This window comes from Sebastes umbrosus, chromosome 5 (assembly GCF_015220745.1).
Source record: "Sebastes umbrosus isolate fSebUmb1 chromosome 5, fSebUmb1.pri, whole genome shotgun sequence".
Lineage (NCBI taxonomy): Eukaryota > Metazoa > Chordata > Actinopteri > Perciformes > Sebastidae > Sebastes > Sebastes umbrosus.
Window position 1 is genome coordinate 21,848,522 of NC_051273.1, and position 240,078 is coordinate 22,088,599.

The following is a 240,078-nucleotide window of genomic DNA, read 5'->3' on the forward strand; positions in this document are numbered from 1 at the left end:
GGTCTTTAGATCGGTCTCAAGACCAAGACCGATCTTGAGTACTACAACACAGGCTTTAAGCCCAACCATGATGTTCTTTTCTAAACCTAACTAAGTGGACCTGGTTGCCTTAACCTAAAGTGACACCACGGGGGTGTGACAAAGCGGTGGTATGTGACGAGTTATAATGAGAATGTGTTGGAACTACCTTTGCAAAGGTGCACCATATTTTTTCTCGCCGGCCAATCAGAGCAGACTGGGCTTTTTCAGTAGGGGGTCTTAAAGAGACAGCTGCTAAAACGGAGCATTTCAGACAGAGGGTGAATACGGGTATATTCAAAGTCAGTCAGTATGACAAGATAATGTGTTTCTTGAACATTAAAGCAGGTAAACATTTTCTAGTAGAAACCCAAAATACAAGTATGAACCTGAAAATGAGCATGATATGTCTCCTTTAACAGGCTGTGTACTTCCAAATAATATAGTTTGTCAAGGTTGAGCAAGTATTCAACTGGACGCCATCCCAGATATGGCAACAAACTGCACCTGGCCCGTATCTGAGCTGCTGCTTGTTACGGGGTTTTAGTGTGCGTTTTCCAGTTATGAATGTATCAAACATCTTTTATATAATCGTAAGATACTTGATGGTAACTGAGGGCGACCTGCCCTTTTTTTCTGCAGATCAGTGCACAGTCTCCATGAACTTGAAAATCAATCGTCATGGCCAAATCAAGGTTATAATCAGCCCTTTCTATTCACATTCTTCTCACAGCGTAATGCAGTTTTAATAGTCCAGCGATGCTCTAAGTTTGAGCTATCCACATTTGGCGCCAACTTGAAATCAGCGCTGTTTTGTTCATTGGCAAAAGATGAGCACATTTCACAAGACAACTTAGTGCACAAGGATGAGCAACATCCATGAAAATCCATGTATTCAGGCAAGGAAGGAAGGTAATGCAATAAACAAGAGGATCAGATGACTTATGAGCATGCCACAGTGATGACGGAAGCGCAAAGACAGTGTTAACATTTTTAAGACGACAAGCGTTGAATCTTCTTGCGGTTCTACAAATCGCCTGCCAATCAGACGTTGTTTCTGAATGATTGACAGCTGCAAGTCTTTGCAAACTTCATGTCGGGGGTTTGAGCGCACCTCAACCAATATGTGACAAAAACTGTAGTTTTGCAGGGGGAGACTGGAATGTCTCCCAGAGAGGTGTGGTCTGTCTGTCTGTCTGTCTGTCTGTCTGTCTGTCTGTCTGTCGGTCGGTCTGTGTGTCGGTCTTTTGGGCTTCCATTTTACGGCGTGTTGGTGAGGCCTGCGCAGATACGGTTTCACTCCCCTTGGCAGAGCCGGGCCCCGCTGCTGACAGCAGGTTTTATTTGATGTGGACGTCCCGTGTTGGGTTTCAGAGCTGGCTTCAACATATGATCTCCATTATGACCAGAGGAGGAACGCATGCTGGTGGATGACTGGTGACTCTGGGCAGACAGGAGGGGAGGAGGGGAGGTGGAGGGGGGTGGAAGAAGAGATGGAGGAAGGCCAACAGATGGAGAGTGGCGTGGAGGGAGGGAGGGAGAAATGTAGAGGTAGAGAGACAAATGGATCAGGTGGACGACATGATGAAATGGAAGAATGAAATTAAAAACAGAAAGATGTGAAGGAATAAGTGAGAAAAGTGAATGGGGTTTTAGTGTAAATTCAATCCGGTTAAATAGCAGCCAGGCCCTAACGCCTTCATATTTAGCTACATACAATTAAGCCGGTGTTACACAATACTTTATTTCATGCATTTTGTCCCTTATAACATAGACTTTATGCAGAAAAATGTTCAGGTTTTTCAACAGATAACTATTTTACAGTCTACGGTCAGTGGTTTGATTTGATTTCAGGGTCTTACCACACACAACAGATGTTGATGACACTAAGGAAATTATATAATATATAATAGTAATTATAGCTGTAAAAGTTAACGCGATAATAACGCGTTAACGCAAATTCATTTTAACGGCAATAATTTCTTTAACGCATTAATGCAACTTGCAATTTTTAGGTTGTTGCGGGCTCAGTTTTATCCATCGGTACCGACCATGTCATTCTAGCTTGTCACGAAGGAGGTTAAATAACGCTCCAAACTTACGCTAAATTAAAGGAAAAACTGTCATGGCCATTTTCAAAGGGGTCCTTTGACCTCTGACCTCAAGATATGTGAATGAAAATGGGTTCTATGTGTACCCACGAATCTCCCCTTTACAGATATGCCCACTTTATGATAATCACATGCAGTTTAGGGCAAGTCATAGTCAAGTCAGCTCACTGACACACTGACAGCTGTTGTCGTCTGTTGGGCTTCAGTTTGCCATTTTTTTATGCTAAATGCAGTACCTGTGAGCGTTTCTGGACAATATTTGTCATTGTTTTGTGTTGTGAATTTATTTCCAATAATAAATATATACATACATTTGCATAAAGTAACATATTTGTCCACTCCCATGTTGATAACATTATTAAATACTTGACAAATCTCCCTTTAAGGTACATTTTGAACAGATAAAAAAATGTACGATTAATTTGCGATTAAGTATTTTAATCGATTGAATAGTAATATATATTATATTTTGTTTTAGATATACAGATTAATTAGCGATTTTAATATAAATGGGGCTTTTATTATTTTTGTAAAACAAGTTTACCAAGACAATTTCAGTTTTCTCCCCGTGGACATCATGTAACATCTGTTCATTCACTACATAAAAGTCATTGCTATTAATGGCGTTGGTGTTATTGTGATTTTATGTCTTTGAAGAATATAAGCTTATGTAATATCATTCTAATTCAACTGGTTTGATTTTTCCCTATTTAATAAAGTAATTTAGTCCATAAATGTCAAGATGCAAACATAAAGTCCATTACAGTAATATTTACATATGAGAGCAGTTTAGCTTAATGAAAATAAATCTGTGTTTTCACTGAAGAGATTACAAATGACTCATCTTTTTCATTTTCAATACTCCGCCACACAGAACACAGTCAGTCTGCACAGTCTTCACGTTTGATCATTTTTATCAATTTTATCTGCTGTATGTCATAGATTAAGAGATACTTAATGATATCACAAGTCAACTTTATGAACCACTTTCAGCATTAGTTCCACTGTACTGAAAACGAGGAGGATGTAATGCCCTTATATTACATACAATGAAATGAAAACAATAGTAGCTCAGGATACAAACTGCTGATCTCGTACACTATGCTTCATGAAACTTAATTATATGTTGCCACAATATTTAATTGTTACTTAAATAACTTATCTAATGAAGCCCTTTTAAAATCTGGAATATGTTTGAACTAATAGATTCAAAGGTGTTAGGTGGCGTTTTGTTTAAAGCCAGATGAATTAATTACAGAGAAAGTCTCACATAGCACCTGCTGTGAAAGGTCAAAAAGATAAGTGACTTAACTATGGCAAACAGAGCTTTTGTTCAACAAATTTATTAATTCTGTGTAAGGACGTCTAATGAGTCAGAGTGCAGAATAAATGACTTTAGGAATATACTAGGGCTGTCAAACTTAACGCGTTAATGCAAATTCCTTTTTAACCCCACTAATTTCTTTAACCATGTCATACTAGCTTGTCATGAAGGAGGCTAAATTACGCTCCAAAATTTTTAAATTTTGGCGAGGAAAAACTGTCATGGCCATTCCAAAACGGGTCCCTTTGCATTAACACAACATGTGATTTTTAGGTTGTAGTGGGCTCAGTTTTAAAGCTACAGTGAAGACACTGGTATCATTTAAGACTAGAACACCTAAAGGAATCCATAGGTACCAACCAGTTACAGTGACTCAAACTCCAATGAAATAAAGAAAAACATCAAAGCAGGAAAACGGTGATGGAAAGTTCAAAAACACCACAATTACCACTTCTATTTCAATAATACTGCATTAAATTAAATGATGTTGGCAAAGGTTTCCCCCTTAAAATAGGTATTTTGTACATTTTTAGTACATCATACAGATTTTTACTCTTGTTGCCTTGAAGGGGGTTTCACCCATAAATACAACGGCTGTCAAATTTAATGCGATAATAACGTTTAACGCCACTAATTTCTTTAACGCATTAACGCAGAAAATACAAGTATGAACCTGGAAATGAGCATGATATGTCCCCTATGAAAGAAAAAAGCACACACAGATACTCCCATATTTATTTTCTATGGTAAACACTTCTGTTATACAGCTGCCACGTAAACTAGTTTACTCTGGTTTGGTACCAACCATGTCATACTAGCTTGTTGCCAAAGAGGCTAAATAACGCTACGAAGTCACGCTAAATTTTGGCGATGAAAAACTGTCATGGCCATTTTCAAAGGGGTCCTTTGACCTCTGACCTCAAGATATGTGAATGAAAATGGGTTCTATGGGTACCCACGAGTCTCCCCTTTACAGACATGCCCACTTTATGATAATCACATGCAGTTTTGGGCAAGTCATAGTCAAGTCAGCACACTGACACACTGACAGCTGTTGTTGCCTGTTAGGCTTGAGTTTGCCATTTTTTTATGTTAAATGCAGTACCTGTTTCTGGACAATATTTGTCATTGTTTTGTGTTGTTAATTGATTTCCAGTTATAAATATATACATACATTTGCATAAAGCAAGCATATTTGCCCACTCCCATGTTGATAAGAGTATTAAATGCTTGACAAATCTCCCTTTAAGGTACATTTTGAACAGATAAAAAATGTGCGATTAACAATGGACAATCATGCGATTCAATATTTAAATCGATTGACAGCCCTTAAATATACAAAAGATCATCGTCGTGCACTCCCTCCATACATCAAATTACTGTCAAACTCCCAACTAGAGTGATAACTGACATGAAATGGTGACAGTTATATAAGCAAAACCGTCTCCTCATCATCAACAACAATCGGTTCTGACAATTAGAAATCAAACCTCACACAGATGATGCTCTGGCGTGACCTTCAGGGGGCCGAAAATTTTCATTCAAGCACCAGAAATTAATTTCACGTCATTACGTGTGCATTTCCAGGCTGTTTATAGGGGGACAGCCTTGCAAATGTAATTCTCTCAATAATGGGTTGCATTATGGTATATAGCATCGCATCTTCCCTTGCGTTGATAATAACTTGGCCTAACTCTATAGCACCAATGTGTTTAATAATTTGATGGAGGAGGAAGAGGAGGATGGGTTGGGGGGGTGAAAAAAAAAATCATATTTATTGGATTTAACTGTTTTGGGGGCTCTCTCTCCGTCAAATTGAGCCTGCACACCATTCTATAATTCCTTCTTATCGGCCAGAGGCTTTAGTTATTTACTTTAAAATGGACTAATTTCTTATTCCAGCAGAGGGAGGACAGGCTGCTGACTTGAACAGCTGCTTCATGACCCAAAAAACTGTCAGTCTTTCCCTGGAATAAATTGTGGAATGTTCCATTTGGCACTAAGGGGGTGGCTGAATCTGGGCGATACCACAAACTCCTCAAGAAACGAGCTGTTTTTCTGCTCTAGCGAAATAAACACAATTATAAGACTATATTAAAGATATTTATGTTGCATTGTGTGATAATGAGTGATGTTTTGAGGCATATTGGAGGAGCTGTTTTGCAGAGCTCACCCCCGCCTTGCAGAGCAGAGATTCGTGTAGGCTCATAGTAGAATCAATTCACAGAGAGGGCAGCTTGAAACCGGCCGCTCATGCCTGTGCGCCTAGTTTGGAGAGAGTGGCGTGTCGGGCAGCTTGGAGTTTAATAGTCCGGGTAGCATCCGTGCTGTATGTACATGTCTGTCTCTCCCCAATGTGTACGTGCATGGCTGTTTGAAAAAAAAAAAAAAAAAAAAAAAAGGGGAGAAAAAAAAATGTGCTCTGAATTTTTGATTTGACATGTTGTTAAAAGATCTGATTGAATCCTTGTTTTTTAGGTTTATGACAGATGTGGTGAAATAAAGTTCCAACCATGCAGGTCCGCTCTGGTGGATGTGTCCCTCCATCTCTCTCTTATTCTGAGTGTATGTGTGTGTGTGTGTGTGAATCAAAGCGACAGAGATGGGGAGTGTGTGTGTGAGCATTTCCCTCCCCAAAAAAAACACACCAAACTTTTTCACCGTGGCAAAGCAGATCTGACACAGAAGCACATTCATTTTGACACTTGTCACACACAGTTGGCATGACTCAGATGGCTGCAAAGTTGACAGGTTTCATGCACAGCTACCTCTGTTATTTGTTATCCATGTGCACAAAGAAACAAAAAAAATCTACATTCAAGATTTCAATTTCAGGATTTGTCAGAATATAGGAAAACAGTTCAACCATAACACCAAAATAGCTAAATATATTTTCAGTTTAAAGCTGCAGGAGGTAGAAATGAAGCAAATATGATTTAAAAATAAGTTATTTTTTATAAAACAGTCACTATATCCTGACAGTAGTGCATGAGACAGGTAATCTGAAAACAGGTAATCCGGTGTCCTCCGGTGCTCCTAACGGCATCCGCAAGATTTCACAGACCGGAGGAAAACAACCACTCAGAGCCGAGCTGGAGCCTTCCCGTCCCTGAGCAGCTGTCAATCACTCGCAAACTCCGATCAAACGATCAAACTAGGCAGCGCTGATCAAATATGAATCAATATTCTGTTACTGTAATGCCTATTTCTCTCCTCAAATGTTTTCAGCAGTACTTACATTTGGGTACTCGCTGACACCGAGTACCGATATGAGTACTTCTCTGTACCAAAAGACCCTCGTTAGCAGCCAGCTGGAGGGTGTGAGCGACACACGGCAGGCTGGGGAGTCCTGCATACGAGGCGGTGCGCCGCAACCGGCTCTTGGTCGGCTTGGAAAGGCTTGGGACGAAGGCGGCTCCCCACCCAGACCTTGCCGCACCATGGACAAAGGGTTCGCTGCGCCCTCTCTCCCTGCCGGGTAGGAACGGAGCCCCCTGCTCCCGGTGCGACTGTCGACCGGGGCGGACTGTCCTCAGTGCGTCCCAAAACGCGTCATGCTGCGGCCCACGTAAAAGGCGCCAGGGGTCTGCGGCGATGTCAGCAACCCACCCGACCCATCAGAGGGCGCAAGCAAAATTCCGTGGCTCAATGAAAGTGAGGACCGACGTGTGCCGGCTGAGGTGGGATCCCAACCCAGCGGGGTCGGGCGCACCACCGGCCCGTTTCACCCGCACCGTTGGGGAGGTGGAGCGTGAGGACCCAAAAGATGGTGACAAGAGGTTAATGTCACGCTGCGGTAAAAAGTGGTAACGGTGCAGAGCCGTTTTGCGAGTACGAGTATATGAGCACAGTATCGGACCCGATACCCGATACTGGTATCGGTGCATCCCATAGTTTTCAGAAACATCTTGTAGTGTACTGTTTCGCTGTAAAATGAGAATGTTTATGACCCGGCAGCCATGTTGAGATCAGTTGAGGAAATACCAAGCACCTCCCACCAGTCGGCGCACAACCAATAGGAACGCTCTCTCTCTCTCTGAAATGACCTGTGATTGGCCAAAGTCTCCCGTCACGGGCTAGATTTTTTTTAAAGTCTGAAAACAGAGCCATGAGGAGGTGCAGTAGTCTCTCTCAGAACACTTGAATTACAACATGCTGAAAGGTTATTATGTAATTTTTTGCTCAATGATGCCAAAAATATACTGCCTACTGCCACTTTAAATCTATTTTAACTCTGTGGCATCTTTAATATTCATATTTTTTAAAAGCCAATTTACACAATCCCATTAAGACCACTCATCTCCAGGTCACTTTCTTGCTCAGGGTACACAGAGAGAGAACACATTACATGTTCATCATTTTCTCTGAGTGTAATCTCTGAGATGAATTATTCACAAATATACACTACAGTAGACTGTCCAATCAATCCCCCTGATGAACTCTCCTTCTCCTGCCTTTAACTGTCTCTGACTGTCGCTCCTCTCTCATTATTCTGTTCATTTCCACAGCCAGTCACACACACACACACACACATGCTGCTGTGTGTGTATTTGCCTGTTTATATATATATATGTGTGTGTGTGTGTGTGTGTGTGTGTGTGTGTGTTTGTGTGTGTGTGTGTGTGTGTCAGTGGTGGTGGCTTGTTTAATGCACTGCAGGTTGGCTCCTGCAGCAGGTCTGGCCAGATAAGAGCAGCACACAGCTTTCTGCTGGGAGGGAGAGAGAGAGAGAGAGAGAGAGAGAGAGAGAGAGAGAGAGAGAGAGAGGAACATTGCCTCTTCACTCACATAAACCATTAAATTGTAATAATGGGGCCACCAGCGCTCAAACCTGGATCCATAGCGCCCCCTGTGGGTGATTAGCGGAGCGACAGCCCAAGTGACAGGGGTCCTTGTTGCTGGTTAGTGCTGTGTTTGTGCCACCCCGCTGCTGAATGAGGCACTCGTGACTATTATTTGGGGTTGATTAGACTAAATATGCAACAATTATTTTTTTTCCTTTGCAATGTGAAGAAGAAGATGAGCAGAAAGAGTGAGGGAACGGAGAGATCAGGAGGAGAGAGGAAGGAAAAAAAGAGGTGAAGTCAAAGAAAATGATCATCTTGAGATGGAATCACACCGGCCGCGACGTCATTGGCCCCTTCCCAAATTCCTACCACTCTACTTGCAGCGCTCTTGCTCGGACCACACCCATCTTCGAATCAGCCTTCATTTTGATCTCAACTACACACATGTAAAGTTTCATGACTGCATCTTGCACGGTTGGGATGCTATCTATCGCGGTGACAAAATCGGTCCACAGACAAACAGAACACCTGGCAAAGTACTCCAAACCAGGCGGCAACCTCCGGGTCTGAAAAGTGAAGCCAATGTTGAAGTGCCTTAAACCTGCATTCTTTCTAACAGCCAGCAGGGGGCGACTCCTCTGGTTGCAAAAAGAAGTCTGATTGTATAGAAGTCTGATGAGAAAATGAGCCTACTTCTCACTTGATTTATTACCTCAGTAAACATTGTAAACATGAGTTTATGGTCTCAATCGCTAGTTTCAAGTCTTCTTCAATACAGCATGATGTTCATTTAGTAAATTATGGTCCCATTTAGAGTTAAATAGACCATAAAGCAGGGGATGCTTTAGGGCGTGGCTATCTTGTGATTGACAGGTCGCTACCACGGCGTTGTCCGTGTATTCGTCTTAGAACTTTAACCCTTTCACAGTGTGTTTTCAATTCAAAACATATTTTTGGTCACCTAAAAATGTCTTATAGTTTAGCTCCACCCTCTCATGTCATTTCTGGTTGCAAAAAACAATTTGACGACGGACAAAAACCAAGATGGTGATGGTTAAAACCAAGATGGCGACAGGCCAAAACCAAGATGGCGATGGTTAAAACCAAGATGGCGATGGTTAAATACCAAGATGGCGACAGGCCAAAACCAAGATGGCGACGGCCCGAAACCAAGATGGCGGATGCCAAAGTGCCGAACTCGAGGCTTAAAAACCATAGTCCACAAACCAATGGATGACGTCACAGTGACAACGTCCACTTCTTATATAAAGTCCATGCTCAAAACCTCTACTGTGGTAGTTCCCGCTACAGTTGGTGTCTCCAGGACCACATTTCGCAATGGTGACTCACATACAGACTCACAAAGCGAAAACAATACCTGCGTCGCCATGGTTATACCTTGGAGCCGGGTACTATGGCTACACCATTGTGGACATGTCCTCAGTGATGTTTCTGTTTTGCCTCGGCATATTTAAAAAAAAAAAAAAGCCTTTTCTCTTCCAGAATTGTATTCCTGAAAATGTTGAAACATTGAAATATAAGTCCCTTGGTGGCTAGTCAAATATTTCTAAGTGGGAGTGGCGTTGTGGTGGGAGAATTTGGACTCATGACGTCAGTATTATTGATATATTAAATTATGCGTAAGGCCCTGTCTGAAGCCACTGTCTTGTGTCAGGAAGAACAAAACATCAGTATGCCAGTGGCTGAAATGGATTAAACAGATTTGCTTGATGATGGTCGACACACTGCGTTTACTGACGTGTGTGTTGTCCTTAGCCCGAGGCTGCAGGGACCATAAAATTTCAGTTTATCTTCCCCTGCGTCAACAGAGAAGTACTGATTGTGGGAGACAGAGAAAGAGTGAGACAACAGAGCCCATTTGCATTAAATGAGTCAACGCGTCAGTGTGAAGAGTACAATCCGTTCCTAATCTCCTTCATTTTTTAGTTTTTCCTCCTCCACCACGTCCACACACAAATCTATTTTTAGCCAGATCTGTTAGACACACACACACACACACACACACACACACACGAGACCCCCTTACCTTTCTCTCTCCAGTCCGTCATCAATGGGAGCCCAGCTGCTGCCAAACTCATTCACTGCACACAGAGCGAAGGCCGGGCCCGGTCAAGTTCCTGAAGTGGCACTACAGTAGGCAATTTTTCTCTCTTTACCTAAAGTGTCTGAATGTATGGCAGACAAACCAGAGCTGTGATCCAGACTGCACCTCCTGTGTGGTAGGTGAAAAGGAAGTCAAAGACACAAATTTGCACCCTCTGCCCACACAACAAGACCTGGTATATAAGAAAACAACAAAAACTCTGAGGATATTCTTGCTCTAAAAAGTTACTTGTTCTCAATCCTGGTTGTTCAGAGAGCACAACTTCCTTTGATTCCTTTAATTGTCGTCACCTGGGTGGCATCAGTGCTGCCTTCACAGACCTACAGTACGTATGGTGACCAGCAGCACCACCACACTTTCCACACTGCACACTTTATTCCTGCCAAAACATCAGAGGCTAATGTAACGTAACACCCCTCTTCTTGTAGAGAAGCTTCCTCTCCTTTGATTATGTGTCACAGCTGACAACAAGGAGGCATGTTTTGATATTTCCTTCTGTCTGTCTGTCTCTCACACAGCCAACCAGCATGGTATGCTAATTGGACACATGCACTGGAAGCTGTGTTGTGTTGCCCCTGGTTTGTGTTTGATTATGTATTCATTGTATTTGGTGTTTGTGATGCAATGACAGAGGCGCCAAAGCAAATATCTATCTGTTTTTTTATTTTATTTTCTCTTTCCTTGAGTGAATCTTATTTTAGAGGAAGCGTATTAAAATGAAGCTAAAGGGCTTAATTCAGGTGAGTGCAGAAAGATGGATTTATACAGACTTTCTAGCCATGGTGCCAGATTGTAATGCAGATAAATCTACCGTTCTGTGCGGTCTCAGTACAAGTTGAGGACCGTTCAGACCATCAAACTGTGAGCAACCTTTCATTCATAAATGATACATTCACTGTCAGGAGAAAATACGAACACATACAAGATCATACGTAAATTGAGTTTGTAGTTCAGATCAAATGTCGACACTTTCACGACAACTTCAGAGTATTATTTTAACCAAAATGAAAGTGCCAAATCTCAGATTTCACTAAGTTTCAAAACTTCATCACATGTTTTTGTCTCCTGCAGGTAAAAGCAGGCAGGTGCTTCATTTATTCTCTCAGCAGTTGTTCCAGCAGCAAAAATGATGCTGCAGCTCTCATCTGTTATGTTTCCTGTGACCGTTTTTCATCCCTTCAGAAACAAGCTTAATGTATTTTTATAGAGTAGTAAATGTCACCCATTATTTTTCTTGACTATTATGCCCACCTCAGCTCTCTCGTGTAAGCTGCTCTGTAAGTGAGGAGAAGATGCCAACAAGATGAACAACAAACATCTGTCATATATGGTCATAGAAGCTTCTTTCTCTCTCTGATGTTAAATTATGTTATAAATAGAATAAAAACACTCCTCATGCATAATTATTCAATTTGTCACTTGAGATCAGGTGAACTCAAAACAAGGCACAGCCAGAAATACTGAAACTCTGCTGCCACCAAGTGGACAGCAACACTTCTTACACATTCATTGATTTCATTGTCAGAGTGAGGAGATTTCAAAACGAAACATTTATTTTTAGATCACCAGTGAAATTGATTGATTGGTAGTGTGGATGTCCACATACTTTGACGTGAACGAACTTGACTGGCCAAACACCTTTGGGCTGACTGTGAGCGAGGCCTCATCGCCCCACTTCAGTGGCCGACTTCACTAATCCCTGCAGCCGGTGTACAGTCTTGTAGAAAGCCTTCCCAGAAGAGTGGATGCTGGTGTAGTAGGTGGTGAATCAGGTGTTCACCAATCACAATAAAAGTCTAATGTTCTGGTGTCCACATACTTTTGGAAATATTCATTTAGCTATCCATCCTGCTATTATACTGGCTACAACTCTTTACTTTGTTTTCTTTATTTTTCTGTTTCACACACAAGTTTCTCTTTAATTTAATCTTCTTTTTAGTGTAAATGAAAACTAGAATTACCGCCTCGTGGTTGTATGCCTCCAACATCCAGTCAAGTTGCAGTTTACATCCACGTCTCTGTCCAAAATGTCATCACTTCATCATTCTATCCTGTTGGACATTTGTGTGAAATAGTCATATGAATTCTTGAGCTATGGCCAAAAACGTGTTTTGTGAGGTCATAGTGACCTTGACCTTTGACTAGGGCTGTCCAGAATACCATTTTTTGGGCTTCGAAGCTTAGCGGTACAGCATAGCAGGCTGACATGTTCTCCTGTCTGTCTGTCTGTCTCCGTCTCCCCCGCTTCAGTACCGCTGCCGCACTACTGTACACACACACGCAACTCTACACACAACAAACAGCGATATCCGTCTGAGAATAACTAATAATGATTAATGTTGAATAATGAATAATGTTATGGGATTACTCATTTCATGGCCTATTTTGGGATTTATACATTATTATTACATACTCATATTTATATATATATATAAATATATTTATATATATATATATATAAATAAAAAACAAAAAAAACAAAGCATTTGAATACTGATTTGGAGGTCGATTACCATGGTAGCTGAAGCTTCGAAGTTTTGAAACATTCGGGTCAGCTCTACCTTTGACCACAAAAATCTAATCAGTTCATCCTTGAGACCAAGTGGCCTTTTTACCAAATTTCAAGTAATTCCCTCCAGATGTCCCTGAGATATTGCGTTCACGAGAATGGACCAGACGTACGTACAGACAACCCAAAAACATAATGCCCCTGGCCACAGCCGTTGCCGTGGCAGAGGCATAAAAAAAACACTGAACTCTCTAATTTATTTACAATGAAAACACTTTATTTCATCATGTTGTAAGTTATCATTTCATTGAAAATGACAATTGAAACAGACCAGTAAAAAGGAAACAATACAGTTTGAAATTCATATCATACTCCTTGTGATATTTCCTTCAGTTTGAACCAGCTCACATATCGATTGAATGGCTTTTTAATTAAGAGTCCTTCCTGTAAAATCACGAGGATTATCATCATCATCCGTTATTACACATTCTATTCAATGTTTACAGTAAATAGTAACACAAAAAAAAAAAATCACAAGTCTACAGTAGAGTCTTGCCATAGCGGCATGGCGGGCGGCTAAAGCTAAACTATCGAAGCGTCACTTGCATGCACGGTTTATTGTCTACACAGCCGGGATGAAAAGAGAGAGAGAGCGTTACAGGACGGCAAAAGCACTGAGAGGAAAACAGAAAATCTTCTCTAAAGACTGTGCAACTCTGTTCAATAACAATAATGTTAAAAGCTTTGCATTACACATTGTTACAGAGGTTATCCTTCAGTGTGTGCTCCTAGGACATACAAAATAGTCAGCTATTAGAAAGCACGTGGCACATATAACAGCTAAGAACTCTTGAAGTGATATAAGAGCAATAATATGATAATAATAATACAGTAATAGGTGCAATCTCCCCTCCATGTGTCTCTTTCCAATCGGTGGTATTTTACATTTACAGTTTGTATGATGAATTAACTGTACATGGCACTTCAATAACACTATTTAACAGATGTTAATGATTCTGAATAAATAGAGTAAAAAATAAATAGTGTTTATTTTGCTCGTTCTCAGACAGAGCGTCCAGTTTTTAATCCGGTTCCAGTTTTGAATCTTTAGTATTTATGTGCTGTTGAAGATGCACACGCACACACACACACACACACACAGACATATCCAAACATACACAAACACACGGAGGAATAAGTTGACAAAAGACACTATTTTAGTTTGTAGTAGTTTTCTCTGAACTTGGTGAGAATGTGGAGCTCACCTGAGAGAAAAATCATGATTTTCAATTTCTAATAATTCCCGCAGCGCTCACGAGAGTGCTCTCAACGCATTTAGCCCACCTTCCATCCATCTTCCTTTCCTCTCTCTCATCAATTAATCCAAACTCTCTGTGAGAACGAGGCAAAATTAAATCTAGAATGAAGCTCAGCGTTTGTCTTCTCGTGTCCACGTTAGACATGAAAAATGATATGAAAGCTCTCTGAGCTGCAATCCATCCTCTCTGCTTGTCTCCATCTCTGAGACAAGAGACGTATCAATAAGCAATGAGCAAGGCTGATCATTAAGGATAATCTGAGGATGGACTTGGGAGACAATCTGGGCTGTACAAGGAAATGAACCAACAAGACCGAGCTAGATGTTTTCAGTATCATAATTTGAAATGTCGGGAAGGTGCCATGCTCTTAAAAATATGTTTTTATAAATTCTGGTGTCTGGTTGGAGTCCCGTGATGTGTTTGTTTCGCCCCCCTTGCACCGACGGGCCACAGATTTCATGGTTACCCTGGGAAACAAGACAGCAGCTCTCCCATTGGTCCTTTTCTAAACGCAGGTTTTGTTGAGGTCAACTTTCACCGGCAGCGGCCCCGCCTCCTGGCTCTCCTCCGACTCTTTCATGGCGACGGCGATCATAGGACTCAGGTGGTACGGGTTGACTTTGTGGGCGTTATCCAGGAACTCTTTATCTCCGTTGATGCTCAGCTGAAAAGACACAAAGAAGAAACAGGTCAGAAAACAGGAAGCAAGTTCAACACTTCGCCCAACCTCGTCTTGACTTTCGCGCTCGAGTGCACTGCGACAAGCTGCTGAAGACAGAGAACCCTTGAATCTGTCAGTGAGTTTATGAAGTCATTAAACTCGCTGGAGATGAACTGCACCTCGCCTGGAAAGTGGACGAGATCAGGCGATAGCAGCAGGGTGCGGTGACAAAAAGCTGTGGTCAAGTCGGACAGTTTCTAGTAGCCTTCAAATAATTTACAGGAAGTCACAGAAATAGTGGCATCCTGTTAGAGCCGATCTGCATGCTGCTTGTAGTTTGCAGAAGACGTTTGCATAGTTTGTAATTGTATATATGTGGAAATGTGTCTGTATCTGGCATTGTATTCTATCCTTTATTCTTTTTATGTCTGCCTTGTAAAGCACATTGTATTTGCTCGTTTTGATAAGTGTTTATAACCTTCATTATTATTATTATTATTATTATTATTATTATCAACCACACAAGATGTTAGTTAACAGATTAAACCTGCATTGCACAACATGAGACTACATTATCCTACAATCTAGTGTTACATATTACAATTATACAGAAAGTTAGGATTTTCTATAAAACATGGTTGTTGTCAAAAGCCAATCAGCTCTTTGATCAGGCAACAACCAGCTGTTTCCCATCATGCCCTGCGTTTTGCAGCCGCCGCATCGATCTTGTGAGGTTGTCGTTGCCCACGTGTGTATGATGTCAGAGCAAGTCGGAGTTGGGAACAAGTCGGACACAAATCTAACCGGCATGCATTGTGTGATAGATTTTGCGCAGGGCTTGGCTCATCTTGAACAAGCCTAACGCTTCCCTCACATGTGCACATGTGCATACATTGGTTGTTGGTGCTTTTCTGTGTGTGTGTACCTGCGTCTTGATGTGATGCTCCGGTGCGGTGACGAGGCTGGCACAGCTGAGCCACAACATGACCATGATGGACAGGAAGAGACAGGCCGCTAAGATCCACCGCGGCAGGCCTGAACGTCTGCAGAATGAAAGAGTCGGACACGAAAAGAAGGAGACAAGAGTTATCGGATGAGACTGAAGATGGCTAGAAATAAAGAGAAAATAAACATTAAAGGTCTTATTGAGGACATTTTTATATATACGATTTAAAAAAAAAAAAACATCCACAGAAAGGTGCTGAATAAAAGTATGGCTTTTCCTCAAAAAAAAATAATAATTGTAAATTAATAAGTTTAAAAAATGTTGACGGATCCAAAATTAATATCTGTTTGGTTCCCAATTCTAACAAGGCTTGTGAGCCAATAGTAAAACAAAGTTGGTATCACGCGGTATCTCTGGGTCGTCAGTGATCAAGTTGCCAGTTAGTGTGGAAAAAAAACTGGCTGAGTTTGACGGTAAGTGCCTGGCAACCACTTGTTGTGAAGTGAATGCACTGAAGGGAGGGAGAATGCCACAAAAAGCAATCTAGTGGCTGAAATATTATCAATGTTATCAACAGCACCTTCAAGGCGCCAACTACAAAAAAATCCTTTTTGCATGTTGTACCCCATTTAGTGAAAATCCAAACTACTTTAAATTCCTTTTCCGAGCACAAAAAAGTGTTTTAGATCTTTTATTGTGTTTTTCCTACCACACATGCAGCTCTAATGTCAGTATGGGAAACACTGAACTAGATAATCCATCTCAGTGACTGCATCTCAATCCATCATGTCAACCTCGACAAGTGTGAGAATAATAAAATCAGATATGTGTGATGGATTAGCTATCTCTTGTAAGTGTCAAGTCTCTCCATGTTGATTTTCATGCTGACAATAAGCTGGAAATCAGACCAAGACACATATGGTTTGCTTTAGGAAATGATTGTCAGTAATATAAAGTATGTTTTATGGGAAAAAACATTAATTCTCTCATTGAAGTCTTTAATTCTCAGCAGGGTAACCGAAGCTCCGGCTCACCTCGACATGCAGCCGAGGAAGTCGTGCTCAGCTGTGGGGTCGTCTGCGTGCTGGACCGGGTGCTTCCCTTTGCCTCCTGCTTTGGATGCTCCCCTCTCGCCATGTCCCCTCACACCTGCCACATAAAAAAAAAAAGATTTCAGTTGAATGCTAATGAGGAAATATTGCAGCAACATGCATGTCCTAGCCCGATAAATGTGTGCATGTACAGTATGTGTTGTGTGTATGTTCTCACCATGAGGTCTCTGGGTGTGGGAGTGGACCTGAGGCCAGGGTTTGTCCGCCACGTTGGATCGAGGAGCCTGCAGCTCGGGCAGAGAGTACTCCATATCTGGTTGGCTCTGAGGAGAAAAAGAAAAGGAAAAAAAAAAATGGAAAATTGAAAAGACATTTATGTTGAAAGCTATAAACATCAGCTAAAAGGGTTCTGGTATAAAAGGTAGAGTGCTGCAGTTTGATGTATGTTTTGTCACGCTCTGAATCTGAATGTACTTTTTTTCTGTTCAGTGAAAAGAAATGTCTCTCAAGTCCATCTGAACACCAGCAAAATGATTAATAATAATGTTGAACATTCAATATGTTGCATAACTTAATCCGACAGCCTTGAAACTAATAATTTCCATACTTTGTTCTTGCCTGCTCAATATGTCAGAGTGTCTCTCACAGTATCTTTCTCAGTCGCCCAAAACCAGTTCAGTAAAACCTCCTGAACTGGGACAGCACCTCTGAAAAATGTTTTTTAAAAGAACTGCTACACTCAGCCGGCTGTCAGTGTTTGCACTGTTGTGTGTTTCATTATGTGCGCAGTGTTTCTGGTTCCCCCTGGAGAACTCATTAAAAGAGGATTTTGGTTCCCCACTGTTGACCCTCCCTCTGCTTATAACAATACTACTGCTGGCCTCAGCAACAACACACACACGTATTTAAAGGAGTACAGTATATCCCACTGCAGCAGCGTCAACCTCCCAGTTTTCATCGATTCTGACACTAAGTGGATCAATGAACTTTGAGACCTCTTGCTGTGTCTTACACTATAATGTGAAACCAGCAAATTTCACCCACAGTTTCATTCATTCTCATTACTTTACGTAGGAAATGACTGATCTGCTTTCTGCTCAATGATTTCAATCACTTGTCCAGAATAACAAAACAACATAGTGGAGTCGGCCGTGGAGACGTGGCTGGTTAGTCTGCTTCCCAAAACACTTACAATCCCTTCAAACCCTCTTCTGTTGAAAAAGTTATTTCACAACCGGGTTTATTACCCCTTAGCGAGCGATGTTTTCTGACAGCGTGCATTGAAACCAGATGCAGCGGCAGCGTGGAGGTTTGGGGAGACGAGAGGAGGCTGATTCTGATTGGCTGCGGGTTGGAGAGATCTAACCATCAGAACGAGCCAAGCCTGATCTGCATCTGCCATGCATTATGAGAGAGGGAATGCTAAAGGTGCTCTGGCTTACAGAAAGAAAGAAAGAAAGAAAGAAAGAAAGAAAGACAGAAAGCAAGAAAGAAAGAAAGAAAGGAAGAAAGAAGGAAAGAAAGAAAAAGGGGTTTGAGAGTTCAGAAGTGTAAAGAGACAGGGTTTCAGGCTGAGGAATGGTCGATGCAATTAGACTGAATCTCACTTCTCTTATTTAGTTGATTTTGGGACTGAATACAATCTGTTCTTGAGGGTCGACAAATGAATATAAATGAACTTTGACAGACTCTTAATCACAATTACAAACACTGCCTCTAACATATTTGTGCCTCCATATGGACTGAGAGAGGAAAATGGTTACAAAAGGTGTCTGAGGCCCGTCTGGCTGTGCATTAAGTAATTAAATTAATCATCAAACATAGAAACCTTGGGGACATTTTTAGAGTAAATTGGACTATAAATTGGACTAATGGTCTCAAAATGATGGCCTTTAATCTGAACTTTGATTACAGAACCGCCATGTGGTCAATTCCTCTTTTTATATTTCCATTAGGTGTGTAATGTCATAGGAAACAGAATATCTAACTATAAAGCATTGAGGAATCTCCGTCTGTCTATATGTACGTATGTCTGTCTTTCGCATATCTCAAGAAACGTTTATCCGACATTCATTAATGTTTTATTCTACGACATTAGCTTTTACGAGTCTTAAAAAAAGGTGGTTGCTAACCAGTGGCTAAATGAGACTACTAAATGTCATCACACAACACACTAGTCCGCCTTTAGCTTAGTGGTGGGGATGTGAAGTCATGCGACCGTGGTGTAGTTCATTTCTAGCCTAACATTATCTTTTTACTTCTGGCTGATTGCATTCATGCTTCAGAAATCATAAAAGTGTTGTTTGTTTGGTGTGTGTTTGCAACAGAGCTTATTTTCTGCAATAATCCAAAACCAAATGGAAAAAATCCCATTAGCTTTTAGTCGAGGGAACCCAGGGCGATGCTAACTTCCTGGTTTGCCTACAAAAATGCGTCATCCCTGGAGCACTCTATTAAAAGTGTATATCTTGAGTAGGAACTAACAGGCTTGGAGCAACAGACAGGTCAAACAGACTATGATAAATAGATCATAATGCCATAAATCATGAATGTGCTTCACACACTGTATATAATGTTCAGTCACTTTCAGTGTCTTTGTGCCTGGATGAGTAAACTAAGCCGAGAAAGTACACCGACTTCTCTTTCAGCGCAGCATCATAAGTCAAAGTCACACTTCCTTCAAACACGGTTATTTTACTGGATCTCTCCGTTCCGTTCAGGTTTTTTTTTGTTTCTTTAAAATCCATTCGGGCAGAATGACTAATGCAATTGTCAAGAAGAAACCGGGGTAGGGACTTCTCTCTTTGTATTCAGCCTTACGCAGAGTTCAATTTGTTCTGCAGGCTGGCTCGCTAGCAGAACTGCCGCTCAGTTGGAGGAAGTCTTTAATCGGCTCACTTTTGTCCCAAACACTCTCACTCTGTCAACCTACCGTGGGTTGAGTTGTCAAAATAACAAGGAGGGTGGTGAGAAGGGAACGACTGAGGTACAGGGCTGTGTTTTACCAATAGTTCCTCTAAATTACAAGTTCTCTTTATTTTGTTCCTTCAGTGGGGGACAAACCCCAACTGTGACCTAAAAGTGACTTTCTCCACCCTTATGATCTCAACTAACTGCTGCCATGGATGTTTGTTTACGATGCGCACACAACTAGTTATTCTCCCAACTTGAGGTCACACAAACGAGCACACAGATGGATGGATGTCTAAACACAGTCGGCGCTTTATGGACATCCACATTATTTATATGGCAGGCAGCGTTGGCTTATTTCACCCCCCCCCCTCTGCTGTCCCTCAATTTAGCCGGACTTTTTCTGTTGTTTCAACACTCGGAGAGTCAATCTGTCAACTTGGTGGCGGTTTGCCAGCTGCCCACTAAACACAGGCCTGCTAGTCTTCTCACAGCCCCGTGGAGCCTGGCTTCCCTTCGCCGCTTCAGCCTGCGTGTCACTTCCATAAAGAGCAAACATCCATCACTACGTCCGAGAGAAATGTTGGTAATTTCACGTTCTGTGGCTGCTGCATCCCCATACGGGGTGGTGTCTCAGAGAGCGCAGACAGCACACAGCTTCTTAATAGTGAATTTCAGCATATAAAAGACTCCTCTGTTATACAGTAGCCCTTCTGTATGGGTTACGGTGTATAAACACTGTCATTTCCCATTGAGCCCTTTAATTATGGAGCTAAAAATGCCATCAAAGTCACAAACGGGAAAACCCCCGGCAGGGTTGCAGGTTTCCGACCAGATTTTGGAGGACATGGTTGGATAGTCTGGTGGTTAGACGGACCGACTCTTATTATAGCTTTAATGTATAGGTGGTTTACTGTGTTGACCTTAGCAATATGTTCAAGTTCAACAAGAGAGCGCGTATTTCTCCTAAGGTTGCAAAAACCTCTCCATTTAAAGGGTAACATGCCAGATGATCACAAGCAAATGTGTTATTTCATTGTCATGAAAACTGAACTGTAAGTCATTGAAAAATAAAGAAAATTATGTTCGAAAACTGTCCTCTTGTCTTTTTACACAAATTGTTTTATTATCCCATTAAATTGGATTAAAGGGTAACTTCTGTATTTTTCAACCTGGACCCTATTTCCCCATGTTTTTGTGTCTAAGTGACTAATAGGGACAACGAATACTGATATTATTCCAGCATTGAGGGAGAACGCTGTAGACGGCAGCTGCTCACAGGCTGCAATATGGTGCAATTGGGGCAAGCATGCACCGTCATTTACATCCACTAAAAGTGCTTGTTTTTGCAATGACAGCCTCTGGTTGTTATTATAAGTGTCTGACATTATGGAAAGAGTCTCGCTCAAGGAGATGTCTGAAATCTGGCGAGCTGACGTGTTCCCGGAAGACAATGGTGGAATAAATCCATGGTGGAAACGCGAGTATTTGTTGTGTTGGAGTACAGAAAGCGCAGCTTAGTGTTATCTAAAAGATTTTCAATGTCATGGCCGAATATTTAGATGATTTCCACAATGTGGATTAGGTCTTTGAATTCGATAGCCGCCCGTATTTATTTGAGCCAGAGTATACAGTTATTCAGATTTGTACGAAATAACAAACAGACCGGATCAAGCGAAAGGTAAGAAAAACGTTATTACTCTGTAAGGTCCTTTCCATAATGTTGTCAGACACTTACAATAGCAATCTGAACCTGTCAGTGGCAAAAGCAAGCACTTTTAGTAGACGTAACGTCACATTGACTATGCACAATTGCCCTCGCAGCTCGTTCTGCGGCTGCCGTCTGCAGCACTCTCCCTCAATACTAGACCAGTTTCAGAAATGATTGTCCCCACTAGTCACTTAGACTCAAAAACATGGGAAAATAGGGTCCAGGTTGAAAAATACATGTTACCCTTTAAATAATGTGAAGAAATGTTTAATCTGGATCCTGATCATGAATATACACAAGAAGTGACAGATAATCACTGGATATGTGTGCTGAAGTAAGCAGCAAAAATGTTCAAAAGCCGTTGACTCAAATCCTTTAAAAGGTCCTTGATGCAGACCAAAGAATAATTACTGGCCAAACTTTCAACCACTTTAACAGTCTTTGAGTTATTCAACAAACAGACAAACCAACGAAGCCAAAATATAACCTCCTTGGTGGGGGTGATCATGACCAGTGAGTCTGTCAGCTCCGTTCACTTCACAGAATTTAACTTCTGAAAAGTTTTTTGTCCCCAACCAGAACTTTATTCCTTAGTCCACTCTCTTCTAAATCAGTGAGTTTCTGTCCTGAGGCGAGTTCACCACAGCTAGCCCTGCCGCTTATCAAATATGCATGGTGCTGAGGGAAAGTGACATAATTTGAAAGGACATTTATAAACAATTAAAGTGGTGAAGAAAAAAAAAAAACGTTTGCAGCTCCCTGGATTCAGCCACCTTGTCCCCACCCCGCTGCGTGCCCTTGCTCACTCAACCTTCACAGATGCACCGACTCTAAAATGGGCTGTGAGTTGTTTTGGCAGCGACCCAAGCTCTACGGCACCGCATAGCTCAGAGGATATATTTCACTATCTTAACAGGAAGCAGAGGTTAGCTCAACTAATAATCTATAAAGGTCCACTTGCTTGCTTTTAACCTCCGGCTAAAAAACACACGACATGAAAAAGCTTTGATATTAATCTTATTTTTAATCAAATTTTCCACCAGCATGACTCAGTGGGCCATAATATAGTCAGCGTATGAGGATAGTTACTTTATGGAGCTTTTATTTGTCTGTGTATTTTCCAGCAAAGCACTTAAAGATCCAACTCTGTTGACGGTGCAGATATTCAGAATGATGAGGTGACATTTTGCAGATTTACAGCTAAAAAAAAGAAAATTTGCTACAACATATGATTCTTAAATTAATTCTGATTCATGCAACATAGACAAAAACTGTAAAAAAATACACATATTGGTGTATTCTGTGCTTTTCTTTGCATTTGTTCACTGATCACTGGTATGAAATGTGTTGCATGGACTTCAACCAAAACAGGCTCACTTTTAAAAATGGACTTTGCTGCTGTGTTTTTGCAAGTGCAGAGATCACGTGTCAGCATATTTTCTTGATTTTTTGGCAAATTAAGTTTAGAGTAACGTAGGTGGAGGTTATTTTTCTTTTTCAGTTCAGCCACAGGAACCATTGCTGCTCATCCAGTCCGTTCTCATTCCAAGAGCATCAAATACTGACGCTTTGTCACAGCCGTCGGCGTTCGATACCGACACATAAGGCACCCCTTCGCATCGGTAAGAGACACACTGAGCTTTCCATTAACTACAATGTAAACCCATCCGTGTCAATATTAAACGCTTAGGGAAAGTGCGGCGGGAGTGTGGTGACGTAGCTTTAAGAGCGAAAAAGACACACTCAAGGTACGTGTCCACATCCTCCATCCTTCCACGCTTCCTATTCATTGTCTATGTAAGCAGCCGTGCAATGCATTCTGGTAGCGTGGCGACGCGATTCGAGAGACGGACCGTCACGTCGCCTGCTCCTCATTTGCATAAAGATGAGGTCTAGGCTACTTTATTCAAATCACGGGCGTCAGACACGACTCTCCGCCTCTGCAAACTCCCTAGAAATTTTTAAACTAAGCCTTGTTGATACAAAATAAAGACATATTCATCAACTGCATGGTTCATTTCTCGCATAAAATGTTTTCAGAAACACATTTCTGTGAACTATTTTCGTGAAATAAGAGAAGAAAGTTTCCAAACGAGCCGCCATGTTGGTTCCGGTTTGAAAGCTGGTAGCAGCAGCCCACGAGGGAAAGCGTTGGTCTAACCAGGTGACTAGTGCCTTGTGTCTAGTGGCAGCCCATCAAGCGTCCAAAGCTGGGAAGTGAGGCGATCCCTCGCGATAAAAATCGTCCCTGTGGACATGTACCATAAGGGCGCATGGGAGGGGTGGTGGATGGGTCCAACAAACACGAGGCTTTCATCCAGGAGACCGCTGTTTGTCTGTCGTGCGTCACGTTACAATCAGCTGTTTGATCATGTCTCGTGTTCACAACGTTCAGTGTCATTTTCACTGTACAAATGTTGTAGTTTTAAGCCCAACCATTTAATTATTTCCTAAACCTAACTAAGGGGTTTTAGTGCCTGAAGCTATGCACATGTTTTTGTTAACTTCACAACATGAAGCATGTGTTTACTGAGACCGAAAAGAGTGACGTCGAGGCTGACAAAAGAGTCACTATGGGACTTTAACATCTTTAAACCTAGAACAGACAGATCAGAAATAAAAAAAAGTTATGATCACTGCTAGAGCTAACCTGTCCTGGACAAACACTTTGTCGGGTCTTACCTGAAAAACCACAACTTTGCCATCATCAGCCTGCAGGTAGAAGGTCCAGGTGGAGGAGATGAAGCTCTGGGCCGAGCTGACGATGTCGTTGCACCAGCCGGACACGGCCTCCATCACAGAGGGGGGTTTAGGGCGGAGGGTCATGGCCCTGAGCTGCAGAAGAGAGAACAACATACTCGATTACTAGGAGAAGTATTGACTGTGTGTGTGTATGTGCTTCAATATACTGTATGCAGTGCTAAGTACTGTACTTAAGTACAAATTTACAGTACTTGTACTTTATTTGAGTATTTCCTTTACTTGCTACTTTATACTACTACTTCACTACATCTCAGAGGGAAATATTCTACTCTTTACTGCACTACATTTATGTGACAGCTTTAGGTACTTTAAAAATGAAGGTTTTTACACACAAAACATGTGAAGAACTTCTAAAATAGTACCTTAAAAGTACCTTACAGTTTATACAAGTAGAGTTGAAATGATTAGTCAATTGACATAAAAATTAATTGGCAGGTATTTTCATAATCATTCAAGTCAACATTTCATGGTTCCGTCTTCTCAAACATTAAGATTTGCTGCTTTTCTTTTGAATTATTTTAATGTATTTTTTAATCATTTATGAGTTTTTTCTGCATTGTTTACTTTTACTTGTAATACTATAACCACATTTTCCTGATAATACTTATATACTTTTACATAAGTAACATTTTCAATGCAGGACTTTTACTTGTAGTGGAGTATTTTCCACAGTGTGGCATTAGTACTTTTAGCTGCAAGAGAGAGCAAGGTACTCCATTAAAAGGAGAAGTATTGACTGTGTTTGGATGTGCTTCAGTATACTGTATGCAGTGCTGGAATGTAGCTAAGTACATTTACTTGAGTACTGTATTTAATTACAGATTTAAGGTACTTGTACTTTTACCTAAGTCACATTTTTCAATGCAGGACTTTTACTTGTAGTGGAGTATTTCCGCAGTGTGGTATTAGTACTTCTACTCAAGTAAAGGATCTGACTACTTCCTCCACCGCTAACTGTATGTGCACACTTGTATTCTTAGTAGTGATATTAATAATCTGACATCCTAAGTCACTTTGTCTCTTTTGGCTGCATTTGCATTTTTCTCACCTTCCTCCTCTTGATCTCAGGTTCAGAGGGTTGGCTGGCACAGCCGGTGCAGCAGGCCTCCTGCTCCAGCAGCTTAATATATGCCTCCTGGCAGGCTAGAGAGAGAGAGAGAGAGAGAGAGAGAGAGAGAGAGAGAGAGAGAGAGAGAGAGAGAGAGAGAGAGAGAGAGAAAGAGAGAGAGAGAGAGAGAGAGAGAGAAAGATAGTTGTGAAGCATGAAAGAATGAAAGAAGAGGCATGAAGAAGAAGAGGGGGTTGAGAGTGCAAAAAGAGAATGAAAAAAGCACAAAAGAGAGTGGGCACACGGAGCACTGCAGTCAGTTGGGTGGAAGATAAGAGGAAATAAAACAGGTACAGGCTGTTTATGTGGGAAGAAAGATAAAGATGTGAGGGAGATGTATCTGTCGGGCCCCCACGGAGACGATTCGCTCCACGTTGCCGTGATTAAAACAGGGGTGCAACGGGGCATCCGCTGTCTGGACGGCAAATCACATCATTGATTTCCAATACAGCAGTTCAAACAGGGCGATGAGCATCAAACACCAAGGAAAATACCCACCGAGGCTCTGCCAGCTTTTAGGAAACAGTTCAATATTTAGCAGAGATGCTATGTTCAACATTTTGATGTTTGGGTAAAATAAAAGAGTCCTGTTTTGTAAAAAGGGCCAAAAGGACTCACTCCTTCAAGGTTTTAAGACACAATTCAAGTAGAAATAGCTGGAATAAGATGTTGAATTTACACATTATGTTGCACTAAGTAGACTCAAATAGGGCTGCAACTAACGATTGTTTTCATTGTCGATTAATCTGTCGATTATTTTCCCGATTGATCAATTAGTTGTTTGGTCTATAAAACGTCAGATATTAGTGAAAAATGTCAATCAGTGTTTCCCAAAGCCCAAAATGACGTCCTCAAATGTCTTGTTTTATCTACAACTCAAAGATATTCAGTTTACTGTCATAGAGGAGTAAAGAAACCAGAAAAATATTCACATTTAAGAAGCTGGAATCAGAGGATTTTGACTTCTTTTATCTATTTTGTGTAAAAAATAAATGTTGTACTAGTCTGCATGTCTTGCTTCCTGTTACATGTAAAGCTTGTTGTGCTTGTTTGACTTTAACTACTTGCTACTCTTGTTCTGTTGTTGTATTTCTTTTATTGCATTTTCTTTTATGCAATGCTTGTTGTCATATCTAATGCTTGTCATGTGTGCCAGTGCTGTCTTTCTAACTTTTGATATTTCTTTTTACCCCCTTCCCTCAAGATGCTTTGCCTTTTGCCAGGCCGCCATTGTAAATAAGAGTTTGTTCTTAATTGACTTGCCTGGTTAAATAAAGGTGAATAAATTAATAATAATAATAAAAAAATGACTCGAATCGATTATTCAAATATCAAAATAGTTGGCAATTAAGTTAATAGCTGACAACTAATTGATGAATCATTGCAGCTCTATACTCAAATGAATCATACTGGCTATAATACACAATATTTCTGCAAGGGTTCGGTCCACTGCCGTTCATTTTGACCCAACATACGACTGAGGCCTCAGCAGCTTACACTTTGACCTCGGCCTGCTCAGCAAGTCACTCAAACAGACAGACTGACTCACTGACTCACCTCCCTGACACTCCTCCCTGCTGGCATTGAAGCCGGCGTTGCCGTTGACGAACTGGCAGATGGAGTAGAGGCGACAGCCGCGGTGACATGCGTTCATTATGGAGTCCTACAAGAGAAGATAAGGAGATGCAAATAATTAGAGATGTCTCCTGCACTCTTGTATAAACTCGCCCCTTGTTAGGAGATATGACAGGGTTGATGGGTTATGGCATCTCTAAATGTCACGGTGCAGCTGTTGTATTATCGCCTGTCATAAACAGTTGATAAAAAGGACAATGAGCCAGTTGTAAAAAAAAAAAAAGCATGAAAATGAGTTGGTGAGAGAGGAAGATGCACATTACTGGACTTCCTCTTGTCATAATGCATTAATTCTCAGGTTTGAAATAAGGAAAAACAGCGCCCTCTGGTGACCTCTGTGGGAACAGGAGAGACAAAGAGATTTCCCTGACCATGAAGGGTTTATTACAGCCTGTCATCATCCTTCACTGCGTGACCCTGTTTATTCACAGAGGGGTGCTCATCTCAAACCATCAAACTGCAGCTTAAAGGTTGGAGTTGGCTGCTTATTCGACATCTCTGTAGTTACTGCACCTAAACTCGACATATATGCCCAAAATCGCTCGTTTCCAATCACAATCTTCAAAGCAGGTGACTGTGATCCGCTTTGCTGCTCCTGCAGGATGCATGAACCACACCTGAAGGAGGCAGCAGGAGAAGGAGGAGGAGGAGGAGGAAGGAAAAACATCTAATACTGGAAATATATGCAAGGCTTAAACTCCTGGTGAGATTCACAGTCTACCATCCTGCTCGTGTCCAGTCTGGCCTCGTCTATAAGCAGCAAGATGCTGCGTAAAAATGTCAATAAAGGAGAATTTGTTTCATGGTTCACACCTGATCCTGCGCTATATTCGCATGCTGCCTCTGCATTGCTTCATCTTAATTGCAGGATTAAGGAATGATCAATTATTGGCGCAGCTTTAAAGCATCTGGAGATGAGCTGACTGAATGCAGCTCACTTCTTGGACGAGTCTGGAAGCTGCAGGAAGAAAATGAGCTGCATCCATCTTTCGGCCTAATTGCGCGCTGCAAGCATCCAAAGAGGAGGCTGCAGCGGAAAATCGGTCATTACGCACAGACATAAACACATTTATTTTACATTTATCTTGTAAATATATAGTTTTTTTTTCGATGCATAATATATATTGTTAGTGTGTGTGTCGGTGCAGGCGGTGCAAACGTCGGATCTCGTGTGCTGATAATGCGCTTTTCTGCAGCCTCCTCCTCCGTTAACAGCATGAACAGGAATAACTTACTTTAGCAGGGCTTTTGTTCTTGATGGTGAGCTGGCATTGCTTCTTGCAGTAGTTGATGTCGCCCAGTTGGTTGTCGAACAGATCCGAAGACGCCGAGGCGAGCCCGGCGAGGAGCACCGAGAGCAGGGCCGACAAGCCGAACATCTTTACACCGAGCCGGAGCATCTAAACCCGGGAGAGAAGAGGAGGAGGAGGAGGAGGAGGAAGAGGAGGAGAGGAGAGCTGCTTCAACCAGCACTGAGCTCCTTTGTGGCTGCTGCTGCTGCTGCTGCTGCTGGTCGGTGCAGATGATGATGCTGCTGCCTCGATCAGCCTGGTCCTGTCTGTCTGTCTGTCTGTCTGTCTGCTGCTCCTCTGATCTGCTCCTGCTCGTGGCGTCACGCGCATCATCATCATCATCTTCATCTTCATCATCATCATCATCATCATCATCATCACGCACAAGCTGCCCCCACCAAACACACACATACACACATACACACACACACACACACAGACACACACACAGACACACACATACACATAAACACACACACACACACACACACATACACACATACACACACACACACACACAGACACACACACACACGCACACATACACACATACACACACACACAAACACAGACACACACATACACATAAACACACACACATACACAGAGACACACAAACAGACACACACACACACACACACACACACACACACACACACACACACGTTTTTAAATGTGCCTTACAAATAAATTATGGATTCCGTTTACGTTAAAAAAGTAATATTGGCTGATGTATAGCTATACGATTTTTTTTCTACGGTCTTATATTAATAATGATATTGGTCTCATAATCCACTAGGTCAGACTGTAATCTTTTAATATATGTTTTTTTTGCATTAATTTGATTAAGTTTCTTGGTATGATAGGTATTTAACTTATACATTTAATAATTTAATTGATTTAAAACTGGTTCTGTTGGTTTGGAGCCTCCATACAGCAGCAGCTCCCTCTGAGAAACACTGACTTCATCTTTAACTTTAGCTCTGTTGCTTTAAGTTGACACACACACACACACACACACACACACAAACCAAAAACACACACACACACTCTCACGCACGCACACACACAGACACACACAAACACACACACACACACTTACACACACACACACAACCTGCAGAGCTGCCTTCACTGCAGTGCACAATGTGTCAGTGGTGACATTCATAAAAATGTGTCAGAGATAGTAAAGGAGGAGCAGATGTCCTGCACGGAGCAGACAGATGGAGCGTTTTGTTCAAGTATTGACAGTTCAAACATAATCAATGATCAGCTGAATGTAAAGATCCTGCTGGAACACACAACACACATCAGCTGAGGAGAGATTAAAGAAGACCTATTATGCCTTTTCCCCTTTCCTTTAGTGTGTAATATAGTATTTAGTGCATGTAATAGGTCTGCAAAGTTACAAAGCTCAAAGTCCACATCACTGGGAGTTACTCTCCCCCACTCACAGAAACACTGCTCCTGAAACGCCTTGCTTCAAGTCCTGCCTTTTCTTCCGTATAATGTGGTGATGTCACCAAGTAACATATTTGCATAACAGCTTATTTGGCCCGCCCTCAAACAAAGCTAGTTTGAGCGGAGCTGGAGCGTAGTCCGAAGAGTTTGGTTCGGTTGACCGATCGTTTCAGACGAAGACAGTTTCTTGAACATTAAAGCTGGAGTAGGCAGGTTGGAGCAAATATGATTTAAAAAAAAAAAGTTATTTTTATAAAACGGTCGCTATATCCTGACAGTAGTACATGAAACAGATAATCTGAGCCAAGCTGGATCCTAGCCGTCTCTGAGCAGCTGTCAATCACTGGCAAACTCCGACCAAACGGTCAAACTAGGCAGCGCTGATCAAATATGAATCAATATTCTGTTACTGTAATGCCTATTTCTCTCCACAAATGTTTTCATAAACATCTTTTAGTGTACTGTTTAGCTGTAAAATGAGAAAGTTTGTGACCCGGCAGCCATGTTGAGATCAGTTTAGGAAATACCAAGCAGCACCCACCAGCCGGAGCACACTTTCTCAAGTCGGTAATAACGCTGTTTATGCAAATTTGTTTTAACGCCACTAATTTCTTTATCGCATTAATGCAATTTGCGATTTTAGGTTTTAAAGCTACAGTGAAGATACTGGTATCATATGAAACTATAGAAAACCTAAAGATCCATTGGTACCAAACATGTCATACTAGCTTTTTGCCAAAGAGGTTAAATAACGCTCCAAACATACGCTAAATGTTGGCGAGGAAAAACTGGCTTGTCCATTTTCAAAGGGGTCCCTTGATCTCTGACCTCAAGATATGTGAATGAAAATGGGTTCTCTGGGTACCCACGAGTCTCCCTTTACAGACATGCCCACTTTATGATAATCACATGCAGTTTGGGGCAAGTCTTAGTCAAGTCAGCACACTGACACACTGACGGCTGTTGTTGCCTGTTGGGCTTGAGTTTGCTATGTTATGATTTGAGCATATTTGTTTATGCTAAATGCAGTACCTGTGAGGGTTTCTGGACAATATTTGTCATTAGTTTGTGTTGTTAATTGATTTCCAACAATAAATATATACACACATAAAGCAAGTATATTTGCCCATGTTGATAAGAGTATTAAATACTTGACAAATCTCCCTTTAAGGTACATTTTGAACAGATGTGCAATTAATTTGCAATTAATCAGCCCTTAAGACAGCCCTAAGTGTTCATGGGTGTTTCTTGTACACAGTATAGTGGAGTGGACACACTGAGCAGCACTAATGATTGTAACAGTGGAAACATTAAGGGAGGAGCAAACTAACAGAACCAGAACAGAGTAGAACAGCAGCAGCAGCAGAGTCAGTCAGTCAGTGAGGAGTTCAGAGGAACACACCTCGTGTTTCCTCTCCTCCAGCAGCAGCAGTCAGTCAGTTTAGTCTCCAGACTTCCAGTGAGGAGCAACATTTGGTCTGAGAGGATCCGCCGGAGAGTGAAGCTGCTCCGGTTCCTCTGGTCTGCTCCTCACGTCCTGGACACTCGGTAAAAGGACCGAGAGGGAGAAGAAGGCAGCAGAAAGAACCATGTTCTCCTTCATGTTCCTCCTCCTGGTTCCTCATGTGCTGCTGTCCTCCACACGTAAGTAGCAAACTTTTAGTCAACTGACAGACCGACACAACCTGCTGGACGGTACCGCGGTGCTGTCGCTGCGGACCGTGTGTGTGTGTGTGTGCGTGTGTGTGTGTGTGTTAAAGTTAAAGGTGAAACCAGTGTTTCCCAGAGGGAGCTGCTGCTGTATGGAGGCTCCAAACCAACAGAACCAGTTTTAAATTAATTCAATTAAAATTAGCGCAAAGGGTGACATTTTTTTTGCAAGTTTGACCTGCCCAGGTGTTATTATCAGCCCACCTATAATAATAATAATAATCATAGTCATAATAATCATAATGGATCATAATTGGAAATTCTGGAAAATCCACACAAGGTGGATTTTCCAGAATTCCCTGTGCTTATTTTTTAGGAGGAGGCAATGTGGATAAAATATAAAATATGTATTTTTATATTGCGATATTGATATATTGCTATACTACATTTTATGGAAAATCGATAGAGAACGTGTATATATTGGGAATATTAGCTTTTGAAAAAAAAAAGAATTAAATAGCTGTCAAATCAAGAAATTTCATTAAAATTAATTAAAATATTATATTAAAAATGACAGTCGGACCTAGTGGATTTTGGACACGATTATCACTATTAATGTAAGACAGTTTAAAAAAAAAAAAATCAGACAACTATACATCAGCTAATATTATTTTTTTAATGTAAACATAATACAATCTAAATTTATTTGTAAAGCGCATTTTAAAACAACAACAGTTGACTAAAGTGCTGTAAAATCAATATACTGTATAGTAAAAACCATAAAAACAACAAAAATATTCCTTAATTTCTTACTTTTTGTGTGACCAGGACATTTTACAGTTAAAAAAAAAAATTGTCAGTGCTTTCAAGTGGACAAATTATATTATGGAGATACTTTCTAAATGTGTCCGCAAACATAAAATATCTAATCTTTGATATTTCTGTAATGCAAATTCTTATTTATCAGCTGACACATATGCATATACCAAAGTATTTGCAAGAATCTAAAGTCTCATATGTATATTATACTCATATTACTCTATTTTGCTCATGATTCTACACTTTTTATTGCTGATATTTATTACCAATCTTTTATCTCATTCATGCCTTATATATTCCTTGTATATATGTGTGTAGTCTTTGCAAATGCAATTTTGTTGTGTTTGTATAATGACAATAAAGTTCTTGAATCTTGAAAAGTCAGCTGATAATTTAGGGGTCTACCTCAGATGAAAATTCAATATTGTCTACAAGGATCGCTAATACATCCAGAAATATTAATAGCTACCACGGTATCAACAGTACGGAAAAATCTCTAACAATTGACAAATATATATATTGTCTCATGGTCATCAAATCACCATAATGCTTATTTATTTGGGATTGCACTGTAACCAACTGATAGTCTCAACAAAACAAAAATATTGCGTAATTTTAACATTCGCCACTGAAATACATCCAGATAAAGTGACACCACATGAATATGAGAGTAATGATTAGAAGTTATTGTGTACGTAACGGTGGATTAGACTGAGAGCAAGACCTATTAGACATGGTGCTGGTGTTGTAGCTGATGAAACAAATTGAAATAAACGGTGTTCATCAGCGCTGTTGCGTGAAGGAAAGATAACAATATTCCAAGTTATTACCATGCAGAGATTCATAATCATGAGACTGAGAGAATAATCTGCAAGAAGCTTCTGTATGTGTGATGAAATATGTAAAACACATGTATGTTTATTATGTTTTATATTGACTCCCACTCACTGAGGCCCAAAGGTCAATCCTCACTCTTCTTTGTAGACACAGTTTTCATGTCTGTACATGAGTCTTCATATTAGATGCTACTGAATCCAGTGAGGCTGGAAACAGCACATATGTTGGAAAGCTTGTCCACCGCCCACCTGGAGCACGGTTAATAAAACTCTACACATTAACCCTCGTATCTCTGAGACGAAGGAGCCCAGTGGTAACATTTCTCATGTGCATCAATCATAAAGGCAAACTTTACGTATAAGAGGGGTCGCTGTATGGAAAAGCATTCAAGGATTTTACCGACACAACTGGGATGACCTCTCTGACTGATCCTACTGAGGCTCCATAAATCCACTTCATTACTGGGTCATAAATATGTGCTGAGCTCCTGCTCTGTTGTGGTGCAGTGCTGCCGCACTCCTCCTCCTCCTCCTCCTCCTCCTCCTCCTCCTCCTCACACAAACATAAAGTTTCCTTACGGTTGGCAAGAGATTTGGACACTGTGTGTTCAACGCTGAAACAAATCAAACCACACAGACTAACAGCCTCCCAGGACCTAATGCATGTTATTAAGGAGAGTCAAATCAATGAAAATTAAAGGGGACATATCATGCTCATTTTCAGGTTCATACTTGCATTTTGTGATTTTACTAGAACATGTTTACCTGCTTTAATGTTCAAAAAACACATTATTTTCCTCATACTGTCTGTCTGAATATACCTGTATTCACCCTCTGTCTGAAACGCTCCGTTTTAGCGCCTGTCTCTTTAAGAAGCCCGGTCTGCTCTGATTGGCTAGTGAGAAAAATATGGTGCACCTCTGCAGAAGTATAGGGTGCGTTCCAAATCGCATACTTTTTCTGTTTTACTTTTAGTACATACTGCAGATACCCTTACAAAGTACGTACTGTTGGGACACACTATTTTGTCATACAGTAACATTGCGTCTTGAACTTTGACCCTCTTGCTCGAATCAAATCTGCTGCACAGAGGATTGTGGTTCAGAATAACCAGAAAAGCATGCTGGCTTGCATACTGCAAAATGTGACCGGATGTAGTAGGACATCCTGGTATTTTTGGCATACTGCTTTTGACATACTGTGTATTGGGACATACTAAATCTTTTACTGGCACACTTAATAGTCTGGTAGTAGTATGGGTATTGGAACACACAGGTAGTTCTCTAGATTTTGGACATTTGGTCAGACAAAACAAGTAATTTGAGGTCACCACCTTTGGCTCTGGGACATTTTTTCACTAATAGAATTCAATGAAAGCATGACATGAAGAAAAGTAAAGTTTTTAATACTATGTACATGTGTTTCCACCCTCCCCAGACGTAGCAGTGATCTCCCCTCAGGATCCCGTCCTGCCCATCGGCTCCAGTCTGACAGCCACGTGCACCCTGAGCCCCAAGCTCGGCCTCCGCTCCAGCTCGTTGTACTGGACCCTGAACGGGTTGAGTCTGTCCAGCAGCACCTACAGCGTGGTGAGCCCCGACACCCTGAGCGTCACCCTTCACAACCTCAACGGCTCCCGGCAGCAGTCCGGAGACAACCTGGTGTGTCACGGAGCAGACGGACACGTCCTGGCTGGTTCCTGTCTCTATGTGGGCAGTAAGTGGAGCCTTTTCTGTCTGTGCACAGTCATATGGAAATGTCTCATTGAGCTGCACTTGGTCCCAGGAGGCTTATAGGAGGCGATAGTGTGTATATGATATAATGAAATTGAAAAACGTATGTTGCGAGTTCAGTTCTATAAAGATGTGGTTTGTTAAACAGTCTAAACAAGCATGCTGGTTTTCTTAATTGTCTCTTTTTGAGCACAACCACATTTTCTATGGTGTTAATATACACACAAAAACCCTGAATATGTTGCTAAGCAATGTGGATAAGAATAGGGCCAAATAGTTATGAATATTATATTCAATTTCTGCCAATAAATCCTCCTCAATCCTACACACTGTACCTTTATCACTAAGTAGTTGTATTTTATTTGCCTTCACCACTTTTTAACTTGATTTCAACATCTGAAACAAACGTTTGTTTGCTTCTTGTATCTTTAAAAATTGTTTTTTCATTGTTCTTGTTTCCCCCCTCCAGGGCCTCCAGAAAAGCCAGTCAATTTAACGTGTTGGTCCCACAACACGAAGGACTTGAGCTGCAAGTGGCGCCCGGGGGGGCGGGGCGAGACCCACGTCCGAACCAAATACACCCTCAAGTACAAATTGAGGTGAGCGCCCCCGACCTGCAGCAGCTCACAAGGTGCTCACCTCGTCCGACACCGCTCAGGTAGTGAGTAGTAGTTTATCATCTGCAACACACACACTGGGCTCAGAGGCTGCAGTGTGTTGTGTCGCTCGTGTGTTAAACTGTTAAAAAAATAGTCATTCAGAAACAAAACGTCAGAGTTTATTTTGGTCATTGTGTTTGTTTTTTTGTCCAGGTGGTACGGGAGAGAGAAGGAGTGTGAGATTTACAGCACGGGGAGGCAGCGGTACTCCTGCTACATCCCCCGCAACCTCGCCCTCTTCACCCCCTATGAGATCTGGGTGGAGGCAGCCAATCAGCTGGGCTCTGCCACCTCTGACATCACCACCCTGGACATCCTCGATGTAGGTGGGTGAGCAAAGCTTTTGAGGATGTGTTTTCCTGTCCTTTCTTCCATTTGTTTGTCGGCAGATCTGCTGCATATGGCGAACACACTTCTCTAGAGGAGAGGGGGATTTATTTTTACGGTTGGCTCCCTCCAACAGCATTATAGGTTCAGGCTGCTACTCTCAAAGATAAATCGTTTTGTTGTAAAAGTTAACCGCACATCCGATGCCTCGCTGGTAAAAAGCTTCGCAGGTTTCCCAGCGATAAGTTGAGGTTATGATGTACGAGCGATGGCAGGTGTTGTGGCCTCCAGCGAGTCGAGCGCCACATTTCGAAAGCAGTGTTTATTGTGTCTGTGACTGGGCATCCTCTCCCTCAATTCATCCTCTCTGCACACTGAAGGATAACTTGGAGCTGTGAGTGTGTTGGAGGAGAAGGAGGAGCGTTGCCACATGTATGATGCATTGCACTGCCTCAATAACAGAAACAATAAGCTGGGAGTATATTTGTTCTGGCTTGGTTCCCCTCTCTCTCTCTCTCTCTTTCTCTCTCTTGAGCTGAATGCGACAGAACAAATAAAGCTGAAAAAGAGCTTCATGCACGCGACAGCAGCAGTGAAGGATGTCTTGCAAACAGGAAACACTTTTACAAGTTCTTTAATAAGATCCCTTCAAAGCACTTGATTTGTTTTCAGCCTTTTATTGCAGAAGGTAAAATGTTTGACTGAGGGAACAACGCACTCTCTACAGGAAGTACAGACTGAACTAGAACCACCCAGCCAGTCTGTACAGGAGGGGAAGTCAAGTGACATTTTTATATATTCAAATGAAAATACTTATATCTTCTACTTATTTGTTGTTCTAAGGAACCTCTGGTACGAGAATGTCCAAAGGTGACGGACTTCTGGAAAATTATTTTTTAAATTAGACCCTTTCTATAATCGTTGGAAAATTAGTTCCCTTTAACTTCCAATGTGGAGCTGTCCTGTTTAAGGTGCTAAATTTGATATTCAGAACAGAGGGATTGCCTCCCCATGGCTCTCAACATGGCGACGGCTGAGCCGGCCATGGATGTATAAAGAGAACTGGATGCAGCGTTGGAGGCTCCCGTTCATTCCTATGAGTGTTGCTCAGTGACGCATGAAGCCAAAATGGCTCAACTGCCGAGTGATAAAGTACCCGAATCATCCGGCGATCTTCCGCATGCATCGGGCTCATAGAGAAGTCGTAGTAGCCTTAACTCTAACTCTTTTGGGCCCAACGGCATCACGTGACGGACATGGAAATTGTCGTACCACCGTTTGACCACTACAAAGATTTGGTTCAAAGCCCGGCGCTCTTCCTGGTGGGGATTGGACTCAGAGCTAATGGTGCAAACAACGGCAACAGTGCTGACAGAGCTGACAGTGGGGGGTAACCTGAGGGTTGGTGCTACACTTCGGCAACGATGTTGTGGGTCGGGACGGCGTTATCAGCGCTAACCGCCGTATGAGAGCAGTGCAGAGCGCCGTCCATTAGCTAGCCAGTGGGGCACGCTCACATGCACTAACCTGCACAAAAAGGCACATGAGGCCGGCCCGGCTACGTAAAAGCAACACAGAGAAGATTATAACACATATTTATGGAGAGTGACTTCATTCTCTGCTCAGGTAGACATTACTCCTCTATATCTTTACATAGCAAATAGTTGTTTTCTGCTATATTAATGCTCGTAATTTCATATAGAGAACCTTTAAGGTAATTTGTACAAAAACAGTAAAGTAAATAAAAAAAGATTTTGTACAGTATATGAGACAGATGGCAGATTGCGGACTCAGCACTGATCATTCTCACCATGAAGAATGATGATGTGGTCTGGTGTTTGTCTGCCCTCAGTGTTATAATACAGTATCCACTGTAGGGTTTATCTCTCTCTAGAGGTCATTCAGACCTCTCCTATCCTGTATCACCGCCCTGATTACTGTACATCTGCTGTACACTAACGTTTCAACACCTGTCCTTGTTGGTGCAGTGACCACTGACCCTCCTGCCAACGTGCAGCTGAGTCGCGTCGGCGACCTCGAGGACCAGCTGACGGTCCGCTGGGCCAGCCCCCCCGAGCTCAAGGACATCCTGTTTCAGGCCAAATACCAGATCCGCTACAGACTGGAGGACAGCTCTGAATGGAAGGTGGTCCGCACACACAAACTCTCTCCGTAGCTACGACACCTCTGAGTCAGCTGTGGAAATATTTGGAGGTGCAGCATTGACTGATCTTTAGCCTCCTGCGTGTGCTTTCATTACAAAGCAAATAAAACCTTGACTGCTGCTCGCCTCTTTGCTGGTTCATTTTGAACGCTGGCTGTCATCCAAACGTGCAGTAGTGAAGCTCTTAGAAACTTTAAAACTGCTTCTTTGGTGTTTTGTCTCTGCTGTAGGTACATACAGTCATATCTTTGAGTTATGGATTCCTTATCAAATGAGAGGATAAAGCAAATAATGTTTAAATATCCACACTACATTTAAAATGCAGAAGTCAGAAACAGTGATCATGAAATATCCTTTTCACCTGTGCTATAGGCAGATGGAAAAAAAATAAAAACATTGAGAAAAGATACGGCAAATAGAAGGATTTTGACTCTGCTACTACCGTTTTTATGACATCCTCTCTGTCATTTTGTTCCCTCTCACAGGTGGTGGACGATGTCGGTAACCAGACGTCATGTCGGCTCGCAGGCCTTCGGCCCGGGACTGTCTATTTTGTCCAGGTGAGGTGCAACCCAGTGGGCATCTACGGCTCCAGGAAGCCCGGCATCTGGAGCGACTGGAGCCACCCGGCCGCCGCCTCCACACCCAGCAGTGGTGAGTACATCACAGAGGAAATTTTCATACAAGACTGACTAAATAAAACTGTGTTTTATAGACATTCAATACAAAATCCACCAAATGTTTATAAGTTTAAATGGTAAATGGACTTGCATTTATATAGCCCCTTTCTAGTCTTGCAACCACTCAAAAGCGCTTTAGTAGTGTAGTTTGGTAGTCTGTATTCATCATTCAAAAAGGGAAACCGAAAGACCGAGGACGGTGGATATACAAGCCGCTGTTATGATACATACATGAAACAAAGCGGCGTTTGACGACCATTTTCACACCACTCTCATTCACCACTTAGCTTCATTCCAGATGGCCATGTCGTTGGCCATTCCTCACTTCCGTTTCTCTTCTCATGCACTGATTCGTTTAAGCTGAACAGCCAATCAGAGTGATTTCTCTCACCGACGAGCTCCGCCGATGATTCAACATGCTAAATCGGCCGAAAAACCTCTGACACGGGCAGACTAGAGCTCTAGTGTGTCAGGGCCTTTACGCTACATGTCAACATTCACATACACATTCATATACTGATGCCCATCAGGATCTAATCTAAATATTCATTCATTCACACACCGATGGCACAGCCTTCGGGAGCAATTCGAGGTTAAGTATCTTGCCCAAGGACACTTCGACATGCGGACTGGAGAAGCCGATCTTCTGATTAGTGGACAACCCGCTCCAAACCCACAGCCACATCCATCTTTCCTTTCATAGTCTGACTCATGTCTTTAAATGGCTTTTAAAAGCTTCCCAGACGTCTGTGATGCCCACAAATCTTGACCATTCTAATAATCAACCTTTCATTGCCAATTAAAGCCAGAAAAAAACAAAGTCCTTATCGTTTCAACATCCTGAACAAGCAGATCCAAACCGCATGTGACCCAGGAGAAAGCAAACATCAATAGGCTTGATAGAGATCTCCCAGCAGAGGATTAGAAGGAACTGCAGAGAGCCAGGGGGACATTTTGATAGATTTTTGTCGTCGGCTTCAAAGATTGATCAAGTTAAAAAAGCGGGTTGTCTGTCCGCGGCACACGCAGGGCCTATAAAGCCTGAGTGGAAGCAGGTTTGGGAGCAGGAGGAGCAGATAATGACTTACATAGGTCATGCGGTATTTGCTCCCCAGGGGGAGGAAGTCGTTATCGGGTTCTGTTGTTTGCCACAAAGAATTGATTGTAGCAGACTTACAACTTTCAGTAGCTTTTCCTCTGCAGAAATAGAAGTACGGTACATCACCTCCACAGTTCAGGACGTTACACTGACAAACACTTATCTTTATATAAACTGTTCACATCTCGCTTTGTGAAATTAAACAACATTTAACATTTTTCCCAGAAGCCTCTGAGAGGTTTTGATGTGCTACTGTAAATGTTTCTATATTAAATATATTTTGATAGTACACCAGAGCATTATCTTAAGGTTTGAGACTGATATTAGAAAAGTGTAATTTCTATCCTACAAAAAAACGTTGGACTCGGAGAAGTTGTGATCGACATTAGTTATTGTTTTATAGGCTAAACAATTATTGTATCGATAATAAAAAACAAGAGTCTACAACCATGCTAAGATCTCTGTAAGTTCCTAGGCACAGTGGTGCTTTGAGCTAAATGCTAACATCAGCATGTGAGCAAGAGCTGTCAGCATAGACTGTATATAAGAAGTGGACGTATGTCACCCATTGGTTTGTGGACTGCTGTTTTGAAGCATTGAGTTCGGCATTTTGGCTGTAGCCATCTTAGTTTTTTGCAACCAGAAGTGACACGAGAGGATGGAGTTAAGTACAACCGAACACTGAATAAGACATTTTTAGGCGACCAAAAAGGTTATAATTAACTTCCATGGAAAACGTAAAAAACACACTGTGAAAGGGTTAAAGTTCTAAGACGAAAACACGGACAACACCGTGGTAATGACCTGTCAATCACAAGACAGCCATGCCCTCTAAAGCATCCCCTGCAGGAGTTGCCCCCCTGCTGGCTGTTAGAGAGAATGCAAGTTTAAGGCACTTCAGCTCTGGCTTCACTTTTCAGACCCGGAGATAGCCCACTGGCTGTCATTAGCTTTGAAGGTATTTGGTCATAAACTAAAGTATCAAACAAACAAATGGAAATTTAGCGCTAGATGAGAAGTCAGGAGATCACCAAAGTTATTACAATTTATCCTGTGAGGAACGTGAACGTGTGTCCAGAATTTCATGGCAACCCATCCAGTAGTTGTAAAGATATTTCAGTCTGGACCAAAGTGGTGGACCGACCGTCAGACAGACTGATATCACCTCCCCCAGAGCCTAAAAACACTTCAATTTACTTTATACTTCACCAGGTTCATCTACTCAGTATCAGTACTGCTTCAGTACTACTATCAGTACTACAATTAAAACAGTTCAAACCATAATACTAACAGTCAAGTAGATTAATCAAAAGGGGAAACGATCATTACTTGCAGCTCCACCACATATTTATTTATTAGAAGAGTGAAGGTGTCTGTTCTATTGTATTTTTATCTTGTGTTTTATGTGTTGATTTTTTATTTTACTTTTGGTGTTTACACCAATCCATAATTATTGAAAAAGTGCAAAAAACGAGGAACCATGTCGATCACATTCATGCTGACACATGACATAGTAAGCCGCCGGTGCATAATCTCCAGGCCTACACCACCTTGCACTAACACTTAACGTCCTAACTATAACCTTGACGCTGTTTTCTCATCCTCCCCCCTCTCTTTCACCTCTTCCTTTACTCCCTCACACTCTCCTCCTCCTCCTCCTCCCCCTCCTCCTCCTCCTCATCCTCCTCCTCACTCAGAGCGCCTGCAGAGCGGCTCCTGTGATCCGAAGCCTGGTGAGCAGAACTCCACCCTGCGGCGGGAACTCAAGCAGTTCTTTGGCTGGGTCCGCAAGCACGCGTCCGGCTGCAGTGGCATGTCAATCAAACTGTACGATCAGTGGAGGGTGTGGTTGCAGAAATCACACAGAACGCGCAACCAGGTAGGTAAGCACAAGCACTCTTTTACTCTTTCTCTCTTTTCATTATCTCTGCTGAGCTGCACTCACACACACACACTGTCAGCCACTGCTGCATTGAAGTCCTGAACTGAATTTCTGACCCTGCCTTTGTTATGCCATGTGGTCAGCATTTCTACAAACACAAAGAAGACTGGTTGGCTCTGTGAAGTTTCAGTCCGTACTTTATGATAAGGTAAAATGTGCGGTTTCGACTTTACTGGCCCAGAAGTGGGAGCATAAAAAGTTGATGCACTCTGATTTTTATTACATATTTTAACGATGTAGACTTGATCTGAAGCTGATGACCACAACAAAGAGAAATGAGCATGTAAATGCAATTAACGGCCCACTGTAATGTGGTCCTTTTGTTTTCTCCTGGCGTGAGGAGCCCCTCTTCACTAAAATAACTCGGGCCAAATGGCACGCAGAGGCCCCGCCATCTTCTGTGTGTTTATGTGACTTTTGTGAGGAGTTCAGATCCTTCAGCCACATCCTCTCCGCCGCTCAGTCCTTGAACTCACAGAAACCTTCACTCTACCTGACTCAATTAGCTCAGCAGTCTCCAGGTTTTTTTTGTGCTTTACGGGGCACACGCTGTCTCCTGAATAATGTCTTTGTTCACAAACCGTGACAGGTTCACATTGATTACCTTGAGAGAAAGGTAGCAGAGGGGGGCAGGGGGCGATACGCAGAGAATAAGAAAGAGATGATGATTCAAATAAAGAAGAAGAAGAGCAAAAGAGAGGTTGAGAGAGAAGTGGTGGCAGCCAGACGGAGCAATTACCGTGATGATTGTAGATTACATGGTTTGTCCCGTTGAACAGTCCCAGTATGAACCATCTGCTTTTTGTCTTTTCAGATTCTACAAGACGATAACTCATAGCAGCGCCGCTCAGCACCACTGTGGTGTTTAATTCAAGACCAGCATCAAGAAACACTGACGGATAACTGGCCCTGCGGGCCCCAGCTGTGTGAGAGGTCCAACGGACCGCCTGAGGGATGCTGCAGTGTTTGGTCAGAACAGCCATAACTTGAGTTTTAAAAGGGCCCGAGTGGAAGATAACTGAAGTGAGACAATGCAGCCTTTTTTCTGCCATTTCCGCTCTCCAAATCTATCTGTTAGATCTGTTCTCACAAACAAACGTTAAGGCCCTCAGTAACTGCACTTTTATTCTGAACAAATAAAGTTATTGTCACAGTTTTTATTAAGTTAATGTAAGAAAAGCAAGTCTTTAATGGTACTTTGATGTGAAATGATACTAAAGCTTGACTGAAGTATCTAAAAAACTAAATTGCAACGGCAGTAACAAGAGGGAATAAAATGTACAAAACAACCATAACTTTTCCAGCTCAAAAAACATTTTGTACTTAAAGGTGCTATTGATAACATTGATGTCGCATCCTCCCTCCCCCGTTCCACTGCATTCACTCAATAACAAGTCATTGTCAGGCACTTACCGTCAATCTCAGACATTTATCCGTTTTTTCCACACTAACTGACGACCAAGAGTACCAACGTCGTTTTACTATTGGCTCACAAGCCTTGTTAGGAGTGGGAACCAAACGTCAGATATCTTCCACAGAGATAAACAAAACATTCATTTCAGACCCGCCAAAATCTTTAATAATTTTATTTTTGAGGAAAAGCCATACTTTTATTCAGCACCTTTCTGAAAGCTGTGTATGTATTATTATTATTATTTTTTTAATATTCATCTACACAGAAATGTTATCAAGAAGACCTTTAAGTATTGTAAGTATTTTTGTAAAGCTGTGGTTGTCTCCAGCCAAATCTGAATATGTGAGATATACATTGTTATGATTGTGATGGCCTAGGATGGTTTATCTCTACATGAATTACTGCTGGTAATAATTAATTCAGGGTAGGGCTGCCATTAACCATTATCGTCATTATCAATTAATGTACTGATTAGTTTCTCAATTAATCATTTCATCTAGAAAATAGTGAAAAACTTTATTTATAATTTTCTTATAATTTATCAAATCCAAAGATATTCAATTTAACTGGAACCAATGAAGTAATTTTCTGTTGAGTCTAATCGATTGTTTCAGAGAAAAGTAAATTTGTGTAATCACCGATGAGCTGTTTAAACACCTTCATGGCTTTCAGTCATGTAGTTGAGCTCAATGGACACACTTGTGGACGGACTTGATTTCATAATATCCACAATTTATAAAGTGTGCATCACTTACTTGCGGAGTTGATAGAAGGTTGAGGTTTGGGTTGCAGCAGGCGAATGTGCAGTGTGTTACGCTTGTAACAAAATAAAGAAACTGTAGTTTGATGCATCCATCAAAGTATGCAAAGAAAAACTTTATTCAACATCAAAAACTAAAGTGAAATAAACTTAATCCTCTGGCATACAGCTTGCTTGAGAGCAGTTGAAATAGAAAAACAATTCCTTCTCGGTGGCCTCATGTCACACACCTGTGTCTGCTTCTAAATGATGAACACCTGGGAGAAGGTTGCCTTCAGGGCTTTCTGTCAGAAAGGGTTTATTTAAACACAACCATCATTTTTTTACTTAAACTTAACCAAGTAGGTTTGTTCCCTTAACAAAAGGAGATGAAAAACTTCTCCCATGTGCAAATGTGAGGTGATTGCATCATTTAAAACTCAAACTGCGACGCCTTGTAGTTCTTTAACAAAACAAACAAAAATGGCTCCTACAAACACAATAATCAGACATCATCTAAAATGTTGTATTGAACCATTCATATGGTTAAATTCCTTATATTCCTAAACTGCAGCAAGTGTTGGTTGTCAGTAATTGAAGCCAGAGCTGCAACGATTAATCGATTAGTTGTCAGCTATTAAATTAATCTCCAACTACGTTGATAATCTTTAATTGGTTTGAGAAATTTCTTTAGAAAAAAGTCAAAATTCTGATTCCAGCTTCTTAAATGTGAATATTTTGTGGTTTCTTTACTCCTCTATGACAGTAAACTGAATAACTTTGAGTTGTGGACAAAACAAGACATTTGAGGACGTCAGCTTGGGCTTTGGGAAACAATGATGGACATTTTATAGACCAAACAATTTATCGATTAATCCAGAAAAATAATCAACAGATTAATCGACAATGAAAATAATGGTTAGTCGCAGCCCTATATTGAATCCCCATGAAATAAGGCCTCACTATCTGTAACATGTATATACTGTCCTGTGTCTGAGTAGACCATTTTCATACTGTTTATATTTTTATAACTGCATATTTAAAGAATGTTTTTGTCTAAGTTATATTCATTTAATGCACCAATAGTGCCTCTGAAATACTCTGTGTGATGTATAAAACAGTCAAAAGTTCTCTTTTTTTTATTTAAAAATACAATTCATCAAGTAAACAAAGATGGTGGGATGGAACCTCCAGGAATTATTTAACCTTTAGACTATTTACATGTTGTTGTTTTGCTGATGCATGCATTAACACGAACACATGACCACAGATAGAAACACACAGAGCCAGAATGATGTGAAAAGTCCCCTGGGTGGAGTGAGACTGCAGCAGCAGCGAGCAGGGTGGAGCCAGAGGGGCGATCGATAAATGCGGGCTGAGGAGTCCAAAGATGGAAGTTGCAGCAGAGCCGATCAGTCAGCTCCGCCATCTGGTGATGCGGGAGGGCGGCTGGACGCCTCCTGGGAGCCGCCTGTCAATCACACTCCTCAGAGTCGTACTTAAAGTCCTGCATGATCTCACTCAGAGCCTCTTTGTTCTTGATGATCCTGGAAAACACAGTAGTTGTTGTGTAAAAGAAAAAAACATTTATGAATGACAGTTTCTTTTACAACCAAAGGATAGTCTGTAGTGAGTGAGTGGCTGGGTCAGAACGCAGTAAGCAGAGGGGTGGTGATAGCTGCTCTTACTCGTGCTTGATCTCCTGAATCTGCTCTGGACAGCCTTCGTCCTCCGGGTGATCCTGGGCCCGCTGCCTGGCCAGCTGCAGCTTGGCTGTCTGTTGAGAAGGCACATCAGATAAGATTTATGCGAACCATTCATCAGAGGAGGACGGAGGGGGAGACAGAGGATGAACTCTGAGATAATAGGAGCTTTATGACAGTACTGGCAGAAAGGCAGTTGAGTTGATATTATTAAAAAAAAAAAGTGATACAAAAGTGCTACACATCACTTTCTGAACGCCAGATGTACGAGATGTGGACTGTTCAAGAATGTGGGAAGCACCGAGGCGGAACATTTTAACACCAAACTGTCCAATCACGATGAGCATCACAGACACACTGCAGCTCTCGTGTCACTGACTTGAAACAGAACCCCCAAATAATCCAATCAGAAGCATCATGGAGTTCTCCTCCATTTATAATTAAAACATCTATGACTTGAGCTGCCAGCATAATAAGAATCGTTGCGTCCTTAGCATGATGGAGGTGAAACTGGTACTTTAACCGAAAGAGAGATTATGAAATGTTTTGCTTAAGAAGTCTGCCTCCTTGTGGTGAAACAGTGGAATTGTATCAAACATGAAACAAAAAGAGAGCTTGAAATAGAGGTCTAACATTTAGGGCTGTCAATCGATTCAAATATTTAATCAAGATTAATCCCAAATTAATGACACATTTTTAACTATTCAAAATGTACCTTAAAGGGAGATTTGTCAAGAATTTACTCTTATCAACATGGGAGTGGGAAAATATGCTTTCTTTATGCAAATGTATGTATATATTTATTATTGGAAATCAGTTAACACAAAACAATGACAAGTATTGTCCAGAAACCCTCACAGGTACTGTATATGCTCAAATCATAACATGGCAAACTGCAGCCCAACAGGTAACAACAGCTGTCAGTGTGTCAGTGTGCTGACTTGACTATGACTTGCCCCAAACTGCATGTGATTATCATAAAGTGGGCATGTCTGTAAAAGGGAGACTCGTGGGTACCCATAGAACCCATTTTCATTCACATATCTTGAGGTCAGAGGTCAAGGGACCCCTTTGAAAATGGCCATGCCAGTGTTTCCTTGCCAAATTTTAGCATAAGTTTGGAGCGTTATTTAACCTCTTTTGCAACAGGCTAGTACGACGTGGTTGTTTACTGTCAGAGGAGTAAAGAAACCAGGAAATATTCACATTTAAGAAGCTGGAATCAGAGAATTTTGACTTTTTGTTTCTTAAAAAAATGACTCAAACCGATTATCAAAAAAGTTGGCGATTAATTCAATAGTTGACGAGTAATCGTTGCAGCTTATTTATGAACTCCTTTTTAATGAATTATTTGGTCTTTATTATTACTTCTGTCCAGTATCTTATTTTAATATCTGTTAATTGCCTCACAAGCATTTGCATGTCTCTTTTCTGTACTAAGATGTTTGTGTGTATTTATCATTGGTGTGGATCTAAAAATCTGCTGATTATATCACCTTCTATATGTAGGACAACAAGTGCACGTTGTTGAAAAATAAAGATGTCGGAGTACCACATTTAGTCCACTATCCCACAACATAGTATACACATATCATTATATAAATTTCCCCTTGTCTTGTACGCTGCTGTTTTTCTGGATTTAATATAACATAAGGAAACATACAGCGTGTGTTTACGTACTAGTTCAAGTTTCTGCTTCTCTTTGCTCTGCAGCTTTTCAATGTGCTCAGAAAGTGCCGGCCTGTCAAACTCGTTGTGCAGCCTCTCCTTGATCTCCAGCACTTCCTTGGAGATGCCGCAGAAGGCCTGTGTTATCTCATGGACCAGCTGCTTGTAGTGGTCGAAGTCATAATGGGGTCCTGTCCTCAAGTAGGCCTCATGTCCTCTGGAAGGCAGTAAAACAATACTGAGATGAATGAGGCGTACAATTTAGATTTCTGAAATAAAGGACAATGATCCCCGGAGACTGGAGGAAATGCGATTGCGTATAGTTATATGCAGTAACTTAAATACTAGATACAAACGTACTCGTCAAAGAGCTGATACGTCTCTACCCGCTCAGACTGAAGGTGATAAAACCTCTGGATCAGGGCTTTAAAGTCTGTAAGGATCTACAGGGAGGAAATCACAGAAAGTTAACACATATCATTCAGAAATAACAGAATAATAATTCATCCAAGCTGGATAACTATTCATATATTATTATTATTTAAGAGCTAATTTTGATTGCTTTGTTTTTTTGTTGTTGTTGTTGTTGTTTTTATATAAGTATGTATTAATAATGTATAAATCCCAAAATAGCCCATGAAATAAGGAATAACCCAACAACATTATTCATTATTCATATTCAACATGAATTACTATTAGTTATTCTCAGACGGATATCGTTGTTTGCTGTGTGTAGAGGTGCCTGTGTGTGAAGTAGTGTGGCAGCAGCGCTGTCCCGAAGCTTCCAATACCTTCACATATTTCTCACCAAAGCTTCGAAGCCCAAAAAATGGTATTCGGGACAGCCCTAATTATTATTATTATTATTATTATTATTATTATTATTATTACTGTCGTCATCACTTAAATCAATTAGAAATACCGTGCATTTGAAAAATATAGTTTAATTAATTTATTTTTTCTTATTTAACCTTTATTTTACGAAGATATTCCTATTGAGATTTAATATCTATTTTTCGGGGTAGTCATAGGTAAAAAAAAAAAAGAAAAAGACATTTCACATAACAGAAACAAGTAACAAACTAAATTACATCAAACAATCAATTAGCAGTGTCTTCAGTAACAGGACATGTAAATAGGCCTTTATCTATTTACATGTATTATTGTAGCCATAATATTTACATATTATGGCTAAATTCTTAATGAAAATACCAGATTATTGATATAATATTGAATGTTACATTGTACTAGACTTGACAGGCTGTAATTAGTGTTCATCAAGAGGAAATAACATATAACGAATAAAGGCTTGTTACATGGCCCATCTGCTTTAGCTACAATAACAATCAGCTCATTAACCCTGATACTAATGGCACTAACTACAGCTACACTAGCTGCAACAGAAACAAGTAACAGACTTAAAACAAACAGCAAATTACATCAAACAATGATTTAGCAGTGTTGTTCAGGAACAGGACGTGTACATTCAGTGGTAACATAGTCCTTAATGCTGTTTTTAAAATCTTCCATGCTAATAAAATAATGTAGTTTAAAGTGACTCTGTAGCTCACACCAAGATGAGGGTGCAACAACCAAAGCTTTGCAAATATTTGCATTTATATTATTCTGAATTTATTTATTCATTATGTTTTGGCCTTTGAACAGACTAAGTAGACACCTTTTCCAGTCAGAGCTCTAATAACCTGAGATTTTTGACATATAATGGGCTGAATACTTAATGAAAATACTAAATTATTGATATAATATTGAATGTTACATTGTAATAGAGTTGATTGGCTGTGATTAGTGATCATCAAGAGGAAATTACATATGACAAATAAAGGCTTATTACATGGCCCAATCTGCTTTAGCTACAGTAAAGTTAAGTGTAACAATCAGTTCATTAAATCTAGTAATACTAATAGGAATTAGCAGTGTTGTTCAGTAACAGGACATGTAAATAGTCTTCCATGCTTATAAAATAATCAAGTTTAAAGTGACACCAAGATGAGGGTGCAAAAACCAAAAGACCAAAGACAGTGTGGGTTTGAGGAATTAGTTAAACTATATGTAGTTACACCTTTGCAAATATTATTATGAATTAATTATGGCTGAAACTGAGTAGGCACTCAGTCTCAGCACTGAGTAGGCAATCAGGATGAGTAGGCACTTTTTCCAGTCACAGCTCTCATAACCTGTGATTTTTTACATATTGTGGGCTAAATTCTTTTCTTCTTTTTTTTTAAACAATATTTTTATTGAATTTTACATATAGACATATATACACATACAGACACACTAACAATATTAATAATTAAATTATACAATGAAATGTTTAGTCAGAATTTCAAAGAAAGAGAGACATGACATTTCATGTATTTCACTTATCTAACAAATAAAATAAAAGATAAGACAAAATAAACAAATACCTCAAAGAAGAAGAGCAATGGGCTTAATACTTAATGAACATACTATATTATTGATATAATATTGAATGTTACATTGTACTAGACTTGACTGGCTATAATTAGTGTTCATCAAGAGAAAATAACATGACAAATAAAGACTTATTGAATTACATGGCTCATCTGCTTCAGCTACAATAACAATCAACTCATTAAACCTGATCCTAACAGCACTAAAGCTACAACTTCAGCTCCACTAGCAGCTGAGTTACCTTTAGCTTTCATTAGCTTTCATTAGCTTAGCACATGTGGAAGTATTAGTTTAAAGGCTCTCAGACATTTAACTGTAGTATAAGATATCAGATACTCACCATGATGACCTGCCAGAAAGTACTGTCGCTGAGTTTCCACAGTTTATCACAGTGACATGTTTATATTTAATAAATAAAGGAGGTTATTGTTTCACTTCTGTGTGAATCAGCAGCATGTCTGTGAGTGCCCTGCCTCCCGGAAATGACGTTACTGCGCAGTGTATAGCGCTTGCTTTCAAAATAAAAGTCATCATACAACAACAGACTTGCACAGTTCCTGCTGTCGCCTCTATCGACAAGAAACAATACTGTATTGTTTTATAAATATAGTTTAAACATTATTTATATTTGTTTAAACTTGATGTTCACTTGCTACATTTGTAAAAACATCTTATTGTGAAATGATGCTGAACTTTAAGCTCTTCCTGCAGCTGGGACAGTTTTTAACCCAGAGCAGCTTGAGAGTATAAAAGCATAATACAGGCCATTACAGAACCTGTATGCCTATTTACAATGTACATAAAGAGTGTAGGGGCATAATAAAACAAATCTAAACAAGAAGTCTGTATGTTTATAGATCCAACTTTTATAAATGCTTGTAGCTCCTGCAAATGTTATTTTTGCATCTTGTGGAGGATCAGAGTTTGTTGTAGAAACCTGCAAATTATAAGGAGGAGAGTAAAGGTCTAAACAAGATGGTATATTTCTTCCAATAAGTCAAATAGCAGTGAATATATTGTATGTTTAATAGTAAAGTGAAATTACTTATCTGATGCTTCAATAAATATATGCAATTGAACATTTTAAAAAAGTACAAAAGATTTATTTATCATTCCAACCATTAAAAAAAAGCTGAAATGAAATGTTGTTTATTTAGGAACAGGGTATACAAACTGACAATTAGTCTGACAAAATATAAAAGCATCAAGACAAAATCATAAAGCAATTATATTCTGTTAATCCTGCATCAAAAACCTGAGCTTTCAGCAGCATGTTGTTCATTCTGGTTCATTCTGGTAGTTGACAGTCAAAGTACAGTCCAAAAAAAGTAGATTGTTAACACTTAACAATTTATTTTTATTTTCCTAACATGTCACTAAGGGCAAGTTAGGTGCAATAATTAGGCCAGTTATAGGTCATCAGTCTAACTAAAACCTGCAAATAGAATAGAATAGAAAATACTTAATTGTGCTTTTTGCATACAAAAGGCAGACATTTGTCTTTGGTTCGCATGTGCAAAAACTGCTATTAAAAGAGTACATTAAAATAACATATCACATCAGGACAGGACACATTAAACCACATTAAGGAACACATTCACATAAAAACACAATACACCAATAGAAGCTATCTTGTATTTACAGACGAGAATGAACAAAACAATCTCACCACCAGATCCTTTTGGAGCTTTCAGTTTCTGAAGCTTTTGTTTTTCAATATGAACTTTTAAAATGCCCAGAATTGTTTTTTTATTTCAACAGCTACAATGACATCATGCACTGGGACAACAGCTGCTAATGAACCTATGTGGTGAGCTTGTTTTGGCAAGACTATGAAGGTTTTATTTTGAAAGGGGTCAAACTGCCTCTTGCAGCTGTCTGCTACCAACCAATCAAATGCTTCTCTACACAATCAGAAACACTCCACCTCTTTCTATTCAATTACATTATTAAAATGCATTCACAATAATATACGTGGTGGTGCTTTAAAAAGCACAACATTTGTGCTAAAAATAATCATAAAAATCTTTCCTCTGGGATACAGCAAAGACTAAACCTGTTGCTTCTCATCCTGCAGCCCCATTAAACAGAATCCCAGTCCAGTCCACTTGGGGGCTTTTATTTTATCTGGGCCTCGTCTGTCTGCTGTTGTGTGTTTATGCGATTATAGAAAGCATTATTCCAATATGGAGGAAAAGAGGTCGCAAAAGCTACACTGTTAAGAATTTCCCAGTAAAATACCAGTAAAGAACTGGCAGCAGGGTTGCCTTTATGTTACTGTAAAATTAACATTATTATACTGTTGCTGAAATTTACAGCTTTGTACTGTTAATGAAAAATACAGTTTGAACTGTTTTTTTTATTTATTAATTTCACAGTATTTTACAGTTAATTTACTGTTTAAAGATACATTATATAGCTGTTTTTCACCTTTCTTTTACATCATCTTACTGATTTGTTTTAATGCACTATTTAGGTTGTATTTTTTACATACATTTTAATAAACATTATTTTTTGCCTATATGAATAGACTTAGCAGGTTATAGACATAGGAATAGTCACACTAAATACAATTAAAGGCACTTGTTAGGAAAAAGGCTATAATAGACTTGTTGACACTTTTCCCAAAAATGTCTGTCTATAGCTACAAGCACAGAATGCAAACCAGAACAACATGTGAGTGAAGAACAGAGCTAATTCACTGATTTTACAATCATGTACAATGTACAAGCCTAACATGTGCAGATCAGGTCCAAGAATTCAAGAAATACAGCATGAAACTGTTACTGATGATACTTTAGACAGTTGATCAGCAGTAAAGTGCTGTTTTTTAAGAATGCATTATAGAACAGTTAAAAAACGGCCAATGAGCGTAATTTAAAGGGGACATATCATGCTCATCTTCAGGTTCATACTTGTATTTTGGGTTTCTACTATAACATGTTTACATGCTTCAACGTTCAAACAACATATTATTTTCCTCATTCTGCCTGAATATACCTGTATTCACGCTCTGTCTGAAACGCTCCGTTTTAGCGCATTTCAACGGAACTGTGTTGCTAGGAAACAGCTTGGGTCCATGTTTACTTCCTGTCAGTTGATGTTATTTACATACACTGCAACAGGAAATAAACTGGGAAGCATTTAGAATGTTTACGTTTAAAACTGTGAAATAATCCAAATATTGTACATTTGTGACATCACAAATGTACAGAAATCCCAACGGCGGGTTTCAAACGCACAGTTTCTGAATACGGGCTGTGTGTGTTCAACTGTGGATTAAGCGTTTTGATACTTTCACAGTATTTATATATCACTTAAACCTGCTTTATTATATGAAAGACATGAAAATCGCACGTTTTACAATATGGGACCTTTAACAGGTTTTCTTTTGTGTTAACAGTAAAGCACTGTTTTTAAGCAATAACAGGTTAATCCTGTTGAAATCCTGCTGTAAATTAACAGCAATTGTTTACAGTGTACTATACTGTGCAGACAGTACAGGCACTCCTCCGCCTCCAGCCTCCCTCCGCATCTCATTGGTCCATTCAGCAGCTTCAGCACCACGCAGGCTGGACAGCGACACTCAGCCGAGCAGCTCCATCTCCATCTCCATCACATGAGGATGCTGAGCAGCAGCGGCTCTCCATGCACGGTTACTATGACTATCTGATGGTTTTTTTTAAGCCATAATGTTATTGTTTGCATCTCGTCTGTAGAATATGTTGACAGTCGGTTTATTTGCGGTGCATTTACTCCCTCGGTTTGATCAGGATCGACCCGCCTAGTGTCGTCTAAACTCTGCAAGAGGAAGCTGTTTTTTTTGTGTTTTTCTCCGGTCACAGATGCTACCGGGTTCGGTTGGTTGCACCGGGTTTCCCTCCCGTCGAGTGGACAGGCATGACGGCCAGCACCGGCACAGTTAAAGGCATCAGCAGCAGCAGCAGCAGAAGCAGCAGCAGCATCTCATGCCCAGTGCCGCATCAACAAGCCGGGGTCCCTCTACCGGTCCCCCGACGCCTGTTGTGACATGACAGCTCGGGGAAAGAAGAGGAGGATCAAAGGTTACTTGCAGGGGTTCGAGCAGGACCGGGTCGGATCCTTGAGGAGAGGAAGGTGCACGGATCCAGACTGTTTGAGTGGAGAGAGGATATATATCCAAAAATTCATGTGATACTTTATTAAATCCCCAGCAGGGTGTTTTTTCTGCAGCCTCCAGAGAGGTTATAGGGTTATAGCTGCAGCCCCTGGATGTGCACCATACATCAGCAGCAAGGAGGGTGTTGCATTGAACCCCAGCCTTATTGTGATTCTGATTCTGGGCCTACAGTGTGGTAGCATCCACCTTTGCAAGAGAGGTTATAGGGTTATAGCCCCTGGATGTGCACCATACATCTACAAGGAGGGTGGTGCATTGAATTGAAGCTGGATCCTGCATGGACCTCACTTGAAGCCTTATTGTGATTCTGATTTTGGGCCTACAGTGTGGTATAGCACCCACCTTTTGCCTCCACAGTCTCATATGCACGGCCTCATAGTGGTGATCCTGGTCGAGTCCCAGTCAGCAGTGCTGCTCCTCCCCAGACCCAGCAGGCTCACCTGGCTGCTGCTCACCATCACCGTCACCTGCAGCGCCATGGGCTGCATCCAGAGCATCGCCTGCAACAAGTCGCGCATCAAGCGGGAGAACGTGGTGGTGTACGACCTGTCGGCCACCATCGACCACTGTCCGACCGTCATCGAGGAGAACTCGCCCATAGTGCTCCGCTACAAGACGCCCTACTTCAAAGCCTCGGCGCGCATCGTGATGCCTCCCATCCCGCGCAACGACACCTGGGTGGTGGGCTGGATCCAGGCGTGCACGCAGATGGAGTTCTACAACACCTATGGAGACGTCGGCATGTGAGTTTCACACACCTCCACCTGTGTGTGTCCCCATTTACAACTCCTTGTGTGACGTGTTTTCAGTTCAGATGCAAAAAAAAAAAAGGAGTGTGCATGCAGCGTGCGTGCGTCTGTGCGTGCTTGTACTGTACACTGTGTATCACACTGGGCAGCTGTGGCTCAGAGGGTAGAGCAGGTTGTCCACCAATCAGAAGGTCGGTGGTTCGATCCCCGGCTGCTCCAGGTCACATGTCGATGTGTCCTTGAGTAAGACCCTTAACCCCAAATTGCAACACCTTCTCACTCCCAACTCGTCAAATACCGCCACTCTGTCAGTACCCCTCGGCATCGGAGACCAACTCACAGGGTACCCCTCTTGTGTTACTTTTGGACAGAGCAGGGACGGTGTGTCAATATACGCTCGTTACATGCATAGCGTCCTTTCAAAATAAACTTCCATTTCACAGGAAGTAAGGTTCAGGCAACACAACCGCTTAGTTAGGTTTAGGAAACGGTCATGGTTGACGTTAACTTCAAGACTGACGATACTGACAAGTCACGTGACTAAAATGACGCAACAAAATAAGTCAACATTACTTTTAGTTTCACACGGGACACGAGTGTTGTGTTTTGACAAATCCCGAAGGCATAGCCATCGTTGTGTGAATGAGTATTTAGATTAGATCCTGATTGGCAAAGTTGGCACCTTAGCAGCCTCTGCCATCAGTGTATGAATGGGTGTATGAATGGGTGTATGAATGGGTGAATGTTGACATGTAGTGTAAAAGCATTTTGAGTGGTCGGAAGACTAGAAAAGCGCTATATAAGTCCAAATCCATCACACTGAGTTTGCATTTAGAGGAGCATTTGTGCACGCAGCAGGTTAACTGTGCTCGTCAGCCTCCTTCATTCAAACGCCCACCGACAGATTCTGTTCCTGTGACTCTGGCACCTAAATAGAAAAGCTGCTATTAGAGGAGCTAAACAACAGTTGATGCTCTCACACTCAAATTGTGCCCACGGAGACATGTCCTCCCCCACACCCCCATCACACACACACATACACACATATATATACAGTATAATCTGGAGGGCATATGTGAGGGGGTGTTTAATCCTGCTGGGTTTAGGGAGTGGGTGGGTTTAGGGGTGAGAGATTGGGGTTTAGGGAGTGGGTGGGTTTAGGAAGTGAGAGATTGGGGGTTTAGAGTGGCCAAGCACAGCAAATAGATGGAAGAAGGGGGGACACCAGATGACAAAAAACTGTTTGGCACAACAAAGAGATGACGATAATCCACTGACATACTGAACCACTTGCAGGCGGCTGTTGTGTAGTCTCATTGCAAGCTCGTGTCTGGATACAAATTTCAAAGCCTTTCTGAAATTATACTTCTGTTGTTTTCCTTGTAAACAAAAAAAATCACAACTTTTCAAACCTCAGACACACGCCAGCGATCAGGGCTGGTTTAAGGCATAGGCCATATACAGTATAAGCGGTCGCCTATAGGGTGCCACTTTCTGGAGGGCGCTGGTCGCTCTCTATAAAATAATTGTTTTAAAAAATGCCAGTGGGCACCCTTCCTCATTTTCTGCATTGAGGTAACGAATGAACAAATAAAGAAAGAAATACACTTTTCACCCTGTAACTCTCCTTCTCGCTCTTTTTCATCTGCCCGGTCGCACTTGAACGTCACACTTTGGCTGTCGGGGTGGGGGTTGGAGGTTGGGGGGGTACACCATGCCATGCACATCACAACAGCCTGAGTACTGATGTGAGGTTGTTAGACGTACAGATGTCAACAGGCACAGATATCTAGTATTTTCACATTTTATTTTTTCGTAATGAAAAGGTCCGAGCCTTCAGGTGCGCTAGGACAAAAACAGACTTTTGCCTAGGGCACCTAAGCACCTAGAGCCGGCCCTTCCAGCAATCCCTTATCCAAATGTGAATCAAAGAGTCACCTCATCACCAAAATTTAAAATAGTGGGACTTCTATCACTTCCAAATTGACTGGCAGCTCATTTATTAATGTTTCTTTGGCTGACACTAATGATCAATTTCTTTAGCAGTTAATTTAACATTTCAATCAATCATAATTGGTAGAAATAACTGTCCCAGAGCCTAAGATAACATCTTCTTGATTTGGCAAAAATACAGTCCTAAACCCCCAAAAGTATTACATTTACAGTGAGATACAGAGAGTAACAGCAAATCCACCCATTTGAGAAGCTGGAACCTTACATAGACTGTTTGGTAGTTTTGCCTGATAAATAACCTAAATTATTAATAATATAATTGATAATGACTTAACAAAATAGTTGTAGGCTATATAGTTTTCTGACTAATCAGTTAATCAACAGTTTCATCACTATGTGAGAGAGATCAGTTGAGAAACTCACAAAATGCTTATTGATCATCAGTGAGTCCAACTTTTGAATAATGTATTCCAGGGCGTAAAATACCGATGCTTTGTCATGCCCGTGATACCGATGCACAAGGCACCCTTTAGCGTCTGTATGAGACGAACAAGGCTTTCAAGTAACTACAACTACGCTCAGAGAAAGTGGTTGGGCAGTGTGATGACGTAGTTTAAAGAGCCAATCCTAAACCTAACTGGTTTGGTTGCCTAAACCAACACGTTCTCACTCCCAACTCATCAAATACCTAGGTTGCCTAATGCCTAATCACATGTTTACTGTAACTGTAGTGGAGTTTCATCGTGCTGCAGCTTATATGGGTGAAAAAAATACAGATTGGGCCTTTAAAAAGCAACTTAAAAGCAGTTAAAGATCTTGTTTCTACTATTCTCACGTTGCTGCAGTGATGTAAAAGTGCTGTAAGCTATCATGCTTTGGCTACACAGACAATAATTGTTATGATCAATTCATTGTTGGTTTTGGTCTTTTCATGGGATTTATTGATGGTAATGAAAATATAGAATATCACCAGGCGTATCCTTCATATGAAAGGCACACAGTTACCCAGAAATCTCTCTGTTTCCAGCCTCATAGTGTCTGTCTCCTTCCAGGTCGAGCTGGGAGCTGCCTCAGCTACGAGAAGGTCTGGTGAGGGCCATCAGCGACTCCGACGGCGTGAGCTACCCCTGGTATGGAAACACGACGGAGACCGTCACCATAGTGGGCCCCACCTCCAAGCCATCCCGCTTCATCGTTAGCATGAATGACAATTTTTACCCCAGCGTCACCTGGGCCGTGCCGGTCAGCGAATCCAACACGCCCTTGCTGACGAACATCAAAAGAGACCAGAGCTTCACCACCTGGCTGGTGGCGCTCAACACCACGTCCAGGGAAAAGATCCTGCTCCACACCATCAAGTGGAGGATGAGGGTCGACATCGCGGTGGATCCCTCCCTGCCTCTGGGCTCCCGGGCCAGGCTGGTGGGCCGGGTGCACCAGGACCAGCCGCGGGTGCTGACCCGCATGGAGCCCATCCCTCCTAACGCCATGGGGAGGCCCAACGCCAACGACGCCCAGGTTCTGATGTGGAGGCCGAGGAGAGGGCCTCCGCTTGTTGTCATACCATCCAAGTAGAGCGTTGAGAGCATCTGATTGGCCGTCTGTTATAGTGGGTCACTTATGCAGTGAAACGGCGAACAGGATAATCAGATAAAAAGACAAAAAGATCTATAAGCAGGCTGAGACTTGTGTCAACGGCACAAGTCAGTCTTTTGCGTGTAAAATCTCGAGGGGACAACTGCCTTAATTCCCCACCGCTGCCTTTGACGATCCAGAAAGTATGTTGGTCTCTCCACTTCTGGCGCTGTTGAGCCGTTGGGTGGCCTGGCCTTCACTCCAGCCCGGCACAACTGAGCAAAAGCTAACTCTGACAAATCCGCCATTAGTGCTGGAATGTAACGCAAACCTGTACTGTAGCTACTCAGGCCCAGAAAGAAAACGGTCAAGCCTAAAACACAGACCCCGTTTAAAAAGGTTCTTCAGCCTTAATGATGACATAATGCCGGCCTGCTCTGTACTGTACAGTAAAGTGCTGTGTAACAGTGAAACCGAGGGAAGGCGATAGTGTTTATTCATTACGGACAGAGATAACTATGATATCAACTGAACTGTTACTGGATGCTTTTAAAGATGACGTGAGTGTGGGTGTGCAGGCATGTGTGTTTGTGGTTGTGTGTTTTCTATAATGGAGACCCAGGGTTGGGTCTAGGCTTGCTGCTTTGTCACACCAGACTGCCTCACCAACACACACACATACACACACATTAAGGAGCCTCATTAGTGATTATGTTACAGGGAGGGACGTTTTACAAGAGGATTTAAAGGGGACATATCGTGCTCATTTTCAGGCTCATACTTCTGTATTTTGAGTTTCTACTAGAACATGTTTACATGCTTTAATGTTCAAAGAACACATTATTCTTCTCATACGGTCTGACTGGATATACCTGTATTCACCCTCTGTCGGAAACGCTCCATTTTAGCGCCTGTCTCTTTAAGACCTCCTCCTGAAAAAGCCCAGTCTGCTCTGATTGGCTTTGTAAAGGTATAGTTCTCAAGCTGTGGGCGATGTATTCGGGCCCTTTCGCACGAAAAAGGCGTATAAATGCCTCAATAATGCACAAGGCGTTTAGCGTGCAGTAAGTACGCCTTTCTTGATTTCTGCGTATCTTTTGTACACTGTGTGTCCTGAACTGACTGCAATGTAAACGCATCCGCGTACAAATGCTACGGTAAGAGTTAGTGACGTAGTATAAAAATGCGACAACGACCGCTTATGGTGGGCGGGAGGGGAGGTGTATGGACCCAACATACACCGGACCTTTAACCAGGAGACCCATGTTCGGGACCGTTGCTTTGTTTTGTAAGTTAGTGACATTTGTCACATGGTTTTTTGTTGATGTTTGTCATGTTTTTTTTTCGTAGTTGTTTCTGTATGTGTTTTGCTTAGTTTACTTACTGATTTTAAGCCCAAACATGACGTTTTCCCTTACCCTAACTAATTGGTTTTCTTGCCTGAACCTGTGGATGTTTGCGTGGCGTACGAATGACACACAAAAAGGCTAAAATGCGTAGTCATGACACGCGGAATGTCCGTGTAATGTCTTGGTATTTATACGCCTTCCTGTGAGACCAGGTCGATATACTGTATCTCATGTGACATAGGAAGGGGAGCTAAATCTGAATGGCTTGTTAAATCACGTTTTCTGATCAAGGCAGTCCTCAAAAACTGACTGGGTTGTCTGATTTCACAGTTTGTGGATTAGTAGGAACTCCAGATACCCGAATGTATGAGCACAAGCCCTGAAAAAAAGTGAGTTTTTCAAAATATGTCCTCTTTAAAAACAGAAATATTGTCAACATGCATCCTCAGAGCTACTTTGCTTTTTTACATATCACAAAAAATGTAGAAATCACAGCTTTTGGATTTGATGATATGCACACATGATTTGTGCGTTGAGAAGAATCTACAATGAAGCCCTGCAGCGGGATTTTTGTTTTTCCAATCACAAATGGCCAGTTCATCCAAGCTGCAGAGCTTCTCTCTCCCTGCCTTCTGAAAGCCAGCGATGCCTGTGTTGACGACAGCCTTCTACAGTAAAAACATTGTCTTTCCTGTGTCCCATCTAATCAGATTTGTGAGGTGAAGAAGCAAGGTTACTTTATTTTACAAGTAATAAAACGAGTCCAGTGGCTGCAAGAGGACAAACAGAGCTATAACACGTCTTTATCCAGTCAGTGTTTGTTGTTTAAGAGCAAAGATTGTCGTGAAAGAGAGCTGTATTTACACTTGAAGACTTAAAGAATCGCTTCACCTAAATTACAAAGGAAAGTATCCAGCCATGTAGACTTCTGGGATTTTATTTGTCCAAGTTTTGAAATATCGGCCAGTGAGATTTGTGCCTCCCAACCAACACAATGGTTTACAGCCATGCTACCAGCTCTGTGAGTCTGTAGTTAAATGCTGATGTGCTGACGTTTAGCAAGTGTGTTCATCATCTTAAATTAGCGTGTCAGCTACTAACAATAGCCAATTAGCACGAAGTACTCATAATTCGGGACCGTTTCGAATTTTTCAGGACGTCTGGTCACCCTACTGTAGGTGTAGCTAGAGGTAAAGTTACCACGTAAAGGATAATGTACAGCGAGCCGGTCATTGTTGTGAAAGAAAGCCCAACAGGGCGATGCCGCACCCCGACGCGGAGGGGTACACCCCGACCCCGACCTTCGCCCTGAAGGGGTTTCTTTCACAACAATGACCCGCTAGCTGTACATTATCCCGCTTATTACACGGCTACTTACTAAAGAAATCAATAATTTGACACAAAAAACGGTCCACCAGAGACCGACATCAGAGCTGTGCCCATAGCAACGGTCTGTTATACAGAAATAAAAACAGACCACAGAACGCTGTGATTAACCAATCAGTATCGAGTATTCAACAAAGCCATGTAATAAGTAATTTTATCATCTAGGAACCATGAATATCTGTACAGAATTTTGTGGGAATCCATCCGTAGTTGTTGAGATATTTCGATTGGTATCGAAGTGGTGGACCGAAACCCCCCATCCCTAGAGCCACGGCTAAAGATTCAACAGCAATATGTCTTTCCAAAAACTACGTCCTCGTTACTCTGGATAATCTACAGACTTTGCTATCAACAGTTATAGGAACAGTTTTCAGTAGAAAGTATTTACAATGAAAACTGTTTCTGAGGACATGTTGATATTGATTTTTTAATGGAATTTGTCAAAGCTTTGGACACCAGAAATGGCAATCATTTCACCTCCGTTGTACTGGATGTGAGGCAGAAACCTCAGTGATAGATATGTGATATCTTTCTACATGGCTAGATACTATACAGAAGTGAGTAAGATTTTTTTTTTGTAATTTGCGTGAAGTGACCCTTTAAAGATTGGTGCAGTATTTGGTTTACATACAGTTTCTTGTGCCATTATGATCTTTTATAAAAATGTGTTTTTTATGAGGATTCATGACTACGGAGTATGAACATTTCACAATGATATTGAATCTGAAAATGTTGCTTATTGTTTTCCATGCGGGTCTATTCGTTGTATTTCTGTTCGTTCATACGCACTCAGCATTCAGCGGGCCAGTGAAACAGGTCACGCTGAAGTGCTGAGCTGGTCCAGATGAGACAGAGATGAAGAGAGAGACGGAGGATGTAACCACGTTATCTTACCCATGCTGCTGCTGCTGCTGCTCATTACTCCTGGTGCAAACCGAGCGAGCCTTCACACACATATACACACAAACACACCTCATCTGGAACGACCATAGGAGCGTCTCTGCCTCATCATATAGAGGCATGGACGCTGGATATATAAACAACATGTAGCCGCGGACACGGGAGCAGTTTGTGAGGCATCCGAGAGCCCACATTGACAATCAAGGGAAACATCTAGACGAGCACTTTTAACTGGTGGAATATCAAAGTAGGTGATCTTTACTGGAGGACTGAGGCGTTTGTAGAGGGGGGAAAGAAAGCGGAAACTTTTTTCACATGTTGCCCCGATTAAAATAAAGTGTTAGCGAATACATTTATACTTGACCACGAGGTCACACGGTCTGCTGTCTGTGTGTATCAGGGCCTCAAGTGTCTTTTACAGTAACAGATGTGCCTGAGGACTGGAGGGGAGAGCGCTACTTAGAGGTTCTGCTGATCGACTGGAGTCTAATGCAGTTACTGGTTCAAACTGGCCGGGGTTAATGGGTGTTTTACAGTGTTATAATATGGAAGGACATGAAACTCTGCCGTGTTACAGTCCTTTCTCTCAGACTGTCTGGCTTTTGCATGCAGTGTTTTTAAAACTCATTAAAACAAATGCCAAAAATATCAAAGTGTGAATTTATTCATGTCGTGTAGTTTGCAGTTCTAAAGGCGACGTACCAAGTATTAAATTAAACAAGGTAGACTTGTTATTGTGCAAAAAATTCATCTAGATTCAGTCAGCAGGAGGGGGGGATTGTGTTTAAAAGAATGACATGCTGCTGAGATGGCTCCATGATAAATTGTAAAGAACATTGTGTGCAGAATCTATAGCAAGATATACACCGATCAGCCGTAACATTAGGACAGCACGGGCACCCTGACCGGTCTGCGGCTACGCAGCCCCATACGCAACAAACTGCGATGCACTGTGTGTTTTGACACCTTTCTATCGGAACCAGCATTAACTTTTTCAGCAATTTGAGCAACACCAGCTCTTCTATTGGATCGGACAACCTTCGCTCCCCACGTGCATCAACGAGCCTCGGGTCTGACCCTGTCGCCGGTTCACCGGTTCACCTTCCTTGGACCACTTTCAGTAGGTTCTGACCACTGCAGACCGGGAACATCCCACAAGAGCTGCAGTTCTGGAGATGCTCTGACCCAGTCGTCTAGCCATCACACTTTGGCCCTCGTCAAAGTCGCTCACATCCTCATGCTTGCCCAATTTTTTCTGCTTCCAACACAAAGTTCAAACAGTTCACTTGCTGTCTAATATATCCCCCCCACTGCCAGATGCCATTGTAACGAGATAATCAATGTTATTCACTTCACCTGTCAGTGGTCTTAATGTTATGGCTGATCGGTGCATATAACATCTATTAGGGCGGCCACCTCTCGATTAATCAGTCGTTTTAGTCTACATAGATTTCTTTAGTAGATTAATCATTTTTTATGCTGAATAACTTATTTCCAAGAAACTTATGAGCTTCAAACAAACTTCCAAGTTGACCACGTTAAACCACGGAAACAATTCAAAGGTTTAATTTAGGGCTGTTAACGCAAGTTTGTTTTAACGTCACTCATTTCTTTAACGCATCAACGAAACTTGCGATTATTAGGTTGTAGTGGGAAAAACTGGCATGGCCATTTTTCGAAGGGGTCCCTTGACCTCTGACCTCAAGATATGTGAATGTAAATGGGTTCTATGGGTACCCACGAGTCTCCCCTTTACAGACATGCCCACTTTATGATAATCACATGCAGTTTGGGGCAAGTCATAGTGAAGTCAGCACACTGACACACTGACAGCTGTTGTTGCCTGTTGGGCTGCAGTTTGCCATGTTATGATTTGAGCATATTGTTAATGCTAAATGCAGTACCTGTGAGGGTTTCTGGACAATATCTGTCATTGTTTTGTGTTGTTAATTGATTTCCAGTAATAAATATATAAATACATTTGCATAAAGCAGCATATTTGCCCACTCCCATGTTGATAAGAGTATTAAATACTTGACAAATCTCCCTTTAAGGTACATTTTGAACAGATAAAAAATGTGATTAATTTGTGATTAATCGCGATTCAATATTTTAATCGATTGACAGCCCTAGTTTAATTGCTAATCTTACTGATCATAACCGTCAATGATTTCAATTTTATTTTGTATTTTCATCTTTTCTGTTGTTGCTTTAATTGATATAGCCATGTATTCTTCTTTTATTACTCTTTTTTTACTGTTTTCCGAGGTTTTAAATAAAATAAAATGAAAATGAGCACACAAGATTTAAAGTGGTGCTATTGTGTGCTTCTTTGTGGAGAAACAAATCAGTCGATTAAATCAATTAATCGATCAGTCGACAAAATCATGTAAGTGTTAGTCGACTAAGAATTTCTTTGGTCGATGACAGCCTTAATGTCTATAATATATGTGATGTTCAAGATATAAATGTGTGCATTTTAGTGTAGAAAAGATCTGGAGGGAGATACACAATGAATTCAACGCAATAACACATTCAGAAAAGATGAAGGAAACATTTTTCTTTTATAAAAGATTCACATATTGGTAATTAAAATAATAAAGTTATTAATTATACCCGCTTTATCCCAAAGAAACAAAAAAGTCCCAGAACAAAACACCAGTCAAATTGTACATTCCAAGATGTAAATAACTCTTCACAGATGTCTGATGTGATCAGTATAATTCAGTCAGAGCGAACTGCGCCACATTCTGTCATTTATGATTAATTTTCCCACAAAATCAGTCAATGGCGTATATTGTTACACGAGCACAGGACATAAGGAGCTGCATGTTTATAATCAGTGGCTTTGAAAAGTCATGTGAAATCCTAATTAAAGGAACAGTGTGTAACATTTTGGGGGATCTATTGGCAGAAATGGAATATGATATAACGGTTTTCTTTAGTGTATAATCACCTGAAACTAAGAATCGTTGTGTTTTCGTTAGCTTAGAATAAACCGTTTGTATCTACATAGGGAGCGGGTCCTCTCCAGGGAGTCCGCCATGTTGCTCTGCCATGTTTCTACAGTAGCCCTGAACGGACAAACCAAACACCGACTCTAGAGAGAGACTCACCGCCAACCGCCGTCTGACTTCTGTTGCTCCTAATAGTGTTATTATGGTAAGGATGACCTCTGAGCGAGGCGAACAGCATTGTCACGCTTTTGTGCTCGGCGGCTAATGTTACCGCAGTCTTAGAAAGGCAGGAGTGAGCGGAGGGGTATTTAGTTGGTTGCAATCTGCAACCACACCACCAAATGCCGCCTCCACCTTCTACACACTGTACCTTTAATTAATGAATAAATTAAACTGACAATTCATTTAGATTTAGAGATTATAATTTAAAATGGTGGTGATTATTTATGCCCAAGGTTAATACAATTTCAAGTTGCACAAAATAATCTTCACCACGTAATCAAACTGTCCTTTTTCACTTCAAAAATCAATATCTTCAAATAATAACCCCCGTAACAGCCTAGAACTGTGTTTTTGATTAGTTTATTCCTGTAGCGTTTTATTTATTATTATTATTATTTACACCCAGATTACTGTGAAACATTAAACTCCACCAGACACAGACAGATCAGCCATACAGTAACGCTGTCACTGTATATGCTATCAATGATGTCTCAATGACTATATGTTGCCTGGCAACAAAAACTGTTTCCAAAAATAGCTGAACAAAATATACTGTAACACGGGAGCTGTAATTGAGGAAACAATATGGTGAATGCGATTACGATAGTCTAAAGGCGAGTTATTCCTGCCAGGCATCCTAAACCATTTGACTGTTAGAGCTTGCGGTATTGTACACAGCTTCAGGGCGCGGTCACAAATGCATGAATGCAGGCGATATTCGTGCTGAATGTGGGCGGTGCCAAGTGGGGTCAACCGCACACACACTTCTTTGCTATCGGTTGAGGCTGCGACTTCATCGGTTAAAAGGACCAGTGTGTAATAATTAGGAGGATCTATTGGCAAAAATTTAATTAGAATTTTAATAAGTATGTTTTCTTTAGTGTATAATCACCTGAAAATAAGAATCGTTGTGTTTTCGTTACCGTAGAATGAGCCGTTTATATCTACATAGGGTGCAGGTCCTCTTCCACATGGACTGGAAGTAGCCAAGAAAGGACAAACCAAATTCTGTTAACTTTTCCTGCCTGGGCCGGAGTCAATAACGTTACTCGCTCCCGTCGCCGCCGCTCTCTCTCTTGCTTCATCACTCACTTCCCATGTACACACACACACTTTATGCTCTGCTCCAAATGGCTCTAGAGAGGGACATTTGCGTTTTTGCGTCGTCCATCGTAGCTCTCCAACACGCTTGGCACATGGGAAAGGCTTCAGTTTGTGCTATCTCCTCACCTCACCGCTAGATACCGCCAGATCCTACACACTGGACCTTTAAAGTTCACCAAATATGAATTCCACACGATGCGAAGATGCAAATTTCACGCATGTGTGACCGCACCCTTAGAGTAAACAGTGCCTGGGAAGGGTTATTTCAGGGAAAATGTGCTTTCAGAGCTCAAAGTGGGACAAGACTTAGAGTCTTAAACACTGCAACTCTGAGGTCAACTTCTGTTCTGTTGTTGTGTAGGTGTGACCGATGTGGCAGTAACAGTGACTGGCAGTCAAACAGGCTCTTAATGAAAACAATCAGTCGGTCCTGCCGAGAATACCTCTCTAGATCTGGCGGTGTGACAGCCAGGATTATCTCTACAGTGGTAATTATACGAACAAAACAAAAACATACAATCCTGTTTCGCCACAGTTTTCTTTTCTCATTGGTTACCCTTCTCAGCTGAGGCACTTTTGGTGTGTGAGACCCATCACAGCGTTGTGCTTGCTTTTTGTTCTTTACCTTTCTTTTTCACTCTTCCCGTCCTCTGTTCCCCAACCTGCTTACCTCCTCTTCCTTTTTGTGATCACAACATATGATAAAGACCTTTCCCCTTCTTTTTCTCCAGCTCTCTGTCCTCTTTTCAACTCCACGTCTTGACGCTTCAACAGGACCTCCTACTGCTGCTGTAGTGTCAGCCGTGAGTGTCCTACGCCCTGCTGGGGTTGGGGGACGGCTTGCCTTCGTAGCCGTAGAGGAAAGTGGCTGCGATGACCAAAAGGGCCCCCAGGAAGAACACGCTGTGGACGACAGCAGACAACGCCGTCAGCTCGAGAAATCGTGATTATGAGAAAGAAAAGCAAACACAAAAAAATACAGAAGAGAGACAAGAGGGAGAGGTAGTGAGTGTTTCCTGTACCCAGTGGGGTCGAAGTCCTGTAGCCAAAAGTAGGATATAAGAGTTGACAGGATGATGGAGAGCGATGTAGCAAAGCCCTTGAGGATGTTGTCTGCATACTTGATGACCGCTGCTATGACCAGACCACCCAGCGCCTGGAGAAACAACAAACACACGGACGCAGATGGACAAAGGCATGACCTGAGCGGGCCGAGAGGGAGTCTGTTACCCCAGAGGCTCGATATTATATTTGACATTTAGGTGGGAAAAAAAACATATTGAATCACTGGCAGTGGGGTGAGCGTTACCTGCAGCGCTACGACAGTCCAGGTGACTGAGTTGTATCCCTGGAACATGCCTGACTCCTTCACCCTCTCTCCGTCATAGGCCAGCATCCCAAAGAGGCCAAACACCAGGCCGAACATCCCTGGAAACACACACACACACACAAGATCAGTTCAAAGAGTTCATCCTGAAGTCATAACACACTAAAGGAAAGGGGAAGAGCACAAAAGCATTATAGGGCCCCTTTAACGAATAGATTATTAAATTTAATCACCTAATCGTTTAGGCACCAATTCCCTTCATTTTACATTTTCTTGCATCACTTTTACAACTACTAACAATAACAACAACAAAAAAAACTACACAGCATTTTTCTTCCCTGCTCTCGTTGCAGATCTAGGCTCCAACATTTAATGCAGTTGAAAAAGCTCCAAGTTCACACCAGGAATCGCAGGAGACTTAACACATGCCTCACACGCTCCAGGGTAAAAATAAACTAGACAGGAACATTCATCTTAACAGAAACATATCGGAGGTAAAAAACCCAGCTGGCTCTCTACGCAGGGAAGAAAGGAAACTGTGCACAAACACAAGAGCTCGCTTCAGAAACATGGAGGAAGTGTCTTTCTCAATCAACAACATTGTTCCTCTGCTGATGGATATGCATTGATTAAATGTCATAAACTTATATTTATATGTAAGAATAGCTGGTACTCTGGATGAATACTGACCTAGCTGAATGTTGCGGACCCAGACGCTCTGTTTGCTCTCCTTTAGGATCTTCTCAAAGTAGACCCCAGCAAACCCACTGGAGCAGCACGCCACCAGTACTGCCGTCACACCGACAAACTGGGAGCCTGTAGAGAGGGCCTCCGTCTCCGGGGCCGGTGCAGACTCAGAGGGCCACTGCAAACACAAGAGAAACACTTGGATTGGAATAAACCGTAACCTTGAAGGTTCAATCTTGACCTTGGAAACAGTAGTTTGACAAAAAAAAAAAAAAACATTTAATAACTTTTTCCAGATGTTTCAACCGCATCCCAGCTTTCCTCAGCAGATTGAGATAGTTCAGTTGATCACATGACATAATGACGACATTTTGCATCTGACGCCAAAAATCATCAAAGAAGCTATCGGCTTACAACAAACTCCATCCACTGAGGAAGACCGCAAGATGTGGTTGAAAGCTAGTAAGTGGACCCTAATTTAAAGGTGCTATTGATAACATTGATAACATTCAGCCACTAGATGTCGCACCCTCCCTCCTGCGTTTCATTGCATTCACTTCACATCATGTGGTTGCCGGTTTGTTGTACAACCGGCATATTTTATGGTCAAGTGGAAGGAGACTCAGACATACAGTCGTGTCAAGTGATGAATTTTTCGTGGTTGAGTAATGAAGTAATTTTGCAACATGTAGCTATGCTATAGAGAGGGACGGATTAAGTCATAAGCCATTTAGGCGGTCGCCTAGGGAACCACCTTCTGAAGGGCGATGGTCTATATTAGTATATAGTTTATATCCCCCTGCTGCCATCTGGCAAGCGTCAGAGAAGTATCTGCTGCCGTACCACCAGACTACAGAGCAGCTTCTTCTCTCAGGCTGTGAGACTCAGCAACTCATCCTCCACACTCCACACCATGAAAAGTTTTTATTTATTTTTTTATTTTCTTATGTTGCATAAAGGTCGGGACTACAACTGCATTTAGTTGCGCAAGCTAGTGTTCTACAATGGCATAAATTAACCTTGAACTTTGAATATAAGAGGAAGCAAAAAAGAAAAAAACAGGAGCTGCTTCCATAAAACATCATCCAATGAATAAATATCCATATGACAATGAAAGTTATACAAGTATGGTAAATAAACTGCATTTATATAGGGCCTTTCTACCTTACCGGACAAAGCGCTTTACAATTTGCATCTCATTCACACAGACATTCATAAACTGAACCTGCCCATCGGGAGCAACTTGGTGTTCGGTGTGTTGCTCAAGGACACTTCGACATGCAGACCAGCAACCTTGTGATTAAAGGACGACCCGCTCTGACTCCTGAGCCACAGCCGCCCCAAGTATGTACTTAGCAAGGCCTGAACTCCCTGTGATGGTTAACAATCACACTCTCTCTGAAGCCGGGATGCTGGGTACCTAAAATTCACACAAAAGCATCTTCACAGCTTTGCCAAGTTGTAAAAATGCTGCAGAGTGTGAGTTCCTGCGTTATGTGCTGCAGTAAGCAGGAAAATGGGTGTTAATGCAAAATAAAAAAAAAAAAAAAAAAAGTTGATCTCTGGTTGTGCAAAGTCAGAATAGTATTGTAGCTACTTGCACTTTTAATAAGTTAACAATTCTTGGAACGAGATGTTGTTTGCCTGCCACCTTTATACTTTCCTCCAGTCGCCAAAACAATCCCTGCTGAGTGAGAACTAACTGACAACGAACAGTGAAAATGAGAAGTTGCATTAATTCAAAACAGGCCAATTTGTTTCTAAGCATGCCGTCTTTTAACTTTGTGTATTTGTAGGTGATACTGGGCCTCATGCAGGGAAGCAATACACAAACAAATTACCTTTTATTTTGGTTCCTATCCATAATTTATTCGTCTAATCTTGTTTTCACAGTCTACAAACTGTTTGTCCAACGTAAGGAAACATTCAAAACAAAACGTTTTAAATTTGAGAAAAATATAATTATAATGATTGGATTATTAAAGAACTACTATTGATCCATTAATTCAATTTTTTGGTGGCATATCTCCGATTATTGGGCATGTGCCGGAGTATTTGCACACGGCACAACACCTGCACTTATTGTTAAGGGGGCATTACCTATGCTAATAATAAACAATCAGCCACATGCCTCCAATTTATGATTTATGATCCATCATTCAGCACACCTAGGAAAGATCAGATGTGAATGGTTAAGAACGTTTGCTGCGTGAGGCCCACTGTTTGCCCACTGTTTGCACACAGGCTCCGGGTTGATATCATATGTGATGTGATGATTTGTTATTTGAGCCTTCGGGAGGTGCCGTGGAGAAACTGTCATATCCTGCACCGTTTGGGAGTAAATGTTTCTACCGGTCTGATCCTGTAGATTTATGAAGGTGCATCTTCATGTCCTCCTCCCTCCATTGTGCTTCTGTCTGAGTGCTAAGCCAGCATTAAGATCACATCCGACGTAATACTAACTGACTGGCATTTTCTTTTGTTGTGCCAAGAAGGAGGAGGAGGTGATATCACAACAGTCTCTCCTTTTTCTGACACTTCATCATTCATCAGCACATCCCTCGTAACCACCGGTGGCCAATATTTATTCAAAAGGTTCCAGTTCAGACCTCATTGTTTTGTTTTATTTATCTAACCTTTCTATAACTCCCACTGAAATTCTTTTTCTTTGTCTTGCACACTAGAAGAAATTAGAGATCGCAGTTAATTAAAAAAATAAATAAAAATAGGCACACTTCCAACACGCAGCTAAGAGTAAATGCTTCATTAGACAAAGTGACACCAACAGAACTGGCCACATTCGCTTTCTTCTTAGATTTAAAGGCACTGACGAGATGGATTTTCTTAAATCTTTCACTATGAACAGATATAAAAAGAAAACTTGAGCGCAAAGAGGTAGAGGAAGCATGCTGAGAATTCACTTACAAACTCTACATGTGGTGAGATTGGGCCACATACTAAACCTAAAGGAACAATGTGTAACATTGAGGGGGATCTACTGGCAGAAATGGAATATAATATTAATAAGTATGTTTTCTTTCGTGCTTTAAAGCTAGAGTGAAGATCCTGGCATTGTATGAAACTAAAAAAACAAAGGATTTCATTGGTACCAACCATGTCATAGTAGTTTGTCACAAAGGAGGTTAAATAACGCTCCAAACTTACACTAAATTTTGGCGAGGAAAAACTGTCATGGCCATTTTCAAAGGGGTCCCTTGACCTCTGACCTCAAGATATATGAATGAAAATGGGTTCTATGGGTACCCACGAGTCTCCCCTTTACAGACATGCCCACCTTATGATAATCACATGCAGTTTTGGGGCAAGTCATAGTCAAGTCAGCACACTGACACGCTGACAGCTGCTGTTGCCTGTTGGGCTGCAGTTTGCCATGTTATGATGTGAGCATATTTTCTATGCTAAATGCAGAACCTGTGAGGGTTTCTGGTGTTGTTAATTGATTTCCAATAATAAATATATACATACATTTGCATTAAGCAGCATATTTGTCCACTCCCATGTTGATAAGAGTATTAAATACTTGACAAATCTCCCTTTAAGGTACATTTTGAACGGATAAAAAATGTGTGATTCATTTGTGATTAATCATGATTAATTGTTTTAATTGATTGACAGCCCTAATTGAAGGCATAGCCGTAGCTCTTTTAGAGGATGCATAGCTTACTAAATCTTATTTTCAGCCCCAGCAGAGATTTGTTGTTAGCTTGCTATCAACTTATCCCGTATCAACAATAAAGACCATTAACCATCCCCAGGCTGCATACAGTCACTACTCTGGGGCGAAAAAGCTTTCGTTCATACCAATACATTTACTCTGATTCTATTTAAATAGGACCTATTTTTTTCCTTATTTTCAGGTGCATACTTGTATTTTTGGTTTGTACCAGAACATGTTTACATGCTTTAATGTTCAAAAAACGCTTTATATTTCTCATACTGGCTGTGCTGCAGCATCTCTTTTCACCCTCTGTCTGAAACGCTCTGTTTGAGCTTCTGCCCCGCCCCTTCCCGAAATGCCCAGTCTGCTCTGATTGGTCAACCGAACCAAACTCTTTGGACTCCATTCGAATTAGCTTTGTTTGAGGGCGTGCCAAATTAGCCGCTAGACAGGTATTTGTGGTGAAACAGGTGTTTCGGGCAGTTCAGGAGCAGTGTTTCTGTGGGGGAGAGTAGCTCCCTTTGGCACGGGCTTTGTAACTATGCATACATTTTACATTGCACAAAAAAAATATATAACACACTAAAGGAAAGGGAAAAAGCACAAAAGCATAATAGGTCCCCTTTAAAAGCAGCTGCTCATAATAACACCTGAGTGTCTCTATGTGCTTACAATTATTTTCAAGAGGAACCACAGAGAGGGTGTTCTGTGGCTTTTCTACATGATGGTGAAGTAGTGTAATTTCCATTTCTACAAGTAGTAAACAGACAAGAAGCTGTACTGGACCTGCACAAAAGCCACTCCAGCCATAAGAATCAGCAACGAGAGCCACTGGTAGACGCCCAGCCGGCGGCCCAGCATTGACACGGAGAACAGAGCCGTGGTCAGGATCTTCAGCTGGTACGTCACCTGATGGAGACAAAGCGGAACTTAACTGTGAGTCATTCATATTCTCACAGTCTCCTTAAACAAACATAAGCCGCCCTCCTCTGTACCTGGTAGGTGGCGGCGTCCAGGTTGGACAAGGCGACGTACAGCAGGTTGTTCTGCAGCGTGTAGATCCCCGAGGGAATCGCCAGCTTCAGCGTTTCTATGGGTTTGTGGGCGATTTCCTGACGCAGAATGCTGTTCAGAGCTCGCATGCTGTAACCTGAGGAATGAAAAGTTAGTTAGTTAGTTAGATCACTAGACAATTCAGTCAACTTTGACAGGATGTAATCTGAAATTTTAAAATTAGCGGTGGGATTTATTTGCAGTGTCTTTTTTAACTGGGTACTGAGGTCATTGTATCAGATCTGTACATGTTCATACTGAAGCAAAGATGACAGAGCAGTGTTAGTAAAGTTTTCACTTTGATATGCTGGTAGTAAAAGTGGTAGTAAAGCTCAGGTAGTAAATAGTTTGATAGCTTCAGTATGGCACCGTTTCAAGTAGGGATGCACCAACTTTTTCAGTCCCGATACGGATACCTGGGCTTTGGGTGTCGGCCGATACTGAGTACCGATCTGATACAATCACTAAGCTGTATGCCTCCCTGTGTGGAAGTGACTGGGATCATTCAGGTCAGTCAGGTTTGACTTAAACATTGCTTGAATCATTGTTGTTTAAAGTGGTTTTATGGATATTATCAGATATCACAATCATTTTTTCTTAGTTAGGGAAATGCAAAGTCAATTGATTGATTACGTCGAATGACAGAATCAAAAATAATTTTGATATTTGAATGATAATTTCTTTCATTTACAGAGGAAAAATGATTTTTTTAGTATCAATACCAAAAAACTTGGCTAATGTATCAACACTATTATAAACAAAGAATCAAATGATATCCAGCTTTAGTTTTTTGTGTTTCATCACCCTCAAATTTGTTATATTTTCTGATTGATATTAACTATGTTTTTTATGTTTTTTTATTGGTGTGGCAGTTTTCATGTTTATATATTTGATATATTTATTTATTAAATATTTATATATATTGTTTTTCTTTTTATATTTTCTTTCTGAAACGTTACAAAATAAAATGATAAATCTTTGTTGTTTAACATGGTTTTATGGATATTATCAGACATCACAATCATTTTTTCTTAGTTAGGGAAATGCAAAGTCAATTGATTGATTTGATCAAATGACAGAATCAAAAATAATTGTGATATTTGAATGATAATTTCCATCATTTACAGAGCAAAAAGGAGAAACATAAGCTGGTTGAGTTGGTGGTAACCCTTGGTGATTATGGTGGTTATGGTGATATGCATTAATGTGTCCCAGGTGCACTACTACTCACTGTGCTCCTTGAAGACGAGCAGCACACAGGTGAGGATCTTCATGACCTCGGCCACCACCACAGCTGAGGAGGCCAGGTACCGCGGGCCCTCGGCCTGCAGGGTGCGGGAGTACCGCATGGTGAGCACCAGGGAGGTGGTCTGGAACACCAGCACGCCCAGAGACAGGTACTTCAGCCGCGAGGAGGCCATCCTGGTCACCGTTGTTGTCACCACTGGTGTGAACACTGGTTTGAACACTGGTGTGAGGCTGAAGACACAGAAGGCAAGGCAAGGCAGCTTTATTTGTATAGCACATTTCAGCAAGAATATAAACACACGAGTAAAAGCTCTAGAGCAGTATATAAGATCATTATCTGGTTTAATGAAAGGCAGCAGCTAACAGGAAAGTAGAAGAGGTCATATAGATCTTTATATTCACTCAGACATATGCAACATCCCTTTTTCTTTGCCAAGAATTTTCAAAGAAGTTGGACGCAGGTCATTCCAACACAAAGCTGTACAACCTGTTCATGTTTTTAATTTGTGTGTACTTATGATCCTCAGTTTATTTGTGCTACATATAAACTGAAGACAAACTGTTGCAATTGTTCTTCATGCTGATGTAATTGATTTAAATATGGTCATTGTATTAAGTCTTTCTTGTATAACAGCAGAGGGCTGATGATGGGGGTCTGGGTGGGAGATGGTGAGCAAGCTGTCTGTATGTGTGTATTTGCAGTGTATGTTTGTTACGTAATGACGTTTTGTCTGTATGTGTTTTTGTATTTCTGTCTATAGGACCCCCTCGAAAATGAGATGCTACATCTCAAGGGGCTATCCTATCCTTTCAATAAATTCAAGTACATATAAAGATACAGTCCAAGCAGTTAGGATTTGTTATGTAAATACAGAAGCACAGAGAGGAGTAGAGGAAGACTTTAAAGGTCCCATATTATAAAAAAGTGAGATTTTCATGTTTTTTATTATAAAGCAGGCTTAAGTACTATATAAATACTGTGAAAGTATCGAAACAATCAATCCACAGGAAAATACACTAAGCCCGAATTCAGAAACTGAGCATTTGAAACAAGCTGTCAGGATTTCTGCCCATTCGTGATGTCACAAATATACAATATTTAGACCCTTTACACAGCTTTAAACGTAAACATTTTAAATGTGTCCCAGTTTATTTCCTGGTTGCAGTGTATGTGAATGTCATCAGCTGACAGGAAGTACACATGGACCTAAGCTGTTAACTAGCAAAGCAATTCTGTTGCAATTCAGTCAAAATGCACTAAAACGGAGCGTTTCAGACAGAGGGTGAATACAGGCATATTCAGGCTGACAGTATGAGGAAAATAAAGTTGTTTTTTTAACATTACAGCATGTAAACATGTTGTAGTAGAAACACAGAATACAAGTATGAACCTGAAAATGAGCACAACATGGGACCTTTAAGAGACAGAAAGAGGTGTTTTACTCACACACCTGCTGAGGAGAGACTCACCTTTCTACCTGTCCTTCAATGGTGCGTCTTTTAGGGTTTCTTAAACCTCGGTGTTCTCAGCAGCTCTCTGCCAGACACACAGACCAGGTAGTGGAGGTACAGCTGTCACAACAACAGCAGCACTTCAGCGTCCATTGAACCCGAGCTGATGATCGACCGTCCTGCTGCTCTGAGCTGCTCTAGCTATCTGCTCTGAGCTGCTCTAGCTATCTGCTCTGAGCTGCTCTAGCTATCTGCTCTGAGCTGCTCTAGCTATCTGCTCTGAGCTGCTCTAGCTATCTGCTCTGAGCTGCTCTAGCTATCTGCTCTGAGGCTCCTCAAAGGCGGAACCGACGTTCACCGCCATCACGGCTGAGCTGACTAAACCGCGGAGCAGTGAGGAGTTAATTATAACCGAGTAGAAGTCTGGAGAAGAGGGAGAAGAAATGTCATGCATGTAATGTGGTAAGTTAGATCCGGGTTTACTTCCGTGTACAGGTTTCTTCTTCTTCGTCTTATTTGTCAAAGCTTTCCTGTGAGAGAGAGAGAGAGAGAGACACCTGCTGGACCGGAAACACACTGCAGCACCCATATTTATTATAAGTAAATAAATAAATATATAATATATATAATAAATAAATAAATAAATAAATAAATAAATATAATATATATAATAAATAAATAAATAAGTAAATAAATAAATATAATATATATAATAAATAAATAAATAAGTAAATAAATAAGTAAATAAATAAATGAATGAATGAATGAATGAATAAACAAATAAATAAATGAATAAATAAATAAATACGTAAATAAATAAATATTATAAATATATAATATACATAATAAATAAATAAGTAAATAAATAGGTAAATAAATGAATGAATGAATGAATAAATAAATAAATAGATGAATGAATGAATGAATTAATGTATAAATAAATAAATGAATGAATAAATGTATAAATAAATAACTGAATGAATCAATAAATAAATAGATTAATGAATGAATGTATAAATAAGTAAATAAATAAATAAATATTATAAATATATAATATACATAATAAATAAATAAGTAAATAAATAGTTAAATAAATGAATGAATGAATGAATAAATAAATAAGTAAATAAATAAATGAATTAATAAATAAATAAGTAAATAAATGAATAAATAAATAGATGAATGAATGAATTAATTAATGTATAAATAAATAAATGAATGAATGAATGAATAAATAAATAAATGAATGAATCAATAAATAGATTAATGAATGAATGTATAAATAAATAAATAAATTAATGAATGAATAAATAAATAAGTAAATAAATGAATGCATAAATAAGTAAATAAATGAATGAATTAATGCATAAATAAATAAATAAGTAAATAAATTAATAAATAAATAGATGAATGAATGAATGAATTAATGTATAAATAAATAAATGAATGAATGAATGAATAAATAAATAAATAAATGAATGAATCAATAAATAAATAGATTAATGAATGAATGTATAAATAAATAAGTAAATAAATAAATTAATGAATGAATAAATAAATAAGTAAATAAATGAATGCATAAATAAGTAAATAAATGAATGAATTAATGCATAAATAAATAAATAAATAAATAAATAAGTAAATAAATGAATGAATAAATAAATAAATGTATTTATTTAAAGCTGTAAAATGAACTATGTGTAATAATATAATAGTAATAAAATAATAAAGTCTCTAGAATAACAAAGCACTGTGAATAATAATTATACATTTATGGCCAAAGTCACACCAAATAACTATTTTTTACTGTAATGGAAATGCTCATTAAACAATGAAAATGCTGAAATTTAAATATGTTTAGTGGTGGAAAAAAACGAGAGATGTGTTTATGTGTGATTCATTGTTTTTAAGTCAATAAAATAAAACATTTAAGTAAATAAAATAATAAATAAATAATAAGTAAAATTCATTGATGGGAACTCTATTTAAAGAAAAAAAGACATAAGTGCAAAAGTCTATGAAGATCTCGGCTTTTATTTCAGAAAGCACATTTGGTTGATCATTTGGTTTTTTGACAAAAGACAATTATTTTTTCATCAGTTTTAGTTCTTCTACCTTATACAAACATGGTGACAACTACTTCATATGACATGTATATTATAGACTATTTGGTTAACAGAGGAAAGTACAATAATAAAAAAACAAAAACATTTATATACAGAAAATAGACAAGTGGCTTTGCATATGAACGGGAACTGACATGCTCAATCTTTAATAAAAAATGCTGACTGACACCTCAATGTACAGTACGTGTGTTTTGTGAAACTGCAGGGACTTCATAGTTACAGAGAAAAAGGCCTTGAAGTGACAGGTACTGGGAATATTGGTGAATTATTTGGTTCGTTCACACAAACACTTGCAGTAGTAATTCAAATCATTTGTTGGTATCAGATGTGTGTGTCTAACTTTAGTCTTTTCAGATCACAACAATAACTGAAAAAGGGCAACGTGGTACAAAATTTGGACTTATATTTTTGGCAGAAAAATAATAATTTGGTCTTAGAGACACTGATGTTCTAATTTTGAAGTTTCAAAAATAAAACAGTGAATGATTGTCTGTGTCTATTACAGAGCAGTCACACAAAGCTATGATCAACTTTAAGATGGAAGACAAAAAGAATACTTTTATCAAACCTCACTCTCCCTCCAGACTTGGTTTATGAATCATTACAATTAAAAAGGTGCAGAGATACACTGATTGTAGTTAAGCAAAAAAGGCAAAACTGGTTAAATGATTTTGGAAGAGAAAAGCAAGGAGGCAGTTTAAAAGTTAAAAACATGCACCTCTGTAACATTCAGAATCAAGAAGTGCGAACAGATTTCATATAAAAAAAACAGAAACGTTTTAAAGTCAACATGTCCTTGCCAAAAACGAGCTCAGTAATAACAAGCAGAATGTGCTGTAAGTCTATGTACATTTCAACATACTAAAACTAATGTATGTTTTTTGCATAAAGTTTGTCAAGCTTAATTAATCCCTCAACAACACATGAAATATAGTGGCAAGACACGGAACAACTGCATCCACATGAACTTTCTTTTGTTTGTCTGTAACAGCCTTCAAAACATACACTGTCCTCACTGAACCCACAGCATGCAAGTAAAAACCTGCATTTACTGAACCCTCCGTGTGTTCAGACACTTGACGGGAAACATCTATCAACTGTAATCAATGCAGTAAATACATTTAAGTTGTTATAGCCATTTAGTAACATGTGTGTGCATTTCTATATAATCTGTAATTTACTTGTCTTTCTAGTCATGCAACAGCATTTTGTTAAATTCCCCCTTTAGCACATTAAAAAAGACAATGCATGAATAAAAAAAACATTTAAGGCAACAACTAGGTAGTTTTGCTAAATTAAAGCATCAACTGAATTTGACCCATCGTGTTAAAAAAAAGTAGAGTGAATGGTTGCGACGACGAGTTAGTATTGGCAGGCTTATCACATGAAACAACACATAGCATGTAGCAGAAAGAAAATGACCTCCGAAGCAGACAATATCAATGCAGAGCGTCCTCAGTGTCCATCTCAACAGTCTGTTTTTCTGAGCCGGCCGCCATTGGGTCAACACTTCCTCGTTGATCCCTCAATATACAGTTTGTGTTCGGGCGTCAAAGGCCGAAAAGAAAAAGTCTCGACTTCTCCAACAGAGAGCAGACGATGCTCGGTTGGGATCACAGGAACTACGTGGAAACTGATTTGAGCTGGTGATGGACAGCTAACTGCACGCTTTTTGGTATTGAGAACATTTGATATCTAGCTGATAATACTCAATGACGTTTTAGAAACTATACAAACCGTTTTCTTAAGTGCAAAGAGAAAACATAAAAGGGGAAGTGACTGATTATTATGATGAAGAACAAAAAGAGACTTAACGTGAGAAAAGCATTGTATGGGTTACCGTGTTGTTATTCAACTACACAGAACCCCAAAGTCAGTCTGTTTATGCTTTCCTCGGGCCGGCCTACGCGAAAACCTGCATGTTACCGAGCTGAGGCTGCTGAGAGGTCTGCTGCATCTGCTGCGACTGCGGCTGCAGCTGCACCTGCTCTGGAATGTGTGTGCGGTGTGACGACGGCAGTGCGTGGTGGGGGTTCCCCAGAGGGGTGGGGCTGGTGGTGACGTCAGACCAGTCCGAGTTGGAGTGTGGCGAAGAGGACGACCAAGGGTCTGGGGACTCGGGCGAAGGGGTGAGATACGGGTGCTCGCTGGGCGGGTGGGCAGAGTGGCCGGGGGTGGTGCCCTCCGAGCCGGTGGTGGTGTAACTGTGCTGGGAGGGGGGAGTGGGGTACTTATCCACGGGGCTCTGCATGGGCGGGTAGGAGGGCAGCGGCCGAGACTGGCTCTCGATCCCCCCGTGGCCTCCGTGGCTGACGGTGTGGGGGTGCTGCAGGGCGTGGGAGAGCCCGTGCGCCATGCTCATCTGCTCAGGCATCTGGTACATCATACCGGAGCATCGGAGGTGGCCTGGCCCCTGCTGGGAGTGACCCTGGTTCTGGTTCTGCCCCTGGGACTGCGTGACCTGTACCTGCCCCGGCTGAGGCTGCTTCAGCATGGCCTGGCCTCCTCCGGGGGCCATCATCTGGAACGTGACGATGGGCGGCAGCTGCTCTCTGCTCATGGTGACATTCATGGGAGTCAGCATCGGGCCCTGGCCGTGGTGTTGGCCCATGCCAGGGTGAGATCCCCCCATCTGGTGCGGCACCAGGCCGAACATGTGGCCGCTGTAGCCGTGCTTGGCCATGCCCACCCAGCCCTGCTGCTGTCCCAGCATGTGGCTGACGGGGGGCAGCATCGGTCTGGAGGTCGGGCTGCTCATGAGGGGAGGGGAGTTTGCTGTGGTGGAGACGGTGCCGGACACGTCGGCGGTGTACGAGTGTGGTGATTCCAGGGAGTCAACAGGTGACATGGTGACAGAGCTCTCTGGAAGTCCCGCTGCCTTGACGCCATTCGCGTTTCCTCCTCCCGTACCTCCTCCATTATTTCCTCCTCCCGTTCCAGCGCCCACACCCGGCCCCTCTCCTCCAGCGGGCTTCTTCCTTCTCTTCGCCTTCATGTCTTTTAGCTCCTTAGCTCCCCCGCCAACACCTCCCACCTTCGCTCCACCTCCGCCCCTCCTGCTCTTCTTCCCCTGTGGCCCGGGACGCATGCCGATGAAGCCCGCTCCGTTGGCCCCGCACATAACGGAGTTTCCTCCTCCCATGTGGTTGGGGCCGTTGTGTGGACTGTGAACCAAATTGTACTGGTCCAGCAGCCGCACTATGTCGTGATGCATGCGTTCTTGAGCGGTGTCGCGCGGCAGCCGATCCAGGTGATCGGTGATGTCGCGGTTGGAGTAGTGGTCAAGGAGAACCTGAGCCGCCTCAAAGCTGCCTTCTCTGGCTGCAAGAAACAGTGGAGTCTCCTCCTGAAGGAAACACAGCAAGCAGACAGTTTTAATACAGACTTAACAACTTTGTACATTTGTTTCAGTACACTTTCCTCCAGATACTTCATGACTTATTCTTTTGTAGTTTTGTAATGAGGAACTTTAACTTTTACTTGAGTGATTTTATAAGCACACAAACAACAACAATAGTTTGAAATAACACAAATGAAAACACGAGAACCAACCTTATTGTCTTGCATGTCACGGTTGGCTCCATTCTTCAAAAGCACAAGAGTGGCCTCCACATTATTAACTGCAGCTGCCCAGTGCAGAGCGGATTTGCCTAAAATGTTGGGACGGTGAGAAAAGAAAAAGAAGCACATCCATGTTAACCAGAATGAAATTATTCTTATTTAGTTTTTCTGTTACATTCAATTCATAACATTTTTCTGTGATTAATGCTAGGCCGGTACAACCGGTATGGCAGGACTACACGCACACACACACACTAGAGGCTGGCCGACTCTGTTGTGTTACACGTCACGCCGGCACGATGCTGTCAATCACAACTGGGGCAGCATTATGTTGGCTTTGTTTGGTCCAGAGTAAAAATGCAAAGCCAGTGTAATTAAGGGTCTTCTACTGCGGGATCTTTGTATAAAAGGGGCTTATGAGAGAGAGTGGAAAATGTTGCCTGCCAATAAATTAACAGTTGTCAATTCATGATACTTTCTCATCTCCTCATTTTAGTTAAACAAATAAATAATGCTGCACGATACAAAGAAGGTTTCAAATAGACCCCGTGATCGGCAATTGGTACTGGCCCCAAAAATCATGATCGGAGCACCCCTATCTTTAATGTTACTATCTAACCAGATTTTAATGGACTGAAACAAGCATTACAGTGTCTTAAGGTTTGCTACCATGAACACTTCCAATTTGCACGGGTGGATCTAATAAGCTTGATCTGCTTACCTACAGTACTAGCATGATTCCTCGTGCTAACATTGTAGTTTCAATAGGAGCAATACTGTAATCCAAATAACTGCGTGCATGAAATGCTGTAATTCCTACACCAAAAATAAGACATTCCACAGGAAGAGAAAATATATGAAAAGTTTTCTGACCGTGGTCGTCTACAGCGTTGATGTCAGCGTGGCAGTGGATCAGCTCTTCCACCATGCCCTCCACAGCTAGCCTGGCTGCCAGGACCAGCGGAGTCGTGCCGTCATTCATCCGGGAATCCAGTTCTGTTGCACGATTACGGATCAGAATCTGAGAGGAGACAAAGATACAGACACATGAGATATGAAGAACTAGAATTACCATCTCGCGGTCGTATGCCCCCTGAACCAGTGAAGTTGCAGTTTACATCCATGTCTGTCCAAAATGCCATCACTTTCATAATTTTATCCTGTTAGACATTTGTGTTAAATTGTCATAATTAGCACATGAATTCTTGAGTTATGGCGAAAACTGTGTTTTGTTACAGTGACATTTGACCACCAAATTCAAATCAGTTCATCCTTACGTCCAAGTGGACGTTTGTGCCAAATTTGAAGAAATTCCCTCAAGGTGTTTCTGAGATTTCGCGCTCACAAGACGAACAGACGGACAACTCGAAAACATTATGCCTCCAGCCACAGCGGTCGCCGCCGCGGAGGCATAAAAATACATGACAGACGATAGAAGTGATGCAGATTTCACCAGTAAATAGTTTCTAACCCATTCTGATCAAACGGTTGTCTCACCTGGAAGACTCCCTGAGCGTCAGCCGCCACGGCAGCATGCAGCGGAGTTCTGCCCATGTTGTCGTGGGCGTTGGGATCAGCTCCGGCGTCCAGCAGTCTCTTAGCAGCATCAGCCCTGGCGTAGCGGGCAGCCAGGTGGAGCGCCGTTTCTCCCGTACGGTCAGTCTGAGCCATCAGAGAAGCACCCTGAGCGATGAGGTCCGAGATGACGCTCGGTCCTGGTTCATCTCCTCCACTCTCTTCCTCCTCTTCTCCGTGCAGGCTGCAATCCGGGCCTCCGCCGTTACGCAGCGATGCCAACATCAGTGGGGTGAAACCATCTGAGAGAAAAAGGAAATTCATTGTTAGAGAAGTTCTTGAAAATTAATCAGATCTAGAAGTTTAGAAGTTTTTAGTTTTTTTTCTCACCAGGTCCCTTGACGTTAACATCCAGACAGTCGGCGTCCAGGTCGGCCTGTGGGGGGGTGAGGGAGATGTCAGCAGCCTTGCGATGCTGCAGGGTCCACTCCCTTCGGTCAACACCTCCATCCATAGCGATGGGCAGCAGGGGTTTGTCTTCAGTCTATAAAAAGCAACAGAACTTGAAACAACATTCAACCCCAAAACCTTTCCTCATGTTCCAAACATTCTTCACTCGATTTAATTTAAACTACTCCGATCCATCATTCTGTTTTCTTTCTCAATTCACTTACTCTTGCTTTCTTGGATGGGGCCTCGTCTTCCAGCCATCGCTGACTCTGACCTCCATCAATCATGGCTCCATCCTGGCTCTTGAAATTCCTGATAGGAGAAAAAAAGTTTAAGCGACAGTAACATTTTGTTCTGCTTATATTTATTCCAGGACACAGCTTCCGGCCATATTATCTGCCCAATACCGAGTGTTTCTGCTGCTGCTCTTTACATTCCTCCTGATGCAAATATAAAAAATGCACCATAGAAATGCACTACTGTTTTTGTTTTGTCATGTTTTTCCTGAGTAGCATAAATGGACTAAGCTACAACTACACTTTGTTGTGCAACCCTGTGTTGCACAATGACAATAAATGATCCTTGAACCTCGAGCATGCATATCCAGCTACGCTGTTTCACACTCAATCAAACGGCAGCATTGATCTCTGGGAGCTGGGCAGTGCAACCACAGTCTTCTAACTGATGCAATTGAGCTCTTTCAGTTATTTAACGTAAAGTATCTTACACAAAGGTTTCTTAACAGTAGAAGGGTTCACTTTGTATGCCCACATTCCCCCAAGATCCCCTGAGAAACCCTAAAACTTACTCTGGTATGAATTCCCACCCAGTAGTTACTATATATCTTGTTTTAGGTGCTCTTTAAAGTCCCCATGAAATGAAATATACATTTTCCCAATTCCAATCCTGTGTCTCTGTGTTCATTGTTCATTTACCTCTTGTTATATGCCAAATATATGTCAAAAAAATGAATTTTTACATCAAAATTGGATCAAAATCCCTGATCTTTTCTCTTCCTGTAAACGGTTTCAAATGTTTGATGACTAATCCTGCACTTGGGGGCGTATACAAAAATTCATCCAATCCAATGAGACTTTGGGCGACGAGCTAGCCAATCGTTTGTGGATCAAATCAATATACGTTCTTTGATCGAAGTGGCTAACAGAGCAATATGGAGAGAGACAGGAATAGATGTTTTTTTTGATATCAGTGGGCAAAACAATGTGGCTGAGGTCTAATTAATTCAAGGAAACCTTTACCGATTTTCAACCGACTCTGTGTCACTGCAGCGCAGCAGTACATGCAGTGAACGTCCACCGAATGACGACACGAAGCGACTGGCAGAGTTCTGCCGGTGGATAGATGAGCGAGGAGCTCCAGGTACGGTTCATCTGCATGTACTGCCCGCACTGCAGTAACGTTACCACATAGCCGGTTGATAATCGGCAAAGTTTCCCTCTCATTTCTCCCTTGTTCTCTGGCTGATCTAACAACAGGTGAGGGAGGTGTGTGTGTGGAGCCAACAGTCCTCTGCTCTGTAGCTCCTACCTCCGTATCAAGCTAAAGTCTAAGCCCGCCCACTTTTTAGGGGCCCAATCAAATGCAAATTATTTGATTTGAATCCCTCTTGTAACTGTACACCACTCAAATATTCTGTTTCACTGTGAGATACGTCACAGTACAACAGTTAGAGACGCTCTAACTTCCGTTTCATGGGGACTTTAACACAAGCTGTTGGTGTGTATATATCCACTCACTTCATGTCAAAGTCATCCTGTCCGACAGGTTCTCTCCTTTTGTCATTCTTATTGGCCATGAATCCATCAGGCAGCCACAGGCCGCCATGTTTGTGCTTCCTCTTGGCTGCTAGCATCCCCAGCACCAGGATAAGCAGAATAATGACCACCGCCACTCCAACCAGGTACATCAGAGGCGTCGAAACTGGCGGTTCACTTGGCTCACCTGGATGAGACGAAGGAAAGTCTAATATCAGTTGTTTTTGTCACAATTTGATTTAGGTTTTTACCTACAAACAAACCATTAACTGTTGAAGGACAGGCCTACTTACTGTTAACAGACACCAGAGGGTAAGGCAGCTCAGCCTTGATGTGTGCTGCTGCAAGGAATGACGCAGCCTCATTGGTGTTGGAGAAACAGTCGACAGAGCTCTGGGAACATTCACGGTTATCGAGTTCCAGGTGCACCACAGATCTGCGCAGACATGTGAAAATACAAAGACTGTTAATGACACGCAGTTCATTCATTTCAAGTAGTATTATAAAAGAAATGACCCCATCATTAACTATCCTTACCCAATAACCTCTCTCCCCAGCTCCCGCTTGCTTCTCCTCCTCTGTGTTTGCCGTCCGTGCTCCTCCCCATAGTACGGGTACACCATTGGCTTCTTATTTTTATCCAGCTTCACCTGCATGTTGGTGTGCAGCAGGGCTCCCAGGGAGCGCAAGAAACCCCTCAAGTCTCCAAGCAGCTCCTTCGGCTGCAGCCGGACCACGATGACCAGCGTGCCATCTATCACTTTGGGTGGAGTGTCGCCGGAGCAGTCCAGACCGTCCCAGCCACAAGCCTCCGTGTAGCAGCTCAAGTCACAGTTGCCGTTCCCAAAGTGGTCTGCGCAGTACTTGTCATACCTGAAAATACACAAGAGGGTGTTGATTTGGCTTCAAACTGTTGTGGACTTTATACGTAGCTACAACAGCAATGACAAAATAAAGAAAAAGGTCACATACTTGCAGGACGGCGGGGTCTCCTGGCACTCAAAGCTGTCAAAAAGGCACCCAGGGTTGTCACACTCCTTATCACATTGTCCATTCTTAAAGCGGTCCCAGCAGGGAACACTGGCGGTGCAGTTAACCCAAGGCTGCTGCCAGTTGAGCGAGCAGTCGCCTCCATCCCACTGACATTCGTGGTTGTTACACTGACCGTCACACACTTTATCCCCCGCATGCTCCTCACACTGCAGATAGGGGCAAGGTGGAGTGCGTTCTGTGGCCAGTTTGTTCTCACAGTATAATCCGGAGAAGTACCTGGGACAGCGGCAGCTGTACGGGTATGGGTTTGACGGGTCTTTGACGCAGGTTCCTCCATTTTTGCAGTTCAATGGACATCTCTGTTCATTCTCACAGTGTGCTCCACTGAAGCCTGACTGGCACCGACAGGACAGGTGACCGACTGGTGACTCCACACAGCGACCTCCATTCTGGCAGCGCAGCTTTGCACAACTGTAGCCTTCTATTTCGCCACAGTTGAACCCAGTAAAGCCCTAAAAAACATGACATGTTGTTAATTGTAATAAAGTCATTTTAAAAAGTTAGGCTTGGCTACACATTTGTTGAACAATAAAACTTTGCAGCTGACGTTTAATTAAACAAACTACTAGAACTAATACACATCTAGATTCTCCTACAAATCTACTATACCTGAGCCATGGTGTGGCCCTCTGAAGCAAGCATGACAATAAGAGAGGGAGCAAGAAGTTAGTGGAGAGAAAAAACAAGAATTTAGTGTGAAGAGATTGTTGTTCTAGTATGAGAGCAAAAGAAAGGGAAACACTGAGGTAGTAATGTCAGCCTCATGTCCACCGTTATAATCTTCTGAAGTCACTCAGTATATCTAGAGCATATACAATTAATAACTTCTGAAAAGAATGAAATAGATCCAATATTTCTCTAAGACTAAAGTGATAATGAAGCATTAGACATTGTGTTCTGTTAAAGATTTTATGGAATTTGTGGGATTGTTAAACTTTTTTATATAAAAAATCTTAATCATACATTTAGCATAGTTCACAGTCAGCTGTGTTACTTATTCACCAAAGTTGATATTCACTATTTGATAGTGGAGTCTGGAGGGATGTGCAGGAGCCAACATGCTAATGAGAATACTGTTTAACAAGAAAATGGAGGAGCGTCACAATTCGCATCCGGTTCATTGTGAACTTTGTGCGCAAAAATGAAAACACAACAAAAAGCAAAATTATGCATATATTAGTTATTTGTCTCTTTCAATAGTTTTTGGAAAGATTGATGAACACAGTACTGTCAATTAAGACTTTAAAGGTAGGGTTGGTTAAGATTTTAGAAACATTCTTTGTTAGGTTAGTTGAAATGTTCTGACCAAAAAAAAAAAGAAATCTGGTATCTGAGGCTGTCGCAGGACTGTAATAAACCCGTCCAATCATAGCTACTAGCTACTTTCATTGGAAAAGAGTTGGCAACACTGGGCTGGGTTTTTCGGTTGGATCATTTAAAAAAATGTAGTGTACTTTTGCTAGTTTCTGAAGGTCACCCACCCTGCCTTTAATGCAAAAACATAAAAGTATAGCGTTACACTAATTATGGTCAAATTAGAGTGCACAGAAAATCAACAACTGTAAAGTCTGTTTGCACTGAGAAATGAATAGAAAAGGTTTTATTCAGGAAGTAAGCATAAAAGAGGAGAATAATTGAAACCATGATATCTTCTGCTACCAGAAAAGGAGTGGCATTAAAGACACTTACTGGAACACAGGAGCAGGTGTAGCCATGTACTGAGCTCATGTTCATAGAGCAGATGCCACCGTTGTGGCACGGCTTAGACAGACACAGATCCACCATGGACTCACAATGACGACCTGGAAGAGAAATAATAATTAACAACTAAAGACATTTACATTATTGAAACACTTAACACAAAAACACTGATGCCTTGCTGGTTTTCTAACATACAAAATGACAAAAAAAGACAAATGACATACCCGTGTATCCAAGGCGACAGCGACACTGGTAGTCGTTGACCAGCTGCACGCAGTCGAGGCTACCGGCGGCGTGGCAGGGCCCAGACAGGCATTCATTGAGATCTCCCTCACAGTGTTCCCCAACGAATCCCGGAGGGCAGGAGCATGCGTAACGGCCCACACCGTCCACACACTGTCCTCCATTCAGACAGCGAGGTTCAAAGGAGCCGGGCTTGGGGGCACAGTCATCCTCGTTCACTTCACACTGGAGCCCTACAGAGCAGCGAACAGACGGATGTCACTGTGTGTATCAAGTGAAGCGCTGAAGCTGCTTTTATGAATGTTTAAAGGACAGTTTTAATCATCCTGAGTGTGTACATGTATGTAATATGCAGACTTACCATGTGCTCCATGTGGGCAGGCGCAGGTGAAGTGGTTGATGAGGTTGATACAGGTTCCTCCATGGAGGCAGGGCCTAGAGTGGCATTCATCTACATCATACTCACAGTTCACCCCCTGGTAGCCTAGTTTACACTGGAGCAATGAAACAAGAGACAGAGGTCAGCTCATTGTGTGCTTTGGGAAAATAGAGTCCAGGTTGAAAAATACCAAATTACCCATTAAAACCTACAAACCAAGCACATCTACACCACCAACAAACACACACAAACACACACAGCTGAGAATTGACTTACTATACACTCGTAGGTGCCCTGATAGTCCTTGCATGTAGCTCCGTTGCGACAAGGGTTTGACTGACACTCATCGACCATCTCTGCACAGTAGCTGCCGGTGTATCCTGGCTGGCATTGACACTGGTGGGAATTGCCCACATTCACGCACCGCCCGGCGTACTTACACACATCTTCAACTTCCAGACCTACAGTAGTTTGATAAAGGAGGAGCATATAGTGAATAGAGAATGTGAAGATATGCAATTATTGCTTATTTTAAGATTTTGTCTGATGAAACTGTGGGCAGGAAACCAAATTATCTTTGTTCGGCTACAGTGAACAACATATAAATGCTAAGTTTGTTTAGCTACAATGTAAATTCATCATTACTGCATTGGGGATGATATCTGCCATTATCCTAATTATAAATAATGTGTCAGTTGGTCGTTGAGATAACAACCAAACTGAAGTAGCTCCTCACCATTCCTGGCGGCAAAGTCCTGGCAGGACATGTTCGGGACATCACAATATAGTCCCGTCCATCCCATTGTGCAGTGGCAGGTCCAGGAGGTTGACGTCTGAGAGCAGGAGCCGCCGTTGTGACAGCGTACCTGGCTGCAGAGGTTCACAAAGTTCTGCGTACGAAAAACAAAAGGAGAGAGAGTTACAGCTGGCTGTAAATGTTACACAGACAGAAGGAGCTACACCACATCCATCCACCTTCTTGAGTTAGATACTTTCAGTTGGGTGCATCTGCCCTAACCATCTTTCTCATCAAGGTCATCAAGCCTTCTTCAGTGTGTGAGCACTCCACCAAAAATCACAATTCTATACTTAGACCCTGGGTATTTTAGTTGTTATAAATGTTAGCAAATATTAAATTGCTAAGAACACATACGGCCCAGCTCACGCACGTCACCTGCAGACCCACTCTGTACATTTGCAGTGACATGCAGACACTTTACCTGGCAGTTTTGTCCATTGTGTCTCACGGGGCAGGTGCAGCGGTAGGTGCCCAGGCCGTCAGTGCAGGTGCCTCCATTTTTACAAGGTTGGGAGTCGCACTCATTCTGCTCGAACTCACAGAAATCCCCGTAAAAACCAGGACGGCAACGGCAAGAGAAGCTGTTAATGCCATCAATGCAAGTCCCATTATTCAGGCAGGAGCTGGAGGGAGGGAGGAAAAGAAAGTAGTGACTAATGACTGTCTAGAGTGCTGAGACATACTTTAAAAAAAAAGGTATGAATGAAGAGGCAGGACAAACAAACTTTAAAAACAACCAGAAAACAAAACATCTACTAATGTCATCTTTGGAAACAGTATTGATATTTTGTTTTTCCTCTAGTCAGTCATGAATTGCACCTAAAAAAGTCTTAAACTTCAACTTCAGGTTTTCTTGTACCCAATTCGGACATTTGTTTTGGACATAGTAATCATTAATTCCATCAGGTCACTGCAGGAGATACAGTAGAAATCATCCAGGAAGAACTCATTGTCGAAGAACTGAACAATTAAGCTTTTATAGTTTTATGAATGGCTCACCTCTCAGTACATTCGGGGATGTTGCGTTCACACAAGATCCCATCAAAGCCCTGTCTGCACTCGCACACAAAGCTGTTGACGTAGTCCCGGCAGATGGCACCGTTCCTGCAGGGCTGGCTGGCACACTCGTCTACCTCAGTCTCACAGCGATCCCCCTCAAAACCCGCCTGGCAGTCACAGGAGAAACTCCCAACCTTGTCCACACAAGAGCCTCCATTCAGGCATGGGTCTACAGAGGGGAGAAGAGAGAGGGAAAAGAGGCTTTCCATGACCAAAAATTTAATTCAAATAACCCGTCACTGAATGAACAATTCATCCAAGTTATCAATGAACAATCCAACAGCAGTCTGGCTGAAACATCTGTAAAACAAATGCAGATTGTGTGGAAGCACGCTTCTCTTGTATTAACACGTTTGTTTGTCTGAGATATTTTTACATTGTATCGTCTATGTGTAACTCAATATCTCAGGGAACTCTCTATGCTTCTTTCCACTAGGGTCTGAATATCTCTAGTCTCCAACGATATGTCAAAGAATATCACATAGGCTGTCATAAATGCAGAGGTGCAGCTTCCATTGGGTGCATACAGACACTAACAAGGTGACTGAATTAGTTGAAAGTGAAACTCACTAGGAGAGCAGTCGTCAATGTCTATCTGACAATTGTGTCCGCTGTATCCAGATTGACATCTACACGTGTAGCTGCCCGGGCTGTTCATGCAACGACCACCATTTTTGCAGGGGTTCTTTTTGCATTCATCCACATCGTCCCTGCAGCGTGTACCTACACAATTGTGAACAAACAAACAAAATATTATTACAGCATCAATCTAGCACTAATACATATTATATATGACTTTGCACTCATTCACACAGCCTCATAGTTTCCCTCTATCTCACATCAATAAAAACCAGGGCTGTCAAAGTTAACTCGATAATAACGCAATAATGCAAATTCCTTTTATTGCCACTAATTTCTTTAACGCATTAATGCAACTTTTAGGATGTTGCCGGATCACTTTTAAAGCTAGAGTGAAGACTGGTATCATATGAAACGAGAAAAACCGAAGGAATCCATTGGTATCAACCATGTCACACTAGCTTGTCGCAAAGGAGGTTAAATAACGCTCCAAACTTACGGTCAATTTTGGTGAAGAAAAACTGGCATGGCCATTTTCAAAGCGGTCCCTTGACCTCTGACCTCAAGATATGTGAATGAAAATGGGTTCTATGGGTACCCACGAGTCTCCCCTTTACAGACATGCCCACTTTATGATAATCACATGCAGTTTGTGGCAAGTCGTAGTCAAGTCAGAACACTGACACACTGACAGCTGTTGTTGCCTGTTGGGCTGCAGTTTGCCATGTTATGATTTGAGCATATTTTTAATGCTAAATGCAGTACCTGTGAGGGTTTCTGGACAATATCTGTCATTGTTTCGTGTTGTTAACTGATTTCCAATAATAAATATATACATACATTTGCATAAAGCAGCATATTTGCCCACTCCCATGTTGATAAGAGTATTAACTACTTGACAAATCTCCCCTTTAAGGTACATTTTGAACAGATAAAAAAATGTATCTATCTCACAGATACAAACATACCTTGCCAACCAGCAGGACATTGACAGGTGTAAGAGGTGTAGTCTGCAGATGGGCGACACACTCCTCCCCTCTCACATGGATGAGAGGCACAGGGAACCTGTTCCACCTCACAGTGTTTACCTATTTTGACATAGCACACATTTTAAAGAATGCCACAAATACTGCTATTGCATGCTAATAAGTGGAAGTTGATATGGTGGAAATGTGATATCACTAACCTGCGAATGGCTGACTACATCGGCAGTGATAACTGTTGACTCCATCTATACAAATGCCTTGGTGCAGACACGGCTCGGATGCACATTCATCGACGTTCCTCTCACAGCTCACACCTAACGCGAGAGGAGGTGTGAGTCAAATATTTCTCGTTAAAATTCAGTGCTGTTTCCTCAATTGATTGCTACGTTAAAAAAAAAAAAATGCAATGCTGAAATATAATAATTAGTGCTATTACCTATGAATCCAGGTTGGCACTGACAGGTGTAGCCATTATGTCGGTCCACACAGGTGCCACCATTTTGGCACGGATTGGGCTGGCACTCATCCTTTTCCTGCTCACACTGTTGTCCCACCCAGCCAGCTTCACACTCACAGCGATACCTTAACACAAAATAAACACCAGTACGGGTTTAATAAAATGAGAAATTAGCCACATTGTAATAATAACTCGTCTTTGGGATATCTCCAGAATCAGTTCAAGAATGGCTATTACTTAGATTATTATATTATTGTATACACATAGTTGTGATGATACTGCAGTCTTAATGTTCCGCAGAGGGAAGCACCAATAAAATAAAACAACATGAGAAAAATGATTTGGTTGTTGGCCCAACTGTTGCTTTGCCTAATGCAGTGGTTCCCAACCTGGGGTCCAGATTGCCCATAGGGGGGCGCCAAAGATCACAGGGGGTCCGCCAGGATTTGTCTGCTCTGAGGTTGTCAAAATTTGCTCATGTGTGAATAAATCATAATAGCACACTTACTGGATAATTTACACAAAAGTTTGCATATAAAACTATTTAAAAAGATGTATTTTTTTTGCTACTTAGTAGCAAAATCTAACAAAATATTCTGCTTCAATCCATATTTGTTGGCGTTTAGCTTTGCAAAAACAACATTTTCACTGCGGTCAAAATACCTATTCGGTCTCCTGCTTGACGCAGACAAAGGGAGGCCCGCAACTGTATTAACTGGGCAGTCTAACAGTAATCTAACAGCACCATAAATTACATTATTTAACCATAATAAAAAAAATCGATTTGGGCTCTAACACTATTATAGTAAATTAAAAAAATTAAAGTTGTTACATAAAAAAGATAATTTATGTATCTGCATTCACTTGGTGAATCCGTCAAGACGTCATATCTTTATTTATGCTGATGAAACTGACTGAATGACTTAAAGAAAGTTGATTTAATGAAAAAAAAAGACTAACTCATTTAATACTTTAAATCACTTTATTCAAACTGAGGGTAATGTTTGAGATCATGTAATTTTTTTAGGGTGATGATGGCGGAGGGCTCAGCTTCTCTTAGATACAAGTAGCGGAGGCTTCAAGGAAAATAGGTTGGGAACCACTGGCCTAATGGATCTTTTAAATCCATTATATAACTGGTGTGTGTTAGCCTATCTTTAAGCATGAGATTAGGACAGATGGATCTCAGAGTAGCAGTACAAGGTTAACGTACCCGTGTTGCTGTTCAATACATTCTCCGTGCACACAAGGCTGAGGAGCACAGTGGTCGGTCCCAGAGAGGCACAGAGGGCCGTGGGTGCTGGGTGGACAGAGGCAGTGGAACCCGTTGACCTTGTCAGCACAGGTTCCCCCACTCATACATGGGTTGGAGTTACACTCGTTGATCTCCACGTCACATTTAACTCCTATTAGAGAGCAATTCAGAGTTCTTCATTATCCTGTTGCTTTCAGTAACAGCATCCAGATATTGAGCTTGCAGTGCTTTTATCCCAGCAAAAACGTACCTGTATATCCAGGGGCGCACACACATTTGTACTCGTTAATTCCATCGTGGCACTCTCCGTACTCACAGGGGTTGCTGGCACAGTCGTCTTCATTGATCTCACAGTTCACCCCTGAGTAGAAAAAATACAAATTCAAATAAGGTAACAATAGTCAGGTTATATGCTTTATCCTTTTATATGACTCTATGTTTGCCTAGATTTAAAAGTAGCACACTAAAAACACCCCGTCACATCCCTTTTGGTTGAAGTGTATTGCATAAGAGGTGAAGCAGATCAAGTGGTTGTTCACTCATTTACCACCAGGGGGAGCAAGACTCCATACAAATGTAGTTCAGCAAGGAAGTGAGAAATGTTAACAAAAACTTTTAATAAAGCAGAGGCCCGCTACGACTCAAGTATGACATAAACCTATGAAACTAACACAGATTACATTAGAGGAACAACTGTTGAAGTGGGTGGGAGAGAGAGAGCGGAACAGGATGAGAAACAGACAGAGGGAGAGAGATACAAACAGAAAACTAGACAGAGAAGAGAAAAAAGCACATCAGAGGATGGGGAAGTGAGGGCATGAAACCAGAAAGTGAGACCTGACAGGGTGACCTGACGGCGGTTTTGTGTGAAGTGAGAACAGCACAGACTCCAGTACCAGGCCTCGGGGTGGTACTGAACTGAGCCTGTTAATCCACAGAGCAACGTAGAGGTAGCACCACTCGACCCAGACTTGTGACTGCTACACACACATGCACACGTAGAGTGCTCTACACTTTATACATCGAAGGCTATACAGGAAGCTCGAGACGTGGGGGATGGGAGGGGGGGGGGGGGGGGCTTTACCTACAATTCAAGCTCCACTCTTAAAACTTTTTAAGGGCCACAAGAATCAATCAGAAGAAAACTCTCAGGAGCTCTTTCAAATAAGATTATGTAGAGCTAATCTATTTATTCTTCAGTGAAAAAGTGTCAAAGGAACAAGAACTTAGGGTCGGGCAATATATCAATATTATATCAATATTGTGATATGAGACTGGATATTGTTTGATTTTAGAAATCAGAATATCGTAATATGGCATCTGGATTATTTATCAAAAATCTCATTGTGTAAATATTTTGTGAAAGCTCAACCTTACAATATTGATATTGAGGTATTTGGTAAAAAATGGTTGTCATATTTGATTTTCTCCGAAACGCCCAGCCCTACAAGAACTCATACAATGTTTTGTGCCTATAGTTCAGTCTGTATGGTTACTATAACAACCAGATGTCACGAAGAGCAGAGCTTTGCTAAAGAAGTGGCAGCACACGCTATTTTTTGAGTAGGAAGTGTCTGAGACGGAAGATACAAAGAGTGAGCTGGCTTGTCAGGCAGATGAGAGACTGATGAGTAAGCCAATCTGGTGACGTGCTATCACACTCTGTATTCTCATGTAGTGGAAAGGTTATCGCAATGAATAATGCTGCCCCCAAACATCTAATGATTCATTTACCACATCAAATAAAATCTCACTGTACAGGCAATGATTTTTGTAGCACACCTACCTGTGGTTCCTTGAAGGCAGTTACACTGGTAGGCATTGACTAGGTCAACGCAGCGTCCTCGGTTCTGACACGGGTTGCTGTGGCACTCCTGGACCTGGATATTACAGATGGAGCCTGTGTATCCAGGTTGGCACTCACAGGAGAAGGTGGCGATGCCGTCTCTGCACACACCGTGGTGGCATGGCTCTGGTACGCAGTCGTTGATGTTGTCCTTACAAAGTGGACCAGTGAAGCCTGCGGAACGACATTTTCCTCTTAGAAAAATAACAATTGCATCACGGATCAAGTGACAATTTATTTTCCGGGTTAAAAAGGAAAACCATTCTACCATTCCCCATTGTTATAGCACAATAGCAGAGCAGGCCGTACAAATTCAAATGAGGAGGATGTTGCTTTTACTACAACATATGTTCCCCTTTACCTTCAGCACATTCACAGTCATATCCGTTGGGTCGGTCGATGCACTTGGCCCCATTTAAACAGGGTGTGCTGGAACACTCATCTATGTCTATCTGGCACATTTCACCGCTGAAGCCTGAAAAACAGAACAGCATGGTGATCATAGCAACAAACGTATACATTAAAACACAGTATTAAAACAGCAAGGGCTTTATACGCCAATTCATTTTTTCACTTTGACTTGATGGAAATCTGACAAATACATGAACATAGCTACATGTGTACCAACCTGCTGGACATTCGCAGACAAAGCGGCTGACCTGGTCCAGGCATTTACCCTGGTTCAAACAGGGCGAGCTGATGCACTCGTTCACCTCTATCTCACAGTGAGTCCCCTCAAATCCTGCAGGCATGACGAGAAACAAGTTTTTATAAGTTACACACGTTAAGGACTTTATGTTTTTAATCCCATTCCTTTGCAGTTTCTAAGCAGCTTCACTTTGACCTAGTGGTGACAGCCGCCTCAGCAGGCAACTTATTATCAACTTTACCAAGGATAGTCATGTTTTTGGTCCTTCTTGTCTATTTGTTAGCAGGATATCCCGAAAAAAAAGAAAAAGATTTGAAAAAAGATTTGAAAAGGTAGGCCATGGACCAAGGAATAAGAGACATTTTTCGTGTAGATCCGGATCCAGGAATTTTAAAAAGGAGATTGAATATTTTTCAACATTTTATATATCTTCTCATGGACTACTGAACTTGTTTGAATTATAAACTGTGGTACATGTATCACATTAGTGTTTATCACTCTGGATCTTCAGATTTAGTTGCCAATTTTTTTTTCAATCATTGAAAAAACAACTTCTACAAGTTATGTTCTCTATGAGTGCTTTCTAGCTATCAATAACAAATTGTAATCCACACTATTGCTATCTTCTCTTGACCGACAATTTCAAATGCTGCACTTCTTCAAAGATTATCTGGAAATCTAAGGGGTCCATGTCATACTAGCTTGCCGCGAAGGAAGCTAAATGATGCTCCAAACTTACACTCAATTTTGGCGAGGAAAACTGGCGTGGCTATTTTCAAAAGGGTCCCTTGACCTCTGACCTCAAGATATGTGCTAGATATCAACTATTTTAATCGATTGACAGCTCTAGTTAAAAAGTAATGTATCTTATGATTTCTCAAGAAATGTACCGTGCATGCAGATGCAGGTGTAGTCGCCAATGCGATCCAGACATGTGCCATCGTTCTGGCAGGGGCTCGAAGCACACTCGTTGACATCCTGTTCACAGCGCGGCCCAGCGTAACCCCGAACACAGTTGCATGTGAAGGAGCCATCGGTGTTCACACACTGACCGCCATGCTCGCAAGGGTTGGTACCTGATGATGAAGAGGAGAGAGGCAAGCTTGAGAGCAGAACAGACTGGCAGAGACACACGTTATGTGCTGTTAGAACTTTCTCTTTCTCACCAATGCTGCATTCGTCTCTGTCTCTGTTGCAGGTGCTGCCTACGTATCCAGGTGCGCAGTTACAGTTGAACATGCCATTGATGGGGTTGGTGTCGCACTGAGAGCCCTCTCTACAGGGGTTACTGATACAGGCGTCATCTCTATGGCAGAGCAAACCTGAAAAGAGCACCATGTTGATGAGGAATGAGTAAAAAAGATTAGCTAGAGAGCTCCAGAGTTAATCCCTGACATGTCAACTAATGCAGTCTCGCTGAAATTACCAGAGTTTTGGGAGCAAAATGGGGCCACGTTGTTCATAAGAGCTAAAGAACAGTTAATTTAGCGTGAAACCACCAGTGTCTTATTTGCACTTTCTCCTCATAACATTTCTTGGCGTCTACTGGCAATTTGAGGAATGTTCGAGCCGATTCAATTTGAAAGAGCAACAGCCAATGGGAAGAATCCAACACTCAAGCGACCAATGGTGTAACTTCATCACTCGCTCAGTATAGGACAGGCTTTCGCATATATAGAACTGGAAACGCTAAAAATAATGTGTTCAGCTATTTGAATAACAGATCAAAATGCAAATAATATGTCTGTGCTAAGACAAAAATGTCCCCAGAGAATTTCCAATACGCAGTAGTAGTTCCGGGTAAAACAAACTTAATGCAAATTTGCAACTGGGGAGAGGTTTATTTTTGTGGCAAGACTTAATCCAGATATAAGAGTGTGTCACTAACCCGCAGGCTGGAAATGCAAATCTATTCTGTGGTGTAATTTATGTATTTCACTGTTGGACATGGATCACATTAAGTGCAAAGAAAAAGCTTTGATGAATATCGTGAAATGATCTGCTTAGGAAAACATCAGTTCTGGTTAGACGTGTTCCACAGAATACAGTCGCCTGCAATTCAACACTCTGTCAACAGTAACTAATCAAAACCAAAGAAAATACAGAGTTTCAGTGTAAAGACCAATACTGATTTATTATTTATGTATTTAACAACTTTTTTTCAGTTGTAAACACAACACATCTAAAAGGAATTATGGAACTATGACTCAGCATTTCTGTTTGGTCTTTTGTTACATAATATCTTGATTTGCAGTTATCAACCCAACGCATCTCAGGGTTTGGTATGGATGATTTACACATACACATGTCAGCATTTAACTCTCCTTTTGCTGCTGCTATATATGTTCTGCTTGTTTGCAATGTCGTTCTATATGTATATACGTCACTACTGCTTCTACTGCTTTTAACAACTGTGTGTCATTTTCTAATCTTTAAACTACATGCCCTGTTTTTGTTTTTGCTTTGATGTATTTTAGGAAGCCTTTTGTAACACCTTGACCAGGGGCTACAGATGAAATATATATATTAAGTATATTTATTATTTCATTTCTCTCAAAATAAACTTAACTAAAAGAATAACAATGTCTCACTACTGGCCTACCTGTCTTTCCGTAGGGACAGAGACAGACGAAAGAAGCAACACGGTCGATGCACGTGGAGCCTTGGCTGCACGCAGCCGTAGCACAGTCATCGATGTTTTCAGAGCAATCGGGTCCACTCCAGCCGTTAACGCACACACAGACGTAGCTGCCAAACAGGTTGCTGCAGGTGCCTCCATTCTGGCAGGTGTTTGGCTGCAGACGACACTCGTCCACATCTTCTGTGCAGTGCTGACCTGTGGAGAGGCAGGGAGGTAGACATGAAGAGGAGGAAATGTAAACACATTAAGCTTATACTCTATGTCAACACTTCATGTTACAACATAACTCAAGGAGTAACCTCATGGGGTTTTCTGGTAGAGAAATCAAAATATTTACCCTTTTTTTAGATGCTTATCATCTTATTTAGAAAGTTTTATTTTTTGAAGACTTGGAAAATGTACAGTATGAGAATACTATGTATCTACAGTGCCCATTTCTGAATAGTCTGCTCACGTTGGTGTTGTTTCCACCGGTTGGATTAGAGCAACATAAACTCAGACAGGCCCAAGGAAGCTGATGTATGCATGTTTGCTTTGTAAACGGAAAGCTTGCGTGTGCCAGACAAGTGTGTTAGCAGAGACACGCCTTGTGTGAAGTACCGGTCCTCCGTAGGATGAAGAAAGAGCACAGAAGAATGGTAGGAAGTATAATATCAAAGCAAACTACATGAAGGGATGCACGTTATTATGACTGATCGCAGCACAAACATTTATTCCACCTCACTGCTCAGCCGGCAAACACAGAAAAATGAAGACTTAAAAGTAGAAAAGATATTTCATATAATGTCTTGAAAATGAAAAGGTAAAGACACAAACAGTGTGTTGTGGATTTCATTTTAAAAATGTGAAAAATGAGAGAATATTCTGCAAAACATATTCAACACACAGCTTTTTTTTAATTGAAGGTAAATAGCAGAATTTCTGGTGCAGGACCACGCCTCAACCGTGCCACTTCCCGTAATTCCTATAAATACCTGCCTAACCAACTCCTCCTGTTCCGCTCTCGTTTTCTGCACCTCTCCCTCCCACCCCGTTCTTCTCTCCTAATCTCCTCGTCTCCTCTTCGTAGGGTCCCAAGGGGGTCCGTCGTGCCCGGACGCTACGGCGGATCCTTGAACGAAGCCCTCCAAACCGTATACGACTAAGTGGACAAACCACAAGCATCATCTGTGTTTTCCTTCAATATATTTGTTAAATCGTACCTCGTTGATGGCGTGGTGGTGCTTGCTAGTGAAACGCAGCAGGCATTCAAAATACTTTTTAAGACGAATATTAGTATGATACATATAAAATATTCCTAAAACTGTGTTCAATGCAATAAGCTTAAAAAAAAACACAGTCATCCAGGAAAAAAGGCTCAACGTCTCCCGGACGGACTGCGGTGGTCTATCAAATCCCTGATAGATTACTTAGAAATGTGAACAGCTTATTTCTACTGTTTACAAAAAAATTAAAAATGATCGCAGTCAAACTTTCAGAGTTGTAAAATCCTGTGTCAGAGCATTATAAATTGCCGTGCAGAGTTTTGGCAACTTATTAGCCTTCAAACTCATGGATCTGTTACTCCAACTGGACTTCCTGGATCGCATCACACCGATCCCTTAACCAACACAGCCCCAGGCGTTGATTTTAACTTACCGGTCCACTCCGGTGGGCACTGGCAGTTGTAGGTGTTGACTCCGTCCATACAGGTTCCTCCATTGGCACACTGATGACCGGGGCAGTCGTCAATGTTGTGCTCACAGTTAGTCCCGTTGAAACCTGGCACAAATGATTGAGGAAATCATGCACTCAAATACATAAATTGTAGTATGACATTCTCTGGTCTAAGTATTAAGACATGTCCTGGTAGTGTATAAATAGCAGCTGTGTGTGTGTTTGTCGTCTGTGACAGTACAGTGTGTCTACACAACACATCCAACAGGATCAGACTGTTTGTACCTCAAACAACATAATGTAACAATACTGACACTCAAAGCTACATTTATTTATAGATAAATACAGTGTCACTCTTTCACTCTTCCTAAACTCAATTTTCTTCTCGTAAAACTGACACTGCCATTTTCAAAGGGGTCCCTTGACCTCTGACCTCAAGATATGTGAATGAAAATGGGTTCTACGGGTACCCACGAGTCTCCCCTTTACAGACATGCCCACTTTATGATAATCACATGCAGTTTGGGGGCAAGTCATAGTCAAGTCAGCACAATGACACACTGACAGCTGTTGTTACCTGTTGGCCTTGAGTTTGCCATGTTATGATTTGAGCATATTCCTGTGAGGGATTCTGGACAATATTTGTCATTGTTTTGTGTTGTTAATTGATTTCTAATAGTAAATATATACATACATTTCCATAAAGCAGCATATTTGTCCACTTTCATGTTGATAAGAGTATTAAATACTAATCTCCGGTTAAGGTACATTTTGAACAGATAAAAAATGTGTGATTAATCGCGATTAACTATTTTAATCGCGATAAATCACAAATTGACAGCCCTAGTTTTTTGCAGTTCATATTCAGCTTTAAAAAGAGTCTAGGCATTTTTGAATTTGAATCCTCCTACCTGGAAGGCAGTGGCACGAGTAGCTGATTTCAGAGTTCTGGTGGCAGGTGCCTCCATTTAGGCACGGTGAGGGTGAGCAAGGGATGTATGAGCTTTCACAGTGTCTGCCAGTAAACCCTGGGGCACAGGTACACCTGGAGCAAAGACAAAAAGATTATTATTCATCTATTTTGAAGTAGTCTTCCAGATAGTGACAAATATTTCACATTTGGTTATTATAAACTAGATTCTCACTTGTAGGAGCCAGGGGTGTTGACGCACAATCCTTCGTTCTGGCATATAGAGGGTGTGGCAGCACATTCATTTGTGTCATTAAGGCAGCGAGGACCTGCGTAGCCAGGAGGGCAGGAACATGTGTAGCTACCACCAGACGGAGAGCTGCACGTTCCACCGTTAGCACAGGGGCTAGAGAGACAGCTGTCCTCATGCTCACACTGCGGTCCTGGTAATGAAGAGGAAGGAGAAGAGCTGAGCATTAGTGCTTTAGCTATGTGCCATTAATCAATGTGTCCACCTCTGCCGAAGTATGGCTTAGATACTACTGTAGAAGAAAAGCAATATGCAATGATGGGTATGTATTTGTATCTAAAACTCTTCTTATCACTTATTAAACTGCACTCAGTGTACTAGGTTGCTTAAACCTCTAAATGTGTTATTTTAATAATAGAAAATACTATTTAATCATCTTCTGAGTCCATTAACATCCATTAGGTCCACATAGCAGTCTTTACAGTTAGCAACTCTATTTGCATTCAGGATAAAAAAAAAAAAAAAAGGAGTATTCTGGTGATAAACAAAAGTCAGATACGACTGCCCTCACGGCAAACTCCTGAGAGGTGTTTATACGGTATCTCACCTGTCCATCCTCTGGCACACTCGCACTTGTATTTGTCGAGGGACAGCAGGGTGCAGACACCCTTGTTGGTACAGGGGTTGTTGGGGTAACACGTGGAGTTCTGGGGAGTTTGGCAGTGCTGTCCGGCGTAGCCAAGAGGGCAGGTGCAGGTGGCGCTGCCTAGCACAGGTACGCCAGCTAACATGGACACGGAGCAGTTCCCTCCATTCAGGCAGAAGCCGGGGAGACAAGGGTCCTTGTGGTGGCAGTACTCGCCCAGGAAGCCTGGTGCACACCTGGACACACACACACACACACAAAAACACAGAAATTAATGATGGAGCATGTAAAGGCACACACAAGGATTTAAACATATTTAGAGATACAGATACCGGATCGGATATCAGGACTCAAATAGCTAGATCAGGTATGGGGCAGATCTATTAATTTCTATGTTTATACTACACTGTATACATTACATACTAGAATTTTAATTCCTATTTAAGTTTCGACCAATTTGTTGCTGCACTAAAACCGTTTACTTTTGAATTGTCATTCCTGTTAATTTTGAAGATTTTTTAGCAAGTTGCTGGTGCACGATTTTTTACTTTAACAAAATTCTGTAAATTTATATCTAGGCTATGTATTTATTTGTTACATTTTGTTTTACAAAGTTAGGAAAGCAATGTTTAAGTCAAGCCTGATGTTGCCTTACACATGAAAGAATGATCCCAGTCACTTCCACACAAGGAGGCATATACTGAAGGTCATTAATAAAACACTGGTATCGGATCGATACTCGGTATCGGCACAGATATCGCTATCGGGACTGAAAAAGCTGGATCGGTGCATCTCTAAACCTAATCACCCTTCAATACAGACAATAAAGTTAAAAGATGAGTGTGTGTGTGTTTGACAGAGAGGCAAACAAACAAAACAAAAGAGTGAGTTTCAGTCTGGTGCACGCAATACACCACATCAGACAACAGCATTGATGGCGGAGCGTAACATGTGCACAAGAGTCCTGTAGTACACACAGATCAAAGAAACTAAAGAACCAGCACAGATAGACGCTAGTGTCTGATACACAGTCTCGTCACTGCTGTACGGCGATCTGAACAACAGTACGTGGGGAACCACAACCCTAAGTAGGAGTAGAAGCAAAATGTGTGGTTGTGCATTGTTCAATTACTATTGAATGGTTATTACACTGTATTTATTTAATGCCTTTAAGACAGATATGAAGCTATTTACAGTACAAGTTACACACATATTCATATGGCCATGAGCTGCTTGATAGAGGAAGTTTGAGCATTGTGTCTTGCTTAAGGGCATTTTGACATGCTGCTAAGATGTGAACCACTAACCCGACAAGATTACTGATATGAGAAAAAGATACTTTGAATGCAGAGCTGTTGCCCCATCAACCCTGTAAAAAAAAAGGGAAGCTGAGCTTGGTGAAGGGGTTAAACCCGGGTCAATGATGGAAAAGAAGAAGTTCAAAAGTAGAAGGATGTGAGGTGGCGTTATCTGGAAGTTGTTGATTGAAGCCTGGCAGAAACTAAAAACAATAAGTGGAAAACACCTGCAATTATTTGTGTCATGTAACAGATGAACAATAATCATGCCACACAGTAAATGTCTGGAACTTTTCTTGTCAACTGAAGTTGTTCACGAGCTATAGGACTAAAAGAAACACTAATCTAACGCATTATTGACCACAGCTGGTCTGCAAATGGGGTCTGTTTTTCCCTCTGCTTATCATCATCACCCCTTTCTTTCGATTTCTCTTCTTTCAGTGAAGTGATTCAGCCACATGCCGAGCAGTGGGTAGGAAATTACAATATTACACAATGTCCAAAAGGAGATCTCCTCAGAGGCAATGATGCCTTCGTCACTTTCTATTCCTCTGTTGTTCTCGGTCCCTCCCACTTTCACTCACCACTTCTCTATGTGTGACTCTACTTGGTCTTATTTCGTTACTGAGGAAAAATGTCATTAGACAGGTAATTTCCTGTGTATGCTATTTAGATCAGCCCTCTGTCGCATTATGTGTCGGTGTCTGTGTCGGTGTCTGTCTCTGTGTGTGTGTGTGTGTGTGTGTGTGTGTGTGTGGCACATGGCAGACGTGCTGTCTGGGGATTGTGGGCGACAGAGCGACATGCTGCCTCTTACACAGGCCTCTAAACCTGCCTCCCTAGAGGGGCTCAGGTAACATAATAGGAGAGATACACCACACAGTTACTAACACACACACATACACAGGCACAAAGAAATGAATACCTTCTTTCATAACCATTCCACATGAAAATAAAAGTATGCTTATTTCATTAATAAGTAACCACACCTCTGGCATGTAAAAACATAAAGGGAAGAATCAGAGTGTTATGAGCCATATAAAACAGAGACGAAACATTGGAGATGGGAATTATTTGAAATTCAGTCTCACGCTGATTAACTTTTATTTATTAATGGCCACTCCACCCCAGAGCAGCTTGAAGATATTAAGATATGAGCGCATGGGAAAGTAGAACGGTCGTGAATCATGCCAGGCAGAAGACTCACAGATCAATCACATCTGTTGAGACTTCTGCTCGGTACGATGTGTGAGTCACCCGATGTCTCATCAGATACGACAAACAACATCTGATGACAAATTCCCACTCCTTTGGTTCACAAATATACAGTATATCAAATGTATTGACGTTAACACAAACCAATAAAAAGTTGAATCAACACCATATTACTGAGCAATATGTTCATGATTTTTATAGTTTTCTATTTGTTTAGACTACATGTGACAGAAACCTCTTTACTATATTCAAGTTTAAGTGTAGGTCTGGCAGTATTCTAGGCTATATTTTTAGTTGAGTTGATCCTACTAATAATCATTGTCTGTGTAGCCATAGCCTGATATATCTTATCAAATATACCTACATTATTGTCCAAAAATGATTAAAAACTAGGGCTGTCAAAGTTAACGTGATAATAACGTGTTAATGCAAATTCGTTTTGACGTCACTAATTTCTTAGTTCAGTTTTAAGTTTTTTAGTTCAGGCTCAGTTTTAAAGCTAGAGTGAAGATACTGGCATCATATGAAACTAGAAAACCATGTCATACTAGCTTGTCGCGAAGGAGGCTAAATAACGCTTGAAACGTATGCTAAATTTTGGCAAGAAAAAACTGGCATGGCGATTTTCAAAGGGATCCTTTGACCTCTGACCTCAAGATATGTGAATGAAAATGGGTTCTATGGGTACCCACGAGTCTCCCCTTTACAGACATACCCATTTTATGATAATCACATGCAGTTTGGGGAAAGTCATATTTAAATCAGCACACTGACACACTGACAGCTGTTGTTGCCTGTTGGGCTGCAGTTTGCCATGTTATGATTTGAGCACATTTGTTATACTAAATGCAGTATCTGTGAGGGTTTCTGGACAATATTTGTCATTGTTTTGTGTTGCTAATTGATTTCTAATAGTAAACACATACGGTGGCATGAACCAAGCATATTTGCCCACTCCCATGTTGGTAAGAGTGTTAAATACTCCCCCTTTAAGGTACATTTTGAACAGATCAAAAATGTGTGACTAATTTGCAATTAATCACGATTAACTATGGCCAATCAGGCGATTAACTGCGATTAAATATTCGAATCGATTGATCGCTCTAGAAAGTATACATTCGTTGACTCTTTTTTAAAGATTTACGGCTTTATAAGAAAGGCGGATAGGACAGTACTGGAAAGTACTGAGAGACGGACTAACGCGTTGGTTTTGTTTTTTTCATGGGATTTTTTGACAGTAACAAAACATAGAGTATCGCCAGCCTTATATTTTAAATGTATAGTTTACCTCCCTGACATATTCTCTAAAAATCTGCTATTTATATACTATAATCTGCTAGCTATATACTCATGGTGCTGGTAAACAGATAAACAAGTTGGTAGATTAGTGACATATGATCTTCAAAGAAAAGACAGACTTTGTGCCTCTTCACCTCAACTCTGTCAGATTAGACATGGCCACCCTCCCTCTTTCCTGTCTCCGTCCCTGTATCAGCATGTCTGCAGTGCAACCCCCCTACACACCCCAAAACACATACACACACACACACACGCACATAAATACACAAACACAAAGATGTCCCTCCCCACTCTGAACACAAACACAGCTTGGTCATGATATCACAACAAGACGGCCGTCGTGGGAATTAGGACTGCTTTCTTCTCCTGGACAACCTCCTCCGCCCCCTCTCAAGGAGTAATGACACGGCCCTCTGCCCTGTGACATACATCACATTAGCAGGCTGTCACACAAAGAACACCGTGTCCAGGTTAATACCAGGTTTACGTTTCACTGGGAACATTTCACACATTTTCACTGTTAAAAATATGCGGAATATGAGAGGCATTTTCAAAGTCAAGTATGTCCACTTCAGAGAGGAAATTTGAAACGTGTGCTTTGCTTTAATGTTTGGCTTTATTACAAGACTTGACACTTGAGCTTGGAATGAATCATTTTAAATACTTTTACATGAAATAAAACTGTTTTTTAAGTTAACCTAGTTAGGAAATCACTCTATGTGCAAAAGAAAGATTAAAAAAAGGTATTATAATTCCTATTAGGGCTGGGACGATACACCTATCTCCTGATTTGATATTATCACGATACTTGGGTGCCAACTCAATATGTATTGCGATTTTTAAGTATATAGATTCTACAAGTATTGCTATTCGATGTTACTATTTATTGTAATTTTTGTTAACTTTTTAAACTCTAGACCATGGGAAAAAGTTGAACCGAAGACTTCTAGGGACTTTTACTTTGAGAAATATCTAAATTAATACAGAAAAAATGTTTGATTTTCAGCATGTAGGTAGTCAGAGATGTCCTGAAGTCAAATATATCAGTCATTGTCAGGCATTAATTATTACATTTTTTCCAGCAACCCAAAAATCAAATAATAAAGACAATTCCCTCACAAATTAGTGGTATTTTCTTTTTAATTTATAAGGGACATGTAATGTTTTATACTTCTGGTGAATATAATCCAATCAATCTTATTTCCATATATGTATTTCACCAAGTCCGTCTCTAGCTCTCCCCGTCAGCTACGTTCTCTTTATACATCCATGGTCAGCTCCATCGGGGCCGTTTGAATGCATTTAACATAAATGTCAGTATATGGGTGCTCTACAGTTGTAGCCTTGATGTCCAGTTCTGTTTTTCTTGGCAATGTGTGAAACCAAAAGTGTTTCCATACTTCACTGTACAGTTTGTGTATTGTTTACCATGTTGGATTTAAGATGTGAGGGTGCAGGTCATATCCACACGGACCCTCTGACGTTTTCTTCTTTCGGGTTTTGGCTGCGGTTTGTTTTGGTTGACGGATACGGATATGACGTCACGTTACTCGAACTTGAAGAATAAAAGCGGTAACTTCCTTCTACCTCCACATAGACTCAAATGAAGCAAATATATCGATTCTGCCATTCAAAAATCTATTTCATAAAAAAAATCATTAAAAAATTGCGATACATAGGTGAATAGATTTTTTTCCCACGTCTAATTCCTATAGAGTTGTCTTGCAACTCTACACCACCCAGATTTTTTTGAGAAAATCCCACAGTGCTGACAGGAAAGATGCATAGTAACCTCTACTAAATTCAGTCGCCGCTATCTAACCAGTGTTGACAGAACCAAATGCCACGGCGTCAGGAAACGATACCACCCTGTCCTTCAGGTTTCACTGCCAGATAGAGAACTCAATATTACCCTCGGGCTGTATCACTAAAGCCCAGGGCAAACAGACAAGGCTGTGCATGATTCACATTATTGTCAGGGAGTGGTGTCTCACTGAGGAGGAGATAACCCAAAACACTGACACACTAGTCTATCACTGAATGCAACACAGCAAGCAGCGTGATTCGTCTGACACATTTTCATACACACCACAGATAAATGCACAAAGACACCTTAACGCACACACAGCTCAGCTCTACTTTCGTAAAAACTCAGCAGAGAGGGTTCCTGCAGCCAAAGTAATCTATGGGATTCTTTGTTTTCCTCCTCTTTTCCCCCCATCCTTCTCTTACTCTGTGCAATTTCCTGCAGCCCTTCTTTCCCTCTCTTTCTCACTCCTCCACCTCTGATTTCTAACCCACTCTCGAGGTGTCAGGTTTCTACAGCTGGTTCACATTAGCGCCCCCATCTCACGCACACCCCTCCCTTGCTCTGCACCCCTTCTCTCCTTCGTTCACTCCCTCCTCCTCCTCCTCCTCCTCCTCCTCTACCTCATGCTGACCTCTGCCTGTCCTGGCTGGCCGTGGGGGTTTCAATGAGCAAAGAAGGGTGGTTTGATTCTCAGTCACTCATGTAATGTCTCCCACCTCCTTCATTCCTAACTCCTACGTCCCAAACTCCCGTACTCTCCCCTTCTCCTCCCTTTCCCGATCACTAATTCCCCTTTTCTTTTGTGCTAATTCTCTCCTCCTACCTTTCCACCTTCCTCTCCTCGACTACAACCCCACCACCACCTTCTCCTCCTCCTCCTCCTCCTCAAGCCACTATTCTAGTCTTGCTTAATAACTTCATCATGCTCTCCCCCTGCGGCCATCACAGAGAAACAGTGTGAGAGTTGTGGGAGAGCATAAACCAGCTCACATTTCAATCCCTGGATCATTCCCTGGCTTTGCTAGAACATAGGTGGCCTATTCACTGTACCGTAGTCCTGTGTGTGCATGCATGGACATCACAAGTCAAGTGCAGAACACGTTACTGCTGGCTTTTCTGTTGCTTCAATGCATGGCTATGCTGTAAGCTTAGTAGTGGAGTTAAATCAGGAACTAAGAAATCCTTGTCTTACCATAGAAATTTTAGCTGGAAGATGCCTGGTAGATTATTTTAAGAAAAGACAAGAGCTCATGTGTTAGATGGAATAGTTCATTTCAAAAGATCTGCCGCCAGTCAGACTGAGCCTGTCACTCTATCAGACCCGGAAGTCTGGAGAAATTGTAATCCAGATCACATGACTTGAGTTTTGAAACGGCAGTCTAGGGGCTGAGTAATATGGTTGAAATCATTATCATTCTTTCTGATATTTATCTAAATAATCAAACTGATGTTTAAAGCAATGTACTCTTCATATGTGTAACATTCACAGTCATATCAGACCCAGAAGTGACACAAACAGGGAAGCACTTTGTTGACCTCAAAGGTGAACGGGGAAGCCTGATTGGGGAGCTCCCAAGACTGGTTTGAGTGTGGTAATATATATCTCAATGGGGAGCTACACCGCATGTGACCTTATCTGTTCTACCTCGACTCAGCAAAGAACGTTTTGACTGACACCATTCAGTCCAGTCAATTGCTGCTTCTGCATACTCTGTTGACTTACAGAGGCGCTGATGTTATATAAGTATTGAAATTACAGACAAGAATTGAAATACATGTATGCATGTGTAAGCAGCTGGTTAGCCCTTTCTACTTCTTTCCAATCTCATTTGAAGTCTCCATTGCCATTTAAAAAAAATAATAAACAGTAATAGGTGGCTAATCTAAAGGAGTATATGCTGAATACTGACAGAAATGCAAAAAGGGAACTCAGGAAGTGTTATAAGTTACTTTTTAATTCTTACTCCTTAAGTAATAATATTACTTTACTTATTACTTGGTATCAAAAGTACTCGTTATATTACTATATCACTTGCGCCTAACAGACCTACCACCTTGTGCTTGGCGTTTATTACTCAAATTTCAACTGAGGGTGCAAAATGTTAAACTGAGCATTAAATGCATGCTTTTGCGCCCTCGTAGAGCCGGTTCTGTCTCTTCCTTTTCCACAGGGCACGGTCACACATGCACCTGAGGAAATATTTGCCTGAATGTTCACCAAAGTTCAACTTGACGCGATGCGAAGATGCATACTGACCTGCCTCACGTTCATGTCATCGTAACATAAGCCTACCTGGCACAAAAAAACAAATCCTGTTCTGGTAACGCAACGTTACTTGGATTAATAACTGTAATACAATTACTGTTAAAATTGTAATCCCTTATACTACTTGTTACAGTGGGAAAGTAATAATATTACAGTAATGCATCACTGAGTAATGGGTTACTGTCCAACACTGACAACCACCTAAACCCCAGCACTACATTAAGGAAGACCACCAGACATTCAGAGACAGAGAGGCTATTTGTCCTATGGATAGGTCCGGCAATGGGTGACTGGCAGTAGTGTACCATTTAGGCCCATACATCAGCCACAGCCACAGAGGAGAAGAGGCCTGTTCTACATTGGAAAATTGAAATGCACCTAAACGTATAAGTAAAGGTTCAATTATGGGTTCTTTTATGGGGGATGGAAACTATGAATCAATCTTTTATTTAAATATCGTTAGTAGCAATGTAGCTTTAGTGGGTTGGAGGTGTATTTTTGGTATACTCCCTTACCTCAGCATATTTTTTTTTCTCATTTTCATACAGAAGAGCAGAGGCTTAGGCGCCTGGGTTAGCTCAGTTGGTAGAGCGGGCGTCCATGTATTAAGGCTTGGTCCTGACCGCGGCGGCCGGGGTTCGAATCCGGCCTGTGGCCCTTTCCGCATCCACTCTCTCTCTCCCCCCTTTCAAGACTCTATCCACTGTCCTGTCATAAAAATGGAAAAATGCCCCCAAAAAATAACTTTAAAAAAAAAAAAAAGAAGAGCAGAGGCAGCAGGAATAACATCACAGAGGAGGCGAGCAGAGGGAGGTGTGAGAGTGATGTCAAAGTTGTATAGAAAGATTTAAAAGATGGCAAAAGAAGGAAGGTGGATAAAGTGAAGAGAGTACACTGAGGTGCAAGTCAAAGCCAGAAAAGTAATGAGAGAGTGAGACACACAGAGAGGAAAAAGGAAGCAAGGCAGTCAGTCTGAAAAGCATCAGTGTACACAGAATAAAGGAGTGCAGAGCAGGGTGGAGTCCAAACGAGGGACATGTGGTAAAATCTCAGACTGTGTTTAGAAACATGTTCAAAAAGACTCATCTGAGCGGCTGTGGTAGACAGCACGGGACCCATTTTCTCTCCGAGCGCTCCATCTGCCTGCCTCTCTATGTTGTTCTGTCATTATCCTCTTTCTGCGGTCGTTTAATGTGGAATCTCCAACAATAGGTCTTTCAGCATATAAAATATTTTTTTATTTAGAAATGTATAACAAAAAGGAATATCGTGTGCACTCCCTACTTCAGATCACTTTTAATAACTGAATTGCTTGTTTTTACCAAATGTATTGCTGCAGCCCACCCAATGCGATTTTTCCCACAAGCACACAACTGAGTAAAGAACAAGGTTTTTTTGTTTCTTTTATGTAGTTAATTGATGTTTGTCTGTTGATGATTTAATAACAACTAAACGTTCAGTCAAATGTAATCATATTTAAGTGATAATAGTTGATTCACTTTATTGACTGACTTTATTTTTACAGTGGAAACTGCTTATAGTGATCACGGTTACAGTGATCAACCGCTTATATGGATCAAAAAGCTTGGGACTGAGTCATTTCTATACAAACGCTGTTTAAATAATTCACTTAGTAATCAAGTAGTCCGCTTACAGTGTTCATTTTGGGTCTTTTCATACATGTAAAAAAACGAATGTGCACAGGGAAAACACCTGTGGTTGAAGCCATCCTCGTCAAGTGGATTGATGACGCCTGGCCTCAACCGGCTTTGCGGCATACATGCAGACCGGCGGTCCGTCTCCCTCCATGCCGCTCACCGGGTGAGCGAGCGAGGAGCCCCGGCAAAGGGGCGCCGTTCTGCATGCACGCTCGCGCTGCAGAGCCGGCCAAAAACGGCAATGCCTCACCCTCGGTGAGGGAAAAGGCAGAAAAATTGGCAGCGAGCCAGTAAATAGCGAAGCGGTCCGTTTCATAACTTCCTGTAATAAATATACAATTGTCAATCATATGGTAATCTGCATGAGAAATGATGCACAACAACAAAAATGTGGTTATAATTATCATCCGTTTATAGTGATCAATATGACCCGGACAGACTATATAATATACTGAGTGAAGACGCATTGAATCTCACACTGGTCAGAGCCTTTACATCACGGTGCATGTGTAATGTAGACCTTATGACAAAACTGAGGTGCTTTTGACCCCACAATGCCATCGTCAATGTGTGACAGAGAGCCACTTGTCACCTCACTGTATGCGGGTTTATGGTCTGGTTGCTACATTCCCCACTGCTACGGAAGACTTCCTCTTTCTGAGAGCTGGTTTGAATCTCCAAATCTCCAAGCAGCCTGGTGTGCATCTGCATGTTTGTGTGTTTTACCCTTTGTTTGTTTTTGAGACCGTGTCTATTATTGTTGTGATCCACAAAGAGAGGGTCAACTGCCAGTGACCTTTGACTGCAGACCATGTTAGCACTAGTGCTGAAAAGGATCAGTCAATTAATGAATTGACAACTATTTTAGTGTTTGATTAATCTTTTAAGTTTTTTATCAAGCAAAAATACAAGACATTGGCTGGTTACAGCTTGTCACATGTGAAGATTCAATGCTTTTATTTTTTTTTAATTGGTTATAAACTGAATATCTTTGGGTTTTGGGATGTTGGCCGAACACAACAAGCAACCATCACCTCTGAGAATTTGTGAATTGACCATTTTTCACAAATTAAATAACTGATTAATCGAAACATTTAGTTGATTAATCAATAAAAAAAATAATCCTTAGTTGTAGCCACGGTTGGCGCTAATGAATAGTCTACTTGTCTCCTAATTTGGGCCCAAAACACACACTCAAGAGACACATAGAACTACGACACATCCACCATCCAAATACTGAACCTGACATGACTTAAAGGGATAGTTCGGATCAGTTTAAGTCTGCGCTATGTTTAGAATATTTCTACCACTTTACCTCGCTGTCAGACAGCCCTTTCCTACGGGGAACTGAAGCTGTTATATCCATCCATGCTCTCTTCAAAGCCGCCAGACTCCATTGACAAACTAACTAATCGATCGAGGCAGCTATAGACCAGCAACTCCCGTGTTCTGTGAAGTAAAATTTACGCTTTTGTCAATGGAGTCTAGTGGCCTTGGAGAGAGCTGTCTGTTTCTCCAAACCGGGGACGTGCCGACCGCCATCTACTGTAAGTAATACACTGACTATGAATACCTCATACAATCCCACTTCAAAACAATCCAAACTATCCCTTTAACTGAACTTCAGACCTCTCCGTGCCAACATGTGAACTTGCCTTAGGCTCAAGGTGCCCCTGAGACACACATACAGGCAGAGCACATACACAAAGAAACTCTTATCATTGTGGTTCCAGTCTAAACCACATCTACAGTGTGAGCGAGGCTGTGGGAATGAGATAAGTCTTTGGAGAGTAAGAGCGGTAAATCACTGCCGTGGGTTCCAGTCTCCTACTCTAGTGTTTGTTGACTTTAGTGTGGATCATATGCCTAACCCACATAAATCTGTCTGACTGTGTGTGTGTGTGTGTGTGTGTGTGTGTGTCTGCTGTGGAGGTGTGGAGCAGATGGGAGAAGTGTCTGGTCTAAACTATTTTCTCCCATCTTTCTTCTTTGTCTGTGTCCTCATTCCACTGTCTACTACAAAGTCTGTCGCTAGCTCTCCCGTCAGCTCTGTTCTCTTTATACATCCATGGTCAGCTCCATCGGGGCCGTTTGAATGCTTTTAACATAAATGTCAGTATATGGGTGCTCTACAGTTGTAGCGTCGGCCCATTTGACCACAGAGATGAGAGTGACGGCCGGCTCAACCGCACGTTACCGCAATACGATAACGTTTCCTGTCCATGACAGGGTTAGCATACAGCTTAAGCTCTGCTTTTCCTGGCAATGTGTGAAACCCAAAGTGTTTCCATACTTTACTGTATGTGTAGTGTTTACCACGTTGGATTTAAAATGTGAGAGTGCAGGTCGTATCCACGCGGACCCTCAGCTGTTTTGTTTTTTTTCCGTTTCAGCTCGCGGCGGCCAGCTGCTGTTTGTTTTGGTTGACGGATACGGAACGGATATGACTGGAGTTACTCAGACTACAACAATGAATGCGGTAACTTCCTTTTACCGATTCAAATAAAGCAAATATATTGATTCTGGCATTAAAAATTCTAAATCGTACAAAAGAAAATCGTGATACATAGGTGAATACATTTTTTCCATCCCCTAATGGCTATAATAAAGGCAAAAGGGTGAAGGGTTGTGGGAGAAGGATTAAGAGGCCTGGTGAGTTGTGTCCAGAGGCATCTAAATCCCTGAAGCCAAGGGAGGGACAGAAGCATGGATGGATGAGTGACAGTTTGATGAAGGAGGCGTAGCAAGAGGGAAATTACACTCCTCTCTCCGGGCCGCTTCTCCCTTCCCCCCCTTCGCTGCTCTCTCATCATTAGTAAGGAGTTTTGCTCCGAGGTATTCCTCCTCAAATTACCTGAAAATAGACATCCTCTTTTCTTTTGGCCCTTTCTCTTCCTCTGTCTGCCCCGCAGGCAAATTCTACCTGTCAGATCAAACAGGCAGCAGGTCTACACAACACAGTAACTCTCTCCCATAATTCTTTAAAAAAAAAGCTTCTTTTTTTAATAAACATAAAAGGCATGACAGTGACTGCAAGAGAAAAAGAGAGTGAGGAAAAAAAAATAGGCATTGAGAGGGAGGGAGAGTTAATCAGTTTGCACCATGGCCCAACGGCAGACAAAGAGATCTTGTTCTGGAGGGAAATAGGGATTGGACGACATATTGTGTGTAGCCTCACTCTTGTTTGGACTGCTCAGGTATTAAGTGAGTCAGACTCCATGTTAAAGTCCATGGCCCACAAACAAGACATGTTTCTGTGCTCTACGTCAATACCTCATCAGAAAACATTTATGTATCCCTTCAGCAATGATGTCAGTTGCAAAAGCTTACCAAGCAAACTTGTGACATGCACAAATCCATTCAGAGACACAACACACACCTTCTTCTCACACCCACGGCCGATGGCTTGCAGTGTCACCGGTTAGACAACTTCCTTGCATCCTGCCCTGCTAGGCAGCTAGTCAACCTCTCCCATGCACTTTAACTCTCTTTCACAACATTCATGCCTGTCTGTCTTGAGCTGGGCACACACTGTACGATTTTAGAAATGTTGTTGTGTACTTCGTACCCCTAGTGTACAAGCCAAAGCTCACGATTTCTGTGCGAACTGTACGTCAGCCACAAAATAGGGATGCATCGATCCAACTTTTTCAGCCCCGATACCTGGACTTTGGGTATCGGCCGATACCGAGTACCAATATAATACCAGTGTTTAATTAATAAGCTGTATGCATCACTGTGTGGAAATGACTGGGATCATTATTTTATATGTAAGGCAACATCAGGCTTGACTTGCTTTCCTAAGTATGTAAAACTAAATGTAAGAGAATACATCAATATAAATTCACCGTTAATTATTAATTATTAAAATAATAAATCGTACATCAGAAACTTGGTAAAAAAAATCTTCAAAATTAACAGGAATTATTTAAATTAATTACAATTCAAGTGCAAATATTTGAATGCAGCAACAAATTGGTCAAAACTTAAATAGGAATTAAAATTTCAGTATATAATGTAAATAGCATATAAACATAGAATTTAATTGAATAGATGGGCCCCATTGTCACCAATACCCGATCGAGCTATTTAAGTCAGTATCGGTCCAATGTCTGATCCGGTATCGGTGCATCCCTAGCTGAAACGTCAAAAAAAGAGGCTTCCGCATATATTGACTCGCAGGTGGTTAGGAAGACATGGACAGTATGGCTTGTCCATTTCGTAGAGAGAATTGGAGGTAAACTAGCTACGTTTTACTCTATCTATTGTACATTGTTATCTTGATAGCTACGCTCTGATTACTGTAAAAAGACGTAGAAAAAAGGCGCTGACGTTGGGGAATGGCTCGTGGCTCTGCTTCAACTGTACACAGACCTCTGTACAAAATTGTACAGTGTATGCCCAGCTTTAAATGAAAGAAGTTTCAAAGCCTAAGTAAAAAATAGTTTCTAAAAAGGAATTAAAAGATGTAAAACAGACACATACTTATGACTAGAGTAGTTCTATGTTTTCCCGGACTTATGAGAACTCTGCAGAAGAAGACAGTTGCACAGAAGGTCATTCTGTTGCCAATCATAACAGGGTCTTGTCTCTGCTCTGCAGCGGTAGCATTAAGAATATCAAAAAACAACTATTGTAATAATGTGTGTACATTCTTTTCCTGTTACTACATAGAAAGACAACAGTTAATAGCATGAGAATGCTCTTAGCTTCCGACTCTCAGCATTAAAAACCGGCTGGGCCAGCTAGCTGTACACTAGGAATGCCTTAAAATGTCTTGGAGAATTGACGTAAGTGTCAATCAGTTGTTCACAGTGGTATCATATGAACTGTTTAATTATACAGTCACTCCAGGTGTGAACCATGTGACATAATTAGGCGGCTCGGAGTCAAAAGGCCAAAGCGACTGTTGACTTACAACCGGCTGTCTTTAATACACTGAGCAGACTAATAAACACATAATTTGATTTTTACACAATGAGCCTTTTGACCGGCAGCACAGTGCAGACGGGACCAGACAGGCTAGACAGAGGCCAGCGCGTGCATTTGTGTGCACATGTATGTGTGTGTGTGTGTGTGTGTGTGTGTGTAGTTGTTTCATGCTTGTGAACAAGTAAAAATGAATTGAGTGACTGGTTAATCAGTCTAACAGTAGGCATGCGCTCTGTCAGCTGACTACTCTAAACTGAGAGACTCCTCTCTGTGTGTCTTCAGGGCAAGAGGCCTCTCTGCTGTTTTTATCATCAATATCATCATTTAATTCATTGAAAAAATACGGACTGGAATGGAATGGAGACAGCTTGGCTGAGCAAGAGCACGTGTAAATACAGCAGATATCTGATAGTGCCAGACTTCTCAAAAATTAAAAGTTCCCTAGTTTGGAAAAATGTTGGTTGCCCCTCTCTTAGCCACTGGTTGAAAAACTTCACATCAAAGGAAGAAAGCTTCGGAGTTTTATGACATGTAGGAAATCTTTTTGGAATTTATTAAAAATGGTGACATTGAAGAGTCTATACAAAAAAAATATATTATACTGTTATGTCATATTATTATTTACAATTGCAATTAAATAGAAGTACTGGTAATAGAAACAACATAAAAAATAAAACCTGAGAGGATGTGGTCAAACCGTAACCAGCTGCAAATGATTTAAATGTTGTTTCAGAGACATATGCCAGAAAGTATTGGCATAAAGCTCTGTTCTACTGGTCTCCCCATATTAAGAACACAGCTCTGAATTTGGATGTGATCTTTGATCTGGACCTGTTGTTTGAACGTGATCTAACCAAGACAATCCAACCATGTTTTTTCCACCTAAGAAACATTTCCAAAATTGTAAGCTTCCAATCGTGAGCTGTCCTTGCAGAGGTCATCCTAGCCTTTGTTTCATCACGTCTTCTTTGCCCTCTCTCCCTGCGGGGATGGACGGGGCTCCCGTCGCGACTGTCAACTGGGGCAATGACGGCAACCCACCCTAACACAAAGCCCATCTTGTTAACCATGCTTTGTGGGTGTGACTTATTTGTCACACAATGTCATCACCATTCATACCTATACAACCAATGTGTTTATGATTAAATTTACTAGAGCACAAAATGGTTCATCTAGCATTTTAAGTTTGCTCTCAAAGTGAACCAAATTGATGCATTTAACTTTAAAATGCAGCCTACAAAATATAAGGTGAATATTCACCCTATATATATCGCAACATGTATATCACAGAAAAAAAATTCAATTGTCAGTTTTTTTTACTACACACAGACAATGAGCCCCTTTGCACCTGCAATACAACATCTATCTGACCTTCAATTACACAGGGGGAATGTCAAACACTGATTTAAGGAATGTCGCTTTCTGCTTCCCTTTTTACTCTGCTTTAAGTAGCAGAGTGTTGAAATTCCAAAAGCGCTGGGAACAGACACACAGTGCGATTCACATCACATTTGATGAAATATGAGCAGGTTCATGAACCAGCTATGGTGTGTTTTTCGTTGGGAATTTGGCTCGGGAGTGGCAACGCAATTATAAAGATAGCTCGGTCTTAATTACAAACTAGGCTAAGCTGTCAGAAAGTGGAAGGCATAGATCAAACAGGCCACTGCTCTACTTTACACTAAAGCACTTTCCCCTTAATGATCTCATTGCACCACCGGTAGCAGAAGAGACTTCCTCGCAGGTTATTTCAAGTTTCCACAACAACATGGAACGCGCCAGGAAAAGAAAGGCTACACCAGCATGTGTGGTAACAATGATTAGCCTACTTGTCATTTTGAATCAAGCAACCAAGTTTCAGATAGTTTTTTCTCATGAATAGGTTACTTTCTCATGTAATAAAAATGTCCGGTCACCGTCTCGACATCCCCCAGCAGCAACAAATCAGTGGGCAGTAGAATGTGTTGGCAACGCCTAGAGCTATCAATTCTACAGCAACAAGAGAGTAAGTAACAAAACCCCTGAAATGTCCTAAATAACATTTTGGAGGTGGAAATGTGTGTATTGGTATTGTTCCCAGTACTGGTGTACTTTGTCAGACAGAGCAGTCTTTTATTCTCTCTTCCGTGCTTGAGCAAAACCTCATGGTCCTGTGGACACGCTTGGATTGATCTAAAAACCCTATTTTTGGACTGGCTTTCACATCCAACAATCCCCTTATGAGGTGTGTTTCTATTAAGGGTGGAACAGTTTGTGTATTTGACCTAAACCGTTCGGTACAGGATATTCGGTTCGGTCCGCGACATCCTTTCGTTTACACCTTTGACCCAAACAGCTGTTTATGTCTACTACTTGCACGCGTGGAACAGAAATTCTAGAGCATGGGTTTTACCCGGAAAGTTTTGGCAGCGCACCAGGAATGGTAGCAGCGCTGTAGCTCATGATAGTCGGGCTCAACTGACAACGATTTGTGTCAAACTGTATGTTGACACTGTTCAACTGAAGTCGGGTTTATATGTCGACACTTGAAACATTTAATTACGACGGCATCGCCCGAATGTGTCGATTAGTGGAACGAAACAAAAGCAGACTGGATGGCGTGTCCGTTCCCCCACAGCTTTCAGGCAGCCTCCCACTGCAGATTCAGACCGTTGACAAAGCTATAACCACTGCTATAAGAGTGTGAGTTTCATGCACTTCATGTGCCTTCACGTGTGCATTTTAGTCATTCTGTTGTGCCTGCCCTGTATAAACGAGCACAAGCTACAATTCAGGATTTACCAACAGCCTTAAGATAGAACATTACATTTACATTACAGACATTTGTGACATTTAATTTTGTCATTGATTTTTTCTTATTAACAATATGTCTGTATTTGAGTGCCTTAACTGTTACAGTAAGAATTATGGCCAATGAGCCGCTGTTGAATGTTTCATTTTAAAAAAAAACTAAATATAATAATAAAATTAATTTATTCATTATTAGACAATTGTTTTCTTTGTTTTCCCTGTACCAAAAACATACCGAACCGTGACCCCAAAACCGAGGTACATACTGAACCGTGACCCCAAAACTAAGGTGCATACCGAACCGTGACCCCAAAAATCGAGGTGTATACCGAACCGTGAATTTTGTGTACCGTTCCACCCCTAGCTTCTATCGCTGTGTTCATATTTTTGTTAGTGTTGGGATGACAGCATGAGTTAACCTGAAAAGTCTGTGTGTTTGGTCACAGACCCAGCTAGTCAATCTTACCTGCAGTATTCAGTGCCATTGCTGAAGGTCAGACATGTAGCGTTGTTAACACACGGCGCCTTTTCATCCATACATTGCAGAGCTGCAAGAGACAAGAGGAGAGTTAGAGAGTGGACACTTCATCTGCTAAACACTTAAAATATTGGGAATATTTACATATGTATATACATACATCAATTTGTAATGAAACCATTCATTAACACAGGTTCAAAAATGTTTATCTTACTGTACCACATGGGGGTATGTAAATGCAATCTTCACACCTTAAAACAGTCAGAAGTTGAAATAGTTTCAGGAACGTCAGTTTCCTCATTAAAATACACAGATTTATATATTGTGAAAATGACTATTGAGATGTTCCGATACCATTTTTTCCTTCCCGATACCGATTCCGATATCTGAACTTGTGATATCGGCTGATACCAAGTACCGATCCGATACCAGCGTGATAAAAAAATATATATATATTTATTATGATCATTATTATTATTATTTAACAGCTGTTTACTACTGACCATGTACAGTATATGATTACTATCTTTGTTGTATGGCCTGACTCAGGTTAAACCCTTTGTTTTCCACAGTGAAATATTGCTAAATGGCTGACATTTTCCTCGCTCTGACTACCATTACACTCTCCACTAGCACAGGACTGTTGTTTGCTATCGTCATGTGACAAACTACCTGTAATCTGCTAGCAGTGCTTCATTCCTGCTGGCACTGCTCAACACTGATTCAGGGTTTCCCCCCAGAAAATTGGTCAACCGAGGTGGTAAGATTCCCCCCACACACATAGTCAACACGTTTTTCCTCCTTCCTCTCATTCTTACAGAGCTAATGCAGAAGACCCGCCACCTATCAAACCAACTATGCAAACCCCGCCTGAAACCAGGCTGTGGTCACAGATGGGCAGGCAGAAAGAAATTAGCCTCTACGAAGACAACAAAGCCCAACTATCTCCCCGGCAATGAAACACTCATAGCCAAGACACATCAGCTATTGTCTGGCCCGCCAGAAGCACATGGCTCAAGCAGTCTTCACGCACACCACGCCGGCCCTACATGAAGTGTGCTGTTCTCAGTCCCAAATGAAGGAAGCCACTGTTAAGCGTGTGTGTGTGTGTGTGTGTGATTAAGCAAAATCAGAATAAATCATTAGCACTGACTGTACAAATGCTAATATGTTAACGTTTTTGTTTCATTTATAGTCTCACATGTTGATGAATCCCCACTCAGCAGAACAGAGCTCTTTGTACAAAACTGAAGCTAGATCAGCTGATTTCAAAGAAACGCCAACAATGTATTCACGAAACAGTCATTGCATTACAGGAAGTGCGCTCAGCAATGGTGTTACTTCCTGTGCCTAGATTAATCACAGTGTCACTCAAGTTATGGAGTCTTCGTGAAAAGACTTTCAACTATTATTAACCCTTCTTGATGTGTTTTTGTGGTGTTTAAATTACACATAGTTTCTTTTCAGGGTGCAGTTTCTGAACTGGTCCAGTCAGAGAGCGAGGGCAGAATATTGCCTTACAGTCAGGCCGACAGACATAGTCCATTAGACATGGGGATACCATACATAAACCACTGTGAAATTCATAATCCCAACAGGCACGCACATACGCATGCCTCCATGAGCACAACTGCACAGACTGTAATAAAGTATGAGTTGATATCGGACTACTGCTGCAGTACAAGATACCACAGAAAATACTGTGCTATTTTGGGACTATTTCTGTACTGAGCAGACACGAGTCAACACACAAAAATCATGCACACATAATAACAAAACACAGACTGCAGACAATCCACACATATGTGGTTAGACTTGTGACACAGTGGAACTTTCACTTTTGGTTTTCATCACGTTTACGGCATGTGAAATCATGTTTAGGTTGCTGTTGAATAAATCATAAAAAGGACATAATATACGATATACAACACACCGTAGGGTATGGCAGGATACCAGTCCTCTAGCAGCGAGCAGACAATTGCGAAATCAGCAAAAAGAAAAGAGGGGGAGGAGGTAGGGCTGAGAAGACCAATGCATTATGCAGAGGGAGTGAAAGAGTGAAAGCAAGACAGCTCTGACCGGAAAAAGCTACTCTCATCCCCCCGACTGGTTTGACGAGCTTCCCATGCACGCTGTTGTCATGCCAGCAGCCAGACGCAATGATCTTACCAGACTTGGGACAGCCCGTCTGCTATTACGCCATTTTAACACACACACACACACACACAAACCAATTACCACATGATGTACAGGTCACAAATTCCCCCGACTGAAACTTTGGGAAAGGTTTCAGCAATCCGTCTGTCTAAAGTAAAACAAACAAAATGTTCACACACATTGAAAAGACTGAGCAGTGTATTGTGATCCAGGCTCATATCACCAGCATTGTATCCTCTCTACCTGGCAGTTCTCACACTTCACTATCAATGAACCACGGACAGGAACATTTCCCAGGAATGAGAGCCTTGATAAGACCCAATCGACAAAGTCAACAGTGAAACTACAGGCAGATGGTGTGAGCTGAGGAAAAACATAAACTATTATTTGGACAATTCCTAACCAAAAGTCCACATTCCTTTCCTCACTTACTACCACCACCTTTTCCAGCTTTGTGTGTCTGTTGTGTTTGTGTGTGTGTGTGTGTGTGTGTGTGTGGTTGTAAAGGTGATGGGGGACGGGGGGGGTTTAAGTGGAGAACAAAAGCAGGAGATTTACAATGTCTGCAGTCTGGTGGGACTGGGAGGAGAGCTGTGTGTGATCCCTGCTGATGTGAGCTGTATCTGTAAAGATGCCATTATGCAGAGCAGGAAAACAGAGTGTGTTTATACACAGATGTTAAAGTGCTTTTCTTTCCTCAATGACCTCAATGGGCCAGATGCAGGATGCAATATACGAACACATTTTCTAATATTTTTGTTTGTTTCCAGGATTTGTACTTGTTAGTAACCATTGATTTCTGGGATTCACCAAGATTTTCTTATTTTCTCTCTTCTCTTAGGTAAGAGAACTGTCCAATGCAAGGAAACATAAGTTTTAAATTTGAGGAAGATAAAAAAAACACATGAATATCATATAATCAAACTTAGATTGTAACATGTTTTGGAGTAATTCTAATAATTGGATTATTAAATTTGCGGGCTACATAAATACTATTGGTCCATTGATCCCAATAAAGAAAATAAAAACCCTTGGATGATATTGCGTGGTTTACAAGTCGTTCGATGATTTTTGAATTTCCTGTAAACGCCAGTACTGACGCTCTGGAAAATCATGTTTACCTTATTTAAGTTTATTAAACAGTACCAGTAATAGTAGTAATATTGGCCTATATCTGTTTCAATGCATATGCCGCCCACCCCCTCCTTGTGCCTTGAAATTATGGCCTCCTCCCTTGTTCAGATGTGTCCTGTGGTCTATCTTATCTTATCTAAGCATCAGCATTTTTTTTTCTCCAATCTTCGGCATGTACCAGAGTATTTGCAAGTAAGTAGAAAGCCCCAAAATAAGGATAAAAATATTAGAAGGTGTACGTAACCACAAAGTTCCCAGTTTGATTCCAGACAGGGGCTTTTGTTGTATGTCAGCCCACTCTCTATCATCACACTGGCTGACAGTAGCATCACAGGATACACAAGGATCACCGGAGAGTTCTTCAAAAATGAGAGATGCCCGCTTATGCCTAGTTCACACACTACACGACTTTACCCCTGATTTTCCACTTGCCAACAGTTTTTGGAGCTCCCCGACAAATGCCCGGATCAGAGGCAAATATGCGTTGGCTCTGCGCTCACAAATCAACGATCTAGCATGCTAAATATCTGGATCTGTTGGCGAGCTACAGCCAGCGAGAGCGCAAGACACGGGTAGAGGGGAAACCTGTCGGAGGGATCGCCTGTAGCAGTAAGAACTTTACTGTTTGTGTTGCACTTGCGACATGGACCAAAGTTGTTGTTGCACCTCAGGCGTTGGATGTTTTCCATGAATAAACATGACACATGTTAACACAGTGACTGATCTACACAGGGGAAATAGTAATGATTTGTGGAAACAGGCTATTATTTGAACATGTGAGCCAACGACAACATCAACAAGCACCACTTCTCGACTGTTTTTTTGTGACAAAAAGTAGTTTAGAGACCTCATCTGACATCTTGTAGTGTGTGACCTCCTGTCGCCGGTCAGTCATGTTGTGTGAAAACCACGACGACGTCAAGACTCAAGATTACAAGACAGGAAGTTGTGTAGTGTGATCAGTACAGTGATCTGACAATCTGAAAGTGCTTTAGTGTGAACTTGGCTTTAGGTAGGAAGCAGAAATGAAATGCCATGATAAGCCTCGTAATGTGAAGCTGAAAAAGTATTGCTAATTAGCAAATGTTAGTATTCTAACAAGCTAAACTAAGATAGTAAACATTATACCTGCCAAACATGCTACCATATTTATTGTGACCATGTTCGCATGCTGTTAGGTCAATGCACCGCTGTTTGTAAGTAGAGCCTCACAGAGCCGCTAGCAAGGCTGTAGACTCTTAGTGTGGTTTTACTACTATTTAAAACAACTCTTGTACATACAGTAATCATCAGCTCCCTTATTTTTCTCTTCATTCGACGTTCTATAACTAGAAGCATTTACTGAGCTGTCCCCATTGCAAGAAGACCGTGGTTTTTGTTAACTGCAGTGAACGGCAAGCAACCACAACTACTTTTGGACACTTAGTGACATAAATTCCAAGTAAAAATAAGTTTAAACCGTTCTCCTCTTTTTAAAACTGGGTATTTTTCTGTGAGAATCTGTAAAAACTGAGCCGTTAGTGTGAATAAAGTCTAAATAAAGAGAAGGCAAAAATCACAGCCCTTAATGGTCTAGATAAAAAAAAAAGGGAGAGAGAGAGAGAGAGAGTCGGGTTGTTGTGCTCAGCTGGCATTACGCTGGCTCCTCCTTCAGCACTCGCCGCTGCTTTGTCACCGACACCACAGCGGGTCCCTCGAGGGATCCAGCCATGTCATGAGAAGAAAAAGAGACTGTCAAAGACGTAGATAGAGGAGGGGGTGAGGGAGGGAGAGAAATAGATGGGCTTTGGAGCTAATAGCTGAGGATTGAGATGGGGAAGTAATTACCAACCTACAGACAAAGACTACACACGAATGGGTGTCCCCGAGCCCTGGCACGCATCCATACAGCGGAGGGCAGGAAGTTGTTCGCGCTGAGTGAGGAAGTAACCCCATTTCCTGGAATTGCTGTACAAGCCTCTGTATCCAGCAGGCCAAACAGTCGTCATGGTAACTTGCAATAAAATACCCTTAGCTCAGCATGGAAGGAGGGAGATGAGGCTCAAACTAAACACTATTACCCTGAGGGAAGCTTTACTGGCCCACACAAACAGCAGAGGAACCGAGCAGACGAACCAAGCCGGGGGTTTTAAGGCTTTTAGTCTCCAAGGTCAGCTTCAGTTTACAGGGTGGTGGCATACTGGAGGAAACAGATCAGTGCCAACAGAAACAGCAAACGTGTGTGATTACTAGAACGGTCTCGATTTCATCTCCGGGATCTTTATCAGGGCAGATTAAGACATTTTTAAATGCAATAGTATCTGCATTATTAAACCTGATCCATTTCCAATCCTTTGTTTAATGTAATTCATTGCACTCCGGGTACACCAGCTGTCAAAAGCAAGGTTTCCGCCAGTGTATTCCAAGCCTGCCAGCCCTAACTTGACTCCCCGCAGGGCCTAAGCTTTGGGGAATTTTTTTAATGTATTTTTAAGATGTTTTTAAAACTACAATGTGTTATATAAGTAGCAAACTCCTTTAAGGATTAACTGCATAGGTTGTGTGCGTAACGTTACGTAACGTGAATAAATGCTACAACTCATCAAGACCCAGGCCAAGTTCCTGTGTCTTGCTTGCCACCTGCTGATTAAAGTGAAGGTGCAGGGCGCCCCAGTAGCTCACCTGGTAGAGCATGTGCCAAGGCTGAATCCTTACCGCAGTGGCCCAGGTTCAATTCCGACCCCTTAGCTGCATGTCGTCCCCTCTCCCTCCCCCTTTCATGGCTATCACTTTCAAATAAAGGTAACACAATGCCATAAAGTGAAGGGGGCCTGCCCCAAAGTTATCGACAACTTCAGCCCAGGCTCACTTAAGGTTAAAGCACTGAAACCTATTCCTGAATCTATTTAACAGATCTTCACAAGTGAACCACAGACTACCAGGGGTGGCGGCAGCTCAGTGGGTAGAGCGGGTAACCACAAGGGCGGCGGTTTGATCCCTAACTCCTACCGTCCGCATGTTAGGTGTCCTTGAGCGAGACACTGAACTCCAAGTTAGTCCCCGGGCACTTTACAGCAGCCCACTGCTCCTAAGATGCTTAGGATGGGTTAAATGCAGATGTAAAATTTCGGTATATGACAATTCTAATAAAGTATAAGTTTAAGTTTGAATAGATCTAAAGCTGCCAGTAGTCTCAGTTGACGAAAGTGAAATTAAGATGGAAGGCTGGGACAGCCCCAGTAATTACCCTCCCAACCTCCTGACTGAGACAGTCGCCTCGCTGTTGTAATCACTTGGAAAAGTTGGGAGAGTCTCATCTAAACGCCTGCTGGCTCAGTGTGAGTGTGTGTTGGAGGGAGACAGACAGAAACAGGGAGAGCAGACCAGACAAGGCAAATGTCGGGAATTTCCCTAGCTCATTCATATCCTCTCTTTTTTTTCTTAGTCAAAACTTTTTTTTCTTATGGTAAAAAAAAATCAGGACTATAATGTGCAGACATGTTCAGTTATATCACATTGTTTTTACAATGTTGAAACTGAAACTTACCTTTACTGGAACTTGGTTGTGTCCATAAATATATTCACACAAAACGTGACTAACACTCATTTCCGGTGATGGTACCATGTCTGCAGAATATTCTAATCGCTCACCACTGGCTCCTGAGACACAAGCTGACACAGGGCTTGAACTTACTTTACTTAATAATAGGGGGGCATGGACAAAATATTAAAGTATCACAACATTATCTCAATATTAATATGTTATGTTGTGATATTATGAATTCAGAAGTACGAGTTACAAAGTCAAACTCTCTTTCATCCTATTGAGTTAAACATTGTGACAGATTCCAGTAAAATTGTATTTGTTCGCATTTATTTAGTTATCAGAATTGAACCACCAGTATCTATGACCATATAAGGACGGATGACAACATGTATAACCATATCTCAATATGAGATGTATTTTCTCATATTGAGATACACGCTTGGTTAACCAATCGTTAATCAAACAGAAAAGACTTCTCTACTCTATTTCTTTCACCAGACTGGGGAAAAATGTACAACCATTTTCATAGTTAATAAGAGCAGAGATATAAAGACAACAGGTTCATCACTGAGGGACAAACACTAAGGAACATTAACTATTGCCTGACCAGAGCCACACAAACCTCTAAACACAATAAACAGCGATATCCATTTGAGAATAACTACTACTAATTAATGTTGATTATGAATTGTGGGATTATTCCATATTTCAGGCGCTATTTGGGGATTTATACATTATAATAACATACTTATATGTTACAAACATATACAAACAAACAGAGCATTTGAATACTGATTTTGAGGTTGAATACCATGGCAACAGTTGAAGCTTCGAAGCATTCGGGTCAGCCCTAGTTTTAACCAGATGACCCCGTGTCACACCTGAATTCATTCAGCACAGGTAACCAAGCACTACTAGGTTATCATCTTCACTGCCAGGAAAAGTTTCAATTCAATTTCATAATATCTTCCAAATGTTTAAAACACGTTCAAAACTGTCTAGATGATTCATATCCACATCCAAGTACCGAAATGAGACTGCTTATATACAACAAATTACAACTGGTTGTTACATAGGACTGAACTAATACTGCAACCCATTACAAAGTAGTTTCCCTCCTCCTCCTCCTACCTGATGTGCCCTGCCTAGTTCATTACTCCATGCGCCCTGCCTGCCTGTCTCCAGGATTACGGAGCTGTGTTGGCCAAGGAATGCAGGCCGCAGTAATTCCCTGTTAATTTGCTAACCTGTTCAACAGTGCAGACACAACGCTCTGTAATCCCCTCGACCTTCACAGCCACAAACACCACCTCCTATAGTAACAGTGCATGTGGTTCACGCAGGGCATGCACCTAGCTTCATTCACATTTTGACTGGTATTTATTTAATGCGTGAGGATCAAAGTCACGAAGAGATAAACTGGTCAAGCAGGCGCAGGCGCTGTATTAGCACTGTGAAGCAAAATGGTAACACGGGCCCATGACTATGACTTCCACTTTGTCTGCTATGCATTTCAACTTCAAGACCTTAATCACAGTAGGTCTATAAGTTAAGTCTATTCTAAGCCACCATGGCTGCAGAGGCGCACACACAGATGCATCTATGTGTGCATAGACACACAGGCATCTGGAGTGCAGTACCACAGACATTCATCCACTGACTCATACAGTTTGACAGATTATTTACTACTCTCTCCCACTACAACCAACTAATATGGGACTGAAACACATGTGGAGGCCTGGCTTTTTAGCTACACTACTAATCAAAAGGGTGGAGAAGCCTGAACTGACACATGAGCCCTCAGAAGCAATGGTAAAATTATCATATTGAGACGAAAAGGAGCTGATGAGAAGAGATAGGAAAGAAACCAATGAGAGAGTTTAGAGGAGACGTCTTAAGCCATATTAATAAAACAGCCACAAGACAGTGGGAAGAGCTGGCGGTCAGTAAATAATGCACTGTCGTGGGCAGCTCAATAAATATCTTTGTCTTCAGAGCACAGGGCGAAGCACGGCGCAGATAAATCACATTTCACACCAGGCTCCAGCATGGGTCAGATGCAAGTAAACCATGGGCGGCACAATTGCTGGCCTTTGTCAGTTTGTATCCACAATGCAGCGCATACACACACACGCAAATAGATACACACACGCATGTCAGCTGTCTGCCGCTTGCACTAGGCAAATATATGCAACCATCCACATGCCCACACCATCAGGGGTAACACTATGTCGTGTGCCATGAAGACGGCACCTACGCTTCCTCAAGAATCAGATTAACAATGAACTACAACACTGTGTAGCACAGTATTGTTAACCATGTTCACCACAGAGAAGCTTCGTTGGCCTTTACAAGCCTTAAAATTATGATTGAACAACGAATTTACTCTTTTTGGAAGACTTCAGCAACGTTTTTCCAGCTGAATTAGCAAAGCAAAACCACAGGAACTTATCTCTCATACTGTAGGAATGAATGGACACCCGCCTCCAACGCTGTATCCAATTCTCTTTATACACCCATGGGCTTGACGTGGCAGGCGAGGAGACACAAAGCGTATTTTAAAAAAAAATTGTATTCACCAGTTTGCAGCTCTTTTCTGATCCACTCTCATGCACCATATTGGAGCTGTACAAGTTAAGATAATGCAAAACCTGCTGCTTCACATTAAAAGCTTTCAGTCGGCAAACATCTGGCAGGCTTTTATTGTGAAAAAGCTAGAGGACGTGCAGCTGTATTTGTCACAGCGGTTAGCAACAGACACCTCACCATATTTGATAAAAATTGTTTAACATAGCAAGATGCAGACATTTTTACACGCTTTTGTTGGCGAATCATTTTCAAATATTTCAAAAAAGAAAATCAAAACAGTAAACAGTGAACTGGTTAAATAAAAATCTGCAGGCTACAGGCGCTTATTACAGCATGGGAAAAACCTCAAACCTCCTTCATGTCATTAAGGTAAACAACACCTTATTCCATGTCATAATATGGAGAACCGCGCATGCCTTGCACGCATCAACAGCTGTAATCACAGTTGCATACAGCGCAGTGTCACAACTATTTGGATGTTCAGCTTTAGCAGGAAAAAGTGAAGATGGAGAGAGGAAGGGAAAGAAAATCATGGTGCACAAAGTGTGTGTGGTGTGGTGTGTGTGTGTGTTTGTGTGTGTGTGTGAGTGTGAGTGTGAGTGTGAGTGTGTGTGTATGTGTGTGTGTGTGTGTGTGTGTGTGTGTGTGAACAGAGAGGGAGGGAGGAATGTCAAACACCAACAACATTCCACTGCCTCTCCTTGCACTGCCTGCAGCACTTTTACATTGTCTTTTCGTCTTTTGTGTAACGTCCTCTGTTCACAAGTCACCTATAGTCCATGAAAAAACATGAGAAAGAATAGCAAGGCTGCATGTATCAACTCTGAGCTACAAGGAAAAAGAAAAACGTGAGATGAAATCAGTTTCACCGCCTTGACACCCTTACATTAAGCCTAAAAGGCTAGAGGCTATGTCTTAATGCACATTTTCAGAGCAAACACAGTAACACACGTACGTAGGTAGTAAAAAGCATTGCTGTATATCATTGGGAATGATGGTGCTGAGATTCATGAAAAAGGTCAAATAAGTAAGGCACGCTCCAAATGGTTTCAACATTATTCACAAATGTACTGCTTCCCAGGAAATTAAGCATGTAAGTGTTATCTTATCTTAATCAGAGTAATCTAACAGTGTTTGTGCACTTTTATATTTGCAGAACAGCTTTACTATAATTTCAGACTAAAATGCATATAATATCATTATGAGTTATGGAGACACAAACATGCACACTGTCAGTCAAACATTGTGCTTTTTTCTATATTTTAGCATATTTGGTTTTTGCAATTTCAATGGAAGAGAACCTTTCATTCATGTGAGAAATTCCTAATCCACTGTGAGCTGAGTTGACCCAAAACCGGAGTATTTTAGGACCTGCTATTTAGTGGACACTAATTAGTGCTTAATTAAAGACTGCACTAGAAAGTAAACCTGTTATCCCTGCCTGTATGTGATATGTTAAATACTAAGGACATCACAGTTAACGCAATAATAACACGTTAACGCAAAATCGTTTTAAAGCCACTAATTTCTTTAACGCATTAACGTAATCGATCCTTCGGAGGTTGTATCAGGCTCAGTTTTGAAAGCTAGAAACAAAAAAACCTAAGGAATCCATTGGCAGCAACCATGCCATACTAGCTTGTCGCGAAGGAGGCTAAATAACGCTCCAAATTTACACTATATTTTGGCGAGGACAAACTGGCATGGCCATTTTCAAAGGGGTCCCTTGAACTCTGACCTCAAGATATGTGAATGAAAATGGGTTCTATGGGTACCCACGAGTCTCCCCTTTACAGACATGCCCACTTTATGATAATCACATGCAGTTTGGGGCAAGTCATAGTCAAGTCAGCACACTGACACACTGACAGCTGTTGTTGCCTGTTGGGCTTGAGTTTGCCATGTTATGATTTGAGTATATTTTTTATGCTAAATGCAGTACCTGTGAGGGTTTCTGGACAATATCTGTCATTGTTTTGTGTTGTTAATTGATTTCCAGTAATAAATATATACATACTTTTTCATAAAGCAGAATATTTGCCAACTCCCATGTTGATAAGAGTATTAAATACTTGACAAATCTCCCTTTAAGGTACATTTGGAACAGATAACAAATGTGCAATCATTTCTAAGAATATCACAATTATTTCTCAGTTTCTACACACTTTCCTTCCTTATTATAGAGAATGCACTTGTTTGACAATTGACCCAAAGTTCTGGTGAAAGGTCGTTGTGAAAGTTGGGTTTCCTTGTGAAACTTAACCATAATGATATTATTAACCCTTTAAAATAGAAACAGGTCCACTTATGGAGATGTGCAGTCATTTTAAACTATGTGAAAATGGTCCAGGAAAATTATCAATAAATAAATAGTAGTGATAACATAGAAAAATACTGTGGGATGATGTCACTAAAGGAGTGTTAAAGTGACAGACTCAACCTATAAAGAAGGATGTTAGGTTATAGTAATATCAAAGTAACATTAGCTAGCTTGTGTTTTGGGACATAAGTTTCTAAGAATATCACAATTATTTCTCAGTTTCTACACACTTTCCTTCCTTATTATAGAGAATGCACTTATTTGACATCGACCCAAAGTTCTGGGGAAGGGATGTTGTGAAAGTTGGGTTTCCATGTGAATCTTAACCGTAATGATATTGGTGGATGGATATTTGTACCTAAAATCCAGATGTTGTCCTCTCCTTCATCACTGTCAACTCTCCTAATTCAACAGAGCAGTCTAAACATGGTTTAAGTGTCCATTTTGAATTCTTTCTCATGCTCTCACTGTTCAACATCTGGGCAGAGGTGCGACTCAGCTCAGACTGAACAGTCAGTAGTAGGTCATAGTATATCCATATTATTAACCCTTTAAATTAGACACAGGGAGATGTGCAGTCAATTATAGTCATTTTAAACTATCTGAAAATGGTCCAGGAAAATTATCAATAAATTAATAGTAGTGATTCAAGCCCTTTATTGTCATTGTGTAATACAACGAAATTAAAATTGTGACAATCCCCTTAGGTGCGAATGAAAATATAATACAATAAAAAAAGAGATAGTGCAATATAAATATAAAAAATATAAAAGATAATACAATATAAAATATGTATATTGATGAGATGACAGTTTTGCCAGATTATTGCACAAAGCGTCTGTCAGATAATTATATAATTATTGCACAGCATCATACAATTTACAGTATTATATAATATTATATAAATATTATTATTATTATAAATATTATATTATTATTATAAATATTATATTATTATAAATATTATATAATTATTGCACAGCATCATATACTATCATAGTAGTGATAACAGAAAAATACTGCGTGATGACGTCACTAAAAGAGTATTTACAGTTGCACTCAGAGTAATATCAGAAGTAACGTTAGCTAGGTTGTGTTTTGGGACCTAAATTAACGTTAAATTACCTCTCAAAACAAATCAAAAACTAAACAAAAACCACAACATACTTTCTATAAGTTATCCTCACATCTTTAGTTACTTTCAAGAACATGTTTTTGCTGTTTTAATCGTATTTTTGTCAAAGTAACTGAAGAGTACAATACACTACACTGAGTAGTGTTAGAGATGCTAAACGTCTGCTGCCTCCGTGTCCAGCAGCAGATGCAACACACACAGCGTGATTATAACAAGTTATAACTGATTAAAAAACAACAATAAAATGTTATTTAACTTACCCAAAGTGAGTTGAATGAAGCAGAAGACAAAGACTAGTGATTTTCCGGAGGAGAAACCGGGAATCTGCTCCATAGTTTCTGTAAAATCCACATAAGGTCCAACCAGCCCCAAAAAGTTGAGCTGTCTTCTCTCTTAGTTAGTTCTCCAAAAAACGTAAAAAAATCGCTCATACACTATTAAGAGAGGAAAAACAACGTGTAGAGCAGAACTACAACATTTCTATATATTTTTTACATGTGTTAAACGAGTCGTTACGTTAAAAAAACACGTTTAAAAGACACAACTTGTAGTAGAAGTCACCGAGAAAAAGTCTTCCAGCTCTCGCTCCGCTCACCCGTCACTGAAGTCACTGAAGAAACACAAACACATATCCCTCCGCCGAAGTCAAGCGGAGGATCTATTTATCTATCGACGGATGGCTGAAAAAGATGGTAACGTAAAAAGCTTATATCTAAATCAGAGTGTTTGTCAGAGTTTAAGAGAATTACTCAATTTATTTGTTTATTGTATCATGTACACAACATAAAAACACACTTAAAGTTTTCTTTACTCCGTGTCGCCGCGGCGGAGGAATTTTTTTTTTACTCATTTTTTCTACTTCTCAGAGCCTGGTATGACTCAAAATTAACCCTTCAATGAATTTTTTTTTTTTTTTTTTTTTGGTTTTCTCCTCCCATGAACTACAGTACACGTTTTTTCCCCGATATGTCTTTGAACGCCCACTCTTTACTTGCTTTTTTTGGGTTTACCATAAGTGTGCCATTTAGTGCCAAGCTGTGTGTGTGTGTGCCAGGGTTCAGGTAATTAGTGGCCATGAGAAGAGAGGGTAAACAATGACTTCTAGTGAGTTACAAATCATTATAACTTTGCATATTTGTTGTGGTTGTGATACATACATACAGCATCTCAAATGTGAAAAAATTGCATTTTTAAATATCATTAAATTGATTTGAAGATGTCACATTGCACTCTTTTTTTTACATTTTTTTCATATTTTGTTGATTATCAGGAAAAATTATCATCCGATTAATCAATACAGTTGCAGCCCCAGTTATCATACAGGTTAGGTTTAACATTGAGGTCATCAGTAGCTTACATAACTTCTCCACCTCTCAGCATTTTGTATTTACTTATTTGTGTGGTAATATATTATATATTGCACATCTTAATGCAAATATTTGTACATATTTCATATTTCTTATATTCTCTTTTCTTGTATTTCTTTACATATATTGTGTGTATATTGTAGCTCCTTTGTTTCTATATTCATACATTTCTTATGTGTATACAAGAGCAACTGTAACGCCCCTGGGATCAACAAAGTATTTCTGATTCTGATTTATAATGAAACCTTTTCCTTGTTGCATACCAGAAGCAATTAACCACTCATCATTGTTTTATTTATTTTTTGTGGAGAGCAAGGTCAGCTTTAGTACTAACATGTAAAACACAAGTGAACTCCGACACTGCCCTTTAAACTCCCTCACTCATGCACAGACAGACACTGGCTTTACAAACTGTTAGTGACCACAGTAATCCCAAACTAATTATCCCTTATCAGCCTGAATGATCCAGGTGTAAATCACTGGCTCATCACAATAACAAGAGCACATCTCATCCCAGTGATTTGTTTGTCTTTACACCCCGTTAGAGAAACATTGCAGAGCCTCCTGCTGCTGCGACCGGCCCTCTGTCCTCCATTCAACCCTGCTGAAAGGCCTGGAACCGGAGGGGGAGCAAATTGATCTCCTCAGGGGTCCGCACTGACAATGCTTTTGTTGCTGTGGCCAATGTCAAGCTCTTGCTCTCCATGCGTGGTTGGGTGTCAGGTGCTGGCACCACAACAAACGCTGTGCAGGCATTTGGTCAGATGCTGTTTTTGTTGATAAACCACATCTTGTGTTTGCTTATTCTTCGTATCTTTCACCAAAACATGTAAATGCACTGCCACAGATGCGTTTTAAGGTTGTAAATTAAATTCAGAATTCCTCTACTACACCTTCATACTTCTCTTATTTCACGGTAAAGCCATTGAGCCTATGCTGCACTGTTTTCTTAATGATGTCACGCCAGATGTGGGCCTCTATATAGTTTTGGGGAAGATGGGGCGAGGAAGGGTGTGGATCTGCCTCGTGAGCAGAAAACACAGATTAGTTCCTCCTTGCCATTGCGCCGATGAAAGGCGTCCACCACAGAAGCCTGACAAAGTTTCAAAGAGGAAAAATAAACAAAGTTTGTGGAAAGCTTCGTCTCGCTCATGCATTAAATCCCTTTGAACCACCTTTGTATTAAATACATCAACAACCCCGACTTCAAATAGATATAAAACACCTCAAGGTTATCGGTAATAAAAGAAGATTATATAATTACAGTTTTGTTTGTATTGAATACATTAGCAAACCACATTTAAAATCCATTTCATTTGCAGTAAATACTGGCAGGAATGAAAGGAAATCAGAACTTCCGCTTTAATGCATCACATTTTGCATGCAGTGCATTAGCATTATTCGTATTTCAGATTACTCTTCACAGAGAGGTAATAAAACTTGGCCTGGATCCGAGCCATCAGCTTCTGCCACGCTGGTGACAGAGCTGCTTTCATCAACGCTGGGGCTCTTCACACTGATTTGGAGCTCATCAGTCAGGGTGTCTCCAGTTGTCAGCCACTAGATTTATACTGCAGAACATGGTGTTCAAAGCATGGGCAGATAGTAATGACTGATTGCACTTCAGAGCGTATGTGTGTGTGCTTGTGCACACCCCTTAACCATAAACACGCCATCTTCCCCCAATGTGATAGCCATGGGAAACCAAATCAGTGCCTGTAATTCAAGAAGTCACCCGGCCTTTACGTTCTGAGATGGCAGGCAGTATGAAGTGTATATATGATGCCTTTCTATAATTAGTAGTGGCACGGGCTGATTCACTTTTCCCAGCTGTGGCAACTGATTTGCTAGCATGCAACAGTTGTAACTGAGGCAGGTCTTGTTCTTGGTTCTGGATGCTTCTATCACGCTTTTTACTCCATTTTGCAAACTGTTGCAAACCTTTAAAGCAGCTATGTATGTAAACCACACCTAGATCAGGTTGAGTTAACACAAGTGTCGACCAGCAGGCAGTTTGTGCTGGCTTTGCTGAGATGAGCATTCGTAAAGCTTCGAGCATTGGGTGTGAAGTCTTGAAGCCCCGCTGTGCTCTCGTCGAGACGGAAGCATCGTCTATCTAATCTTTACTGTGTAAGCAGATCTGGGGGACAGGAAGCTATAGGGGGTATATTTAGGGTTGATTATCACCTCCTTTCTCACTGCCTGCTTTAAAAAAAAAAGCAGACAGCTTTACATTTGTGTTACATGTACATGTGCCCCCTTCTGTAATAGGCTAAATCAGTGGTTCCCAACCTGAGGTCCGGGACCCCCCTTAAGGCCCAGACACACCAACTCGACATCAACAACTAGCGGCCAACTGTTGCGTCGCCTCACGTCACCTTTGTCTTGGCTAAAATGTGGTTCAAATTCAACATGAATCACGGGCAGACTAGAGCCAATTGTGCGAGACACACCAAAAAAACTAGGCCGACAGACGCTCACCCAACGGCCCCAAACTATCCGATGGCCAACTGTCAGCTTGGTGTGTCAGGGCCTTAAGATTACAGGGGGTGCGCAAGGACTTGTCTGCCCAATTGTCAAAATTAGATTTGCTCTTGTGTAACTAAAATCATATTAACACACTTACTGGATAATTTATACAAAAGCGTATATTTAAAACTACTTAGTAGCAAAATCTAATGAAATGTTCTATCAATCCATCTTTGTTGTCGTTTAGCCTTTCACAAACAACATTTTCACTGCGGTCAAAAACTTATTTGCTCTCATAAATTACATTTATTTATCAATAACAAAAAAATCTATTTTGGCTCTAACATTATTATAGTAAATTAAGTTGTTACAAAAAAAAAATATCATATTATCCTAAAAGACACGTGGATAGATTGAGTAAAGATTGAATTAAATCAGCTGGGGTGGACGGCTGCTCTGCGGCCGTGACCATGACAACATGTATTTAAAAGCATATCAGTTGAGTTTCAGATCTCCTTGACACAAGCATCAACAGAAAAAGTTTGGCCGGGGTCATCAAGACAAGAAACCACATGGTGTCTAATTTACAGAGAGATGCAGAGCTGATTCAAGGGCTTCCAAGTATTTAATCACAGTAAATCATTTCCTGTGTGAACTTGAGGTTATACGAGTCAAATGTCAACAGAGGTGGAGATAAGGCGCATATAATTTTGAAAAGCACACAAATTGGCACTAAATCAGTGTAATCATTTACTTGGTGGGAAGTAAACAAACCTGCGCAAGTTGTTTTTACTGTTTTCAGTTTTATTAAGATAAAAGTCTTGCTGTGGAATCGCAACATTTCTGTGATCATTGCATGTAATCGTTCAAAACTTATTTACCGTACAGTCCATTAAAGGAACAGTGTGTAGCATTAAGGGGGATCTATTGGCAGACATGGAATATGATAGTGATAAGTACTGTATGTTTTCTTTAGTGTGTAATCAACTGAAAATAATAATCTTTGTGTTTTTGTTAGCTTAGAATGAGCCATTTATAGCTACATAGGGAGCGGGTACTCTCCAGGAGGCGGCGGCCATATTTCTACAGTAGCCCAGAATGGACAAGCACTGGCTCTAGATAGGGACATTCACGTCAGCCACCGTACTTCTTCGACAAGCTTGGCACACGGGAGAAGTTTGAGTCGGTTGCAATCTGCAACCTCACCACTAGATGCCGCCAGATCCTACACACCGCACCTTTAAGATTAAGCTGAGGTTGTGTAATTATCTGATTCATTGTCAAGCTGATGAATCACTTTGTAAACCCCCATCACTTAGCCAACAGCGGTGCGTTGCAAAATGCAAAACAAGGAAATTGTAACGCCATCTCCAGCAGCACATACCAATAGTTGTTGATATCCTGTAACTTTGGACATAATAGTGTTGTTGTTGTTTGTCTTTCGGCTACTCCTGTTGGGGATCGCCACAGCAGATCATTGATCCGCACATTGATTTGGCATAGGTTTTACACCAGATGCCCTTTCTGACGCCCCTAGGGGGGATACATATTTTGGTGGCAGGAGGAAACCGGAGAACCCGGAGCAAACCCATGCGAACATGGGAGAGAACATGCAAACTCCACACAAAAAAGGCCCCAGCCAGACCGGGGATCGAACCTGAGACCTTCTTGCAGTGAGGCGAAAGCACTAACCACTGCACTTTGGACATAATATTATATGTTACACTAAATGAGCATTTTGTCAGTTGTCAACTTCCTTGAGGAAAGCAGGAATTTTGTGAGTATGTTTGTGTGAGAAACGAAGATAGTGTGTGCGAGTGAACTGGTGCGTCATGGCGTTCCTCAGTGGTCAAAGGTGGAGAGTCAGCGAGCGCGAGGGCCCGATGTGACCAGGCGTGATGTGGGCAGAGACCTCAGCCAAGGGGTCCCTGGTGAGGAGAAAAAGGGGAGTTGGTAGAGGGGTGAGGGAACAGGTGATGAAGGAAAGGTGCAGTGTGTGTGTGAGTGTGTGTGAACACATCCTGTAAGTGACCTAGGGGTCTGGCAGGGCCAGGTGGACGGGAATGTGTGCTTGTGTGTGGACGGGATCCTCCCTCGAGCGCCCCTGCCTGCCCACCGTCACCCCACACTAGCAGGCTATTTATACTGCGCTGTGGGAAAATAACGGCCCCGGCAGTGTCATCTGGGTTCTGCAAGGTTTATACTCCACACACACACACACACACACACACACACACACACACACACATACACACACACAGACACACATACACAACACTGTCACGCTTCCCAACTCCCTCAGTCACAAACAACTTCAGGACAAACTGGAGCATAATTATCATATTAGCCTTGCACACTGTTCTTTATCACTGCTGGTGCTCTCAATCATGCTTGAGCAGCCTTAAAACAGGATTCACATGTTTAACGACAGTTTAGATTTGACTTAAATTTGGGCGGAGTAGCAAGTCGCTAAGCTAGAAACACAATAGTTTGCAATGCCTTTAGGTAATACAGATGCAATGAATAGGAACCTGATTTTAAATACGTTGACAGGATTTTGAATATGCAGGCACAATGCACTCATGCGGAGAGCAAACATATCCTCTAAAGCTGTGCTTCAGAAGTGAATATAGTTTTACTGTCTGCTGCAGGAAGCAAATATAAAAATAGGATAAAGGTGTACATTTTAAACCATCTAAGCGTGCAAACACGCAGCAACTGGATTAAGCTAACACTTCTCTTGACTCATAAAAACAACATGTTTCCACAAAAGACAGATTGGAATCACATTTTGACATTATCTCTACAGTTTGCTGCCTCATGTAGTCTGATTCAATGAGGAAGTCACAAATGGTATGATGAATGTAATTTAATGAGGAAATTATGGTCAGATTACCCCCAAAATGACCAACCTTATGTAACCTTAACCCTGAAATATGTTGCAACGGACGTGACAAGGCACAAAACAAAGTTAAAGATGAAACAATGACTTTTTTAGAGAAATAAAACAACTTGGATTGGACACTTGCGGTTGTCGTTAACAGCTTTAAGGGTGGAGGCATGCTTAGATGGTGGGACTGATTTAGTAAAGGGAGTTATAGTGGAGGAGCTGAAGTTAACACCATGACCTCTGCGTGTAATCCACCGCTGGTGATATTTGGATTTGAGTAAAGGTCTCAGAGGGCAAATTCAGTCCTGTCAGCTCCCACCCGAGGTCGTCTCTCAACATACATACATCAAGGAGTCGCACATTTAAGCGCAGATGTATGCACACTTGTGCATGCACCAAAACATAAACACACAAAAATACTGACACGCACGTTGGGACCCATGCCCTGGTCCCTGAGGCCCCAGGGGTGCAGGAGGTCAAACTAATCTGCCACAGTCCATGATGTTTACCACGCAGATGGGATGAGAATGGCAGGGACGGGATAGAGAGAGAGGAGAAACCACACTAAAAGATAAACACGATTAATCAGAGTCAGAATCAGAAGTATTGTATTGATCTCTGGGGGGAAATTGAGATGTAATAGTTGCTTTTATATGCAAAAAGAAATGTAAGAAAATAAAAAATAAGTATTTAACATGTAAATGATGTACATAATTCTACAATATATAACACAATACTGTTTACAGCGCAGTCACACATTTTTTCATGATGGTCAGCACAAAATTGATTTGTATGTAATCCATGTAAGTGTGAGCTGAGAAGTATAGAGAGCCGCGAACGCTGCATAAGGATGAGGTCGGTGTGGATGGGTGGGTCAAAAACACATGACTTTCGCCTCGTGAAACCACAAGTCAAAGTTGATTTATTTGTCACGTAGTTACTTCTGGAGTTATTTTAACCCAAACCGATATCTTTTCCTAAACCTAACTAAGTAGTTTAGTTGCTTAAGCCTAACCAAGTCAATCTATTCCTAAACCTAAGTAGTTTTATTTTTAAATGACTGGAGCGGAAATTGACACAGGCGTCATGTGCTGCTGGACATTCATCGGAAAACGCACGACAATTACGTTGTTGAAAGTCGTGCTAAGTGTCTATGTCTATGTGCACGAATCAAGTAGATTACATTTTGTGACTGTTTCACAAACTGCCATGAGACTGTATCGCAGCATCATATGTAGAGAAATATAAATAAATAAGAAAAATAAGAAATTAGAAATATAAGAAATATGTGCAAATATGTGCATCAAACACATACAAGTGCATGAATGATTTGTTTGGTTTTATTTTGCCATAAAGGAACAAATATATAACATACTTGCCCATATATAGACAAAACACAGATGACCTTAAAGGTGCTAAATGTGAGATTGGGAGCATTTCTGTTGCATGGTTCTCAACATGGCGACGGTTGAGCTGGCGGCTCGCAGCTAACAGTGAAAACAACTGCTACACTGCAGACAGAGCTAACAGTGTTGACCTGGGGGGGTAACCGGAGTGTGGGCGCTATGCTTCTGCAACGGCGCCGTCGGTTGGGACGGCGTTATCAGCTGTAACCACCGTATGAGCTAGCCAGTGGGGCACGCTCACATGCATGAACATGCGGTGGAAATCTTTTGAAACAAGGACATGCAAGGGAAAAAAACCCAATATGTTAAGCATAAATCTGAAGCGTGACACAGGATAAACATCTCTACCTGGTTGAGCCCTCCATGCTCTATTCATAACATGTGTGCAGACAGACGAGTTTCTCTGCATGTTTGTGTGTTTAACTCACACACTGAGAGTTACAGAGAGTGTAAAGTGAGTGTGCTCGGCATATCTTCCAGGGTTAATTGTATCATAAATTCACAAGCTGCTAAAAGACAGGCATGGCTGGAATTCACACTTGAGCCCTCACTTTCTCACAGACACAACTCTGCATTGTGTGCGTGTGTGTCAGATATGACACTATTAATAAACAAACAGTGTTATCTGGTTGAATAAATGGAGAGATAAAAGGAGAACGCTGGGAAATGAGAGAAAGTTGAAGCCTATTACGTTAACAGTACTTCAGTGATTAACAATTCAATATTGCAGAGGTGTGTTTTCGACGAGGCGTTACGTCACGGCTCCGAACAAAACATCTCTCCCAGACATACATTCATGCGTGTGAATGTCTTTAGATCCTCCTCTTTCTCACTTTCTCTCACTTTCTCTCATCCCACTCTATATCCTGTTTTTGTTTTTGGCATATTCTCATATAGTGCTGGGAAAAAAGGGTAATTTATTACATCCGTTTTATTACAGAGTTAAACTTTTTCAAATAGACTCATGCAGCATTATGACGGCAAGGTGTGAGGGGTCATCACTGGTCTGTGATGAGGTGATAAAGAGCACACACAGAGTGCCGAGCAGGTCCAGGCCTATGGAAAACACTCCACGCTGACCCCCCCTGTGAGAAGTTCCCGGTTCCCAGGACCCGGTGTGTACGTTTGGGGGGCAATAACTCACCAGGTCCCTCGACTTCCTCTTTCGGCCTTCTGCGTTTTATGACCCTCTCCTCTGCCTTACAGCTGCTGTCTCTCCGCAGCTTCCCTTTGCTCTGATTGGATTAGAGGGAAGAGGATGAAGGGGAAGAGACGGGGAAGCAGCTGGGATGAGGTGAGAAGCTGGTTGGGATGGAACACGTTTTATTTTTTTAATCTTAGCTATTAAGATTATTAAGATGACACAACTTCCCTTGTTGTGGTCCACATCTTGCTGTACCTTACCACCACACTCGCCTAATAATCAGACTGAATTCCCATCTTGTTTTCACTTCATTGCACATTATTTCTATTTGAATGGCTGAAAAAATGTTGAGGTGGAATTAAGAGGTCAAGGAAAACAGTTTAATACGTGCAACTAACATTTTTAAAGTAAAATTTGTACCTTGTTGTTGTTGTGTTGAACACATGCTAATTAAATTGTCTGAGGGTGTCTTTTTTTTCTTTTTTGTCACATCCTGTCAGAGATCGAGGTGTACTCACTCTCGGGGGAGTAGATGGAGTTGTCAGAGAGCAGCGAAACCCGAGACCCCTTACGTCTCACTTTGTGGCCTCCTGTGAATGAGAGGCCAGACATGGGCAACTCTGTGGAACAATCAATGAATTTGCCACTGAACACCTCTGCATGTTTGTTTCCGAAAAAGTTAAAAGCTCACGTGATGGAAGTAACTTTGCCGGAAACTGAAACTTTCATACTGTGTCTGAATTTGCACGCTCGACTGTTCCAGTGACTTTGAGAGGAAGTGAAGTGAAGGTCAAGGTCACGTTGTTTTAATGTCCTGTTTCTTTAAGATTACACACGAGACTCAGGGAGAAGTCGAGTGTGGGTGGACGGCGTTGCGGTTGCGTCGGTGTCTCTGACAGGAAATTTAATCAAGATAGGGTAATATGAGTTCACGGGAGGAGTCTACACAGCACTCGCTCTGCTCTTTAAAACTGATAAATGTTGTGGAAGTCACTGCAACCTTTCTACCTGCCTCGGTTTGTGACTTAGTGTGTGTTTAAATCAGGCTATGTGTGTTTAGTACATGCGCCGTATTCCTGACCCTTGATCACACAAAGTATTTTAATCCAATCAGCTCCGTTTTCACATGACTGTCACACACTCGCTGCTGCTATGGTAACCTGCAGAGGAAAGGAGAGAAAGTGCTGGAGTGAGAGAGAGGTATGCTGTCCTCTCTTTAATCACTGTGACATTTACACACACTCAACACATAGATCTTACTCTTTATGTGGTACTCAAGTTTCTTTCTCTCCCTTGTTTCTGACTTCACAAAAATACAAACCCTGACATTTGAAGGATTTCTAACGCCCTGAACGACTAGAGAACGTGTGGTTATCAATTTCAGACATGTGGGAGAATACCAATAACGTTATAATAATGATATTATTTAAAAAGATACATACATATGTGTAATAAACTGGAAAAACCCACAACCTCCCAGTTGCATTTTACGATTGAGAGAGACTCAGGTTTATACATCGTGGAAGACAAATTTGAGAAAATGTCACGTTGACTTTGCCATGTTATGATTTGAGCATATTTTTTTATGCTAAATGCAGTACCTGTGAGGGTTTCTGGACAATATTTGTCATTGTTTTGTGTTGTTAATTGATTTTCAATAATAAATACATACATACATTTGCATAAAGCAGCATATTTGTCCACTCCCATGTTGATAAAAGTATCAAATACTTGACAAATCTTCCTTTTAGGTACATTTTGAACAGATACAAAATTTGTGATTAATCGCGATTAACTATGGACAATCATGCAATTAATCGCGATAAGATATTCTAATCAATTGACAGCTCTAATATATACAGTATATATATATATATACTGTATATATACATATATATGTATGCAACAGGGAATTCAAGTATTCTTACTTTTCTGTGTCTGGAAAGTCAGGTTTAAAGGCTAACAGGTTTAAACATGGAGATAATGGCTGGATAAATGGTGACAAATATAGGTTATGACTGAAACTGACAAGATAAAGAAGGCTGAAAATCACTCATGACAGCACAAGTGAAGAGAGACACAATCACAAAGAAGTAGTCATCTACAACAGAGACAGTTAATATAAAGGAAGGCTTGCAAAAAGCACCTTCCAGGTAATGAAAGCTGTTTTGTTAGAACAGGATTACAAAGAAAGATAACAACTGAGGACAAACTCACTGATACTCACTTCCCTTGAGAGGTGAAAAGGTTAGTCTGTGCCCTTTGGTTAGTTTCTGGCACGCTACCCTCTGCTGCTTCTCATTTTTTTTTTCTCTGACATTTCCTGTTCTACCTCAAGTTGAAGAGCTTACAATGCTGGTAGTTGTTGCATTTACTGTCATGTGCTGGAAACCTGCATCTGCAACAGTCAGCTTTTTTCTTTCACTCTTTCTCTTTAGCCCCAGAAGCTGCAGCCTGTATTTTTTTCCATTCTTTAAATGTAACCTATGATTTGGAGCTCAGCTAGCAGAAGGCCACTGTCAGCAGCAGCAGCAGAAGCAGCAGCAGAAGCAGCAGCAGAAGTTGCAAGTCAGGGAGATTTTGAGCCTCATTTTTTTTTCAACTGCATCAGTGAGCAAAGCCTTCCACCTGCTGGTCAGGTGGGGGTCTCACCAGACTGTGTTTCTGGTGGCAAACACCATGAGACAGCACGAGGGTAAAGTCAAAGTATCTCTGGGTAATACCTGGAAGTGCCCTCTGAGTCACGGAGTTTCCGATTCAGAAGTTGAGGTTGAATCTGTGTTTTTTAATTGATGTTTTCCCCCATTTTATATAAAGAGAGATGTTTTCCTGGAAGCCTTTTGCATAACGTACATTACTCAGACGCCTCTTAAAGGTTAAATCTCACGCTGTTTAAATGACAATTCTATCTGATTTCTTGAAACAGCGAGTTCCTTTCTTAGATAACCCCACTCAAATAACTGACTTTTGCGTTTCAAAAGTCTACAAACAGGATTATAATATAAATTAGGGCTGTCAATAGTTTAAAATATAATATTTTTTTATCTGTTCAAAATGTACCTTAAAGGGAGATTTGTAAAGTATTTAATACTCTTATCAACGTGGGAGAGGGCAAATATGCTTGTATTATGCAAATATATGTATATATTTATTATTGGAAATCAATTAATAACACATAACATGACAAATATTGTCCAGAAACCCTCACAGGTACTGCATTTAGCATAAAAAATATGCTCAAATCACAACATGACAAACTGCAGCCCAACAGGCAACAACAGCTGTCAGTGTGTCAGTGTGCTGACTTGACTATGACTTCCCCCAAACTGCATGTGATTATCATAAAGTGGGCATGTCTGTAAAGGGGAGACTCGTGGGTACCCAGAGAACCCATTTTCATTCACATATCTTGAGGTCAGAGGTCAAGGGACCCCTTTGAAAACGGCCGTGCCGTTTTTTCCTCACCAAAATTTAGCCTAACTTTGGAGCGTTATTTGGGCTCCTTCGCTGCAAGCCAGTATGACATGGTTGGTACCGATGGATTCCTTAGGTTTTGTAGTTTCATATGATGTCAGTATCTTTCTTGTAGCTTGAGCCCACTACAATTAAAAAGTTGTGTAAGTTGCGTTAATGGGTTAAAGAATTTAGTAGCGTTAAAACAGATTTGCGTTAACGCGTTATTAACGAGTTAACTTTGACAGCCCTGATATAAACTGGTGGCAGTTCCTGTATGTGTATTCAGCATCGATGGCTTCTGCAGAATATTTATAACGCAAGCATCTCTATTTGCATTCCCAGTTGAAGAGCATCTGATAATCATCAGTTCATCTCAAGGTTCTCTGCCAGAAAAAAGAAGCACGTTTTGTGCAAATGATTTTATTCATAGATAGCAGACAGAACAGAACAAGATACGGTGTCCTTTCCAGCCGGGAGCACCCGGGACTCTCAGCCTGAATCCACTTTTAAATTGAAGTCTACACGTGGAAACATTATAGAAAATAAAAAGGACCCAACCAGACATCTTTTTGTTTTTTTGTGTATGCCTGCTTACATAAAGGTGCTGCTCCACACAGTCACGGTGCAAGAGAGCATAAAGGGAGTATGGATACACTCTGTTGAGGTCAGGTTAGGGACTGTACGCAAATTATTTGGAGGGAAAAAAAACAAAACAAGGTCCTCCCATATATTTTCTTTGGGCCCTCCCCTATGAATATTCCAGCCACTCTCTGTTTTAGAATAAAGAGATACTAACTAATAGGCTAAACTTGAATGATAATATAGGCTAACTTTATATGACACATTAAACTTTTTGTTGTGATGAAGGCTAAAGTGAAGGGGGGGGAACTACCGCTGGTAGAGATCATTTAATCTGTATTATCTGTAAACATGAATATCTATTTTCTGTTTCTCCAGCCCGTTGTCATTCCCAGGACATCAAATACCGAAGCTTTATCACGTCCGTTGGCGTGTCATACCGCCGCACAAAGCGCCAGTGTGAGACGCATCGGGCTTTCCATTAACTACAATGTAAACCATTCCGCAGCTACAGTAAACGCTCAAAGAAAGACTGTGGTGACGTAGTTTAAAAAGCACAAAAGACACACTAAGGATGGGCAGGAGTTGAGGTGTATGGGTCCAACAAACACAAGGCTTTCAACAAGGAGACCGCTGTTCGCATCATGTGCGTAAAGTTTCACTTTCACGTTACAATCAGCTGTTTCGTTCGTGTCCCGTGTTCACAACGTTCAGTTTCAGTTTAACTTTACAAAGATAGTAGTAGACAAGTTGGGAAGAAAACGTGTTGCTCTATTTTAGAATAAAGAGACACTAATAGTCTAAACTTGAACTATAACATAGGTCAACTTCATATGACACATTACAGTTAGCTAGCTCACTGTGAGGGGAAAAATGTAAAATAAAACTGTGTCAGGATCGTTGTCCTCTGCATGTGTTAAAGGGCACCTTTATGACCCACTGTGCACACTAAACAATGTTTTATGACTATTTGATCCATAAACTGTATATAAAGACGGACGACATGACAGCTCCTATAACGTGAAGCCAAAACATCTAGATTGCCCAAAGATGATTTCTGTTATTTTAGGTAGTTCTTATCACGCTGATGTATGTTTAAGTTTGGCTTTAATGAGTTATTTGATGCTATAAAAAGGGAGTGCAACGTCATGATTGACAGCCGTGAGCTCCGGCCGTGCTCGGCTCGCGAATGGTTCGGACGAGTGAACCGACCCTCCTTTCAGCAAAAAGAAAAGAAAAAAAACATTACCCTTCCTGCTTTTCTGACACCATAATAATTTTTGTACAGTCCCTTATAGGGACACTGACATCCCATAATGGTGAAAAACATCTGCTAAATTAGACAAAGGTGAATTAGCGTTTTGCAAGGCTTCCATATAATATATATATATAAAAAAAACTCAGTCTACTTAAATTACTCTCCTACTTTGTTGCTGAGCCGATTCAACTAAAACAATGAATGCAATGTTTTCTGTTTTCTTACTGTGGTACATACTGTACGTTGTTGAGGCCATTCAAGCCATCACTACTGCGATTATAATGTTAATGCATATGATGTGCTGAGGATAAATAAAGTTATGTTTTTTTGTTGTTGTTTTTCTCTGTATTATGAGACAGTATGCAAGATTAAATCAGTCCTGTTACAGTACAGTAGAGTACAGCTTTGGAAACTCACAAAAACAGGACATTTCTTTTTCCTCTTCATTTTCTCTCCACACTTCAAAACCAATCACCTACAAAAACAGAGCAATCAATCCACACACACACACATTCACTCATTTCCTCTTAACCTATCTCTCCAGGGCAACTACTAGCGCTATTACTGTATAATTGTTAATAATATTATGACATCATTTATATTCAGATCACACATCCATGGACAGGCGAGAACAAAATGGGCGGTGGTGGTATGGTCTGCAAAGTCTTATTAAGAGCAGGGATCCTGTTTTTTTTTTTTAGTCAAAGGTGACGGCTTTTCTTAATGTCTGCAGACTCGGTGTGTGTGCAGCTCATTTTCCACTTCAATACCTCCTTCCTCCATCTTCGTCTCCTTTCTCTCTCTCAGAGCCACCAGAAGCGTACGTAGACAATGAGCATGATGAAAAAGACGCCGCCGGCTGCCAGCTTGGCATAGGTGGAGCGGGTATTCAGATACTTGGCGTCGCTGCGGTACTTCTTCGACAGGCTGGACAAGTTGCTGGCCTTGGAGTCCAGCGCTGCAGGGAGGAGAAACGGGAGGAAAACAAAAAGAGGAAAGAGGAGAGATAGACACACAGATAAGGACAGAATCAAATGAGGATCACAGTGTGAATATGAGGAGCATCCGCCTTCACTTAGAGAAGGACTGAGATGACATGGACTCACCAGAGAGAGCCTCTCCTCTCTGCAGCACCTCCTCTATGTTAGCCACCATGATCCTCTGGACGTCCTGGAGCTCTGTGTTGATGCTGCCCAGATTCCTTCTTGCTCGGCTGTCAATGTACGACTTCTTGGTTTTTTGGATGTAGGTGTCTGGCGAGGGAGCGGCACAAATAATAAAAGCAGTTAATGGCAGCCGGTGGAGTGTTTACTCAAAATGTTTAACTGCCAAATAAGCTCTTTGTGTTGTTATATCTGTGTTTAACAAATTCCTCTCTTTGATAGATTTAATAAGCCACATAACACACTAGAGGAATGGTATTTGAGTTCGCTCCCATTGATTTTCTATGGGATATCTGAGTGTTATTCGAGGCACTGTGGTGTTGCAGAACTGACCGGCGATGCAAGAAAAGTGGGTCGAAAGTTTAAACTTTATGCAATCGAGAGCAAAATGGGCCCGGAGGCTCTGTTGTGATCTGCCAAAAGCCTGCCAAAGAAGAAGTGAAGAAGTGATGCAGCGGTGGACAAGTGAGTCGTTGCCAACAGTGACAAGCCAACAGTGGCGGAGGCAGCGTTGCATGATTTCTCCACTTACAATGCGTTTTTCTCTGTAAGGAACGTGCTTAGAGTTTGAAAGAATTTTGAGCCTGAGGACTTACAATATCTTATTTGCTGTTTTTTTTTTTAGTGATGTACTGATCTACCAAATCAATATCATGACCAAAGTGACCTCATTAAGCAAATCGGATTTATAAAAATATATGTTTCCACAATCAGTTTCTTTTTTTAAAGTTACTACGAGGAACTTTAATTTCGTGTATTGAATTTGGCGGTCCCTGTGGACAAAAGTGGTAGTTTTTCTGAGCACCAGAGTCCCTTTAAAAGCTCCCCTAAAAGTGAAACCTAAACATCTTGATTGCCCCCTGGTGGATGGCTGCAGTATAGGTCATAAATCAATGTTAGTGGATGGGACATGAGCCAAACTAAAAAGTCAAAGTACACGTCAAATACATTTTTCCCAAAGATGGTTTCTGTCTTTTTAGCTAGATCTTGTCATGCTGATAAGTTTGGCTTTAATTAGTTATTTGATGCTATAAAAAGGTGGTGAGACGTCATGATTGACAGCTGTGATTGACAGCTGTGATTGACAGCTGTGATTGACAGCTGCTCTGAGTTAAGTAGTCGTGGAGCTGTTGAGATAAATCGGACGAGGAGAGGTAACTTTAGCTTTCCATGACCGTCACGAGTCTGTATAATACAACGTGTGCCAATTTGATCATAACTGTAGTTATAGAGATATTATGGTTAGTTGTTGTGTCTTTCTAGCCAAACAGCTACCGCGGTGCTAACGTTGCAGCTAGGTGGCTCACGCCAGCAAGCTGCGGCCGTGCTCGGCTCGTGATTGGCTCAGGTGGGTGTGTGGGCGGGACCTCGATACCACAGCTCCAGTCCCCCGATCACTACAGCACCGACTCATGGCAGCTCCCGTATCCGGGATATTTTGGCTTCACTTTTGCACTTTTGTGGGAGGAAGTGGAGACACATCGTCCATCTATATATGCAGTCTGTGGTATTACAGAACATATTAATGGACACTAATGCATTTGAAACAATCAAAAAGCTTTAACAGCCCACAGAGCAGGAACTCAGTTGCTCCTGGCTCTCTTTTCGTCTTACCAAACTCAATGAAGGAATATGGCCGGGAAACTGTGGGGACCTTCTTTCCATGCTGCTCATGGAACTCTGCCTGCAGGTCTTCAAGGTAAGCAAAGGCCAGCTTCTTAGCAAAGCTGGCTTCACACAGCACGAGGTAGCACACGCCTTTCTCTATAAAATAGCTGCAAGGAGAACATAAAGATGTCAAGAAATCGTTACAGAAATACTTGTATTCTAGATGTATTTCAGTGCTCTATGCCACTTTGTTAAAATGTTTTTAACTGTACTCGTGTTCTTCTTCATACTCACTGAAATGCCATGGAGCCGGCCTCTAAAGTGCAGCGTGTGGGACTCTGCTCATTGAGTTTCCTGAAGAGCTGCTTAGCTTGACTCTGATACTGCTGAAGGTCACGACCCAACTGAACCAGACGAAAAAAAACAGACCAGTTACCACACGACTCACTCACTTCTCACACAGACAGTAATATGGTGTTTCATCAGGGCAAGAAATTGACTTTTGTATGCCATATTTGCATGTGGAAATATCACTATTATAGCACCAGAAGAGACATAAATGACAAAAATATGAGTGTGATTACTTGTTGAAGTGTTTGAGAAGACAGACAAAAACAGCATCCACCTCCAGTCCAGATTAAAACACTATTTTTCTTGATGGTGTTAATTTCTTGCCCTGTAAAGTGTGCTGGAAATAAATGTTGGCACAAAACACCACAGACGGTGTGATGCTACAACTGAGACTGAAGAGGCTGACTGAAAATGTTTAAAAAAAATAACAAATAGTCAACTCAGATTCTCTACAGCAACACTGCAGCATCACAGATGCACATATGATGTTGAAGCACAGAGCGGAGACACAACAAACCTTTTCGCTTCCCTTTATGAAAGCAAGCAAGAGAGTGAAGGAAAGATGTTAGACTTCTGGTAAGTCATATTCAAACATTATAAAACAACATCAACATTACTATACCATCCAACATTTTTTCACATGTTAGGTTTATGTTTGTGTCTACTGGAGTTTTGAGACTAATATCAATATAGATTTTTATTGCAGTTGAACCAGGGACGTTGCACCTGAACCAAAGAGTATAAAAGCAAAGAGGCGAAACTCTGGTGCTTTTTTGACAACAGCCACTAGATGGTGCTGTGGTGGCGCAGCCGCCATTTTGGACTGAAACTGCCTGTGGCAATGGATGTATACAGAGACTTCTGTAAATCAAGAGGATAATGATTTTTGAGGTAAATCAACCTCCCAGTATGAACACTTCAATATCCCTCATTTAAGTCATTATGTCATAAAAGTGTTAAAATTCACTAATAGCTGAATCCAGAGTTATTTTCCTCGCCATAATGAGAGTGCATCAGCCCCACAGGACTGCACCGCCCTGCACGCTTATATGACATATCCGGTTCTGCCAGCTTCCTACTAGCTGTATCCTGCGGCTGTAATAATGGATATATTGGCTGTAATTCAACACTTTTATTATCTTATATTACACCCATGGGCTGTATGCTGTAAGCCTGTACTGTGGTGGATGTATTAACGTCTCTGTTCCCAAACAACTGGCTGTCGGCCAGTAGCTGGTAGCATGACATAAACAGAATTTAATGTAGTTGTAGGCTATTTACTAACACGCAGGTTTCCTAAAGCACAGGACACAACCTCTTACACATCCGTTATCTGTGGTCTATTGGACGTCCATTCTGGATCCTTGATATGAAAAAGTGATTTTTCTAACTTCCGTTTATGTCCATCACTCACTTTATGCTCCTCTGGGAGGCGGCAGGGCAAAAAGCTTTAATAACTAAATAAGCAAATAGTTATAATAGTATGCATATTTATAATATTTTTTATTGTTCAACACAGGCCATTTCAGTAGAAACATTCAATATGACAATAGAATAGAAATCATTTTGTTTTACGTTTGTATGGCGGATGTTTTACTGGCGTCCGGTAGTCGCTTTCAGTCCAAAATGGCGGATGGCAATGGAAATATACATTCTTTGGAAATATTTGAGAGTTTAAGAAATCCATTAACAAACACTTGTGATAAGAATCCCTTAAATTTGGTTATTAAAAAATAACAAGCAATATACCTACAGAGCAGATCCTTTTACAGTTGAAAAATAATAATAATAATTATAATAATAATTCTTCTTCTTCTAACCATTGGTGCGCTTTAAACTTTAAACTTACTTTACACCACATCCCATATACCATTTTATAGACTGTACATATTACATCTATTTATTGCTAACTACATTTTTTATTGACGGACGGTACACGCTATGTTCATTCACAATGTATATTCTGTATCTCTATTTATTGTTTTTATAATTTTTTGTACACCTGTACCTCTGCTTTGCTGCTTTGACACCTGAATTTCCCCCGGGGATTAATAAAGGTTCATCTTATCTTATCTTATCTTAAACACGTCAGCGCTCTCTGGTGGACAAATTATGTAATGGAGACACAGTTTTTTCATGTCAAACATATTTTAACAATTTCATGTTACATTCATTTGGTCATTGGTCAACATTATATATATATATATATTTTTCTCGTAATATTACGACTTCATTCTCGTAATATTACGACTTTTTTCTCATAATATTATGACTTTATTCTCGTAATATTACGACTTTTTTTATTGTAAAGTTCTCAATTTATTCTCGTAACATTATGACTTTTTTCTCGTAATATTATGACTTTATTCTCGTAATATTACGACTTTTTTCTCATAATATTATGACTTTATTCTCGTAATATTACGACTTTATTCTCGTAATATTATGACTTTATTCTCGTAATATTACGACTTTTTTCTCATAATATTATGACTTTATTCTCGTAATATTACGACTTTATTCTCGTAATATTATGACTTTATTCTCGTAACATTATGACTTTTTTCTCGTAATATTATGACTTTATTCTCGTAACATTATGACTTTTTTCTCGTAATATTATGACTTTATTCTCGTTATATTACGACTTTATTCTCGTAATATTATGACTTTATTCTCGTAATATTATGACTTTTTTCTCATAATATTATGACTTTATTCTCGTAATATTACGACTTTTTTCTCATATTATGACTTTATTCTCGTAATATTACGACTTTTTTTATTGTAAAGTTCTCAATTTATTCTCGTAACATTATGACTTTTTTCTCGTAATATTATGACTTTATTCTCGTAATATTACGACTTTTTTCTCATAATATTATGACTTTATTCTCGTAATATTACGACTTTATTCTCGTAATATTATGACTTTATTCTCGTAATATTACGACTTTTTTCTCATAATATTATGACTTTATTCTCGTAATATTACGACTTTATTCTCGTAATATTATGACTTTATTCTCGTAACATTATGACTTTTTTCTCGTAATATTATGACTTTATTCTCGTAACATTATGACTTTTTTCTCGTAATATTATGACTTTATTCTCGTTATATTACGACTTTATTCTCGTAATATTATGACTTTATTCTCGTAATATTATGACTTTTTTCTCATAATATTATGACTTTATTCTCGTAATATTACGACTTTTTTCTCATATTATGACTTTATTCTCGTAATATTACGACTTTTTTTATTGTAAAGTTCTCAATTTATTCTCGTAACATTATGACTTTTTTCTCGTAATATTATGACTTTATTCTCGTAATATTACGACTTTATTCTCGTAATATTATGACTTTATTCTCGTAATATTACGACTTTTTTCTCATATTATGACTTTATTCTCGTAATATTACGACTTTTTTTATTGTAAAGTTCTCAATTTATTCTCGTAACATTATGACTTTTTTCTCGTAATATTATGACTTTATTCTCGTAATATTACGACTTTTTTCTCATAATATTATGACTTTATTCTCGTAATATTACGACTTTATTCTCGTAATATTATGACTTTATTCTCGTAATATTACGACTTTTTTCTCGTAATATTATGACTTTATTCTCGTAATATTATGACTTTATTCTCGTAACATTATGACTTTTTTCTTGTAATATTATGACTTTATTCTCGTAACATTATGACTTTTTTCTCGTAATATTATGACTTTATTCTCGTAATATTACGACTTTATTCTCGTAATATTATGACTTTATTCTCGTAATATTATGACTTTTTTCTCATAATATTATGACTTTATTCTCGTAATATTACGACTTTTTTCTCATATTATGACTTTATTCTCGTAATATTACGACTTTTTTTATTGTAAAGTTCTCAATTTATTCTCGTAACATTATGACTTTTTTCTTGTAATATTATGACTTTATTCTCGTAATATTACGACTTTATTCTCGTAATATTATGACTTTATTCTCGTAATATTACGACTTTTTTCTCATATTATGACTTTATTCTCGTAATATTACGACTTTTTTTATTGTAAAGTTCTCAATTTATTCTCGTAACATTATGACTTTTTTCTCGTAATATTATGACTTTATTCTCAAAATCTCCAATTTTTTTCCCGTCAATGTGACCCTAATAATCTGTCGTACATTTGCATTTTGACCCTCACTGCATTACACTTACAGTAAACTATAAGCTGTATATTGTTTTGCGGTTCCAGACAGATTATTATTATTATTATTATTATTTTGACTAAAATGTCTCTTGTGATAGTAAAAGTTGCTGACCCCTGCTTTAGGTAAATAAAAAAAAATATCAAACCTGATGAAAAAGCATGTTTTGCAGCCATGTATGCATTTGGTGCAACATATAGACATTCAAAGACCTACATTTGTGTTTAGCCTTATAAAACTTACAGTAGAAGTTGTGCAATGATGAAATGACTATCTGAGTAAGGTCAGAGTTGAAACACAGAGATCCTGCTGTGAGTCACAGACTTTATGTAAATAAAAGGCTGTGCATATAGAGAGGCCTAGAGTAGCTATGTTAGATAACGTGTCACTGCAGCATTTGTACAGCACAGAGGTGGTTTCCAGCGTCCTGCAGTGGTCAACATCTAACAGACTAGCCTGCATTAGAACAGCATGATGTTACCTGCTCGTCCTCCTGCATCGAGGCGGCTAGCGGCAGTCCGTCCGCCAGCCGCGCGATCATCGTCAGCAGCACCATCTCTTCTCTTCTGTGTCCTCTGAGGTCCGGACGGGTTTCTCTCCGCTGCCCAGTAAAGCGTTTCACAGGTCAACTGGTACCAGTCGAGTCTGACAGGCTGTAAACTGACAACACACCACTCAGAGGGCTGCTGACGGGGCTGACGGGCTGAGCTGGCCGGAAACGCAAGAGCTTTGTGTGTCGCAGCCAAATACTTCCGTCCACCTCAGTATGCGGAAGCAACTGACCACAAGTAGAGTTCCGCATCACTTCTAACATCTTCTACCAATACTGACTATTGCTACTTCATGTTTCTGGAGTATTATTATCACTCCATGTGGAATTATTGTGTAAAAGGTACATATTTTGTCGTCCTAGACATTAAATAAATAAATAAACATTTTCCTTTTTCGGTAGTCATGTTTTTTTTTTATGATTTAATGATATATTCTGCTTACTTTTTATTTATTTACGTTTTTTATTATCTGTGTAAATGTTTTATGTCTAATGTGACATCTGCTCAGTTTTGAGGGTGATAACTAATTATTGTAATTGTAATGATTGCTCTATTATTATTCGTAAATTAATCTTGTGAATATAATAATAATAATAATAATAATAATAATAATAATAATAATAGTAATATGTGCCCCGTCAGTATATGAAAATGTGGCTTTTTTCGTTTTTCTTTACTTCAAGAAAGCCAGGAAGAAGCCTCGATATGAAAGTGATATGAAAATAAAAGATAAAAACACAATCAGCTCTTTAATGCAGTTAGCCCAGGAAATGATGCCATGTCCACAAAACAGGACACTCTGCATGACTTGAGTCATTATGCCACATTTCTATTTCCATTCTGCTTATTGCACGGAATGATATCACTCTTTCTCCAGTAAACCACCTTTACATCATGGAGCAACCAAAGATCAGCATGAGTCAGTTAATCTAGTAGTTGTAGGTGCAAAATATATCCAGCTGAGGGCAGCGTTGGGCCCTTTTAGGAAAAGCATCAGTGAGACAAGCATCCTCTGCATTGTGGAGGATGCTTGTTTCACTGATGTTTCACTGAAAGGGGTTAAGTCCCTTTCTTTGTGTTGTAGAGTCTACAACACAAAGAAAGGGACTTAACCCCTTTCTTCATGGTATTATTGAACCTATTTTATTCAAACACCATCATGTCATCTGTTGAAAAGGAAATTTCAAGGCGTTGCTAAGGATTTATTATTTAGTTTTCCTATGAAACACTGATAAAACTATATTTAAAACATCTGATTTTGAAATGTCAGAAGGAGCGAGGAGCTCTACACAGAATCCTGCAGCAAACTATTTGACCTCCAGGCATGAAGGCCAGAGAGAATGCACCCTTTGCATGAGAAGTGGAGTTATAGCGTGGCAACCCTACTCCTCCTCCAAGCTATGGGCAGACTGGTGAGAGATGAAGAGAGAGAGAGAGAAAGACTTCACAAGACCTTTCACAACCTCTCAGTCTTCTCACTTGTGAGCGAGTCAGGTGGCGTGTCCACGGGGAGTTGCTGTCACCGGCTGCAGCCCTGACACGGCAGACCCCCACCAAGTGACCCCCGGCGTCTGCCACACAGCATGTCTGCTGCCTGTCTGACATTTTATGGAGGCGAGACATGATGGCATGAGCTCAGAGGAGCGAGATAAAAGACCAGAAGTGTGTATCCCTTCATAGGATATTTAATACAAAAAAACAGCATTTTTTTAGTTTGTAAATCCTCAATATAATACTTCTGTGATTAAACCCTTCCTCTATAAGAATAACAGGACCTTCAGGATAGGAGATGTGGAGGAAGTGTGTCTAAAGGGAGCTGAGGAGGAGAATGACAGATTGGAAAATGACAGATGGAAGGAACAATCTACAAAAGAAAAGATACAAGAACAATGTGAAACCGAGGAGGCATAGAGTGGAACAAGAAGGCTCCGTGGCTAATGAATATATTTAAAGTGCTTTATGACAAGTTTGCTAGGGGGAAGTCCCATCTCACTATACCCTCTACTGTGGGGGTGGATATGGCTAACTAAGAGTTAATTTGTCTGGTTAACACTGTTCTTTATAAGGTGGATTAGCACTTTCAGTTACAAGAAACACCCTCAACGGTGAGATGATGCAGCTGTGCTGAACCTTCACCTGTTACTCACATCCTCTTAACACTGTAATCCTTCATAGTTTTGACCATATAGTTCTTTCAGTGTAACACAAGAATTATCAGTTGCACATCAGTTCAGCATCTTTTTCATCATCTAATCACATTTGCTCTGTAATGGGAGACACTACGGGTAAATTGTTTTTTTTTTGTATTACAAGTTTTCTGAAAATTCATGTTTAAATATGCAAATGAGGCATTATCTTATTAAATAAGTGCTAATCAATAATAAAAATGCATACATTTCCAGAACATATATGTGAACATTCGATAAAACCAGGTTCAAAATGTGTGTTTCATTTTGTTGACACATTAGAATCAAAGCTTTTTACAGAGAGAAATTTGGATATCTCTTGGTATCGCTCCATAAATCAGAAAATACTGTCAACAGCCATAAAAAAAAAATCAATTCTCGTCGTAAAAACCTTCAGAACATAGATAGGAATGAAAGTGGAAAGTTTGATGCTGCTGAAGTGGAGATTTTTGGCTCATGAGAGTATGAGAAAAACAACAGCCTTTAAAAATATGGAGTGTAAAATTACATACATTTTGAAGACACTACAGGTGCATAGGGTAAAACATTTGAACTAATATCACCATGAAACTTCCCCAGTTGATTACTTACTAAACATTAAGACAATTATTTTTCGTATTACAAGTTTTCTGAAATATTATGTTTAAATGAGGCATTATCTAATGCTAACATTTGACAAATTTAGGAGAAATCTAGTAGTAAGTAGTAAAATAAACATGTTTTCTTTCCACTAGTCTGAAAGGAGACGTGTTATAGAAGCAAAATAGCCCAAAATCTCAAAATTGATCAGTGCATGAAAAAAACAATGTTTTTACCTGTAGTGTCTCCCCTGAATGTTTTATTATTATTATTATCATTATTATTATTATTAGTGCTTCAATAGCCCAGTGTCATGGAGATCATCGTGTCGTCCTCTCTCCTCTCTGTTTGCTCCCGAGGCTCCATCTGTTAATGGCACCACCAGTCCGTGCTGGGAGTCAGCTTCAGTCACAACAGAAAGTCAACTGAGGACTGTGAGGTGATCAACTTGTTGCTACTAGTAACACCAAAGTGTAAATGTACTATTGTGCCCATTTGAGACGGCCTCGGGGTATACTATTTTTATGGGCATGAATGGATTGCTTTACATGTCTGATCAGTGCTCCCTGTGTTAGTGACTAATAGTGCTCATTTTAATGCACCTCCAATAACACAGACAAACTACTCACATAGCACTGACAAAGTCCCCTGAACTCAAAACTCAATAAAATGTAAACAGCACAACAATAGAAAACTATCATATTTTTAGGAAATGTTAGTGAAAACAGAGCTAGAAATAGATTCAAAAAAGAGAGAAAATGCAGAATTTCCAGCTGATTAGGAATGTAGTATGTACACAATGAGAAGTACTTATTACTTCTCATTATGTACATACTACATTCCTCTTTACACCTCTCTGTACATATAGATTTATTACTTCTCATTATGCATATACATCCTGTTTACATTCAGTTTATCCATTTGAAATAGTGTCTTCTACAAATTCTTTTACCTGTGTGAATTTCCTTTTTTATTTAAACATATCTAACGAGAGTTGTTGAAGGGAACCCGAGATTTTAATTGCCAACGATTGCTTTGCTGTATTTGATAAGTAAAGAAACTTGAAACTTGATTGGACACCACGACCACCAGACACACTCACTGCTGGCATGGACATAGCTGCTCGGTCTCATACACACAGACCACTGCATGTCTGTGCAAGTCTTAAAGATAATCTGACCTTGTGATTTTGAAACTTTTCAGGAACAGAACATAAGAAAGAGACATGAAACAGTGTGTTTGTATCAACGCATTTATTAGTAAGAAATTAGTGATCATTTGTTATAGCGATACAAAGCAAAAATACTTCATTACACAGTATATTTCCCTTTAATAAGTCATTAAGAACATTTAATAAAAACTTTTAATTCAAAAATTCCACCTCAAAGGCTGAATCTCATTTGCGAGTGTTTTATGCTCCCTTTTAACAACTTGGAGGTTTTATTCCCTTTTCTGGAGTGTTCATTTTTTCATGAAACAGTGTTCATATCAATGCCCTTTACGTCTCTTTTGTCGTCCCTCTGATGGAGTCAGCTTAAGGTCGGGGTTTTTCCCCAACTGTGATTTTTCAAAAGTAGGAAAACAATCATAAAATGTTCAACTTTCATTTCACTGGTGGCGATTATAGATGGAGGCAAAACATTCTACAAACCTGTAGAACAAAAACAATGCAGTAGCGAAGCTTTGACATTTTTGAAATAGTTCACTGTGATCATTTTTAATCTCTATGAATGCAACGTGACGTACAAAACAAGGCGTAGCGTGCTCAAACTCCTCAAAAAGAGATTCAGTTTACACAGTACAGGATAAGAAGCTAATAAACTGCTGATTTGTAACAGGCAGTCTCTGGTTGCAGTACAGTACCACATTCCCCTGAGTAATTGGAGTTTTTACACTTTATGAAACACTGAGATTAAAGAAACTATCAAGAATATGCAGGATTTTAAAAACTATCCAGCTGAAAATGTAACAATTTTTTTTTTTTCCCTGTTGAAGGAAAAGATTGACCCGTGAAAAAGATGATATTTTTAGAGTAAGGTTTGATTCAAAGTATAAATGTGTTGTGTTTAGGTATTTCAACAACCCAGTGTGAACATACAGAATCAGCATTCAGGAAAAATGTGGCGATATTTCTGTGCGATGGACACAGCGATATCATGAGGACACGGCATCACAGGGAGTCGAGGGGGACCGAGACTCAAGCCGGACAGCACGATCATCAGCTGCTTGTTCACTCCTATATCAAAACCTGTGAATGACAATAAGGCAGTTAGAAAGACTTTTATAGTACATTCATTTATCTCATATATAATATGATTGAAAAGCATCATGACACATCGCTCACCAAGCTTGATGGCAAAACGGAGAATCTCTTGCATCCTGAACTAAAATTAGACAAAGATGTCAGTAACCAAAATAGATGTAAAATATCAGAGAAGTTGGGAGCAACAGCGCGGAGGTGGACGGTACCTGTATTGTCCGGGCTTGGACAAGGTCGCCTTTCTCAAATGCTGCTATGAGCTTGTTTATATGACATCCTGCGTAGTTATACGTGCTGCGGGCAGAGAAATATAATCCAATTTACATGTAAATAACTGTTAAGCAGAGAGAGTGAAAGGAGACAAACGCATTATGCAGGATCACACACACTGACCTGCCAATTGCTCCGTCGGCTCCCATAGCCAGACCTGCAAGCAGTTGCTGTGGCAAAATGAAAGAACATGTGTTTTAGGCTATGTGGTAGAGGTCAGAGTCACAAAACGTCATCTTGCAATTAGGGCTGTCAATCGATTAAAATATTTAATCGCTTGATTGTCCATAGTAATTAATTGCACATTTGTATCTGTTCCAAATGTACCTTAAAGGGAGATTTGTCAAGTATTTAATACTCTTATCAACATGGGAGTGGGCAAATATGCTGCTTTATGCAAATGTATGTATATATTTATTATTGGAAATCACTTAACAACATAAAACAATGAAAAATATTGTCCAGAAACCCTCACAGGTACTGCATTTAGCATTAAAAAAAAATGCTGAAATCATAACATGGCATGGCAAACAGCTGTCAGTGTGTCAGGGTGCTGACTTGACAATGACTTGCCCCAAAACTGCATGTGATTATCATAAAGTGGGCATGTCTGTAAAGGGGAGACTCGTGGGTACCCATAGAACCCATTTTCATTCACATATCTTGAGGTCGGAGGTCAAGGGACCACTTTGAAAATGGCCATGACAGTTTTTCCTCGCCAAAATTTAGAGATTGGAGTGTTATTTAGCCTCCTTCCCGACAAGCTAGCCCGCTATAACCTCTGAAAGATTGATTGCGTTAAAGAAATTAGTGGCGTTAAAACAAATTTGCGTTAATGTGTTCTTATCGCGTTGACTTTGACAGTCCTACTTGCAATATAAGCAGCTACAGAGCAAAGAAGGCGGAGCTGACCTCGTCCACGCCGTAGAGGAGCGACCAGTTAGGCTGAATGTAGCTGACACACTGGCCAAAGTCCATCAGGTCAGTTGCACTGAACTTCACGCCTCTGAACGTGGGAATGAGCTCATCAATACCCTCCAACAAATCTCTCACCAGCACTGAAGAAAAGAATATAAAAAAAAGACATCAGTCAAAGATGGTCTGACATTCAACATGCTTTTACCACCATTAGGGATGCAGAGTCTCTCTATATCTAAATGGTATGCAACCGCAAAAATCAATAATCAGAGATACCAACCATTAATACCAGTGATAGCTGGAATATGATAATAATAGAAGGGCCGAGTTGGGGCAGCTGAAGCCACTTCCTGGAGGTACGACCTCAACACATCTGTAGAAGGATGAGAGGGAAAGAAATGTGGACAACAAGTGTGAGTGTGTGAAACAAGTACAGCATTGACATGTGGATGACATGTGAAAGTGGGTGTTAAGCAGCATTTTCAGTGTTTGTGAACTTGCATTTGAATGTGTGGAAATAAATGCTTTTCCCACTAAAATCACCGCTTACCTGCATTTTTAGGCTTGAGGAAGAAGGGGGCCATGACTGCTATCGCATCAGCCCCGATCTGCTCTGCATGTTGAGCCTGGAGGGAAACATGAACATTGTGAGGAAGAGCAGTGAAAACTAAGGCAATCTGTAGCTACTGCTGTAGTGGACACATGTTAAACATTGTAGTTTATAAACTATATTATCACTGTAGTGTTTTCATCTATGGTTTAGTTCCCATTGTTGAAAATCCAAAAACACTTTAATTAGCTCTGATCATGTACTCAACCAATATTTTATAGGAATAGTTCAGCATACAATTATTCACTTTCTAGCAGAATTAGATGAGAAGATTGACAACGATCTCCTATCTGTACATTAAATATGAAGCTATAGCCAGCAGTCTGTTAGCTTAGCATAAACAAAAGGAAACACATAGCCTGGCTCTGTTGAATGGTAACAAAATCTAACGACCAGCATCTCTAAAGCTCACTAATTAACATGTTACATCTCGTTTGTTTAATCCGTACAAAAGTGTAAAAACGATGGACAATTTCTTGGCTGGAACCTTAGATTGTATATAAACATGGACGACATGAGTGAAGTCAAAACATCTGGATCGCCCCCTGGTGGCTGGCTGCAGTACAGGTCATAAATCCTGCCCCCTCCATGTTAGTGGATGGGACATGGACCAAACTTAAAAATTCAAAGTACACATCAAATATATGTTTTTCCAAAGATGGTTTCTGTCATTTGAGGTCGTTCTCATCACGCTGATGTATGTTCAATTGTTCATTTTTTTGATAACTTTGGTTTTAATAAGTTGAAAGGGTGTGAGACGTCATGATTGACAGCTGTGATTGACAGCTGCTCTCAGTGAAGTAGTCGAGGAGCCGGAGCCTCGGGGAATTGTACGAGAAAGGAGATGTAACTTTAACTTTCCATAACTGTCAGCAGTCTGCGTAATAGAACGTTTCAGTTTGATCATAACTGGTTAGTTGTTGTGTCTTTCTAGCCAAACAGCTACTGTGGTGCAAAGCTATGTGGCTCACAGCAAGCTGCGGCCGTGCTCGGCTCGTCATTGGCTCGGTCGGGTGTGTAACTTCCTAGAGTCTCCACCGGTTGCCCCGGCAACTGCTCGGGGCCAAGAAATAGTCTGACACATAAACCCCTGTAAAATGGCGCATTTCCCAAAATGTCGAACTATTCCTTTAATGTAGATGTAGCATACAATCATATACTATCATCCAGATACTTCCTATACACCTGAGTGCCAGAACCTTTGAATCAAAAACCAAAAGCTTCTTCTAGACCCCAAAGTGTGCCGTCATTCAACAATCATACAGGGAAAAAGACATTTTAGAGGCAGAGATAACTTGCCGTCTGGTCGTTACTATTCTATCACTCTCACTGTCTCCACTTGCAAAAACTCAATGAAATTAGATGTCGAAAGTCTTGAAAAATGTGGGTCATCACAGACTGAACTAAGCAGACGAGGCAGGCGGAGTGAAATTGCATTCACCATAAAAATATATTAAAACACTTCATCATCAGTGCCTCCAGGAATGAACTCTACTTCCAAAAAAAAATCAAAGAACCTAAAAGTTAGAATTGTCAATGTGGCATTTAAAGTGGAAACTAACATGTTTTTCTAATAAAATTGTGATTAATGTGACGACAAAAAACTATTATTAACCTAACTTTGACTTTTTTTTACCAGCCTGACTGGGAGGCTAGTTTGGAGGGATACGTTTCCATGGTAACTTAGGATAAACCTGCTTTATGAAACATTTCCTGAAAATAAGCCAGATTGGCTGCATTAAGCCTGGTTTTTAACGGGTAATCTCGCCTTATGAAACACACCTGCTGGGTGTGTCATGTGCTCTGTTTGATACTCACACCACTGTGCGACATAAAGGCAGCAACTCACCAGTTCTTGGGAATCTTTGAGACTCATGCAGCCGACATGCACAATCACCTGAACCTTTCTGTAGAGACATGCACACACACAAAATACATTTTACAAGCTGTTGACTTTTTTTTTTCCTGCTGCATTAGACTCTACATACGGACAGATCTGCAGACAAAGCTGCTGTGTGATGACTTACTTGTCCTTGGCTTTCACACACCAGTCCTCTGCCAGCGTCTTCCTCTCTTCAACAGTGAGAGACAGGCCCTCTCCGGTGGAGCCATTCACTGTAAGCAAGTAAAGTCTTGTCTTGTTCTTGTCTTGCCAGTAAAGTAAAGACAACAAGCTGACCTGAACCTAGCTCTAATGACTCATACAGCAACACATACAAAATCCACTTTCCGCTAATACAGACAATGACAGCGAGATGAGAAAGAACATTAAAAGGGGACATGTCATGCTCATTTTCAGGTTCATACTTGTATTTTGGGTGTCTACAAGAACATGTTTACCTGCTTTAATGCTCAAAAAACACATTACTTTTCTCATACAGTCAGTCTGAATATACCTGTATTCACCCTCTGTCTGAAACGCTCCGTGCCTGTCTCTTTAAGACCCCCTACCCGAAAAAGCCCAGTCAGCTCTGATTGGCTAAACAAGCACTGAAAAAGTGAGTTTTTCATGATATGACATGATGAGGCACAAAGATCAGAACAAACATCCTCTGCTGGATATGAGGTCACACAGAGAAACTAGTACAGAAATGGAGAGTTAACACAGGGAGATAAGCTTAGCGTGAACTACGATGATTCATTGGGTTTGAGAAATGTGTGAAATGACACAGTAATCAGTCATGTTTGACAAACAGGAAACGCTGACTAGCTTTGATCAATGTAGAGAAAACGTTATCTCTTATCTAACCTCTCGCTGAGTCTCTGATCCAGGAACAGTGGTTAAAGTGGGACAGATTGATCACAACCAAAGCTTGAGACAAAACAATATCTTTCCAGAAAGGTCAGATAAAACGGTGTTAACTGAAGAGCAACACAAAATCAAAAGTGTAAAAGGTCAAGGTGTCATACAAGTTTATTTCCTTTTCCAGGAAAATCCTATGAAGCATAACTGATGCAGTATGTTTACAATGCAAGATCTAAACATTTTATTAAAAGAACAGTAATGCATTCAGCTTATTAGTCTGGCCGCAAGGATGCATTGCATTTTAAAATGATATAATTCTATTAAATATAGAATTAAAGGTAGACTTGTCTTTTAATGAAGGAACAATTGCACTGAAAATGAAAAAAAAGTGTGCAAGTTCTTTGGAAGAAATGACACTGAAGCTGATGTCGAAATGGTTACGTCACACACTATGACACAACATTAACTGACAGTTCCACAGAATTGGGCGTTAACACATTACATTTAATATGAACAGTGTAGCTAAAAAAGGTAGTTAAAAGTATTATTGAAATAATTGTGAGTTCTATTACAGCTACAGGTGGTAGAATCGCCTTTTAATGAAGAAACAAGTGCAGTAAAAATGTAAAATATCATTGTCTTCTGAGAAGATGACGCCCGCAGACGAGTTCTTTTCTTAGTTTTTGACTGTTTTGTGAAATTACCTGACAGATCATTTCAATTTTTCTCAAAATGTAGAGTTTCTGTAAGAGTATATTATGCACCGATACGACTTTTTCAGCCCCGATACCGACAGTGATACCTGGGCTTCGGGTGTCGGCCGATACCGAGTACCGATCTGATATCAGTGGCGTAAGCCGTGTGCCTCACTGTGTGGAAGTGACTGGGATCAGGCTTCACTTAAAGATTGTTTTCCTAATGTTGTAAAAGAAAATGTAATAAATAAGAACATAGATATAAATTTACTGAATTGTTATTTATTATTAAAATAATAAATCGTGCACCAACAACAAATACCCGATCCAGATATTTGAGCCAGTACCAGCCTCATATCCAATCCGGTATCGGTATAGGTGCATCCCTACACTATATGGAATCCAAAACTAACAACTATCTGACTAAGGTTTGGTATTCAAGTGTGTTATCAACCCTAACTGACTACATTCCAGTGTAATCTGACCCAACACTGCGCCTTTTTGACCAGAATGGAGAGCATGGTTAACAGAGGACAAACATGTCTACAAACATGCAATATTAGGGTTGAACACAGAAAATGACAAATATTAAAACGAAGAATCCACTTGTAAACTTACCAAATATGTTATTTACACCTTGTTTCTCTGTCAAGTAATCAATATAAGGTCCAATCACTGATAGGTTGATTTCACTGTTTTGGGAAAATGTGAAAGGTCAATGAAAGCCTGCACCTCCAGACTCGCAAACAGTTTCTTTCCCTGGGTCATACGGACACTGAACAAACAATGAATCTGTGCAATATTAATACACCGAATGTGAAATACATTTGACTGTGCAATATATCCTTGATGCAATATACACCTCAAGTGCAACTACCTTTGTTACATTTTATTTATTACATCTACCCTACCTATTTTACAAGTGCAACTACCTTTGTTTACATTACATCTATTTTATATTTTATTCCTCTAGTGTTACACTTCTGTTTATATTTATTTATTACATTTACTTTACATGTTCTATATTGCTTTATAACTGTGTGTGTTTTACCTGTTATATGTTTTATCTGCCTCGTTTAGTCTTGTCAAGGATTTGTTTTTAAAGCACTGACCAGAAGTGGCAACTGTGAATCTTGTTGTATTTAATACGATGACAATAAAGCTTTTTACTCTATTCTATTCTATATGGGCCTGCACATTTTGCAAAAATGAAGACCAAACATCCTCCATACCTACAGGAGTGTTCCACAGTTACACCCATTCCTCCTCACTGTTTACTTGACACACTTTTCACACACTTAACACATCACTAAATAAACAAGCAGACAAAGGGGCGTGGTTTATAAAGACTACTTACCCTTCTGTGGTCAATGGAGTGAACGTGGCAGCAACTAGACCGGTCAGTTGTTTATCAGCAGAAGGGGCCATGACTGAGAAAAACAGACATGACAGACAAGTTAGGTGGGTAGAAGTTCAAAAGAAAGAAATAATAAGGTAGGCTTCAAAAGAAATAAAGAATAACTGAGAAGAACTGTACTTTACTGTACACCAACTGTCTATCAGTACTACTCAGGTGTAATTCTCACTGTGCAATATCATTTTCCACTTGTGCAATTTTGTTAATAGTCTGTTTATTGTCAATACCAAGTCACCCAACAGCAATGTGACAGACTGGTGGAGAGCATGCCAAGACGCATGAAAGCTGTGATTGTAAATCAAGGTTATTCCGCCAAACATTGATTTCTGAACTCTTCCTAAGTTAAAACATTAGTATTGTGTTGTTTAAAAATTAATATGAACTTGTTTTCTTTGCATTATTCCAGATCTGAAAACACTGCATCTTTTTTGTTATTTTGACCAGTTGTCATTTTTTTTGCAAATAAATGCTCTAAATGACAATATTTCTATATGAAATTTGGGAGAAATGTTGTCAGTAGTTTATAGAATATAACAAAAATTGAATTTTACTCAAACACATACCAATAAATAGTAAAACCAGAGAAACTGCTAATTTTGAAGTGGTCTTTTAATTTTTTCCAGAGCTGTATATATATAAATACATTCTGATATTATATCAGAATGTAGTATAAATAATAATAATAGAAATAATAGAAAAATAAAGTAAAAACTGACAAAAACAGACATGACAGACAAGTTAGGTGGGTGGAGGTTCAAAAGAAATAAATAATCAGGTAGGCTTCAAAAGAAATAAAGAATAAAGAGCTGCTCAGTAGTCCCTTCTAACGTCATAATGTCTTGTTGTTAAACGAGAGATTTACATAAATGCTGCATCATGCAACTACAATATCCACGCTGTATAACCCGTTAAGCCATATATCTTATCATTATTATCTTATTATTACAGTGATTTGTATGTGATAAGGAAATCAACACTGTCGAAAACTATCAAATTCATGTCAAATATGAGCTCCAGCTGCCTACCTGTGCGTGCTGTTCCCCCGGTGAGTTGTAGGTAACTATTATGTTATTAGCAAAGTATACTATAGGTGACCGGTTATGACTTGTTTCTGCAGAAGCTGGGATGTCTGGATATACCTATCATGTGGGACCAGCTGAGCGTCAAGTGATGCCGCAAAGCTTCATGGGAAATGTAGTCAATGACTGGAAAAACACGAAAACACGGCGAGATAAACTTTTACCCGGCACCAATTATGAGTTAGGACACAAAGTATACTTTCAGTTACCAGTTATAACTTGTTTCTCTAGAACAAGTGAGGGATTTCGTGATATACCTGTCATGTGGGACCAGCTGAGCGTCAAGTGATGCCGCAAAGCTTCCTGGGAAATGTAGTCAATGACTGGAAAAACACGAAAATACGGCGAAATAAACTTTTATTTTACCAATAATTAGTTAGGACACATATACAGCTCACCTTTAAACACGGACACGGTGTTTATAATAGCTTTTTAACGTATTTAGAGGTTTTAATGTAGTTATTCTGTCACTTACCGTTAACCCTTAACGCTGCCTACACTTGTTGTTAGGATATCTTACGATTGTAGGGCTGCAAGCTAATATACACAAACTAGGAAAATCGTGTACGCTATCTCAAAGAAGCTAAAGCGTTGCATTTAAGGATTATGGGAATCCACGTAAGAGAAATACCAATGGTTTTTGAGGTGTTTTATTGTTTGAAAGACAATACACAGCTGTTTTGATTCACTTTCGTTATCACTTACATATGTAAGCACTTGAGACATCATTTTTTCTGAGCAGCACTTAAAGGCATCACAAGTGTCTGGACAGTTTGCTAGGACTATTTTTCCCCTAACTTGGACTTGCAGGTAACTCTGCTGACTTATGTAACCCATTCAAAATCCATTAAAACAGCTTGTTATCCTTAGGTTAAGGTTATATGTGCTTAATATGGGGGAATACAGCCATATATATAGAGTTATGTTTGCAAATCTCAGTGAAGGAGAGGCCATTTGTTTCTGAGCCTGAAATGTGAAATACATTTGTTGAATGTGAAATACATTTGACTGTGCAATATCCTTTGATGCAATATACACCTCAATGCAACTACCTTTGTTTACATTTCATTTATTACATCAACCCTACCTATTTTACAAGTGCAATTACTTTTGTTTACATTACATCTATTTTATATTTTATACCTCTAGTGCAGAGGTCAGCAACCTTTACTATCAAAAGAGCCATTTTAGGCAGAAAAAAATAAAATAAAAATCTGTCTGTCTGATTGTGATGAAGATAACACAGTTTATAGTCTAAGTATATAGTATATAAGTCTAATGCTGTGAGGGCCAAAGAGACAGTGTACGACGGAGTATTAGGGCCATATTGAGGGAAAAAACATCTGAGATTTACAGAATAAAGTCATAATATTACGAGAAAAAAGTTGTAATTTAACGAGAAAAAAAGTCACAATTTACGAGAATAAAGTCATTACTTAATGAGGAAAAAAGCCGTAATATTACGAGAATAAAGTCAGAATTTAACAAGAAAAAAAGTTGTAATTTACGAGAATAAAGTCGTATATTATGACAATAAAGTCATAACTTTACGAGAAAAAAGTCGTAATTTATGAGAATAAAGTCGTAATTTTTGAGAATAAAGTTGTAATTTATGAGAATAAAGTCGTAATTTTTGAGAATAAAGTCGTAATTTTTGAGAATAAAGTTGTAATTTATGAGAATAAAGTCGTAATTTTTGAGAATAAAGTCGAAATTTATGAGAATAAAGTCGAAATTTATGAGAATAAAGTCATAACTTTACGAGAAAAAAGTTGTAATTTATGAGAATAAAGTCATAACTTTACGAAAAAAAAGAAAATTACTACTTTATAATGTTATGACTTTATTCTCATAATATTATGACTTTATTCTGGAAATCTCAGATTGATTTTTTTTCCTCAATGTGGCCCTAATACTCCATTATACATTAGACCTACAACAATGATAAATAAAATGAAAATGTAAACAAAAAACAGTTATTCATTTCCATTTTTAAAAATCCACAGGGAGCCACAGGAGAGGAGCTGAAGAGACGCAGGTTGCTAACCCCTGACCTAGTGTAACACTTCTGTTTATATTTATTTATTACATCTACTTTACCTCTTTTATTTGCTTTATAACTGTGTGTGTTTTACCTGTTATATGTTTTATCTGCCTCGTTTAGTCTTGTCAAGTATTTATTTTAAAGCACTGAACAGAAAAGGGGCAACTGTGAATCTCGTATATTAAATATGATGACAATAAAGCTTTCTATTCCATTCTATTCTGAGCCTGCGAGAGAATGCTGCCTGAGAAGCTAAACTCAGGGTCACAATAACAATAACACCTCTCCTCGCAGGAAGCGGATGTTGTTGACGTCTTCATCGCAATCGCATCCGGTTTGTTGAATACAGGCTAGCTCGCCGAAACAACAGTTTACGGCCAAATTATCCACTTTATAACAAAAAAGACAGAAAAGATAGCTCGGTCGGGTCCGGTACTCAACAATGGACGCGAATTTTGTCGATTATTCTGGTATAATTGATACCATTATTGTCTGTTGTTGTTAACAGCTCGGCTAGTTAGCATAGCAAGCTAACTGGCTAATCAGCTAAACCCTGAGCGTTGGGCTGCTGGTCTGACGAAGAGAAGGAGAGCTGTCAAATAATTAACTTAGTCATATCTAAAAGGTGTTTACAGTTGACACTGCAGAGTGATAACAGGAGCTGGTATGAACAGGAGTTTCTCATGGCTGTTGGTATGACTTCTGGTTTCATTTGCTGTAGATTGAGTGGAGTAAAGTAAGAGATTATAAACACAAATAACAGGATTGTTCATTCATTGTTGTTTTGCTTCACAGTTAGTCTCAGATGTAACAATGTGTCGTGACAACAGATACTAGGCTAGAGTGTCCTTGATCGCTGTTGGGTACATCTAGAACATAATATAATTGTAATTTGTATCATTAGATAGCAGGGTTAATTTGATTTATCCAGTTTGCTTCAGGGCAGATTTAGTTACATGTGACTTTAGTCTTTTTGTGTCAACGTGTCACACCTGTGCAATATATCCGGCTGATAGTTTTGAATAATAAGCAGCTGCTTGTGTCTGACTGTCTGACGAAGGAGAGCTGTCAAGAGGAGGAAATAATTAACTTATATCTAAAAGGTGTTTACAGCTGAGTGATACCACCAGAGTGATAACAGGAGCTGGTATGAGCAGGAGCTTCACATGGCTGTCGGTATGACTTCTGGTTTAATTTGCTGTAGATTGTGTGGAGTTGGTAAACGGTTTGTGGATTGTAAACACAAATAAGACAAGGATTGTTAATTCATCATTGTTTTGCTTCTGTTTTACAATTAATCTTACATATAACAATGTGTTGTGACAACCAAAAAGGCTATACGTGTCCTTGATCGCTGTTGGGTACATCTAGAAAATATTATAATTGTAATTTTCATCATTTGATTGCAGGATTAATTTGATTTAGCCGGTTTTCTTCAGGGCAGATTTAGTTATAACTTGTCTATGTCAACGTGTCACACATGTGCAATATATCCGGCTGATAGTTTGGAAAAATAAACAGCTGTGACTCACAGGACTTGGAGGAGCACTTTTGCACTACAACTAATACCTGGTACATCTTTATTAGTTACCTCAATATTTACTTGAAATAACAACATTCCTACAAAGTATTTAATTGCAGTTAAATGCACATGTTATAGCGCACATTGTACATATTGTACTTATAGTCCTGTTTTTGGTGTTTGCTGAGAAACACAGATGGAGTGTCAGTGGCCAAGATTCAGCAACAAACTGGCATGATTTCATGATGCTTTCTCTACCTGTTGATGATTAATTGGTACATCTTAGGCCAAGCCAAGAAGTGCTTTAACATGATCTCAGAGGTATAACATTAATAGGAGGGTGTAGGTTTGTGTTAGTTTGAGCTGTTTGGTTGGTGCAGTGGTAATGACTAGGTATTTGCTCTGGGACTGACGAGCCAAGCTGTAGTTTTTATATATATTGCTCCGATCTTGCCCACTACCAAAATGCCAGCTGTACTGTTCTTATCGATGCTGCTCGGAGCATTCTCCAGCCTCGGACAGACCATGTTACGAGAGGAGAAGCAGAGGTTGAGGTGAGTTGTAGAAAAAAAAGCAGAGTTTGTCACCTGAAAAAAAAAAATGGACCCACGCTGACTTTTGTTTGTGTTTTCCCCTCGCCAGGAACCAAGTGGTTGAGATGTTTGACCATGCATATCAGAATTATATGGTAAGTTATCTATTTCCACTGGCTTCCTTCACAGAAATAAGACTTTCTAGTTTAAGTCCTCTTGCTGCAGCATTGATATTTGGATTTGATTCAGGACAGGAGCAGCTTATTAGGTGACCAGGACATTTTCCTTTTTAATCTTTTTAATAAGATGTGATGTTTTTCTTTGCGATGGTTAATAAGGCTGACCCGAATGCTTCGAAACTTCGACCATGATAATCGACCTCCAAATCAGTATTTGAATGCCTCGTTTTTTGTTTTCTTTCTTTATAAGTATGTAGTAATAAAGTATAAATCCCAAATTTGTCCATGAAATAAGGAATAATCCCACAACTTTATTCATTATTCATATTCAACATTAATAATTATTAGTTATTCTCAGGCGGATATCGCTGTTTGTTGTGTGTAGATGTGCATGTGTGTACAGTAGTGCATCAGCGGCACTGAAAGGGGGGAGATGCAGACAGACAGACAGACAGACAGACAGACAGACAGAGGATGCCGCTCTGCGAAGCTTCGAATACCTTCAATATTTCTCACCGAAGCTTCGAAGCCCAAAAAATTGTATTCGGGACAGCCCTAATGGTTAATTATGGAACCATAATTATGTATTTTTTGGGTGCTATTGATATTTGGATGCATGTCTTTTCCATCAGTCCCAACTGGATTTTTGCCACTTCTTTCATGTTAAATAACATTAAAATATCATGTACATTTTAAGCTGACTGACGTCTAATCAGACTGAGCTGGCCTCCTAACGGGAAATAAAGAATTGAAGGTCAAAGCATGGTGTTTAAAGTGTGTTTGTGTGTGTTTCTCAGGACCATGCGTACCCAGCAGATGAGCTGATGCCACTAACATGTAGAGGAAGAGTACGTGGGCTCGAACCCAGCCGAGGTGACGTAGACGACGCTCTGGGAAAGTAAGTAGCGCAGTACCTTGAGATCTAAAGCATTAATGGAATGATGATGACGTGGGTCCACATGCTAATTACCACACCTTGTTGAACACTTGCCTGAGGTGGAAGGTGGAGACAGATTGTACTTATACATGTTGAATAACTATTATTATGTTGAATTATCAACAACCATGTTGAACATTTTGTGTCTTTCTCTCTGATAGGTTCTCTCTGACCCTCATAGACACTCTGGACACCCTGGTGGTGGGTATTGGTTCTGAATATTTTTCATGTTTGGTTGTCTTACACTGATGTTTGGGTTATTATTTTGAGGCTGTATTTAAATGAATGGGGCAGAACACAGTGGAGGTATTGATGACATTGGACTAATGTATTATATATTATATATTTGTCTTTGCTGTGTGAGTCCTTTACAGAATTTAGAGAGAAATGTCAATTTTACTAAATTAAAAATTAACCAAGTTAATTAAATATTTCTGAGGTCAGTTGTCTGAAGAATATCCTTTGTCTTTCAGTCCACTTTTAAATTATGAAATGGTCTATAATCATGCCTGATTTTTATAGTCATGTATTATTTCTCATTACCAGCTTTTGAACAAGACGACAGAGTTTGAGGCTGCGGTGAGAAGAGTGCTGTCAGATGTGAGACTGGACAACGACATTGTGGTGTCGGTGTTCGAAACCAACATACGGGTCCTTGGGTGAGATTGGATGAGACTATCAACACGTATAAATGGTTAGACAGCAAACAGAACAGCTGTCCAAAAATACATTAGTGATAAGTAATCACTGGATTGTGCTGTACTCCATTCTTAACACGTGGTTGTTGTCTGTGTGTGTGTTCAGAGGTCTGTTGGGAGGGCACTCCATGGCTGTGATGCTGAAGGAGGGAGGTCAACACATGCAGTGGTACCAGGATGAGCTCCTGCATATGGCCAAAGAACTGGGCTTCCGACTGCTGCCAGCCTTCAACACCAGCAGTGGCCTGCCTTATCCCAGGGTGAGACACCTGCACACGGGCAGAAAAACTTAAATTCAGCTCCGAAATACCAGAAACAAACCTACAGCTTTTAAGGTCGGGTAGAATCTGACGTTTAAGTTATTTCTGTTGATTCAGTTGGTTTGCTTGCTCTCATGGCTGCAGAAGGCTGTCTTTGTTTGCCAATTTCTTTCATATATGACAACAGGGTGTTGAAATGGGCAGTGGACGGATCACTCAGATCCAAAACAAAAACAGACTTTAGGGACCGGAATGGAAATTTCAAAGGCGAACATACTGGCTGTAGCATTGCTGTCAGAGAAGCCAGTATTTCAATTTAGCATGTTTCTTTCATCTCTGATGACATATCATGGTTATTTTAGGATTTATTACAGTCAATTTATTACATAATGGTCCTTTTTAAGGTAGAGGTATTAAACAAGAATTGTATACATACTTGTTTTGTCTTGTTATTGTTAATCCCATATCATCCAATTTTCAAGATTTTGTTTTTCAATATGTGATTTAAAAAATGTTCTTCCTGCTATATTGAAAATAAATGTAGTTGCGATAAGGGTATCGTTTCATGAAGACTATGTTTGAACTGTGATTGGAAAACAATATCTACGCCTCTTCCTGAAACTGCAGCCATTATTTAGTGAGAAGAGTTGGTGAACAAACACCAGGTTAATTTGTGATGCATCTATTGGAGTCAGTCGAAATCTGGACTGTATGTTGGAGGGCAAAAAGTTAAAAACCTTCCTATTAAATAAGATTCCTGTTTTAACAATCTCTATATCGAACATATTTGATCGTATATGTGGTACCAAAAATACATACTTGAGCTTATTCACACTTCTAGGGTTGCAATCTGTCAAAGTGACATCGGTAACCTCTTGGATCATGACTACATATTTCCATTTTCTTCTCCACTGCTCTGCTCGCAGCTGTCGCAGCTTTTGAACGCAGATATTTTCGTGTCTGACTAGTTTTCATGCCCAGTCTCTTTCAAACCATATTTGACTCCGAAAAAACAGATTTTGTGATGCTCTTTTTCTTCTTCTGCTTGACAGGTGAACCTGAAGTATGGTGTCAGGGGTCCTGAGACGAGAACGGGCACAGAAACAGACACCTGCACCGCGTGTGCAGGAACCATCATCCTGGAGTTTGCTGCCTTAAGTCGCTTCACCGGGGAACCTGTGTTTGAGGTATCACATTTATAAGATCCTCCTATGCAGATGTTAAAGCAGATGTCAAAAACTGAATTTCCATTTTAAATATCTACAATCATGGTGTTGTTAGTCAACAGTGTGAACAGATGTATGCTGTTGTTCAGTAAAGTATTATAGATGAGGAAGCAATATATTTTAGTGTCTCAGCTAGGCTCTAAAGTGATTTATTCACCAAAAGTAAGTCAAACCAAAGCAATCGGATGTATAGGAGGAATCTGTAGAGTCAGTAGTGAAGGGAATGGATGTGCGAAAATGTGCTGTCTGGATGTTGTGCTGTAAAAACAAGGAAAAGAAACCAAAAGGCATGACACAGCGGCATGGTGTGAGAGGAGATGTGCCAACACAGACTGCTGCATGTTCACGCTTAAAGCATGGAGCACACCGGGCCCAGGTGTGTCCCATGCCGCTGATTACACTCATCTGGTCTGCAGCCCTGCAGATAGAAAGCACAGACACGGCAGAGGATCCAACACAGAGGGGCCGTCACATTAGTCATCCAACATATCTAAAACCACAGCAAATTATTTATCAGCAAAACTGTTCTAATACACGAAACCAAACTTGTGGGTCTACTGCGATGTCTCTCGTGCTGACGCTTTGACATATTTACATTTCAAAGAGCTGTTAAATATTAAGAAAGCCATCAACTATTTGAACAGGTTTGTTAGCGCTGAACAGCCAAACCTTTACAAGTGGATCATCTATCTTTGTTTATCTGTAATCCAGGTTACACTTTGTCTTTTTTTAAAGGTCAGGTTGCAGACGCTTGGTTTTATGAAACCACCTGCTCTTTTGATGATGCACAATGTGAAATACTGTGTCAGTTTTCAGTGAAATCTGATTCTCTTTTGTTGCTTGTTGATCAACCTGCCTCTTGCAACAAATTCTTGAATTTTCTGTACTTTATAAAATGTTTGTGTATAAACTAGGGCTGGCAAAGTTAACGTGCTACCGGCACTAATTTCTTTAACGCATTAACGCAACTTTGCGATTTTTAGGTTGTAGTGGGCTCAGTTTTAAAGGTAGAGTGAAGATACTGGCATCATGCAAAACTACAAAACCTAAGGAATCCATTGGTACCAACCATGTCATACTAGCTTGTCGTGAAGGAGGCTAAATAACACTCAAAGCAACATTTTGGCGAGGAAAAAATGACATGGCCATTTTCAAAGGGGTCCCTTGACCTCTGACCTCAAGATATGCAAATGAAAATGGGTTCTATGGGTACCCACGAGTCTCCCCTTTACAGACATGCCCACTTTATAATAATCACATGCAGTTTGGGGCAAGTCATAGTCAAGTCAGCACACTGACACACTGACAGCTGTTGTTGCCTGTTGGGCTGCAGTTTGCCATGTTATGATTTGAGCATATTTTCTTTATGTTAAATGCAGTACCTGTGAGGGTTTATTGACAATATTTGTCATTGTTTTGTGTTGTTAATTGATTCCTAATAATAAAGATATACATACATTTACATAAAGCAGCATATTTGTCCACTCCCATGTTGGTAAGAGTATCAAATCCTTGACAAATCTCCCTTTAAGGTACATTTTTGATAAAACATGGGCGATTAATCACGATTAACTATGGACAGTCATGCGATTAATTGTGATTGAATATTTGAATCGATTGACAGCCCTAGTAGCTGCAGCTGCAGTGGTCTGATGTTTCAGAGTTTGATATTTTATATTTTACCCTGTGCAACGATATTGGAGCCTTGGACTGGTTCACTTTCTGGCAGCAGTAGACTGCTGATCAAGCACACAGTCCATCACTGTAATCTCTCCAACAGTTGACAGCTACCGCAGATTGATTTTTAACTTTTTCTAAAATCAATAATGCGCCCCTTCCTCGCAGGCCCATGCCCGGAGAGCTCTGGACTTTCTGTGGGAGAAGAGACAGAGAAACAGCAATCTGGTGGGAACCACCATCAACATCCACTCTGGAGAGTGGGTCCGCAGGGGTGAGACAGGGTGGGAGGGAGGATGACGTGACTGAGGGAGTGAAAGGTGAAGAGGGTGGATGAAGTGTTGAGAGGAGTGGGAGTTGAGGAACACTGGAGGAGGCTGTGGCAGATATGGAGTGATGAGAACATGGAAAAGTGAAAATGAAGTATAGGGGTACAATCTTTCTGTGTGGGTGAGAGAGGATTTGGTTGCAGAGAGGGTTGATGGGTAAAAATAGAGCATTTGTTTGTCATGTTTGTTTTTCTTGCCTTATGGAGTGATGTATGATTGTGTGTCCCCAGACAGCGGAGTAGGAGCGGGAATTGACTCATACTATGAATACCTGCTAAAGGCTTACATCCTCTTGGGAGATGACCTGTTTCTGGAGCGGTTTAATATTGTGAGGACACACACACACACACACACACACACACACACACACACACACACACACACACACACACACACTTGTGTAATTTGATGCCTCTCTGTCTGCATAATAGCATTTTCTCACTGTGTCATCTCCAAGATAAAGCAGCGTTATACTGTTGGTGCATTTCAGGATTCTGTTTAGTTCTCCAGCACTGAAGTTAAAAACATACTTTGCCTCATCCTGTTATAAAGACAGGATTGGTAAAGATTTTTTGTTGGGTTTTTTTTTAAGAATTTTTGTTGTATTAGTTGAAATTCTCATAACATCCTGACAGCAATCAATAAATCAAATGAAAAACAAGTAAAAAATCCGGTAAATCCGGTGGCTGTCGCATGACTGTAATAAACCTGTCTGTCTGCCCGTGCACTCATTGCGTGTCACCATAGTCTTCCACAAGCTGCAAGCTTGACAGCTGTGTGTACTAACAATAGCCGTGTTTGCCGTTCACGTTCATAATGATAATTGTGGGGGAGTGGCTTTGGAGGGAGGCCTGAAGCGACAGACTGTCAGTGTTACCGACTTGGCGACATTCTCTCTAGATTTAGGGACTTTTGGAGCTAGTGCTGCGAGCTACTTTCATTGGAAAAGAGCTGGCAACACTGGACTCGTTTTTTCGGCTGGATCATTTTTAAAAATCTAGTTTACTCTTCAGCCACCCTGCCTTTTATGTCCTCAGGCTCCCATTGCTCTATTTGTGTATCTCCTTCATACAGAGCTCAGTAATAAAATAGTCCAATCATATTTGAGTTGCTTTTTGTGAGTTGATGTAAATGTAACTGATTGTGTTAAATGAGCGTAATGATATCGTCTCATATCGATCGCAGGTCCCTGAATTGAAATCAAAATCGTATCGTGGCAGACTTTGTGATATCAGCAAATACTGTATCGTTGTCCAAAGACTTAATCTAATATCTTAACGTGATGAAATATGTGATTTAGACCCCTACCGGGCACCACAAGACTGTTTAATTTATTATCCTCAATCCTTCCACTTTGTATGCCCCATTTAGCACTATGCATCTATAATGAAGTACATTAGCCAGCCTCCGCTGCTGCTGGACGTCCACATCCACAAACCTCTGCTTCCCGCTCGCACCTGGATGGACTCGCTGCTGGCCTTCTTCCCTGGACTGCAGGTCAGATTGGATCATGTGAAATGAAGGTCTTACTCTTCCTGTATCACCTTGTTCCATTTCAGTATCGTTGTTCATACTGTTTGTGTCTCAGGTGTTGAAGGGAGATATCCGTCCTGCCATCGAGACTCACGAGATGTTGTATCAAGTTACAAAGAAACACAACTTCCTCCCCGAGGTAATCTGTCTCTCTGTGTATCCAACATGAAATACCAAAATCTTAAGCTTTAACTGCTTCACAAAAAAAACGACTTGGTGTCATTTGACGGCGGAGTCAAGTAATATGGCTCATGTTGTCACCCATAACGGGTTTGGAAGTGAACAAGCTTGCATTTCACACGACGCGGCTGCATTTTAGCTTCGTCTGTCCGTTCTAATTACAACGCTTTGGATGGTGTGCTGACCCCTTCGTCCTTCTCCGCCTCTCCCCAGGCCTTCACTACTGATTTCAGGGTACACTGGGCCCAACATCCCCTGAGGCCTGAGTTTGCAGAGAGCACCTATTTCCTTTACAAGGTAATTTATCAAGGACGCTTGACATTATGCAGAGGTTTTCTTTTCACTGCCACAGTACAGAGGTAAATGCCTATTATCATGCACCGGTTAAATTACATTAACTTGCAAATTCATCAGGGCTCATTTACAAAGTTTCAGACACATAATCTCCATTTCCACAGTTATTAAGCAGCTTCCTGCCTTTGGCATTCTGGTGTCTATTAAAAAATTATATGATAAAACACTGTCTAAGGAGTGGAAGTTACATCTTTGTGTCAGTGGAGCCTCCTTCACAGTTGCTGTTCTGTAGTGTCCTCTGTTATGATAACACTGCTGTCCTCTCGTGCTCCCAGGCCACAGGAGACCCTTATTACCTGGAGGCAGGTCGCACCATCCTGGACAACCTCAACCGCTTTGCTCGCGTTCCCTGCGGCTTCGCTGCAATGAAGGACGTACGTACCGGGAGCCACGAGGACAGGTGAGAATATACAGACTCAGTATTTTTTAAGATGATTTGTCTGATGATAGACTGCTATATGGCAACTGTAGACACCATTCAGACATGCTTTATATACTGTACCATCAGATTTACACACCACCAGATGGTGGTATGTAAAGCATTGTATGAGCTACCGGAAGTGAAAGGAAGGAAATGTTAAATGATACTGAATTTATGAGGCTAATATTTATATATAAGAGTAAAATATACTGTATATCAGCCAATATTTGTTTTTTAATTAAACACATAAGACACATTATTAGCAGGGATCCCTCAAAGGTTGTTATTTAAAGCCCTACCCCCAGGTTGAGAACCAGCGATTTAAAGAGTTAGAGAAAAAGCTGTGTACAATGTGTAACAATACATTTTATTTGTAAAGTTGACATTCAACAGTAGTTAAAAAAATATTAAACTAATTTCTTATCAAGAATAATAAGAAACATTTCTGACTTAAGAAGTGAAAAGACTAATTTTCAGCATGATTTATGCAAAGAAGAAAACGTATGCCATCAGAATAATATGAATGATGCTGTAATCACATACAAATTAGTGTCTTGAAACATGGATTAAGAAAATTAGGAGTCAAATACACATAAAAATGCGGCCTATAAATATTAATGTATCACATATCTAATACCAGATATACAGTATCTAAAATAAGCTGATAATGTGAACAAATACTAGCCTGCTGTTAAGTCTGGCTCTACTTTGCAACACCCTTCATGATTATCTGATGAATAAACCAGCAGCCGTGTTCAACCCATAATCTCACACCTCTTCTCTGCTGTCAGAATGGACTCGTTCTTCCTTGCTGAGATGTTCAAATACCTGTTCCTGCTGTTTGCTGATGCGGAGGACTTACCGTTCGACGTGGAGGACTACGTCTTCACAACTGAGGCCCACCTGCTGCCCCTGTCCCTCTCCACAGCGTCTCACTCTTCATCTATTCGTTCAAACAGAACGGTAATCAACACAATACCATTTCAATTATAACCTGACAAATTGATTAGAGCATGTAGTTCCTAACAGAATCTGTGATTTACTCCCGAAGCTTCAGTCGGAGGAGGAGCTGGACGACTCCAACTACGATTGGACCTGCCCCAACACTCGCCTGCTGTTTCCTGACCCCGCCTTCCCTCGTAACCTGAGAGAACCGATCCGTAGTGCTGTGGACAAGAGCTGCCCCCGCCCTGCTCCTTACCGGTATGTATACATACAGGTGTGACCAGGTGATGTGCCTACATCTATTTGCCCTAACTGCTGTATCTCTTCCATGTTTTTAATCTCTTCTTCTTCTTCCTCCTCTCAGGGAGCCCGGTATGGGCCGTCCTCCCCTGAGTGCTCAGGACTTCATGGCAAACAACCCTGAACATCTGGAGCTGCTGAGGAGAATGGGAGTCAGTCTCATCCACCTGAAAGATGGCAGGGTGCAGCTGGTCCAGCATGAGACACAGGTAAACAGTTTAACAACAAGGATACACATCTGCATGTTCTCATTTAGTGGCTGATTTAAAAAAAAAAACACAGAATCCAAGGCTGTAATAATTAAGTCTCTTAATCAAATGTGACTCCTCAGCTGTTTTGTTCTAATTACTGGGGATGGGGATGATACTCCACTGTTATGCAAAATACTGCAAGACAATCACCTCTAAAACATACAACTGTATCCACAGAACTAATGAGGAAAAAACTACCTTTTAAAATGGGAAGATTACAGTTATTTGTCAAAACATGCATTAGAGTGCATGATGTCTTTAAAACATTTATAACAGCCTGTGCATTTGTAAGGCGAGGCAAGTTTATTTATTCAGCACATTTCAGCAACAAGGCAATTCAAAACGCTTTGCATAAAACATCAAAAGCATTGAGACAAAGTGCAAAAGCACCGCATTATAAAAGGACATTTAAATACAGTTATTACACGGCTTTGTTGAATACTCGATTCTGACTGCGTCTTATGGTCTGTTATTTCTTTACAGCAGGCCGTTGCTATGTATAAGAGACCGTTGTTATGGGCGCAGCTCTGATGTCAGACTCTGGAGGACCATTTTTGTGTCAAATTATTGATTTCTTAAGTAAGTAGCCGTGTAATAAGCGGGATAATGGACAGTTAGCGGATCATCAGGGCATCAAGACACATCGCCCTGTCACGGTTTATTTCACAACAGTGACTGTACATTATCCCTTACTTAAAAACAATCATTAATAATCCAAGGCAATAGGACATAAAAACAAGCTAAAATAGAATGACAGGTATAAAATACAAGAATAATGATTTAATAAAAGGCAGCGGCAAACAGAAAAAGTCTTCATCCTTGATTTAAAGGGGGCATATCATGCTCATTTTCAGGTGCATACTTGTATTTTGGGCTTCTACTAAAACGTGTTTACATGTTTTAATGTTCAAAAAATGCATAACTTTTCTAATACTGGCTGTGCTGCAGCACCTCTTCCCCCCCCCCTCTGTTTGAGCCTCCCCCCGAAAACCCAGTCTGCTCTGATTGGTCAGCTGGCCCGCTCTGTTGTGATTGGTCAACCTGCAGTTTTCTGGGAGTTTGTTCCAGATATATGGTGCATAAAAACTGAACACTGCTCCTTCATGTTTAGTTTTGACTTTCTGGGGACAGAAAGCAGACCTCTCCCAGACGGCTTGAGTTGTTTTATTATTATTTATATACGAAACAGCAAGAGAGAACAAACTGTGATACCGGTGTCATTGTCTAATAGAGGATATAATATTTGTCCCAACTCTACAAATCATGGTGTTCTTTCCATCCTGACTTTTTAAACCCTCCTCTCCTCTCCTCTCCTCTCTTTTCCTCTCCTCTCCTCTCCTCTCTGGCACGACCACACCCAGGCGGTGAGTGCGGTGGCAGCAGAGGACGGCATGCGCTTCATGCAGGAGATGATGGAGCTGTCCAGCCAGCAGCAGAAGGAGCAGCTGCCTCCCAGAGCCATTCAGATCGTCTCTCATCCATTCTTTGGCAGGGTTGTGCTGACCGCCGGCCCAGCACAATTTGGCATAGACCTGTCCAAAAGTTCCACAGGGGTGAGTTGGTTTTTGCTTTGCCAAGCTGCTGGGTTTTCAAATGGGCACTTAACTTTCCTCCTGTTTGTTTTTCCTAAGAGAGCCACTCACTTCTCTCTGGTATTTTTAAGAGGGCACTTCCTCTCCTAGAATATTTTCCTAATTCAAACAGAAGAAAAGATGAGTGCACAGCACCAGAGGAGAACATGTGGGATTAGACTGCAGCACCATAATATTACAATGTGTTCCTTCATCCTTTGCAATAATTCACCTGTCATGCTTCTGTGTGCAGGTACGAGGCTTCGTGACTGTGGCTGAGCCTTACAGCGGCTGTACGGAGATCACCAATGCTGAGTACGTCCAGGGCAACATCGCTCTGCTCCAGAGGGGTCAGTGTATGTTTGCAGAGAAGGCCCGACACATCCAGAAGGCTGGCGCCATCGGAGGCATCGTCATCGGTGAGTGCGAGCAGCTAACGACACGAAGACGGAAGACGGCTGCTCAGTGACTAGATTAGGGCTCGATAAATTTGATTATCTTGAAGGCAGCCAGTCGAATAGGGTCCTGCACATTACATGATGAGTTAATAATAGAGCAGAACTCAAGTAAGCTTCATAATAATAATAATCTGCATCTATATATAGGGCCTTTCTCAACACATATTGTATTTAGGGCTGTCAAAGTTAACGGGATAATGCCACTAATTTCTTTAAGCCTGATTGGCTACTGGCTTCTAAACCTAAATGCTATTTTACACATTTAGTTATTATCACAACACATTTGTCCATTATAAAATTCTCTGATAGATCCTTTGGTAGCCTCTAAGAAATACGAAAATATGGGAATATAAAGACGTGTAAAAGCCGTCCGTCAACAGGGAAATAAAAGTCTCTTGTCTACTCAGCGGGTTCTGTGAGTGGGAGTTGTCGGCTCGCTAGCCAGCGATCCCCGCAGGCGCGCGTCTATGAGACCGGTCTCTAGAGAGAGCTCCAGCCAGCTCATAGTGGGTTCTGTCAGCGTGCCTGGCAGGGGTGGCTGGCTGACAATTCCCGCAGGCTCGAGCTCGCTGTCCCGCCAGTTTGTGGAGCTTCTCACCTCCGAAAACGTCAATCAGTTTTCGTAAAACTGCCAATATTCAAAATCTACACAGTTGATTTCTCGCCTCAAAAATTCTCAGAAGTGAATTTAAAGATGAAAAAAACATACCGGTGTTCGGACCAGGTAGCTTGCCTTCGTAGAGGCCTTGGTTAAGTCGCTCTTCTCAACCATGGCAGCTCCAAATCTCCGGTTAGCATCATAGCTAGGCTATCTACCGTTAGCGCTTAGGTTTAGAAGCCAGTAGCCAATCAGAGGCAGAGTAGGGGCGGGTCTTCCCGCAAGGCATACTGGGTAGGCGCGACCACATATGCGCAGAACAGCTCGAGCAGCAGTGACGGATCGAACATGATTTTTTTTTTTTACAGATTACCTGTCTCATGCACTACTGTCAGGATATCATGACCAAGTTACCAACCCTAGCTTTAACGGACTTCAATGATTAATCTCGCAACAAAGTTGTTGCCAGTTAAGTTTCCACTATCTCTCACTTATCTCCTGTTGCTCTCTTCATCTCCTTCCAGATGACAACGATGGCAGCAGCAGCGACACCGCTCCCCTGTTTCAGATGGCCGGGGACGGCCGCAGCACCGATGACGTCACCATGCCGCTCCTCTTCCTCTTCCACAAGGAGGGCAACATCCTGTTGGAGGCGCTGAAGGAGTACCGGGAGGTGGAGGTGCTGCTGAGCGACAAAGCCAGAGACAGAGGTGTGACATTAAACATTAGAGCTCTTTCTCTTTTGCTCCACTTACTGACTGTTGATAAGATTGATCACATCAGTGTACTCGTCTCTCTCCACCGACTGAGCCTCATTATGAGCCAGACTTCATGAAATAAAGATGAGATGTAGGGATTTAGGCGTTATTTGAAGTCTCGGAGATCGTGACTCATTCCAGAGCCACCCACCAGCTGTGGCTGTAGCGGTGGATGGTGGAGTTTTACACCCTTATCAATATTGCATCCTCATTCTTCTCCGCTTTTTTCCTTCATTTGCCAAATCCCTCTAATCCCTGTGGTGGACTGTAACAGTGCCTCTCCTCTCCTCTCTTTCTTGGTTTCTCTTCTTTTTCTCACAACCCTCTCCCCTTTGGATGAGCAGCAACCATATTCAAAGGTAAACCTCTTCCTGGCAGCCTAATTGAGAGCAGTAAGTATTCTTTTCCTTCTTTCTTTGTCTGTTATCTTCACCCTGCATCATTTCCTTTGTCATTTGTCTGTTTTCCCTCCTTTATAGTCATGCGTTCGTCTCTCCATCCCTTCCTCTTCACTCTGCCCCCTAACCACAGGATTCTGTTTGTGTTTGATAGAAAAGCTTAGTGCTGTCACAGTGTTGTCATTTCAGATTTTCCCCTTCAGAGCTTAGGACATGGCAGCTCTTTATGTCTGTTTTATGACTGGAGCACACCGATAGTTACACGTGGCAATGCTGGACAGGCCATGTAACCGTGTTTTACATGGTTTCTGGAAACAGTTCTCATCATTTGTGTTAATCAGCTTGATTTTATCAACATTTATGTTGATATAATCAACTGTGATTCCTGTCAAACAGGTTGTAAATGGCAAGATTTCATAACCAACACTAAGAAGTCTAAACATAGACGATTATCATTATGAATAGGGCTGTCAATCCATTAAAATATTATACTCTTATCAACATGGGAGTAGGCAAATAGGCTGCTTTATGCAAATGTATGTATATATCTATGATTGGAAATCAGTTAACAACACAAAACAATGACAAATATTGTCCAGAAACCCTCACAGGTACTGCTTTTAGCACAAAAACATATGCTCAAATCATAACATGGCAAACTGCAGCCCAACAGGCAACAACAGCTGTCAGTGTGTCAGTGTGCTGACTTGACTATGATTTGCCCCAAACTGCATGTGATTATCATAAAGTTGGCATGTCTGTAAAGGGGAGACTCGTGGGTACCCATAGAACCCATTTTCATTCTCATATCTTGAGGTCAGAGGTCAAGGGACCCCTTTGAAAATGGCCATGAAGATTTTTCCTCGCCAAAATTTTGCTTACCTTCCCAACAAGCTAGCATGACATGGTTGGTGCCAATGGATTCCTTACTTTTCTAGTTTTATATGATGCCAGTATCTTCACTCTGACTGCATGTTTCAACAGATGAGATGCTTACCCAAACAGACACTTGGCCACAAATCCTGTGATTCATGGCCAAGTCTCTGTAACCACAAAGCCTCCAGGACACAATAATGACCAGATACCTTGTGCTTATCTGTTCTTGATTTATACAGCCTTGAAGTTACAGACATGTCCTGTTGTCATTGCAGTATTCCTCATTCCTTAACACATATAACAGTTAAAGAAGCTTCTACATTTTTAGAAACGGGTCATATACACCTTTTTTTTTCTAACCAGATCTGTACAAAAAAAGTCACAGTATAACTTTTTGCCAAATTTCTTTATTCTCGGTTGACTCTCAGTTTGGTTGTGCAGCGATTGTGAGAAAGGTTTCATCCTGTGGGAAACATGACTCACCATCAGCATCATGCTGTTATAGTTGACAGCTTCACAATAACGGTGCTATTTTTTGACTGAGAATTGCTACCGGGGGGCATGCTGTATAGATTACCGACTGAGGAGGAGGAGGAAAAGAGTTTTTTTGGTGCGTGCATCTCACACACACCCCTGCTTTCTTTTCAGGTGTGGACGTGCAGGAAGCGGAGGAAGACTGCTTAACGGACGCAACAACTCCCACCTCATTTGAACCCATCACACAATCGCAAATTAGCATGTTGGAGCTGGACGAGTTGGCTCCCGAGGAGGTCACCGCATCACAGGAGGAAGTCAGTCCTGTAGATCAAGACACTAGTCCTGCAGCGGAAGTTAGTCCGCCAGAAGAGGAAGCTAGTCCCGCAGAGGACGTTCGACCACCAGAAGAGGAAGCCAAAGAAGCAGAGGCTGATTCCTCCAAAGAGGAGAGAGACTCTGAGAAGAGAGAGGAGCCTGAAGGCGACACAGACTCAAGCAGCCAGTCGGTGGACGAACTGCTGGCTGATTGGCGGGAAGACTTGGAGGCGTTCCAGCAGATGGAGAAGGATGAGCTCTGACAGTCGTCGGGCGCGTCGTGCCCTGTGACTGCGGTTTGAGCCCACTGCGGGGGGAGAAACCTGGAGGGGAACGCATCTTCACAAGTCACCAGTATCAATGTGGTGAACTCAAAGGGGAGCTGGGGAGTTCATGACTGTTAGTTCTTGTGCTCTCTGTGGATGATATAACGTGCCAAGGCAGTCCAAATCCTGGACCGTAAGGGGAGTCCTTTATGGTCGTTTATGGATGAGAGACCAGGGTTCTTACCTCACTTTCTCATACAGTTGCATAACAAACCCCCTAATGAATGACAAGGACTAGACTGTATGTAACAGTGTCTCGCTTTCCACTCCAAAATACTTCTCACACTGTTGTTCTCTCTCTCTATGCATTTCTGACTCAGTTTTGCTCAAATGAATGCTGGTCCAACAACTACTAATTAATCCATCGACCAATTAATTTTATTTTAAATGTGATGATTATTTGTGATGATACTATCTTCGTGGTCTTGGGCCTTATCATAAATGTACACATTGATGTGGACTTAATTCATGTGGGGATATTGAATAAGCTGCAGGATGTTTTTAATGGCGTAATGGTAGACACACTAAACACCAAACTTGATCTCTCTCTCTAGAGAATATATGAAGTCATCTGTCAATGTAAATATGTATTTGTCAAAGATGTATTGACTGAAACACTACAGCGCTGCTTTGCTCAGGTTTCTGGTTCATCCCTACAAACGACAACCTCTGGACCACATCAGGTGGAGCAGACACACCCTCAGCAGCGTGCTGGGATGGGTTACACGCCTATAAGCCGCCACAGGAGGGCGCTATGAGATCTGTCTGTCATGTTATAGCTGCTGACTGATTGGAGGGAGCAGAGATAAGCCAATAAGTTAACATGGAATTAAATAAAAATTAAGAGGGAAACAGGGAAGACTGGCTTGATTTTTTGAGTTGATGCTATTTTAACACTGAATGTTTAGCAGTACTTCACCAGGATGTAGACATGGTTGACATGTCAATGGTACACCACTTTGTAATGAGGTAGAAGCTGCTCTAATAGAATATTTACCACACATCATGTCTGTGGATTTTCAGAGGAAATGTTAAACTGACTTTTAAGAAAGCGGAATATTTGAATGAAAGGTGATGATTTTTCTTTTTAAATTAGTTATTTTTCCAAGAGGCATGTTTCTCTATAAAGAGTGGGCGGACTCCCACATAAAATCAGTTGAGTCAACATGACATATAATTGGAAAATTCCTAGTATGCACCACAGCATTATTACTGTCAAACTGATTACAGCAGTGGTGGAAGACAGATCTTTAATTAAAGGTCTTATTGATTACATTTTTTATGTAGATGAATATTTAAAAAAACAAAAAAAATCATCTGCAGAGCTTTTAAGTATGGCTTTTCCTGAAAAAAAATCTTATGATGTGAATTAATCATTTAAACTATTTTGTCGGGTCCAAAATGAATGTTTTGTTTAACTCTGTGGAAGATATCTGACGTTCGGTTCCCACTCCTAACAAGGCTTGTGATTCAATAGTAAAACGACATTAGTATCACGTGGTATCTCTGTGTCATCGGTTAATGTGGAAAAAACGGATATATGGCTGAGATTGCCGGTAAGTGCCTGGCCTGGGGAGGACCAATGCGACATCAGTGTTATCAATAGCACCTTTAAGTAAACATAGCAATACTAAGTTACAAGGAGTTTTCTTCATTCAAATACTGAATTAAAAGTATAAAGGTATTACCAACAAAATGTACTTTAAGTATCAAAAATAAATGTATTTGTTGGGCAGAATTGCCACTTTAAGAGAATATTATGATATTTTATATTATTGGATTATTATACAAGTTACATTTTAATGTCACAGCTGGTCAAGGTGGAGCTACTTTTCACTTAGTTGATAAAATATCAGAAATACTTAAAGAGGATCTATTATGCCTATATTCAGGTGCATACCAATATTTGGGGATTCTACTAGAACATGTTTACATACTTTAAAGTAAAAAAAAAAAAAGCCTTATTTTTCCCATACCAGCTGTGCTGCAGCACCTATTTTCACCCTCTGTCTGAAACGCTCTGTTTAAGCCCCGCCCCCCTCCCGAAAAGCCCAGTCTGCTCTGATTGGTCAGCTGGACCCGCTCTGTTGTGATTGGTCAACTGAATCACAAACTCTTCGGACTCCGCTCCAGCTCCGCTCCAACCAGTGTTGTTTGAGGGCGTGCCAAAACTAGCCGCAAGGCAAAGTGTCGTACATGGTGACATCACCACGTTACAGGAGGAAAAGTGGGAATTCAAGTGAGGCGTTTCAGGAGCAGTGTTTCTGTAGGGAAAAGTAACTCTCTTCGGTGTCGACTTTGTGATTTAAAAACTCACGATAAGGAAAAATTCAACAAAAGTGTGAATGTGTTACTTGGTGGCATCACTACGTTACGGAAGAAAAGGCAGGACTTCAAGCAAGGCGTTTCAGACAGTTCAGGATAAATGTTTCTGTGAGAGTAACTCCCTTTGGAGTGGACTTTGTAACTTTGCAGACCTTTTACATGCACAAAAAAACTACATAACACACTAAAGGAAAACAGAAGTTTTAAGTAAAGCACAAATAACTCCAAATTGTACTTAAGGAGCCTATACAGTACTTGAGTAAATGTACTTTACACTAATAGATTAAAGCACCAAACATGGAGTATTTTTATGAATAAAATGTAAGAAAATGCAGTCCATTTTTTTTTTTTTTGTAAATGCATTTCCACTGCATTCTACTGGTAAATACTAAAAGAGCTTGTTGGTGGATCACTTTCATTTACTGGGGACCAGAATCAGCCCAGCAGCAGCAGCTCAGGCTCCAGCTCCAGCAGTGATTGGTGAGTCTGTGTGTTGGGCACTCCTCACCACAGCAAGATGGCTGCATTGCTGCGCGCAATAGTGGCATCCTGGTGAAATGACGCAAGCCACAGTTTACGCTCAGTCCTCGAGGCTCTGAAGCTCTCTCTCCGGTCTCTCTCCGCAGATCCCGCACGACTCTCAGCCGGAAGAACCGACCCTCCAGTGGACCGAGCGGAACCGGTTCATCTGAGTAAGTACCAGCGTGAATGTTACTTTGCTAGGTGTCACATATCCTCCAGAGAAATGAAACCCGGAGCTCCTTGTCCTGCTTTGTGGTTCTCTCTTTCACTCCTCTCTTTTGTTGTTGTTTCCTGAGTGCAAACCGTGATTACCCGGCGCTTTGCTTTCCTCTCCTTCCTGCTGCTGCTGCTCACTGACTGGGGCTTCGCATCTGTCCATGTTTAGTTGGGGCTCTCTGCAACAATAATGCAGCTTTCTTTCTCATCATTTCAAGACACGAGAGGGGTTTTTTTCTGGGTTTGTGAATGTGCATGGCTCGAATCGGCCAGTGTTGGCTCCAGTGCATTTGAAATTTTCCACACATCCTGGTCTGGTCTGGTGTAGCTGTGCCACCCTGTCCTGGTGCTCCCCTCTCCCAGGCAAGGCCGCCTGGTGTGGGGGGAGAAACATCCAGGGATAGACGCTGGACCTGGTGGGTTAGTGGAGGCTACAGGCCAGGTTCACCTTAGTGGAAATGAAACTATGCATCCACACACATACAGGGAGACCGTTTGCACTCCCTCTTTTTGCCCACAACTCTGCAGAACAAAGCGCCCCAGTGTCTCTCCCTGGAGCGCAGCTGGACACAGCTGTTGAGCCGAGGACAGAGCTCTGTGGCCGGCTAGAGGCTGCTGCTGCCACCGCTGCTGCTGCTGCTGCTGTGGAGCTCCACACATAGCATGACAGGAGGAAAAAAGCTTCTGCTGACCACCAACACATGACCAGCTTTTTTAGAAAGTGCTGTTGGTTGTTGCTCATTACTGCTGTCTGCCTCAGAGGGAAGACACAGGAGCTGCTGGATAATAATAGGAAATCCACAGCAGCCAGAATTAGATTTGATATACAGACTCATTTGCAGCTCGTTAACTAAAACTCAGCCAACTTCACATGTATCCTTCCTCACCCCCTCAGACACTATTATCCACTGCTTATCCACTCTCAAAGACTATAATTCTTACAGTCTTTAATGCACATTTTTAGATTATAATTCATAGTCTTTGATGCACATTTTTTGATTGAAACTTTCAGTCTTTAATGCACATTTTTGCACATTTTTAGATTATAATTCATAGTCTTTAATGCACATTTTTAGATTATAATTCATAGTCTTTAATGCACATTTTTGCACATTTTTAGATTATAATTCATAGTCTTTAATGCACATTTTTAGATTTTAATTACAGTCTTTAAAGCACATTTTTGCACAGTTTTAGATTAGAATTTACAGTCTTAAATGTACATTTTTAGATTATAATATACAGTCTTTAATGCATATTTTTGCAAATTTTTTAGTTTATAATTTACAGTCTTTAATGCACATATTTAGATTATAATTGACAGTCTTTTATGCACATTTTTAGATTATAATTTACAGTCTAATGCACATTTTTAGGTTATGATTTACAGTCTTTAATGCACATTTTAAGATGATAAATTACAGTCTTTAACGCACATTTTTAGATTGTAATTTACAGCCTTTAATACACATTTAATGCAATATGTACATGACATCTGTCACTTTATGTACATATTATAATATGTACAGACCTGTCACTGTAAATATAAATCCTATACTCAGTGTACATACAGTAGACATCTCCACATGTACATGCTGCACATAATAATCCAGTCCACGTATATCCATCCAGTTTTTATTTCTTTGCACTATTTGTATTATTTATAACTTCCAGAACATTTGACAACTATTTTAGTTTTTATTATTGTATTCTTGATTATGTTATTTCTATTTATGTGTAAGCACATGGAGGTATGTGTGTAAGCACATACTGTACATCACCAAAGGGACTCGATATAACTGCCCTCCTGGCGGCTGTGTTTAAGTGCACCATATGGCCATTAGCTACTGTAGATTTCCCCAGGTGATCAACACCAGTCCATTACATCCATTTGGTGGCTGGTGGCTGTGCAGCACCCTGGTGTGAAAGCAGATTGGTGTGGCCAGCATTACAGAGCATAGCATCCTGTCCTGTCACCAGCAGCTTACATCAGGGTTATATAGGTTACCATCACGTAGCAGCAATCCAGTGAGTGGATGTTGCACGCCCCCCCCCCACCCCTACTTGATTTATCTGCCTGTCTTCATCCATCTGCCTCCCTCACTTGCTCATCACAGAGCGTATTTATGTGTTCATGAGTCGTTGCTCACATATGGCTTTTAGTTTCCGGTGGGCTAGCAAAATAGACTCTCTTCCTCCTCCTCCTCCTCACTCCTCTCTCCTCCTCTCTGTCTCTTTCTCCGAGGCAGGAGGATCTATTCTTGGTCCTTCCTCGTCTCCTCAATCATCATCACCATCACCATCATCTTCCCCGTCCGGTCCGTCCTATAGTGGTTCCACCTGTGGCCTCCTCCTCCTCACCGGTTGAGCTGATTACCAGCAGGTCAGGCGATTGCTTTGGCCCCCTGTTTGGGTCATGATGCAATGCCCGTGATGTCACGGTCCGTGTGAGGAGGTGGTGGAGGGTTTCCATGGTTACCAGGATGTCTTCTGTCTGTCTCCGTGTGTGTGTGTGTGTGTAGGCGTGGGGAGGGAGTTCCCATGACTGTCTCTCTTGCATCCAGTTTGTGTTTGCTTTGTTTTGTTCTCTGAGCGGCAGTGCTTAGTGCTGTCAGGTGTGATGAGGTAGTCTATATATTGCTGAGCAGGAAGCACAAGGCCAGCACAACCTGATCCCTCTGGGTTCTGTGTGTCTGTCAGTTTGACTGAGGGGGGGGGGCTCGCTGGCCGATTGGTTCGTCTACCTGACTGAATAATCAGAGCAGGAAATGTTGCAGCGAGAAACCTAAAAACTGCACTCGTGTCGTTATCATCTGATTTGTTATTTCTGGTTTGTGCATTGCAGTCGACGTGCAGTTTGGGGCTATTTCTGCCATTGGTCTGCCTTCTGAGTCAGCAGGGGTTGACTCTGCAGCTCTGCATGCGTGCTCAGCTCGTATGTGTCCGTCCCATGATAAAGCAGTGTCTCTCTCTGTGTGCCCCTGACTGTGTTTACAGGGCAGTTTGTGTTCAGAGTCCAGTTGGGATGGGACGTGGAGACAGTACTGATTTAGCTTGCCAGTTTTTTTTTCGTTTTTTTTCTTCTTCTTTTCTTATCTCTTATTCTCACTCTGAAGTGCTGTGTGAATCTCTGCACAGTGTTTTCCCATCAGACAGAACGCATCTGTTTCCCATCTCCACCGTAGATAAAATGGTTTCTGATTGGATCTCTGCAGGCCGGCTCTCCTTGTTAACGATAACTCTGCTGTTGGGCTGATGATGTGAGAAAAGAAATGGAGCGTTCACAACCTTCAGGAAAAGCCCAAATATTTAATATGAAGACAAGTGATATAGGGAAAATAAAATAACCACAAACATACTGCTGTATTGGGCTTACCTTCCAGCACACTCCTGCTTCGCAAACCATTTTATTCTTCTGATTTGTGCACAAACACTTCTTTACTTTATGTCATATTTAGATGTGACGTTTAATATGTAATATTTGTTCGTTCTAGTTGCTTTTCTACTAGAGGTAGATCGATTGGACATTTTACAAACTATTGTTGTCGGCGGAACTGGGCTCCGATAGTGGCCGATGTCTGCACAGCCGTCACCAGTCAGTGCAGATGATCCAGAACGCAGCAGCGCAACTGGTCTTCAACCAACCCCAAAAAAGCACACGTCACTCCGCTATTCATATTCCGCCACTAGCTCCCAGTTGCCGCTCGCATCAAATTCAAAACCCAGTTGCTCGCTTACAAAACAGCAACAAAAACAGCTCCGGCCTACCTGAACTCCCTCATCCAGGTCTACACTCCCTCTCGCCCACTACGCTCGGCCAATGAAAGGCACCTGGTACGCCCAGCACAACAGGGCCTGAAGTCGCTCGCTACTGTAGACTCTTCCCCTCTGTTGTCCACCGGTGGGGGAATGAGTTACCGAACTCTGTTCGATCCGCAGAGTCCCTTTCCACCTTTAAGCTCTTCCATGAACACTTCTGCCTTATTTATCATTTATGACCAAAAAAAGCATCAAATTTGAGTGTGGGGAATGTTCGGCATTTATTGCTTGATAAATGAGTGAAAGGATTAACCGTTTATAAAAATACTTGCTGATTAATTGTTCGTTTATCGACTAATTGTTTTAGCTCTAAATTTCTGTTGTGGCAAACTAACCAATTTCGGGTAAGCTGTAATTAGAAACCAACAGTTAAATTAGGTTTAAATGCAGAACATTTGTTTGCTACCTCATCTGGACCGTGTTTTGTGATTCTGCATACGTGATACTTAATTTCTGGTAATGATTTCAGCCACATTACCCAGCACTGCACTGAACTGAACTGTGGGTTGTGAATTATAATAACCTCATGTTAGGTGTCATTAGTCTCTTGTGCAGTTGATTAAAAACTGTTAAATAGTCTATTGAATGAAAGGTTTCCTGGCTGTGGCGTGTCTGTGTGTTACTGTGCAGGATAATGGACGAGGAAAAGCGCTGGTTTGCATGTGAAAGAACACTGTGGATGTATCACACCAGCCGTAGTGAGACATGAAACACGGGCTCATCTGCAGCTCGTTGGTGAAGGGCTCCTCGAGCAGGCAAACATTTCAATGTGTTTCATTCACACACACACACATACACACACACAGACTGACATCCGAGACGGCTTCGCCAATTATCCTGCAGCATGCTCGCCAATTACGCAGAGATTGATATTTATTTTTCCTCAGCTGTGCTTTCTAATTAATATTAATGCCGGTATTCTTTTATTTTGCCGGTTGTGGGTTGGTTTGTTAGCAATTCAGATGGATTTGGAGGAGAAAACATAAGCATGTTTGACCTTGTGTGGCTGCTGTGTTGGAGGAGGCCGAGGCTCTATCAGCCATGTGCAGCTGTCTGTTGGTAAATGTGATGAACCAGCACTCGCTCACTCAGACTAAACTTGAATTAGGGCTGTCGATTAGTCGACTAATCGGTCGTTTTGGTCTTCGTCGGCTAAGATTATACTTATTTCCGAGAAATGTATGAGCACATCTCTAGTAAACACATGATATAAAGTGATGCTTTTGTGTGATTGACTTTGACTTTGTGGACGATAAAATCAACTAATCGATTAGTTGACAAAGTCGTAACAGTGTTAGTCGACTAAGAATTTCTTTGGTGGAGGACTTGAATACATGAAAAGCAATGATAGTAAAAACTAGCCGAAGTTAATGCAAATTTGTTTTAATGCCACTAATTTCTTTAACGCATTAATGCAACTTGTGATAGATAAGAAAACTAATGAATCCATTGGTATCAACCATGTCACACTAGCTTATCGCAAAGGAGGCTGAATACCGCTCCACACTTGCGCTAAATTTTGGCGAGGAAAAACTGTCATGGCCATTTTCAAAGGGGTCCCTTGACCTCTGACCTCAAGATATGGGAATGAAAATGAGTTCTATGCGTACCCACGAGTCTCCCCTTTACAGACATGCCCACTTTATGATAATTACATGCAGTTTGGGGCAAGTCATAGTCAAGTCAACACACTGACACACTGACAGCTGTTGTTGCCTGTTGGGCTGCAGTTTGCCATGTTATGATTTAATCATATTTTTTTATGCTAAAAGCAGTACCTGTGAGGGTTTCTGGACAATATTTGTCATTGTTTTGTGTTGTTAATTGATTTCTAATAATAAATATATACATACATTTGCATAAAGCAGCATATTTGTCCACTCCTATGTTGATAAGAGTATTAAATACTTGACAAATCTCCCTTTTTAAGGTACATTTAGAACAGATAAAAAACGTGCGACTAATCACGATTAACTATTGTAATCGATTGACAGCCCTATATAGTAAGAACATAAACCACAATGCTGAACACCTTTTTTATATGTCTACAATCAGCAGCAGATCTTTTACTTCAGAGGAACCGCAGCCAGGACAGAAAGATGTGCTTTTGCTACAGACTGTGAAGTCCAAAAATACACCTGTTAAATACATTCTTAAGAATAGAGCAAGATCTCAAACCAAAGGTTAGGTAAAGAACTCTGCAAAGTGCGCGTTAGAAAAGTCAACGTTGGACTAAACCGTCAGACTGAGAGCTGGCTGCTTCATGTCAACTTCTCCACCCGTTTGATCCTGCATGCTTTTCACCCACCGACCACCTCGATGGCTCTGACCTGCTTTTACCTCAACTGGAAGCAGCAGAACGGAGTAGTATTGGAGGGAATAAAAACGGGCATGACTACTTGCTTTTTTGCTCTTTCAGGGAATCCGTCTCGCTCCTGAGAAGCCACTGGTACAAACGCCAGCCAGTAACAGGCCTCAGGAGGAGACATTTTATCCTCCGGCCTGGCCTGTATAAGGGGGAACAATCCGTTTTTGTATGGTTCGGTTCTACCTGGACCACCTTCTGCTTTCCCTCCTTTGTTTCATCCCTCTCTCGCTCTCTCTTCGGTAGTGAAAGGAAATGGTAAAGAGGCATGCAGACCTCTCAGTTTCACTACTGCCGTAGTAAAAACATAGGCCTCTTGCCAGTCTATGTAAAACCTGCTCTTATATCTTAACCAGCACATGCCTCAGCTATGCGCAATGTCTCTCATTGTCAGTCACGCAGCCAGGCTTCGGTTTCACCCAACAGAACAGAGGAGCTCCTGTATCTACCTCCTTCTCCCCCCCTCTCTGTGTCTACGCCCATCCCTCCCTCCCTCCCTCCCTCCCTCCCTGACCACTTGTCACCCTCATTACAACAGTAAGAAAGAGGAAGGAGCCGCTGCTCGTACAACAGCAGACAGCGAGAGAGACTCGAGGATGGAGATGTACACTTAAAGCAGCAGCAGCAGCAGCACACCACTCGGGAGAGAATCCTTTACTGTCCACCAGCCTGTGTGTGTGTGTGTGTGTGTGTGTGTGTGTGTGTGAGAGTGTGTGTGTGTTGGCACGGCTTCCCAGGCTTGTCAGACTGATGGAGTGCTTAAACTGGGACAAGAGGAGAGGTGCAGCATTTGCTGCCTGGCTAGAGTAAATATTATGGCGCGTTGGCCCAGGAGTTGTACTGAAACTCGGCTCTGTCACACAGAGAGAGGCAAAGACACTCTGGACACACTCTGGACACACTCTGGACACACTCTGCAGCACACGGCGACGATTCTCCAGCAGAGTGTCGTGAAGCAACTTCAGGTACGACGTTTAAGTTTTTGCTTTCAGAGCAAACGTGATGTTAAAGCGACAGGAAGGCAGTATATTTTTGGCATAATTGGGCAAAAATTCCATAATAACCTTTCAGCATATTGTTAATCAAGTATTCTGAGAGAAAACTAGACTTCTGCACCTCCTCATGGCTCTGTTTTCAGGCTTTAGAAAATCTAGCCCATGACGGGAGACTTTGACCAATCACAGGTCATTTCAGAGAGAGAGCGTTCCTATTGGCTGTGCTCCGGCTGGTGGGCGGTGCTTGTTATTTCCTCATCTGATCTCAACATGGCTGTCTGGTCACAAACTTCTCATCTACCAGCTAAACAGTACACTACAAGATGTTGAGGAAAGAAATAGGCATTACAGTAACAGGATATTGATTCATATTCGATCAGCGCTGCCTAGTTTGACCGTTTGATCAGAGTTTGCGAGTGATTGACAGCCGCTCATAGACGGCAAGGCTCCAGCTCGGCTCTGATTGGTTGTTTTCCTCCGGTCTGTGAAATCTTGCAGATGCCGTTAGGAGCACCGGAGGACACCGAGGCACATGATTTTTTTTCAGATTGCCAAAATTTAGCGTAAGTTTGGAGCGTTATTTAGCCTCCTTTGTGACAAGCTAGTATGACATGGTTGGTACCAATGGATTCATCAAGTTTTCTAGTTTCATATGATGCCATTATCTTCACTCTAGCTTTAAAAAATTGCAAATCGCACTAATGAGTTAAAGAAATTAGTGACGTTAAAACACATTAGCGTTAACGTTTTTATATAAAGTAAACTTTGACATCCCTGGGAATAACACACGGCAAACGAACAAGCCCTTCAAATGAATATGACTTGGCGAACACACAGACTTGCCCATGCCTGCATACCATGAGGTGGGAGTTGACCTACTCTCGGTCGTGTGAATAAGCCTTCTTTACAAGCCAGTTTGTCAAAGGAGGAACTCAAAGAGGGAGATGTGAGCGTATACATGCTTGCATAAACACCACCCGTGCGTGCACACAGGCTGAGCAGTGTGCAGCCAGTGCGAAGGTTTCTCAAACACAGCGTTGTGCCAGAGGCAGAGCGCGCAACCACAGAGCCTGAAAAACTGGCTGAGCAAAAGAGAGAAGAGTACTAGAGGAACGTTTCGGGAGATGTGTAACAGGTTATTATTTCTTCTATGGGTTTGATTCCCTTATCAGTTCCCAATCAAAGGGCTACTGTAAGCAGGAGTGCCTGGCGGTGATTCAACTTCCTGATAAGAGATTTGAAAGCCAGGGAGGGGAAGTGATGACTTCAGCGGCGGTCACATGGAGACTCAGTGCGGCAGGGCAGATCTCTCCACCTGTGACATGGCAGAGATTCATCCTCTGCTTCATCATGCTGCACTATGGAGCGCTGAGCCACGCTCTGCTGCTCTGCTCTGCTCCGTAATAGCTGATCAGTGCATTGCAATATGCTAGTGGTGGTGCAGGGTTTCCCCCCTGAGAAATGTTTAGCCAAACTAGTAAGCAAGATATGACGCATCTCATCTCATGATCAATTTAGTTCACACTCATTAACCCTCTGAGACCCACAATAGACCTGTTCTTGTCTTTTTTTTAGTAGGGTACAGGGGGTCTTTAGGGGGAGAAAGCAGGTCAGCAGTAGATGAATAACTTGTAAAAGTGTATAAGGGTTTAGAACATTATGATAGAAGTATATGATTGACATCCCCATGCTCTATTACGTCTCATAAGTTGTTGCAGCAACCATTTGTTACACAGATTTAGTGCTAAATCTAACCATTTTTTACCACTCGAGAATTGATAAAAAATGATCAATAATCCCTCCAAAATACCACATTAAGACACCAAGACCTTGAGGAACACCGTAGAAAAAGCCATGCTGTGATTTGGTATCAAAAACGTTTCACATTTGGAGATTTCTGCAAGAATTGCATTTTTCGGTGATTGGATGGCGAGCACTTCTGTTGTGTAAACTGCTCAGAAACCCCCTTAATGTCAATCTAGCTAGGAAAGCCATCCATCCTCTGAATGCTCTAGGTCTCTAGTTTGTGGCTGTAAAGTTTCATGAGGCTGTGATCATACTAGAGGTCACCACAGGTCATTTTATACAGTGAGGTTAAGTTTCAAAAAATAGGTCGCAGTACAATGAAATGGCTACTATGGGGACTAACATCATCACACATGAATACAGTTGGGCTCATTGGATCCACAAGAGTCTCAGCTTTACAGTGATACCCAATGTATGTAATTCCAAGACTGTTTAGGGACCCCAGTATGCCGAAATATACAAATACACCATTTTAGAATAGGCGGAAATAACACATTTATACTACATCCATCCATTTTCATTCACATATCTTGAGGTCAGAGGTCAAGGGACCCCTTTGAAAATGTCCAGGCCAGTTTTTTCTCGCCAAAATTTAGCCTAGCGTTATTCAACCTCCTTCCCGACAAGCTAGTATGACATGGTTGGTACCAATGGATTCCTTAGGTTTTATATGATATCTTTACTTTCACTCTAGCTCTAAAGCTGAACCTGCCACAGCCTCTGAGAGACAGTAAAGTAGGTCGGGATCGCCCGTTCGCGGGTCACAAGGGGTTAAATGAGACAGTGAGATGTGAAACAGTGCCTCTGGTCTTCTTCCTTTAAGGTTAATGTTTTATCTCATAAACATGTTTTTATGATGTTAGTGGAGGGCGTCTTTTCTTTCAGGAGAGGTGGACCCGCCTCTGGTATAAAATACCGCGGAAATACAATCATATATATACACCGCCATGTCAATAACATAGAGGTTGATACCACTTACTTTAATATCTTTGGGTGTATTAAGCAATTGCTGGCAATATTCAAATTGCAAATCAATGAGCAGGACTGCTTTATGGCAATATTTAATTTACAGGATGTTTCCCCTTGACCTCTGACCTCAAGATATGTGAATGTAAATGGGTTCTATGGGTACCCACGAGTCTCCCCTTTACAGACATGCCCACTTTATGATAATCACATGCAGTTTTGGGGCAAGTCATAGTCAAGTCAGCACAATGACACACTGATAGCTGTTGTTGCCTGTTGGGCTGCAGTTTGCCATGTTATGATTTGAGCATATTTGTTATACTAAATGCAGTACCTGTGAGGGTTTCAGGACAATATTTGTCATTGTTTTGTGTTATTAATTGCTTTCCAGTAATAAATATATACATACATTTGCATAAAGCAGCACATTTGTCCACTCCCATGTTAATAAGAGTATTAAATACTTGACAAATCTCCCTTTAAGGTACATTTTGAACAGATAAAAAATATGTGATTCATTTGCGTTTAATCGTGATTAAATATTTGAATCGATTGACAGCTCTAGTTATTCCTTTTGGCCTCAACATGCATTTCAGAGAGTTGGAGCCCTTATGTGTTACAGAGGTTTATTGTGTTGTTTTGACGTCTTTAAGGTTGCTCACGGGGTGAAACACTGACAGAAAGCTCTCTGCCAGATCTGCTGTAAGTTTAGTTTGAAAGAGACCTCCAAACTGACATCACGGCAATATTTCTATCTCTAAATTAGGCTACTACTTTGCTTCTGCTCGTGATGAATGTTGAGCGAGCTGCGTGGATCCTGAGGTGGGAGTGTGCCAGTTGGTATTAAGAACTCTTATCCCCTTCAGACGATGTGAATGTTTATCAGATCATGTTGGCTCAGCTTGTGTGTGTGTGACAGCAGGAGCGAGAGATAGTTGGTTGGTGTGAGGGTCTTAGCCGACTCGCCAGACTAAGCTTGTCCCATTGACACACTTCAGCGTCTACAGGAGTAGGCGGCGAGCTTGAGAGCAGCACGGCCCAGCTGTCCTGTGGGTTAAATCAACACTGTGCAACGCCCCGCTGTGGTCTCGCATGTGGCAGTGAGCGGCTTCTCTGGGTAGAGCTCAGTCAGTATACTAACTCTGGCTGGAGTCGCCAATGCTAAAAGTGTACGCACTGATCTCATTGTACAGTAAAACACATGCAAAAGAGCGAGAGGGTGCAAAAGAGTCTGAAGCATTTGCACACTGGGATATTCCTGAACGTCTAGTCTCTTTTATTGCAGTGGTTCCCAGCCCCTTTTTATGCCTGTGAGATCCCTTGAAATATGAAGCAGTTGTGAGGAGTTCAATCAAAAAGTAATTTTCTCCTCTCTGACTGTTTCATTTGAAGAATTTTTTAGAGGCTTTATGAGGTGAAACCAGACACTATTTGACAATAAAACAATCCAAGAGCTGACAAAAGTCAGAAAATAAACACAATATTCTGTAGCAAAAGTTAATTTTTTCCTCATTTCCTACTGTTGTAATCATTTGAGGACGGGGAATCACTAACCAGACCCTGTCATCGCTGTACTTTACACGTTCAGTGCCGTTCTTTGCTCCTCTTTCGATGAAGAAACACTCTCCAGTTCTGATATAACTGATGCTATTGCAGCAGCTATGCCAAAGAGTATAGAAGCAAAGAGACAAAACTCTGGTGTCTTTTTGACAACAGCAGCTGCCGCCATTTGGACTGAAAATATTTATAATATTTTATTGTTCAACACAGGCCATTTCGGTAGAATATGACAATAGAATAGAAACAATTTAGTTTTACTTTTGTGCAGATGTCTTACTTGCGTCTGGTAGTCGCTTTCAGTCCAAAATGGCAGAAGTGTAGCCTTGCTGCAGGGTGCTGACGTTGCAATGGAACGACCAATTCACTTTCACTTCTTGGCAATATACGTTCTTCGGCTACGCTAACCTCAGGAGCCGCAAAAATTGTTTAGAATGAACAGTCGCCTCACTATGTCGTCTCACACAACGGTTTCACCGGGTCTCACACACCTAAACCACGCCCGTAGCTGCTAGTAGCTCCTCACAGGACGCTGATTGATCCGTTGTCTGGTGAGCCAGACTCAAATGCATTACTTGGAGCCTGACGGGATAGATTTTTGTGTGACATTTTATCCCGCGATTATCGCATGATCTCGGGACATCGCGAGAATCCAACTACAGTGCAAGGGAATCACTGATTTAGGCCTGATTTAGGACAAACAATGTGTGTTTGACACAACAAAATCAGAACAAAATCATATTTCTTTTTTAAAATGATTGGATTGTCTTCAAAGTACTTGATTTTTGATTAATATATAGCTGCTAGGGCTGAACCAAATGCTCCGAAGCATCGACCGTTGCCATGGTAATCGACCTCCAAATCAGTATTTGATTGCTTCAGGTTTTTTTATTTAGTTAGTTTTTATATAAGTATGTAATAATAAAGTATACATCCCCAAATAGCTCATGAAATAAGGAATAATCCCACATTATTCATATTCAACATGAATTATTATTAGTTATTCTCAGATGGATGTCGCTGTTGTGTGTAGAGTTGCGTGTGTGTACAGTAGTGCGGCACTGAAACGGTGATGGGGACAGACATTTCTCACTGAAGCTTTGAAGCCAAAAAATTTATATTTTTAGACAGCCCTAATAGCAGCAAAATCAACAGTGTGCATCTTTCATCAAGTGAAGCATCCCCCCAAAATAGCTGTCCATGGAGGATTTAGCAGATTTCACCATTATTTCCTAAGAGTAAACAGACCAGGAGTATTGAGTAATAAAAGAAGCCGCGTCTGAGCGTCTTGCAAAACATGCCACTTTCGCCTTCTTGACCCGACTCCTTGAATTTCAACACATAACTGATCTGTGTGTCATTGCAGCATCTCTCTGCCTCATTACAGACCTCACAGCCGGTTATTTATAGCCGTATTTGGCTTCGTAATAGTCGGGCCCTACTAGCTGTAGCTTATATATGTATAACCCAAGTAATAGCAGCTTGGCTTCCACATTCACACAGCCTAGCATTATCCCTGCACACAACAATGGCTCTGGGACTGCTCGCTCTATTTTTAGCTGCTGCTCCTACTCACAATTTGATGTTTCAATACACACAAATCAAAGCCCTTCAAACAGATGCTGCCCACACACTGGAGGAGACCCTTTGAAACTTTCAAAAAAAATCTATCACGGCTGCTCAGATTTTCTCAACGCACTTCCGTCAGCGGTTTCAGAAGAGGAGTCTCTCTGTGCTTTGCTAATCTAATATTCACTTCAGTTCTACACTAATAGCCCAGAGTTAAGAGAAAGTTCCCTCTCCGTCTCCTCTCTCTCAGTGTCTTTTTCTCCGTCTCTGGCGTTTGCGTCTCAGCTTCACCGCGCTGTGATTCTCTGACAGATAACAAGCGCCCCTGCGGCAGTGTTTCAGGGTACACACCACCTCGTCCTCCTCCAGTGCAGTCCTCATTCCAGCGACTCTGTCAAGAGATGGATTATGCCGGATGAGATTATTATTGAAACTTTGCCGCTAGTGTCTCTTTGCGACAACGTGCCCGAGAGTGCATTAAGACCTCCCAGCTGTGCATGTCTGTGCGGGTTTATGAGTGTGTGTGTGTGTGTGAGTGAGAGACATAATTGAGTTGCTCCAGAGCAGTATAGTGGTAGTAAGAGAGGTGTCCCAGGCTGCCTGGAACAGCCTGATAAGCTGCTCTCTAGACCAGAACACACGCTCAGGCCACAGGTGACACCACACACACACACATCCAGAGCTTGTGTGTATGTGTGTGTGTGTGTGTTGAGTCTTTCTCTCTCTCTCTCTTTCTCTTTCTCTCTCGAGGTACAGCCTCCTCCTCCTCTCACCTGCGGGCCCTTTGAGAAATTCATGTGTAATCTCTGCTCAGCCTCCAGAGATGAATGTCGCTCCAGCTGGAGAGCTGAGAAAGAGATTCACACACACCAATTCCCTCATCATCTGCTGAACACACACGCACACCTCACCTCACACATTCACAGCAGACTTAAAGGATAATTAATTTACACTGGATTCTTGATTATATTTGTAGTTTTGGTTATAGCATTGTACTCACCACAGGGCTGCCACTTTTTAAAAAATATTCAAGTTGAACAAATTTGGTCAATTTTTCTCAGGAAAAAACAGTGAAGAATTTAGGATTTTTTTATTTCAAAAGTTTATTTCCTAGGGGAATGAATCAGGACTTATCAGTTAATGAGTTGAATCTTTTATCTGCTTCATATTTAAATGTTGTTTGTAATGTCTTTCATGATGAACCTGATGAAGGCCACAAGCCGAAACGCGCTGGTCCAACAGTAAAGTTGTTCTGTATACAACAAGTCTTGCTGGAGTTTTGACCTCTCCAGACTTTTCCCCTTCTCCATGCACCTTGGCAGTAGGTGAAGATTGTGCCAGAAACCCCACACTCTGCTTCAACAAATTCAAACACTTAATTTGTTCGCAACCTAGATAACAAAATCTTAAACTACACTGTAGAATTGATGTGGTTTCCTTTTATTCACGTACCTCCGTTACCTCACATGAGCCACAGGCTGGTGGGTGACTTCAGATTTGTTGTCATGTTACTGTAATGTTTTCCATCTATGGTGTCGATTCCAAACTGCTTCCTTACATTGTTTCTCTGATGGTTTGGCGTCATGATTATCCGTTTGGTTTGTTAGTTTCCTCCAATTTGCGACAACAATGAGAACATGATTGCCTAGTTTACTCATAAGACTGGAGCTAGACCAATACACTGGCTAAGCCGATATACAGAAACAAGAACATGCAGTGATGACATTTATAATTTATGACAATGAATACGTTTACATGCACAAAATATTCAGTTTTTTGCCCTTATTCTGAAAAAGATATGTATGTTTACATGGTTAATGAAAATGAATATTCCACAAATATCCCTGTTTACATGCAGCCGTATACTCTTATTAACGTTACCAGTGGTGGACTTGTTGGACCGTGCGAACACGGCCTCCCTCTTTCATTCCTTCAGCCACCTTCTTGAAAAGGTCGGCGTTGCGATATTTGCCTATATCCAAAAGCCTGTTTATATCCAAGTCTTTCATTATGTTTAAAAATACGTGTGTTTCTCTGTTTTCTTTTCTTTTGGTCATGCATCTCTGCAAACTGTCGGCTAGTTGGTTTGTGTACAACGCACAGAGCTGGATGCAAACAGACAAGAGGCTGTGTGTCACAAACTGCCGTAAAAACCCCAATTGAGACGCATATTCTGAATGTGCTGTATTCATGTCCAAAGAATGCTCCTAAACACCTGAATAATATCGGCATCTCCAACATGTCTTGATTGGAAAATGCTCCATTCAGAATAAGGCCTGATTCAGAATATCCAAATGGAATATGCTGTTTACATGACCCGTATCAAATTCAGTATATTCTGAATAACAGTAGAATATCAAGAGTGCATAGAAACATAGTCTGAGTCTCAATTATAGTTTGTCTACCAAAGTCTATCAGTGTTCAATTGATGGTCACAATTCTCTAATAAGATGAATTTAACGAATTCTTGTTGTGTTTATGTGAAAAAAATGAATATGGGCAGATATATCTATTATCAGCTATCTCAAATATTGATTGCTGTATCGACCGCAAAAATCCAGTTTTGGTTGGGTTCTTCATAAGACAGCAGAGCATGCAACAGATCACGAGTGCAACACATTACAAGTCTTCTCTACTGGAGTACAAGACGGAGCCTGTTGCACTCCTACACTGTGAAATTTTGGATTTGGACAGATCGTTTGAATATTCAAATATTTTCACATTCGGAGAGTAGTTTGAGTTTTAGATAAAACGTGACTCATCTTGGAACGTAGTGAAGTCTGACGGGGAAATAAATGATCAGTCAGACATTCAGCCAGGTTGTAAACCTGGTTGCCAACAGATTACAGATTACAGTAACCACTTTAGAGAAAGATAAAACTGAAAGTGAAAACACCTGACTTGAGTTCTCAGTGATGATCCCTCATTGTAGCCTCAGGGTTTTTCTTTTAAACCGGTATAATCAACTAACTGGCATCTTTTTATCCATGTCGCCGCGTTCCAACATCTCAGCAACAACTTTGTGAGTTATATTTTATTATTACTGATTAAGAAAGATGGCCAAAATAAGAAGACCCATGTTGTACCCAACTGTACAACAACACATTTCACTATGGAGGACAGAACCTGCCAAAATTAAAAATCAATAATCGATAAATATGTCATTAAATATAGCAAAAAAAAAATTCTTTGTATTAATTCCCTTATTTATTTACTTTTCTGTTTAATTTTCCCTTTTATTTATTTATGTATTTATTTTTACATTTTTTAAATTAATTACTTAATTTTTGCATTTATTATTTATTTCTTTGTTTTTGCATTTATTAATTTATTTATGTACAATTTTTCCCTTTAGATTCCACCCCTCATTTATTTCTGTATTCTTTAATAAAAATAAATACATAAATAAATAAAAGGGAAAATTAAACAGAAGAGTAAATAAATAAGGGAATTAATAAAAAGATTTTGTCAGGTTCTGTCCTCTATAGAGTCACAGCCATTCATACAGTTACCTTACAGTAACCACTCCCTGCACCTTGTACTGTACACCTGGCGCTTTGTGTCATGTCCAGAGAGATAGGAGGCTGGTCGGCCGCAGCCTAAACACAGGCGTAAACACCGGCCTCCTGTCAACTTCAAACGCTCCGAGGATCACTGAAGGAGGGAGGAGGGGCAGGCGGCGCTCTTTTGAAGCTCTGCGACCGTCTTTCTCATCCCACCTATTTTTCCATCTTTTCCGTCACCCCTTCGTCTCAACCCTCCTACTTCCTCCCCGTCTTTGTCTTTTCTGCCTCTCCAAAAAAAGCCTCTCTGCAGCCCCCTCAGCTCTCCTCCTCCTCTCACTGTACCGGAGCTGCACATTTCATTTTGGTGATGGGTAATCATTGGCTGCTGCCTCTTAATGTGTGTGTGTGGTGTGTGTGTGTAACTGGCAGCAGTCAGATGGGCTCTGTCAATGACAGCATATGGCATGTGTGAGTGACATGGAGACTATCTATAGTGTAATGTGTGTGATGGTGCGTGTGATTGACTGACGGTGACGTTCCCAGCTTGGTGTGAGCTGTCCTGCTGGGTGGGAGGTCTTTGCTTTCCTCTTCTCTGAATAATAATGAAGTCGTACGTTTATTTTATTCTCGCCCACAGAGGCAGCTGTTTGGTTTAACGACACTTCAACAGGCCAAAGTTTAAAAAATAATGCTGAGATTATTATTCGACTGACAGAATCAACAACAGTTTCACTCATTTATTTATTGCTTTAAAGCTGCAGTGATCAATATTTTATATTAACAATGGATCAAAGGACTTATTGTTATGTGAAAGGTGTTACTTGTAGTGATGAACCCACAGAGAATTATCACCCGAGACCGACTCTGCACTTCCCCCTCAGCTATTTTGGAGAATTTTAGCATCTTTTAGCTCATTGTTTTGGATTTCCGCCCTGCTTCTTTACTGTTTTGCTTCATTCTCAACCCCCTCATCTCAGTTTTAAGCCAAACAACCTCTGATAAACCCAGTGTACACTACCTTCCCAGCACCAGACAGCAGACGGATGACATTAGAGACTAGCTGGTGAACATAATGAAGCATTTAGCAGCTAAAGAGACAGATATTTCCCTCAGGAGATGGTGGAAAACAAAACAGAGCTGTAAGAGAGAGTGAATATTGGAGTAACAGAAACACAAAGTGAATACTAATGTTGCACCAAGTCTGCCGGGTGTGTAAATAGTCAACTGTTTGCTAAACACATTCATCATATCAACTTTATAATGTGATAATATTTCACTGTTGTGTCAACAGTTTATTCCGCTTCCCCAAATGGCAAAAAAAAAATTAATACCGCTTTTAAGTAATTCATCAAATACCAAATAATGTGAGGATATTCAGCGCTTTTGTTTATTTTATGATGTACAGTTAAATCCCCTTAAAGTGTTTTTCAGACCTAATGAAACAGTTCTGTTTGTTTTGTTACTCTGGCATCTTGCGATGGGAATGAATCCTTTGTTTTTTTTTCAGTTAAAGAGGACCTATTATGCTCATTTCTAGGTGCATACTTGTATTTTGGGTTTCTACTCGAACATGTTTACATGCTTTAATGTTAAAAAAACGCTTTATATTTCTCATACCTGAACCAAACTCTTCGGACTGTTCGCTCCAGCTCTGCTCTAACTAGCTTTGTTTGAGGGCGTTCCACACTAGCTGCTATGCAGCAGGTATTATGCAAATATGTTACTTGGTGACATCACCACGTTACAGAAGAAAAGGCGGGACTTCAAGCGAGGGAGTTTCAGGCAGTTCAGGAGCAGTGTTTCTGTGGGGGAGAGTAATGGTACTTGTCCACAGTGTTCGTCCTTTCCACACTTCCCATTCATTGTCTATGTAAGTAGCCGAGGACGGGGCGTCACGTTGGCCGCTCTCCATTTGCATAAAGTTGAGGTCTCTGCTACTTCATGCAAATCAGGGACATCAACTCGCCGTCTATTGAAACTCCCCTGAAACTTTTAAACTAACCGTTGTCGATCTAAAATAAAGACAGATCCATCAACTGCATGGCTTATTTCTCGCATAAAATGTTTTCAGAAACACATTTCGGTGAACTATTTTCGTAATATAGGAGAAGAAAGTTTCCAAACGAGCCGCCATGTTGGTTCCAGTTTGAAAGCTGGGACCAGCAGCCCACGAGAGAAAGCATTCGTCCAATCAGGTGCCTTATGCTTTGTGTCTAGTGGCAGCCCATCAAGCGTCCAAGGCTGGGAAGCGAGGTGATCCCTCATGATAAGAAACGCCCCTGTGGACATGTAGTACCATAACTCCCTTTGGTGTGGACTTTGAGCTTTGTAACTTTGCAGATCTTTAACATGCACAAAACACCATATAACACACTAAAGGAAAGGGGAAAAGCACAATAGGTCCTCTTTAAGAACAATTAATGGTTTTATATAATAAAATATATGAATCTAATATGAATATAATCAAAATACTACTTTAATGGCAGCCTTACTTCATCCCTGAAATAAACACTTTTCATGTAAATGCTCACTTCACTTTCTACTGATTATATTATGACTCAACCTATATTTGTAGTTCTGAACACCAGGTGTGAAATAGACACTAAGTAGTGCTTTCCTGGCTCGAGGTCAAATACAGTACAGGATGCCCAGAACTTAACTGAATGTATTTTTCTGAGTAGAAGTAGAAGTAGAAGTATAGCATTGAACAGCCTGCTCTTAAGTGTTTGCAATTACTGTAGTATTGAATAAATCGGCAGATCTGGGTGTCCTCTTTGAAGGAGAAACCTCAAAAGCTGCTGCAATGCTGGGAGAAAACCGTTTGGAATACAGAAGAAGAAGTAGAAGAAGAAGAGGCTAGTTAGTCTGAGTGACAGTCGCCGTAGCTGAACAAACAGTACAGTGCTTTTTGGTATCTATAAAGTGCATTGTAAAAACAAAACATCAGTGTTGCTCATGTTATGATGCGTCTGTCTCTTGTCCAGGTGAGAGTGCGATGAGGAGAGGCTTCAGAGTGTGAGGCCATGGGCTGCACCTCGGCCAAGCAGGTGTCGGCCGTGCCCAACGATGAGGAGGGACGCGGCAAGGCCTACAGCAACGGAGACCTCTTCACCGGTCAGTATGCACACACACACACACTCAGACACAGACACACACACACACACAGACGTCAATAAAAGCTTCACAGCTCCATTTCACTCCGTTAATTGCTCAGCGTAGACCCATTACCCCGTCTGCCCTCACAATATATTCTCTTCATTACAGCTCATAGTCCTCTGGCAGAGTGTTAAGTTCTCCATTTCAGACAATAACTGTCAACACAACGCAGTTTTATTGGAGTCATCCATGTTGACACTTCATGTAAGGGAGAGGAAGTGACCGGTTGGCGAGACTGCGGCGTTAACTGCGTGCTCGCTCAGGTGTTCCCTTGACGTTTTTGTATTGTTTTAGTCTTTTGAACGGGAGAGAGAGAGAAACCAAGAGAGGAATGGAAAGCAGAGGAGAGGCGAGAGTGGAGCTTTAAGAGTTTTCATTAGTGATGAAACGATTAATCGATTAGTCCGGTGGTTTCCAATTTAGGAACAGAGAGGGGCCAAAGGAACGCAAGATAAATGTGAGGAGGGCAACGCTTCAGATTTATCTTGAGGGCAAAAACATTGTTTTTTATGCACCAATCAATGTTGAGATTTTGGGCTATTCGTTTTCTTTCAGACTAGTGGAAAGAAAACATCCAAACATACACATATATATAGATAGATAGATAGATAGATAGATAGATAGATAGATATTAACTTCATTGATCCCGAGGGAAATTCAAGGTTCAGGTGTTTATTTTACTACTTTGTCTGTTTGCATCTGTAGATTTCTCCTAAATTCACCATACGTTAGCATTAGATAATGCATCTTTTGCATATTGAATCATAACATTTCCGAAAACTTGTAATACCAAAAAAAAAATGAGGGAAGTTTCATAGTGATATTTATTAGTTAAAATGTTTGACCCTATTCCCTGATGGTACATGTCCACAGGGGGTGTTTTTTTTATTGGGAGGGATCGCCTCGCTTCCCAGTATTGGACACAGTTCACTCGGCACCTGATTGGATGAACGCTTTCCCTCCGTGGGCTGTGCTGCTCCCAGCTTTCAAACTGGAACCAACATGGCGGCTCGTTTTGGAAACTTTCTTCTCTTATATCACGAAAACAGTTCACCGAAATGTGTTTCTGAACACATTTTATGCGATGAAATAAGCCATGCAGTTTCTGAATCTGTCTTTATTTTAGATTGACAACGATTAGTTTAGAAGTTTTTTGGGAGTTTCCAGAGGCGGTGAGTTGCGTCAGACGCCCCTGATTTATATATTAAGTAGCCTAGACCTCAACTTTATGCAAATGAGGAGCGGTCAATGTGACGCCCCGTCTCTTGAATCTCACGGCCATGCTACCAGAATGCGAAGTGTAGAAAGGACGGAGGCTGTGGACATGTACCCAGACACTCTATCCTCTGGTGGACAGGCGGGTCTATTCAAGCTTTGGTGTGATATCGGGTCAACATGTCAACGTGTCCTTGAGCAAGACGCTGCAATCTCCCCCTATTGCTCCTTATATGGGTCAAAAATGATAAGTCCCTTTGGACAAAAGCTTCTGCCAGACCTTATGTCATTTCTCTAGAATCGATTAATTGAAAAAATTAATCACCAGATTAATCTGTAATGAATATAATTGTCTGTCGCGGCTCTAATAATAGCTCGCAGGCTGTTTTGCAATGAGGGGATGGAAATGAAAGTGAAAGCCAGAGACGGAGAGAGATGATGGGTGGTGGTAGAGGGATTAACAGCGATTAAGAATTAGGAGCAACACTCTGGTAGAACTGCAAGCGGGCGGATGGATGTGACAGATGACGATCCACAGGAGGTCCTCTCTCTCCGTCATCCCCCTGACCCTTCTTCTCCCCCCTCTTCTTCAGCCTCTCACCCTCTTCCTGCGACCTCTCTTTGACTCGCTGCTCTCTCTATTCTCTCTCCGACACGTTCCCCCTCATCCTCCTCTCCGCTCTCATGTCGTTTCGTCTTTTGAGGATCAACAGAACGAGGCAGGAGATGAGAGGGAGAGGAGCGTTTTTTCCTTGAGAGAGGAAGGGAGAATGACGTGCGTTGACGCTGCTGCTTCAACTTCTCTGTCTCGGTCGGATCGCCTCTTCCCTTCCCCTGCTCGAGGCCTCGTTCTTCCCTTCCTCTTTCTCTCTGTCTCTCTATTTTGGGTCTCTGCACACCCCTCACTCCTCCCTCTCTTCCTGCCTTCGTCCCCCAGCGTTTCTTCTCCCCGGCTCTTTTTTCCCTCTCTCCTCTGGCACAACATTAGGTCAGAACCTTTTGTCCTTTCACCTCCCCTCCTCTTTCCTTCCTCGTCCTCCCATCTTATCCTTCACTATCAGTCAGTTGGTTAAAGCTGAAGTAGGCAAGTAAGAGGAAATATGATTTAAAGAAATATATATATTTTTTATAAAACGGTCACTATATCCTGACAGTATTGCATGAGACTTCTGTGTCCTCAGATTGAGAAAGTCGGCAGCCATGTCGAGATCTGTTGAGGAAATACCAAGCACCGCCTACCAGCTGGAGCACACATTCTCATTTTACAGCCAAACAGTACACTACAAGATGCTTCTGAAAACATTTGAGGCGAGAAATAGGCATTACAGTAACAGAATATTGATTAATATTTGATCAGCGCTGCCTAGTTTGACCGTTTGATCGGAGTTTCGTGAGTGATTGACAGCTGCCTCCGTTGAATGAACAGCCAATAGGAACGCTCTCTCTCTGAAATGACCTGTGATTGGCCAAAGTCTCCCATCACAAATTGATTTTTTAAAGCCTGAAAACAGAGCCATGAGGAGGTGCAGAAGTCTAGTTATCTCTCAGAACACTTGAATTACAACATAATGAAAGGTTATTGTGGAATTTTTTGCCCAATGATGCCAAAAATATTCTGCCTACTGAAGCTTTAAAGGGGAATCCAGGCGGTGGTGGTGATGGTGGTGGTGGACGGGCCAGACTACTGTTTGAGCTTGTCTGTGTGTGCGTGGAAGTGGAAGACAGAAGTGACCTGGATACCGTGGATTATCCCAGACCCAATAACACCCTTTCTTCACGCCCCTTTTCCTTCATCTCATCTTTGTTTCTTCTCCACTTTCTACCTCCTCTTCCTCTGCAGTATTTCAGTCATTGTCATGCACTGTGTAGTCATTCTTTTCCCACTTAACTCGCCGCCCTTTCCAACCCCAGTCGAACTGCTTCACTGCGTCTGCTGTACTTCTCATGATCGAGGCGGAGAAGTCGATTCTGGTCAGTCGGCCCGCCTACACACATAAATCTACCCCCTGTGGACTCAGTCCATGTATCTGTGTTCATACATGTTTGCTTGTTGCGTATCAGTGTATTTAGTGAGACAGTGAGTCCTCTTCTTACTCACACTGATCCGCCTCCAACAGATTGTCTGCCAGTCAGTCTGTCCTTGTGTGTGTGTGTGTGTGTGTGTGTGTGTGTGTGTGTGTGTGTGTGAGTGTGTCCCAGTTATCCTGACTGCCCGCTCTGTCAGACTCCGGCCACTATCCCCCCCCCACCCCTCTCTCACACAATAACCGGAAAAGGCTGAGCTCCATTACACAAACACTGAAGGACGACGAGGCAAAATAGCAACACTCTCCACAACATCATGCTATTGATGTCTGCAATAATGGCAGTCGAGGAGGAGAGATTAGAGCGGAGATAGTGGGACTTTATGTGTATACGACTGTGGCACCCTAATATGTTTATATACAACATGGTGGCGTGCAGATTTCACTGTTTCTTTAAAGGGACTCTGTAAGAATCAGAAGTTGCTTGTTAACCGTGACTCCTGTGGCCGTGAAGTCAACGATAGTGCTCGCACTACTGACTGGGGCTGTCCCGAATGCAATTTTTTGGGCTTCGAAGCTTCGGTGACTACTAACGGCGATATCCATCTGATAATAACTAATAATAATTAATGTTGAATATGAAGAATGAAGAATGTTGTAGGCTTATTCCTTATTTCATGGCAACGGTCGAAGCTTCGAAGCACTCGGTTCAGCCTACTACCGACACACGAGACTGAACATATTCCACAGGCATCATGTTGATTAACGTTAGCAACGTTAGATAGTTGCTAAACCACATCACATATCCCTCCCTAGAAACTTTTAAACTAACCGTTGTCGATGCCGTGCTATGCATTCTGGTAGTGTGGTGGCGTGATTCAAGAGATGGGGCGTCATATTGGCCGCTCCTCATAGAAGACATATTCATCAACTGCATGGCTTCTTTCTCGCATAAAATGTTTTCAGAAACACATTTCGGTGAACTGTTTTTCGTGATACAAGAGAAGAAAGTTTCCAAACGAGCCGCCATGTTGGTTCCGGTTCCTGAAAGCTGGGAGCAGCAGCCCACGGAGGGAAAGCGTTCGTCATCATCAGGTGCCCGAGTGCCTCGTGTTTAGTGGCAGCCCATCAAGATTGCAATGCTGGGAAGCGAGGCGATCCCTCTTGACCACAAGGCACTCACGAACACGCATGACGTCACATCCTTTGTATTTTCCCGGAAAAACGGGCGTGAGTTCTTCACATTAAAAACCGTCTACAGGCTGATAGAGGAAACCCAGAAAGTCGTGGAAGGTCAAATTTTTTAGGTTACAAAGCGATTTATACTTGCATAAAGTTACATACAGTCCCTTTAAGAGTTTGTGTTGTTTTGAGGCGGTGGAGCAGCTGAGTAGTTTGAGGCTCTGTCCTCCTGACAGAGTCTGATGCTTCTATCACTCTTAAATGTTTGTGTCAGATGCAGAGAAACTAGTGTGAAGGCTGATTTCTCACTGATTCAAGCCAAGACACCCGCCAAAGGATTAATGGTGTGTTTTACTCCCGGGGAATATTACTAGATCTTTCAAAGCTGATTGTTTTATTAAGAAATGCTGCCACTTCAATCATACTGAGCTTTCATTATCAAACCGCTAAGTGAGCACGCAGTCCTTGGAAATACTATCACATACAGCTACATCCTCGAATGAACTCTTTGTGCTGACACATTTCAGAGAATTCTCTCTTCTTCTTCTTCAAAACCAAACTCACAACAAAGGCAGTTTCATTCTGCTTACTGTGCGTGGAGAGCGAAACAGTTCCTCTTCAGGGCAGTACACAGAAATAGAGAAGCACGCTGCCGGTGACCTGAAGGTTGCTGGTTCAATCCCCAGGCTGGCAGGATAGACATGGCTGCAGAAGGTGAAAGACCGGCACGTGATGCACGTCCCTCATTATCACTGCTGAAGGGCCCTTTAACAAGGCTGCTCCTTGGCTGCTCCAGTGGAGCTGCTTTAGTGGTTAACTGAGATTTACTGTGGTGTTATTGGGAAGTGATTGTGGAGCAGGGCGTTCCTAGAAAACAGCATTCATGCTCCGTGAATTGACCCTAGTTAAATAAAGGTCAGATCTAGATACTGTATGTTAGATTGAGAACAAACATGCTCCCGTTTTAGTCAAAGGAGAAGACACTGACTTGTGATCATCATAAAGTGGGCATGTCTGTAAAGGGGAGACTTGTGGGTACCCATAGAACCCATTTTCATTCACATATCTTGAGGTCAGAGGTCAAGAGACCCCTTTGAAAATTGCCATGCCCGTTTTTGTTTGGAATGTTATTTACCCTCCTTCCTACAAGCTAGTATGACATGGTTGGTACCAATGGATTTCCTGGGTTTTTAGTTTCATATGATACCAGTATGTTCACTCTATTTTTTTTGTGTTAACGTGTTATTATCGCGCTAACTTTTACAGCCCTAAATCTATAATTATTACCCCACAACAACGTAGTCTTGTTGAAAAAAAATCTTTGTCCCTACTTTAGCAGGGGTCGAGCAGTGAGCGGGGGGGGGGTATGTGAGACATGCTCACTTTTGCCATGTTTTTAATATTATGGGCCTACAGTAGAAAAAGTCTAAAAAATCTAGTGGCGAGGGATGTGTGAATATTCTGCCAGTAGGAACCAGAAGTCAGATTCTCATTTAATCGGATTATTTAATTGTGTATCACATGTTTTTAGATCAGTCGGTTGTCGTCTGAGATTTATTGAGGAGCTCCCTACTGTCACAAGTAATTTAATTTCAGTGTTTTTTCCTGTTTGCTTACAGTTGGCTCTACAGAAACAGATCAGAAAAGATATTTTGAGATATTCCGTCTGCCTCTTTCTGCTTCTCATCATTTTATCCCTGCCAGTAAAAGCCGTGACATTTATTTCTCTTGAGAATATTAAGCGCGGTATTTCAGTATTTCTTTCTAAACTGATTCCCACTTGATGGGTTCTGTGTGTGTTGGAGATGAGACTTGGTGTTCAGGTGTAAATGTCATGGCAAGGCCGGTGATGGCCTGGAGCCAGAGTGGCTGAGAGGGAGGACACACAGCAGGAAGGACAGAGTGACATCGCCACAGGACGGCGAGAGCTGTTCGAGCACACACACACACACACACACGCACGCACGAAGATGGCTATTTAAATGAGTCACACCCAAACAAACAGCACACTTGCATAAATGGCAAACGCGCTGATTCAAAGACACAGCGGTGTTATCTGAAATAGAAATGCACACACACACACACACTCACACTCGTGCACATGTTTGTACCTTAAGGTCATCGCCGAGCTCCGGTCTCTAATCAGAGATGAGAAAGATGTCCACATCACAAAATCACTGCTTCTCAAAATAGTTCTTCCCTTTCATCTTCCCCTCTCTGACGCTTCCCCTCCCCTCTCTCCCAAAGCGAGCCCGCCCGGCGTCGGCGTGACGAAACACCCTTGTCGTTTCTTGTGACGATGACTGCCGCACACACACACACACACACACACACATATATACTATATACTCACACACAGCATGACCGGGTTTTGCTCCTATCTAAACTGAAGCAAAGCCTGTGATGTGATGAGTCTTGATTGGTGTAAGCTGGGTCACTTTGATCTATCTTTACCCGTCGCATATTAAGCTCACTGACTATCAGCCTGTTTAACCCGTCAGGCTGCAGCTCACCCAAATTATAAAATGACAATTTTTTTCACAATTTGGTGCTTTAAAATGTTCTTATAGATGTATTGATGTTGCCCACAGTCGCAGCTAATTTTACCCCTTCCTATTCATCTGTATCCACCTTAAGGTACGGATTATATAGCTTTAAAGTCTGGCTGTCAAATGTGTTTTAACGCCATTAATTCCTTAACGTATTTTGTGATTTTTAGGTTGTAGTGGACTCAGTTTTAAAGTTAGAGTGAAGACAGTGGCATCATATGAAACTAAAAAACCTAAGGAATCCATCGGTACCAACCATGTCATACTAGCTTGTCACAAAGGAGGTTAAATAACGCTCATTACTAAATAATGCTCCAAACTTACACTAAATTTCAGCGAGGAAAAACTGTCATGGCCATTTTCAAAGGGATCCCTTGACCTCTGACCTCAAGATATGTGAATGAAAATGGGTTCTATGGGTACCCACGAGTCTCCCCTTTACAGACATGCCCACTTTATGATAATCACATGCAGTTTGGGGCAAGTCATAGTCAAGTCAGCACACTGACACACTGACAGCTGTTGTTGCCTGTTGGGCTGCAGTTTGCCATTTTATGATTTGAGCATATTTTTTATGCTAAATGCAGTCCCTGTGAGGGTTTCTGGACAATATTTGTCATTGTTTTGTGTTGTTAATTGATTTCCAATAATAAATATATACATACATTTGCATAAAGCATCATATTTATCCACTCCCATGTTGATAAGAGTATTAAATACTTGACAAATCTCCTTTTAAGGTACATTTTGAACAGATAAAAAATGTGCGATTAATCGTGATTAAATATTTGTATCCATTGACAGCCTTACTTTAAATGTATGTGTCTTGCTACTGTAATACGCAGGAGAGCGGGGGAAATGGCTCTTAATTCTGTTTCCTTCTGCAGCACCACATGCGCCGCGTGTTTACAGAGCAGATCTTAGTTGGGTGAGCCTGTGTAGTGTTAGAAAAAACGTTTGTGTGTGTCGGCGTGTTCAGACAGGAGCCGCTTTGCTCCGACTGGTTTACATTCCTGAGACAAACAGAACAGCAGAAAAGCGTCCGACGTTTGTTTTGTTTTTCTCATCTCTTCTTCTCTTTCTCTGAAATCTGCCAGCTTCCCTCCTTCTTTCTCTCTCTTTGAAATTATTTCACATCAGCAGCGTTTATCTGACTAACGCAGGCCGTGTTTTTTCTCTACAGTGACGCACATGTAAGCTGTAGAAACACACACTCGCGCACACAGAAACACACACAGGTGATCCAGGTGCTATAGGTGGATTGTGAGCAACAGAGCAGAGGGAGGGCTGAACCCCTCAGCTGGGTACAAAGCGGCACAGACAGACGCATGGATAAACAGACAGACTGCTGATAGAGGGAGGGCAAAATACAAAGTGTGCAACAGATAAGCCTGAGAGGTGTGTGTGTGTGTGTTTGTATGTTTGTGTGTATCAAAGTCACGGCTGCTTTATCAGTAAAATGTCCAACAACCAGGTAGTCAGCAGAAATGCCAGCGTGCTTGTATGGTTCTGCTCAAGGTTAGGTTGGGTTTGGTCTCAGGTAAAGGTGCTGCATGTGGAGTTTTTAGACGTCGTATCGTCTTACATCACTGTCACATTTATTGTGATGTTATTGTGTGGTATAAGCACATTTTGTTCGGGGTCTTTCAGGTCTTTTTTGTGCCTTAGTGCTAGGTATGGGATGATAGGAAAATTTCATGTCACGATTATCCTGGTAAAAATAATTACTATTCACGATATTATCCTGATAATCATCAAAATATGCTTAAAACTTGTTAGTTGCAACCCTAAGTACAGGACTGCAAATTTCAACCTGGTGGCACACTGCAAAATGCAATATTGAGGTCAGCAGGGGCTCCAAATCATACTGCAATGTCTCAAAATTACCAAAATGCCCCTCAGGTCCTCTGGCACGATTCTTCCAAAGTGCAGGAATAAAACCTTTGGTGAGGCAGCTTTTAACCATAATGCTCCGAGCCGCTGGAACAGTCAATGTAAATAAATAATAATATCATTTTATTGTTATTTTATTAATTACTTATTTTATTGTATTTAATTTGTATAATTATATTGTTATTTTATTAATCACATTTTTATTGTGTTTAATTTGTATAATTTTATTGTTATTTTATTAATCACTTATTTTATTGTATTTAATTTTTTATAATTGTATTGTTTTGTGTGCATTGGTCTCAAATTATCAAATTGTTAAAATGTTGACATTTTGTTTGTTCTTTTTACGGTTCACACTTGTTCTGTCTTATTTTTATTTTTAATAATTATTTTTATAATTAATTTGATTGATTGAAAATAAATGTGGTAATGATGAACTGATGTTAAAATACTGCTAATACACATGTATTCCTACTTGGACCGGACAATATGATGTTAAATCTAAACCACAAGCAGTTTTCACAATCCTTTTTATAGCTGTCACTGTAAAAATAAGTACTTCTACATGCATCAGTGCGTGATATATAGACATGTTTGTCCTTAAAATACAGTAAAACTACAGAGATCCTGGACTGTGGACTTAATCATATGGGATTCAAACAGTGTGTTGAAGCCTCAGTAAGTTAATTCAGCACATTCATATATTTATTGCGTTGATTTCTACCTCTAGCAGTGATTAGCGGGGCGTGGCGGTGGCGGCGGCGCCGTGCAGTTTGAGGGAGTGTTACCGTTCCCGCCAGTGAGCTTGTCTTAACTGTCTTAACTGTCTAAGCTGTCCATGTAGCCTAGAAGCTGTTCGACTGATCTTTAATCCCCTCCAGCTTTCTACTTCTTATCTGTTCCCTGTTATTTTCCTCCCTCTTGTCTCTTCTGTCCCTTTTCTTACTTCATTCACGTATATATATTCCCTCTCGCTGTTGCTCTGTTTTTACTTCCCTCAGACGAACTAAAACGGAAAGGAGATGACTAGTGTCCACCTACTTATACCTCAGCTGACGTGTCCACTTTCTAAAACACTGTATCAGGTTGTAGTTATCACATTACATTGAACAAATTATAACTAAAATCAATGGTGTAGTCAGTGCTAATGATGACATAATGCAGTGAGAGTACAGTGAAGCCGATATGACCTACAGTAGTTCAATCGTTTTAGCCTCTCAGATCATATTGACCAGGATGAACGGGAGGAATCTGGTCAGTGTTCCTTCTCTGGAAGATAAATACATGTTGTTTGTTTCCCTCCCTCCTTTAATCATGCCTCTCTCTCTCTCTCTCTCTCTCTCTGAACCACTCGATCCTCAGACGAATACAAGATGAAGGGAGTGGAGGAGGTGAAGTACATGAGAGGGGAGGAAAACCGGGTGAATGCACGCAACCAGGAGAACCTGGTGAGAGACACACACAAACACAGACGGATACCCATCCACTGACAGCCCGTCATCCACACACACACACACACACACACACAGACTCAGACCTTTTCCTGACAGTTTATCAACTCTAGCGAACAGGCTCGTGTTTGTGTCCGACGGCAGCTCCCGTCAGGCTGCACATACACACTTGTTGTCTCATGCACACGTGCAAAAACACACAAAGAGGTGCCTCGCACGCAGGTAGAGACAACATGCAGGCGTGTGTGGAATGTGGAGCTGATCGCTTGGTTGGTTTGATTCCCTTTCCTGCTAAACCTGCAGTCTTAAACACAGGGAAGAAATGTCATGTCGTCATCATGAAGTTGTTATTTTGTACTAATAACTTGCTATCCAATCCCTTTTGCACATTTAACCTCCAGTTTATAAAGCTTTACACCTGTATCAACACACTAAATGACTGAAAAGTAATAGTAGTGTGGAGTGAGAGCCTGTTTGCTCCTTCAGTAAATCAGTTCAGTCTGCCCGGCGTCCTGGCAAGCAGTGAAACAAGAACCAATGAAACTGAACTGAACAAAAATATAAACCCAATACTTTTGTTTTTGCTCCTAGTTTTCACGAATTTGAAATAGAAGATCTTTTTCTGTGCACACTAAAGGTTCATTTCTCTCAAATGTTTTAGTTAAACTCTGTTACTTAGCACTTATGGAGTTACGTTTGTGTCTTTATTATGCATGTAGACAGAAAAGGTTTGAGAGGAAAACTATCGACATGCAATCGAAAAAAATGTTTTATTGTAAGTAAAACTAATTTGTGAATAAAAATGTTTTAATCCAAAAGTTTTGTTTGCAAATCCAAAATGCTTGTTTGTAAATCCAAAGGTTTTGCTTGCTGTTGAGCTGAGTCTCATGGGCGGGCGCCAAGCTGTCACTCCAATCGAGACTGGCCAATCGAGACGTGTCTTGCGTCTTTCAGCGTAGGTCCCGCCCACGAGATTCAGCTCAACAGCAAATAAAACTTGTGGAATTTGCAAACAAAAACGTTTGGATGCACATTAATACATCTTTAATCACAATTTAATTTTACTTGCAATAAAACATTTTTTTGATTGCGTTGTGGTTAGTTTTGCTATTTTTTAAAAGTTTGGCTCTCAAACCTATTCTGTTTCATTGCATAATAAAGACACACAAGTAACTCCATAAGCACTTCACCTGACAGGTGCAGCATATCAAGATGCTGATAAAACAGCAGGATTGTTACACAGGTGTGCATTTGGGCTGGCCACTCTAAAGTGTGCAGTTTTGCCACAGATGATGCAAGTTTTGAGTGAGTGTGTGCCATTGGCATGCTGACTGCAGTAATGTCCACCAGTTGCCTGTCCATATGAATGTTCATTTCACTATCAAAAGGCAAAGGAGATGTGTTGCACTGCATGAGGCAAATGGTGGTGACACCAGATACTGACTGATTAGAGTAGCCTTTTACTCTGACCAGCCCAAGGCACACCTGTGTAATATAGACGCTGGTTAATTAGCGTCTTGATATGCCACACCTGTGAGGTGGATGGCTTATCTTGGCAAAGGTGCAAGTGCTCACTAACACGGATTTCAACAAATTAGTGCCCACAATTTGAGAGCAATAAGCCTTTTGTGTGCATAGAAAGTCTTCTTTCTTTAAATCTTTTATTTCAACTCGTGAAAAATGGGAGCAAAAAGAAGTATTGCATTCATATATTTATTCATTGTATAAATATTGATTAAAAAAACCGAAGCAGTGTCATAGTAACAGGCTACAAGCAGCACAGGAAAAGCAGAGATTATACTCTGATGACGGACACACGCAGGATAGTGATAGCAGGTTTGTTAGCCCATTAGTTGTAACAAAAATGATAAAGACGTGAGGTGACGTTCTCCTTATCACTGGAGTGTGTTCCCTAATATCTCCTGAAACGACTAAACATCACAGCTTGACTTATTTTATTGTGAAGGAAACACATTTTGTGAACCGCATGGATTGTTTTAAGTGTCTGGTTTCAGAATGGGAGGAAGGGTATGTTATTTAGCTGAGTTATGGGAGACCCAAACCACATTTTCACACAGCCGTGTAACCTCCAGTGAAGCCACAACATGTGGTTAGACCAGTATTTGTTTTCTACCACCACCACCAGTCCACCAGTCATTACTGTAGGTGTAAGAGGAATTCACACGCACACACAGAGTGAGTGGTGAAAGATGCAGGTCACAGTATGAGTTGGTTGATCACTGGAGCAGGAAACTGTTCACAAAGCTACAAAAACATGGAGGGGAACTCATGCGGTGACCAACCTTCATCAGAGTTGATACAACAGTTTTATTAGACCTACATACATTATACCTGTATACAGTATATATATACCCGAGGTCCAGTCAGCTGGGTGAGGACGTAATTTAATAATGCAGGGTTGACGTGTGCTTTCAGCGGTGTGGCTGTTTGCTGATACGAACTGTTTGTTTTTTGCCTGTTTTATCAGCTGATAATGAAAGCTAATGGTGGATGTATGTGTGTGTGTGTGTGTGTGTGTGTGCCTTTCAGGAGAAGAGTAATGTGCAGTACAGAGGCAAACAGCAGAAAGAGGTCTCTTCAGGAAACATCAAGTCGAAGTAAGTGGCCAGCAGCAGTCTGCATGCTGAAATGAAAGTCTGGAGGATATTGTATAAAAATAGATGATCTATGTATTATGGACAGCTCTAATAACTTCAACACTTGATCACAAACATTGTTAAAGGGTCAGGTCACTTACCTCTAACAGTAGCCATACACTTTTATTCAGCGTGTCTATCAGAGTGTCTGTTTGCAGAGATTATAGTCACAAGGCAGCTATTCAGCTATGTACACCTGTAAATGTTTTTACGCTTGCTTCAGGTGGTTTTTGCCTTTGTTGAAATGGAGTTGAAGTGCTAAAATGGATTATGGAAACGTCCAACTTTGCCGAATAAATCCTGACGTAGCGAACATATAACTCACTGATCAGCTGTTTCTGCTGTCGGCGACTTCTCGTATATTCCCATAACGTGTGAATGCTTGTCTTCGTCTCCGGAAACAACATTAAACATGGCCGATACTAGCTGGCAGCAAAGAACAATTAAAAGTTGCCCAATTGAAACAAATTCCTGAAGACCTTTCCTTTTTTCTCTTGTAGATGGTTAGATGGCCAAGACAACTTGTTTGGTTTCCGGTTTGCAACCTCATTTTTTCCCCCTCACTTTGGTTATTATGATTTTTAACAAGGTATAAGTAAAGGGTAATACACAGCGAGCCGGTCATTGTTGTGAAAGAATCCCCAACAGGGCGATGCTGCCAGGTCTCTCATCGCCCTGAAGGGGATTCTTTCACAACAATGACCCGCTAGCTGTACATTATCCCGCTTATTACACGGCTACTTACTTAAGAAATCAATATTTTGACACAAAAATGGTCCGCCAGAATCCGACGTCAGAGCTGCACCCATAGCAACTGATTGACCAATCAGAATCGAGTATTCAACACAGCCGTGTAATGATACTACATAACATATTCAGCGAATATATGAAAAACTAAACGGAATAGAGCGACGACAACAACAAAAAATTATAATAAATAATTAAATAAAAAAGCCTCCACTTATTCTGCTCTGTTTACTGGCGCATTATAGCCATGCGTAAAGCGTAGCCTATACAGTACCGCCAACTTCTGACCAAACTACGCTTTGCGTAACTGAGTTATTTGCTCCAAACCAATTGATGGAAATGCGCCTAATTCTCATTTCTTTTTTGTGACATTTCAAAAGTTCATTTAACAGTTGAGTGGAAACACGACTAATGTCACTCTTCATCTGCTGAGGAAGATAGTGCGATATAACGGAAAGCTCCAGAACAGCTACAGCACTAATAGGCCTTGTGATGAGATTGTTTTTCCAGCTCACTGTGAACAGTTTTCAAAGGGAGGGTTACTTACTTCCACAGAAAGTAGTTCCAGTGAAAACTGATAATGTGTTTTCATTTGGCTGAACTGACCCTTTAATAAAGCGTCCTTACATTCAGTATGTTAATATTATGATGTGTGAAGTCAGTGATATTTTGTGTCTGGTTTCTGTAACGCGTCGCTGCCTCTTGGACTAACCTCAGACTCTGTACGTGTTTGTATATGTAAACATCGTTGGTCGCTGGTGGCTGCACAGTATTTAGTCTTTGGATGAGAGAACGGGGTAATACTTTATAAAATAATTATTTAAATTCCTCCTCAGCCTTTCTCACACTGCAGTGAGGAGTGTGTGTGTGTGTGTGTGTGTGTGTGTTTGTGCTGTGTGGGGGGTGTAATGGAAAATTCTCATGATGTATTTGTTGCCTCCCTTCTCCTCCTCGTCTCCAACCTCCGACTTCCTCTCCCCCTCCTTCTCGCTTTTCCATTTTTCTCCTCCCTCTCTCTCTCTCTCTCTCTCTCTCTCTCAGTATTCACACGTCAGAGAGCCAGCAGGAATTTTTCAGGATGCTGGATGAGAAGATTGAGAAGGTGAGGGGGGTTATGTGTGTGTGTTTGGGTAGGCGGTGGGAGTGGTGGGGGGGGGGGGGCACTGACTCGGCCTCTGAGCATTTAAAGAAACAGCTGGGTCTTAACATTTAAAGAGACAGGCTGTACGACAACAGCATCCATTAGTACATTGTCACTCTGCTTACGAGCTCAACACTCCGCTCCACATGTGTGAGTGGGAGGAACAGGTCATCATCGCTGCAGTGATGAGCACTTACAGTACTACTCTCAGTCTGCCACTTCATCACAACGGTTGTTTCTGACTGTAGATGAGGTTGCAAAGTGAAACGACGGTGGCTGGTTTCAGCTTCGGTGTGATGCTTTTCATTTTTCAACCCCGCCTTGAAACAAATGAGTGTGTTTTCTGCAGTGGTGGGAGAAGATTTCAGGTTCTTTAACTTGAAAGTGTAGAATTACTCAGTTAAAGTCCTGCATTATACATTTTGCTTAACTTATTATTATCAGGAAAATATACTCAAAGCTGCTATATTCAATTAATGAACCCACAGAGAATTGTTGTTTGATGGAGCATTTTAATATCTTTCAGCTCATTGTTTTGGTTCACTCTTACAGCTCTCATTAGCGTAGTTTCTGGCCACTTCAGTGAAAAAGCTCTGATAAACCCACAGTAAGCTACCAGCTCAGCATCAAACTGCAGGCAGGAAACAGTTAGCGAATAGCTGGTGAACATTGTTTAGCATTTAGCAGCTAAAGAGTCAGTTATTTTTCTCAGGAGTTGGAGGAGACCAAAACAGAACAAAAAAAGAAATAGGTGGATATTGGACTTAACCAGAATTATGACCAGAAACACTCACTAATGAATGCTAATGTTACACTACGCTTGATTTGTAAATATTTTTTTTTATTATTTTCTGTCTTAATCTGCAAGCGTGCTGCTACTAATGATTATTTTATAATTATCTATTAATCTGCCAATTATTTTTTTAAATAGCAAATAGCAGAAAATAGTGAAAAAACTATAGAAAAAATTCACCAATCCCAAGATCACATCTTCAAAATTGCCTGTTTTGGCCTACAAAAAAAGATATGCAATTTATATACTTTTATATTTATTTTATAAACTATCACATAAGACAATGAAAAGCATCACATCCTTGCAATTGTGAAGTGTTTTGGCATTTTGCTTGAAAAACAAGGAATCAATCATACAGTTGCAGATGAATTATTTGACGACTGACTGACTGATTAATCGACTAATCCTTTCAGCTCTAATTTGCAAAGTATCAAGTAACTAAAGCCGTCAGATAAATGTATTGGAAAATATTTTCATTTGAAATGTAGTGAATTAAATGTATAATGTAGCATGAAATGGAAATCCAGCCGTTAAGTACCTCAAAGTGGTACTTAGGCAGCGTACTTTTTAAAATGCACTCTGTAACTTTCCAACACTGATTTGCAACGTGCTGCTGAGGCTGCCGGTGTTTTAAAGCCTTATTTAAATCGAGACAGCGTGCCGTGTTAGACGAGCTGTTGGGCTCCGGAGAGGAGAGGAAGGTAGAGTCGAGTTAGCTCTTCATCACGATGGAGGAACCAAAACAGCATAACTGCCCACCTGTCAGCACTTAACTGCCTCTTCTAGTATATTCTACGGCAGTACCTGCAAATAGACGAGGGTTTGTTTATACGTGACTGGAGTAACAGGTGCGTCGGGGTTCTGCTGCATGCAAACAGTTCAGAGGGAGTCATTTAAAGTAGGTTATTACTGAGTATGCTTAACTAGAGCAAATTAGAGTAGAAGATTATGCACATCTCATATTCTCTCTAATCCCTTTCTTTGCAGGGGCGAGACTACTGTTCGGAGGAGGAAGAGGAGGAAGATGGGACATAGCACAGAGGCCCCCGAGATTCACCCCCACAGAGAGCCTCGCAATGTGTGTGTGTGAGTGTGTAAATGCGTACGTGTGTGCTTACGTGTGCCTGAGAGAATCAGTGTTTTACCAATGGGGCGTTGATGTGACGGGACACTGTATATGTTGGTATGAGCATGTGTGTGCTTTTGAACGTATGGCAAAGATAGTATTTTAATCGAAAGTGAGAAAGAGAGAGAGAGAGAGAATGGGATGAAGAAGACTTTCTTCAGAGACTACAGCCCTCCTCTCTTAGCGCCTCACCCCTTCAGGCCCCTGAGCTGACAGATGGAGGTGGCGGAGCGATGAAGGGACAGACGGATGACAGGAGGGAGAGATGGAGGAGGACGTGACGAAAAGGAAACAGTCCGGTCGAACTGAGTGATTTCTTCAACAGCGACTCCTCATCCCTCTGTCTGTCCCATCCGTACATCTGCACCTCCGTGGTTTGAATCCTGATCTATCATCTATCTAAACCCTGCAATTGGACAAAGGAACTCCCAAATATGGAGGACAAATGTCTTTGGACGAAGAAGACGAAAGGGAGGAAAAGACGGTAAAGGCAGAGGAGTTGCGTAACACCACCAGGATCCACACTGAATTTTTTGGCCTGCCCACCTGCAGCCAGGCCGGCAGCCCGGGCCATGAGGGACTGAGGGAAGAGCGGGTGAGGGAAGAAAGAGTGAAAGATTTGTGATATTTTAATAAGAGAGAGAGTAGGGAGCGAGCCGGTGATTTAGAAACTCTAAACTCCTCCTGCCTTCTGAAGTCAAGGACCTTTTTTTTTTTTTTTTTTTTTTTTTTTTAAATTGTTTTTAGCAGCCACTCGTTCGGTTATTTTTTCACCTTTTCTTCAATTTGTTTTTACTCTTGGCTTCCTTCGTAGTGTATCATCATCATCATCATGATCATCATCATCATCATCATCATCATCAATTCCATTATCATTCTCCTCACCACAGCTGGCAGACTGTGTTCATTCAGAGCATCTGTGTCTCAACCCAATCCATCCTCCTTCATGTACCATAACACTGTAGATCCGAGCTGACACACACACACACAGACAAACACACACACACACACACACACAGAGTCTTATATTGTACATATCGTAGCACACAATCATTCCCAACGCACCTCAGTCAGCATGTACATATAAACCACACATTATTGTATCCCTGTCATTTCACCAGCAGACTGTCATGTGCATCAATCAGAGGTATTCTGTAAAGCTCTATTTCTGCTTTGATTCAGTGTTCACACACACACACACACACACACACACACACACACGTCCATACACGCCAAAGCAGAAAACTGAGCAGAGCTCAAGGGGAGGATGCGTGGTTGCCGTGTAGACACAGATCACATTTTTTTTGTTGTCATCTTTACCGGATACTTCCTGTTGTATTATTTTGAATACTTTTTTTCTATTAAAAATAAAAACGGAGAAGCTCTTAATGTGTATGTGTGTGTGTGTGTGTATAGCATCTTAGTGTGTGTGTGTGTCGCTCTAAGCTGAGTAATGGAGCAGCGTCATGCTGGCAGAGTACTGAGGAGTGTGAAGTCAGTCTATTTTCCTGTGGTCATGCTGCCTAAAGCCATGCAGTCAGAGCAGATTCACTCAGAGCACCAGGACTGTGTTATGCCACCTGCTGGCACAATATCAGCACTGCAGTCTGGGAGGTAATAATGTTCTTGTAAACAGAGTTGCAAAATTAAATACTCAATTTAGCATTATGTGTGTGCCGAGGGGGAATTTAGTATTTATTAAAAAAAAATCTTCCCGGATTCAACTCACAAACAAAAAATAAATCACCATAAACAATGAACTAATCTATTATAAAATAATAACTAAATAAACATGGCTTATGAAAGATTCAGATCAGGATGAAGGTAAACAACTATTTTTTTAATTTTTTTTTAATTTTATTAAACAATATCTGGGAGATAAATGTCTTCCAGATGACATGCCTTGAACAAAGTCAAAATCAGCCCCATAACTGTCGAGGCAAGGCCAGTTTAGCATCTTTCAAACACAGGCAATTCAAAGAGCTTTACATAAGTGATGCATTAAAACAACATTTTTATATAAATATTGTTCTTAGACATGAAAAGTTAAATTCATGAGCATTGAAACACACCCTTGCACAGATCAATACAACCAGGGGTTTTGCTGCTACATCCTTACTTGGTCTGGTATGACCAGTAGTTCAAGGTGGTTCATTTTTAATTAATGTTGGCAACATTTAGATAAACATTGCTGTGTAACTAACATTGCTGATTCAGTTTTATGTCCTTATATGCCTTCTCTACTTGTGCTATATTTTTATACGATGTTTTGTTATCCCACAGTTGTCACTTGTAGCCGCAGAAATAACAAAGTCTCACTTTAAACTACAATAATTCTGAAAATAAATAAAACCAATTAAAGCTGCACTACCCAATATTTTTATATTAACAATAGATCAAATTACTGGTTGTAATGTGAAAGGGGTCGTTTGTAGTGAAGAACCCTGAGAATTACCACCTGAATTTGCAGTTCCCCTCCGCTCTACGCACCTTTATAGCATCTTTCAGCTCATTGTTTAGGTTTTCTGGCTCATGTTTGGGTTGACTCTCACAGCTCTCATCAGCATAGTTTGTGGCCACTTCAGCAAAAAAAGCTCAGATTAACCTACTGTGCACTATCTGCTCAACACCAAACGACAGACAGACAAAGTTAGTGACAACCTGATGAACATAGTGGAGCATTTAGCAGCCAAAGAGACAGGTGTTTCCCTCAGGAGTTGGTGGAGACCAAAACAGAGCTAAAAGAGAGTGAATATTGTACTTAACTTCATCAGGTGGAAACAAACATAACTCCAAATGAATGCTAATGTTGCTCTGTATCTGTTGGATGTATAAATAGGCAAGTGTAAACTAACATATTTGCCTTATGAGCTTTATAAGGTGATAATGTGTCAGCGTTTCCGCTTCCTCCAAATGGCCAAAAAAATCAGTAATTGCGGGTTTAAAATAATAGTCAAACAAACACAACAAAACTTGTGACACAAAAATTGTGTGTGAGTTATTGTTAGTAATAATAATGTATTGTTTTATGGCCCTTTATGGGGTTGTACGTGCAGGGAAATCAATGATAAGATATAAAATAGCTTCCTAATGATTGAAAACATCCTATAAAACATGGAAGCTAATAATTGTAATCCATCATAATAACTAAGGACACTGATCATTTGTCCTTCCAATGACCAATTGAGTGATAACACTAATGATAACTGAGCAACTTTTCTTCACAATTGGCTGTCTGATTGTGTGTAGTACATGAAACACAAGATCGCTGAATCGATATCTGTCCCTACGCTCGGCCTAATGTTGCACCATGTGGGACTGGACTTGTCAGTGGTTAAGTTGATTACCACATCATGAAAGGGACACTCAGTAGTCTGGCTGTATCCTAACTGTCTCTCTCTAACACAGACACACAAACTCCCTCTTTACCTCGCATGACTCACTTGCAGGGGCACATAAGGTTACAATCAGCAGCCACTGTGCACATCGGCAGCGTGAAAGGGTCCCTGTGGGCCAGTGCTCTCAGCAAGGCTCCCCACACAGAGAAATAAATGTGTGTTGGAGGCAGACAGAGAGAGAGAGAGAGAGAAAGGGGGGAGAGCGAGGTGGGCGAGGTAAGAGCGAGAAATTAAGACGAGGGAGTTGGGAAAGATTGTAGGAGGGAGAGAGCGAGGAAGAGACGGATGTTGCCCGTTAACCTCAGACAGGAATATAGGCAAGAAATTGTTCTTTCCACGGTGACGTAAGCACCAATAAAGAGCCCACTCCTCCCTGCTTTGTGTGTGTGTGAGTGAAATAGAGCCCAAAGTGTGAGAGTCCTCATTACGGTACAACATGTTCTTAGCTGCCAGTGTGATTTAAGTCCAAATCCTTAAATAAATCACAGCCAAATTCATATTCATAACTGCAAAATTTGTCTTCAAACGAGAATATTACATCTTACATCGTTTGCAGCTTTAGCAGCCTCTGAAACATTATTAACTTGGATTTAGTTGTTGTCTGGCGTTGATCCATGTATTAAAAAAAGACCTGCCAATCAGTTTTGGGAGTGATAGCAGGTTCCTGTGTTTTGAATTGTGTTGCTGGGACGGCCCTTATGTTTATATTTGGATCACAGATTGGACCTTTCAGCACTGATGCCTTATTATGCAGCTTGCATAAGAGATCCAGTGCCGCACATCAAAACCTTGAAGTGAAGATGAGAGAAAAGGGTTTGAAGTTTGAAGCCAAACTGTGTGTGAGCTATACAAGTTGTACATTTTATGACTTTTTACCTCCATTATGATTAGATATAGCTATTGCCTTATATATGTGGAATAACAAGCTCTCTTACTAAGATGATGGAACATTAAAATTGATTTTTCAGTTACAGGAAACAGGTCGGAAAAAGTAAGTAAGTTAGCTTTAGCTAAGGATAGCTGTGAGTGTAGTCCAACTAGCCTTAAAGAGGACTTATTATGCTAATATTCAGGTGCTTACTTGTATTTTGGGTTTAGTACTAGAACATATTTACATGCTTTAATGATAAAGAAACACTTTATTTTCTCATACCGGCTGTGCTGCAGCACCTCTTCTCACCCTCTGTCTGAAACGCTCTGTTTGCGCTCTAACCTCTTTGGGCTACGCTCCAGCTCCGCTCTAACTAGCTTTGTTTGAGGGTGTGCCAAATTAGCCGTTATGCAAATGTGTTACTTGATGACATCACCACGTTACGGAGGAAAAGGCAGGACTTCAGCAAGGCATTTCAGGCAGTTCAGGAAAAGTGTTTCTGTGGGGGAGAGTAACTCCCTTTGGCCTTGACTTTGGGCTTTGTAACTTTGCAGACCTTTTAAATGCACAAACAACTCTATCACATACTAAACGAAAGTGAAAAAGCACGAAAGTATAATAGGTCCCCTTTAACTAGCTGGAGCACAGTCCATGTGGTTTGATTTTTTTTTACACATTTCTGTGGCATAATCATTTTTATAAGGTGTGATGAACTCTGCCCTTCCCTGCCAATCTGTCATTTGCAATGTTTTCCAGATACCTGGTGGTGGCAAGGCGATCGTTAGGGCCAACTGGGAACACCTGGGCCCAGTGTTCCCACTCTATAAAGCCTAGCTGCATCCAGCAGTCTCTCTTGGTCTGCTTTGCTGTTGCTGTAGTTCCTTGCAGCTCCTTTCAGACACTCACTTTTTGGTTTTGTTATGTTGCCTTATAGTCTAACTTTATGTTTTGTTTTGCACCTTTACAACACACTGGCAATGCACTCACTCATGCACCACACACACTCCTGACACCACTGTTTCCCACACTCCACGCTGTAAATATTCAGTTCACCTTTTAATTTGGTCTAATTTAGGTTAATTTATTTAAATAAAGCTTCTTTTGTTAAAGGTTGCTGTGGTGAGTCTCCCTGTTGGTTGTGGCCTCAGAGCTGAGTCATAATAAAAAGGTAAAACAGGGTAGAGGAGAAGCAGCTTGGAGACAGAATAACTACATAACACATGCAAGTTTTGTCCAAACAAATATGTTTGTGTGTGTGAATATGCAGTAAGAGAGAAAGTGCACAAATGTGGGAGCAATCAATTCTTACTGGCTGGTTGGTGGAACAGCTGACTTCACAAAAATGTTGTCATCTAATGATTAAAACAGTTTTTGTGAGATTTTAATTCAATAAATCAAAAAGATTTGGTACTTCTTTTATATTGGCGGGTTTACATAATGACGGGAAAAATCATTCTCTTTTACATCAGTTTTAAATTGACTGCATGTGTGTGTGTGATTGTGTGTGATTGTGTGTGTTTACATGCAAACATTGCCCACGTAGAGAGTATGAGTCAACTCAAAGGGATGGATCCCTGCCTGGATACCCAGCAGGCCTCTGCTCGGTGTCTTAACTCTCTCCAGCAGCTCCTCGCTGCCTAATGCCCACTATTAGCTCTAAACACATTCGTTTAGAAATGTGGCAGCGCCAGCCTCGTAACCAGTGAGGAGAAGTAGACATTTTCCATCCATCTACAGTACACCAACTATATTCCTGTGTCTCCAGAGTCAGCCCAGCAGCTTCCCTCTCTCTCTCAGCTCCCCATCCATTTGTATGTAAAGCCTCTCCACGCAGATCCATACTCTGGATTACCTTGGCAGCGATGCTATTCACACGAGGGGGAGGCCAAGGCTTTAGGAAGGTAGAATTGCATTTGCATTCATGCCACATATCCACAAGAAGTGACCTACTTAAATCCCAGGAAGCTAATTGTTCAGTGTAAACACACCATATTTTATCCATGAACAATTATGCAACCGTCTGGATGCATTAATGTCAAGAGCTTTCGATATTGGAAAGTTGTTTGTGAGTTCTCTGCATTGCTGAAGTGGCCAGCAGAGTATTGACATGGATAGCCGCAGAGTCTGGATGCTTTATTATGGTTCTGCGCTCGTATTGTATTTTACCGCAGTCTGCCAAATTCACATTAGCTGAGCAAGCAGTCAGCGCCCGGAACAAGCCTGGTGACTGACTGAGGAGACTGTGGCTGTGCAGCAGAGTTGTTTAGTGACACGACAGTCTCGATCATCTGACCAGGATGAGTGGTTTGCTCTCACACTGTCTGGACCCAAGTTCCCATAAGACAAGACAGCATGTGTGTGTATGAATGTGTGTGTGTGTGTGTGTGAGGGAGAGATCTTCAAGGATGAAACAAGAGCACCATCTGCTGGTTCACGCTTTTCCATGACGCTCACACACATACACGAGGCTGCCTCAGAGAGAGCTCTGCATGATCAAGCACTGGAGCTGTACATCACCCTGACAGCCATGGAGGAGGCACGGAGTCCTAAACCACCCACCCAGACATGCACACACACACACACACACACACACACACACAGACACATATATAAATCAGCTCAATGAATTTTCAAGGCCTTTCCTCTCCTGAAATCACTCGTTCCCTCTGAGCCTCACCAGACTGCTGTGTAAAACTACAGTTTTATGTGCTGTACCTATAATATCTCATGTTTGAGGCTCATAGCGGTGTGTTTTAGTTCATTAAAGGAGCAGTGTGTAGGATTTAGGCTACCTCCACACTAATACCTTCTTGCTACTACGCCTGAAAACGCATATCACATGATTGACGTACACTGGGCATGTGTGTGCCAGTGTAAACAGGTTGCTTGTTCAGTTGCAGAAAAAACTACGAGGGAAGAACAGCAATGGCAAAATGCAGAATTTAACTGCACAACACAGAACAGCTGCTAGCATAGACAACAGGGTCAGTAACGCTTGTAACTTGTTATCCATGTGGAAATTAACCACTGGTGGTCAAGGCTGATGTTGTTTGTTTTCTTCTGGAAAAGGTTCATGTGATGGGGCGACCATGTGACGAATCAGGGAAGGAAACGTCATGACTGATAAGACCCAATCAAGAAGCCAACGTGGGTGTCTGCGTCATCGTGTTTAAAGGCCTTCAGACTGTTTCTGTCCGTTCAGACTAAAATGCAACCCCGGAGATTTAAAAATAAAACGGGGTCAGCAGGGTTTCAAACGTCTCCGTTTTAGGGCCTTGAAAACGCCGGAGGAGTGTGGACGTTAGGCATAAACATAGCAAAAGTTATCCGTTTTAAAACGTATTAGTGTGGATGTTTAGTGGCATGTAGCGGTGAGGTTGTAGATTGCAACCAACTGAATACCCCTCCGCTCACTCCTAAGCGTGTCGGAGAACTACGGTGGCCTTCAGGTAACGTAAAAACACAAAAGGCTCTCTCCAGATCCAGTGTTTGGTTTGTCCGTTCTGGGCTACTGCAGAAACATGGCGGACTCTGTGAAGAGGACCCGCTCCCTATGTAGATATAAACGGCTCATTCTAAGCTTAGGAAAACACAATTCTTAGTTTCAGGTGAATAAACACTAATGAATACATCATTATTAACATTATATTCCGTTTTTTGCTAATAGATCCCCCTAAATCCTTCACACTTGACCTTTAATTTTCCATCATGTATTATGTTAAAGTAGAAAAGAGCATGAGATGATCAGTCATCAGTCAATTAACCTTATGAAGAAGTGCCGCAATCTTTTAGCTAAATTTTTTCATACTTACTTTTACAAAACAAAATACATGTGGTACATATTTGTCCTGGAGTTTTCTGTGTGACATATTTTTCTATTTATTGAACCTAGCTATGAAGGATTTACCCTGCTATTTAAAGTGAAGCTACGCTTTCCCTGCAACCACTGTTTAACAAATCAAAAGCTTGGCCGTCTTTAAAACATACATTTATCCCAAACATAACTTAAAAAAAACGTGATGCAGTTCTGCTCTATCCGTCATCCATAGTTCAGTTACAGAGAGACAAATGGCTGCATGTCAAGTGCGCGACCAAAATTACAAAGCAGATGTTTTGCTATGACTGAAGAGGGAGTGCACGAGCCATTTGAATAATGAAAATGTAGCGTAGACGGCCCCGGTGTTAAAGCCTGACACTGGGCCAGCAGGGTGAGGCTGTTTTTTTTTGAGAGCTGAGTAGAAAGTGCAGAGTGACTAACACGACTTCGTCATTTATTTATATGCTTTTCATTTCATTTAACTTTGAAACCTAACATTCCCAGTCCACTTTGACCATGAGTTTGGCCCCAGACATTACTGTTTACGTGCCTCTGAGCAAATCACAACACAAGCATACTCCCCCTCCCTGAGCTTGATCTCTGACCTTTGTTTTTTTAACAGCTGTGTGCGGGAATAAACGTTAAACTGTGGGCTTAAAAGGTCAGCAACCTTACCCAAGCAAAGTTTTTTTGTGGATTTTCAGTGTTGTCTGGGCAAGTGTGTGTATGTGTGTGGGAAGGCTGTGATTTTGTGGCGGCTTCCTTCATGTTTCTTTTACACATCTTAACTGGGAAAGCACTAGAGGGAGCTAATGGATCACCCAGACAGAGTGAAATCATCGCTCTCTCTCTCTGTGTCTGTCTCTCATCCACAGTGACTAAGAGCAAGCAACAACAGAGAGCATGGCAGAGTACTCTCATTACCTCAACGAGGAGGGAAAACATTACCAAGTGGCAGAGATCCTGGCTTAAATAAACAGAGTCGAGTCGAGACAGGGACAGAAGTAAGCTGGCTTTGCCCGTCTGTCTGTGCTGTGACTGCACTATAATCAACAAAGGTTACTAGAGGGTTACTGTAATCATATAAGAACACACAGTATAATATTATAATAGCATTGAGAGCATTGGATGCCAACTTTTGGAGCTGGAGGTATATATTTGTGGACAGTTTACTATAGACTTTATTTACAGGAAACTTCTGTGGAAAGCTTAGAAAGCTTTTGAAGTGTTTTTGGTGCGTTTGTCTCATGGTGTCATACTGGTTTGGAACATTTTTCTTCTGTTATGCGCTACAGATGTTTTGTTGATGATTTTTTATGGTTTTATGACACTGACAGTTCAATTTTGTCCTCATAGATACTGTTGATGTTATCCGTAAATTCATGCACATTTCACTTTTACACTTTTTCTGTAAGGAGGGAAGTGAATATTTTCCCGATTTGTTTTTACATATACATCTTTCTTTTTTCTCCCTTGTCTTAGTTAGTTATAATTTACAGTATTTTATCCATATTTTAGATAACATTGTCTTCTTTTTTTGCTGTCAACTCAAACAACAGTCATAAAGTTAATATATCTCAGTTGCATCCCCTGACGATAGTGGCTAGAAGGGAGCCCGCAAACTGGGGAAACTCTTGCGACATTGTTAAGGTTAGGGCATTGATCTCGAATAGTTAGGTTGGGTCCGAAATTCCATACTAACATCATGCTCTTTAGTACGCTAAAACAGTATGTGACATATTCCAGTTTGTCCCAAAACTTAGTATGAAACCAATAGTACGCAAATTGCATACTATTTCAGATGAAATATTACATATCCCACAATGCAATGCAGTAGTGAGGACAACGTTCATAACGGATGTTGACGGACAGCTCTGTTACATCAATAATGCTTCAATTTAACTGTAAGATTTCATTTTGCTAGGCGTAATATATATTGTCGTTTTGGTCACATGAGGTTGGCTTGGGTTACCATGGTTACACGTCTCCAACTGCTCCAACCGGCAAGGAGGCTCTCAAGGCCTATGAAAAGGAGGCTGGGTCACAGGCGGACATGGGTCTTGGGGTACGTGGTACAACACATGCGCAGTGTTACTGAAGCTGCGGTCGTGCGTTGCGATTGGCCCAATTTCGGCGAGTGCAGGCCAGAAATTTACTGTGCATGTGTCGTACCCCCAAAGAGATGATGAGTTGTTGACACGTGACCCAGCCTCCTTTCTATAGGCCTTGGAAACGCTCAGTAAGTGACGTAAATTACTGCACAGTGCGTCCAAAAAGATGCATAATACTGCTAATTCACACAAAAGTATTTTGAACGATAGTACACCTATTGAGTATGTAGTGCATAGTATGCGATTTCGGACGAATCAAATGTTAGAATAGGTCGTAGGGAAAGCAAGTTTCGCGAGAGGGTTTGCAGATCTCAAATTAGATTTCGCAATTTGCAGGCTCCCTTCTGTTCTAGACACGACCTCCAATGACCTTCCGCTAAGCCCCGCCCCAGAACGGCCACTGTCCAATCCTACGTTAGCAACCGTAACTAGGGGGGGAGTTGCTTAGTGAAGGAATATCACACTGTCCTGTGAGTCTCCTGTTGTCTTTGTTGAACCTGTTAGGGTGGGATAAAAATTACACCTTTATCATTATTATTATTATTAATAGATGCAGATTTGTTAGGCTGCTTAATTCCCATCAATGCTGTGGCCCATTTAATTTAATCTGAGCTGAGGTCTGAATAATTGAAATTGAGGTCAGAATAATTGAGCTGAGGTCTGAATAATTGAAAACACCTGTGTGGGAGTTCAGAGGCTTCATGAGGGTTTTAAAAGGTTTATTTAAAGTAACTCGCAAAATCACCAAATTTGGAGGCAAGTGTTTGTTTTGGATGCTGATGAACGTTTTCTTTGTGTATGTTGTTTTAGTAAAGTTTATTATAGTGCAACTCTTACCTGGCTGCACTATTCCTTCTTTTATGGGTAACACCTTTTAGTAACCCACCCCGACCATAACTTGGTAGGCTATTTATAAGAAGTATAAACATTTAATTAATGGTTTAATGATACCACACATATAATGTAGCTGTAAACAGATATAAGATCTTTTTAAAGTGTTTATTTCCTGTGAAGCATCTATAACTGGATGATGGCATATAAACAGATGATGAATGACTATATAATGTAATATATATATATGTATATATATATATAATTTGGAGGCAAGTGTTTGTTTGTTTTGGACAGTGATGAATGTTTTCTTTGTGTTTATGTTGTTTTTGTAAAGTTTATTATAGTGCAACTCTCCCTTTAGCGTTATATAATAATAAAATGTCCCCAGCACTATTTGTTCCGTTTTAGATAACACCTTATTTTAAAGGGACTATTTGTAAGATTCAGAAATGCTGCTTAACAGCGACACCTGTGGCCTTGAAATCAACGAAAGTCAGCGTTGAGCTCGCGCTTGCTCGCTCTACATAGACATGAACGAGCATCGCTCAAAACAGTGAGGCGACAGACGTCAGCTAAAACCACAATATCACTCTATATTTCAGCTGCTTGGCAGTAATGTTAGCTGACCAGACGAAGGTCTCTCCATGAATCACTGCTGATCCTAGTGTTGGCTTTTCCTGCTCAGCGCAGGCTTCAGCAGCGCGGCTCCTCAACGAGTTACGTTATTGCCTCCCGACCGCAGCCGGCAGCCGAAGACACCGGCACCCGGTCGGTAACGAGACGATAACGTAACTCGTTGAGGAGCCCCGTCACTTCACAAGACACGGAAAACCTCTGTTAGTCTGGAGGAGCTGCAGCATTTATTTCTGCACAAACGTCCACTGTACATTCACTAGATATTCTCAGAGCTAAACTAACTCTTCTGCAGTGTGGAGTGAGCGCGCGTTCACGTCTAGAGGTGGAGCGAGACAGCAAGGACGCGCGCGCCTTCTGAGTGAAGGAGAGCAGGCAGCGGAGACGAGGCTCCGGCCACACGCGAGCGCGCATATGCGAAACGCGCAGGTGTGCCGACCCGCTACATTTATACGCTTAAAAAGTTACAAACGGGTGCCTGGTTAGCTCGGTTGGTAGAGCGGGTGCCCATATCTGGCAAAGGCTCAGTCCTAGCCGCGGTGGACCCGGGTTTGAATCCGGCCTGTGGACCTTTCAGCATGTCATCTCTCTCTCTCCCCCCTTTCCAAGACTCTATCCACTGTCCTATCAATAAAATGCTTAAAAAAATGCCCCCAAAGAATAACTTAGAAAGTAACAAACATAAAAAGTTACAAACAGTCCCTTTAACCCACCCCCTATTTAGTATTTATAAGAAAGATAAAAATGTAATAAATGGTTTAATTATACCACAAAATAATGTAGATATAGCTGTAAGCAGATATGAGATGTTTTTAAGTGTTTATTGATCAGTTGTCCACAACTTTAACTTCTCCTGTGAAGCACCTTTAACTGGTTGCTGGTATAAACACATAATGAATGTAATATAACACATTCCATTAATAAACACTTAACAATATCCTTGTAGCTACTTCTAAATATATTGCAATGTATTGTAAATAATGTAATATATGTTTACTGCTTATAGATGATAAATAGAGAGGTTAAAGTCAAATTTAAGCCTTCAATGAATAGAATTCCTTTATTGTCATTGCACAACAGAATTAAATAGCAATCCTGATGTTGCATACACATATATTGAACAGTAATACAAAGAAAGAAATATATATTATAAATAGAAAATATGTATGTGCTTGACCTATAAAAACAGTAAGATGTTGATATTGCACAATGCTGAGTTGTACTGGCGCTATATACAAGTAATAAATAAATACGGGAGTTAATATATACAAAAGAATGAACTAAGGTGTAAACATCTGTAGTTCAATATATACATATGCTACAAAGGGTGGAGCTGAAATGTAAAAACGTGATGTACAGCTGTCATATATGCAAAGTAGCTTAAGTATTGTAGTTCTGATATTAAGCAGATGTTCAGCTGTCGTGTCTGCCAGAGGGCAGTGGGTCAAACAGTTGGTGCAATGCAATTCATATATTCTTTTGCTACTGTAACAGCGTACAGTTTTATTGGTACATAAGCTTCTATAAAAACACATAAAAAAAGGTGCAGCAGTCTGGTTGAAAGTTGATGTCAGAGCTGGTGACCTCATGGTCTCGGGTGACCTCATGGTCTCCGGCTCTGCAGCATCCAAGAGGCTGAAGGGCGAAGCCATGGAAAAGGAAAGACACATGCAGGAAGGAGGAGAGTCAAGGAGGAGAAACAGACAGACAGTCAGGCATCATGCTATAATGATCTAGAACACGGTGTCCTTCACATTTTGTTGACAAATATTGAATGACAGTCCAGACAGAAACACCCATTTACCATGCAGGACATTAAATCTGAATAAGTAGTGGTTGATGTGTTCATGAGCCATTTATGTTTTTATTATGTTTGCACAGTTTATTATTAGGGGGAAGAAGATT

General features: G+C 41.0%; 10 protein-coding genes across 21 annotated transcripts; 4 read left to right on the forward strand and 6 right to left on the reverse strand.

Annotated features, from left to right (window-relative positions):
• Nucleotides 1–13,129: 13,129 nt before the first annotated feature.
• Nucleotides 13,130–28,561, reverse strand: tmem59l (transmembrane protein 59-like). Its single transcript, XM_037770812.1, has 8 exons — nucleotides 28,215–28,561; nucleotides 26,902–27,007; nucleotides 25,285–25,379; nucleotides 24,156–24,308; nucleotides 17,070–17,175; nucleotides 16,835–16,949; nucleotides 15,780–15,897; nucleotides 13,130–14,857 (listed from the first exon to the last, which is right to left on the reverse strand). The coding sequence occupies exons 1-8, from the start codon at nucleotides 28,377–28,379 to the stop codon at nucleotides 14,699–14,701; spliced, it is 1,017 nt and encodes a 338-aa protein (XP_037626740.1). The 5' UTR covers nucleotides 28,380–28,561; the 3' UTR covers nucleotides 13,130–14,698.
• A 2,436-nt stretch (nucleotides 28,562–30,997) lies between these two features.
• On the forward strand, nucleotides 30,998–43,044 carry crlf1b (cytokine receptor-like factor 1b). 2 transcript variants are annotated; one of them, XM_037770811.1, is made up of 8 exons: nucleotides 30,998–31,376; nucleotides 34,475–34,753; nucleotides 35,240–35,369; nucleotides 35,583–35,755; nucleotides 37,745–37,902; nucleotides 38,406–38,574; nucleotides 41,397–41,582; nucleotides 42,456–43,044. In XM_037770811.1, exons 1-8 carry the CDS (start codon nucleotides 31,322–31,324, stop codon nucleotides 42,470–42,472), a joined length of 1,167 nt encoding a protein of 388 aa, XP_037626739.1. In that variant the 5' UTR covers nucleotides 30,998–31,321; the 3' UTR covers nucleotides 42,473–43,044. The 2 variants fall into 2 exon arrangements, with proteins under 2 accessions (XP_037626739.1, XP_037626737.1); XM_037770809.1 differs by having other exon boundaries at nucleotides 41,397–41,578.
• Nucleotides 43,045–44,917: 1,873 nt separating this feature from the next.
• rex1bd (required for excision 1-B domain containing) lies at nucleotides 44,918–50,098 on the reverse strand. Its single transcript, XM_037770814.1, has 5 exons — nucleotides 49,942–50,098; nucleotides 47,526–47,608; nucleotides 47,178–47,382; nucleotides 45,483–45,571; nucleotides 44,918–45,341 (listed from the first exon to the last, which is right to left on the reverse strand). Exons 1-5 carry the CDS (start codon nucleotides 49,942–49,944, stop codon nucleotides 45,269–45,271), a joined length of 453 nt encoding a protein of 150 aa, XP_037626742.1. The 5' UTR covers nucleotides 49,945–50,098; the 3' UTR covers nucleotides 44,918–45,268.
• Nucleotides 50,099–53,034: 2,936 nt separating this feature from the next.
• fam78bb (family with sequence similarity 78 member Bb) lies at nucleotides 53,035–58,514 on the forward strand. The gene is made up of 2 exons (XM_037770813.1): nucleotides 53,035–54,503; nucleotides 57,515–58,514. Exons 1-2 carry the CDS (start codon nucleotides 54,124–54,126, stop codon nucleotides 58,035–58,037), a joined length of 903 nt encoding a protein of 300 aa, XP_037626741.1. The 5' UTR covers nucleotides 53,035–54,123; the 3' UTR covers nucleotides 58,038–58,514.
• A 7,486-nt stretch (nucleotides 58,515–66,000) lies between these two features.
• On the reverse strand, nucleotides 66,001–75,606 carry slc35a3a (solute carrier family 35 member A3a). The gene is made up of 8 exons (XM_037770693.1): nucleotides 75,420–75,606; nucleotides 73,933–74,180; nucleotides 72,644–72,798; nucleotides 72,435–72,557; nucleotides 67,973–68,147; nucleotides 67,265–67,383; nucleotides 66,978–67,111; nucleotides 66,001–66,858 (listed from the first exon to the last, which is right to left on the reverse strand). The coding sequence occupies exons 2-8, from the start codon at nucleotides 74,120–74,122 to the stop codon at nucleotides 66,768–66,770; spliced, it is 987 nt and encodes a 328-aa protein (XP_037626621.1). The 5' UTR covers nucleotides 74,123–74,180; nucleotides 75,420–75,606; the 3' UTR covers nucleotides 66,001–66,767.
• A 1,809-nt stretch (nucleotides 75,607–77,415) lies between these two features.
• Nucleotides 77,416–133,130, reverse strand: notch2 (notch receptor 2). Of its 2 annotated transcripts, none has more exons than XM_037770690.1 (35): nucleotides 132,805–133,130; nucleotides 119,672–119,753; nucleotides 101,899–102,173; nucleotides 101,277–101,484; nucleotides 101,043–101,176; nucleotides 100,114–100,236; nucleotides 98,437–98,670; nucleotides 97,001–97,156; nucleotides 96,725–96,910; nucleotides 95,814–95,927; nucleotides 95,547–95,660; nucleotides 95,126–95,359; nucleotides 93,590–93,700; nucleotides 93,298–93,490; nucleotides 92,064–92,209; nucleotides 91,828–91,941; nucleotides 91,610–91,729; nucleotides 90,633–90,785; nucleotides 90,003–90,231; nucleotides 89,425–89,626; nucleotides 88,941–89,094; nucleotides 88,481–88,665; nucleotides 88,187–88,319; nucleotides 87,807–88,058; nucleotides 87,571–87,683; nucleotides 85,801–86,333; nucleotides 85,366–85,701; nucleotides 85,122–85,264; nucleotides 84,811–85,036; nucleotides 83,278–83,365; nucleotides 82,994–83,147; nucleotides 82,586–82,905; nucleotides 81,962–82,109; nucleotides 81,080–81,177; nucleotides 77,416–80,873 (listed from the first exon to the last, which is right to left on the reverse strand). In XM_037770690.1, the coding sequence occupies exons 1-35, from the start codon at nucleotides 132,875–132,877 to the stop codon at nucleotides 79,431–79,433; spliced, it is 7,527 nt and encodes a 2,508-aa protein (XP_037626618.1). In that variant the 5' UTR covers nucleotides 132,878–133,130; the 3' UTR covers nucleotides 77,416–79,430. The 2 variants fall into 2 exon arrangements, with proteins under 2 accessions (XP_037626618.1, XP_037626620.1); XM_037770692.1 differs by having other exon boundaries at nucleotides 84,811–85,015; nucleotides 132,805–133,129.
• A 12,550-nt stretch (nucleotides 133,131–145,680) lies between these two features.
• On the reverse strand, nucleotides 145,681–155,188 carry sec22bb (SEC22 homolog B, vesicle trafficking protein b). 2 transcript variants are annotated; one of them, XM_037770694.1, is made up of 6 exons: nucleotides 154,934–155,188; nucleotides 150,753–150,764; nucleotides 150,179–150,288; nucleotides 149,891–150,051; nucleotides 148,220–148,366; nucleotides 145,681–148,071 (listed from the first exon to the last, which is right to left on the reverse strand). In XM_037770694.1, the coding sequence occupies exons 1-6, from the start codon at nucleotides 155,006–155,008 to the stop codon at nucleotides 147,917–147,919; spliced, it is 660 nt and encodes a 219-aa protein (XP_037626622.1). In that variant the 5' UTR covers nucleotides 155,009–155,188; the 3' UTR covers nucleotides 145,681–147,916. The 2 variants fall into 2 exon arrangements, with proteins under 2 accessions (XP_037626622.1, XP_037626623.1); XM_037770695.1 differs by lacking the exon at nucleotides 150,753–150,764 and having other exon boundaries at nucleotides 154,934–155,187.
• Nucleotides 155,189–159,008: 3,820 nt separating this feature from the next.
• npl (N-acetylneuraminate pyruvate lyase (dihydrodipicolinate synthase)) lies at nucleotides 159,009–168,576 on the reverse strand. 4 transcript variants are annotated; one of them, XM_037770918.1, is made up of 13 exons: nucleotides 168,021–168,425; nucleotides 167,710–167,889; nucleotides 166,625–166,697; nucleotides 165,886–165,959; nucleotides 163,854–163,941; nucleotides 163,676–163,733; nucleotides 161,767–161,842; nucleotides 161,497–161,589; nucleotides 161,211–161,356; nucleotides 160,422–160,468; nucleotides 160,238–160,322; nucleotides 160,113–160,152; nucleotides 159,009–160,016 (listed from the first exon to the last, which is right to left on the reverse strand). In XM_037770918.1, exons 3-13 carry the CDS (start codon nucleotides 166,693–166,695, stop codon nucleotides 159,871–159,873), a joined length of 924 nt encoding a protein of 307 aa, XP_037626846.1. In that variant the 5' UTR covers nucleotides 166,696–166,697; nucleotides 167,710–167,889; nucleotides 168,021–168,425; the 3' UTR covers nucleotides 159,009–159,870. The 4 variants fall into 4 exon arrangements, with proteins under 4 accessions (XP_037626846.1, XP_037626848.1, XP_037626845.1 ...); XM_037770920.1 differs by lacking the exons at nucleotides 167,710–167,889; nucleotides 168,021–168,425 and adding an exon at nucleotides 168,469–168,576; XM_037770917.1 differs by lacking the exon at nucleotides 167,710–167,889 and having other exon boundaries at nucleotides 168,021–168,428.
• Nucleotides 168,577–170,103: 1,527 nt separating this feature from the next.
• Nucleotides 170,104–187,796, forward strand: edem3 (ER degradation enhancer, mannosidase alpha-like 3). 4 transcript variants are annotated; one of them, XM_037770083.1, is made up of 22 exons: nucleotides 170,104–171,379; nucleotides 171,802–171,883; nucleotides 171,972–172,017; nucleotides 172,839–172,939; nucleotides 173,140–173,179; nucleotides 173,525–173,637; nucleotides 173,783–173,936; nucleotides 174,989–175,123; nucleotides 177,008–177,113; nucleotides 177,399–177,496; nucleotides 178,540–178,665; nucleotides 178,757–178,840; nucleotides 179,095–179,178; nucleotides 179,511–179,635; nucleotides 180,448–180,619; nucleotides 180,708–180,859; nucleotides 180,966–181,110; nucleotides 182,514–182,705; nucleotides 182,977–183,142; nucleotides 184,304–184,489; nucleotides 184,882–184,929; nucleotides 186,460–187,796. In XM_037770083.1, the coding sequence occupies exons 2-22, from the start codon at nucleotides 171,819–171,821 to the stop codon at nucleotides 186,864–186,866; spliced, it is 2,745 nt and encodes a 914-aa protein (XP_037626011.1). In that variant the 5' UTR covers nucleotides 170,104–171,379; nucleotides 171,802–171,818; the 3' UTR covers nucleotides 186,867–187,796. The 4 variants fall into 4 exon arrangements, with proteins under 4 accessions (XP_037626011.1, XP_037626009.1, XP_037626012.1 ...); XM_037770084.1 differs by having other exon boundaries at nucleotides 170,123–170,141; XM_037770081.1 differs by having other exon boundaries at nucleotides 170,104–171,883.
• Nucleotides 187,797–189,645: 1,849 nt separating this feature from the next.
• On the forward strand, nucleotides 189,646–227,898 carry zgc:92140 (uncharacterized protein LOC447854 homolog). Of its 3 annotated transcripts, XM_037770493.1 has the most exons (7): nucleotides 189,646–189,734; nucleotides 189,881–189,946; nucleotides 209,560–209,689; nucleotides 219,957–220,042; nucleotides 222,596–222,663; nucleotides 224,491–224,551; nucleotides 226,371–227,898. In XM_037770493.1, the coding sequence occupies exons 3-7, from the start codon at nucleotides 209,599–209,601 to the stop codon at nucleotides 226,416–226,418; spliced, it is 354 nt and encodes a 117-aa protein (XP_037626421.1). In that variant the 5' UTR covers nucleotides 189,646–189,734; nucleotides 189,881–189,946; nucleotides 209,560–209,598; the 3' UTR covers nucleotides 226,419–227,898. The 3 variants fall into 3 exon arrangements, with proteins under 3 accessions (XP_037626421.1, XP_037626420.1, XP_037626423.1); XM_037770492.1 differs by lacking the exon at nucleotides 189,646–189,734 and having other exon boundaries at nucleotides 189,760–189,946; XM_037770495.1 differs by lacking the exons at nucleotides 189,646–189,734; nucleotides 189,881–189,946 and adding an exon at nucleotides 192,229–192,375.
• Nucleotides 227,899–240,078: the final 12,180 nt, after the last annotated feature.

What these genes read in the sequence shown, in the direction of transcription:
- tmem59l (XM_037770812.1), bottom strand. Translation starts at nt 28,379, where the DNA reads ATGCTCCGGCTCGGTGTAAAGATGTTCGGCTTGTCGGCCCTGCTCTCG. An exon ending in AGAACAAAAGCCCTGCTAAA is followed by an intron (nt 27,008 to 28,214) that starts GTAAGTTATTCC and finishes CTTCTCTTGTAG; the next exon opens with GACTCCATAATGAACGCATG. An exon ending in GCAAAGTTGTGGTTTTTCAG is followed by an intron (nt 17,176 to 24,155) that starts GTAAGACCCGAC and finishes TTTTCTCCTCAG; the next exon opens with AGCCAACCAGATATGGAGTA.
- crlf1b (XM_037770809.1), top strand. Translation starts at nt 31,322, where the DNA reads ATGTTCTCCTTCATGTTCCTCCTCCTGGTTCCTCATGTGCTGCTGTCC. An exon ending in TGTGCTGCTGTCCTCCACAC is followed by an intron (nt 31,377 to 34,474) that starts GTAAGTAGCAAA and finishes CACCCTCCCCAG; the next exon opens with ACGTAGCAGTGATCTCCCCT. An exon ending in ACCCTCAAGTACAAATTGAG is followed by an intron (nt 35,370 to 35,582) that starts GTGAGCGCCCCC and finishes TTTTTTGTCCAG; the next exon opens with GTGGTACGGGAGAGAGAAGG.
- rex1bd (XM_037770814.1), bottom strand. An exon ending in AGAAGCAGAAACTTGAACTA is followed by an intron (nt 45,572 to 47,177) that starts GTACGTAAACAC and finishes CCTTCTCAACAG; the next exon opens with ACAGCCAAGCTGCAGCTGGC. An exon ending in ATTCAGGAGATCAAGCACGA is followed by an intron (nt 45,342 to 45,482) that starts GTAAGAGCAGCT and finishes TGTGTTTTCCAG; the next exon opens with GATCATCAAGAACAAAGAGG.
- fam78bb (XM_037770813.1), top strand. Translation starts at nt 54,124, where the DNA reads ATGCACGGCCTCATAGTGGTGATCCTGGTCGAGTCCCAGTCAGCAGTG. An exon ending in ACCTATGGAGACGTCGGCAT is followed by an intron (nt 54,504 to 57,514) that starts GTGAGTTTCACA and finishes GTCTCCTTCCAG; the next exon opens with GTCGAGCTGGGAGCTGCCTC.
- slc35a3a (XM_037770693.1), bottom strand. Translation starts at nt 74,122, where the DNA reads ATGGCCTCCTCGCGGCTGAAGTACCTGTCTCTGGGCGTGCTGGTGTTC. An exon ending in GGTCCGCAACATTCAGCTAG is followed by an intron (nt 67,384 to 67,972) that starts GTCAGTATTCAT and finishes GTGTGTTTCCAG; the next exon opens with GGATGTTCGGCCTGGTGTTT. An exon ending in CAGGACTTCGACCCCACTGG is followed by an intron (nt 66,859 to 66,977) that starts GTACAGGAAACA and finishes TGTCGTCCACAG; the next exon opens with CGTGTTCTTCCTGGGGGCCC.
- notch2 (XM_037770690.1), bottom strand. Translation starts at nt 132,877, where the DNA reads ATGGAGCAGATTCCCGGTTTCTCCTCCGGAAAATCACTAGTCTTTGTC. An exon ending in GTGTGCCAGAGGATGGACAG is followed by an intron (nt 101,485 to 101,898) that starts GTGAGATACCGT and finishes CTTCATTACCAG; the next exon opens with GACCGCAGTGTGAGCATGAG. An exon ending in TGACTGTGAATGTGCTGAAG is followed by an intron (nt 95,360 to 95,546) that starts GTAAAGGGGAAC and finishes GTCGTTCCGCAG; the next exon opens with GCTTCACTGGTCCACTTTGT.
- sec22bb (XM_037770694.1), bottom strand. Translation starts at nt 155,008, where the DNA reads ATGGTGCTGCTGACGATGATCGCGCGGCTGGCGGACGGACTGCCGCTA. An exon ending in GCCGGCTCCATGGCATTTCA is followed by an intron (nt 150,052 to 150,178) that starts GTGAGTATGAAG and finishes TTCTCCTTGCAG; the next exon opens with CTATTTTATAGAGAAAGGCG. An exon ending in GAGAGGAGAGGCTCTCTCTG is followed by an intron (nt 148,072 to 148,219) that starts GTGAGTCCATGT and finishes TCCTCCCTGCAG; the next exon opens with CGCTGGACTCCAAGGCCAGC.
- npl (XM_037770917.1), bottom strand. An exon ending in CCTCAAGCCTAAAAATGCAG is followed by an intron (nt 161,590 to 161,766) that starts GTAAGCGGTGAT and finishes ATCCTTCTACAG; the next exon opens with ATGTGTTGAGGTCGTACCTC. An exon ending in AGCTATCACTGGTATTAATG is followed by an intron (nt 161,357 to 161,496) that starts GTTGGTATCTCT and finishes TCTTTTCTTCAG; the next exon opens with TGCTGGTGAGAGATTTGTTG.
- edem3 (XM_037770081.1), top strand. Translation starts at nt 171,795, where the DNA reads ATGCCAGCTGTACTGTTCTTATCGATGCTGCTCGGAGCATTCTCCAGC. An exon ending in TTCTGGAGCGGTTTAATATT is followed by an intron (nt 177,497 to 178,539) that starts GTGAGGACACAC and finishes TGCCCCATTTAG; the next exon opens with CACTATGCATCTATAATGAA. An exon ending in CCTTCTTCCCTGGACTGCAG is followed by an intron (nt 178,666 to 178,756) that starts GTCAGATTGGAT and finishes TTTGTGTCTCAG; the next exon opens with GTGTTGAAGGGAGATATCCG.
- zgc:92140 (XM_037770493.1), top strand. Translation starts at nt 209,599, where the DNA reads ATGGGCTGCACCTCGGCCAAGCAGGTGTCGGCCGTGCCCAACGATGAG. An exon ending in CAACGGAGACCTCTTCACCG is followed by an intron (nt 209,690 to 219,956) that starts GTCAGTATGCAC and finishes CTCGATCCTCAG; the next exon opens with ACGAATACAAGATGAAGGGA. An exon ending in TCAGGAAACATCAAGTCGAA is followed by an intron (nt 222,664 to 224,490) that starts GTAAGTGGCCAG and finishes TCTCTCTCTCAG; the next exon opens with TATTCACACGTCAGAGAGCC.